At 36.5% G+C, this 264782-nt stretch overlaps 4 protein-coding genes across 11 annotated transcripts in view; 3 read left to right on the forward strand and 1 right to left on the reverse strand.

The window, feature by feature from the left end:
* Positions 1–12222: 12222 nt before the first annotated feature.
* LOC306866395 (sperm axonemal maintenance protein CFAP97D1) lies at positions 12223–17210 on the reverse strand. The gene is made up of 5 exons (XM_079411581.1): positions 17003–17210; positions 16203–16283; positions 15923–16041; positions 13249–13432; positions 12223–12706 (listed from the first exon to the last, which is right to left on the reverse strand). The coding sequence occupies exons 1-5, from the start codon at positions 17093–17095 to the stop codon at positions 12596–12598; spliced, it is 588 nt and encodes a 195-aa protein (XP_079267707.1). The 5' UTR covers positions 17096–17210; the 3' UTR covers positions 12223–12595.
* A 49300-nt stretch (positions 17211–66510) lies between these two features.
* Positions 66511–171160, forward strand: znf609a (zinc finger protein 609a). 2 transcript variants are annotated; one of them, XM_079412201.1, is made up of 9 exons: positions 66511–67003; positions 109900–110772; positions 149383–149608; positions 160139–160226; positions 161998–164329; positions 164545–164947; positions 165044–165379; positions 166992–167070; positions 167981–171160. In XM_079412201.1, exons 2-8 carry the CDS (start codon positions 110032–110034, stop codon positions 167063–167065), a joined length of 4200 nt encoding a protein of 1399 aa, XP_079268327.1. In that variant the 5' UTR covers positions 66511–67003; positions 109900–110031; the 3' UTR covers positions 167066–167070; positions 167981–171160. The 2 variants fall into 2 exon arrangements, with proteins under 2 accessions (XP_079268327.1, XP_079268328.1); XM_079412202.1 differs by lacking the exons at positions 66511–67003; positions 109900–110772 and adding an exon at positions 121764–121996.
* Positions 171161–177977: 6817 nt separating this feature from the next.
* Positions 177978–216661, forward strand: gramd2ab (GRAM domain containing 2Ab). The gene is made up of 11 exons (XM_079411906.1): positions 177978–178148; positions 193630–193748; positions 207286–207343; positions 207659–207731; positions 207924–208027; positions 210224–210322; positions 210752–210886; positions 210961–211120; positions 213528–213621; positions 215089–215196; positions 216525–216661. Exons 2-11 carry the CDS (start codon positions 193636–193638, stop codon positions 216526–216528), a joined length of 948 nt encoding a protein of 315 aa, XP_079268032.1. The 5' UTR covers positions 177978–178148; positions 193630–193635; the 3' UTR covers positions 216529–216661.
* An 11680-nt stretch (positions 216662–228341) lies between these two features.
* Positions 228342–264782, forward strand: part of myo9ab (myosin IXAb) — a 109809-nt gene continuing 73368 nt past the window's right edge. For 5 of the 7 annotated variants that reach the window (XM_079412193.1, XM_079412197.1, XM_079412196.1 and 2 more), the window contains exons 1-3: positions 228342–228560; positions 253174–253831; positions 255345–255581. In XM_079412193.1, the coding sequence (XP_079268319.1) occupies positions 253232–253831; positions 255345–255581 (837 nt within the window). In that variant the 5' untranslated portion in view covers positions 228342–228560; positions 253174–253231. Of the gene's footprint in view, positions 228561–246786; positions 247087–253173; positions 253832–255344; positions 255582–264782 lie in introns of those variants that run through there. The other 2 variants (XM_079412194.1, XM_079412195.1) reach the window with 2 other exon arrangements.

The raw sequence follows: 264782 nt of genomic DNA on the forward strand, positions 1-264782 counted from the left end.
ACATTTAAAAGATGTTTTACTACACTGAAAATTTTAATAGGGATATTTTAATAGAAATAGGGCTGCAAAAAGATTAATCGCGATTAATCACATTCAAAATAAAAGCTTGTTTACATATTATATGTGTGCATACTGTGTATATTTATTATAGTATATTTATAAATACATACACATACATGTATATATTAAGGAAAAATATGTTAGATTTATATATAAAATATTTATAGCCTATATAATATAAATTATATACAAGTATTTTAAATGTATAGGCAAGGCAAGTTTATTTATATAGCACATTTCATACACAGTTGTAATTCAAAGTGCTTTACATAAAAGAAAGTGAAAAATAATAATCACAGCAGTAAAAATAAGGAATTAAAAATAATTATAAAAACAAGGAATTTTAAAATGATATAGAAATTTAAAATGAATTTAAAACAGTTAAGAGAAGATGATTATACATAAAATACAGTGCAGTCAGTTCGGACATATAGCACAGTGCTCATTCAACAAATGCACAGCTAAACAGATGAGTTTTGAGTCCGGATTTAAATGTGGCTAATGTTTTAGCACATATGATCTCTTCTGGAAGCTGGTTCCAACTGCGGACGGCATAATAGCTAAAAACAGACTCTCCTTATTTTGTGTGAACCCTTGGTATTTCTAACTGACTCGATCCTAATGATCTAAGTGGTCTGTTTGGTTTATATTCAGTGAGCATATCAGCAATGTATTTAGGTCCTAGGCCATTGAGTGACTTATAAACGAGTAAAAGTACTTTAAAATCAATCCTAAATGTAACTGGAAGCCAGTGTAAGGACCTGAGGACTGGTGTGATATGCTCAGATTTTCTGGTTCTAGTCAGAATCCTGGCAGCAGCGTTCTGGATGAGCTGCATCTGTCTAATGGCGCTTTTCTACTGCGTGGTACGACTCGGCTCAGCATGGTTCAGAACGGCACGGCACGGCTCAGTTCGGCTCAGTTTGCGTTTCCACTGTAGTTTAGTACCGCTTTAGAGTGGGTGGAATTATTCATGTGTCGTTATAGTTGCGCTGCCTCTACTGCCGTGACTCCTGAAAAACTTTTTAATTCTGCATCGCTCCATTAAGCTCTCGCTGGATCCGCTCCTCGGCTATCAACAAGAGGACAGTCTGTACTTCCTCAACAGACAACGAAAGGTGCGCTCATTCAAAACAGTTGCGTTAGACCCTTTGCTGGCTGTGCTGATTTAAATCTAGCGGGTCTGTTGTGTCTCGTGCAACAAATTCAATGACGTGGGCAGTGACTATTTTCTCCGGCCAATCAGTGATCAGCAGAGTTTACAAGTCATGTTTTGGTAACGGTACGGCTCGCTTGGAATCTCGGCCAAGGTGGTACTAAAAAAAGTATCAGGTACTGTACCCAGTGGAAAACCCCCGAAAAGTGAGCAGTACTGAACCGTGCCGTGCCATGCAGTGGAAAAGCGTCATAATGGTCGTCTTTGGAAGGGAAGGCTGGTAAGGAGACCATTATAATAATCCACCCTGCTGGTGATAAAGGCATGAACAAGTTTCTCCAAGTCTTGACTGGAAACAAAACATCTAATTCTTGCAATGTTTTTGAGATGATAGTATACTGATTTAGTTACTGCTTTGACATGACTAGTAAAACTAAGGTTGTTTGACCACTAGAGTCAAGGTATGCATTCACCTTGAGAACTTCATCTTTGTTTCCAAATGCAATGACTTCAGTTTTCTTCTTGTTTAACTGAAGAAAGTTTTGTCACATCCAACTGTTAATTTCATCAATGCATTGGCAGATGGAGTCAATGGGGCTATAGTCATTTGGAGATAAGGCTAGGTAAATCTGGGTATCATCAGCATAGCTGTGATAGGCAATTTGGTTCTTCCTCATTATCTGACTTTATGCGAGCATATACAGGCTAAACAAGAGTGGTGCAAGAACTGAGCCTTGTGGGACTCCGCATGTCATGGCCGTCCACTTAGACTTATGCTCTGCTATACGCACATAATAACCTCTCCCTTCTAAGTATGACCTGAACCATTTGAGTGCCATCCCAGAAAGCCCGACCCAGTTTTCCAGTCTCTCTAGAAGTATGTTATGATCGACAGTGTCAAATGCAGCACTAAGATCAAGTAGTATCAGCACTGATATTTTGCCAAAATCAGAATTAAAGCAAATATCATTTATTATCTTAATGAGTGCAGTCTCTGTGCAGTGATGCGCATGGAAACTAGATTGAAAATTGTCCAGGTATCCATTTGAGTTTAAGTAGTTGTTCAGCTGATTAAAAACTACCTTTTCAATAATCTTACCTATGAAAGGAAGATTTGATATGGGTCAATAGTTGCTCTACATGGTGTTATCGAGATTGCGCTTTTTCAGAAGGGGCTTAACAACTGCAGTTTTAAGGGAGTTTAGAAAAGTCCCAGAAAGAAGTAAGGTATTCATCACTTCTAAGAGATCAGCGTCTAAACAGTTAAGCACACTTTTGAAAAAAAATGTGGGAAGTGAGTCAAGATAGCAGGTTGACGATTTAAAATGTTGTACTATTTCTTCCAAAATTTTGCTATCAGTTGCTTCAAAAACAGACATAGTCACTTCTTTTTGAAATTGCGGTCAAATCTGTGTGACCTCTGCATAACTTGAGGATGTGCCAATCTCCTTTCTGATATTATTGATCGTCTAAGAAAAGAAGGAAGCAAACTCATTGCATTTGCTGGGAATCCGACTTGGGGGGGTTGTCAGTCGCAAAAAGAGCACGAGTGTTGTTTAAGTTACTGTTTATAAAGTTTGAGATGAAGGTCTGTCTAGCTGTGGCTAGTTCCACATTGAAAGCATGAAGGCTGTCTTTATAAGATTCTATAGTGAATTTCAAGGTTTGTCTTCCGCCACATCCACTCAGCTTTTTTGCATTGTCTTTTCATACTCTGAACTGCTGTTGATTTTCTCCAAAATGATTTTTGTCTGCCAGTCTTCTTGCTGACCTTTATCGGAGCAATATCATCAATAACATTCTAAACTTTTGAGTTAAATGAATCCAGGAGAAGATCAACAGAGTCTGCAGAAATGCTTGGTGTTAAAGATATTGCCTTCATGAATAGCGCACTAGTGTTCTCATTAATGCATCTCTTTCTGACAGAGACAGATCTAGATTCAGTGGTGACTGAGATCAATATATCAAAGAAAATACAGAGGTTATTAGACAGTACAACATCCTCAATAACAATGGATGAAATGTTTAGACCTCTACTGATGAGTAAATCTAGAGTGTGTCCACGATTGTGTGTGGGTCCATGCACATGCATTATTAAATCATTGATCAGATATTATTTATTTTTTAGAGAGCGAATGTTTAAAAATTGCTAACTTGATGGAATTACATTTTGTCTCAAAAATGCAACAATCTTAGACTGATGCATTATAGGCCGCAGATTAGATGGGTCAGCTGTACGGCTTGAGAAGGCTTTAGACTTTCTATCACATGATAAAACAGAAATAGAGGAGGCTACAGGCACACTGGGTTCCCGCTTGTTCTGTAAACATTTGTGAATGTTGCTGCTAATATAGCGGGGACCCAACACACATCACTGAGAACAGTTATCAGTTGTTTTTGGTTCACCTACACCAGATGGAGGAGGGTTTGGGCCCTGGCGTTGTGGCAGCGGTCGGAGAGCTCTCACAGGAGGAGGAGGGAGAGCTGATTGGGGAGCCCGCCGTTTTTTACTTGATATCTGGGGGCTTGCAGCGAAAGAGTGGGTGAGTTTGGTCCCAACATATACCAGTTCCTCCATTTTCTGTGAGAAGCTTAGAAGTGGAGATTCTGGAGAGAGGGATAGAGTGTCTAGTGAGATGGGCTCTGGCTCTTGTGTTTCTGGTGACTGTGATATGTTGTCCTGGCTTCCCTGGCTGTTTTCCAAAAAGTCGTCCTTGGTTGCTGAGTCTTGGAGCTGTTGTAATACGTCACAGTCTGAATGTGATGAGCTCTGTGGGCAGGGCTCAGCCGGGATGTCCATGAGCAGTGGTTGTTTTGGCTGCGTGGTGTTATCAGTGTCCTTGTGAGATGAGTCAACCACATGATGACTCGAAAGGTGATATGAAGTCCTGTGGTCACTCATATTCTGTTCAGATGTGTGTGTGCCATTGAGGCTGAGTGGATTGGCACACTCCACTGAAGGATGACGGAGGGAGAAATAGATATTGTCCTTTAGCACTCTTGCACCAAGTTTGTTTGGGTGGAGGCCATCCAGTTTAAACAGTTGTCTGTGGCCCCAGAAAAATATTGAAGTTGTCTATGAAGTTGACTCCTTTTATACTGCATGTTCTTTGTAGCCATGTATTCAGCCCAAGCAACTGTGAAAACATGTTAGTTCCCCTTGCTGGTAGTGGTCCACTGATGAACGACTGAACTTCAAGTCTTTGAAGAGTTTCAAAGAGTTCACTGAAATCCTTCTTAAGCGGTTCTGACTGCTCTTTCTGAATATCATTCTTCCCCACATGGATGATGATTCAGTTTGCAGTCTTGTGCTTCATCAGAATGTTCCGAGGTTCCTTGTTCACATCAGAGACAGTTGCTTGAGGAAAGCAGCATGTCGTTTGTAGTCCGGCTTCTGATGTTTCTGATAATAGAGTCATCCACTATCAGAGTCCTGGGCTCGGCTGCGCTCTGAGCTGAGTGCCGCAGTCTGCTTGACCTCGAGCACCTGTTATTAGCAATGTTAGCTGCTGACTGATTCGATCCGTGTTTAGTCACATTTTCAGATTCCTCACCCACATTCATTAATGCTTCAAATCTGTTCTCAAGATGTATAGGGGGTGGTAGAATACCAGTGTTTACAAGTCTTGTCATAGCCGTATCTGGGGTGGAGGATGGGTAGTTCGAGATACTCGTGATAATCTGATGTCTCGAGCACCTTTGGGTCTCGCTCCCTGTTTGTGCCATCGATTAGTCTGTCAATCAGTTTCGGCTTGTTCCTCTACACTTTGTATAAACTGTTGAGATTCACTAGATTCACAGGACTCACCGGCTGTGTGCTGAGGGGGTCCGTGATGACCGTCTGCTGTGTGTTCCATCTGTTTTGGAAGTCCAGCAAGTAACTTTGTTTCAAGAACCGCAATCCTTTGTAGAAGTCTGTGGCAGTTCATGCAGTAAGAAGATTCCACGAGAGGCATTTTCTCTCGTCTGTTTGAATGTAGACAGCTGTGTTTTTCCGTTTCCAGAATGTAAACTGCTAGCAGTGGGAGGCAAAGAGTCTTCTTTTTCCAAAAAAATAAAAAATGTGTTGTTTGAGCACTGTGCTGATCTGCTGAAGTTAAAATCTTAGAGAGATCTGAGAAAAGTACAAAAATAGGGAGCAAAGCGCAGAGCAATAAGCAAGAGCGTCTGAACAGTAGCAAAGCCGGAAGTAAAATAGGTATATATATATATATATATAAATACATAATAAATATACACAGTACACACACATATAGTATGTAAACATTAATCGCGATTTATCGTTTTGCAGCTCTACTTTAAAACAATTTTGACGCAGAAATTGTCATTAAATTTCACAAATAATTACAAAGAAACGACAAGTAAGACTTTGAATTAAACATGAAAGTTTGAAGTAAAAAATCCCTGAAAATGTAGGCTACTGCTAATTTTTTTTACAGTTTCTAAAAACTAATTTTACAATGTAGCTTTTCTGATTTAAACAATTGCCATTACTGTTAGTAGGTTTGATTTATTTCTTTGAATGAGTTTGAATTATTTGAACTGATTCATTGATTTGTTTCATTACTTCAAATGTTTTACCGAAGTTTCCATGTGGCATTTTACACTTTTAGTAAAACATTTTAGTATATGGAAATATTGCTGTTTAATATTTATTATATAGTACATTTTAGGTTTGTTAATGTTAACTAAAATTAAAAACTATAACAGTTTTGTTAATTGAAATAAAAGTGAAATAAAATAAATAAATAAAAAATCATACTTAATTAAAATTAAAATACAAATTTGCCTTGGCAACTAAAACATAAATTAAATATAAATAATAATATTTGAAAACAATAATAATAAAAGTGTCAAAACGCATATAATACTAACTAAAGATGAGATGAAAATGAAACAAATGAAAATAAAAATGAAAAACTTAAAGAATAAAAAAAGAAAATAAATATATTGAAAAAATAAATATATAAGTATATAAATAAGACTAAAATAATGTGCATATTTATAAAAATCAGTTTTTGTTCCTCTGATTCTAGATTTTCATTGTATTTTATTTACATGAAGTATTTTGAACCTGCTTCTCTACAGTGACTGTGAAATGATGGCTCTTCTGATTGACAAAACAAACCTTTTACTATATTTTAGAGCAAAAGCCAATATTTTGTTAGCTACTGTATATTGCTCTGCCCTAATCCTAAGTATGTTAACCTTGTGGTGTTTAAAATGCGTAAATGAACTGATAGGACTCAATGAATAATGATTCAGTAAGAGATCAACATGTTGGTCTGAACTCAAGGTCATTAAACTCGTAGATCTTTGCACAGTTAATGACTCATAAGCAGCAATACAGGTTTTAATTGTGATATGTGGTGTATGTTGGTTCTCTGTGTACGTTTAGGTGAGTTTTCAATGACTGTTTTCATACGAGTCAGTGTTGAAATGAAGTGTTTTTTTGTGTTTTGTGTACAGTGGGGTCCAAAAATTCTCCTATTTTGAATTATTTTCTAAATTAATACAGCTTTTTCATTACAAAATGTATTGTCGACGTAATAATCAAGTTCCTCGGGTTCAAATGAAAAATGTTTTAGACCCTGCAGCATCATGTTGTGCTTGTTTTTCAGGCCTGACAGACTCACTAATGTGCTTTTTATTTTATTTTATTTTATTTTTATTTTTTTTACTTGGAAACACTTCATTATTTGACTCTGCGGTACATAAACACACTCTTTTATCAATACTCTGAAACTGTTTGAAGGTACAGTTCACACAATTTGCTGAAAATGATACCCTCAGGCCATCCAAGATGTAGATGAGTTTGCTCCTTCATCAGATTTGTCTCCTTCATCAGACTTCCTTCATCAGATCACTTTTTCACTAGTGCAGGGAATGGGTGCCGTCAGAATGAGGGTCCAAACAGCTGATAAAAACATCTCTTTTTTTTACAGGAGGATGCAATATATGAATGAATGATGCATTTATATAACGCTTTATTGTGTATTGCTGTACACCCAAAGCACTTTACAATCATGTTGGGGTCTCTCCTCAACCACTACCAGTGTGCAGCATCCACTTGGATGATGCGACGGCAGCCACAGTACAACGGCGCCAGTGCACTCACCACACACCAGCTACAGGTGGAGAGGAGAGAGAGTCATAGAGCCAATCAAGTGGATGGGGATTACTAGGAGGCCATGATTGATAAGGGCCAGTAGAGGGAATTTGGCCAGGACACCGGGGTTACACCCCTACTCTTTACGAGAAGTGCCATTGGATTTTTAGTGACCACAGAGAGTCAGGACCTCGGTTTAACGTCTCATCCGAAAGATGGAATATAATGGATGTTTTTGCCCAGAAACAATAGTTTGAAGTTAAAACATCTTAACGATGGATTTGTTTCTTACAAACACACAACCTTTCACTTCTCCAGATGTTAATTGATGGACTGGAGTGGTGTGGATTACTTGTGGATTATTGTGATGTTTTTATCAGCTGTTTGGACTCTCATTCTGACGGCACCCCTTCACTTCCATTGGTGAGCATGTGATGCAAAGCTACATTTCTCCAAATCTGATGAAGAAACAAACTCATCCTAATCTTGAATGGTTTGAGGGTGAGGACATTTTCAGCAAATGCTAATTTTTTTGGGTGAACAATTCCTTTAAAGGGGACCTATTATGCTCCTTTTTACAAGATGTAAAATAAGTCTCTGATATCCCCAGAGTCTGTATGTGAAGTTTTAGCTCAAAATACCCCACAGATAATTTTTTTATAGCTTGTTAAAATTGCCACTTTTAGGGTATGAGCCAAAACGCGCTGTATTTGAGTATGTTGCTTTAATGCAAATGAGCTGGTGCTCCCGGAGAAGAGGGCGGAGCTTCAAGAGCTCAAGCTCCCGCATTAGTAGTGCTAGTCTTTGCAAATAAACATTCCCTATTAATAAAAGCCTGTTATCTTTACAGAAAACATACTCAGTTTCAAAGTCAGTCATCTGATTGTACTGTGCATAATAAATTCACGTTTATGAATTACACAGACGGGAGGACGGCGGGATAAAAATAACAACATAGCTGGTTTCATGGTGCATGGCATGCTATCACAAACTTTATAAGACCCACTCGTGATTATGAGCTCAATAAATTCAAGCAATCGACTCACATTGCTTTCATACGCAACTTTTAATCATTCATGAAGGCAGTACCAGAGAAAACAGACAGAGACGATGGTAGCTTTAGCATCATTAGCCTTGCAGAGTGCCAAGAAGCTCTTTCAGAAAGACAATTTTGAAAACAAATGCGTGGTACTTACTTTGTCTGGAGCTGATGTTCGCGCGCGAAGCGTTGGTATTGAACCCTACACGTATTTGGGACTTTACTGATTTTTTCCTGGACATTTCCTTAGAAAATGTAACTTAACCACAGTGTCCTCAGCGGCTCAGAAGGAGGGAGTCTATGGAGACTTCTATGTTCATTAGTGCATCCCAAAACACAACACTTGAAAAGCCTCTTTGGCACTGACATGTATATCTCCAGCAGCTACAGTAAGTTATCAGTAATGGTGGAGGCAGACCACAGCTTCTCACTCAGGGCTGTCTCATGCTTATAGGGCAGCATCACAAATGGACGGGACTTTTTCCCCTCGGTGACGTGAACACGGGGGGATGAATCTGAAACTGCTCGTTCTGAGGGACTGTTTATGATTTTTTTAGATTATAAAAAAATGAGTGGGTGGATTTTTACCATTATAGGCTGGTTGTTTTCACACACTGTGGCCACACAACTGTGTTCAAACACCTTATAAAAGTGATTTTTGCATCATGGGTCCCCTTTAAAAGGTTATACGTATTGTCATTATGTCTTCTGGAAAATCAGTTTCCCAGTTTGTGCCTCGGTTTGTTTAATGGATGTTTCCCAACATCTCATTTTATTTCAGGTCTACTGTGCCGGTACTCTCTGGTTTGTGAACCCTGTATAAATAAATGTATTTTTATATTATGATATTTTGTTTTATGTGACAGCTTTTGGTACAAAGGATTTCAGAAGCTTTTAAGGTTATTGCATTTCATACCAAGTCCAAGTGTGTCAAATGTACAACAATATTGTATGCACCAATGTTTTTATTTTAATTAATTTTTTTTTTATCAGAAGATGCGACTTGTGTCTATCAAAACATATGCAGTTTTTTTCAAGTCTTCTGAATTTTTTTTGGAATGGACTGAAATTCAATGCATTGTTCACTGTTCAAGGCTAAATCTTCCCATCCACAACATGAAGGAAGCTTAAATTTGAGTCAGTTCCTCTCACAAATATATCATGTGACACAAGTTATATGGACTACTTTTATGGGAAAGATATGCAACTGCATGTATAACCCATTCTGCATCATAAACTCTCAGGACTCCTAATGAACTCCTGATGAATCTCATGGGGGAAAAAGCAGAGAGGATCCAGATTTTGAGGAAATCTGCCAGATGAAGCCGCTATGGGCGTCTGTTCTCCCGAATAATTCATCACGGCAGTTAAACAGGCGAGAAAGCTCACATTCACTCTGTCTGGCGTCATTAGCTCCTTCAGTTATTGTTCTGTGTGATTCTGGCTTTATGGACCTGCAGGAGAACGACAGACTCAGAGACTGGCAGGAAAGCTGGAGTGATTGGAGAAGCACTGATGGAGGAAAACCAAGGTCAGGGAACAGATGGGAAATACAGGCTCGTCGTCTTGGAGGATGAAAACAACGGCGCTTCCCAGATTTTAGGAAAGCATTTTTTCTGCTGTATAAGCAATATCGTGTTCAGCTGGCCAAAATTTTAGTGCTCAGAAGAATAATTGTCGCTTAATTAAGTAGTTAAATTTGGCATGTGGCCTCCAAAAATTGGCTCCACTAACAAAGTACCATAGTATTACCATGGATGTTTAGACCCACCAATTTAAACTGGTATTCCATGTTAATATAGTTCATGAACATGGAAATCATTTAGTACCATGGTATCAAACCAATTCTGAAGTGGATTGCCACCACACAGACCAGGCTGGTTAAGTTAAATCGTTTTAATGAGGAGATCAGTTGGCCAACTAGGTTTTAAAACCAGCTTAATCCATTTTAAGATCATTTTAGGCTATTTTTCATAGATCACTATACAACTCGTAGGCAAGTTTTACTCCACACCTGAGCAACTTCAGAGTAGAGCAAAACTAGACAGATGGAGAAATTACTACTTTTATTCAGCACGGACGCATTAAATTGATCAAAAGTGAAAGTAAAGATATTTAAAATGTTACAAAAGATTTCAAATAAATGCTGTTTTTTTACTTTCTATTCACTCCTAAAAAATAAAATGTATCACAGTTTCCATAAAAATATTCAGCAGCACATCTGTTTTCTACATTGATAATTATCAGAAATGAGCAGTATATTAGACTGATTTCTGAAGATCATGTGACACTGAAGACTGGAGTAATGATGCTGAAAATACAGCGCTGCATCACAGAAATAAATTACATTTTACAATATATTCACACAGAAAACAGCTATTTTGAGTGTTAATATTTCACAATTTTTACTATATTTTTAATCAAATAAATGCAGCCTTGGTGAGCAGAAGAGACTTCTTTCAAAAACAAAAAAATAAAAATTCCTTTTTTCCATCACATACACATATATCACATATGATGCATATCACATAGGAAACAGCTATTAAATTTTAAATTAAAGACTTAAAATATTGAAAAGGTGTAATGATATAATACAATATTACAGTTTTTCAATAGTTCATAGCAGAATAAACATGAACCACACAACAGTATCATACTTTTTATTTTTAACACACATACTTATTACATTTCAAATTTGCACCTAACATACCTGTACATACTGAATTGTTTATTTTGTATATTGTGTTTGTGCTATTTTTTATGATTTCTGCTTTACTCCTCTTCCTTTTTTCAGGTTTCAGCAGGCTGTGGGAGATTCAATTTGTTCAACAAACATGCTTGTGTTGCCATCCAGAGGATGATGGATGATCTACCTTTGGAAACTACTGCAGTAGTCTTAGTGAGGTATAGTGTACGACGAGGAAGAAGTTTTCAGCCATAACTCAAGAGATGGATGTCTCAATTATGTGTCTTTCAAGTATAAAGTAATATCCTTAAATAACCGCTGTTAAAACAGACCTTAAATGAGTTTCCGCTTTATTCTTAATGTAATTATGTGTTCGGCTTCCGGTCTCATTAGCTTCAGCTATTTTAACTGTACATAAGTCCTTTATACTGAAAACTGGTATTTGTTAGTACATTATTTTCATTTATATTCATAATCATATACACACCGATTTGTAGCGCGAATAATTTTACCGTCACTGCATTTTATTCTTCTAGTCACTAATGGACCGGAAGTCACGCACATTCAAGGCTAATAGCTTACTTCCACGTGGTGGCTAGAGCTGTACATTTAACGTAGAGCAACTCAGATCATATGATGAGAAATGTTTCAGATCATATTGTGATCTCTGTCTTTAATTGCAGATCCAGAGCAAGTTTGAGACATTATTGATCTCTTCTGAAACTCTAGAGGAGACACGTGTGAGATTTTGGGAAATATTTCAGACTGTCATTTGTGAAAATTAGGAAAAAAAACATTTTTTTTGGTATTAATTTACATCAGAACTTAAATGGTTTATATATGACCCTGGAGCACAAAAGCAGTCATAAGTCGCTGGGGTATATTTGTAGCAATAGCCAAAAATACATTGTATGGGTCAAAATTATAAATTTTTCTTTTATGCCAAAAATCATTAGGATATTAAGTAAAGATCATGTTCTATGAAGATATTTTGTAAATTTCCTACCGTGAATATATAAAATTTAATTTTTGATTAGTAATATGCATTGCTAAGAACTTCATTTGAACAACTTTAAAGGAGATTTTCTCAATATTTAGATTTTTTTTGCACCCTCAGATTCCAGATTTTCAAATAATTGTATCTCAGACAAATATTGTCCAAACCATACATCAATGGAAATCTCATTTATTCTGCTTTCAGATAATGTATAAATCTCAAGTTTAAAAAAATGACCCTTATAACTGGTTTTGTGGTCCATGGTCACATATATTAAACGAAATGATTCATCTCATCTTCAAGTGTTTTCTCTTAGTCACAGTGTGTTGTTCTTTAAAACATACTGCGTTTACATTCTTCAGTCTCTGAATCCACAAGCCCAGTGTTCCAGCATCAGTGTGGTGAACGGATGAACAAATGAACATGGTTTTGAAAATTGTAGGAAAACAAAGGATAAAAGGTCACCACATCACTTCAAGGGCTTCATTTAACCCATACAGGTGAGTTTATTTCACAGGTGTCTGGTGTTTAGTGTAACTCTGTTGAGTTCATGGGAGTGTTGTTGTGTTGGATTCCTCGCTCTCATCCTCAACACCGCTGGATGAGCACTGACTCTGTCCTGACGTCCCTCCAGAGAACTTCACACACTTTATAGATTTCTGTGACAGAGAAAATTCATCTAAAATTTATCTAATAAATAATACAGAAACTTTAAAGTTGTGATGAAACAAAAGTAGCGACTGATCTTTTCTTCTCTATTGTGAAACACATAACAGAGAAAGTTGTGCAGAGACTTGATTATGTTGATTGGATGTTGAGGTGTGGGCGTGGCACTCAAAAATGGAGGTGGATGTAAGCTTTCAGTAGATTGTAAGAAAGGGGCGGAGTTAATGCAGACTAATTTCATTTTAAGATTGAGTTAAGACGTTTCAGTTTCAAATTATGAGGTAAAAAAAATATGAATCACAATATCATGTATTTCTCAATTCATGTGCACATTAAAAGTGATCACTTTGGCATCGTGTACTTATTTACATGTTGTTCCAAGCCCTATGACTTACTTTCTTTCATGTAGCACAAAAGCAGATGTTTACAAGTGCCGTATAAGTGAGTAAGTGATGACATAATTGACATTTTTAGGAGAATGAACAGTTTTAACCCTTATAGGTGTACCTCTTTAAAAAGTGCATTCATATCAGACCTGTTTATTGCTCACTCCTCGTGGATAGCGTGCGATGTCGTCTCTCCTTTGCTCCACTTTTTCCCAGTCTTCTTCCCAGAGTTGCCTCCTGTAGTCGGATTTCTGTGCCGTGATTCGATGGTAGATCGCCTGGTTTTCGTGGGTCACCTGAAGAAGCCTCTCCCTCCTTATCTCAGCATTCAGACTGTAAAACAGGTTATTGGTTTTTAAGTTATTATTATTAACTAAAACTATTAAAAATGTTCTATTTTTGTTACTTTAAATAAATGTTACCTGAATTTAAATAACTTTATAAATATATATATACACATATATATATATATATATATATATATATATATATATATATATATATATATACACTCACCAGCCACTTTATTAGGTACACCTGTTCAATTGCTTGGTAACACAAATTGCTAATCAGCCAATCACAAGGCAGCAGCTCAGTGCATTTAGGCATCTAGATGTGGTGAAGGCGACTTGCTAAAGTTCAAACCGAGCATCAGAATGGGGAAGAAAGGGATTTAAGTGACTTTGAATGTGGAATGGTTGTTGGTGCCAGACGGGCTGAGTATTTCAAAAACTGCTGATCTACTGGGATTTTCACACACAACCATCTCTAGGGTTTACAGAGAATGGTCCGAATAAGAGAAAATATCCAGTGAGCGGCAGTTGTGTGGACGAAAATGCCTTGTTGATGTCAGAGGTCAGAGGAGAATGGGAAGACTGGTTAGAGATGATAGAGAGGCAACATTAACTCAAATAATCACTCGTTACAACCAAGGTATGCAGAATACCATCTCTGAACGCACAACACGTCGAACCCTGAAGCAGATGGGCTACAGCAGCAGAAGACCACACCGGGTGCCGCTCCTGTCAGCTAAGAACGGAGGCTACAATTCGCACAGGCTCACTAAAATTGGACAATAGAAGATTGGAAAAACGTTGCCTGGTCTGATGAGTCTCGATTTCTGCTGCAACATTCAGATGGTAGAGTCAGAATTTGGCGTAAAGAACATGAAAGCATGGATCCATCCTGTCTTGTCTCAACGGTTCAGGCTGGTGGTGGTGGTGTAATGGTGTGGGGGATATCTTCTTGGCACACTTTGGGCCCCTTAGTACCAATTGAGCATCGTTTAAACGCCACAGCCTACCTGAGTATTGTTGCTGACCATGTCCATCCCTTTATGACTACAGTGTACCCATCTTCTGATGGCTACTTCCAGCAGGATAATGCACCATGTCACAAAGCTCAAATCATCTCAGACTGGTTTCTTGAACATGACAATGAGTTCACTTTACTCAAATGACCTCCACAGTCACCAGATCTCAATCCAATAGAGCATCTTTGGGATGTGGTGGAACGGGAGATTCACATCATGGACGTGCAGCCGACAAATCTGCAGCAACTGCGTGATGCTATCATGTCAATATGGACCAAAATCTCTGAGGAATGTTTCTAATACCTTGTTGAATCTATGCCACGAAGAATTAAGGCAGTTCTGAAGGCAAAAGGGGGTCCAACCCGGTACTAGCAAGGTGTACCTAATAAAGAGGCCAGTGAGTGTGTGTGTGTGTGTGTGTATAAATGCTTTAAAGACATTTACAAACAAAAACCCGCTGAAAATCACAAAAACACCTTAAAACTCCTAAAACTGACTAAAATTGAAAAGTAAGCATTAAAATAATGCAAAGTACTATTACAAATATTATAAGTAAAAAAAATTAAAAAAAAAAATATAGGAAACTGCTGAAAAACAAAAACTCAAAAACTACTTAAACCTTAAGTAAATTTAAAAGAAAACATATAAAAAATACAAAATATTAATAAAAGGTAAAAATAAACAATTCTATATAGACATTTAAAAACACAAAAAAATTTATAAATGCAAAAAAAGACCAATTTTAAATTAAAGACAATATAAAAACTAATTCAAAATATTATTCAAAATATTATAAATAATAATTGATTTTAAAAAATGCCATATAGACATGAAAAACTACTGAAAATCACAAAAACACAACAAAATTACCAAAACGTTTACTATAATTCAAAACAAAACAAAATATGAAAAATGATTCAAAATGTTTCTAAAAAATATTATCAATAAAAATGTATTTTAAAAAAATGCTATATAGACTTAAAAAAAAGTAACTGAAAATCACAAAAACACAACAAAATTACTATAACTAAGTAAAATTGAGACAGAAAATGTAAAACTAAAGTACAAATAAAAACTACTTTAAAATAGTATATATTATATTATGAAATAACACTGTAAAACCAAAATATATATAGTTTTTACATATTCTGAAGGAATTGTGCATGGAACTGAAGTCAAACCTTTTTTAAACAATAAAACAATTCACCAGTCCTTCCATCATACCGTACAAAAACACAACCGGTAAGGCCACAACCCATCCACCGGTGGACCGCGTTCACACGACAGATCCCTCAGGGTTGATGGAGAATAGCTTATGTGTCTCTCAATAATTCATAAAGGCTTTGTCAACAGCCCAGCATGAATGATTCATCCCGTCAGTTTGAGATCCGCAGATGACATGAGACGCCGCGGGAGAAAAGACACCAGAAACCCTTCTCAAACAAACAGCTCCTAACCAGGTCAGCGTGTTACTGTGTTAACTAGCTACAGTCACATAAACACACAAACACCTGCACTCTGGGTAATTGTTCCTGTGGTCCACGAGGCCTTTGGAGCGAGAGATCGCAGCCAGTTTGGACACCAGGTGATGATTGTCTCTCTCAATGATGAACATCCTCTCTTCCTGCACCTGGAAACAACACAAACTTTTAAAATATATTTTAATACATGCATTTGAACAAAAAAAAAATTCCAGTGTAGGTTTGTAAATGCATGTATAAATTGGCATATGAATACATCGTAAGTAGTTGCAGTGAAATAAATGTGTAATACATTCTTGTCTTGAGTCACCTGGATTTTCTTCAGTTTCTTTTGAATATGTGCAGGCGTTTGGATGCCCTTGGTGTTGACCACCGGTTTGGCCTCTCGCACCTAAGAAAGAAATACAGAGAGAAAATTAATTTCAGCTGTGCTCCTGTATTTAAGATTGCGTTTCTTTAAAAGCATTTTAGTCTTTACTGAGCCAGTAGTGTCTAAATTTAAAAATAAACATTTAAATAATATATACACACAGCACTTGCCAAAATATGTTTTTGAAATATTATTCTGATCAAGGCTGCATTTATATGATCAAAAATACTGTAAAAATTGTGAAATATTATTAACATTTAAAATAACTGTTTTCTATGTGGATATCTATTAAAATGTAATTTATTCCTGTGATCAAAGCTGAATTTTCAGCATCAGTCTTCAGTGTCACATGATCTTCATGACCTGCTCAAGAAACATTTCTGAATATTATCAATGTTGTGCTGCACAATATTTTATTTTTCAGGATTCTTTGATGAACAGAAGGTCACAAGAACAGCATTTATTTGAACTTTTTATTAATTTTACTTACCCCAAACTACGTGCATCACAGTTTCCACTCAAATATTGTGCAGCACAACTGTGTTCAACATTGATGATAATCAGAAATGTTTGTTGAGCAGTAAATCAGTATATTAGAAGGATTTCTGAAGATCATGTCAGACACTGAAGACTGCAGTAATGATGCTGAAAATATAGCTGCGCATCACAGCAATCAATAACACTTTAAAATGTTTTTAAGCAATATGAAACAGGATTATGAAGCATAAAGATGCAGAAACCTTGCTGCGGTGGTCCTCATATCGCGTCTGGTCCCATCTCTGCTGCAGGTATTTGTTGGTCGTAGGTTTCAGGGGCTGGTAGGATTTGTGCATCACTTGGCTTGTGTTTGACAGACTGCTTTGTCGGGTCTATTTATAAAACACGGGCAGTTCGAGTCCTGGATGCTGATTGGTAGACAGCAGTATCATTTAAAAACATCTGTTTATCATCCTTAGCAACCACCCTTAGAGACATAAACATAAGTGTTTTTGTTGGTAAAACTAACGGACCAACATGTTTAAAAGTAAATTTTGATTTGCAAGAGGCAATAATATGAGTGATTTGAAGAAGAAAATGTGTCCCACTCTATTTTTGTAGCCTAGTTGCCAAGTATAACAAATATATATATATATAGGCTAACCATTTATTTCAGGCAAAATGACTGGTTTATTAATAATTCAATGACGTATGTGTGCTGGTGTAGTATGTCAGTCATTCATTTAATTGCGAGGCCACGCCCCTTCTGTACTGATCGCGATGTTAAACTAAACGACGGAAGATTTCTGATGCTGCTACATAAACATAGGCTAGATGTGTGTGATGGCATATTAATTATTCTAGCTCCATCAGACCTAAGAACATTCTGTTGCTGTTTTTGGTTAGGCACTATTTCTTATTGCGGAAGGATGACCATTTATGATTTTAAAACATTATGATAATTTTTTTTTGGCCTTAATGTTATGTAGACATAACTAGACTTCAACCAGTAAACAGTGCACTCATCAAAAACATTGATTAAAACTGTAGCGGCAGCCCTTTCAACAAATATAGGCTAAGCTACTAGATAAAAAATGCAATTAACAAATAAGTCATTCTTTTAAAATAACTTTTATTTTTTATTTTGTTTACTTGTTGTATTCATTTATCTATTTTGTGAGAAACGCCCTGCCATCCGCGCAGGGATAAACATAATCATCTGCAAATGAGATGAAAACTTTTGGTCAGATTTTTTAAATGTTTTATTTTGTAAATGAACTTTTTAAAGGGTCCGTTCACCCAAAAATGTTTGGAACGACTAATTAATTACATAATTTTCATTTTTGGGTGAACTAGCCCTTTAAATAGGCTGTGCTTTCTGTGGATTATTTGACTACTCAAAAGAGAATATACGAAAATATAATTTATTCATTTGTGTTTCCTGCTAGCGAAATTTCACATCCAAAAATCTGTTAAAACTGCATCTCTGTATCCATCCTGAGTGTCATCTTACACATTCCTTATGAAAATGAACCCCTACTACTACTCCAAAATTAACTACTACTACTTCTTGGAGAGTGGGGAGGGTTGTACCAATGATTCGCTCAGCAGTCCGGACTACCCTCCGTAGTCTTCTGAGGTCAGATTTGGTAGCTGAGCTGAACCAGACAGTTATTGAGGTGCAGAGGATGGATTCAATGATGGCAGAGTAGAACTGTTTCAGTAAGTCCTGTGGCAGGTTGAACTTCCTCAGCTGGCGAAGAAAGTACAACCTCTGCTGGGCCTTCCTGACAATGGAGTCTATGTGAATATCCCACTTCAGGTCCTGAGAGATGGTGGTGCCCAGGAATCTGAATGACTCCACTGCAGTCACAGTGCTGTTCATGATGGTGAGTGGGGGGAGAGCAGGGGGGTTTCTCCTGAAGTCCACGATCATCTCCACAGTTTTGAGCGTGTTCAGCTCCAGGTTGTTAAGACTGCACCAGACAGCCAGCTCCTTAACCTCCTGTCTGTAATCAGACTCGTCACTGTCCTGGATGAGGCCGATCAGTGTGTCGTCTGCAAACTTCAGGAGCTTGACAGAGGGGTCTTTAGATGTGCAGTCGTTGGTGTAGAGGGAGAAGAGCAGTGGGGAGAGAACACAGCCCTGAGGAGCTCCAGTGCTGATGGTGTGGGTGCTGGATGTGTATTTTTCCAGCCTTTATTGTCATTATATACACGTACAATGAAATTAGGATAGCTTCCCCTCAGCATAATTTACACATATCACGTGGTGCACATTCAACAAACACATGAATCACAAATTTAACCGTCACATACTTGCACAATAGAGAGTGGAGTTACTCTAAGACTGACTTTCAACAAAGCAAGTAGAGAATCATATAGCACATAAGTGTATATTGAACTAACTCTCTCCAAGAAGGAGAAAAAAATATTGCACAATAAGGGGTTGTATTGCACTAAGATGTGCATTGAAAGTGCTTGGGGAGTACAACGTAAATCTGAACTGTGCACGTATGTTTTAAACACTTCAGCTACCTTATATATTCTTACTCCGCACATATTAAATATACATCATTGAAAGCTTATTTACTTCTCAGTAGTAGGCTATGACCTATTTCAGATGCGGCCGAAATTACAACAACAGTGGTTACATACACATATTTTGAATTGTTTGATCAAAATTATTGCTAGGGACCATTTAGTAGTGGCTGGATTTGTTAGGGACATGTCCCAAGTGTCTCTACTAAATTCTACACCCTTGGAATTTAGAATTCTGTTTCCCATTTTAGAATCTGTAAAATGTTAGAAATCAGAATGTTGAGGACTTGAGAACTCAGGACTCAGCTCCAGTGTTTCAGAGTTCAGAATGTGTTGTGTTGTGTTGTGCTGGTCTGATATTCCCCACAGCAGACGGGCCGGAGCGCCTCCAGAGACGGAGCTGTTACCATGGCATCACGGCTCACCTGTACCTGCACCAGTATCCCAGCAGAGGATATCAGGTGTCCGTGAAGTCCTACCGTTCCCGTTCACAGCCCACTGACTTCACTGAACGCTGTGAGGTACACCGGAGAGTAGACGGTCTAATAGTGAATACAGAGCATCTGTCATGAGAAGCACAATGGGAATACGATGAAATAAATAGGGCAGACCAGGGCTTGTTGTCACATTTTTTTTTTTTTTACCTCAATGAATATTTAATATTTCCCAGTAGTGTGTGTGTGTGTGTGTGTATATATAATTCATGTGAAACAGCAAAAATGAAAAACTCTAACATGCAAATATATATTTACAAAAAAAGATATTCAAATTAATGAACTATGTAAAATGATAACATATAAAGGATGTAAATGTGCCAATTTATAAACAAGCATTTATGTAACTAGAGATAACGAGCTATGACAACAAGGCTTGGTCTGCTCTGCCACAGTGTGATTGATTGATTGGCTCCTATTATATATTGGATGGGATGTAGACAAATGTCATAAACTGCTTGTTTGTTTGTTTTTAAGGTTAGTGCGGATGAAATATACCTGCATGCTTCTGTTTGAATCAGGTCCCATACATTTATGTATTATAAGTTTGAACTTATGAACTAGATTTTGTATATAGTGGCACATGGGGCAAGTTGTCACATATGCCAACCCTCAGAAAACATACAAAACTACCAAATTGTGCTATAAGTTTGATCGCAACATATAATCATTGCTGTTAATATTGTTCACCGTCTGTTTGATTATATGACATTACCTGCTTGATTTTTACCGTACATTTCTGCCATATGGACATCAACTTGAGATAGCCACCACTGATAAGCTATTACTAAATATAATATAGCAAGCTGCTATGCAACGATTTGCAACGTGAAAAGTGCTATACAAACAAACTTGCATTGAATATGTAAATCCCAAGATTTTTATCCCAATAACGTAACATTTTCAAGACATAAATCTATGTTTTGCAGGTTTTTTTTATAATAATTTAAAACACTTTTTAAAAAATATTTTTTTGTTATTTTTGACCTTTTCAGTTTTACTGTCTTAAATTCTTTGTTTATTTGTTTTTTAAATAATTTTTCCTAAAAAATGGCAAAAAAATCCTAAAGAGCCATTAAATGGCCTTTAATGCATGTTGAATACTGATTTATTGTGAAATATGGCTTTTTAAAATAGTCATTCATATTTCAAAACGAATCAGTCCCTCTGTAGAGGCATATTGTCGCAAAAGGCCATAAACTGGCTTAAAAATAAATCCCCCAAAAAGTCAGACAGCTAGCCCCGGTCTCTCTTCTGCAGTCTACCAGAATAGTGTCATGTCTATCTGCAGCTGGTTTGAGTTTGATGCAAATCAGCTGATGCTTAATTGCTTGAAACAGCTGAATAAAACAAGTCAGTGTAAATTCAGTTTGTGAGCTGACCGTTGCTCCTCCTGAATTGGCCAAATTGAAAGAGAATTGATCCAGAGACCCAAGGAGTATCGACAGGCACTGATGTTGATGCTGCAGGTGATATTGTTCCTGTTCCTCTGATGACCACCAGATGGTGCAATTCCCTCATCTGTTGATCTCAAGGTAAAGCAGCCATGTTTTGCAGGCCAGTAAAGTTTGGAATCCCAGAGAAAAGCAGCAGCCTGTCCTGATTATAACGCTGCATTTCACAGCTTTTCCATACAAACGTGCCGTTTAGCTGCATAACAAACATCTGTTCGGCAGACAGCATGAATATAGCATTAAAAGGAAAGCATTTGAGGCATTTATGCCATGTAATAAATGCCACATGCCGTGGAATTAAAAAAAAAAGAAGCAGCTGTTTATCTCACAATTCAGACTTTTTTTATAAACACATAATTGCAAGAACTTTTTTCTCAGACTTCTGAGTCTCGCAATTCTGACTTTTTTTCTTGCAATTCCAAGTTTACATCTCGCAATTAAGACTTTTTTCTCAGAATTTTGTCTTTACATCACAATTCTGACCTTTGTTTTGTTGTTGTTTCTGGCCCAGAATAAAAAATAAAGAAGGTAATTGTGACTTTTTATCACAGCTGTGAGGAAAAGTCTGAATTGTGAGGTAAAAGGTCGCAATTAGCTTTTTTTTTTAATCCCATGGCGGAAACATGCTTCCATAAAATGATGTTCATTAACATTGTCAGTGTTGCACAGTTAGTGTCATAGTGTTCAAACAATAATTCATAAAGAGACAATTATTTTAAATGCTCTAGAAAGTGCAGGTCTTCTCTCTCAGATTGAAGGACAGATGAAGCCCAAATGACATCAAAAGTCTCATCTGACTTTTCTAGATTAACAGGAGTCTCCTTAGATATTTCTCCTCAGGAAAAGTCTCACAAATGTCTCTTCTAACGTTTGTGCTAATCTTGTGAGTTTGTTGATTTCCGCTGCTGTATGGAGCGTGTTTGAGGATGATGTTTGTGTTTGTCAGATGATGTCAGCCGCTGTTTTACCAGCATCATAAAGGTGCTTCTGCAAACACGCCTCACTCGCCTCGTGTTTGGAGAACAAGCACGTCAGATTGAGGTGACAGCGAAATCATGCTGTAATTGCCGGTGGTTTCTGATTGTTTGAGGTAGATTAAAACACCTATTTAGTGAGCTAAGTAGGCAGCATTTTAAGGCATCATATGTGCTTCAAAATGTTGGTAGCATAATTATGCTGCCTCATAAAATATATCATTTTGGCCAAATTATAAGGCAGCATTGCATGTATTCATCAAGGAGAAGGCGATCGCAGAATGCATTGCTATGGTGGACACCTTTAGAGAAATACCAAAATCTAATTAAATGAACTGAAATTATGCATATGTGTCTATATTCATGGTAATTAGAGCCTCATGGCACTCGTTATCTTAGCAATATACAAAATGTATTCTAATCTGTTATGAGTCGAGTCTCTCAAGCAGAGCTGTATTGAGTTTCTGTCCATGCAGTGCGTTTTTAGATCACTCACTTATGAGGCTTCATTTCAGTTAAGATGCTGCCTTAGAAACTGCTTTTGTAGATTTTAGAACAGAGCCTTTCTTTTTCTCTCAGACCCTTTGTTTTTCCCTTGTCATAAAATCAATTGTTAGGTGCCTCCACACACTTCCTGTGTGTGTGTGGGGGGGGGGGGGGGGTGCTAGTGAATAAGCTGATAATTCCTCCTGAGAACAGAGAACTGCCCACCAGCAGGGGCTCTGGGCTCCGACCACCTAGAAACCACCCTGAACTCCCTAGTGATGCCTTAGCAACCACCTTGAACATCCTAGCAGCCACTGTGAGCACTCAAGCAACGGCTTTAGCATCCACCCACAACACCCTAGCAACAACCCTGAACACCCTAGCAATGGCCCTAGCATCCACTCACAACACTCTAGGAGCATAGCAACCACCTTAAACACCCTAGCAATACCCTGGCAACCACTGCACTAGCAACACCCTAGAAACCAACACAAATGTCTTAGCAACACCTTAGCAACCACTATTAACTCCCACCAACACCCTAGCAATCATCCACAACACTCAAGCAATGCCCTAGCAGCCATTCATAACACCCTAGCAACCAACATGAAAACCATGGCAACTGCCATCAAACACCCTAGCAACTGCAACTGCTGTGTACACCCTAGCAATGGCCACGCAACCGCCATGAATATCTTAGCAACACCCTAGCAACTACCCACAACACCTTAGCCACCGTCATGAATACCCTAGGACCATAGCAACAGCCATGAACACCCTAGTAAGGCCATACCAACCACCTAAAACACCCTAGCAACCACTACCCTAGCAACACCCTAGAACCCGAGATGAACATCTTAGTAACACCCTAGAAAACACTATGAACACTCTAGCAACCACCCATAACACCCTGGGAAAACCCCCTATTGATTGCCATGAATGCTGAATGAATGATTGAAGCATTTATATAGCGCTTTATTGTGCTTTACTATACACCCAAAGCACTTTACGATCATATGGGGGGTCTCTCCTCAACCACCACCAGTGAATACTGTTCATGTTGTTGTTGTTTTTGATTGTTTTGTTAGCTATCAAGGAGACATTCAGATCATGTGGTTTGATTGCAGTGTGTAGATGAAACAGAGTTTGTGTTTGTCATTTGCTCTCTGCTGAGCATCACGTGATTGTAGTGTGTCCAAACACACACACACACACAGAGCTGGAGTGTTTTATAGACGCTGCTGTTAGAGCATTGATTGTGTCAAACGGAGCAGCCGCCACACACTGGGCCGGACAAAAGCCCTGCTCTCTATTGATTGGATAAAAGTAATAACTGACAGGTGATTCCCTGCGTTTAATCAATGTCCTTGTGTTGACCCCTCCTCCTCAGCCGGGGGTCAAAGGTTACAGCAGATATTGAGAAACAATTGCAGCCGCCCCTGGGGCAATTTGTCCAGGTCAGAGGGGTGTGGAGAAAGCGCTGATTCTCCATCTGTTTGCAGGAGATCCCAGGAGAGTCGATCCCAGTCACTGCTGATCTGATCTCAGGTCAGAAACCCCTTCATGCACACATTACTGATCATAACCATTGTGACGGCTTACATTCATTATGTAAGTGTGTGTGTGTGTCACACACACACACACACACACATAAAATGGTTATTATTATGATTGATTTGAAATTGATTTGACTATTGAGTTCATAATATTCATAATAAAGATTATATATTCATTATATATGTTTTCGTTATGTGTGTGTGTGTGTGTGTGTGTGTGTGTGAGTGTTTAATTTGATTGTAATTTTTTTAACCAAAAAATAGCAATTGTGTGTGCATTCAAATATGTGACCATGGACCACAAAACCAGTCATAAGAGTAAATTTTTCAAAATATTTAGAACAATATTTGTCTGAGATACAACTATTTGAAAATCTGGAATCTGAGGGTGCAAAAAAATCTAAATATTGAGAAAATCTCCTTTAAAGTTGTTCAAATGAAGTTCTTAGCAATGCATATTACTAATCAAATATTAAGTTTTGATATATTTACGGTAGGAAATTTACTAAATATCTTCATGGAACATGATCTTTACTTAATATCCTAATGATTTTTGGCATAAAAGAAAAATCTATAATTTTACAATGTACAATGTAAAACTGTACTGTTGGCTATTGCTACAGATATACCTGTGCTACTGCTTTTGTGCTCCAGGGTCACAAATATTCTCATTAATTGGTCACCTGAACATGTGTTTAAGTTGTAAATACACAAAACTAACATGAACGCAACCTAAACCCGGATGGGCTTTTTGTTCTTGGCGTGGGAAGCGGACACACATTTTTCCCATGATGCACCGGAAAATTGAACCGTGACTGAAATCTCATTATATCTTCAATCAGGCATCTGCACGTACAGACATATCCTGTGATCTGCTTCCTCCACGTTTTGGGAAGATGTCCAGTAAAGAGACTGAATTGGGCAGCTCTTCAGATTCGTCAGGGACGAGGACGCTCTGTTCATTTGTCTCTGTGTTTTATGATGAAAATATCCAGCGTGCTCTTGTTTGGTTTCTCCGGATTGATTTTCCCAGCAGTTGGCGTCGTGATCTGCTGGCGACGAAGCCTGTGACCTCCTCCTGGTTTCTCCAGGCCACAGGGAGGAGGTCGCAGTCGCTGCAGGTTTGCAGGAGAATGAAAGGCAGGCTGGGAATCACGCTCCTCTCAAACACTCCAGATTAGCAGCGTTTCAGACGCAATACAACATGAGTTTAAGAAGATAGTTTCCTATTACAGAGTTATTGTGATGAGTTATGACAAGGTCTAAATAGATTTTTGTCAGATATGAGGTATAGTGATGTATAATACTCTATACTGTTGGATAATGATGGATATTGATGCATAGCACTATATAGTGTGGTGTAGTTATTTACACCAAAACACACAGCTAAGCATTTTTTTGTTTGTTTTAGTTTTTAATCCAGTTTGTTGTTATTGTTTTAAATAAATAAATACAAATTTAGATGAACTGTTCAAACTACAAGAGTAATTTTTTATTTAGTAATGTATTTATTGCAGTGGTTGATTTCTTTATATTCATACTATAGAAAAATATTTTTTTGTAAATTGTGATTTAGTTTTAGATGGACTGTTCAAACCTTTTTTTTATGCAACACAATTGAAAAGGATTTTTAAATTAATTTTTTAGATGGACTTTTCAAATGGAAAGTTGAGTTATTTATTTAAATAATTTTTATCTTTTGCTTGGACATTTGTTTTATTTTTATTTCATGCAACATACAATAGAAAAAGAGTTTAAAAATTCAGATTTTTAGAATGACTGTTCAAAAATCTGCATGTTGCATGTTATTATTTATTTATTTTTATTTATTTATTTACTTTATTTAACTTTATGCATCATACAATAGAAAAATGGTTTTAAACTGTTCAAACTGCAAGTTTTATTTTTATGTATTTATTAATATCAGATATGAGATTATTATTTTTCATTCATTTATTATAATGTTTTCCTGAGAATGTCTCTTCACTCTTTTCATGGGTGGAAGGTACAGAATCATTCAGGGGCTTCATTTTGAAGTGTATGTGAGCAGATTTTTCTCTTCATCTGTGAAAGCTGAAGAGCTCTTGCTGTGGGATTTGCCAGAGCAGATGGGTTTTTATCAGTTTACCCCCCCCCCCCCCCCCCCCCCCCCCCCAAAAAAGAAAACTTCTGCGGCTAATTATCTCCTGTTGTGTGGCTCGTTACACCTGTCTCTCTGACGGCTGTTAATGGGGCAGAGAAGAATGATAAATCAAGAGTTTTGTGTGAGTTCTGCGTGACTTACTGCACTTTTCAACACAGACGGACGCGTGTTCACACACACTCTGCTCGTCAGGCCTTATGTTGAGCTGATCAATTATGCGCGGGGCTTTTGTGCACACATTTTAGTCTGTTGTATAATTAAAACTCATCATTCAAAACTTGATGTGGAGCACTTAGCTTTGATATCTAGGAAAAGGGTGTTTGGTCACCAATTTTTGAGTGAATCTTAAGAAAAAAAAAATTTAATCACATGTTGTAGATTTCTATATTTGCATTATTATTATTATTATTAAAAAACGCTTTGCCCACCAAATTTTCATTACAGTAATGCCAGAAAATCTCATTGTCATTACTGTAATGCTTCTTAAAGTAATGCATGTTTTACTCTCAGTTTTGTGTAATTTCCACTTCCACTGATAATTAATAGTATTCATTTAATTTCAATTTTTTCATTGGATTGTTGACAGGAATTAGCTTTTAATTACTCTAAACAAATTATGTTTTTATTTAAATGAATGTAAAGTAAAGCCAGTATATCTATTATAATGTATAAATACAAAATTAAAATATAATTAATATTTAAAATGTAATATAATTAGATTTTTTTATTAAATTTGAATAGATTAAAAAATTTAAAAAATGCAATAATAATTGTAATATATATTACAATTATCATTACATGTATTGCATATTGTATGTGTATATATATATATAAATAAACATAATATTGGCTTAATGTGTGAATGCAATTTATTCAACAATGAAAATAATAAATCTGTAATATATATATATATATATATATATATATATATATTTAATTCATTTAAATTTCAATTATTTAAAAATAAGTGTGATGCTGTAATAAAGATAATAAAAATACTGTAATAATTAAGCTAATACACACACATATATGTGTGATTCAGTGTTTGTTGGGAAGTGAGATATCATGATCTGCTGTATGTTGAGGAGGGAAAGTGTTTCTCATTCATGTGTAAATCTCATTTTTCTCCTGCTCTGCTTCATGTAAACTCACAGAAAGGAGTGTAACTGATGTTATTAGGGTTTTATCCTCAATGACCCCTGAGTTTGGGCCCCTGGAGGAACGAATGAATGCATTCCTCCTGTCTTTCTGTTTCTCTCCAGGAGTTCATTTGCACTTGTACATGTTTGCTATTCATGCCTGGTCTCTAAGCTGACGGAGGCCCCAATTTTTGTCTGTTTTTGCCGTTTTTTTTTTTTTAATCGTTGGTGTTTGGAGATTATTTGTGAGATGGAGCCAATTAAGTTGCGAGCTGAGTCTGTGGCCCTTGTTAATCAAGACATTTACACTTCATGCAGCCTTTCCTGCAGGTGAAACTCTTCACATCTTAATGTCAGCGCAAACCCTCCTCAACATGATTCTCCAAAGTTTGCCGTAGTCAGTTTAATGGTATTTGCATCATTATTTAACACCCACAAAAGCATTCTGTGCCTGTGTTGTTAGTAGATCACACTAATTTGCTCTGTTGGTCATTATGGAAATGATCTGTGTGTGTTCTTTAACTTGCTCATTGTAAGTAGATCCTCTGCAGAAATTTCATTCTAATTGGCACTTTTATGGGATTGCACTCTCATGCTAATTAGTAAATGAGTAAATCTGGCCCTTAGTCCCTTGTCTGCCATTGCTCAGCTCTTGAGAGGTAAGTTTATCTCTCACACTTTTTCTGAGGTTATTTATTACAATTTTGACTTTTTTCTCACAAATCTCGCAATTTTAACTTTTAGTTTCCATCTCGCAATTCTGTTTAGTTTTTTTTCCCCCACAGATTTTTAGACTCCTGACTTTAGAATTCTGAGAAAAAAGTAAAAATTAAAAGATGTAACTCCAAATTGTAAGAAAAAAAGTCTGAATTGCAAGATGTGAAATTGCAATTGTAGATATGCAGTATCTTCAGTATGCAAAATCTGCAAATTGTCTTTTTAACATTTAAAAAAAAAAACTTTTTACATTTTAAACTTTAATTTTGATCTATACTTTATCTAACATTGACCTGCTGACTAGTCAGCTACTTTTCTGGGTGACTAGTTACTGTGTAAAATGTGTAGTCATGCGAGTGCTAATATACTGAAGGCATATATCGGATACATACAAGTAGATTTACAGTTAAACATGCAGTAATATTAGTTTTATACTCAGAATTGTGCATTAAACATGTAGCGTGTGTGTTGATGTGCTGGTGCTGGCTCGAGTGCTGGAAGTGTTTTTACTGTTCTGGGGAAACACAGCCGACTTTAATGAGCCTTATGAGGCGTGTTGTGGAAAAAACACTTTTATTATGCCAAACTTCCATTCCCCTCGATCCCTCGAGCTCCACGCAGTCATGCCAGGATTCCTGCAGCAAATATAAACCATTACTAAAACAAAATCTCACAGCACACATAGATCTGCATCAGTAGAAAACACATGCACTGAATAGAACTGAATATTCTGTTTGTAGAATATTATATTATGTCTGAGTGTTTCTGGGATATCTTATGGAAGCCACGGGATGAAAAAAAATCTGAGGAAATTGTGACTTTATATCTCACAATTCTGACTTTTTTTCTTGCAGTTCTGAGTTTTTATCTCACAATTTGGTATTTTTTCTCAGAATTGTGAGATAAAAAGTCACAATTACCTTTTTTTATTATTCTGTGGCAGAAACAAAAAAAATGATTTAAACTGATTTAAAATGATTTAAAAAAGAAAAGTGAGATAAACTTGCAATTCTGATAAGAAAATTCGAAATTGTGAGAAAAAAAGTCAGAATAATGAGATAAAAAATTCACAATTGCCTTGTTTATTTTAAATTTCTTGTTGAAAAACAGAATTGTGCGATTATAAACAGAATTCTGAGGAAAAAAGTCAGAATTGTCAGATATTAATTTGAAAAAATTGAGAATTGTGAAATATGAACATATAATTGTAAGATACCTGTATAAACTCGCAATTCTGATAAGAAAATTTAGAATTTTGAGATAAAAAGACACAATTACCTTGTTTTTTGTTTTTTTTTATTACGTGGTGAAAAACAAAATTGCAAGATGTAAACTCAGAATTGTAAGATTCTGCCTTTGTTTTCTGAGAACTGGGAGAAAAAAGTCCGATTTGTAAGTTAAAAGGTTCACAGGCTCCACAGTATCTCTCTCTGTTTGAATAGTTTAACATCTATAGTCTTTCACAGACACAGATGTCTTCATCATCCGAGGAGTTTTTAATGAGTCGTTTTACAGAGATCAGGTAATGACGTTCAAAGCTCAGCGATAATTGCATCAACACCCTCTTTTACAGATGATAATCGTCATCTTTTCAATTAAGCCTGTGCGTTGAGTTCCCAGGTGTGACGTTGTCCTGTGGAGGAGCGCGGATGAATAAATGTCATTGAGACTGATTGGCTCAGCGGTCGTCTTTATCTCACCGCAGTAAAAACAGAGAGTCGGTGGGTTGAATATCTCAGAGGGAGGTGTGTTTTACGCCATTCATCCAAGGGTTTATTGTGGAATAGTGTGCTAGCATTCTACCCATGTTGAAATATGCAGTATTTATAGTGTGCAAAGCATCCTAATTGTAAGCATTGAATATCAACTTCAATTTTTTATGTTTTTAACTTGAATTTTTATCTCTGCTTTAAAACATTTGATGACAAATGATCAATGAACTGACAAATGTTAACATTTTTAATGCACCTCAGTCGTGGTATTGAGGGTGGAGAGAGCGCTGGACATTCACTCCCCCCCCACCTACAATCCCTGCCGGCCCGAGACTCGAACCCACAACCTTTGGATTACGAGTCAGACTCTCTAACCATTAGGCCACGACTTCCCCAAAGTCATGGCCTAACTCTTCATATATTTATACAATAGAATAATATAATTTTTTTATTAATACAATAGAAGCCCATGCTCTTATTTACACAGTAAATGTGTGTAAAGATCCTTTAACTGCTCCTTTAAAGCATACCTCAGAAGCTAAAAGCCGATGAAAGCTCAGTCTCCTGGAAATCACGCTTTGAGATTCGTGATCAGATCAGATGAGTCTCTCTCAGTTCAGTCAGACACGAGTCCTGCGGGATGATTCATGCCTCCGTCATCATCATGGCCTGGGTTTGTGTCCGCTGGACTGCTTATTTATTCATGAGCGAGTGTCTCTGTGGTGCATTAGTCGTGTCGATGAGCACATGAAGCGACCCGAGCCGAGCCGACTGTCCATTACTGACCAGAGCCGGCCATGACGAAAGAGAGACTCCTAAACACACTGCCACACTTCAGGACTGACCATCTCATTTACATGTGGAGTCAAGCACATAAATTAACATTCCATGTGTTTTACATGCTATTTTATTTGATTTCATTTTATCATCCATTTATTCAACCATTTTTCACTTGCCCTATAGGGTCATGGGTTTTATTTAATGTAGTGTGTATATATATATATATATATATATTTCTATTTCTTTACTATTATTATTTTTAACTATCCATCCATGTTACTTTTTTTTTTTTTTTTTTTTCTTTTTTTTTTATCTTATCTTATCTTATCTTACCTTATCTTATCCATTTTCCAAACTGTTTGCCCTATTACTACATGGGTTTTATTTTGTTTTATTTTATTTTATCATCATATTTTATTTTATTATCCATTTATTCAATCATTTTCCACTGGTCCTATAGGGTCATGGGTTTTATTTAATTTAATATATATTTGTATTCTATTTTATGCATTTGTTTTTTTATTATTTTAACTATCCATCCATGTTACTTTGTTTTGTTACTTGTTACTTTTTAAAATTTATTTTGTTTTCAGCTTGCATTGGGACTGTTTATTGAATGTTACAGGTTCAACCTTTGGTTTGTGATTTTTTTTTTTTTTTTTTTTTTTTTTTTTTTTTTTTTTTTTCATCTATTTATTCAACCATTTTCCTCTTGTCCTATAGGGTCATAGGTTTTATATAAATTTATTTTTAATCCATCTATTTTCCAAACTACTTTCCCTATGTAGGATTGCATATTATTATTTATTTTATTTTTTATTTTGATATTTTTAATTTATTAATTTTTTTCATCCATTCCTCCAACAATTTTCCACTTGCCCTTTAGGATCATGGGTTTTATTTAAAAAAAAAATATATATATATATATATATATATTTTCTCAATTTTATGTTTTTTTTCTAATTATTTTTTACACATCCATCCATTTAATTTAATTTTTTAGCTTGCATTGTGACTGTATATTGAATGTGACAGGTTCAGCCTTTGGTTTGTGATTGTTGTCCAGACATTGTGAGTCACTGGCAGTTTCAAACACACACAGTGGTCAAAGGAACATGCGTGTTATCACTTTGTGTTCATTGCACAATGAATGAGTTCTTCCACCTGTCTGGTGTGTATCTGTCCCTGAGCCTGTGTTAAACTGTGCTGGGATTGCAGGAGTGGCTGATAGTCAAGGTCACCTGGGTAAAAGCCTCTGGGAAAATGAACAAGGCTGTAGCGTGAACATGATACTCTGCATGCTAGCTCTGGCTTGGATCTACAGACACATGGGAAAAACGAGACGGCTGTTACAGTTCAGTGGGTTTAGCTGACGCTAACATGATGCAACAGTGAACCAGGCTTTCAACTTAACGTCTGACAGACTTTAACAGAAGCAGAAAGTGAACTTCTGTAGGGTCAGTCTTACAGTCAGCATGAAAAATTGACTTCGAATAGTCAGTAGACAATTTAGTCAAAATAAGACTATGTATTAGCAAAGTAAATAATCAAGTATTTACTTTGCTAATACATATTCTTAGTCTTATTTTACTTATTACACTATTTTATTTTAATCTTTTTTTCTTTAATGCATAAATCCATTTTCCAAAGGGCTTGCTCTAGGTTTGCAGGTTTTTATTTTACTTTATTTTATTTTTGTTATCCATTTTGTATTTCAATATTTTTATTTTTTCCATACATCCATTTTAATTTTTTATTGTACTTTACTATTTCTTATTACTATAGTCATATTGTGAATAATCCATCAGAACACTATTTATTTGAATAATTTTATTTGATATTTAATTTAATTTTATTGTTTTTATACATCCACCCATTTTCCAAACTGCTTGCCCTTGGTAGGATTGCAGGGGTTTATTTTATTATATTTTATTTTGTTTTATTATGCATCCTTTTTATTTTATTATGTATTTCAAATGTATTATTCAGGATTAAAAATGCTTGCGTAATCATCCATTTAAATGTACACTAATAGCTTTCCTTGAAAGCTCTCACGAATTAAATCAAGTCCCATTCTACATATATTCTTGTTGAATATCCCGTTTCACTAGAAAATACAATTACGGAAGTAAAATCAGTTGCAAATAATGTTCAATGTTGACTGTTTTTATTAGAATTGACCCTTTCTGTAAGTTTATCCTGTTGCACTCATTATGCATTCATGATACATCATCAATAACAATTCAGTTTCATGAGTTTGGACAGACTGCTTTCATAGCAACTACAAATCCTAATCGTTCACATGATCGCAAACTGCCTTTTGAAGCGGATGCAGTTCGCTGATGTTAACCTGAGAAAACCCTTCACTTCCCGCTCTTCTGTGCTTCTCTTCTCTCTCCTCCACCTCCTCTTGTGCTCCAGCTGTTCTGCGGTGCTCGTCATTATTTATTCATGAGACTTTCTCTCCATATTCATGTTCTGTGTCCAAGGTTATCTGTGAAGTGTGAGGAGCGAATTCAACTGAAAACAGTGTTCAAGAGCTCAGGTCTGAGCATATGAACACACGCCATTACGTTACTGATGGATCCATATGCGTTTCTGCTAAACATATGCTGTTTTAACCATAAAATCTACAGTAAACTGCATTCAAAACACATTTTATTTCCATAATCTACTGTGTTTTGTGTGAAATGGGATATTCAATGTGGAAGAAATGTAAGACGGGCCTTTTATTTTGAACTGGGTTCATGAGAAATCGATTGGATGCTGTAAAGCGTCTCTATATTTACATAAGTGGATGGCGGAGCAAAATATGACATTATATTGATGAAAGATTATATGTTTTTGTTTTTATTTGATTTCATGTTGTATTTTTTTCCTCCATTTAAAACATTTTACTTCTAAAGAAATGAATAGTCATCCAGACAGATCAGTTTCCTGCGTTATTTTAGTATTATTTATATACTATTATAGTATTTATTGACATTACTCATCTTACAATCATCTTTTATTTTTATATTTTCAGTTTTTATTTTTATTTTTATTTATATACTTTTGTAGTATTTATTGCTTTTTATAATCTTTCATTTTTATATTTGTAATTTTCTTTTTTTATTAATATACTGTTTAAATATTTATTGATTTTTTTTTTTTTTTATCAGCTTTTATTTTTATATTTGCAATCGTTTTTCTTTTTTTTGGAAGTAATTTATTTAAATGCTTTTGTCATTTTTATTAGTTTATATATATATATACAGTATATATATTCCCATATAGCTTTAATGCATTTTTAGTGCAATATAGTACATTTAATACTTCAATTTAAACTTAAGTTAGTTTTCAAGGCAACATTTCTCATTTTCATTTCAGTTAGTTTTTCATCTAATGTTTATATTTTATGTTATTTGAACTTTTTGTTAATTAACAAAACATGTTTTAATGGTTTTACTTAATAACACTGGTTTTATATGAGGTCCTCTCAAAATTAATTTCTCAGAAATCAGTAGCAATAAATGCAATGCAGTTTTCCTTTGCATTGTTAAAATTGTTTTATTTAAAAAAAAATTGAACCTGCTTTCCTTATGTAGGGTTGTGGATTAATTTTAATTTGTAAAAAAATTCCATCCATTAATTAATTTTCCAAATCACTTTTCCTATATTTATATTTTATTGGGTGAACTGGTCCTTTTATTTTATTTTCAGCTTGCATCATGACTGTATATTGTAACATGTCATGGCTCCTGTTTTCAAGCGTACTAAACTGATTTTAAGCAGCATGTGACATCATACTGTGTGCAGGATCATGAATGCGCTCGAGCGTTGAGGAAATCGAATGCAGTATTCATGCGTGTTGTGTCTGTGTCCAGCTCAGCCATCGATTCCCGTCCAGCGCCTCTGGATCTGGATAACATAATATCTGCTGTGCATGTTATTATGTTACATGTTTTATTTCTATCAGACAGGGATCAATTCTGGTCGATGTTAATTCACTTTGTCTGAATTACACCAGCTGTTTTTTTATTTGCGCTGGCAGGAGATTGAGGTGACAGGTTTATTTCTGGGATCTTCTCTACACTTTTAGCATCATTTAATTTGTGCGTCCTTCATAATACAGATACTGAGTTGACATTTCAAAGACCAGATGAAACCAGCCTAAAGGCCTGGACATTCATCCACCTACAAACATTCATCCACCTACAGACAAAAAGGTTGTTTTCATGAAGAACAGTGAGATGTTTTCTTAAAGATCAAGAAGTTATTGAAGGAGTAGTTCACTCAAAAATTTGCTGAAAAGGGCCTCACTCTCAGGCCATTCGAGATTTTGTTTCTTCATCAGATTTGGAGAAATGTAGCATTGCATCACTTGCTCACCAATGGAAGTGAATGGGTGCCGTCAGAATGAGAGTCCAAACGACTGATAAAAACATCACATTAATCCACAAGTAATCCACACCACTCCAGTCCATCAGTTAATGTCTTGTAAAACCAAAAGCTGTGTTTTTGTAAGAAATAAATGTGTTATTATGATGCTTTTAACTTTAAACCCTTGCTTCAAGCTAATATATGAGTTTTCTATCCATAATATTGCTTACTCTTAGTGTAAAAATGGTCTCATCTGAATTAGGAGAGAAATATGCACAGATCAAGCACGGTTTACAAGTCAAAACTTGGATTACTTGTGGATTATTGTGATTTTTTTTGTTTTTATCAGACGGCACCCATTCACACAATACACTCCAAAAATATTTAACCTTAAATGTACGTTTTAAACACACATAAATCATTTTAGTGTTCCACAGCAAGCCATATTTTAACCACTTTTTACCTGAAAAATGTTGTTGTTTTTTTCACAATGAACAGATTAATGCAGATTTTAAGTAATATGAATAAATGCATTTTGAAAGTATGATTATTTAAATAAAATCAAATAGATGCAGTAAGATTCAAATAATTTGACTGTTTGTCTGATAAATATGCATCATGTTAATTTTATTAGTTTGCCTATGGTAAAACTGTATTCCAAATGAGTGGATATCTATATGCAATTGAAATGCATGAAAAAATCAAAAATTTTGACTTCTATTAAAATTTATAGAATTTGTAAAGTACACTTTTTAAAAGGCTACTTGCCTTATCGGTTGTATAAATGTGTTGATCAGCTACCTGTTGTACAGGAGTGAGTGTTATTTTATTTTAGTCTGATGAAGATTAATTTTACAATGTGAATAGAGCTTTTTTGAGTGATTTGTTACGCATTGGGTGTGAAATGCTTGTCTTTTAACCTGATTTAACTAGTCTCCCAAGTTTCTGCCTGGTCTCCAAGCCTGACAAGTCCCTAAAAGCCCTGAATCCATTAATCTGGATAAGTGGATTTCAGCATAGTGGCTAGAAGAGACCGGTTTAAAGAGAGAGTTGGCCAACAAATGAAAATTCTGTCATTTCCTCACCCTGCACTTGTTCCAAACCTGTATGAGTTACATTCTTCTGTAGAACACGGAAGAAGATATTTTGAAGAACCAAACAGTTGATGGTAGCCATGGGCATTTTTCCAATACTATGGAAGTCAATGACTACCTACAACTGTTTATTTACCAACATCCTTCAAAATATCTTCTTTTGTGTTCAACAGAAGAAAGAAACCCATACAGGTTTGAAACAACTTGGGTGAGTAAAGGGGGACAGTATTCATTTTTGGGTGAACTGTCTCTTTAAGTTGTGGTTTTCAGCTCACCCGAATGCGTGTGTGTGTGCGTTTGAGTTTATCTTTCTCTCATCTACCTCATTCTCTGGCCCACTTCTCCTCTCGTTTCCTCTCTTTCACCCTGATGATGTTTATTCCAGCGTTAAACAGTCCCGGCCTACACACTCTGCTCAGCGTTACAACATCTGCTAAGCATCCGAAATGCAACTGTATGTGTGTGTGTGTCATTACACACTATAATTACAGCAGCATCTGTTCACTCATTGCCAGCTGTGGGCTCTTGGGAAGATGTGAGCGTGTGTTTGTAGTTGCCCTCAGCGCTCAGATCCTGGGCCAGTTTGACATTTCACTCGTTATTCTGAGCGTCTCGCTCCAGCTGATTCCAGATCACTCGACCTCTGGATCCTTAACAGCGGTTAAATGGTGATGCTAATGTGTTTGGGTTTTGATTAAGCGTCCTGAGATCACGTCTAGCAGCAGGTTTCCATCTGCATGTTAACCTGTGTCTGATTCTCCAATCACAGTCATCAGCTCGTCACAGATAGGGGCTTTTGCCGCTCAAGGTTTCTGGTTGTATTTACTCGCGCTGGTGTGAGTGTGCGATACACACAGCGCTTAAACAAAGACATCATTCAGCTCCAGAGATTCCAGATCCTCGTTTTCCACAAACACGTCCAGGCAGTTTCCCTGCGTTTCACACACTGTTGTGTAAGTGCTGGAAAACCTGAGCTTCTGAGACCTCTCACTTACTCCTTTTTCTGAATGACATGATGCTTCATTCTATCTATCTATCTATCTATCTATCTATCTATCTATCTATCTATCTATCTATCTATCTATCGTCATAAGCACTGATTCATTAAGGAACAAAACGGTTTTATGAGTGAGTCATCATTCATCTGATTCATTCAGAAAGTAGGTCATTCTTCTATTGCTTCATTTGGAACTCTTTTCATTTGCTGAGCAAAAATAGACAAAGCAACAGGCAATACTGTGTCTAAAATGCACATGCATCATATTTGCAGTTGTGCTAAACACAGGTCAGTTTAAATGACGTTTGTTTCTGTGGTTCTGTCAGTGTAGTGAAGGCCATTAGCGCGTCAGTTCCAGTGATTGCGAGGAGCAGAACTGATCAGATATTGAGTAGCTGAGTAGTAGACAACAGCTCCACCTCTGCTCATCTCTGCTGTTCAACACACACCATCAGGTCGCACGCTTCAGCCTGGGCAGAGGAGTGAAGTTATGCCTTGCAAACCGCTGAATGCGTTGTTTTTGAAACAGGTGTCTCAGACAACAGAAAAGCCTATACCAAGCACAAAATGGAATTCAACAAAGAGGAAATAGATTATTCATGAGGTCACGCCGGGGCACTGACAATATTTTGACTTTCCTTTTCTCTGTGCGGCCAGACTCTGGAATCGCTGACCGCATATACTGTTCCCCTCAGGCTGTTGTTTGGTGTTGTGATGTGAAGTGATGTGTGTATATTTTTGTCTGCTCCAGTGTGCTGATGTATAGTCCTCTCCTTTTTTTCTTACTTTCTATCAAGTGAAAAGACTCTTTTCTCTGCTTCTGTTTTTGTAATCATGTTTTCTCCATCAGGGAATGAGAGAGCTGCAATATCCCTGTCAAACCAGCGTTGACCACTTTTAATGCTTAAAATCCATAGCAACACCCTAGCAACCACTTGGAACTCTCTAGCAACCAATCACAACATCTTATCTTTGTGTTAGACCACATATAAACTCCCTCGCAACCAGCTGAACACCTAAACAACCACTTTTCCATGTCCTAAAACCATTCACATCACCTTAGCAACTGCATAGCAATCACCCAAAACAACTTAGGATCTGCATTGCAAAACCCTGGCAACCACCTAAACACTTGAACAACCACATAGCGACTCCCTAGCAGCCACCTATGTAACCACATAGCAACACCCTAGCAACTGCCTAAATACCTAAGCAACCACATAGCAACTCCTTAGCAACCACCAGAGTAACCAAATCACATATCAACAACCTAGCAACCACCTAGACACCTAAACAACCACATATCAACACCATAGCAACCCACCTGAACACGTAAACAACCACATAGTAACTCCCTAGCAACCACCTGAGAAACCACATATCAACACCTTAGCAACCACCTGAATTCCTAAACAACCACATAACAACTCCCTAGCAACCATCCGGACACCTAAACTTCCACATAGTAATTCCTTAGCAACCACTTGAACATCTGATCAACCACATATCAACACCATAGCAACCACCTGTACACCTAAACAATCCCGTAGCAACTCCCTAGCAAGTACCTGGACACCTAAACAATCCCATAGCAACTACCTGGACACCGAAACAACCACATATCAACAACATAGCAACTAGGGATATGCCCAAATCCGAATACGGTATTCAGAAAGGTAATGATGTGTACTACGGCAACCGTAAAGGGAATAAATACGATATATACGAGAAAAATATATTTCAGTGCTTTCAGGGAGCTGTTATTAATATGCGGGACATTGAAATCACTTAAGAATGTTTGCTTTCTACTTTCACTTTTGAGATTTGCGATCACATGCAGCCTAATCTACTAAGGAGCGGCACTACTTACGACACATTTCACAAGATTAGATGTTTGTCAGTGGTGCTCAGGATCTGCAAATCATTCGACATCGTCCTATCATCCATGTCCCTTTTGTGGCTCCGTAGAATGCATTATTCTTTTTCCATGCCTTTCCGAATACGGATTCGCTATTCGGGCACATTCCTAATAGCAACAACCTGAACACCTAAACAACCACATAGCAACTCCCTAGCAACCACCTGAGTAACAACATATCAGCACCTTAGCAACCACCTGAACACCTAAACAGCCACATAGCAACTCCCTAGCAACTACCTGAGTAATCATATATCAACACCATAGCAACCATCTGAACACTTAAACAACCACATAGCAACTCCCTAGCAACCACCCGGACACCTAATCTTCCACATAGCAACTCACTACCAATCCCCTGAGTAACCGCATTTCAAAACCGTAGCAACCTCCTGGACATCTAAACAATCCCGTAGCAACTCCCTAGCAACCACCTGGACACCTAAACAACCCCAAAACAGCTCCCTAGCAACCTCCTGTACACCTAAACAATCCCATAGCTACTCACTAGCAATCCCCTGAATAACCGCATATCAACACCATACCATAGCAACCCTCTGAACACCTAAACAACTACATAGCAACTCCCTCACAACCACCTGGACACCTAAACAATTGTTTCTTGTTTTCAGCTTGTTTCAGAGTGTTTATTTGCAGACGCTGTGAGCCTGCGAGCTTCTGGAGGCTGTTTTTCATCAGGAAATCATTTCCTGGCTTTTTTAATGATAACAGAGGTCTAGGGCCTATGTAACTATCTTATACGTTTCAAATCAGTCAATACACAGTAAAGCTCACACAGCCTGCATACAGTAGCTGTGTTTTTTTCACAAGCCCTTGTGACTTCCTAAAACATGTGACGTCCGATCTACTCAAGGTGCGTTCGACTTCATGCAGCACTTAGCAGACCGATCGGCGGCTGACTTGAAGCAGTGCATGCCGGTTAGAAATTTAGTCCGACTTGAACCGGCGCCGACCACACGTCACTGTCACGTGTGGCATCAAAGTACCGCGATAGCGTTTCGAGAGCAGCCGGTTGACTCAGCCGGCGCAATTTCTCCAGAGCGACTGCGGGAGCGCTGATGACGACACAGCTGTTTCACGATTGGCCAAATTCACCACATGACAACAAGGACGTGTATTTCGGGTTTATTCTGACAACTTCAGTCCCACTAATGCTCATATACGGACTTTCAAAAAAATAAAAATAAATTAACTTTTCATGTCATCTTCATCTCGTAAATCATGTTTATTAAAAGATTACAATTATTTTTACTGCAATCACTTTTTTGTTAATTCGTTTATATAGGTTTTGTGCATAGGTTTATTTTGGACCTTTTTCATACAGACCCTTTACAGTATTAAGCTGCATAACCTATTTAGATAATTTTTTTATGGAATAAATCAAGTGTCAATCTTACAGACTTTTAATATAATGTGGTCATCATGGATTCTGATTGATACTAATTGTCTAGTTGCTGGGTTCATCCATCTTCACTTGCATGTGATTACTGCCAACAACTCTGGCTGGATGTCAACTTAATACAACATTCAGATCACTTTCATAAGATGGTATAAATCATAATAGAAAGGCAAATAAATTGGGCTTATCCGTAGGCCTGTTCATGGTGTTCACGTATGAATGTTCATGGTGTTTTGTCTTACTAAAATGTGCTTACCTAACTGGAGAAAGAGTAAAATAAGTAAACAAATATGTAACATCCTAATTCTTTTATCTGTAATGAAAACCACATTTAGTACATACAATTATTATCTTCATAGATTATTTTTATTAAGTTGCAGTAGCAAAAACACACGTAATGAATCATACTGCACAAGTCAAATTTTCAATATGTTCTATTTATTTACTTAAAACTTGTTTCTGTCGTGATGACACCCTTTCAAAATATTACATACATCTTAAAGGTTTATTAAAACATAAACCAACATAGTAATAAAAAAAGAATCACTTCTAATGAAAATTGTTAAGTATAATTGCATTGATTGGTTATTATTAGAAATAACGAGTCACACTGGTGTTGGGTATGGTCCCATGTCCCTTTGGATATATAAAAACAATACTTATTACATTGAACCTTTACTCACTTTCGTTGCTCATTGTGCTCAATTTCATACAACAATAACGGCATTTCTACAGCTTCCAGTTAGTCTGCAATAAAGCAAGCAAACGCCACGTGATCTGCCATGACTGAGGTAGATGCAGCAAACTACGAGAGCCCCGAAGTGTCCGACTTGACGACTCCGTTTTCAACTCCGCCCCTGACTGCAAGCGGCTACTCTCGTTGACCACCGTCTGTAGCCGTGCTTCAAGTCGAACGCACCTTTTGTCACCATCCCAAGCACCGCCCACCGTACTTTTGCCAAACCCCCAGACAGCATCGCGTCCATGCCACAACACAGAAACATGTAAAGGTTAACTTTAACAGACGAAACCAGATCGGCCGACCTGTGACGTTACACTCTTCACTCAAAGGATGGAGGATCTGACAGGACTGTTACTATGAGGTGGATCACGTCTAACATGTAAAGTAAAGACAACTCACCGTGTCTATCTAGTCATGATGAAGATGAAGAAATACATTTAAATTTCAGCAGGCAGCTATTTTTACAGCTACATTATTATTCCAGCCACAATTAATCACAACAACGTATACAATTACAAATGATTATATATAAATCATCAGTTTGTTGTTTTACACACATACCACAGACATTATTTCATACACGACAGTCGTGAGATGCAAGAAATCTTCAGAAGCGCCCATAACAACAAAAGACAATACTTTATTGAACCTTTTCTGATAAGAAGTGTGCGCTGCAAACGCAAGCATTTTTGATGATCGAGCTCCAGTCCGCTCGTTTTATCACGTTTAACCACAGCAGTCGTCCGTTTTTTGTCAGGCAGTGGCAGCAGGTATGTGATCAAATTTCTAATTTAGCAGACCAGTATTATGTCGATTCTGGCACCCAACATCACAACGAGATGATATTTTAAGCTCCTTATGTAGCCGAATCTGCACTGGTTTGAATGGGCCACCTCCAGTTCTCCCTTTGTTTTGCTTACATGAGCCTAGTTACCTGTGGTTGGTCTAGCCATGCGTCACTCTGAAAACAACAGGCCAATCAGAAGAGATGCTCATGAATATTAATTAGACAGGCCAAAAGCCTGTTCTTAGCAGGTTTTTGGTACATATACCGCAAATATATATTCTTAAGGACATCAAAACCTAAAATAAAACTCCAGAAAGGTGTTAAATCAAATCTGAATCAAATGAGTTGCGCTCCGCGCTACAAAGTACCGATCTGATTAATGATTCGCGAACCATGACTTAGAGCACTTATCACAAATTTATCAATTCACAAAATGATTCACGAACCCGCTCCAAAGTTCCGATCAAATTAAATTGATTCGTGAACCATCATTTCAAATTGGGACCTCAGAGCACGTATCACAAATCTTTCAATTCATGAAGTGATTCGCACTCCGAAGTCCCGATCTGAATCAAATGATTAGCGATATTCGTTCCGATTGGAGTGCTTCGAAACAGAGAATCATTTTGCTATGCTATGGTTCAACTGGATTGAGTTTCAAAAAGCTCTGTTTCATCCATCACTACGTGCTTTTTAAAAGCGTTGTCGAAATTTAAAAACGAATGGCTCTTTTGAACAGTTTTTTGTTGGTGAATCGCTTGAGCTGAATGATCGGTTTGTCTGTTCCTCCTTTTTCGTGTCTTCAGCCTTGTTTACGACACTGTCAGTACTGGCTTGGCTCTCTAGTTTTGTTCGTTTAAAATAAATGAATAATAAGAATAATGAAATAAGTGGAAAAATTATGATGTTTACTTAAAAATACATGTTAGATGGAAACATTGTGCATTATGATCGAGTTTGTAGCTTAATTCACTATATTTTACATGGAAAATGTTGTACTTAATTGTCAAAAAAATTATGGCAATAATAATAACAATAAATACAAAATAAAAAAAATCTAAAGCAGCACAACTGTTTTCAACATTGATAATAATCAGAAATGTTTGTTGAGCAGTAAATCAGTATATTATTATGATTTCTGAAGATCATGTGACACTGAAGACTGCAGTAATGATGCTGAAAATACAGCTTTGATTACAGGAATAAATTACATTTTAGTAGTTTAGCAGTAGATATGCAGATTTAATGTTTACAGTCTTGTCTTGCAAGAAAATGGCCATGAATAGTGTCATACACAAATGTGCAATCAAATGCTCTCAGCCAGAAGAAAGTGAAAGTCTCAGTTTGATCTCCATCTGATCTCATTTCAGAAATAGTTGAGATACAGCCGAGATCTCGTGTGTGGTTTTTCGTTTCTGTGAGAAATGATTGCCGAGGGTTTTGTGGCGATGCAAACATCCAGTGAGTTCTGGAGCTGAAAGTGTGATGTTTGCTTTCATTTCCAGCGTCTTCATCTTGTGTTTGTGAGAGCTGGCTCGTCCTCTAATGACTCCATCCTTGTGTAACCCTGACAAACACTCAGCCGCTCCTTCACTGCTATAAACAGCATCATCTGTGTGTCAGAGTAAAGAGCCCTTCCAGATCCTCTACGGATGCATTAGCAGAGCTGTTTCTTTCTCAGAGGCTCGTCTCAGCTATTTTCACTAGGGCTGTGAATGTGATGCATTCATTTAATGCAGTGAATTATATATCATATAAAATATGTAATTAATCATGCCCTCTGGCCTGCACATAAATTCAGTAATTCTTCTACCTCTAGTTCCATTTAGCAAAAATGACTGACTGACTGTAAATTACCCTTTTAAATATAAAAAAAATAATAGTTATGAATAGTGTCATAAAAATGTAAAATAATTAGTTAATATTAATGTAATACTTTAATTCATGTATTAAAATCAATGCATATATTATTTTATATTAAGAATAATTGTATATGAATATTTTTAGTAAAAATGTTTTTTTTTTAAATGATTACTTAAAGGGATAGTTCACCCAAAAATGATATTATAGCCTCAAGTATTTCCACACCTGTATGAATGTCTCTGTTCTGCTGAACACAAAGGAAGATATCCTGAAGAATGTGGGAAACGGAGCAGTTCTTGGGCACCATTGACTTCCATAGTATTTTAATTCCTACGATGGAAGTCAATGGTGCCCCAAAACAGCCTGGGCACAAACTTTCATACAGGTTTGGAACTACTTGAGGCTATAATGATGACAGAATTTTCATTTTTGGGAGAACTATGCCTTTAATACATTTTTATTACATATAATATGTTTTATATCATTTTAAATCGTTTTTATGATTTTTTTTTTAATATGGATATTTTAGTAATATGTTAATTATACATTTTTATTGATATAATATAGATTTTATAGCATTTTAATTTAATACTAATTTGTATATTAATATTTTAGTAATAATTAAAAATAATTTTTACAATTAAAATTGAAATTATTTTTAATTATTACTAAAACATTAATATACAAATTAGTACACATACATATATCATTTTAAATGCTATTCTATATGCATATTTTTAGTAATAATTCAAAATAATGTAATAATACATGTGTATTAAATGTAATATATTTTATAGATAATTTTAAATTAATAATTTTATATGAATATGTTAGTAATAATTCAAAATGGTTGTAATGGTTTAATTATAATTTTTATCAAATGTAATATATTTTATATAATTTAAATTAATAATAATTTCTATATGAATATTTTAGAAGTCATTCAAAATTTTGATTATTTAATAATACATTTTATGAAATATATATTTTTATTATTTTAAATGAATAATTTTTATATGAATATTTTATTAATTATTAAAAACATTTTTATTAATAATAGCACATTTAATATATATTTTATATCTTTTTAAATTAATAATTTCTATATACATTTTTTTGTAATAATTGAAAAATATGTATTTTTCATTAAATATATATTTTTATGTAATACTAAATTATTAATCATTTTTATATTAATATTTTTCATAATCAGTATCAGTTTATAAATGGTAATTAACATGTTTTATTGAACCTGGAATTACTGGAAACTACTGTAATTAGACACATTCTGTGTGTTCATTTCCTGGCTGAATTCTGCATGTTTTTGCTTTATATCGGTTTTCATGCTGCACTGCTGTGAGTTCTACGTTCTGGGATCCCGGTAGAGCTGGACTTCCAGAATTTTTCCGGGATTCCTGGATTCTGGGTTCCGTCTGTCTGGCAGTGGGAGATGGGATTGTGAGTCTGGCCGGCGGGCAGCGAGCCGCCCGTGACTTTCATGGATAAGTGACTCTGGCTGCTATGAAAGACATGTCAAATGAAGTAGAGAGTGAGAGAGTGTGTGGGCCCGTTCCCAACACACACACACACACACACACAGAGTCCCAGCCGGTTCAAACGGAGTCAAGCATGAATGATCACAGTATGTTCAGCACATAAATACAGTAGAGAGGGTGGCCGCGGGTCTCGCTGTGGCTGTGGTTAATGCTTTTCTCTTCTTCACTGACTTCTGTTGCCGTTTTTAGCCCTCGTTTGTTTCAGGGCTGCAGATTTGTTGTTGATCTAGTACATATATGAGGTATTCAGTATTCTATTTTATGTTTCCAATTAGAGGAGATCTTGTTAATGTTCCAGGTTCAATAAAACTATATCAACATGCTGATTACGGAATCTTTCCATATAAAACTTAATTATGATTATTAATTTAAAATAAAAATACATATTGTATTTAATAAAAATTTATTGTTAATTATAAAAAAAACTAAATTTAAATATATATATATATATATATGTGCATAATTATAATATTATATATAAACTACCAAGCCCTAATATACTGTATACATTCTATCAAATATTTTAACATTATATATAGTCAAGTATTTATATTTTCACGCTATATAACATTTGTTTTATTCATTCAATAAGAATATATAGTCGAATAAATATGTTTCAGCAAGTTTTCCTTTTGTTTTGTTCATTACATAAAAATGTAAACATATAGTCAAATAAATATTTTTATATAGTATATATTTTTTATATATTTTTATGTAATATGTTATATTATATATATTTATATATTTTCCCAAGTATTTATATTTTTACTTTATGTAAATATTTGTATAATTATATTAGTATTATTATATTAAAATTTTTTAAAAAAAACATCAGATTTGTTTCCATCATGGTTTGTCTTTATAGACCATTGGGTGTATTATTTTGTTGTATTTTAAATCTATTGATATTACATATTACTGTATAATATGATGTAATTTAGATAGTAAAATTACAAATAGCAGTTACTTCATTTATTTAATTTGAATGTTAATATAACATCCGCCTACCTTGAAAAGCATGAATGTTATGAATATTCATAACAAACAAACAGTCATCATCATTAGCATGCAGTGATGAGCAGTTGTGTGTTTGTTGAGAGACGGTATTAGAAAGCAGGATGAGAGTATTATGGGTAATTATTGTGTGTAGGTGTGCGTATCTGAGCTGTCAGAGTAATTGGCGCTGATGTGCTTTACTGTGAGGTTATTACCGCGGTATAAATCCATGAATGTCACCATGTTCTCTGTGCTTTCTCTCCAGACAGCCGGCGTGGGTGTGAGTGATGCTCGGCCCTCCACCTGCATCAGCCAATCAGAACGCAGGATGGGCCAGGTTGTGTAATTAGTTTAGTGTGTTTGAAGGTGTCAGATATTTGCTGTAACACTTAACCAGCATGGTTTGTATTTTAAAGACCTCAGGAAGAGATGCTCCCCATGTCTCGCTAACTTTACTGCTGAATGTTCTTTAAAATGTTCTATTATTTCTTGGTTGTATGAACGTTAAGGGAATATTCCATTTTATAATATTGGAAACATTTTGTGAATGTTACTTTTGAACGTTCTCTGAAGTAACATTTAAAAAATGTTATATGAACGTTCAACTAAAATGTTCGAATGAAACAGGATATCTATGTTTTTGTTTGTTATTTATTGTTAGTTTTTTAAAAAAATAATTTGAATATAAAAAGAAACATTCAGATATAGGTTTATTATAGTTAACTAAAACTAAAACCATAAAAATTTCAGCTAATTCCCAAAATATTTCTCATTTTCATTTAATTTAACTTGAAATACTACAATAACTAAACTACATATGAAAATGACAACAACTAAAACTTGAACTATTAAAATGTTATTTCTGAAAGTTTTCTGAACTTCCATTTTTTTGATGATTAAAACACTTTTTTGCCTTGTTTATGCGAACTTGGTTAAGGAAACCATTTTATCACTTTGCAAGCATTATGAGAATGTGTTACTTTTGAACGTTCTAATGTTCCGAAACAAATTATGAATGTGCATAATGCTTTGGAGAACATTAGTGAAGTGTTCATAACGTTGAGAGAACCTTGAAAGGTTCTGATAACATTCCCTGTTAGCTGGGGTAGTGTTCACTTCAGTTGGACGCTCCCTATGTAGACTGTAATGTAGACAGCAAGGCCTCTCACTAGGTTTATGAACGGAGCCGTGTGAGTGAAATACGAGCGGAGCGGCCACACACACACAGAAGCAATCAGTCTTGTGTGTAACAGTTCAAAGAGCAGGATCTTTGGACACATATTGAATTGATTTTACTCCACAGATCGGTGCCGCAGTGAAGACTTTCATTCAATCTTATGCTTCACATCTCAGCAAAGGTTAAATGTAATACACTTCCTGCGTGTGTGGTTATGCTGCCAATTCATAAAGCCAATTGAGTTTGTTAAAGAACGCCTGTAGCTGTAATATATGCCTGCATTAGCGTCTGTAACATGTGAATCACAAATGATTTCGCTTCTCAATACATTCTAGTTTTTAGATCATTGGGGTTGGATTTTAAAAAAAATAATCCAAAGAGTTCACATGTAAATACATCACATTATATCACTAAAACAGGTTGCAAAAAAATATTTTCAGTATGCAATATTGCCTATTTGGTTTTGATTTTATTTGGGGAATGGATTTGATGGAGAAATTGGCACTTTATACCATTATTTGCTAATAAAGCTTCAAACTTTATTATATAGGTTTTTCTAACAGTTCTACAAAACTAAAAATTAAAACCATAAAACATTTTTGTTAATTGAAATAAAATAATATATAACCCAAAATTCTACTTTTTTAAACTTCAGGTCGTTGCCAAAGCAACATTTCTCATATTCAGAGTTTTAAAATAACAACAACAACAACAACAAAAAAAACATTAAATAAACTACAACGAATGAATAAAAATTAAAACGAGAAACTATATAGACATATTTAAAATTAAAAAAATGACAAAAACCCTAAAATTACTAAAACTTTTATTTAAAATGAATGTGAAACCAGAAAATGTAATAAAAATAAAATCTAATATTTACAAAAACTATCAATGACGCTAAACAAATAAATAATTGTGTAAAATCATTTTTAATTACTTTTAGTTTAGATTAAATTACTAATTTTTAACTAAGAATAATTTTTTTTTTCATTTAATCTCTTCTGAATATCTTTCCCCATAAACATCCATTGCTGTAAATGTCTTTTTTGGGAAGGATTTTCAATCGTAATCCACAGCTGTCAACAGAGCTTAACTTGTTATGAACCTGAGCGTTCCTGAAGAGTTTAGAAGTCAGAAACACATCTGGATTCAGGATTGCATGAATCTCCAGTTCAGAACAGGAGACACCTGTCATCAAAGTTTCCGTTTCAGACCCGTGACGCATGTAAAACATCCATAATGCATGTTTATCACGACTGTGAATACGCTGCATGGCATTATGGGATGTATTCTTATTAAGACTTTCAAAAGGTCATTGCAAGCCCTCAATCAGTGCAATTGAAGAATCCTCTGAGAGCCACTCGAGAAAAGCCGCTGTGGAAATCTCTCAGGAATTGGCTTGACTGCTTTGACCTGCGGTTAATTCTCTCATTAAAGTCCATTACAAAGGCAGCGAAGACGTGTTTTCCACCTTCTCTATTCATTAGCTCTTATGACTTGAGTGGAAAATACGTTCTCCGTGACAATCAAAACAACGGGACAAATATCCACAAGCCTGTGAAATGTATTAGCAGTGAATGTTTCCAGAGCAAAACACAAACTGCGGTAGGCAATTCTCTCTTTTTCTGTCGAATAACGGCATAGTTCACCCAAAACTGAAAGGTCCTTATTTTTTTATTAACTTTTTCTTAAAGGGACAGTGCACACAAAAATAAAAAAATCTGTCCTTTATTCACCCTCAAGTTGCTCCAAACTTGTTTGAGTTCCTTTCTTCTGTTGAACACAAAAGATGATATTTTAAAACAAACAGTTGCTGCAGAGCTGGGTAGTAACTGATTAAGTAATCAGATTCTTAAAATGAAGTAAATTACATTTTAAAATACTCGTAATCAGACTACAGTTACATTTTTATTGATTACATGATTGCATATTATTCACACAATAATTTATAATAATTTATAGTTTTTTGTCATCTGAACATCTTTCATCTAATATATTTACTTGAAGTACCCTGAGATTTTAAAATAAATATTTTAATAATTATCATATTTTTATTTTTAGTATTTTTGTATTTTTTCAAATTGTTATTCTAAAATGATTTATTTTTAATTTTCCATTTTTATGATTTAAATAATTATTATGTTTTCATTAAACTCATGAAGCCCCTGCAGTTCATTAACAAACCCCAGCTTGGGAAACCTAACGTAATGTTTAATGCACTGCATGTTATGAATTGCAACGAATAAAATATGCTTTCTTAATCTTTGTATTTTTATATCAATATGGTATGCGATTGTCCTATTTAAATCAATGTGATAAATGACTTAATTAAAAAAGTAATCTAAAAGTAGTCTGATTACATTACCTAAAATGTGTAATGTATTGGAATATGTTACTAACTACATATTTTTGTTGTGTAATTTGGAATCCGTAACAGACTACAACTTCTCAGTAATCTACCCAGCTCTGAGTTGCCGGTACCCATTGACTTCCATAGTACTTTTTTTCATACAATAGAAGTCAATGGCTCACGACAACTGTTTGGTACTGAACAGTCTTCAAAACATATTTTTTGCTGTTCTACAGAAGACAGTAAGTCATACAGGTTAGGATATTTAGAATTATATAATACTATTTATTTAATTTATTTTCCCTCATTCTCTTATTTTCCTGGATAGTGTTGGGAACGTCACCCAGTCAGTGCAGCTGGATGTTAAATGATGTCTGCGATCCCCAATCCTGACGTCTGCACTAGAGCTGAAGCTGCTGTTGTCTTCATTGTGATGTGTGTTAATCAAAACAACCTCGTATTGCTCATCCTACAGCGTTTGTGTTCCAGACGTGATTCTTCAGAAAGTCTTGTTGAGGAGAGTGTGCTTAGTAATTAGATGCACCATTTTTACCTGCTGAACCATAAAACAGGCTAAAAAAAATCACACAGTCTAGCAAGCACCCTGAACACCCTGTAAAGCAACCATCTGTCAACCACAAAAGTGTGCTAAAAACCACTCGGAAAATGATATTCTAAAATATTCTTGCTTGTATTTTGGCACCCATCTCAGGCATTTTTAAGAGAAGTTAGTACTTGCAGCTTTGAAGATGTACTTGCAACTCTTGTGTTTTAAATTACTTATGTTTCCTGTAAAATAACCTTTTAAGATGTTTTTCGAATGATGCATTGCCTCAAAATGCTTCCCTCTCTGCAAAAATATTTACAGATAAATATTTGTCCAGTGCTAAAACGACAGTTCTTCCTTTACAAATCCTTTCTCCTTCACCGTATGATCCTCAGAGAGACGAGCAGCTTATATACATTTACATTTTTATGATTTCATTATTAGCTTTTCATTACAGTTCCTTCAGGAGCACCGGTATGGAAAACCTTGGCGTAATGTAATTTTTAATGCACTTCATGTAGTTTAAAACAATAAATGGAATATATTTTCCGTCTCTTTGTATTTTTGTATCAGTATGGTACAAGATTATGCCATTTGATTAGTGAGTTAGGTCAAAAGTAATCTAAAAGTAATCTAAAAGTAGTCTGATTATATTACCTAAAATGTGTAATGTAATGAATTGCGTTACTGACTACAATTTTTTTCATGTCATTTGAAATTACTTCTTTTTGGTTTCAATGGCAGTTCAATAGAAAGCATCACAGAATTTGTAATGGTTTTACTGGCTATAATGGGAATTGTACTTGTTTTAATTGAAACTGCAATGGTGCCTGTTGGTTTCTACTGATAATTAGTCTCCTTCTATTGGTGGCTTGTTAAAACCACTAACTTCTAATGGAATATGTCCCCAAACACACTACAGGAAACCATTTTTTATTGGTTAAAAGTTGATTGTAATGGTATTTGTAGTGGAAACCATTAGAATTTCTGTGATGGTTTCTATTGTTGTTGTTTTTTTCAGCAGGGTTGGCAAACTAATTTTACAGCCAACTACTGGACTGGAGTGTGGACAGAAGCTTGACGGGAAAAACTCACTGAATTCTCTGTCATTTGGAATCAGTTACAGGCTACAATTTGTAAGTAATCTCTCCAGCACTGGATCCTTCATTCCAACACATTCTCACTCCCAACTCGTCACATATTGACGCTTGGTCAAGACCCTTTAGCGTCATTTTTCAATGTGCAGGGTCCTCCAATGCTTTAAATAAGACTACGTTTATACGACATGACAATATTTATATTTTTACAAATGTCAAGTCAGTATTATTTCTATAGAGCTTTTAACAATGCAAATTGTGTCAAAGCAGCGTTACATCGGCTTGATATAAAGCTGGGTGGCTTTATATCAGCTTTACAGTATTTAGACGGGGAATAGTTTGTCGAAATAGTGTCATTCTCCTCTGGCCAGACAAAATCAGCAGTTTAAATCTAGGCTACGGCAAATGCATGCAAACTATTAAATTAAGACAAACAACTGAAGACAATGGAGGACCCTGCACGTCGAAAAGTGACGCTAAAGGGTACCTTGAGCACCAAAAAGCGACGCCAGGTGTCCTGACCAAGAGTTGGGAGAACAACATGGGTTCAGCTCAACAATGCACGGTCAAAATATCAGCCGAGCGCTATGACAGCAAATGTCTCATACTCTGGCATTAAAAAAGACATTTTCACCTCCTGCTGAGAACATTAAAGATGAGGAAATGATGTGTGTATGTGTGTGTGTGTGAGAGCTAGAGAGACGCAGGGATTTGTCGCTGGCTATCTCGAGTGTTTTGGTTTGAACTCTGCTGAAGGGTTTTTTTATATTCCGATTGTGAAAAAGCCGCACGAAAGCATTTCTGTTTGATGTGCTAATATCAACAGCTTCAAAGGGAAAGTCTCGCTCGCTCCGCGTCTCTCTTATCTCGCTGCTCTTCGTGAAGGGACGCCAGACTTTAGTTATACCTCTGTCACGTCGGTACGTCAAGACCGTCGTTCTCAAGTGAAACAAGAAGTATTGTCTTCAACAGAGAGCAACTCAGGTGAAATACTGAGCATACTGGAACATGGCAGAAATACTGAGAACTTACAAACATACTTCACACCAGTCCACATGAGTTCATATCAAGCTTGTTTGTTCTTGAGTCACTTCTAGGGTTTAGAGTCAAATTGAAAGTGGCTTTTTTTGAAAGAAATTAACGCTTTTATTCAGCAAGGAAGCATTAAATTGATCTAAAGTGACAGTAAAGACATTTATAATGTTAAAAAGATTGCTATTTCAAATATATGCTGTTCTTTTGAAACTGTCTATTCCTTAAAGAATCCAGAAAAATAAAGTCATGCTTTCCACAAAAATATGAAGCAGCACAACTGTTTTCAACATTGATAATAATCAGAAATGTGTCTAGAGCAGCAAATTAGCATAGACTGTAATGATGCTGAAAATTCAGCTTTGATGACAGAAACAAATGAACATGGATTCAAATAGAAAAGAGTTTTCTTACATTGTAGTAATATTTCACAATTTGATAAAATAAATGCAGCCTTGGTGAACAGAAGAGATAAAAACAGAATCTTTTGTGTGTGTGTGTGTGTGTGTGTGTGTGTGTGTGTGTGTGCGCGTCCTTGTTTTTGTGATGTGTGTGTGTTTACCAAAAAGTCACTTAGGTGGTCCATCTCACCGACAGACTGTATTCTTGCTTTGATCAGATGTGCTGTGGTTGTTTAGGCCTACACTTTTTGAAGAGAGAGTGAGTGAGTGTTTGTTTGTTTGTGTGTGTGTGTGTGTGTGTGTGTGTGTGTGTGTGTGTGTGTGTGTGTGTGTGATTGGTATTCAAGGTAAGTATGTGAACTTTTGAACGTCTGGGGCCTCTGGGCTCTGGGTTTTCTGTGATATCTGACAAGCTCTCTTTACTCAGAGGAGAGCACACAGCTGGGGAGGACGAGTGTGTGTGTGTTAGGCTCATCTCTCTGCATGCATTTAATGACTCAAACTGTGTCCAAACCCAAAGACAGCTGCATTGCTGCCCAGTTAGTCAACGACTTGTACCTCCAAAGGAAACTGCTCTCAGACTGCTGTCCAACACATCATAATATCATGTCTAATTATGCAGAACAAATTCAGCTGAGCTTTAGACAAAACCAACCAAATATTTAACCACCATAATGCTTATTTCTCAGCAAAAATGGAATGAAAAATATATTTCTTTAAAGAATATATAAATATACACTCACCTAAAGGATTATTAGGAACACCTGTTCAATTTCTCATTAATGCAATTATCTAATCAACCAATCACATGGCAGTTGCTTCAATGCATTTAGGGGTGTGGTCCTGGTCAAGACAATCTCCTGAACTCCAAACTGAATGTCAGAATGGGAAAGAAAGGTGATTTAAGCAATTTTGAGCGTGGCATGGTTGTTGGTGCCAGACGGGCCGGTCTGAGTATTTCACAATCTGCTCAGTTACTGGGATTTTCACGCACAACCATTTCTAGGGTTTACAAAGAATGGTGTGAAAAGGGAAAAACATCCAGTATGCGGCAGTCCTGTGGGCGAAAATGCCTTGTTGATGCTAGAGGTCAGAGGAGAATGGGCCGACTGATTCAAGCTGATAGAAGAGCAACTTTGACTGAAATAACCACTCGTTACAACCGAGGTATGCAGCAAAGCATTTGTGAAGCCACAACACGCACAACCTTGAGGCGGATGGGCTACAACAGCAGAAGACCCCACCGGGTACCACTCATCTCCACTACAAATAGGAAAAAGAGGCTACAATTTGCACGAGCTCACCAAAATTGGACGGTTGAAGACTGGAAAAATGTTGCCTGGTCTGATGAGTCTCGATTTCTGTTGAGACATTCAGATGGTAGAGTCAGAGTTTGGCGTAAACAGAATGAGAACATGGATCCATCATGCCTTGTTACCACTGTGCAGGCTGGTGGTGTAATGGTGTGGGGGATGTTTTCTTGGCACACTTTAGGCCCCTTAGTGCCAATTGGGCATCGTTTAAATGCCACGGCCTACCTGAGCATTGTTTCTGACCATGTCCATCCCTTTATGACCACCATGTACCCATCCTCTGATGGCTACTTCCAGCAGGATAATGCACCATGTCACAAAGCTCGAATCATTTCAAATTGGTTTCTTGAACATGACAATGAGTTCACTATACTAAAATGGCCCCCACAGTCACCAGATCTCAACCCAATAGAGCATCTTTGGGATGTGGTGGAACGGGAGCTTCGTGCCCTGGATGTGCATCCCACAAATCTCCATCAACTGTAAGATGCTATCCTATCAATATGGGCCAACATTTCTAAAGAATGCTTTCAGCACCTTGTTGAATCAATGCCACATAGAATTAAGGCAGTTCTGAAGGCGAAAGGGGGTCAAACACAGTATTAGTATGGTGTTCCTAATAATCCTTTAGGTGAGTGTATATAAATATGTTTTTAGAATATTATGTCTATTTTGATGGCTGTTCCATCAAGTAAGCATTATAATTATGCCGCCTTCTAGCATCATGCACAAAAAAAGAATAAGCTATTTCTTGTTTTTTTCTTACCCATTATTTGTGTCTGATGTGTATCTTCATGCTGATTATAGCATTGCATTGTTACCACAAATCAAATTTGATTAAATTAACGCTCTTAAACCATGGTTTCTTTCTAATTCAATGTCAGTGTGTTTTAAAATCATAGACTGATGTGGATCTCCAGGTGTGTTGATTTTACACCTGGTCTTCCCTGCTGACAGCGTGTGTGCGTGTGTGTGTGTGTGTGTGTGTGTGTGTGTGTGTGTGTATGCGGTACATGCATCTGTGTAGACGCTGTGTTTTGCAGTCCGAGTTTCCCTTACGCTGCTTTCTGTCAGAGTGACGACTCGACTCCGTCAGCACTTCCACCGGATTGGCCCTGTGACGCTCGAGTGATGAGAAAACATGTTCTCCACACCACGACTACTGCAGAACTCAGGAATCAATCTCTCTTCATTACAGGCTTCCTTCAAGCAGACAAGAGGAACACCTGAACTACTTCTGGATCAGGTTTTGATCATTTCATTGGATATATAATGGTTTAGTTCTCAGAAAGAATCATCATCTCGTTCACTGCTTTCTGCTCTGATTTTCATCAGTGACTTTTTCAGCAGTTTTTCCCAGACATTTCAAAAATTTCTTCAATAAGGAGTTGAATCAAACCAACAATATCTGAGATGAATCCAGCAAAATTAAACCATTAAAAAATTGTTACTTGAAATAGAATTAACTTTAACAGATATAAAATGAAATAAAATATTTAGAAATTTAATTTTCTTCCATCTAGTTACCAAGGCAACACAGACATGTTTTTAAAAATAAATAAATAAAAATACCATTACAATATAAAATTATGAAGAATGACAAAAATACAAAATAAATATTAAAACTGTCTAAAATAAAAATGAAAACATCAAAATATAAAAATAAACCAATTAAATTATGAATAAAAACTATAGTAGTAAAATACAAAATGTAATTAAATTTGGAATTAAAAAAATACAAAACTACCATATTGTATGTTGTTTTTCATGGGTTTTCAAACCTTTCTAAAATATATATTTTTTAAACATTCAAAAATAAATAGTAAAATTAAAAATATATATATAAATACTATTATATAATTATGTACAATATTATCTGAAAATATTTACTTTCAAATGTATTAAGTTGACATCTTTTTCTTAATAAAAACATTTCAGAAATTTCACAAATGCAATGTCAAATTTAGACAACTTTATTTTTGAATTATTACTATTATTATTTGTGCATTTGTGTGTGTGTTTGCGTTTACATTTTTGTGATGAATGTTCGATTTTTATCTAGGCATTTACCTAATGTTATTTAGCAAAACACAACTATTGTGACTCTTAGTATATTACTGTCCTGTACCAGACATTACATGTTGTGTTGTGTTGTGGTGTGGTGTTGGATCGCATTTTCTCAAAAATGAAGTTTGAAATGACACTGACATGTGGCTTTTGCAGAATAATACATCATCATTTCATAACCTTGGGTCTCATGGTGAGTCTGTCTTGAAAAATTATTGCTTAAAATCAATTTCTCTCTCCATGGAGGTTTTGAATGGCATTTTTACCTCCGGAGCCCTACTGTTGCACTGTATTAAGGTCAGGTGAATAAATCAGAGTTTCTTCTCATCTTAGAGTTAAAAAGGCCACATGGCCCCTATTTCACAAGCCTTCATCCGTAGGGTTAAAGAAGAAGCCCTCGACCTCATCATTTACATGTGTTTCCCCGCAGGCCTCCGTAGACATTTATTGCAGGGATTAAGCAAACTATGATAAATGCTCAGAGACTCGACCGGGTTACGCTCACTGATACTAAACACCATGCTCACATGCACGTATGAGGGCCAGCGTGCATGTGTAACTTTAAACAATTTTCTAGCTAAAATACGAGTCCATAATCCATAATAATGCTTCTTCCAGTGGAAAACTCCATCTCCTGTTGTCTCTCACATGAACATCCACACACATATTTGTTTAGAAATGTTTTGGGCTGTTTTACCTGTTTTCACCTTTATCTGTGCAGATTTCTCTCCTGATTCAGGCGAGAGGACTTTATTACTGGAGGAAGCAATATTATGGATAGAGGACTCATATTTTAGCTGGAACTTTGAAGTTAAAACATCTTAACGATGGATTTGTTTCTCATAAACACAGCTTTTGTCTTCTCCAGATGTTAACTGATGGACTGGAGTGGTGTGGATTATTGTGATGTTTTTATCAGCTGTTTGGACTCTCATTCTGACGGCACCCATTCACTGCAGAGCATCCATTGATGAGCAAGTGATGCAATGCTACATTTCTCCAAATCTGATGAAGATACAAACCCATCTACGTCTTGAATAGCCTGAGGGTGAGCACATTTTCAGCAAATTTTCATTTTTGCTTTGGGTGAACTTTTCCTTTAAAAAAAGAAACATCATATACTGCAAAAAGGCATATTCACTGAAAAAGAGGAGAACAAACTATTTTTTACTCACAAATTGCTAGTAAATTTCATAAACAATTACAAAGAATTGGCAAATAACAAATTTAAAGAAAAAATTGAAATAGTATTTTCTTGTAAAAATCCAGTAATCTTTATTTATAACTTTTAAAAATAATTTTTACAGCGTTCTTAATTAATCATATTTTCTTGTAAAAATATCTAAACGTAATTAAAACAACAAATACTGCATAAGATATTCTCATCTTTTGCTTTTTTTTTTTATTGATTTTTGCAATGTATACAAGCTCGATTTCAAGTTCACGTTGCATTTTCATCATTGCCACAAGAGGCGCTGCTATTATCGCAAACTGTCGGTTTTCTTTTTCAAGTCAACTAATGTGGAGGTAAAGTGAATTTATTTAACCTATTGATGTTTATCTGGCTACCTTAGTAATATTACCTATCTGGTTTAATGACACATAGGCCTACATTCTGAGGAGTTTACAAAAGAGCATGTTTCTGCATCCTTAACATTTGTAATGTGCGCATCTTAATTAAAATGCACTTCTTCCAGTGGACATTTCTGAAGCACAGGTGTGCATATGCATCAGCTAATTTGTATATTCACTATGAGGTGTTGTGCTCATGCACCTGTCTGCACCACGTAACCTGCCACAGGGGTTGAGTGCTGCTTTCATTCTGTATAATTTGTAGGTAATTTGAGGTCTGTCAAAGCATGCCTTTGATTCTCTCCCCGTGCTTCGCATTCAGCTCGCCAGAATCCACGGATTCATCCTTTTATTGCCGTTCACCGTCAAATTAGGCCACGGAGGAGCGAAACAATGCCACATCTGTACGGCATCGCCGCAAAAGGGAGCGACGGTTTACCATCACAATGCTTCACATATGGCAGTGAACACCTCATTAGCTTCCCCTCCACCCCCACACCAACCTCTCGCTGCTTCCTGCCACATCTCACCACAATTACTCATTAATTATGTCAATGTAATTGGTAATAATAGTATGACATTTTCTAATCCATCCCCAATTAATCAAACAAGACAATCAGAGAAAATAGAAATTGATTTTCAGGATCTTTTAGGCCAGGGGCTGCGACGTTACCAGAGTAAGGAGGACAAGAAGAGACAAAAAGAGGAACGAAAATCAAAAGATCTGTGTTAAACTAAAAGAGATCAAGAATCTTTAAATAAAAGAATAATGAAGAATATGAGAGAGATGGTTCATTTGAGTGGGTTTTCTACTGAATTGCAAATGTTAACAAATGATTTAGAGGTAATGGAATTTCAAACTCTTGTTACAGAAATATAAATGTGAAGATGTTGTGTTTCCAGTATGTGCTGTATATGGAGAATTGCTGGGAAGTTATTAATAATAAGGTTATTGAAGCTTGCTTTGCAAAGAAATGGTTGATGTCAAGGAGATGCATTTTGCACTTGTTAAATACACTTGCATGGACCTTCTAATCAAAACAAAGTCATGAGGTGTTATTCATATTTGCTATATATGAAGTGTATGGTTTTGACACCTATATTTACGAATATATATGTGTGAAATGAGGTGTTACAATTTTCCATAGTTTAAAATAATAATAGGCATGCTTGCTATTTAAGAAATGGGGAAGTTGTTATTTTGTATTTGAACTGTTAACCCTGTCATGAGTAGTATCTTGGTGAAGGGTTTCTGCCAGCTCGAGGAACTGAAACCAGCCCAGACAGCGGTGAGGAGACAGACGACACGTGCAGAAATAACACCGGTGGATGAAGACTATAAAGGACAGAGATGGACTGGGCCGGCTAATTGCGTGGGGAAGACTTCTCGTTTGTTATTTTTGTTATTTGCTTATGAGTTACTGTATTTTTTTGGATAAAACGAAACCATTGTATTGGTGATTCGTTAATCTTTTAAATCAGTCTCTGGACAGAGGGTTGAAGCTACATCTAATATCCATTCAACGGAGAGGTGAGTATAGAACGGTCTATTATGAGCCTATTATGAGAAATATGGATATGATTATTGGGTTTTAAAGCTGTAGAACATTATAATTAGCATAGCAAACGGCGCGCTGACCACGGCAAACAGAAATGAAAATGTACATTTATTTTGCCCGGCCGTGACAATCATGGATTGATTGAAAAAGGCAGAGGAAGAGCGAAAGGCTTCTTTAATAAACACGTGATTGATTTGATTTCCGACGTGCTATGGGCTCATATCGGAGTCAGAGCCACTAGAAGGCAAGCCTGCAACCCTTAGCCAAAAAAGCGTTACCGCTAATACTAACGGAAAGGACACCAGAGGCCTTCTTTTTTAATGGATGTCAATGGACCCTTTTTACAAGAGTGTGATGACACATTTAACGGTCATCAGCATCGTAAATCCTTGAAAGTTCTTTATGTATTTTTTAAATGTACATTTATAACACTATAATTTGTATTATATCACCTTTGCATCAAATTACAACAAAACTAGCTAATGCTAACGCAAGGGTGTTTCTAATGCAGCGTCAATGGGAGGGACGGTACATCTGATATCGTTCTCTCTTCTGACGGCCGGTATTTTTTTCCTTTTATCAAAAGTCATGAAAACACTATTGTGAAGTTTTTCTTTTGCTATTTCAGCACATGGGAATGCAAAAAATATATTTGTGGTACTTTCCTGTTTACTGCTCTTGAAGTTAACCCAATTATGACGACTTCCGCTGCTGAGAAACCCAGAAATGTGAAAAAGGTCCGTGGAGGAGAGGCGTCACTATGCTGAATAAACAGCTTTTTAGAGAAGCTAATCATTTAATGAATCAACAGCCTATCGTTCAACATGTTTTACACTAAACAATACTTTTGGGTTGAACTATCTTTAGAGTTTACACCAAAAAAAATACATTTTATAAGAGAAGTCACTGGTGGGATTCAGTTTAAGGCATATCTGATTCATTCCTATGGGATCCGTAAACGACGACTGAGTGTCGCACAACTCTTGACTGAAATTCAGTGACGTCAAGGCTGTAATGTGATTGGTTATTAAAGGTGCCATAGAATGGAAAACTGTATTTACCTTGGCATAGTTGAATAATAAGAGTTCTCTACATGGAAATAACATACTGTGAACCTCAAACACCATTGTTTCCTCCTTTCTTATGTAAATCTCATGCATGTAAAAGACCACTGAAAAATAGGCGAATCAGAACATAACACTGATCATTACATTTGCATAAATCCGCCCACGTTCTAGGCCAGCCGCCAGCCGAACCATCAGAAGTTCTGGAGTTATTGTGAAGAAACAAGCGAGGACAACAGTGAAAATGGCAGACCGTGGAAATAAATGTTATGTTCCAGGCTGTGCAGGGGATGTGAAGTGCAGGGATGGGTTGGTGTCTGTATTCAGAAAGGCACGGAAAGCAAATAACGCGTTCTAATAAAATAACGCGAGCCACTAAAGGGACATGGTTAGCTCCTTGGTACCGGTAGCCTGCTACATTACAGTACATAAGATTTCACTTACCACATTAACAGAGTAAGGAGAGATGCCTGAGGATGATGGCGAATGATTTACAGATCCTGAGCACCACTGACAAGCATCAGATCTTGTAAAATGTGTGGTAAGTACTGCCGTTCCATAATATAAACAGAGTTCGTGCGATCACGAATCTCGAAAGTGAAAGTAAAAAGCAATCGTGCATTTGTAAGCAGTTTCAATGCCCAGCATATTAATAGCGGCTGCCTGATGCCCGCATTTTATATACAGTATAATTACCCAACGATATAACTGCGCAAGAAAGTAGTGTAATATATATTTTCCTCCCTGTATTTCCTTCCTGCTGTGTGAGCTACTGAAATGAGCCGCACTGTGAAGCAGCCAATCAGAGCTCAACATTATTATTCATGACCCTTCCAAATAAGGTAATAACAGACCATTTTATTCTAGGGAGAAATCCTAGGGTTGTAAATGCACATGTAAAACCATTTTTGGAGATTTTTTGCCCTTACCTAAGCCACATACCTTCTATGTAGATATCAGAGAACAATTTAAAATATTATATCAATGCATTCTATGGCACCTTTAAGTTAGCTGTTATGCTTTCTCCATAGTAAGTAATACAGACCCTCTCTATATCAGGACAATCTCTGTTGGAGGGGTTTAGGGACCGCGGGGTTTAATGCACTTCTTATTGCCAAACATCGTGCGTGCATTTCAAACATGCCTGCATTGCACTGCTAAAGGACACCTCTGAAATTCATCGCATATACGTCTAGAATCACTTCTGTTTTTTGTGTTCTCATTATCACGACTTAATTTTCTCGTCATCTCGGCTCAAGTTGTTTTCTTATGATCATCACTTCATTTTCCAGTGATCTCGACAGAAGTTGGTTTCTCGTTATCACAATTAAAAAAATGTGTAATCTCAACATAGCAAAGGTTTTCTCATAATCTCAACATAATAAAAGTTGTTTTTGCATTATTATGACTTAATAAATTGGTTTCTCATGATAGTGACTTAATTTCCGTGATCTTGACAAAAATTGTTTCTTTAGTTATCAGAATAAAACATTTTCAGAATCTCAACATTACAAAAGTTTTCTCATAATCTCAATATTATGAAAATTGTTTTCGCGTAATCTCGACATTATAAAAGTTTTTTCATTATCACAATTAATTTTTTTCAGAATCTCAACATAAACATTTTCTCATAATCTCAACGTAATAAAAATAGTTTTCGCATGATTATGACTTGACTTAAAAGTTGGTTTCTCCTTATCACAATTTATTTATTTTTTGATCTCAACATAAACATTTACTCGTAATCTCAACAACTAGTTGTTTTCGCATGATTATGATTTAAAAATTGGTTTCTCATCATCATGATTTATTTTTTTCGTAATCTCAACATAAAAGTTTGTCCTAATCTGAACCTATTGAAAATTGTTTTTGCGTGATCATGACTGAACAAAAGTTTCTCGTTAGTTTTTCATAATCTCAACATAGCAAAAAAAGTTTTTTGCGTGATCACAATTTAATTTTCTTAACTCAACATAATTGTTTTCTCACGATCACGAATCAATTCTCATTGATTTTGACATAAAAGTTATTTTCTCGTTATCGTGACTTAATTTTCTTGTGATCTCAAACAAAGTTATGTTGTATGTGACTGAAAATCAAAAGTAATCTAAAGAAATATAAAATTATGACAAAAGATACAATAAATAAAAAGTGCATACATAATTGTATGTTACAATTATCCTTTTGCTAATCTCTCTATGCTGGATGGATGGATGGGTTTACCACTATATTTAGGATCACATTTTGTCTGTTTTATCAGAATCTCCATATTGAGATCATGTAATTATGATAATTTCCACATTATCATTCACATTTCATGATGTAATATTCCCCTCCTGTTTTGAGGTATGGAGAGCCACGTGTGTAAAATGAAGGCTGGTGTTCATGAAGGTTTGGATGTGTTGGCCAGGAGAAGATGAAGGAGCAGGACGATTGCCACCCTCTCAGTGTGAAAATGATCCCATTAATTCACTTCCCCCGGCTGCTCTGTCCCTGAACACAACAGCACTCCATTCTGCCTCCTCTCTCTCTCTCTCTCTCTCTCTCTCTCTCTCTCTCTCTCTCTCTCTCTATCTATCTTTCTCTCTCTCTCCCCCCCCCCCCTCTCTCTCTCTCTTGTCAGAGCAACATTATCATATCCTGGTTGCCTCGGCAACTGGCTTGGAATGCCTCAATTTTCCCGTCACCTCGGAGCCCTGAGTAAACAGAGGAGATTATCATTGCGTATTCTATGACAAACACAGTGTCACGTCTGCTTGTCATAACGCTTGTACTCTTGCATGTTCCTGCTGCTGGATGACAGACATCAGATATGACATCTGGCTTCACAGTTATGCAGTGAGGTTATCAATGAAAGAGATATAAAATCACAGCATCTGTAGAGAGTAATAAAACTCTGCTGCTGATATGAGCCGGTCCGGTTGCTTTGGTTAATGCTCTGTTTTCTTCAGACTTAGTCAATGATTTCTGCTGTGGATCATACTGTAAGTGACGGAAAATCTAGGGAAATGATCAAATACAAGAAATTAAAAGTGCACATACATGATGTATGTTATAATTATTTTTCCGTCTATACTTATGTGCCAATAGATTGATAAATAAAACTTTCTTTAGATTTTTAAGATCCTTGTTACAGAGAAAGTGAGTACACTGTGTATAAAATATACTCTCTCTCTATACACATGAATTAATGTATAATTATATATATATGTTTTTTGAATTACCTGTATTTTCTTTTCTGGAGCAAATAAATAAATAAAAATGAATGAATAAATAAAATGAACACATATGGGAGATTTTAAGTGCTTTTGTTTGAGAGAAATTAAAAACACACACACATTAGCCATTTTATTTATTTGTGATTTGTACAGGTATGTCACTGCAAAGGCTTTATGTGATGATTACCATAACTGTCTAAAACTGAAATAATTTTATAAAAACATGCAGAATGAACTTTTTGAATTTGAAGATCAAGGTAAATTGTACTTAATTTGTCTTCCGGGAAACATGCAAGTATCTTCTGCTGCTTCCGAAGGGCAGAACTAAATGAAAAAAAAAAGATATTTCAACAAAATAAGAAAAATTTCGACATCTTCATCCTGTTCATAAGTTTTCACGCCCCGGCTCTGAATGCATCGTGTTTCCTTCTGGAGCATCAGTGAATGTTTGAACCTTTTTTAATTGTTGTGTTTGAGTCCCTCAATTGTCCTCAGAGTGAAAAGATGGATCTCAAAATCATACAGTCACTGCTGGAAAGGGTTCAAATATGCAAAAGATGCTGGAAAACTAAGGAATCTGCAGGACATGGAGGATTTTTCTGAAGAACAGTGCTCATTTTAACTGTTCAGAACAAACAAGGGACTCATGAACAACCATCACAAAACAAAAAACAGTTGTGGATCATCCAGGTAACCACACACAGTATTAAGGGTTATTTTAATAATTTCAGCTATTTTTTTGTCTTGTGGACTAAATGTAAACATCTTTTATGTAAAATATGTTATTCGGGACAGCACTAAATAAAAAAATAACATGCATTTTGTATGATCTCTCTTATTTTGTTCAAATTATTCACATTTTCACAGATTCTGCAAGGGGTTCACAAACTTTCGCATGCCACTATATATCTGTACCTATAGTTATATAGATTTATATTTTTAATAATTTTTTTAATTACTTGTTTAATGAGTAAACTTATGTTGGAATTTTTTTTATTTATTTTATTTAGCTTACATAAACAAATAATCATTGTTGCATGAAGTACAGGTACATCTTAAAAAAATAGAATATTGTGAAAAAGGTTAATATTGTTTGTCACTCATTTCAGAAAGTGAAACCCATATATTATATAGATTCATTACACATAGAGTGAAATATTTCAAGCCTTTATTTCTTGAAATTTTGATGATTATGGCTTACAGATAATGAAAACCCAAAATTCAGTGTCTCCGAAAATTATAATATTACATAAGATCAATATATAAGGATATTTTAAACAGAAATGTCAGGCTTCTGAAAAGTATGTTCATTTCTATGCACTCAATGCTTGGTTGGGCCTCCTGTTGCATGAATTACTGAATCAATGCGGCGTGGCATGGACGCAATCAGCCTGTGGCACTGCTCAGGTGTAATGGAAGCCCAGGTTACTTTGATAGCGGACTTCAGGTCATCTGCATTGTTGGGTCTGGTGTCTCTCATCTTCCTCTTGACAATACCCTATAGATTCTCTATGGGGTTCAGGTCAGGCGAGTTTGCTGGCCAATCAAGCACAGTAACACTATGGTCATTGAACCAGCTTTTGGTACCTTTGGCAGTGTGGGCAGGTGCCAAGTCCTGCTGGAAAATGAAATCAGCATCTCCATAAAGCTTGTCAGCAGAAGGAAGCATGAAGTGCTCTAAAATTTCCTGGTAGATGGCTGCGTTGACTGTGGACTTCAGAAAACACAGTGGACCAACACCAGCAGATGACATGGCAGCCCAAATCATCTCTGACTGTGGAAACTTCACACTGGACTTCAAGCAACATGGATTCTGTGCCTCTCCACTCTTCCTCCAGACTCTGGGACCTTGATTTCCAAATGAAATTAAAAATTTACTTTCATCTGAACCACTTTGGAGCACTGAGCAACAGTCCAGTTCTTTTTCTCCACAGCCCAGGTAAGATGCTTCTGACGTTGTCTCTGGTTCAGAAGTGGCTTGGTAGCTCTTTTCCTGAAGACGTCTGAGCGTGGAGACTCTTGATGCACTGACTCCAGCTTCAGTCCACTCCTTGTGAAGCTCTCCCAAGTGTTTGAATCAGCTTTGCTTGACAGTATTCTCAAGCTTGTGGTCATCCCTGTTGCTTGTGCACCTTTTCCTCCCCAAATTCTTCCTTCCAGTCAACTTTGCATTTAATATGCTTTGATACAGCACTCTGTAAACAGCCACAGCTTTCAGTAATGACCCTCTGTGACTTACCCTCTTTGTGGAGGGCGTCAATGTTCATCTTCTGGATCATTGCCAAGTCAGCAGTCTTCTCCATTATTGTGGTTTCAAAGAACAAGAGATACCCTGAATTTATACTGTAGGGATGGTCATTAATTGAAACTCAAATGTAAATATTCTAATATTTTGAGATACTGATTTTTGACTTTCATGAGCTGTAATTCATCAAAATTAAAACTAAAAAACTTTTGAAATGTTTTACATGTAATGAATCTAAAATATATGAAAGTTTCACTTTTTGAAATAAGTTATAAGCAAAAATGAACTTTTTCACTTTATTCTAATTTATTGAGATGCACCTGTAGTCTCTGAATCCTGAGCTCCGGCTCCAGCTCCGGGTTTTGTCTCTCGGTGGATCCGCTCCAGGACTCGTCTCTCCAGGCTGTGAACGAGCTCATGTTGGGTTGCTTTGCTTCAATGTCTCGCAGTGAGAGACGCAAACAAGCCTTAAGAGCCATTAGAGCTCTTTAGCTGATTCTCTCTGCGTGTGTTTGGGACTCTACTCTGATCGCTGGGATCTATTGCGTTGAGAATTAAGCACGCTTGCTGTATTTCAGCGAAACTGAAGGTGAAATGTCGTGTTTTCCGCTGGTTGTCCTGGATCTGGAGCGGATCTGAACTGTTCCGATGGCTGTACGTTAGTCCAGTGAAACCGGCCTGACTTGGATCTGTGTGTGTGTGTGTGTGTGTGTGTGTGTGTGTGTGTGTGTGCGCGCGCGCGCGTGCGTGCATGGTCTATGTGTGTGTATGAGTCTATTTGTGTGTATGAGTGTGTGTGTGTAACCCCAGCACATTTCCTTGGAGGGGTATTTGTGTTGTTTTGGGGATCTATGGGATGCATCTAGATCGGGCTGGATCCTCTGGGGGGTGAGTGTGTATGTTTATTATATTTCATGTATTTTGTGCACGATTTTTATTTGGTTCTCTAGCTTTAGCCGTCAGGATTAGCACTGCATTGACCTCATGGCTTTATTCCATGCTTGCATGCCTGAAATGTCACAGTAATGAAGCAAGTCTGCGACTTATTTCGTTATGTTTATTGAAATAGTTATTAGTTTGTAAATATGTGTTTTGTAGTCTCCTCGGTTTATGTGCGTTTCGCTGGATTTGGTTCTTTGCGCCATTTTGTCATATCTCAGATGTAGTTGATGTTTAATGTGAGACACGTATATTATTGTGGTACTTGTTGTTGTTTTGTTCAGATATGTCTGTACGAGTAAATCAGTCTGGATGCTAATGCTAATGCTAACGCTCTTTGTCATATCCGTCGTTAGCTCTGCGCGCACCTCCAGTGTTTTTGAGCGGTATAAAAATCATATTTAACAGCGACAAAGGTGACATTTGTGTTTTTATTGATGAGAGGGTAGTGATTGATCTGTTGGGCTTCATTTGTGTGACGGGTTGATCAGTTAGTCGAGTGAGTGTGTGATGAACTCGTGCTTACAAAAGCTAAAGCGGCTAAACAACGTGTGTGTGTGTGTGTGTCACTGTATTGTCAAAGTGATATCATAATACCATGTTATTCATGAAGTACACTGGAATTGCTGAAGTTGCATCAGTGCATGTGTAAGGGAGTTATTAAGGGTGGTAGGACCAGTACTATGGTATTACCATGTTTTTGGACATGCACAATGATTGCATCATGGTATTTTTGGAAGTACGTTGGAGAACCGTTTTAAAATACCAGGATACATACATTTTAGTGCCATATAAATAATAATAATAATAAAAACCATGGTGAGGCCATAACTGTACCATGGTGCAACCTAGTTTTTGTGAGGGAAGGCACCACCTTGGTATAATCATTAGTGGCTGATATGGGTTTTAATGGCTGATATCTAGAGAGCAGGTGATTGATTTGTTTAAAGCAATTCAATGGTATCAATTTTTGCTGCAATATTTGCTGAATTCACCAAAATCTGTAACAATTGCAATGCTGTCAATGTGTTTTGAGTTTGACATTGCGCATGTTCCCATATTCATTATTTACTCACCCTCTTTTTTTACAACCATGACTTCAGTTGAACACAAAAAGATTAATATTTGGGCTTTTAGCCTCTAAAATGACTAAATGTGTCATAACAGTAGTCCATACGACTCATGCACTACATGCACTTTTGATGACGAACAGACCCAAATTATTCATATGGCTTTATAAGACTTGAAATGTAGTGCATATTATATAACATTTATGCTTTTTGCAGATTCTTTTATCTAAAGCAGCCAACGTTGCATTCAAGGTCTACATTTGATCAGTTCATGCATTCTCTGGGAATTGAACCCATGACCTTGGTGTTGCTGGCGCTGTGCTTTACTCTCGCACAACTCATATGGACAACTGTTATGACACTTTTAATACTCTTAAGGTGTTTTTATGTCATTTTGAAGCTTAAAATCTCCAGTCCCTATAGAGCACAACAGCGTTTCCCATTTTTTAAGCGGCCTTGGTTCTGGAAGTATTTTTCCCATAGGGATTTTTAAAAAGGCTTCATTAAAGAGTTGTAGTCACATACCAAATCAGACAAAGTTACAAGGCTTTGAACTTAATGGCTTTAATGAGAGAAAGGACTGCAATCCTATGAAGCAATGATATAATCAAATTAAGATCAATAGATAAATTAAAGCTATTTATTTAAAAATGTTGATTATGTATTTTAAATTTACTGCGAAAAATGAATTTATATTTGGTCAGCTGCAATCCTTCCTGGGAGTTGGTGGTTGTTTTGGTGTGATTTACTTGTTTTTATTGCATGATTATTTAAATAAAATAAGTTGAAATATTGCCGGCTGATGGCTTTAGCAGAAACACGTACCATTGATTAACAAACTTGTAGCTCACAGTAGGTCTGTCTTTAATAGCTTATACGTTACTGCTAAAATCATTTCCACCTTTGGAGAAAATGAATGGGATTTTTACTTCTGGAATCCAACTGTTTGATTAAAAAAAGTATGTTATTCAAAATTTCTCAGAAAAGTCATATATGTTTTGTTCATAATATATGAGTAAATAATGGCAAAATTGTCTTTTGTTGAGTGAACAGTGAACACACACTGACAGATCAAAAACTTTGTTTTCAGCAGTGCTTTCATAAAGCAGTTTGGTAGAGCCAGGGTCATTTATCAGGAAAGAGCAGCAGCTTGATTTGTTTTGGTGTCAGTTTGTCATCCTACCGCAGTAATTATTGTGTCCCGTTTAGTTTGCTGAAGGGCAGAATCATCCCTCGAGTGTCTTTCCTCATTTCTGCCGCACAAGTCCTCTCAAAATCATTGTGGAAAACCGTCCTCATTCTTAACGTAAGCTAGCGTTGACATTTGCACCGTTAGTGATCAGAAATTCAGCTGCACGTGCACGAAAGCCATGAAAATGTACACTTTGCATTAATAATTCAAGGTCTGCCAGTGCTCTTGGCGTCGATGGAGTGGTCTGAGGTGCTTTTCCACAGGTTCAAAGACTTTGAGTCATTACGACTAATGTAACATCATCAAGTTCAATTCGCGCAAATTACTGTCTCTTGACATTTGGCACCTTCTGTTTCCATTAAGTCCAAAACAACAGTTCCTGCCAAAATATGACAGTGTGCGCACTGGCAAAGACAGTCTGATGTTCTGCTGGGGCTCCAAGACTGTAATTCTTAACGGATAGTTGAGGTCCTGGATGCTGATTGGTCGATACAGCGTTCAAACTGAAGATTTGCAGACTTTACAACTTGCACAAACCTGAGTATATCCTTTCAATGCATGTGCAGAAAATGCGATAATCGATATTTTTTAATGTGTGTTTTTTTTCTTGTTAGTTCAGTGTGGTAATTTATTCTTTGTGTGCATTTATTGAGTATAAAAACAAACCCAGAAAGGTTACAGTGCAAACCGAAAGTGCTAATGTTTGAGTGAGTGGATGCATTTTGCTTTGCTGTCGAAAACCTTTACAGTTGTAGAAATGAGAATTCAGTTTCAGAAATGTGTGTTTGGAAAGTACCTGACTTTTTGGCACGTTTATGAATTGTGCATAAGCGCTGATCATTGTGGTAGTGCTCTGATTTATGTCGTGTGCATTAGAGAGTCATTGCTCAAGTTATTTTCATCTTAGTTCCCCGTTTCAGTGAGCGAAACTGTGTTGTTTGACTCTAGAGTTGTTACCTAGTTTCTCTGATTTGCTTCTGTCTTTGTGCGGATAAGTGCTGAAAAATCACCTGATATCTGAGCTTTATGACCTGCCTTTATTCAAGATTTACAAAGGATTTTTATTTTGTCCTAGACGCCGCCTTCTGTTGCGTTAATGTGAATCGTTTCATTGAGTCACTAGGCTTTCATTTAGCCATTTTGAGATTATCGACATTGTGGAAATGGTTTATTGTTATAAAACAAATTAATTCGTTATTGAACCGTGGTGTCTTTTATTGTATTGCACTTGGTTTCGTTTTATTAATGCAGTAGCTACATCTCTGAAGCTCAATTTTGAATTGATTTTGGGCTGCAGCTTCAACGTATCAACTGTTCTTTATGACCTAAACCTCCACGAACGTAGAGACTTAAAACGTCTCAATCCTTAGCTATACATATTTGACCAGACAGCATCATAATGTTTCTTCAGCTTCCGCACGATAAGAGAAATCTGGAGTGCACAGGCGTTGTACTAGATGTGAAATGTATTTACTCATCTCACTTGCACAAAACAGATTCAGTATTCCTCAAAATCAATAAAACCAGTGAAATGCAAACTCGGAATATGATGCAAACCTGCAATAATGAAAAGTAACACAAATATCCTTTTGTGCATTTAATCCCATTTTTTAACCAATATCTTTGCTGTTGACTTTCCGTGATCCAGTTCAATCATGTATAAATAAGCAAAAATGACTTCAGATAAACATAACATTTGTGTGTGTTTTTTTTTTTTTATTGCCGAAGAGTGTTGAACTTTGCGTCTTATTCTTCATGTAATCCTATGTAAGCCCGTTGCTGCCAAAAATAAAAAAGGTAATTGCGACTTATAAAGTCAGAATAGTGGGATGTAAACTCGCAATTCCAAGAAATAAAGTCATAATTGCAATCTTGAGACTTGTGAGTTTATATCTTGCAATTCTGACTTTATTTCTCAGAATTGAGTTTATATATCACAATTCTGAGTTTTTTTTCTCAAGTCTAACTTTATACTTTATACTGACTTTATAACTGCAACTGCGAGTTTCTGTTATGCAACTCTGTGAAAAAAGTCAGAACTGCGAGTTTGCATTCGTGTTTTAAATCATGGCGGGTGAGGGCGTTTTCGTACGCGTTTAGCCAATCAGCGTACATTTAGGAGCTAATTTAGTTCCTCCAAACAGAGTTCCTGGAACTAAAACCGTTCCTAGTTCCCGCGCTGCGAACACACCAAAAAGTGGGTAGTTCCACAATTAGTTCGGTACTATGAAAAGGTTCCTGCGTTGCGAAAGGCCCTAGTATTTTAGAGAGTAACACAGTAATGTAATGCATTACTTATAAAAGTAACTTTGCCCAACACTGTTAATGACTATTGTTTAAAATTTGACTTACAGCTTGTAATGTTGCAAATATTAATTAATGTAGATTTACATTTATTTATTTATCTGCTTATTGCATTTATGCCAATTTGGAGCAATACAGCAAAAACTGTTCTGATAGTAGAATACCAATACATCAGCCAGGCCAATTAATCAGACGATTTGGCTGTTTTATTAAAGTATGTCTCTGGAGGCCATGTATGACAGTGATTTAACCCAGTTTTTTAATTGATTTTGGTTCAAACCTGTTTGACTATTCTGCGGTTGGATGGATAACCTGCATTCAGTACGGTTTGGTGCATGTTCAGCCTTTTTGGCATCAGGTGCTGTTGCGGTCTGAGTTGTCCTGATCCACAACAAAGCTTCCTGGAGATAAATGGCTTTCTGGGGATTTCTATTCCTGCGGCGAGCACGGTGAGGTGAGCTCAGGATAACGTCTGCTAAGTCACTCTCTCCCTCGCTCTGACATTTTGTTATCGTGCTGCCATTTGGCCGGAGCCCAAGTGGATTCTAGCGCAGTGAAAGACGAATGCTTTGCTCATTGGGCCCGGAGCGGAGCGTGTTGAATGACAGGGGTGCGGTACGAGTCCTTACATACACTCCAGAGTTGTTCAGGATTTTTACACCCCTCATAAAGCTTTGTAACTGTCTTGAACGGCAGTGAGTTACGGCCTCGTCTTCAGCTCGCTGTTGGGGGCTGGGTTTTATGCCTCTGTCTTGTTTCCAATTCTAGTGAATGAGGGGGATTTTAGCTTGATTCAGTCTGTTTTTGGTCAATCTGGGCTCATATTGTTCATTCATTGCAGGTTGACTTTTACTTGAATATTCCATCATAAAAAATGGAAGTTGCATGGAGTTTTTGTATTTTTTAGGTGCAGTTGTGAGTTTTCTTTGTCTGTTTCCATTTTGTTGGTACTCCTAAAAAGTTTTTAAATGAGCTTTCTTCTGTTTTTTTTAGTCTTGTAAAGCCTGTGACAACTGCTTCTGTCTGAGATTAATGTTGAAGCTTTAATGCATCAATGGATCTTTTATGAAGCTGTTGAGTTCTTGCTAAACCTCCTTTAAAGTTATAGATATGTTTGAACAGCCAGCATTGTGTATTGCTTAGCTTATATAGTTTGTTCAGCTACATAAGCTTTGCTGTTGTATTGTAAATGCACATGCCAATTATGTCAACAGATATTCTTAAAATTCAATTTATAGCTTGTAATACTGCAAAAAATCCCCCCGGTGGTCATTTTGAGATTATCGCATCTGAAAAATAGTTTATTGCAATTACTGATATAATCAAACAAATGTAATTAGGCTTAGTTGTTGAACATTGGCATATTTTATTTTATTGCTCTTGGTTCCGTTTTATTAAAGCGATGTGTCTCTCAAGCCCAATTTTTTTAAATTGATTTTGGGGAGTTCTTGCTATACCTCCACTGTTACAACTTGTACTGTTGCAAATCTCGATTAATATAGATTTACTTCAATTCATTTTCTGCACTTATGCCAATGAGTAGCGCTATAATGAAAACAATTCGGATAGTAGAATACCAATACATCAGCCAGGCCAATTAATCAGACGTTATCTGGCAATTTTAAGGTTATTGGTATTGGCCGTATCCGATTGGCCAATTCACAGAAATGCATATTTTATAGTGCTGTCAAACAATTAATCGTGATTAATCGCATCCAAAATAAAAGTTTTTGTTTACGTGATGTGTGTGTACTGTGTATATTTATAAAGACACACACATACAGCATATGTTTTGAAAATATTTACATGTACGTATTTATATTCATATAATTTATATTATATATTTAATATATAAAGGTAACATATTTTTCTTAATTGTATACATGCATGTAGGGTTGTAACGATATACCGGTATGACGGTCTATCGCAGTTTGAACATACACGGTTATCATACCGTAATCATTTGCATATCTACGGTTTTAAAAAAATAAATAATGAAAAAATAAATAACAATAATCTCACCCGCGCGTATGCAATTTATTTATTTTATTTATTTCTATATATAAAAACACGAACGTGGGGTTGTCCTTGAGGACGAATCCAATTTGCAAAAAATGTGGACGCAAAGTAGCTGCAAAAGCAGGCAATACATCCAACACTTTCGCTCATATTCGCGGACATCATCCCTCCGTGCAGATAAAGGTATGTTGCATTTATAACACGTTATAAGGCCGTATAATTTCCGTGATGCCGAGGGAATCCCGGTGTAGTCGTGAACATGGGGTTTACAGTATAACGTTAACGAGGCTGTCATTTAAAACGCACAATCTGATGGATGGATAGATCAAAAGTAGGTATGAGTGGCGCCGTTTTATCTACTACATACTGAAGTATGCATGCATGACACTAATGGTGTTTTCAGCGTCTACAGAAACATGAGCTGCTCTGAGAGAAAACCAGTTTTATTTGAGAAAAACCATCGTCAAATACACTAAACTCAAAGGTCTGCTACAACCCGTCAAAATAAAAGTTCAGTTGAACTTGAAGTCCTGACAGAAATAAATTGGCATTGTACAATGTACTTAAAAGTTATGACAACAATAATAATATTCTTTATAAAAATTCATTTAAACATTATTTTTAAGGAATATCATGTTTGTCCATGTTTTAACTTAGAATACCTCTGTTGTGCAGCACTTTGACAAAAATAAGTGTTGGTAAATTTTCATTTTGATAACATTTTAAAACATTAATTAAAATGTTAAAGTGTGATATAGATATACATAAGGCTTATGGCTTTATTTTGTAATTTAAAAAATACAACCTTACATGTATGTGTATGTATTTTTATATATATATATATATATATATACATAATAAATATACGCAGTACACACACACATACTATGTAAACAAACTTTTATTTTGGATGCGATTAATCATTTGACAGCACTAATATTTTACATTTATTCATTTAGCAGATGCTTTTATCTAAAGTAGGGCTGCACGATAAATTGCATGTGATTCTCATGCGCATCTAGTCATTAAAGCCGGTTCTGTGATTAGTAATAAATCTCCATCATCTGCTTTCAGATGGAGCGGCATTTAATACACAGAGCTGTAGATCACTGACAAGCTACGCAATATCACGTTCATTATCGAAGGCGATTCATGTGCGATAATGAATGCGATATTGTGTAGCTTGTCAGCATATTTTCAGGTTTCAAATATTTTTTTTAGTACATACTTTGTAAAGAGTGTTTATTTCAGCAATTTATTGTACATATGACATTGAAATTGCCTTAGATATCAGTATCGGCATTGGCCAAAGCTAGTTTTATTCTCATTTGGCACTTGACGAGCATTTAATTTGTATGCTGAGATGTTTCGTCTCCTTGTCATTTGCAGATGGTGCTAATTTGTGTCCTTGCTTGTTTGTTTTCATTGTGCCTCCGTCAGTTGCAGGCAGATGTGCTTCTGTTAATGTGCTAAAATCTGGGCTGTAAATACGGTGTGAATGTGTGGGATCTGAGACGCGCAAACATCAGCAGCAGCTTCGTCTTTATTTAATTACACCTTATTTCTGCACGGCTGCACGCTTGTTTTCTTTCTCCATGCTAGTGGAGTCTGACTTGATGGTGCTAATCTTTATTGGCAATTTATTTGTAGATGAAATTTGTTTGTGAGTCGTGGAAAAGTGCCGCCAAAGGCTGGAAGAGCAGCGTTTCTGCTTCAGCGTTGGCCCTGTGCACCGTTCATAATCACTAGATAGTGTGGTGATGCCCGTCAACCAATCAAGATGTGAAATGAGCACCTGCCACCTGCTAAGTGCAGGAATATTTAGCCGGTCGACAGCGGGTGTGTTTGTCAGAGGTTTCTAGCGCTGTGACAGATGACTGCGTCTGCATTCATGAGATGTCAAAACATGTCAGGTACTGCCATTTTCTGCTGCCTTTTCATGTTCGTTCAGAGCTCAGCGCTGTTTGGGGGCTAAAAGTGCTGTTTGTTTGAAGAAACCTGAAAGATAGATTAGCGGTGAATGACTGAGAAAAACCATCTCTAAGAATAATGAAAGGAAGCCATTATGGGATTTGTTAAAAGAGAGATTATAGGATTACTGTATTCAGTCTTAATCTTAATATTTAGGATATTTTTGAAGATAGAAATCTTTAATCTTTAGAAATATTTAAATCTTAATTTTTTTATCACATTTAAGAGAATAAATCGATTTACTATTTCAGTTTAAATGAATTTTCATTTTTAAAATGTTTCCATTTTTCCTTTTTTATTGATGTTTTGAAATGTTTTAATTGCTAAATAACCAGTTAATTGCTAATAACTTATTTTGTATTGAAAACATTCTCACGTCTCCATCTTAATATATTGGATCAAATATTAAACTTGTAATGTATTTTTTGTAAATTTATTTCAACCACAATTAATTGAATTGATTTAAAGTAAATGTTCGTTTTTGTCAATGTCAAACTTCTAATATAAAAAATTTAATTTAAAACTATTTCTATTTTTAATTGAACATTTGTAAAGATGTTTCTATTTTTTTTATTGTTTTTAATGTTTCAATAAAACAAGTTTTAGTTACTAATTAATTAATAGCAAATCTTTTATTTTGCATGGAACACATTCTCATGTCTTCATCTTAATATATCGGATAAAATATGTATATTTATATTTTTTTAACCACAATCAAATAAACTTTTTTGTGTTAAAGTTCTGATATCAATTTTTACAAATTTATTAAAATATTCCAGCTGTTTCTAATCTCCCCCATTTTTTTGTAAATGTTCAAAATGTTCAATCAAATATTTTAATTGCTAATTAATTAATTGCTAATATTTTGTAAAGTCTCTTTAACCAAAACAAACAAACAAAATAGTTAATTAATGGCTTCATCCTCCACAAAATGACATTATGATGTTGGATTAAACGTTGTTTTTAAAGATGTTTTTTTTACAACCACAATTAAGTAAATTGATTTAAAATAATTTCACATCTATGGGTTAAATGATTGTTGAAGTCAAACATCTAATATAAGAAAAAAACTGGAAATTCATTCAAATATTTCTTTATAATTAACTTAAATGTTTTAATCAAACACATTTTAATTGCAAATTACTTAATTGCTAATCGTTTGAAAGTTCTCTTTAATTTACAAAAGCCATTCGGCATCATCCTCCACGAAATAACATTATTTTGCTGGGAGAACTTCTCATATGTTCATATTTATATTTTATATATATATTTTTTTTTTTTAAACCACAAAAATTGATTGAAAATCTACAACTTTCCATTCAGAAAACGTTCATTAATTTAGTAAAAGTTAGAGTTGAAAATGTACAGCAGGAGCTCTTTTCAGTGCTTTAATTTGAGATGATCTTGGTAGCTCCGCTCACGGCCGCCACGTTTGTATGCAGGACTGGATCAGGCCGGCTTGGCCAGCGAGGTTGCAAGCTGTCATTGAACCAGCGAGCTGAATTTAAATGTTAACTCAAGCTGTCACACGTTGACATACCGTGCACTTAGTAGTCATCACGGCAGCTCGACTAAATAGTTTATTTTCCTTTCCGCACTGAAGTTGAGATAGGCCTCGTCTGGATCTTATCTGTGCAGGATCAGGACCTTAAAGAAGCACATGCTCAACTCAACAAGTGTGGGCAGGATGAGTTTGCACATCAGTCCGGTCAAACGCATGTTTACGTAGAGAAAACTATAGAAAAGGAGCACAGTGGAATGCAAAAACCTGTAAAGATCTGCTATATGTCTGATATTTCATGCTTGCATGATGCTGACAGGCTGAAAGCTGTATTATTTTCATTTGCTGTTAATAATAACCTGTTACTGGTGTTATGCTTAATCATTCTGATTTTGAGTTGTCTTTTTGAGGTGAAGTCAGGTATGTACAATATCTTCCTTCATATTTCATGCATCTTTTCAGCAAAGATATTTAACAAGTTTCACATTTACACGATGTTGGAAAAAGTTCATTAGTCCTGCCCACTTTTTCAGTGGCACTGGTTCTGGAAGTATTTTTCTATTCATTTTTGCTTTAGGGATTTTTAGAAACTCTGTTAAAACATTATAGCCTAAGCTTTGAATCAAACCAACCAGCCACAAGGAACATCACGACATTACAAACAGAAAATTATGTGAAAATTGGGCAAAAAGACAAATATCCAAGACTGTGTACTTAATGGCTTTATTGACAGAAAGAACTACAATCCCATGAAGCATTGCGAATGACTTAATTAAAAACAACAGAGAAATATAAAACTATTAATTTAGTTATAGAAACTATAAACAAATATTTAAGTATTTTGAGATCTTGACAGTGACCCATTGGCAGTACAATGGAAGTGGGCAGAGCTAAATTTCTCTTTGGCGCACTACGCTTACAGCTGATCGCTGGAATTTTCTGTTCGGCATCGTGAGTAATATAGTAGGAATTATGCTATTAAACACAATTATTTTTTAAAATAAGATAAATGAATGTGAGCAGATGGCTTCAACAAAAGTAATCAAATAACAACCTCAGAGCTCACAACATATTTGTCTTGCAATGCATTCTGGGATTATCTCAGTATTTAGCTATAATAAGGTATGTTAGCAGTTTTAGGAACAGCCAATGATGCTTTAAATGCTGTTTAGGTAGGCAGCACACCGGGTTTTGGGTTACATCTAGATTTGAGGTGGTTTTACTTCAGCGATGACAGATTATACAACCTCGTTTTATAAAACTTGAAAGGATGGTTGCATTTCTTTGGTCCCCTGTCGCTCAATGCTTGACCCAAATATCCAGAGCGTTCTGCTACTCGGATTGCTTGAGTACTCGGTTGATTTATCTGTCAAAATGACCAACATGCACAAGTTTAAGTGATTCATGTAGGTCATGGTGTTTTCTTGGTTTTGTGCTGCTTCTATACAAATTAAACGCATGCATTCTGTTATATCCAGAATATTAAAAAAAAAATCAGTAAAACATTTTAATTGTTAAATGTTTTTGAGTTATCAACCCTCTACGGACACCTTGGCAGTAGAATCGCCATTGGCTAGTAATTTATTTACTTTACTCGCTAAACTAATATTAAATATTTGATATACTGTTATATATTAGAAATATCACACTCGTAGACGTGAGATATGGTTGTATATCGGCATGGCTGTGATTCGGCCGTAGATAATAACAGCGTGCCGATATACAGCCATATCTCACGTCTACGAGTGTGATATTGGGTTTATACAACAGCTCGATGGCACAAGTGTGTGAATACATAAAAAAAAATAGCAACAGGGTGTCTTTAAAAGCCCTCTTTTGTGCAGAACTACTTCCTTCCGCTACAGATTTAAATCTAAAGTTGACAGTTTAACAGCTGAGCCCAAGCCTCCGTTACTAATTCAGAAAACGTCACTTTAGAGCTAGTACATTTACATTTATGCATTTAGCAGACGCTTTTTATCCAAAGCGACTTACATTGCATTCAAGTTACAGTTTCTACATTTTATCAGCTCTTGCTTTCCCTGGGAATCGAACCCATGACCTTGGCGTTGCTAGCGCCATGCTCTACTACTTGAGCTATCAGAGTATAGTATAGTAGAGTGTTATGAGAGTACTTGCATCTGATCCATTATTCATTCTTCAAATCAATCTCATATTCTCAATAAAACTTTAGTTTGAATGTCTGATTGGCTCGTACTATCCTTTCATCTGTTAAAGGGATACTCCACCCCAAAATGCAAATTTTAAGGGGTCATCGGATGCCCATTTTCCACAAATTGATATGATTCTTTAGGGCCTTAATGAAAAGTCTATAACACACTTTGGTTGAAATTTCTCAGTGGTAGTGTAAAAAACACCTTTTTTACCCTGTCAAAATCAGCTCTGCAGAAATCAACCCATTTTTAGTCCATGTCCCTTTAAAAGCTCAGGACTCTGCTGACCCCCGTCTCGTCCGTGGAGTGTCTGTTTACTTTAGCCATGAAACTGACTAACTAAGCACATATTAGGAAAGGCGATTTGCAAAGATTCATAAAACGTTACACTCACTTCTTCTGTAGAACATGGGCAGATCAGGGTCGGCGCATTCCCTTCAAAAACGAAAATAACGTTAATCCTCTGCGGCTCAGATGTCAGGAGTAATTGAGGATTGCTTTATTCATTATTACATCCAACAACAAAACGCCTCAATCGCTTAATCGGAGACCTCTTGTCATTCATCTCAGAACAGCCTGATTTGAGAGAGGGTATTTAAAAAAAACACTGGGCTGATTTTTATCATTATAAGATGGATGTGTACACACACTATCTATGTTCAAACAACTTTTAAAGTGAATTTTGCATCTGATGACCCCTTTAAGATATTTTTGGATGAAAACCGGGAGGTTTGTGACTGTCCCATTGACTGCCAAGAAAAGTATGAAATATTGGGCGATATCGAGTTCATAATCGAAGGCGATTCATCTGCAATAATGAACGTGATATTGTGTAGCTTGTCAGTGAACTACGGCTCTGTGTAGTAAATGCCGCTCCATCTGAAAGCACGTGATGGAGATTTACTACTAATCACAGAACCGGCTTTACTGACTAGATGTGCGTGATCATCGCTTTCGATATATCGCCCAGCCCTAATAATAGGTGAGCGCCAGCTAATGAGATTGCTGGGAGAAACTGGCAGTTCTTAAAAGCTGAAGAATTCCAAAGGAATGCTGTTATTTTGACAGGAAAATACAACAAAGAATATCGTTTACATGTAGCATGTCAATTCTGCATGGTATGTAAGACTCTAGCGCTCTGTCTCTTTCTTTGTGTGTGTAACTATCTTTACACTAGAGTTTACGGTATGTCAAATATAGGTGTGCTGCACATCCATTCAGATGAACTGAATAATACTTTTATTTTACTGAAATATTTTAATTGTTCATTGTTTTTTTAGTTATGACAAACTAATTGCCTAAAGTGCATTTTCAATTCATTGAAAAGACAGGAAACTTAAAATGTTTAAAAAATGTGTTGCTTGTTTTCAGCGAGTTATTCACCTTATTCACTTGCTCAGATGATAATTATATAACATTTAAAAATATATATTGTGGAATTGCTTTACTTGATGTATATCATGTCAAACTGCTGTCAGCGCTTGATGTCACAGCTATTCATTTCCCCACAGAAATCAGTGTAGGAAATCCACAAGTTTGGATTCCTGGTTAGCATTGTGGATGTTGTTTATTGGCCGAATTGTTGGGGTTATGTGATCATTGCGCCCTGTGTCGTCGTGAGTGAATCTGCTCCAGCGGATCTGTGTTTGGCTCCCAGCCTCCCTCTCTGTTTCTCTCAAAGCCGCCATAAAGATCCTTTTATCCGTCTCCTCCCCCACAGCCGAAACATGATGAGATTTTCTCTCTCGCCGTCTGTTGAAGCTAGTCTTAAGGCAGCTTTGATTTATATATCTATGTTTTCAGCCTTTGACAATATTACACATCTCAAAATATGTTTACCTCACAATATGTTCATCTTCATGCCTACACATTCAGCAGAATAGAGTTGGGCGATAATATAGTTTATACTTTGTGACGATACAAGCAATCAATCAGTTGAGATTTGCTATCTGTTACATATCGCTTGAAGTGAGTAGGTATATTGTGTGTATTTGGATAAAGTTGGACATACTTATACAAATATATGAAGAGTTCATTTGCAAAAACAGATAACTCCGTTTTTAACAATTTTCAATAATCAAGTTTTTTCATTGTGCATTCCAATCTCAATCAAACTGCAGTTGGGTTATTTTGATTAGGTTAAAAATAGTGCTGGACAACGATTAATCGCATCCAAAAATAAATGTTTTTGTTTATTTAATATATGTGTGTGTACTGTGTATATTTATTATGTATATATAGACACACACATACAGTATATATTTAGAAAATATTTACATGTGTATATATATTCATATAATTTATATTATATATAAATATATTTAATATATTAACACAACATATTTTCCTTAAATATATACATGCATGTGTGTGTATTTATATATACATAATAAATATTCACAGTACCACACACAAACACTTTATTTTGGATACGATTAATCATTGCCCAGCACTAGTTAAAAAATAAAGCTAACGAACACAATATAAACATAACATAATTAAAAAAACTAATTAAAAAAAAAAAAAAAACGGAGTTATGTTTTTACAAATAAACTTCATTTATAATTATTTTTTTGTTTTTCTTAAATAAACAATTTTTTTTTAAACGATGCACTGAAATGATTATTTTAAAACCGAAATGCAGAATCCAAAATTGATTCCAAAAATAGAATTTCCATTTAGCTGAAATTTTGGTGCATTGCTAATTTTCTTTGCACCAATATTACGATATTTATCTTCAAATAATTTTAAAATATTTATTAAATATAAAACATTTTAAGTTTTAAATGTCACAGGCGCTGTTTATCTTCAAAACATTCTTGAGTAAGGCATATTTTTCCACAAGTCAAGTCAAATTTTTGTATAGTGCTTTTCACAATTTGAACTTATTGACAGACTTGAATGACATTTAAACCAGTCGCTCTATACATCTATAAAATATTGGCAATATTTATTGGTTAATTTTATATTACCAGCACAATCATTATGAATGCATGATGAATATTTGATCAGTCTAGCCACCGTCTCTGTGTTGAGGGTTTGCTTTCAGATGTTGAGCACATATGCATGTCTTGTGGTCATGTGGAGATTGAAGAATCCTTCCGCTCTGTAATGGGACCAGATTTCCCAGAACCCTTTGCATTGATTAGCATTACTGCATTTATTCCTGATTTGGCAACAAATGATCCATTCATGTCTTTTCCTGTTTGCTTCAGGACCACAAACTATGAAAGTTATGATTGTTTCTGTATGAGGATGTTGTTTAAAGGTCTGTATGTTTAATGTTCTTAATGCTAAATTAAGGAAAACATCTCAGTCCTCAGTCTGGCTCTGTAACTTCTGCCCTCCACCTCAAATCTCCATCATGAATCTGAAGCAATTTTAACATCAGATCAGACGTGTGAGTGAAATGACCTCTCAGTCATTGTTATGAGCTCCTGGCACATTCCCCTGTGGGGTGGAAGACAATTATATGCTTCCTCTGAGCTGGGTCACGCAGAGGCATGGGTGGAGGCTACTGAACAAAGCCTGCTGGGAGCTTGTTGGTTGAACACAGGAATCTTCCTGTTTGTGTCTGTCGTCTCTGAAGGGATGACTGCAGTAGATCCAGAGGACAGCTGGTGGGAACCTCTTTAGTCGACTTGCCTTTAGGACTTTGTGTGTGGAATTACAGAAACGCTTGATTGTTTTGAAGAAGCGTTTCTAGTATTGTGCATGTTCAAAAATGTAAAAGAATTCTAAAAAGTTTAAATTATTGTCCCATAGGGCTGGGTTGAAGAATGCGGCAGTGCAGTGTTCTATTGTTGTAACTAACTAGCTAACATTCCAAAAATCAAAAACATTCTAAATATTTTTAAATGATAGGCCAATAGGGCTGTTTTGTATCAGTGTATACAAAGCACAATGACAGAAATTTATTTAGATTCATGAGAAATCTGTCACTTAAGATAAACGCGTCTGCTAAATGCCTGAATGTAAGTGTTTACCATTGGGCTGGGCGATTATGGCATATCAGTCCATATCGATAATTATCACGATAAATGTCAAACTTTATTTCTTTCAAGTTTAAAGCCAGAATTTTGCTCCAAAGTGAAAGTTGTAGAAATTAATTTTCCTTAGATAAATAATTATCTAACTAGAAAAATACATTTCTTAGTTTCTGCATGTTCTCATGAGTGATATTGTTTCAAATCAAGAAACAGGTTTGGGTTGCCTGATAATAATATTAATAATAATATAACTTTTTTTTTGTCTCTTAGAAATGCACATTTGATAGTAGCTTGATTTAGGATACAGAGGTACATTTTTGTTCATTTTTAAAATCAGTAACATCTGTAAAAATTGTAGCAAACTTAGTTTTATATGGTTAAATTTATTCTGATCAAGTTTAAAAAAAATATATACATATATTTTTTTTTTATTATTAAGCACTGGTCTCCCATAGTAGCATACATGTAAATCATGATCAACACAGTTAACACCTCAATATCATGGTAAAAATATAACTATATGGTTTTTAGGTAGCTTATTTGTATGAAAAACAGTAGTCTAAAACCATTCAGTATAAATGCACACATGCTATAACTTAATCACAAATACATATACTTTAATTTATATACTATTACTCCTTTAGTAAAATTCAATGTGAATATCCCACATTTCTGCCACAATACCATGGTGCAGTGAGTGTTACTACAGTAAATCCATGGTAAATGATGGCGATGTGCAGAATGAAAAAGCCTTCTGACTGTCTCAGTCAGTGTTTCTCCTGTTTGGCTTTAAACTAGTTTAAACCACAGAATCGCTTTTGGCGCATAAACATTATATCGAACATTTATCGAACTCTTCATATTATTTTATCGAGGAAAATTATATCGCGATAATTATCGTTATCGAATTATCGCCCAGCCTTAGTTTACCATAGTATATCTGTGATTTGATTTATGAAAGTCCATCATCAAAAGAAAACTATAATCTACTTTATTTTTGAGTGTTAAAACAAGTTTTTCTTTATGCAAAGCTGTTTTTATATTTGATGTTTTATACTGGGGTTGTGTGCTATTTAGGATTTATTGACCTTTAAAATTCCAGTTCAATTCCTGCGTTTGAATTGAGGTACCAAACCAGATGCAGAATTGCAATTCAGATTTGACTTAAAGGAAAATTCTAATGAAATTGAATTCATATCTCTGTAATTTTTGTCTAAAAAAAGTAAAGTTTGTCCTGAAAAACTTTCAATTAGTTTGAAGTTTTAAAATAAATTAAGAAGTCTAGAAGTTTCAGATAGTAATTTTACTGTATTTTACAAAACTGTTATTTTTATCTAGAGAAGCAAAGTTAGCCTTGGGAAAACTCTGAATTTGTTTGATTCAAGAAATTCAATTCAAGAAACCTAGAAGTTTTAGATAGCCTAGTATTTTTACTGTATCTTATGCAATTTTACAGAATAATTTTTTTATTTTATTTAGAAATGCAAAGTTTGTCTTGGAAAAACTTTGACATTTTTTAAAGAAAAAACTTTACCTATGAAGTTTCAGATGTAACTATGTAGAAAAGTGAAGTTTGTCTGGGAAAAACTGTTTGTTTGATAGTTTTAAGAAAATAAATGTAAGAAGCTTTGATGATTCCGAGGCCGAAATTCCATCTCTAAAATTGGCATTTAATCATATTTATTAATAGTGCTGTCAAACGATTAATCGTGATTAATCGCATCATAAATAAAGGTTTTTGTTTAAATAATGTGTATAATGTGCATATTTATTATGCATATATAAATACAAACACATGCATGTATATATTTAAGAAAAATGTTATGTTTATATATTAAATATATTTATATAATAAAAAGTATAAGAATATGAATATATAAATGTATAAACATGTAAATATTTTCAAAATATATACTGTAGGTGTTTGTATTTATATATACACATAATCAATATACGCATTACACTTACATATCTAATGTAAACAAAAACTATTATTTTGGATGCGATTAATCGTTTAACAGCACTATTTAATAAATGAATTGGTGGAAGAAAACTTCATTACCCAGAGTGCATTTTCTAGACTGAATTTCTTTGCAGTAAAATCAGTAAATTCCTCATCCTGTCATTCCCTGGCAAAACAGAAATGTTCTAGAAGCAGTTTCAAGTTTTCAGTGTAAAAGATGGTTACAGTATGAAATGCATTTTATACATGTCTTGGTGATTTGTCTTTGTGGTGCTTTCACAGTGGGTGTTCAAGTTCAAGTACAAATCGTTGCAAAGCAGCTCTACAGGAATTTAAGTTTCCACGATATATTTATATATTGCAGAACCTTAATATATTTAACTTATGGCAAAATTTGGTAATTCTGTATGTTGTCTGAGCGTTGGCATCCTCTGAGGTCCTCTGAGGGGTTGGCATCATCTTTTCTCAGGTGTTCGGTCATCTCAGATCATTTAAGGGTTGGATCCAGACTGAAGCTTCTGTAATTCCTAGTTACCACGGGATGTTAATCAACAGAGAAACAAATAGAGACATAATTAGCGTAGCTGCTGTTCCATCTAAGCAAAAATGATTTGTTCAACCCAAGCTAAAGAAGAATAATAATGTACATTTGATCATATATAACTGCAGTACAAGATTATAAGATGCATTATGTGAATGCTTGGCTAAAGAGATGTGTCTTTAATCTAGATTTAAACAGAGAGAGTGTGTCTGAACCCCGAATGTTATCAGGAAGGCTATTCCAGAGTTTGGGAGCCAAATGTGAAAAAGCTCTACCTCCTTTAGTGGACTTTGCTATCCTAGGTACTACCAAAAGTCCAGAGTTTTGCGACCTTAGGGAGCGGGTTGGATTATAGCGTGGTAGAAGACAAGTTAGGTACGCAGGAGTTAAACCATTTAGGGCCTTATAGGCAAGTAATAATATTTTGTAAATGATACGGCACTGAATAGGTAGCCAGTGCAGAGACTGTAAAATTGGAGTAATATGATCATATTTTCTTGATCTGGTAAGAACTCTAGCCGCTGCATTTTGGATACATCTGTAGCTTGTTTATTGAAGATGCAGGACAACCAGCTAGCAGTGCATTACAATAGTCCAGTCTAGAGGTCATGAATGCATGAACTAGCTTTCTGCATCAGGCCTGAAACCTGACTGAAATTCTTCATAGAGATAATTTTTTTTGCAAGTAGGAACACAATTGAGCAGACACAACTTTTTGCGATGTGCGATGAATGAAGCTGAAATACTAGACGCAGTAGAATCTACATTTGATATTGTATTTCTGATGTTATCTATTTTATCAGTAAAGAAATTCATAAAGTCATTGCTATTAAACTGTGGGGGAATATTTAGATCGGGTGGCGTCTGTTTATTTGTTAATCTAGCCACTGTGCTAAATAAGAACCTTGGATTGTTTTGGTTATTATCTATGAGATTGTGGATATGCTCTGCCCTGGCAGCTTTTAGAGCCTGTCTATAGCTGGACATACTGTTTTTCCACGCAATTCTAAAAACTTCTAATTTAGTTTTTCTCCATTTGTGCTCAAGATTACGAGAGAATGGGTATAACTGTTGTACCATGGCGCAGTACGTTTTTCTCTAACCTTTTTCAATTTGAGGGGGGCAACAGCTTCTAATGTATTAGAGAAGATAGTGCCCATGTTGCTAGTCATTTCGTCTAGTTCATGTGTATTTATGGGTACACAGAGCAGTTGAGATAAATCAGGCTGGTTATTTGTGAATCTGTCTTTGGTGGCTGGAACAATAGTTCTGCCCGGACGATAACGCGGAGCCATATAACTAATATCAGTAATACGCAGCATGCACGATACAAGAAAATGATCAGTAACATCATCACTTTGAGGTACGATATCTATATCGGTAAGATCAAGTCCATGCGATATAATTAAATCTAGCGTATGATTAAAACGATGAGTGGGCCCGGTGACGTTTTGCTTGACTCCAAAAGAGTTTATTAGGTCAGTAAACACAAGTCCTAACGCATCATTTGTATTATCAACGTGAATGTTAAAATCTCCGACAATTAGCACTTTATCAACATTAACCAATAGATCTGAGAGGAAATCTGCAAATTCTTTTAGGAAATCTGTAAATGGCCCTGGCGGTCTGTACACAGTAGCCAGAGCAAGAGACAGGAGAGATTTCTTCTGCATATCTAACAGTGTAACATTAAGCAGAAGTATTTAGAATGAGTTAAACCTCCTGTATCCTGTTTTCAGAGTAACATTGAGAATATCACTATATATTGTTGCCACACCGCCGCCACGGCCAGTCTGACGGGGCTCATGTTTATAACAGTAGCTTGGTGGAGTAGACTCATTTAGACCAAAATATTCATTTGGTTTCAGCCAGGTTTCAGTCAGGCAGAGTACATCAAAATTATTATCTGTGCTCATTTCATTTACAATAACTGCTTTGGGTGCGAGTGATCTAATGTTTAGGAGACCAAGCTTTAAAAATGGTTTTTGTTCATTTATTTTGAGTTTTTCTGGTTTAATCACGATCAGATTTTTTTTCTAGATCCTGCATTAAATTTATATTTTGACCTCGCTATTCGGGGAACAGACACAGTCTGTATAGATTGGACAATGCAAGTACTTCTATCTTTTAAGTGGGTAGAACAAAAGTCATCATAGCAGTTATTTGAGAATTGGCTTACTAGTCAGATGGAGCATAGCGTCCTGGAGATGTTGTCCGACAGGAGTTCTGCTCCGACTCTGCTGGGGTGCAGGCCATCAGCACGGAAAATCCTAGGACACTCTCAGAAAATATTGCAATTATTAACAAAGAGCAGTTTCTGTTCTTTACACCATGACGATAACCATTCGTTTAAAACAAAAAGTCTACTTTTGTGTCCTCGTCGATACGTGGGAAGCGTTCCTGACACGATGATCGTCGTCGCGGGCGCTGTGCTGTGTACCGTCTCGATCAGGCTCCTGAAGTCTCTCTTCAGTGTTTCCGTCTGCCGCAGCTTGGTGTCGTTAACCCCCGCGTGCAGCATGACAGCACCGATGCTCTTGTCGCCCTTCAGGATCGCGGGTATCTTCGCAGAAACATCGAGAACACGAGCACCGGGGACAGTTAGTGTGCACTTCAGCTAACGTAGCACGGACGTGCCGGACGATGGAGTCTCCGACGATCACAGCGTCGCGTTCCGTCTCGCAGAGGGGAGCGAAGCGGTTCCGGGTGGAGATCTCGAAGACCGTAGGCGGCGGAGGGGGGAGAGGTCGTCGCCCGGGGCCTGGCTCGTGTCTTCCGCTGATGATACACCCAGGGTCCGTGGCGTCCTTGTGCTGGAGTGAAGGACATCTGGGAAGATCGCGTCCTGGGTGCACAGGGTCTGTGCAGAGAAACACACGGAGTAGAGGTGGTGGGAGTGTTAGCAGCGTGCTGTATACTTTCCCCGGACTTGTGAGCATCAGCCCGGGATGTTTCCAGTGCGGCTCTCCGCTCTCTCAGATGGGCCTGTTTCTCCACCAGGTCGCGGATCTGCTTCTCCACGGCCTCCAGCTCCAGCTGCACCGAATGCAGCTCGAATGTGTCCTCACCTGCACTCAAAGGTAGACACAAATCCGCCATTTAAGCAAGTAACAGTGAAACAATGGTAATGTGTGTGAATGGAGTATTGGCAATCTAAGCGAGATTAGCGGCAGCCACGCTGCCGATGCTAACGGGCTATAAGCTAATAGCAGACTCGAGAAATCAAAATAAAACTAGTGATAACAAGGCGCTCTAATTGGTTTTGTTTTAGAATGCTATGCGGGATATATTCACACGTTATAGAAACGAAAATGATAGTGTATAAAATTGTTTTTAAGATAGAAAATAGACGATAAAAAATCAACTTGATGGAGCTCAAACTCAAAACACAGTCACAAATCAGCGCATGCGTGTGTCATCTGTTGTCGGTTTGTCAGAGTATCTTGACAGAGCAGCTCTCTTTGTAGTGACGTGATAGAACACAAACAGATGAGAAACTCCAGCGCTGGCAGCAGAAGGTCAGAGCCGTTCTTGCCGTGAGCGAGATAATGAACAGCAGTCCTTCATGAGAAATGTTTCTAAAAAGACGTTCCTTAAATTCACTCAGCACTTTTGTTGAAGCTTTGATGACATCTTACAGCTCAATACCGCTAATCCTGCTTTTCCTTTCCCCTGTATTTGTCAGATCTTGTGCCATATTTCTGCTAGAATGGACAGGAAGTAAAGCATGGTGGCGTTTTTTTTCTTAAATTTTTTTTTGTGAATTGTTTTTTTTCAGGCGTGGCCCTTATGGTTAGCTGATTCACTCTGATTAGTTCTAACTTGTCTTTTATCAGCAGTGGGTGTATAAGTGTATAAATTATACCATTATCAGTTGTGAAAGTTGCTCTTGACAGGAAGAATGTTTTGAGAGTATCATCTCAGCAGCGGCTCTGACGACCGTGTCTGGATTGGCATGTCTATCTCATTTACGCGTGACCGGCCCGTAGATTGGGTGGAATGTAAATCAGTCTTGGTTGTGGAATTATTTCTGAAATGCCAGTCAGGCTCATGCTGGAAAAAAGGCTTTGACGGGCTTCGTTTAGCATTTCTAGCATAAAGACTAAAGGTTCTTTTGATTAGTTATAACAGCTTTGGCTTCAGGTCCAGGTATGCCAACTTTTTTTTTAAATTTATTTTCTAAAATCAGTTTCAGACAGAATTTTTACTTTACTTTAGCAAGCAGTGAATTCCGGTAAAATAAAGTTTAATGTTTGTGGCTAACAAGTGGTGCTTCCTGTTTTCTCACTTTCAATTCTTGGACAGTACACCTGCAAATTGTGCAGTATTGTTTTTACTGTTAAACTTACTGTTGAAGACTCTTGAAAACCATGTGCAACTTATAGAGCTCGATCACTCAAAATGAGATTTCTGTTGTTAGTCATAGAGCTCTGCATTTCGGCCCGGGCCCGACGGGCCCTGACTTTTTTACGCCTCTAGGGTCGGGCTTCGGGCCAATTTCCACGTCATAGTTCAGACGCAGGCTGGGCATCGGGCCTGTTTTGGGTTTCTCCTTATTTTTTATTGTAGACATCCATCGATTAGCGATGAAAAAAAATTGCCATGCTCGTGGAAACAACACGAGGCCGTGCTGCCGCGACTGAGAGCAGCTCGATGGTGTTTAGTGCGCAAGCGACTTCAGTGCAGCTGAATAGTTCTCCGTTCAAATGCACGCAATAGGCTAAAGCTTGCTGCAAAACCTGAGCAAACATAACTAAATAGATACATTTATCATGTCTGTGAGGCATGTATTCGCTCAGCTTCGGTTAATTTTTGTGAAGCGCTCTTGTTCAAGACGGCAGAAAGCGCATCATGTTTGTTTTCTCTGTTTTATAAAAGAACTACCTTTTGTTGGTATTGTGAGTGCGCACAAATACAAGTAGACCCTTTACAGGTCCGATTGATGTATTACTCTTATAAAAAAAAAAAAAAAGACTGCGTAGGCTGTTTTAATTAGTTTCCACTGAAAACAATCCAAGTGTTTGCGCTGGTGCCTCCATGTCCTGCAGAGCGTGCTTTAGCTTCCACTCTCCGCACAAACTCAGATATAGGCTAGCTCACATTATTATTGTTGCGCAGGTTTAATGTTTAAACATTGTTATATACTTGAACTCAGGGTGCGAACTACGGGGGAGCTAGGAGGAGCTCGGCTCTCCTTAATAAGACATGGGCTCCCCTGAAAATGTGATTTGTGAAATTCTGGGGGGTCTCAAAAAATATTGACTGTGTTATTTTGACGTGCAATTTCAGTTTTGTGTAATGTGATCATCGTGGATTATTATGTGTAAAATTGCAAAAATATAATTTATTCATGCAATTCATGCATGACGGTGATTTAAAACTAATTCACTTCAATAAAGATAACTATACATACTATTCTTGTCATGAGCATCAAGGTGTGGGGGCGCTGCGGTGCAAATTCATTCATGGATTTTCATGTTTAGTACCTTAACTCAAAGATTCACAGAAAAAATACTTGGAGAAAGTTGCATGGACCAATTTTATTATGTTTTTATGGTGTTTTTTTCTCCATTTAGACGGTTGAATGAGCTGTTGGTATATGAAAATTGGTATGTTTAAAGATTCTTAAGTTATCTTTTGTTTTCCACAGGATAAATAACAACATACAGGTTTGTAACCACTTAAGACAAGTTTCTTTATGAGTTAAATAGACATGAGTTAAATAAATTTGAGCATTTTACTGACCCTTGGTAGATGGGCCAGATAGATGCAGCTCTCATAGATGATTCATTCTCTCGTCTGGATGGATCGTAGGAAAGTCATGTTTTTTGGGTGCCATTTTTATAATATTTCCATTCTGGTGTCAGTGGGATGGTGGTAGACATCCGTCACGGCGCAGCTGCACTCATTGTTTTGTTGGGTTCATTGCCCCCTGTCACCATCCAGCTGGGATTTAGTTTGCCAGCCTTTCACATCTCCTCGTTCGACTACAGAAAAACAGTTTTCACTCTCCGTGCCAGCCAGTTAATAAACTGTCAGCCAGAACGTCTCTTTTCTTTTGTTCAGCCTAGAGACCTTGGGTGGGCGATTGGCAGAAAGAATTGCACAGTTCGCAAGATTGTGGTGATAACTCTATTTATTACAGCGTGGGCCTCGTGTTACTGCAAAAAGTGTTTTTAAAAATATCAGAGCTTCGGAACATAAATATATAAACACTGGTAATTGTGGTTGGCATTAACGTTTATGGAAACCACCATACCAAACCCAGATGATTGCCCTTACAACATGTACATTAATAAATTGTGAAAAAGTGTTGAAAGCAAAAGCACTGTAGTGAAAATGCACGATAGTCAGCGTTTCTGTTGGTTTTTGGTGTCTTTGAAGTATTTTAATTATTTTTTGTATTTTTAAACATTGAAATGTGACATCAGAATTTTTTTAAAAAGTAATTTTCTTGAAATCTGTTGTTCAATTTGTTATTAAATTGGTTTTATTGTGTATAATGATGTATATGATTTAGTTAGAAATGCAACTTTACAACGCTGATGGTCATTAATCGTAACTAAATCTTTCTCAGAGAAGTTGAGTCCAAGTTCATCCCATTCAAAGTACTGCCACTAAAAACATTAAAGATAAAAAGATAGAAATCTCAGTAACAGACTGGTTGTTTGTCATACATGAGTCGTGTAACCAGATCAGTTCAGTAGATCTGTTGTTTGGTGGGGAAACACTTTCATTGGTTGTGTGAGCGTTTCTTTTGGTGGATGTTGGTATAAGACATTCCTCAGCAGACCCCTGACTCTTCTGGGGCCCCACGGCTCCTTAATCGCTCCAAACATGATTGTGGTTTTCCAGCCCTCTTTCTTGAGTTTCACCATAGTGGCATTTCTTAGTGATCCAATGACATGTCCGGTTCATATTTCACCTCCAAATCAAAAGAAATGCTTAATAATCCTAAATTATTCTTATTGTCTTTGTTTATAATTAATTTAATAATGAAATTTATACTGATTTAAATGGATAGTTCACTCAAAAATGACTCGCCGTCATGTTGTTCCAAACCTGTATGAATTTCTTTCTTCTGTTGCATACTAAATTTCATTATCATGTTAGATTAAATTTTGTTTCACTTGATTGTAATGAGAATTTAGGGGCAAAATGCATAAACATAATGCTAAAATGTAAGAATTTTAATGATCTTAAAGATAAGCATAATTATTATCTTTATGCAATATTTATTTCTTTTTTTGTTGTTGTCAATATAGTAAAACATGACATGCATTCTTAGTTAGATTCATCCAAATAATGCCTCAAAATCTGTGCCGAAACCTTTGCACAAACTGCATTACATATAAGCTTGTTTTGTAATTTACATTTATCATAATTTGAAATCTACATTCATGTTACCCATTTTTGTGCCATTGTTCCATTCGTTTCTACTGAACTGTACAGGAAATGCTCACTGTTTCTTTTCCAACCTTGTGCTTTTTCTTCACGTGTTCGTTTTATCTGCACCATGAATTAAACATGGCCTTGTAAAGGTAACGCTTTGCAGCACCTGCAGTGCTGAAACCCTTGGAGCTGGTGCTCGTGCTCCTCAGAACTCACTTTTTGGAGGTTCCCCTGTGTTTTGGGAGTTTTTATTTTTGAAGGCATGACAAGAGAAGTTTGGAATGGGCTCGGCTCATGATCCGCAGAATCAGTGTTTGGAGGGGTTGAAATTGCTTGGGGGGGGGAACCTTTGCTTCAGTCGTAGCATGTGTTCATCATAAATTTATTGCCTTGGACAAACACAATTGAACACACATCTGCCGCCCATATTGTGGCTTTGCACAGGCGGCTTTTGAAAGCAAATTTGTTTAGCAGGAGCTAAAGGTGTTAAAAAGAGTCCCTTTTTCTAGTATCATGATGATTATGGTTCTTTTAAAGCATGCAAAGGAGCATGGCAAGCTGTTTTCAGGAGCAGGTCTCCTTAGCTCAAATGCCCATCGCATCCCATGCACGACACGTCTGCGCCTGTATTTCAGAACTCGAACATGCGTGACTCTGAAAAGCCTGCATAAATAACACATTCTCCTAATCAAAACAGATGGCAGTCTGTTGTGGTTTTGGTTTTGTGCTGATTTTGAGATTCTTCTGGAAACCACATCTGAACCCAACTCCACATCCCAGCCCCCACGCTGGGCGTGACCCACATGGCATATCCCAATTGCTTCCTTATAGTGACTGCTAGACATATGCAAAACTGCATATTTTTGAAATCTGCCAGTCAGTGGACTATTTAAACAACAATTGGTCTTATAGAGTTAGACTCTCTCTTAAAAATATAGGTTCTTTATTGGTATCTGTGGTTCCTTGAAGAACCTCTAACATCAATTGAACTACAAAAGCTTCTATATAGTGTAAAAAGGTTCTTTAGATTATTCAGATGTTCACATTTAAAATAAATATTCCAAAAGTGGGTTTTCGCAGAAATTCCATAGAAGAAACATTTTGGGTTCCCCAAAGAACCTTTCCATCATTTTCTTAGGTTATAGAACTTTTTAATAATCTACTTACGTTTTTCCACTCTAAAGGACCTTTTGTTCCCAGTGGAAACATTTCATGGATGTTGTTAAAGGTTCTTCTTGAAACCATCAATTCCAATTAAGAAACTTAATTTTTAAGAGGGTAGAAGAACCATTTTTGGTTCGCAAAGAACCTTTCAATGAACAATTCTCAAAAGATCAGTTTTTCTTAGTGTGAAGAACACTTTAATAATCTAAAAAGATTTTAAAATCTGAATTTTAATATCAAAGTTCTTTATTTGAATTGAAGGTTCCATGAAGTCAAGTCAGTATTATTTGTATAGCGCTTTTAACAATGCAAATTGTCAAAGCAGCTTTACATCGGCTTGATATAAAGTTGGGTGGCTTTATATCAGCTTTACAGTATTTAGACGAGAAATAGTGTGTCGAAATAGTGTCATTCTCCTCTGGCCAGACAAAATAAAACAGTTTAAATCTAGGCTAAAGCAGAATCAGATTGTGTAAAGGACTCATCTGGTTCCTGTGGTCTTGTCCCGATGGCCGTCTTGGAGACAGGGTCTTCACTGGGGATCAGTCTCTGAGGCTCATCTAGGTGTCCGGGCTGTAGAGGTCATCTCTAGGTGCTGATCCAACATCTGATCTGGATACAGTCTGGATCTGGGTGGCTACGGTGACCTCGGAATAAGAAAGAAACAGACTAATATTAGCGTAGATGCCATTCTTCTAACAATGTAACAAGTGCATCAGGTGTTTTGGGAAGTGTTCCCGGTTCAGGTTGACCTAATTAATGCAGCCTAACAATCCTTTAACGGATTTGAATTATAGAAATGCGATAGTGTATAATGTGTAAGCCACGTTAAAGAGATGGGTCTTTAATCTAGATTTAAACTGACAGAGTGCGTCTGCTTCCTGAACAGTGTTAGGTAGATTGTTCCAGAGTTTGGGCGCTAAATAGGAAAACTAAAATTTGATTTTGATATTCTAGGTATTATCAAATGGCCAGAGTTTTGAGATCGCAGCAGACATGAAGGACTATAATGCGATAAGTAGGGGTGTAAGAAAATATCGATACACGTGAGTATCGCGATATTTTGTTTGGCGATACTGTATCGATTCTCCAAAACGGAATATCGATATTTAAAAAAAATAAAAAATCATACAAGATTCATGGCAGTTGTTTCATTTTGAGTTCATATCCCGACCACTAGTCTTCATCTCTGAACTTAAACAGTGACAGGAAATACTAGCATCAGGGCACTCCACTAATGTTAGCGTTAATATAGTTCGCTGCCAGTAATGGAGGATGAAAGAATTGTCCCAGTTCTCGTTTCGATGTACAAAGCTGAAGTGTGGCACCATTTGGGCTTTTGTGGTAATGTCCGCCCTGGGACCGCGGCGCGAGCACAACCTCTGTTCTGCTGCTTGCCGCGTCCCGTGTTGAAGAGCCTTTGCGTGGGGCGCGGCGGGCGGTAGAGTAGCCGCGCAGCTGCAGCTTTCTCTCGTGTTGGGGGAGTTTTGTGCAGTTGGGGCGGTCCTCGCGTCGCGGTCTCGGCGATTCCATGCGGAACATAAACACAAACTGAAAAACCTGTGAAAATCCAAGTTGAAAAGTTCTGAGAATGTTTAACATCTGTATTTATTTGATTTGTTTTACAATTGTTTCGTTTTCTTTAGGAATCCTGCAAGCGCTTTATTTTTCATTGATATTAAGCAGATGTCATTTTTTGTTCAGATCAAATGTTATGACATTGCATGTCACAGTTGTAAACTTAAACTGTGAACCTTTAAAGTAGAGTCTATAAATATATATTTTTATCTTTTTATAAAATACATTTTATACATACATTTAACTGAAGAATCATGCAAGCACTTGAATATTTCCCCCTTTACTCGTACTGCACAAAAAGTGGTTCAGTAATGTTGAATGTTATAGGGACTGATTATTGCAAATGCAGATCCCAGTGTGTTCTGCAGTGTGTTCTGGTTAAACTATTTTTATTTATTTATTTTTTGCTACGGTTTGCATATGGTGGTGTGTTCTTAATGACAGCTTTCCTAAAAAATATATATCCTATTCCTAAAATAAGAAATATCCCAATATATCGTCTTGCTTACAGTATCGCAATGTATTGCAATATATCGTATCACAACCCCTGTATCGTGATACGTATCGTATCGCCAGATTCTTGCCAATACACAACCCTAGATAAGAGCGCACTCAAATACTGAGGTGCCAAACCATTCAGGGCTTTATAGGTAATTATCAAGATCTTAAAATGTATACAATGTTTAATAGGGAGCCAGTGCAGTGTTGACAGAACCGGGCTAATGTGGTCATACTTCCTGGTTCTAGTAAGAACTCTAGCTGCTGCATTTTGAACCAGCTGGAGTTTATTAAACGTGCAGAGCAACCACCCAATAAAGCATTACAATAATCTAACCTCGACGTCATGAACGCATTAATTAATGTTTCTGCATTTGACATTGAGAGCATAGGTCGTAATTTAGATATATTTTTAAAATGGACTTTTTAAAGATATTTTTAAAAACATGTTTTTCGAAGAAAAGATTGCTATCAAAAAGTACGCCTAGGTTCCGAACTGATGACGAAGAATTTACAGAGCAGCCATCAATTATTAGACCGTGATCTAGGTTATTACATGCAAAGTTTTTGGTCCAATAATTAACACCTCTGTTTTTTCAGAATTTAGCAGTAAGAAATTGCTAGTCATCCAGTTTTTGATATCAACTATACATTCCGTTAGTTTTGCAAATTGGTAAGTTTCATTAGGTCGCGAAGAAATATAGAGCTGGGTATCATCAGCATAACAGTGAAAGCTAACACCATGTTTCCTAATGATATCTCCCAAGGGTAACATGTAAAGCGTGAGAAGTAAGGGGCCAAGTACTGAGCCTTGAGGTACTCCATACTGCACATGTGATTGGTATGATACCTCTTCATTTACTGCCACAAATTGATGGCGGTTAGATAAGTACGATTTGAACCATGCCAGTGCACTTCCTCTAATGCCAACATAATTTTATAGTCTATTTAAAAGAATGTTGTGGTCGATAGTGTCAAACGCGGCGCTAAGATCCAGTAGCACTAATAGAGAGATACAACCACGATCAGATGATAAAAGCAGGTGAAGAACATTTAAAAACCATAGAACCTTCCCATTCAACAAAAGGTTCTTTATAGTTTTCTTTAAATCATTTAAATGTTTTTTTACACACTAAGAAAAAATGGTTCTTGTAAGAACATTTCAATGAAAAAAATAAACTTTTCATTGCAAAAAAGGTTCTTTACACTCTTAAAAATTACTGTTGTTTATTAGTATTGATGGTTCCTTGAGGAACCTTTAAAATCCATGGAATCTTTTCATTGGACAATAGTGGAAAACGGTTCTTTACATTATTAAAATGTTGTTGACACTAAGAAAATCATGGTTCTTTTAAGAACTGTTGACTGAAATGTTCTTTGGGGAACCAGTAGTTCTTTGGCATCGCTGCAAAAACACTCTGTAAGAGTTATAGGGTCCATTAGATGAGAGAAATTGGCTTTAAAAGTTTGTGAAATTGGTCAATGTTTTTGGTGGTTGTGACTGCTGCTTTACAATTCGAGAAACTATTGGATAGCGTGATTGGTAGGTCTTTACCAATCCACCATCCTGACTCATCTTAGCATGAATGGTTGGTTATTGTGGTGAATTACAGTTAGTTTTTACAGTGAACTTATCCTTATTTGGAAATGAGCTGAGAGCATCTGACCCTAAAGGCCTGAGCTTATCTCAGCTTCATTTGAGTAATTAATTGATTGATGATGTGTTTTCAGAAAACAAAGACTGATTGGAAAGACTAAGTCAGACGAGACTTGTGTGTTTGTGTAGCCTGTCTACTCAAGTCTTCTCCTGCCGTGTTTGGTGTAGATTTCTGTCGACATGTCGTCTCTAGGCCTCTGCTGGTGAACTGTCTTTAATTGCCATCTTGGCAACAAATGGCTTCACTTTGCCGGAGGGTTATTTTGCAGCAATTACCTTTGTATCAAGCATGGCACTTTACACCTTCCTCAAATTACTTCAAATTAGGTCCTACACGGGACTTCAAATTAGCTTTGCGTTGTCATTTTTTGCACGCAATGAAAGATGCAACCATTATTTACGAACACGTTAAACGTGTTGGTATGAACTGCTACCACAACAAAGTTGTGACAAGTGTTATTTGATTGGCAACACTTTTCATTCCATAGCCTAATGTTTTCAGCCAGAAATTTCAGTGTGAACACTATCAGGGTGAAATGGATTTGTAAAAAAATGACGAGAATGAAGGGCTGAAACACAAGTGCTTTCTTATGATATGCATTAGTTTGTCTCTGAACTATAAATGTGACGCCTGCAGTACACACTTGGCAGGCGGACTTTGCCAACAGAGGCATCTTTGGCATGAAATCATTGTTTATGTTTCCAACTTCAATAGACCGTTGTCACGCCTTGATTGCACATTTAACTTCCCACGTGTTTGTACACTTCACCTTTGTTGTGCATTAGGTTTATAGCAGATGACTTGGTATGATTTGATTTTGGAAAGTCATTTAGTCATTTTCAGAGGCCCTGCTTTTAATTTTACAGTTGTTATGGTAAGCAGTGGTTTTGATGTATTTATTGTTTAATTTATTAATAGATTTATTTGTATATTTTTATTTATTTAATGAGTTTTTTTAAACTGTGTATTTCTATCAAATATTAAACTGAAAGGTTTTATATAGGCCTAGGTATAGTTACTTTGTTAGAAGTTTACTTGTGTGTGTGTGTGCGTGTATGTATGTGTGTATATATATATATATATATGTATGTATGTATGTATATGTATATATATGTATATATTTATATATATATATATATATATATATATATATGTATGTATGTGTGTATATATATGTGTGTAAATGTTATTTTGAATTATATTTTATTGTACTTTTAGTTCTATAATTTTAGTTATTTTATGCTATATAAGCTGTCTAAAATAATATAAATTTATTAATGTAGGAAATTGTTTGTAATTCTGTTAAAAAAAAAAAAGTTTAATTGTTTACTGTCTTTTTTATTGACTTTTTATTGCTGCCTTGAATATTTGATGCTGAAGTGCCATCAAACTTAAAAAAATGAATGAATAAGTTTTTTTTAATATGTTATAGTGAAAGAAAGAAGGAAATATTAAAGATATTAGGCTATATGATAGTTTTTTTTTTTTTTTTTTTTTTTAAGTTAAATATAGCTGATATGGCACCAAACAGACATATATACATACATGCACACACAGGGCTCTACAGTGCGACCATTTCAGCCGTATTTGCGCCTGAAAACTACTGCGTGCGACTGAACAAATATTTAGGAGCGTGATAATATTTAGGTGTGACTGACCCGATCAGCGTATTTGTGTTTGTGCTGAGGGAGCTTTAAAGGGTTCTAACGTACTTGCGTGTTTTTGCAGCGTTGAGTAATGTATTACAGACGTATTCTCTCATTACAACAAAAAAGTGTAGACAGTGTAAAATAAGAGATTCATTGTGCAGTGTAAGGAGCTTCGTTGATTATAATGGAGTTTTTGTGAGACCGCGATGAACTAAGGAGAGTGACAGCTTTTAATGATTATTAAGGGAGTTTGCAAATGTGAAATTGATTTAATACAACATTTCATTAAATAAGAAGTTAATATTAAGTGACTTGTATTGTCTGACTACAACACTATTGCCTTATATTCCTCTATTTCATCAACGAAAATAGTTTCAAACAAAGTCTAAGCCAAGCCGCTGCGCATCTCCATTCAAACACAGCGGTGTTTCGTTTATGAATGAACTGCGTTTTTAAACGAATCTAGTGAGTCAATGATTCAATTACCCATTCATAAAGACTGTCACGTACTTCATCCCTGAATGAATCAGCTGTTCGAACAAATCAATTAAATGAATGATTCAGTGATAAAATCAGTGACTTACCGCCACCTACCAGCAGTTTTTGTTAAATTTTTAAAGTATGTTTTCTGTTATTTAAATCATTTAATATTTCTACATTCAAAATTGTATATTTAAAACATTAACCTCAACATTAATTTAATTGCACTTATGCAACCTCTGAGCCTCATTAAACATCTGGAAATACACCTACAAGCCACGTGTGTGTTCTTCTGTGCCACCTGTGTAGTTCAAATTTATTTCTTAAATACTGATTTCATTTGATTGGTATCTTATTCTACTTGTTTTTATTCTATTTTTTTGAATTTGACATAAAAGATAACATACGTTTAATAAAGTTAGAAAAATGCCACTATTTGCATAAAGGAAGGCCTATAAATAGCATCTAAATACTATTTACACTTATTGCAAAGAAAATGTTATTTTTACAGTTTAAATACAAAGGTAAAAACAAAATTCCCTGTAAATCACTTTAAGAAGTCAAATATCACCTCGTAATGGGAAGGTTAATTTTTGATCAGTCGTTTTGATGAAGGTGCTCCTAAATTTTTCACAAGCGCTCCTAAAAAGAAAAGTAAGCGTAGAGCCCTTATATATATATATATATATATATATATATATATATATATATATATATATATATATATATATATATATATATATATATATATATATATAAAAAATAGTATTTTTACATGTTACAATTCCTGTAAAATATTAAACGGAAGGATTTTATAGTTGTCTTTTGTAATTTTGTAAGCAGTTTAATTGTGTATCACAATTTTTAATAATTATTTTTGTATTATTGTACTTTATTTTAGCAATATATTATACCATATCAGCAAATATAATTCTTTTCCAGATTTCTTTTTAAATTCAAGAAATATTAAAGATTTTTTTATTTTATTTTGGTACAGGTTTAATATTATGTAGTTTTTTTTTTTATTGTTGCCTTGAATATGTTTAATCAGACAACATATATTTTTTAATGTTAGAATTTCTATTAAATATGAAGGATTTTGTAGTTGCCACTGTAGCATCTTAGTTTAATTTAATGGTTAATGTATATTATAGACTTCTGGTTGTGGTTCTTTCATTGTGCTGAAAAGAGCAGCGTGAACATTCATCAGAGTTTCTCCTTTTGTGTTCCACGGAAGCAAGTGCATCAGGGTTTGAATTGTCCTGAGGGTGTTGACAAAGTTAACGTGAACTGTTCTTGATTTTGTCTGGGATGAGAAAGCTGTTGAATTTGCCAGGAAACCACGCTTGTGAATAGTAGCACCATGATCTCGCTCCCCCCGCAGCCTGTTCAATCCATCTGGGAGCTTGTCAGCCTCCTCAGCCGGGTACTCTGTGTGCCCTGCGAACAGTATTTCTGTCCTCTCTGTGAATAGGCTGGAAATGATCTGTGACATGAAGGCTGTAAAAACCCTCCCGAAGCCGCCGCGCTCCCTTCCAGAGACCTGTCATTCGAGGTGCCAAATCAGTTACCCGTTCACACAGGCTTTTGGAGTTTGGAGTGAAGCATCTCCCCTGCTTTATTGGTGCACAGGGGAATTGAGATGAAAGGCCAAAGATGTTTCATTTTTACACACAAGGGCGCCATCAAAGCTTTGCTATCTGACAAAAACAGCTTCTGATTGGAGAACCGCCCAAGCGAAAGGTCTGTTGCAGGCAGGGTCTTCAGGGCACGTCTACGTACCGTAATCGACGACCTGGCAGACGTCTGAACCGAAACGGGCTGCTCTGGGGCCATGCAGAACGGTACATCGCATACGGCCACAAATTGAAGTCCCGCTGCGCTTCCAGACTGGATGCCACTCCTGACATTTTGCTGAGATGTAGTCTGGCTGACCCCGCAGGATGCTTGGTTCCTGTCACCTGAAGCTTCCTGCACTTTTCTATTTCAGTCAGCAGTTCAAGCACACAATCCAATTACACGGTGAAACCTCAGTGTGATCGCTAGCGCGGAACGAGAGCCTGGCCCCGCAGGCAGACTCTTAGAAATAGCTCGTTAAGAAGCCCCCTTTCCTGCCCCTGTAATTGAGTATTTGGCTTGGATGTGTTTGGCAGAGCTGGAAAATGTTTATGGGTTGAGGTGGTACTTAACTTCGCTAACATCTGGTGGTTTGTCATAAAGGCATTTACTGCTACATACGTCTTTGTTGTGATTAGTGTTATGATTATGCAGCGGATCTGAGCTTTTTTTCTATGTTTAACAGGGCTCCAAACTGCGACTAAAATGGTCGCATTTGCGACCAAAAATATTAATTTGCGAGTGAAGTTTTTGCTGAGGTCGCCACTGGCGACTATATATAATTTGCATGAAAGGACTTTTTTCCCGATTGTTTTGCGCTCACATCTTTTGTTATGTTCACGTATTAAACTTACATAAGACGATGCGCATCAAAGTTTTACTGAAAAGAGTTTCAAACAGTCCTCGTCTCTGCCGCACACAGTCTGCTGAACGCAGTGAGAGAGACCTGAAAGGGCCTGTTTACACCTGGTCACTTCATGCATTTTCTCTGATCGGATATCTATATGATTTGTTAAAACGTTTCCCCATTTACACCTGGCCACATAAATGTGTCTTCGCAAAACGAATATAAATCCGTTCTTCAATTCCCGCTTCATATGCAAATATAACGGAGTTCACGTCAATGAAAGCAATGGATAATTTTATTAATTATCAGCTAATTTCAATATCACAGATCTTCTTATCGAGATCTTAGTCTATATGCTGTGTTCTGTTAATGCATGGACTTCCTGTTATTTGAAGCGCACTTGCCATCCAGTAATCGCAAAAAGCTTTGTGCTATCTTACTTTTTAATAAACAAAGTATCAGCTTTAAAATGCTACGAAATTCAAATGATGCGGTTTGGGTGCTCTTTAATGCGGACCACAAGCGCACACTGTCGGTAATATAAACACCAGTACCCCGCGTCCACACGGTCCGTGTATGCGTCCGGATCGCGCGAGCGGAGAGTATGGCACTTAATGCTCAGGCGCCATCTCTTTAGCACCTCAGTTAAAGCAGCAAGTGAACCCATTATATATTTCGATTTACTACTATAGTATGAAATGAACATGATCAAAAGGTAGGCAATAAGAAAGCCTATAGTACAACTTACTGTTGTACTCATTCAGTGTTTCAAACTGAGGAAATGTATAAAGCTTGTAAACATTGCATTGTAATACATTTACCTCAGAATAACCACTCAGTGTCCATAAACTCATCAGTCAGCTAGAAAAATAACTATAAAGAGGAGCGTTTTGCTATATTTATGCGCTGTTGCATATTAATATTTTTACTTATTCTGTTGTACATGATTCAACTCCTCCTATAAAATTGCATTTTACTAATGAAGAAAAACAGACTGAATGTGTGAAAGACGTGACAACATTTATAGGATGCACTGCACTCAGTTGCCAAGTGATGCTTATGGTCCATGATATTGGTACAGATTCTGTGTAACGAACAATTCTTTGTGACTGTATATTTCAAGTTGTAAAATACATTTAATTCACACTTTAAGTGAACCTTAGTCCCCCGGTCGACCTGATCATCTACAAGATGGATTAAAATGCTGATAAAGCCTAGAAAAGATAAGACATAAACACATGACAAAATGATTGAAATGTTAAAATAGGGGGGAAAAATAAAATAATGATAATAAAATAAACCACTTTTATTCTGTGGCACCTAAAAAAATAATTTGGCGCTTAAGTTTTTCTTTTATAGGAGCCAATGGCTCCTTACTCGATTTTTTTTTGTCTGGAGCCCTGTTTAACATTTGTGGTGTTATATAGGAGGATATTAATAAGTTGACAGGGCTTGCATTAAGGTTGGGCGATGTCTACAAAATTGGCATCGGACGATGTCTGCAGTGAAACATGTCGATGGACGATGACATCGGGCAGCGGGGGGTGGAGTTAGGAGGTGTGCCCAAATCAGTATTCAGAACGGCAAGGAAAACAAATAACGATTGCCAACGGTTGCTTGTTACACAACTGACAAACATCTGATCTTGTAAAATGTGTGGCAAGTACTGCCGCTCCATAATATAAACAGAATACGTGCGATCATGAATCTCAAAAGTGAAACTAAAAAGCGATCGCGCAAAGAAATTAGAAATTAAGCTACCTCAGTATTTTTTGTTCATACAATGAAAGCCATTGGAGACTTAAAATGGCTTTGTTACCGACAGTCTTCAAAATACCTTCCTTTATGTTCCACAAAAGAAAGTTTTGAAATGATGTGAGGGTGAGTTAAATATGACGTAATGAAATTTTTGGGGGCGAACTATCCCTTTAATGTTTTTGTATTTTTATGATGATTTTTTTTTAAATTAAATTATACTCTAAGTAAGAAACTAAATCTGCCAGCAGGTGGCGGTAAATGTGTTTTTCATTCATTGGATTCGCTCAAACAGCTGATTCATTCAGTACTTCAGTAAACGGCTCTCTTTATGAATGGTGCTTTGAATCATTGATTCACACGATTCGTTCAAAACACAGATTCATTCAGAAACACCACTGTGTTACTCGGAGAAGCACAAGAAATCTCCTGTGGCTTTAAAGGTAATTTGTTCTCTGCAAAATTGAGAAAAAAACATTATATTGTGTTTAAAATATAACAAAGTATCAACTTCTTACTGAACTGTTGTATAAAATCCCATTTAAACTCGTGATATTTGGGACAAAATCAGCACTCGTGTGATATTGCTCTCGCTGCTGGTGTGATATCACTTATCGTATGATGTAAATATGAGACAAAACATTTTTTTGCACCAATATCTTGAAATTTAGGGCATAACTGCATTTATGGAGCTGTTACCCTGCATCGTATTGGTCAACAGTCAACTATATGAAATGTAAGATAACTAATTAAGTTAATGCGTTTAACTGACAGCCAATATAGATAGATAAATAAAAATAAAATGTAAATTTTATATCTTTTATATCTTTTTTTTATTTTTTTCCCCCAATATCTTAATGTTTATTGCCCTAAAGCATTACCCCGAAATGGATAAATATCAACCAAATAATGTGCCTGGATGATGTATTGTCTGTAACTACGGAGTTCATTCACATCACATTGTTTGGTTAATGATCAATAATTGTTTGGTTAATTAATGCTGGTCACACTTTTGCAGCTGAGTGTTCCTGTAAGGCTCGTGTGCATTAACCGCAGATTATCCCTGATTAATATGTTGCGAGCCTCGCCTTTGTGTTTGACAGTGCGATCAGTCGGACGGGCATGCCGGAGGCCGAAACGGCTCGCTTGCTAGCGTTAAGGGCAGTGCAGCAGGTCAAGTACTGATAGGATTTCACCCTCTTTACTGTGCGCTTAAACAGGGCAACCCAACTCCTCTAGACCAGCCCAGGACAGCTGTTCTCTTCTCTTCTGGGTTGGATCAAATGTTCCCTTCGTGGGCTCTAACATGGCTGCTGGAGATGGCCTGTGTTTGAATTGGCTAATGATGGAGTTGGCTGCCTGAGAACCTACCGATCGGGCCTAATAAGAGCAGAGAGAAAGGGCGGCCGTCATCTCTGAGATAAAATCCTACACTTGTCTACTTACAGATCTCGAAAGAAAAAGACAAGGCGGCGAGGGAGAATTCCAAGAGGGGAAGATGAAAACGCGAGCGGCGGCTCTTTCATCTGATGCAGTGTGTAATTTAACCGCGGGAAGTGCTTCCCTCCCTTTCACCGAGCCCGGGCTCTTCAGAAAGAGCTGTGATTTAGTCTGACGGAGAGCCTGTCAGTTCCAGCAGCCTTTGAAACCGCTTTTTTATTAGACAATCTCAATTACTCAATCGCCGAGAGGGAATTAAAACTCAGAGGCTGTTCTGGCACCGAAGGCTCATGCACATTTCTATCAGGTCAGAGGGTTCTCTTGAGTAATTTTGCATTTCATCTTTGTTGTCTTGTTGTTGTTGTTTTTCTTCATGCCGTTCCTGATTGTATTCCTTCTTTTATCTGTTTTTCATCATCAAACAGGGGCGAGACAGGTATCGATCTTCGATCTTGTCATCTCTGCGAGGTGTTTGCACAAGTGCCCGTTTGAGTTTCAGCTCACGTTTTTCCATCAAGCCGAGGCGTCCGCAGTGGATGCCTGTGTTAATTAGGCCCGTGTCGTGTCGGGTGGGGTTGGGAGCGTGGAAAGGCAGCTCGCCTCCCTCGAGCACTCCTGCCGCTTGCTGGCATGTGGCAGGGAAAGCTAAATTAGTTTAACGCCGTTATTTACTGCCCCTGGAAGGGCACCGGTACCTGAGTGTCGGGGTAATGAAAAGGACAACCTGTTCCAGAGTCGCTCGAACATGCTGTTTTTGGGTTCTTGCTTTACCTTCAGCGATACTTGCCAAAGACGAGGGGAAGCGCAACTTAATTACGCTTCTCAATAAACAGCTTTTCTTCAGGCATATTTATTGGTTATCCATCAGATGACATCAAAAACAAAACTCGAGCGTGTGCAGCACGTCTTTGTCTGGCTCAAATCAAAAGCTTTGTCTCTTTTCCTTCGGTGTTTGAATGAGGAACAGACAATAGGTTTCTTTTTACTCCCTTTTATAGCAATAGTGCCGAGCACAGTTTCGTCATTCGGTTCCTAATTAGGTTGTGTGTGAGAACCGTGACAGTTGCTTGCATCATCAGCCATGTTGGGATATGAATGAGTTTTGTAAAGCTTTGGCTTTTCACATTTATTGGCAACGTCAAAAAACCTGGGGCGAGTTACACTAATGCAGCGGCTCACTGGTGTGCATGTTTTAACTAGTAACCGATTATATGATTTAACTGCATTTCTGCTTGTGGTTTTATACCTTTTCTGTTATTCCAGACTTCTATTTGCAGGTTTATCTTAAGATGATACATGATTGAATATTTTGTTACGGGTAATTTTTTAAAAGTATATCTGCAATAAACAGATAAACACTCCTACTGCCGCTTATTCACCAACATTGGCCAGAAAAACAGACAGTCCCATCTCACGTCATTGGACGAGTCATAAGTTAGCATGTCTTAAACAAGTACATAAACGTTTTGTGCAACTCTTCATGAAGCAGCCAATGAGCAAGTTCTAGTCGGCTCTAAATATCACTCTAAACTTGAATAGTAAAAAATATTTGAACATCCAGTCTCTTCATCTTTAATGAGGTAAAATATCATTAATCACCTTCAAAAATGACATCTTTTGAAGTTCTACTCTGAGGGTGTCTTGAGAAACAGACCTATTTCCCAACAGATTTCCCAAACACCCCATTGGTCAGAAAAACAATGTGCTGGACTTTCATATGTTTTAGGCAGGACTATGTCGGGCAAAAAGAACAAAACACAGATAATTATAAAAAATATCTGAAAATTTAAACATCAAGTAGCTCCACCTTTAATGAGGTAAAATGCTATTAAGGTAGCTCAGAAATTATTTAAAATAACATTGATATTGTGTTGTGGCATGTCATTGTTGTTGTTTGTATTTATCACCTTCAAAAATGGCATCTTTCGAAGTTCTACTCTCAAAGCTCTTGAAAGTACCTAGAAAAGCAGGGGACTGATGAATGACTGTGATAGTGGAAGTCCGTCTTATCTAGGGTTCCAACGGCAGACGTTTGGAAAGCTTCCTGCAGGACACACTCCATGTTCCCTGGTGGACTGACGGATTACAGCAAACCACTGATTAGTGTCCTCTCATTCAACCATCTGTCTCCTCGGCTAAGATGCAGCTCAAAGCCAGACTCATTCTTTTCAACTTAAGTAGTGCTTAGTTTTATTAGACAACTGCCAGACTGTAGTAGTGCAGTTAAACCAGTTTGTGGTTCTTACAGTCTTTTATGTGACCTCTTTCGAGTACTATGGGCATTGACTTTGACCTTTAATCTGCGTTCTATTTCTATTTTCAGACTAAATGAATAATGTAGAACTTTGTAGCAGAGCTAGTTATCTGTTTGTTGATGGGTTGTTAGGTGTTCTAAAGAATCTCTGATGAAAAGCAGATTTTAAGCATCTTTGGCATTAAAAAGGGTTTCTGTTACTATTTATAGGTCCCAAAGTTCAGTGACATTTGGAAAGTGTTGATTGTGTAATTCGTGTCCATGGAAAGTGATTATAGTGACATAAGTAGTGAGTAATTTGTAAACTGAATGTTGATGAACATCTGATATTTACCACGTTTTAAATATTTGTGAAAACTTGACTAGTCAGCCATCCAAACCAGTTGCTTAAAAGTTTACCAGCATCAAGTGTTCAACAACAACTAGTTAAATAATGAGTTTATTTTTTTCTTGTTTTAAGAGGATTTGAGATGGTTTAGCATGCTGACAGTGTACAACAACAACACTGAGGTCCTATGTGAGATTGCATCTTGAAGTTCATCTTTAAAGCACTGTCGCTACAGTGTTTACAACAAATCATGTACAAGAAGTTTTAATTTAGTAAATTACAAATTTACAAGACATTAACTGAAAATTTGGTGATTTTGTTTTGCTTTTTTGCAAGACTTGAGATTCTTTAGCTTCAGATCAAATCTTTTGTGCTTAGTCCAAGTGCAAGTGGCTGGTGATGGCGCAGTGGATAAGACACATGCCTTTGGTGTGAGAGACCCGGGTTCGAATCCACTGTGAGACACCAACGTGTCCCTGAGCAAGACACTTAACCCCTAGTTGCTCCAGAGGCGTGCGACCTCTGACATATATAGCATTTGTTGTCATCCAGCAACATTAGCTGACTAATGAGTATCTTTTGTTTATTTTCTTGTATTTCTTTTCAAACTGAGATACTGAGTGGTGTGAATGATGACAGCGTGAGATGATTTGTCTTGCAAAAGTAGCTGTAAATGCACTGTCAACATGCTAAAATCATGTTAGCATCAGATTTTTCAGAATTAAGATTTAATTTCAGGGACATGAGCATTGCATTGCATTCAATATGCATTAATGTTATGAATTTAGAAACTGATTTTAAAGACCCCAGTGTTATGATTTAATCTGTTGTGAACTGTCTAGCTGATTTAAAAAACAAAACAGTGTCCTGCATGAATCCCTTGATTGGTGTAGGAACTTTGACAGGTGGACAACAATCTAACCAACCAGTCATTCAGACAAATCACAACTAGATGGTTTTGAAAATATGTAGTTTAGCACATCCTTAATATTTTAATGTTCACTTGTGAGGAAATTAATAGCAACACTGTTTAGTCTCAAAGTGAGTGGCATGTTTGAGTCATTATGATTCCTGCAGTCATTCATTGAGCTTTGATGTCAGTCTGTCAAGTGTTTCCATGTGTGTTGTGATGCAAAGGCTGTTTTCTGGCTGTGAACTGATGGTGACCATGATTCAGCTGAATTTTTTTGTCCCGAGTCATCTAAAATGATTTTTCCAGTCTAAAAAGATTACTCGGCATGTATTTGTAATTCATGTGCAGTGGAACAGCTTGCAAAACCTTTTATAGCTAGGGCCTTCATGGGTTTCTGATGTTATTGAAACATTCACTTTGAGAACTGAAAATTAAAGTCAGCATTTCTAAACCTGTTTTCTAAGAGCTTGTCAGGTGGTTTTAAAGCATTGTATTATACTACATTTCCTTATTTCTTACATATTTGTTTGTTGTTTTTACCCCTCCAGGGCAACAATGTGGGTTACTGGGAAGGGGAAACCAACAGGACCCTGAGGCTTGTGTAAATGTGCTTCCAGACCGCCTCAGTTGTCTGAGAAGGGCAGACCTCCCTGTGGCACGCTTGGGCCGCTGGCACTAAGATGTCCCTCAGTAGTGGCACTGCAGGCGGGAAAGGTGTGGACTCGAATGCGGTGGACACTTATGACAGCGGGGATGAGTGGGATATTGGTGTAGGCAACCTGATCATTGACCTCGACGCCGACTTGGAAAAAGACAAGCTTGAGATGTCTGGCACAAAGGACGGGGACGGAATGGCTGCTGCCTCGAGCGCTGTAGCGGCATTGCCGGACAACATCAAGTTCATTAACCCGGTACCTCCTCCACCTATCAAGGACAGCAAATCCAAAGCTAAACGTAGCAAGAATTCCAAGGACAGTAGCAAGTCCTTGACCCCTGATGGGGCCAAAAAGGATGCCCAGGGACGGACCCAAAATGAGGGCACTGGGCCAATCGTGGGAAGCGGATCCACAGCTTTACCTTCCGGGAAAGGTTCCGATAAAAGTAGCAAAGCCTCCCGTAATGTTCCGAGTGGAAAAAAGGACAAGGAGGGTTCTGGGAAAAGCAAAAAGGAGAAAAACGAAGGGGTACAAGCTGGGAACGTGCCCTCAGAAAAGGACCTATCGGCACAGGTTATGCCTTTAGGCCAGGCACGCAATACCCCATTTGAGGGGATGCAAAATTCTGACCTTGTTGGTGCTGAGCAACTAGGGAATATTACCCTTGATACCACTGGAATAGTCACACCTTTGGCTATCAAGAGTGAACCAGAAGAAGTGGAAAATAATGACTGCAGGACCATAAAGAAAGTGAAAAGCGAAAAGGTGAGTCCACTGGTGTTTTCTTTGCTCTCGAAACAAGAATTGCATTGTCTTGTGTTCAGTTGGGTTTTAAGTTTCTATTCGTATAAGAATCTGGTTGAGTATTATAAACATATAAACATATAATGCAGTAGAAGCTGTAAGCTAATGCTTTTCCAACTGTTAGATGTGAACCAGTGACTTAGTGGCACCTTACATATCCTGGTGTGCCAATTTGCTGGCTGCGTTTCCTTTGGCACTAGTCCATTTTAAAGAGCGGAAAACAGGGCATGCTTAGTTTGGTGGTCTCGATGTCCGTTTAGTAATGCATAGCGCTGCCAAAAGAGATTTAGGACAGAGGCCAGATGTCCAGAGATACATGACCATCAGCTCCCAGAATTTTGTATTCATCCATCTTAGTTTTTATATGAATAAAGAAAGTGTGTATAAGACAGCTGTAATGCTAATAAGATAATTGTACCAATTGCTGTTAATCCAATAACTATCTTACCAACTGGTTAAGCCTTAGTCTGTCTTGTTACGGAGCTCATGTTTATTGTGAGATATTATCTTATATTTACATTCAGTTTTTCTGTCTGATTGAAGTTCTTGTTGCTCAATCTTGTTTGAATTGAGTTGTTGGCTGATTGTAGGGGTTTTCTTGATTATTCATTGCACTCAATTATCGGCCTACTAGTTCCTAAGGAGTTTTGGCAGCTGCATGGTCTAATTTGTAGCTTGATCTCTCATGTTAAAACAAGAATCCATGCCTCGACAGATTGTTCTTAGAGGAATGTAGAGTTCGGCATATTCCCCACAGGAGCATCTACTAACACACGTTTTCTTTTGTAAGTTAGTCGAAGTCATTAAATTCTGAGAACTTATTATAGTGCACTGCTTTTAGTTGAACATTGACTAAGCCAGGCTTGTGCATTACAAACGGAGAGGATAGACCAGCGTATCTGCTTACAACAGATCTGTGAAATTCCCTGCTAGTGACTCAGTCAGTAGTTGTTCATACTCACAGCATTGTGTTCCCTACATAGTGGGCCTCCAGGGAGCCATTGAAATGTAACACTTGGACCCCTTGCTTACTTTCAATTGTGACAGGCAGCCAAGTATAGGCTACTGGAAAGAGCAACAAGGGGTTTTCTTTAGACAGAACTGATGGTGATCTCTTTGTAATGCCCTTGAAAAAGATTTTTTGGGTAACTATGGCTTGAAGATGAATGTTTTAAAACCAAACCGTTAAAGATAGTCATGGGTTTGATTCCCAGGAAATGCATTACTGATGAAACAGATGCCATGAATGCAATTCAAGTCGCTTTAGATAAAAGCATTAGCCAAATGCATAATTGTAAATTGCACTGTGTTCACAAAGCATTGGTTCGATTCCCAGGGAATGCATGAACTGATGAAATGCATACCTTGAATACAATGCCGGTAGCTTTTAGTTCATAATAGTAAATTGCATAGTGTTCACTAAGCATTGATGTTTGCATACTTGCAGTTCTGGCCTAATTCTTAAGTTGAATTGTTTTTGTTGTAGTCCAGAGGGTAGTTTTCCTGCTTGATTCTGTTCTGGTGGTTAGAAGAGCCATTCTGAGCTTTGTCCCTGGTAGAAAGCCTTCTGTTGGCGCTACAGCGTTGTGCGACCAATGGCCCCCATTCATGACTTCCTCTGACTCCTGCTATTGTCTTCTGGTACATTCCTTAAACAAGCACAGGGGGTTCGCTCGGGGCCTCAGGGGGAGGGATGACAACAGCTCAAGCAAAACACGAAATACCTCTTCCTCTTTCCTCTTAACAACCAGATCTCGAGGCGTGAGGAGGGGATGCTATCAAGTGTCATGGAGGGGGATCAGACCAGCTTTTCAACCATCTCTAAAGTGGTTTCGTATTTCCACATCCCGTGGTGCAGGCGGGGCACCATGGGCTCGAGCTGTGCAATGGAAGGCAAGACTGGTTTTCCCACCTCGCGTGGCCATGCAGGAATGCAGGAGCGATGGTACCTGCTGCGTGCCCCTGCCGGACTAGCATATCCACTAACACTGCGCACACAGTCGTTATCACCCTGAGAATAACATGGGCTAATTTAACCCCTCTCTGCAGTCATTTGACGAGGGGAAGCGACCTTCCTTAACAAGCGGTTTCCAGTCATGGACTGAACCACAATCTATGATGATGGGGTGCATAAGTGTCAGTACACCAAACAGAATCACACACTTTTTTTTCTTGCCTGGTTATGATTTGTTGTATTTAAACTTTAAGGAGATGATTTAGTTTGGATTATCTTGTGGTTGTAACTTGCCTTTTTTTGCTTTTTAGTTCTGTTTTGAAGTGAGTGACGTGTATGCAGTCTTTATTTTGACGTGTCAAAGTGTGTAAATTATTATCATAATTTTTTTTCCCTCTCCTTATTATATTTTGAATAACTTTGCACAATATAACAGTGCCAAATTGGATATCGGCCAATATATACATTTATTTATGATTGCTATTGGATATATACCAGCCAATAATTGCCATCATATATTGCCTATAATTATTTTTGCCATCATACAAGTCCTTTAAAGCTTTGTTATTCTTTTAAAAACAATATTTTAATAACAGTTAAATCTTTAGCAAATCTCAAAATTAATATAAATTTAATTCATTCAGCACACAGTTTATTTTTTATTTTATAATGTTGTAATGCCTAAAATCACATGTATCTTTAAAAATTATTGAAGTTTAGTTAAGTGTTTTAAGTGTTCTATTCAGTTTTAAGTGTTTTTAATTTAATTTAATTTATTTTTTTATTTTTTAGTTTAGTTTAGTTTAGTTTTGTAGTCCAGTAGTACAAAATAGTACAGAAATTTAATTCTAACCTTTATTGGTTATTCGCCGTAACATTTGTATAATTGTTGGCTTATCATGCTGGCCAGAATTTCAATATCGGTGTATCCCTACATTTTGACAAATTATTTTATTTTAGTTATTATTATTGTTGTTGTTGTCTTTGTAATTATTACCATTTAATTTTTTTAATTATTATTATTATTTTTTTTTTTAATGCTATTCCTGGTCATTCCTAGTCTTTATCATCTTAGAAATCAAGTCATTCTTTTTTTTCCTCTCTCAATGAATATCCAGTTTCATTCAGAAGCAGCTCACATTACAGCCATTAAATGAGTTGTGAATGCCGTTTCACATTGAACAGGTTGTAAATAACATGTGTCTACTGTTGACACTCAAACCATTTGCTCGTCTGCATCCCATGCCGTCATTCGTTATAGCCGCGTCGATTCAGCAGTCTGCATTCTCACCCTAAATCTAGAGGCAGTCGCTACGAGTCGGTTGAAGTTGCTCTCAGACCGCACGACGCGCACTGTGAATTCGCCCCAGCAGTGAGATCAGAGCTCACGGTCGTAACTCTTGACTGACGTGAGTTGCTAAGTTTATTACTCCATCGGATGGTGATCCAGGAAATCCTTTCTGAGGGTTTCGTCGGGTGTGCGAATGTTTAATATTGGGATCTTTGCTGCCCATAAACTGCGTTTTCCAACATCTGGATCTCCGCTTGAGTCGAAAACAGGCCGGCCGTGGGCTCACACCCGTGGTTATTGGCTCAGGCGGGGAATTAGCTGCCGTTGTAGACTACAGCTCAGTGGATGGCCAGTGCATAAACCATCTCAAGATAATCCAGATTTAAAAATCTGGGTGTGATGCAACCCTTTGCACATGATGGTATCGCCGCTTCAGAAAAGCCACCTGGAAATGGAGTTTATTGCAATTTACTGTTTTCGTTTGCTTCAGTACTTAACAGTTAACTTGATGTTAATGTGGTTTCTGTATAGCCAACTACCAGTCAGACTTTCTTCACAAAATGTAATCTAGTTAAACCACACGATTCTATTGCGCCAGTTTTTTGGCGCTAGACGGATTAGTTGTGCTTGTAATTAATTAAAGCTTTTAGCTTGGGTATGTTGTAAAACCATACAAGCTTTTCTCTGATTGTTTGCTTTAAGTATTGTTGCTCTAAAGGTGACTTTTTTTAGTCCCATCCCTCGGGGTCTTAAGCGTTCAAGAGTGCACATTCGTAATCCCCGGAGACGCATTAAGCTTTTCTTCGAGCTCTTCTTGGCAGCTGTTTTTGTTTCCTAGAACCTTATCAAAACACACCAGCTTTGGCGTAAACTCCCGATGCGTTGTGATTAGCGTGATGTGCCGCGTACTTATTTTAAACCTCGTCGACAGAAGCGCCACGGTAACCGTGTGGTATTTCTGTACCGATCTGTCAACCCACACGCTCTGGCATGCCATGCTCCATTTTAAGGGATGCTGACAGGAAGAAGGATTGATTTATAGTTTCTCTTTTTCTCCCTGTCAGAGGGTTGATCTTGTGCTAGTAAATACCTAGGTTATTTTTTCCCTCTTAACACTCCTTAAGGTTTCATTATTTGGTGGATTCGTGTTCCCCGAGGCGATCTCTGTATCGCAGGGCTCTCGCTGCTTCATAAGGCTGCAGTTTTGGCGTAATCCTGGCTGACATGCCAACAACAGGATTAGGTTTATCGTTATGCGATGGCGTCGAGCCTCTCTTCTCTCTCTCTCTCTCTTTTGCAGACGCTCCACGTTGGAGTGTCTTTCTTTGAAAAATTCACATTGGGCTGCTTATTTTGCCTGGGCGTAATTGCTACATCCTCACCAATAAATCCAGCGGGCGATAAAGATAGGGAGGTGGGAACTGGTGAATCGTGATGGCCTTTCCTCTCTCTCTCGCTCTCTCTCTCTCTCTCTCTGCTTTGGGATTCAGCCATTAACTCTGACAGTCAAGCCATCTTTTTTTCTTTATAATTAAGCGGTGTTTGCTAAGGCAACCGTCACTGTTACTATTACTCATGCTTAGTGATTTGAACAACATCATTGATTTCAGTTCAGCGTTAGAGGTGGGGTTGGGATTTAAGAACTAGTCCTATTCAGAACCAGTTCTGTTTGTTAAGAAATATTGGTACTGAATGATATTCATAACATTGGTTTTTGTTAACCATTCATCCAACAGCATGACCAGTGGTGTCTTACACAAGACCAAATCACTCTATTTATTTAATCCAAAATGTTTTCAAAAGACTCAGTCTTAAATTTTTTTTTTGTTTTAATGATCATTTATTAAAAAAAGCATTGCTTTTGTTTTGTGTAACGCTTAGATGGGTGATTGCTCCTTCAAAAGTACTAAAATTACTCCGCTTAATAGGGCTGGGTATAGAGTTCGATACTTTTTAGGCACCGACCGAATTGCCTCGATACTATCGAGTATCGAAAAATGTCTTGTCATTCGGTACCAAATTTCGATACCTAAGGGATTAATCTCATAAACGTCAGTGAGCCAGCCTTGTGTTCCACTAGAAACGCGACATCCGCGAGAGACATTTTCGAGAGCTACTCTACTAATATATATTTACTACACACAGACTGACGCTCGCGGTGATTTCAGTGTCTGCCGTCTCAATAAATGAGGACATAAACACATGAACAACATCTCCAGACCTGCTCTGAGAGTCACTTCATGAGCATTTTACCATTTGATTTCAGTAAAACTAGCGTCATATCATATATACACAGAACTGTAAAGGCATTCATGCCAACCCACACTGTGGCAGAAATATATTACTATTGTTCAGCAGAATGTACTGCTACTATTAAAATTATTACAACTTTTTTTTTTTTTTTTAAGTAATGTTCACACATTTCTTCCATGTTTTCATTTTAATAGCAAACCCCCTTTGTTTGCCAAAATAAATGGGCCTAAATAAAGTTTGATTTTCAATCATTTAAAGATAAATTAAATTAATGTTTTATGCCTTCATTTGAGAACCAGATACAGAACACAGAATTTCTGAGGAAAAAGAAAACATTTCATAAGGCTATTTTAAGAATAAATTTAAATAAACTGAGTTGTTTTTATGCATTCAAATAATTAGACATACTACAACATAGAATTTAATAACAATAAAACATATGGTGAAAGAAAATAAAGCACCCACTTATGAAAGTGGATAAAGATTTTCAAACCTAGAATAAATGAATAGAAATGATGATTCTGTCTGAGCTATGTGTTTTAAAACGAACACGCACTAGTGTAAACGTAGCCTAACTGATGTGTAAACTGAAAACTATTTAAACTTTATTAAAACTATTTGCACTGATTTATTGTATTGGATATATTTTGTTCCTTTGTGCAGTTTGCAAAAGTTGAAAAAATAAAACCAATTTTTTTTTGAGAATGTAATCTTGTTAAAACTGATTTCATAAAATTGGTATCGGAAAAAATATCGTTTAGGAGCCGGACGTAACTAAAGGTATCGGTATCAGAAATCGATATCGTATATTTTTGAACGATACCCAACCCTACCGCTTAATTGTCTAAGGAGCTGTAATTATATAATTGTAAAAGTCCTTTACAAATTAAGAACTGATCTTACTCAGGAACCAGATTTATTTAGTGAAAATTATAAAATCTCAAAATGAATGTCCATTTTTTTTTGTTCTGTACATTTTAATGTTGTGTTGTCTAAAACCATTTTTTAGATACGTTTTAGTGCTTTTTTATGTAAACAAAATAGTAGCCTATAGAATTCTTTTAGTATTTTCACCATCTGAATCAAGTTGCGCTTAATTAAGTTCATAAATACAGCTAGTGAATGATTTTCATGAGTCGTTTACGTCAACAATTCATATGCATACAAAAATCAATACCATTGTCTGATTTGTGATCTTACTCCTGAACTGATTTTATTCAATGGATCAGGCTTGCGACAGTCTCATTCAACAGCTTCAGAGTTTTGTTGGAATTAAGTGTTTTTTTTACTTAATAAAGTAAAAAAAATAAGCATTTTAATACTAATTAATACAGAGGTTGCTCCTTCAAAAGTACTAAACGGACCAGAATCATTCACTTCCTTGAGATTCCCATTCCTGCCTCAAAGCCTCATGTCACTGTTGTTATTTAATTTGTGTATTCATATTAATATTTAGATTACATAAATTGACACATTGCAATCTATTGAATTTGGTCTCAAATGATCAAGCAATTGAATCTTGCTATGGTGGCGAGGCCTGCGAAAGCCATCAGAGAAATGTGAAACAAAGCCCTTTCATGGCCGCCTCTCCCCTCCCTCCTGTTTTTCTCCATCTTTCTTTCTTTCTCTCCCTCCCGTCCTCATGTGCTCGCTCTGTCTCTTAGCGAGTGTGTGCGGCGAACCGTGGGGGAAGGGAAAGGAAGAGCGAGCGAGAGAGAGCAGCTGTCCTTCGCTGTCAACCAGTGCATTTTCCAATGCGCCTCGTTCCATGTCTCTGTGCGTGAGTAGTGAGGAAAGCGGAGGGGAGGGTAATATCCATGCTGCTGCAAGGAAATGCGGTTTTCAGTGCATAGACGCCATTCAGTTTTCTATTCTTTGCCGTTGACCGCGTTTTAGCGTGTGCATGCATGCATGCGTGTGTGTGTGGACGCTGTTGCACGTGTGCATTCAGCCAGAGTGGCGGCCATATTTGAAAAGGGCACATAAGAGTAGGAAGACACAACTAAGTTCAGTTTTGCAGGTTTTTTTATTTTATTATCAAGTTAAGGTATCTAATTTAAAGACAACATTAAATCTTTAATACTATATGTGGTAGTGTTGGGCGATATGCTTCATAATCATATCATCCTATAGTCAGCATGTTGAGATCGCCGATACACTAACTAATTTATTTAATTATTTACTAAGTTTCGTAGCCGGAGAGTGAACCAACTCCAGCATAAGGCTAAAAGCAGCCTAATGTTAGTATGATCTATCAACTACACTTATCTTTTTAGTCAAGTAGCATATGGAAGTCATACCATAAAATATTTTTAATATGGCAGTTTTTCAAACAGCAGCTACAGAAAATGAGCGTTTACATAATCAAAGAACATCATCACTGACTTCAGTCTTGCACAAGCTTATGCACTTTAAAAAAACACTCCCGTTATAATCAGGGAAGCTATCTACATTGTATGATAAATAAATCTCTTATACTTGCATGGCACGTACATCTGTACTTTGTTGTTTATGATGAGAGAATTCACGAGAGAGCTGAGCGCGACGCATGAACAACGAAACTCCGGTGTTTCAGCGATGACTCATCTGAACGCCTCTGATTGGCCACTGCATTCATAACCTGATAATATAATAATAATCGTCAAAGGCATCAGCCACAGGCGACATTTCTGATTATACTGACTACACTATCATCTATCGGCACAACGCTAATATGTGGTGTAGTGAGCGATTCATCATTGTGCAAATCTGATGCAGGGATACCCAAACTTTTTTTGCCAGCCGAACTCTTTGACCTAAAATATATTTGATGTACATTTGAAGCTAAGTTGTTAATTCAATAATTTAACACATTCAGAGTTCTCTAATTGGTCAGCCTGAGGAAATGCAGGCAAACAACGAAAATATGTAACCTTTTTTCGCGTGTAATAAAAGTGTTTTACTGAAATTAGTTTCATTTAAAATGCGTTTTATATATATATATATATATATATATATGTATATATGTATATATATAAATATGTATATATAATAAATATGTATTCACTCAAAATATGGGTAAAGAAATCTTTTTTTCGCAAATGTCAGTCGTTTCTTTTTACATTTTTATAATTTAGTAAATTAGCTTCTTAACTCACGAACCCCTTGCAGTTCCCTCCTGAGCTACCAGGGTTTCAATTCAATTCAATTCAAGTTTATTTGTACAGCGCTTTTTACGATACAAATCATTGCAAAGCAGCTCTACAGGAATTTAAGTTTCCACAATATATTTATATATTGCAGAACCTTAATATATTTAACTTATGGCAAAATTAGGTAATTCTGTATGTTGTCTAAGCGTTGGCATCCTCTGAGGTCATCTGAGGGGTTGGCATTATCTTTTCTCAGGTGTTCGGTCATCTCAGATCATTTAAGGGTTGGATCCAGACTGAAGCTTCTGTAATTCCTAGTTACGGCAGAAACAGAGAAACAAATAGAGACATAATTAGCGTAGCTGCTGTTCCATCTAAGCGAAAATGATTTATTCAACCCAAGCTAAAGAATAATAATAATGTACATTTGATCAGATATAACTGCAGTACAAGATTATAAGATGCATTATGTGAATGCTTGGCTAAAGAGATGTGTCTTTAATCTAGATTTAAACAGATAGAGTGTGTCTGAACCCCGAATGTTATCAGGAAGGCTATTCCAGAGTTTGGGAGCCAAATGGGAAAAAGCTCTACCTCCTTTAGTGGACTTTGCTATCCTAGGTACTACCAAAAGTCCAGAGTTTTGCGACCTTAGGGAGCGGGTTGGATTATAGCGTGGTAGAAGACGAGTTAGGTACGCAGGAGCTAAACCATTTAGGGCCTTATAGGCAAGTAATAATATTTTGTAAATGATACGGAACTTAATAGGTAGCCAGTGCAGAGACCGTAAAATTGGGGTAATATGATCATATTTTCTTGACCTGGTAAGAACTCTAGCCGCTGCATTTTGGACTGTAGCTTGTTTATTGAAGATGCAGGACAACCAGCTAGCAGTGCATTACAATAGTCCAGTCTAGAGGTCAGGAATGCATGAACTAGCTTTTCTGCATCAGAAACAGGTAGCATGCTTCGAAGCTTGGCAATGTTTCTAAGATGGAAGAATGCTGTTTTTGTAACATGGGAAATATGATTTTCAAAGGACAAGTTGCTGTCTAATATAACACCCAGATTTTTTACTTTAGAGGACGTAACAGTGCATCCATTTAGTTTTAAATTGTAATCCAAGAGATTCTGTGTGCTGTTTTTGGTCCAATAAGTAATATCTCTGTCTTATCTTAATTTAATAGGAGGAAATTTTTGGTCATCCAATCTTTTACATTTTTTACACAATCTATTAGCTTAGATAGTTGAGAAGTTTCATCTGGTCTTGTTGAGATATATAGTTGAGTATCATCAGCATAACAATGAAAACTAATCCCGTATTTTCTAATAATATTACCAAGAGGCAACATGTATATTGAAAATAGCAGAGGACCTAGGACAGATCCTTGTGGTACTCCATACTTTACTGGTGATAATTGTGATGACTCTCCTTTTAAATGAACAAAGTGGTAGCGATCGGACAGGTAGGATCTAAACCATCTTAAAGCCTGCCCTTGAATACCAGTATAGTTTTGTAATCGATCTATGAGTGTGTCATGGTCTATAGTGTCAAACGCAGCACTAAGATCAAGTAATACTAGCAATGAGATGCAGCCTTGGTCTGAAGCAAGAAGCAAGTCATTTGTAATTTTAACAAGTGCAGGTTTCAAGAACCCTAGTTTGGGAAACCCTGATCTGAAGAATAAAAATATTTGTTTTCATAACATTGTGCAAAATAAATTCTACTTCTGCAACAACGTTTTTCTCTTGCTGATGTAAGCAAGGCCGTGTGGGTGGGGCAGTGACATCATAGCCTGCTTTTCACAATCCGTTTGAATAAGATGTCTTATTTCTTGCTAAGCACACAAATTGACTCAAGTCAATTATGTTGAATGCCATTTTATGTTGTCATCTTCATAAAATTGTAAATAAAGAACAAAAATACTAGTGTTCACACAAAACATGGCTAAAAAGAGAGCAGGACAGTGTGAAAGAAACGGCTCGTTTCTGAGATCAGCAACCTCCCTTTTCTCATCTCCGTCCGTTCCCGAGTTGACAGCAGCCAGGAAGCCTGTACTCCATTAAAACAAAGCTTTTCCAGTTGGGAGAGGAGGGGAGGTCTGTCTTTTCCTGGAATGTCTCCTCGTTTTGGGTCTCTTGCTCCTCCTGGGCCGAGGTTCCAATTTTTTTGTGTCTTTTCCGCAACGAGAGTTTTCTCGCCACACTATAAATCCTTTGCTGGTGTTTACATGAGTGTCGGCAGTGACCTTTTCTCATCTCATTTCTTTCTGTCTCTCACATTTGCGTCCCCCCCCCTCTTGTATTTCCTCCCCTTTCTCTCACCCCTCATGTAACTTTGGCACAGCGTCTCGGCTCTTGAACGGAGAGGCTGTTAAACTCTCTTACCGCACAATTTGTGAAAGCTGCCCCTGGGTATTTTAGGCCCCTGGGTTAGCGAGCCAGGAAACGCCCATGCTGTCCCGTCTACAGCTCAAACAGAGAGAGAAAGACTCGTCTGAGCTGCAGTTATCAAAGCAAAGGACATCCAGACAACAAACACCGCCAGCTAGGAGGGTAAGAACTCAGGAGACAAAACTGTAGCATTCAGAAAACGGACTGACTTGACTTAAATCCACATTTGAACTAAAATGTACTTCCATTTTCATTGTGTTCTCTCAGTGCACTAGTTCTGCTCTAGCAAACCCGACATCATTTGATTGAATGCAAACCGCAACTACAGGCTAATCTTTGTGTGTTGTGTTTATATTTCCAGGGAACATGTGATATTACGCCAGAAGCGACTGGTGCATGTGGCGCAATTATTATCAGTAAAGATATCTACACTACAAGCTTTGTGATAACAGAGATAGCTTTGTTGATAGAGCGATCGCTTCCAGTGTAGATTGGGGTTATTGAATCCATCTGGTGAGCGGCCGTTCACATCTGATGGGAACAGGAAGAGATCGCGAGACATTTTTTCAAATTTGAACTGGTTTTAATGCAACGCTCATGGTGCAAGATCCTCACCGTGACCAAAGATATTGATTGACCAACACGTGAAAATCTAAAGATTATTTCCCCTAATATTATGTTTGAAATCTGGGTGCGATTTTTATGTTGCAAGTCAAAACGACCCTAATTGGATTCAATACAATTCACCAATAAACACAGCATGAAAACAAAAAAGAAAATCAGGTAAAACAATAAAACTTTAACATTAACACTTTTAAAAGCATAACTATTTTAAATTGTTGTAAATTTAATCTTTTTTTATTATTATTATTGTGCACCAAGATCATTGGTTTAATTCCAAGCGAAATTACCATGCTAATACTGATTAGAATTTACGTCATCATCGCAGTCTACGTTTATTCAGATAAAAGCGTCTGCCACATGCATACGTGTAAATACGTGCAAAGTTTTGGCGTAACATCTTTTTATTTATTTTGGGTCTGTGCATCTGCCGTTAGCCAAAAATTTGCATGTCGAATTGACATCAATATCGTAATAGAAACATCATACGCACATCCCACAACACCTCAAAGTGTCAACTTTGCAGACACTAAATAAGAAATGTTCACAAAATGTAAAAAAAAAAATCCTAGGTTAACCATATTTTCGACAGTTCGATTTTGTTGCGGGCAAATTGACCTGCAACATTAGGCTAATTGAAAGGGTTTAAACTAGTATTTTACGAAGTTGCAGCTTTAGTTTTTAGTGATAATCACGTTTACCTTGCCCTTCAAAAGTTTTAACCGTAAGTAAAATTGTTGAAGAACATGTCTTAATTTTACTTGGACTGACTTCTCAGGCTTTAAACAATCGCGTGTCCCAGATAATTCCATGAAACATCTTTTCTCATGGGCTGCAGTTTGCGCGCTTGTATTAGAACAGACATCATCTATAAATGGGTCAAGGCAGAGGAACTTGGTGAGTCAATCCATTGATTCTGTGCTGAAAGGAGAACACGAGCATATCTGTTTCATGCTCGACGTCTTTGTGCTTTTGTGTGAATGTGTGCCACTCCCCTCACCAGTTCACACTGTTCTTGTGTGTAAACAGCGTGGTGTTAACTGAGGTCAGGACTGCACAAAACCACAATGTTTTATTCATCTGTTTACCTCACTCTCGCTCTTCTTCCTCTGCAATCCAGCCGCTGCAGGCCTGATCCAGCCTCACCACAGGCCGTCGCATGCTCAGACAGAGGAGGCCATTGCGTTGCATGCAAGCCTATTGGATAAGTCCAGATTGGCCCCCCTGCTTTCTTTTTTGAGCGTACAAAAAGAGAAGCCAGATGCATTGGCTTCGTTTTTTTGTTTTTTTCCTTGCCTTTTGCATTTTTCCCCAAAATGTGAAAAGCCTATTCATGCACAGAGTGAATTTGTCAGATTTTTTATGCAGCATTGCTCTCTTGGTCAACTAAGGGTCGTCTATCTTCCTAGCTTGGAGTTAGATGAGGTCAATGCAGCAGTGTTGTTTTAGTATTATTTACATACTAATAAACTATTCGTATATAAACATTATTAATACTTTGAAGTAGCTTTTTTATATTGTTTTTATTTACATTTTAATTTAAGTTTTATTAATCTGCTTTTGTCATTTTTATTGTTCAGTTGTAGTAATTTTTTGTTAGCATTTCTAATTTTCATGCAAGTTTTTAATCTAATATTCTTAATTCAGTAAACGGAAGTATATTTTTGGTGACGGTTCCTTTCAACTCAATTTATTCTCCGTACAAACATCTGATAAACAGTAATAAAATCAATATCTCATGCTCTCTATAAATGCTGAATATCTGTGTCTTCATGACCCGCAAGCAAGCGTTGTTGTGCAGGTTTGCTTGAATTTACTTCCGCCCCCTTTGCATTTGGTCTAGAAACCGAATCTGGCATCAGATTATTTATCAGAGAACAATCGGTGCCTTTTAGGAGGAGGATATCACACTTAATGCCCTGCTCAAATCTGAGCTATTTTTAAATAAATCCACAGCTGTGGAAGAGCTCTGAAAACCGCTAGGGGTTTGTGGGTAGTCATCTTTTTATGAGCCAATTCGTTCTCCGTGCCTGAGATCACAAGCTTCATTTTTTTCTCTCTTTAAGGAACTCTAAAAGAAACTCAAATTTAATTTAAGATTATCGCAGGCCCTTGTTTGCTGAGACACTATGCTAATTGCTAGCTAATAAGAGTCTGCATTGAACCTGGTTTTTGGCATTAAAACAGCGTCTGGTGAACTGACAACTAAAAGCTCTGGCTGGCGCTGCCCGTGTTCTCATTTACAATGCACACACCTCGCACTGATAATGAGCTCGCCTGGTGTCCTATCTCCCTCTGGTTTTGATGTATCTGTCCGGTCTGGTGGTTGACTGTGGAAAAACTTTGCTTTCTCTCCGACAGTTACACTGACAGGTGCGCTGGCAGGTTAACAGGTGTCCGGCGAGGCGCCACTGCACCAGTGTCTGCCTGGGCCTGATGAGGTCGGACTTGAAAAGAAGGCTGCTTTAATGAGATTACAGCATTGGTCTGAAAGTCTAATGCTGCTGAGACTCTGAAAAGGAAGGAATAATGTGGGTGTTTTTTTGCACAAAATGATTTGATGATGATGACGCAGCCACAAAGCGTCCTGAAGTCATAGCCAGAGTTGGCGATGGTGGAGCACAACTCAAATTTCTGCAGATGAGTTGTGTTGTGAGTAGTTACCAACAGCACAAGAGAGTGACTTGCTGTCAGTTTGAATGTCGCTGTTGCTAAAGAGTTCTGGTTTTAGTTAGACAGACACTATTTATCCAAGTGTGTGGTGGGGGTTTTTCCTGACTGCTCTATAATTCAGACGTTTGTGTGTGTGGCTCTGTATGTGAGCAAGCTGGGAAGGATGGTGAAGAGAAAACAACAGAGTCATGCCTTTTTTATGTTGTGTGTTAAAAATGCATCAGGCATAAATGTTTAAAGGCAGGTGCCAGTTCGGTTCAGGCTCTCTGAGAGTTTGCTGCTGCTCTCACCTCGTTTCTCCCTGACAGGACCCAAACTTTACCACCAGACAAACAAAAAGTTTTGAGAAATGCTATATGAATTCTCCAGAGATATGGCAGAGCTTTGTTTATAACCCTTGTTCCACTTTCCTCCTCTGTCTGTCTGAGGTGTTCTATTTTTTTCTCTTCCATGTGCATTTAAGAGATGTTGACAGCAAACAGTAGGAAAAATCCATTTTAGTAAAAGGCCAGACACACATTTTGTGCAAGTATGCAAATGGATATTTTGCAGATGCATTGTCTACATTTGACCGCTGAAAAAGTGTCATAGCATTACCATTTTTTGAACATGTACTCTAGTAGTACCATGTTATTCTTTTAAATGCTTTGATGTGCAAAGGTACCATGGTATATGAATATGGTAATGTACTACAGTATTGCCATCACTTTGAAGGTACTGTTATGCACTGTTTCAACCTTTCAGTTTTTCACCCGTCTTTGAACTCTTTATTTATGTCAGTAACCTGTTTTTGGCTTTAGGTTTGCGTGTCACTTCTGCCAGACCTTTGGTTAACCTGTTAGGTGCTCAGCATTTTGCAACCGTGCAGTTGAAAGTGCTGTTCTTATGAAATGCGTGCGCTTATCTATGTGTGAAAGGTGGAAAAAAAGTTTCAGTATGACTGTGCTGCACAAATCTGAGAGCTCTGGCAAATTTCACTTCTTTTCCTCTCTCTCTTATTCTCTTACTTAATTGTCCTTGTATTCGTAGGGCCCTGAAGGTGCAGTCTGGGGGAGGAACGAAGGGATTTATGAGGTGTTAGCATGAAGGGGCCTCCTGCGCACTGTGTGTTAGAGAATGTCAAGCGCTCTGTGAACTGCGTCGCTGTGAGAGCCGTTGCACGCAGTGACTGCTCAACTGTGGAATGTGTTTTCAGTTCACGGTTTATCTCCTAAACCTGCATGTCCATGTAGTTCCTTGGCTTACACCCTGAACTGTGAAACAAAGCGATAGTCACATCAATTGTTAACAGTTGCAAGAAAATGCAGTGTGACAGAATCCACCGCTTTGAAAAGAAGATTAGTTACAGCCCAAGTGAGTTTGAGAAAAGCTGAATGCGTGATTGATTCAGAATTTGAGCTTGAGAGCTGAACTGCCATGAAAAGCCTCACCCTGAACCCTTTGAGATTGCCGTTAACTTCCCCTCTCTTTCCCTAGCTCAGCCGGTGTCTGAATCCTCTCCACTCCACCTACTTGATGCTTTTGCGCAGAGGATTAAACAAGGAGTGCTTTGGTTCCCACTTGGGGAACTGCGCAGAGGCTTGCGTTCCGGCAACCCTCCATCGACAGCAGCCTGGGACACAAAGCAGGCATGTGTTCTCTACCAAGGGACCTGATGGCATTTCTGGGCCTCTGAGTCTCTCTGGATTAGCGCCCTGGAATCTGGCTTCCTGGAAGCAGTGAGCTAGACGGGCCCCGCCAGCGGTACCTCGTCACATGCTCGGCCATCCATCTGTAGACGCTCTAACAGGCCTTTGTGAGGAGGGCCTTGTTCTGAAACAGCACAGATATTCAGGGGTCCGTTCTTAATACATCTGAGATGATTTAAAAGATTCCAGATCTTCTAATCATGAAAACTGATCTCTGGCTAATTTGGATCTTTAAACGAATTTGCAGATTTGATCAAATATCTGGATTAAGTTGTCTAAGATTACTACGCGTTCTCGTGTTCCCCGAAAAAGGCATATGTATTGATACTCGAAACCACAATCACCAATGCAGCGATTGGGTGGCGGCAAGGCAGCAACGTAATGACATTATATAATTAAAAAATGACACCTTACAAAAAACTTGACAAATTCCTGGACCTCTATAAGGAAGCCTACCTAAATGTTATAACAGATAAATAAAATGTGCACTGTTTTTAATTTATTTGTATTTTTTTTACATGATTCCCAATTATTTATATTCATTATTTCTAGTATTTGTATCGGCTTTACATTTTTATTTCAATGCTGTAATTAGCAATTAATTTAATTTTCTCATCGAAGCAGATTTATTACGCGACAGCATTAATTAAAGGGTCAAGATCATGTTATCTGCATCTCCTGCGCTCCATCAAGCCACTCCCATAATAGCTGTCAGTCACCACTCAAATTAATGCACGATGAGCATTTTTGTAAGACTCCCAATACAATTGTGAAGTAATTGTCATCACTAATAAATATTTTATTGAGGAAAACTGGCTGTGTCTATAGTATTATGGACTACACAACATTATAATATTGTTTTAAAATTAATTTCTAAATTATTATTATTTTAAATTATTGTCCCTGGACCAGTAGAGTACTCTTGTAATAAAGTAGCAGTGGCTGGGACATATTTTAAGTATTAATTCTGCTTAAAAAGATGCAATCTAATCCTGTTTTGAAGAAGTAAGCCTGCTCCCGAGCAGGTTTAAGTTTACGGACCTGTTGCTATGAAAACAGCTCCGGGATGAGCTTTGAAGAACCAATCAATCAAAGAACATGCCAAATCGTCAGCAATCAATTCCAGCTAACTGAGCTAGCGTTGTACTAAGAACGGGCCCCTGGTATCTGCTCGATGTTTAATTCCAAAAACGTCTTCCAAATACCGCAGTAAATGGACTTCCGGAAGAGCCACGCATCAGAGCTTAATATCAGATGTCTGCCAAGCATTTGTAACTATGGTTACCGAAAGATGGAGATGAGATTCTGAAAGGAATGGAGGTGAACAAAGAAACGTTGGATGTACTTTTCAGTTATGCAGAACTGAACCAGAAGAACCTGTATAATGTATTCCATATTTTTGCCAAGAATTTTAGACATTTTTACGGAACTTGACTTGAAGAGGTTTTATATGGCCTTCACACATTGTGCATTGAACAGGGTCAACTGCATTTGGCCCAATTTATTGCTCTCGTAACGGAAAAAAAAAACCACTAATGGATTCTTACTCCATCCTTTAAAAGTTTCAAATGCATGACCTCAGGTTTTCTCCAGAATTCCACAGAGTTTCCGGCACTTAGCGAGTGTTCCACGCCCGGCAGAAGAAGTGAGGGTTTGACCCCACAAAGCTGCTTCCACCTTGGGCAGAGAAAGCAAAAATTCCCACATCTTTACCCCTGCATGTGTTCTGAAAAACCAGCATCCCTGCCTCCCACATCATTTTTTACATTCTTACGTTTCATCCGGCTCTGTTGGTTGGTTTGTGGAGGATTTGTCCTTATTAGATACCCAGAGACCCTTGTGGTTAAAACCACAATGGTTTTTCCTACCATTCCTGGCAGAACAAAGGTGCTGAGCCCCAAAAGATAAACTACCTGTCATCATTTGTGCCTGAATTAACTTGTCTTATTTGTGGTCCTGTAGGTCAGCGCTGTTGTAGATGCAGCCACTCTGAACCCCAGTGACATTCGCATTCCCAGAGTGTTTTCATAAATCTTTGGCCAGCACATGTTCCTTGCTATTTTTTCAATCTGGATTGTTTGAAGTCTTCACTCTCTTGCCCTCTTTCTGTCTCCCTCGCACCCCCCCCCCCCCCCCCCTCTCTCTCTCTGAGTCAGAATTGATTGAAAGCAGCTCTCTCTCTCGCTCCCGGAGTGCTTGCCTGCAGGCTTCCCTCCAGAGTACACTTAAGGACTTTTCCACTCCTTCTGACAGGCATCAGTAATCAAGTCCTTGTCCTGATCCAGGAAGCGTGTGTTGGTATTCAGGCCCTGCTGTCTCTTTTTGGCTGCCGCTGAGATCGGATCAGCATGCTGGTAATTCATATTCAAAACTGTCCTCGTGCTGCACCGTTTTTTGAGCAACCATCAGAATAAATCCGGCTATTCATGAAAGTCCTGTAGATCTGCCTGTCTCAGCTTGGTGAAAATGGAGATGTTTAGACACACATACACAAGATACATTCAGCTGCTCACATTCTGTTCATTGTGCGGTATGAGAAATTCTTGAATGCGTGAATATTTTATCAGCCCTCATCTGGAATGACAGTCAAAAGTAGTAGCTCTTCTTTGTTAATCACATGGATAAGGGAGATATTAAAGACTTTTACTTGACGTGTACTGACATCTTTGCAGTTAGGAGAGGGATAACAAGCAAGAAAATGTCAGGGATGGAATAAGATACTTTCCATTTCTTGCCCTAATGCCTGTTTCAGAAGGAAGGTTGGAAGGTGCTAAAGTTTGTAATTCAGATGTCATTGACTTTCTCTTGATTTGTATTCTAGGTTCATCAGCTGTGGACACTTTACAGGTGCTCCTCTTTCTCTCTAGGTGAGAATTTTTCTGTCTGGACTTAAAGGGATTACTACTAAATGAGCTAAAACCTTGCAGGAATGAAGGAACAGTTAAGGCCTGTTGGCCAGCAACAGCTGTGTCAAGTGGAAAGATAGAGAGAGACCATTCTCTAGACTATTTCCTTGATAAATGATATACCTGCCATTAATAGCAAAGTCCATTTAAACCTTGATGGCTTGCATATTGCCCTTGTGCAGCTCTTTTATCTCTCTGTCTTTAACTCAAATCAGGTCAACTTTTTTGTTTAGACAACAAATTGAGCTCTTGTTTACTGTTTGCATATTAAAGGGAAAGGATGTGATGTGTGGCCAAGTATGGTGACCCATACTCAGAATTTGTGCTCGGAGTATGTGAATTTAACTCATCCAAGTGCACACACACAGCAGTGAGTATTGAACACACACCCGGATCTGTAGGCAGCCATTTATGCTGCGGCGCCTGGGGAGCAGTTGGGGGTTCGGTGCCTTGCTCAAGGGTCTCACCTCAGTCGTGGTATTGAAGGTGGAGAGAGTGCATTCACTCCCCCCACCTGCAATCCCACGGCCTTTGGGTTACAAGTCCAACTCTCTATCCATTAGGCCACGACTGTTTTAAATGCTTCTGACACTGCTGACATGTTTGCTGCATTTTTACTGTTTGCTTTTTGGTCGCGTCACCAAAACGGTCATTGTTCAGTACAATTTATTTGGTCTTCTCGCTTATTTGGCCGAACACCGAAAGAGCTTAATTTGCTATTTTTGGCCGAATAATTTCAGTTGCCGAATGTTTGGTGCATCCCTATGATCAACCTCAGAAGGAAGAGCTGTTTTTCATTGCACAGTGTGTGACTGTGTTTGAAGAAACAGCAGGGGGTGCAACAAAAACTGACCCCTTAGCCTAGGAAAGGCCACATCAAAGTCCTCAAGCCTCTTCTGGAGGCAAGCCAGACTCTCTCTCTCTCTCCCCCTATCTGTAATCTGTGGTTCACCTCTCCTCTGAGTGCAAGAAGGCACTCTGGGTTCTCATTTCCTTTTGTCTCTCTGCCCTGCAAATTGATCCCTTGGCTCTGGATGAAATGGTGCAGTTGCTGAGTTCTCCGATTAAACTCTTTTTCCTTTTAAGGATCTGCCTCACAAGAGGAAATTGGGTTTTGTTCTGAGCCAAGAGAGCTGGTGCTAGCAGAATGCAGTATTTCATGGCTAAGCTCTAGAATTACTTCTAGAGTTCACAGGTCATTATGACCTTAACCCGAATTTTAGATCTCACAGTCAAACAGCAGAGGCTATGGAATGGTTATGCAATTATCGGCTCAACCTGGCAGAGGTTTTAGGGAAAACAAGAATATCCAAACTTGAGCTGTCTAATTGACTTGACTTGAGTATGGCTCTTATATTTAGGGCCTGGAGGAGCTCAATGTTTGGGATCTCCTCTTGGAATTTGAAATCCACTTCATGTCAGATCAAATTAGAAGGCATCATGTCATTTTTAAACTCAACAGTAGTCTTTGTTTTGTGTTGTAGAATCTTATATTTTGGTTTTTAGAATTGGTGCCCGGGGGTTCACTGGATTCTACACCTTCCTATAATTCCGTGGGCTGTTGAATCTGGGCTCAAGCGTGTGGCCAGAATTTCCTCTTGGCTCTGCAGTGTGTTATCTGTTGTCGTAACTTCTCTCTTTCCCCTCCTACTCTACTCTCTTTCTCACCCCTCCCTTCCTCCTGCTACCCTCCTCCTCCCGTCCTCTGTCATTTAGTTTTATCTGGGCATTAGCGGATTAAGTGCTTGAACTAACGAGGTCATCAAACTAAGACTTCTTTCTGAGAAAGGCAGAGCGAGAGTGTGAAAGAGATTTTCTAGTTTCAGAGTCCATGTTGTGGATACTGTCTACCCGTGAGTATTTCGGTCTACCCAAGGGACGGCATCTACCAAAGAGCCCTTTGTTGAAGGATGCTCATGGTGAAATGACACACAAACACTCGTCTTTAATCAGCCATTTTCCTCACCCCCAGTGTCTCTGTATGCCTGTTCTTACCTGTCACTCAGAGGGGAGAAAACATCCTTGGCAGCTATGGGCAGCTAGGATTTGCATAATGGTGATTGTGAGCATCGCAACTTTACCGCTTAACTGCGGACCTTAATCTCCCTCCCTCTTGCTTGCTCTCTCTTTGTTCCTCTGAACACAGTTCGCTCAGGGTTTGCCCTTGCCTGCTAGATATATTTAAACCTCACTTCACTCTTCTAAACATTTGAATGCATGCAAAGCATTAGCCGGTGTCAGATTCACAGTGTAGGTTCTGTGGAAGAATCATGTTCATTTTGCTGAAGTGGCTTTGTCTGAAATGGGCAACGGGGTAACCTTTGATTTAACTTGTTAAAAATTTATATATACTGCTAAACATGTCAAAGTTTTCTTTGTAAGATGATAGTTGAAGTTTCTGTTCCATTTCATCCAAAGTCCCAATCCAAGACCTGTGGAAACGTACAATTAAGTAAAAAGGATACTTAGAGATTATTGCCATCAAAGGAGCTTGTTGCAGCAGGCTTCTGGTCATTTGGTGATATTCGCTGACTGACTATGGGTAGTCATGTTTCCCTGTGTGGATGAAAGCAGAGGGGTGAGTCTCTTTCTATTTCTCATTTCTCTTCTATGCCTCACTCTCCCTCTCTGGGAGGTTGCCCCTCCTTCCTGCTTTGCAGAACAGTAACAGGAAGCCTTTGAGAGACTATAAATAGTTGGTGCTCTCTCTCCTCCTCTCTTTCTCTCTCCATTTTTTTCCCTCCCCCTCTCTAAATCCCTGCAGATAGCTCCCTGTAAGTGACAGGCCCGTTGTTGACTGGGGATGCAGTATTCAACTTCCCTGTAGCCCACGGTGCACCAGCAGTGTCGGCTGACTGCCAGCGCCCAGCAGATAAACTCTGCCTGAAGAGCTTCTCCAAGCCCTGCCAAGTCAAAAACACCCAGGGCACTTTTTCCCCTCCTCTCTACCCCTTCCCTCCTTCTGCTGTTGGGCGAACAAGCGGCGTCCTTGTACCGCAGCTCTCAACATTCAAGAGCGGTGTCAGTTACTCAGGGATCCTTCAGAGAGAGGGCTGTTTGAGTAGGTGGGGAAAAAAGAGGGAGTACAAGGTGGGAGGTGAAGTAAATCGAGAATTTGAGAGGAGAGAAAAGGAGATAGATTGTTTTTTGAAGTCTGTGGCATTCAAGCCGCTTTGAGAGGTAAGCTTGTGGTTGTTAAAGACAGCTTGAAGTGAGTTTGTGTGTGATGTAAGGTCTGGCAGCTGATATTTGTGGTGAGGCTGAAGTAGTATCACGGTCTAAGGGTCAACTCCGCCTTGCGTGGAACGCTAGTCCTCCCATCTCTTGTTCAGCCTCTTTTTTTGCTTTGCCTTCTAGCCTTAAGTTTTGCTCTGAGTACCGGTAATTGAATTTGTAACTATGAATCATTTTCGTTCTTGACTCTTAACCTCAGAATAGACAAGTCTAACAAAGCATGCATTTTCACTGTTACTCCATTTTCAGCAGCTTGCTTTTTGCTGATAGCTTATCTGTAAATGCTACCCCCAAATCTTTGTTTTTTTTTATAGTGATGATGTTTCCGGTTTGACTCATTTCTTATGTTTCCTTTTTTAACATCCTGCATGCATTTCCTGATTCTACAATTGTTTTGCTTTTATCTCACAACATACAGATAGCTTCTGCTATCACCCCCGATCCTCTTCATCGATAAACTCATTGTGTGCCAACGTTAAAGCCGTTAAGTCCAGGGTTATTTGTTCAGTCAGATGCCTTGGCTTTAGATGCAGTTCACCGCTGTTAGCCTTGTGCCTTCTCAGTTCTCCTGATTAGAAGATATCCGGCAACAGCTGGAATAAATGTTATTTAGTGCTGATGACGAAAGAAATGCATTTAAAGGTAAAAATGTAATTTTCACTTTTAGCCATTTTAAATCTTATTCATAAAGCTTCTTACCCAGTACCCCCCAGTTATTTTACCGAAGTGCTAACATCAAACTCTATTGGAATCAATTGTGAGTTGAGTTTCTCATGCAGTTCACTATGTAGAGTTTTACAAATCAGTCAGTTATAAGGTTCCTATGTAGGCAGAAGATGAGGTTTAAGGAAGTATATCTGCATTGTCTATCCTGAGAAATAAAATATTCTTATGGCTTTTCAACTCATTTTGTGTTAAAATGTTCATTACAGATCATTGGTCATTGACGAATAGGATTACAAATGAGATTAAATCCAAAATCTGTTTGTGATTGTTGGCATGTGCTGGGTTGTTGTCCAACATTTAGACAAGTTAATCTCCTCTGGAACGTTCTAAAGCTAACACCAGTTCCCAGTTCAGTCCACATTGCCAAATTCCAAGAGCTATTTCTTCTCCTTGGTCCCTCAGGACTCCTTATCTTTATCAGCTCTTTCTTGACCCACCCTGCCCTCATTCCACCCCCTACTGCTTGTGCACCGGTGGCTGACCTTGAATGTGGGTTATTATTGTAATGAGCTCTGCTTGTGTGGAATGACCTGAGGTCAGGAGGGCGGGACTTGGTTGGCAGAGAAACATTGGGGTGGTCCAGTAGTTTCCATAGCACAGATGGAACTTTGGAACCCTGTTCAGTTTTGTGTCCAACAAAACTTTTCTTCAGCAGTTTAAATGTGTAACTTCTGGACGTGAATGTGTTTTGTTGTGAAGTGGGGATTTGTAAGTGTTTCGAACTTGAAGTGTTTTTTCTTTTTTTGCTGACTCATTCCACTTACACCTACAGCTTAAATGTTGCAAAACAAACTTTGAGAAGCCAGAGCTCGTCTCAGCGGTGTATTGATGGAAACTGTCTGAGGGCGAGATTGTGAACTCTTCGCAGAAATATTTAAGGGTTTCATCGCTAGTTGGGCTTTATGTAGAATCTTATATGTGCTTTAGCATCAAGGACAATCCAGCCATGCATTTGTGCCTAGATTCAAGCTGCCCAATTTTCAAAAACTCATGTTCATCTTACCATATTACCATTGAGGCACAAGTCAATTTACCTTCTAGTCTTTTGCAGGCCGAATTGTTAGTAGGGGTGGGCGATATGACCAAAATCTTAATTTTATTTCACGTCTACGAGATGTATATCACAATATTTGCTTTAAATAAGGTCTGCATGATATTGAAATTTTGATAGCATAGAAATTTCATAATGCCTGTCACCAGTGTCAATATCACAAAAAACTATTACTAGCCTAAATAAAAAACAAACAAACACTCAAGCTCACTGAAGACAAGTAATTGTGTGTATAAAAACACTGCGTATCGTGTAAATTTAATATACGTTTCTTATTAAATTCACAAAAGTGATTTAGTCAAGAGTAGTGAGAGATTTTCTCTCTTTTGTTGTTTGATTAACATGAATGACAGACAGCAGAAATATTAGACTACTGTCACTTTAAGAGCTGCCCGGATCCAATATAGCCTACTCTGGTACGTTTTTTTTTTTTTTCTCAGCTGTTTGCTTTCACTTAAGACCTAAATTACTGTGTTTACAAACATACTTGCAAAGACGAGCATTTTGACACATACAAGTGTGTATTTAACTAAGGCCTATAAAATGGCAAAAATAACTCAATATGAGCACCGTCTTCACATGCACGCGCCACTCTGACTTTCGCTGCTGATTGCATTTCAACGGCTTAAAATCACTTTTTTTTTTTTTTTTTTTGTAAACTGTAATGCTTAAAATGCATGCAAAAGTTGCATTGCCAAGTAGCACAGCAACGTCACGTGAGCATGTAACCGCGATAGAGACGATAGTCCAAAATCTCTACCGATTGAAAGATCTTCCGGTATATCACCCACCCCTAATTGTTAACTTAACACCGTGTCCTAATGCGTGATGAGTTTCTAACATGGAGAGAATTAACTGAAAACACTTTAACAACCACTCAGATTTGCATTTCACATTTAATTTTCAGACCTTGATAAGCTGCGCAGCCAGCAAGCTTCTGAAATCCACAGATGGAGAAATGAGACTCTGTGGGGTTTCAATTTGCAATCTTGCCATTCCTCGGTTGAGGTTCACAGCTGTGCTTAGTTTACCTTTCTGTACTCGACTGGTTTTGGTCCATTCCATTTCCAACCAGTAAATCAGTCCTGTTTATTTGAACAAGTTTATGCCGTGAAATGAATTCCACCTTCTTTTCTTGAAAGGAAGCTCAGGCCTCGATAGCTGAAGCCGAGCATATCACAAGCTAATTTCATTAACCATCGAGACCGATTGGACGAAGTGGGCCAAAATGGACTGCTTGGATTGTCTCATGTGCATTTACTTAGAGTTGTTTGTTAGCCTTCACTTTGAATCGCATTTTGTTCCAGACAGCTTAGCATGCACTTCCTTATGGAATCAATAGATGCTAAGCCATCCGTTAAAGCTTGTGTGGTTATCAGGCAATCTGAGGTCTCTTGCTCTTTTTGGGCAGACTGATCTACTACCATCTGGCTTAATGCAGGTTGTTTGCCCTGAATACTTGTATGCTTCAAGGACTCGTCTTTTTTTCTCTTTCCCACGCAGGAAACACTATCTTGATTGTTATGTTGTCTGTTGGGGAGATTTTCCACTCTGCTCTTGCTTGCGTTGAGGTCAGATTACTCAGAGCTGTACTAGGTTGTTTTTTTTTTTAGGCCACACAAATACATCTTCACCAACACTCCCCTTTGCCCCCTACACTCGCTTCCACTCGTTTTCTCCTCTCAGATTGTCTGTTTTCACGCACGAGCTGAAAAGTGAGAGCACCCCAGAGGTGAACTGGCGCTGATCCATCTTAGAGAAACTGGGGCAAAAGCGGAGAAAGCCACTCTAAATGCTGTGGTGTCTACAGTACCAGTGAGTAAAAGCCTGGCTTTATTTGTGCTGCGTTTCACATTGTTGTGGTTTAATAATACGGTGTTCACACTGACAGCGCTTTGAATGACGGAAAGTCATTCGATTTCACTGAGAATTGGAGCGACAACAATCGCTGGTAATGCAATAATGTTGAAGCCTACTAGCAACCAAGAGAAGAAAATAGGAGTTGACACCAGGATTAAAGCTAAATGTTATCGGTTTTCACAGTGATTTTTCTCGCTATGAACCAGACCATGATTCACTGCTGTTGACCATTGAGCCATTTGTTGGTTGGTTAGATGATCAATTAAAATGGTTGGTTTAAATCAAATTTGAGTCATGTTTTTGTGGTGAAGGTGCAAACGTGTAGGTGCGGGTCCGCTTTGCTTTGATTGCTTGTTTTAACAGCCCAGATGTTGTAAAACACGACTTTCAACTCAGCAGTCTAGAGGTACAGTTTTAATGTGAACAGTCCTTATCTTTATTCAGTCCAACAGTCCAGTCTTTATCTGCATGTCTGTGGAAAAGAGCAACACATCAGTTTATATCCTGAGTCAAGTGTTGCTTAATAAAAACAAAATAAATAAATAAAAATAAAATAAATGATAATAGTAATTATTATTATTATTTATTTATTATTATTACTGAAATAGTCAAATTAAAATGTCTTATATATATATATATATATATGTGTATATATGTATGTGTGTGTATATATGTATGTGTGTGTATATATGTATGTGTGTGTATATATGTATGTGTGTATATATGTATGTGTGTATATATGTATGTGTGTGTATATATGTATGTGTGTGTGTATATATGTATGTGTGTGTATATATATATATATATATATATATATATATATATATATATATATATATATATATATATAAACTGTTTATCCATTTTATGTATTTTTTATAGTAATAGTAAGAAATAGTCTTTTGTATAGTAACACTGATTTAATGTTATCTTTATTCTATTCTATATCACATTTTAAATCTGGCATTATAGTAAGTGTTCAATATTAATTTCAGCTGCTTGTTTTTTGTAATAGTAAATATTTGTAAGTGCTTAGGTGGTCTTGTAACAGTGATGTTACAGTCTGTTTTTTCCTCACCATTGTCAGGTCTCCATATTTAGCTCTGAGCATCTGCTGACATACAGAAAACACACTATTGATTGCTAGCAGCAGCACACAGGTGTTGTTGAGGTTGTTGAGGCTTCCTTTCCAAGGCTTTCTCTTTCGGTTGCTCAACAGATGCGCGCACACGCGCGCTCACACATGCACATGCTTTCACATTCACAGCAATGCATGCACACATGCTCATCTCATAACGCCGAGCCGGATAGAGGCGTCTTGCAGGTAAATCGATTCATGTTGCTAACTTGCGTATCTGCATGTTGTGCTTTTTGTTTCCTGCTGATTGCATTTGACGTTGTTTTTATGAAGCGCCAAGAGACTGTTTTGTTCCTGTTTTTTTCTCAGCGCTCGTAATTTCTTTGTGTGGCACGTTGGTATCTTTCTGTTCTCCAGGAAAGAGAGAGTCGCTCCTTCTGTTGTTGCAAGGATGTGCGTCTCTTCATCCTCTTAGCAACAGGTGATCTCTCACTGAGAGGCTGTTGCTAAGGGCCGTCGGATGAAGGGAAACTCCCTGCGATTATCCCGCCTTTCCCACGGGGCTCCGCTTGGCCTTCCGCCCACTCAATCAACCACTGCATCTGATTGGCGGCGAGCACCACCAGTTAGGAGCCAATCCAATCGTTTGCTTCAAGCCGAGGAGGTATAAAATGTCTCTCAGATGGTGTCATTGTTTGTGGTCTGAACCAGGAAACCGTTTCCCCCAGTGTTTCCATCGATGCAGAACATCGAGCTGCTCGGCGTGGTTTCCAAAATTGATATTCTGCCTCCGCCGTGCTCTGCTCGCGTGGCCAATTGAACCAAATTAACCGTGCATAACGCCTGTCTGTCTGCAAAAGCTAACAGTGTGTTTCTGCCTGCTGTTGCCGAGGTGTGGTAACGAGGTTTCTGTGGTAAACACGGCTAAAACGCCTCGCTCCGTTCACCTGTCAGTTTGTCTCGCTGTCAAACCGTCGGCGGCGGTTGTAGCTGTAACGAGTCAACAGCCAGGCTTCTGTCACGATGAAGAGAGCCAACCAGGTGGAGTGGCTAGTGCTGCTCCCCACCCTGACAGGAGGATAACAAGAAATCCACAGGGATGCTGTTACCAGGAGATGTCAGGCAGAAAAAACTCTGCATTTCACATCTGGTTTTTATTCGTTTGATAACTGCACATTTGAAGCGAGCCAAGTAGGGATGGATCAGGAAGGACTAGTCAATTTGTGAGTTCAACTGTTGTGTTTATGTAGGTCGTCCCTTATTTATAAATGTAATATTTTGAAAAAGGGGATAAATTGAAAGTTGTAATCTTTTCGAGTTCGCTCTGTGGCCATATTTGTAACACCTCAGTCTTTTCACAGACACATTTCCACAGCTATTAACATTGTAAATCTTGCAAGGTTATTTTGTGTACTATTTTTTTGGTATGCACTTTTATAGCACTATACTTACCTTGGCATTAAATTACAGAAAACTGCTTGTGTTTAAGTGTTTCTCATACAACGGCTGAAGAAGTGATGGCACATTTGATATATTTCTCTGTTCTGACCAATGTAATCAATCTATTTTTTTTCTCTCTGTTTTGGAAAGTCATAGAAGCTCTTTTGTGGATTTTGCCTTTTGAAACCAATAAGAATGTAAAAATATATTTGTCGATGTCCCCGTTCATTGCTATAAGTAGCAAGTAGCTATATTGGTTGAGTAAACTTCTTACTCAACTATGATGACTTCTGCTTCTTAGATCCCTGGAATTGTGAAAAGTGTCCATTTCAAGTCCAGTCTATATGAAATGCTGAAATCTCAAAAACCTATTGTTAAATTCATATTCAAATTACATGTTTCAATTCAGCAATAAAAACGGACATGAACATGTTTCAGATAGTGTTGAAAAAACATTTAAGGTCATTCCAGCCAATCAATCCCATAATCTCAGGACTGTTTTAATAGGAACCGGAGAAGCTGCAGTGATGCGACAGCTTTACCAATTGGTGATTGGCTGTTTTATTTAAAAAGGCGGGGCTTATTCCACCAAACTGCACATTGCATATTCTCCCATTTATAGTAATATGAGTGAACCATCTACTGTATACGTAAAGACTTAGTCTATCTGGGTAGAGGTGGCATGTTAAAGTACATGCCACCTTGTATAAGTACATAAGTACAGTTTTGCATTTAAAATGTTGCGTTAAGTGCAAAATGGTTTTAAAAGCACAACCCGGAGACCCCCCCCCCCCCCATGCATTCTATTGCATTTCTGACTAGCTGTTTTTAAACTCATCCAACATTAAAAATCATTGACTTGACCCTAAATCAATGTAATTTCAATCATGACAGTTGACTCAATGTTTACACTCTCTCATGCATAAATCTAAATTAATGATTTCGTAAATGATTATTTCATTTGTGGAACACAGAAGAAGATATTTTGAAAAACAAATCAGTCAATTCTGTTATGCTTAAGATATAAAGTGAATAATGGATGAAAGAATAGTCTCTTTTGGGTGAATTAACCTTTTAAGAATAGTCACTCCAAATATATGTTCATTTGCACATTTCTAGAGCCACGTCCCTTAAAGAAACTTCAGCTTTGTAAAGCACTGTATGAAAATGCTTTGAAATGTTCAATCATTCTATGTCTGTTTGACTTGCTTGGTGTTAACAACTGGAAATCAAAAGGAATTTTGGCGCTATAAGCAAGCCAGGCAGGCGTATGTTGGCAGATGATCCTGAGATGCTCTCTGGCTTTAGTGAGACATGTCTGTTTTGAATCTCTTCTGAATGTGGGTTATGAAGGAGGGGGATGTTAGCAGAGAGACTCAGCTTTGTGTACTGGATGGCACTGTTGATGCGGTGGCTGTCGTTTGTTGTTTTTTCCCCTCTTTGCTCTTTCACACACTTTTTTTTCAAGGCATTTTTCTTGCTTTCATTGTTTGAAGATGCTGTTTTGGTTCACAAATGTTTCCTTTGCTCTCGATTTAGTTTTTCTTCATGGTTTCTCTGTGTTTTGAGCCTTTTACTGTGTGAAACCTATAACAGTCAGAAGAATCTAATTTTTAGAAATTGAATGGTTTATTAAACCATATTGAAATATTTAATATATCTGAAGAAAGTTTGCATATTTGTTTTTGTTGAGTATCAAATTTGACACATTAGGATTTTATGCCTCATATAGTATGATATAGTGACAATATGGAGGAAAATACAGGTCAGTTTTCTTCAGAGACTCAAACTGAGCAAAAATATGCAATTTGGTGCAGATGCTGATATTTATGTCCAAAAAGTGATGAAATTGATGCTTGTAATGTAAAACAAAGAGATCTTTATAACAGTATAGCAGATACTTGCATAAAATGATACAGGCCTATATCTCTTAAGATGATATTTAAATGCTTAGTTTTATAATCAAAGCTCTGTAGTTTCAAAACATAATGCAGTGCAATAATGATTGAGAGATTAACAAATAAACATTACTCAAAAGATGAGATTTTAAATGTTTTGGAGGCTTGGGAAAATCATTCTTCCTCTGAGGAACAGTGACAGTAAAGGTTCTGGAAATAAACGTGATCATATTTGAACATGATTTTTCTAAAAATAATATTGTGTGGATAATCAAGTTAACCTAAGTTGCTTCAGTCCAGTAAGTGTTCATCTTGAAACATGACAAACAATATAAATCTTATTTATACGTTTACTTTATTTAAATCAGTAGAGATTCACAGCAAAAAGGTGGACGTTTTTATGATTACTTGCTGAAAAGAATGAGCTATGAATCAGACGACACAGATTGTGTACAACAGGGTTTTGATCATGTTGATAATTTAGAGACTTTAAAAATGTGCGTATCAAATATAATACAGTAGACTTTATAGGGTTCAAATTTAACACTCTTTGGCAGCTGAAGACCGGATGATCATACAGTTATGCTTTTATTGACTGATTAGATTTATGCTTGTTCTTACTGACAGTTAAAATTTCTATGATGTCTGCAAGATGCTCTACTCGGATGCTTGCACATGCATGACATGGTGGCATAAAAGTGCTTACCGTCCTGCTGCCCTCGGTGGTCAGGCCAATGGTTGACATCTCTGTACGTACCAATTTAGTGCCTCAAATGTGGTCAGCAGAGTAGGTTCCAGAGGCCACTCGAACTCAAATTACAGACAGTTTTTGGTTTCCATGAATCAGATTTTTAGTCACCCCTGCTGTCTAATTATAGGCCAGTGCCGTTAGAGCCCCATTTGTTTTATGACCTTCAAGATATTACCGGATTCAGCCTTTGCGAGCCGGTTTAAGTGCTTGCATGCTGGAACAGAGGAATTATTGTGGCAAAAGTGCTTTCCGTTTGGGAAAACAGCTTGGCGAACTGAATAAACAGTAGTGACATTACCTTGCAAAGTGTGCAAGTGTCTAATTATGCCAGTTATTTGGCTTTTTAATCCACTTTGACTTCAGCCAACCTTGTCCTAGTGAATCTGACACGTTTAAAGAAAACAGGCCTCCGAGTATCAACATCGCATGAGCGCTATGTTTTGGCTGGCAGTGCAAAAGTGTTTTGGTTTAAGCGCTGCTCTCTTTCTGCGTTTGTTTTCCAGCCATTGATTGACTAGCAGACTTTGTTTTCTCATGCGGTGGAATGCAACGATTCTTTCATTCAGGATGTGAGGCTGACAAGAGGATGTTTAAAGTCTCCTAGCACTTCTTTCTTTCTCAACGTTTTCTTTTTCCTCTTTCGTCCTCCAGATCTGAACTCAAAGTGGTCTGTTATTTACACCGCTCAGATTAGCGGCGCTAACCTGAAAGGCCTCTTAGAGTGAAGTACATCTAAACATAACGTGACGTTTGTTAAACTGTCGACGTGCTGAAAGGTGTTGATTGATGATTGGTTTAAAGAATCATGGTGTTCCCTTACTTTTGGCCTATTTAATGTTGCTGTGAAATTCTTGCTAGTGAAATTTTTGAAATTGCTTTTGTGGCGTTCCTTTTAGCTACAACAGTAGGAACTTCCATAAAAAAGTGATAAAAGTAGAGAGATATCGGTACATATCGGTTATAAGCCGATATTATGGATATATTTAAATCCATTTTAGGTGATTTAGATATATTTATAGCAGCATCTAATGATCACTTAATGGTAGTATTCAAATACACTAATATTTTAATTACACTAATTTAAATTCTTAGCAAATCTCCAAATATACATCCTTTTCTTATATATTTAAACCGTTTTTACTGTTTTTAAACAAATATTTATTTATATTTTATATTATATGTTATTATATAAAATGTATTAAACACTTAATTTTAATAATTTTATTTTAATGACTGCAACTTCAATATTTTGCACTTAAAAGCATGTGGCATATAAAACTTTGAATTTTAGTGTTTACTCTCTTGATTTTTTTTTTAGACAATTATTTTATTAAAAAATATTTAATTTTTGGTAAAATAATATTTAGACAAAATATCATAATTTTTATCAGTTTTAATATTAGCCTTATATCGGCAAATTGTTTAATATTATGTACTCCTAAATAAAAGCTTTTGGCATTTAAAATAATTGTTTTTTACAGTTTTATTTTTACATAATTATTTTATTATATACAAAATGTATTGTTTTTAAATGGTATTTAAACAAAATATCATAGAATTGTAATTAAAAAGTGTATCAGCAATAATTTTAATATTTTGCACTCCAAAATATTTTTTTGTTTTATTTTATTTTATTTTTTTCACATACAATTATTTATTTGTTAATTTATGCTTAAATATTTTTTAAACTAATGTAATAGAATTTCAATATCATGGACTCCTGAATAAAAGCTTTTATACGGCTACGTTAAGTTGCATTTGCTATTTCCTCATTGCTCTCAAATGTCAGTGCTATTTGTGTTCTTATCGCAAGAGAGGAATATCCCGTGTTTTCAACCACAAAGCGCGTCTCAAAGGTGCAGCAGCTTGTCTTGGCAGGCGCTCTTGGGTTTTTTCCCTGCTAACATTTTGAAGTCATCATGCACACCCACCTCTGTGGTCATTGTGTTGTGGCTAGACGTTACTTTGCTCTCTGAGCACGAGGCATCTGGTATTTCCATCGGCGTGTAGCTCACGGTTGTGCATTTCAAGTTAATGTATGACACTCGTTTAACAGATGTGATTTTCCTCAGATGGGGGCCGAGCTGCATTTCGCCTCCCCAAGACGTCTGATCACACAAGTATCTGAATTTCTAGTACCACTGGGGGAGATTCCTTTCCTCCAGTCTTTCTTCCCAGACTTCTTAGTTTTGTGCTTCTCCTCAAAGGGTTTGGCGAGATCGTTTGCTCCGCTGAAATTGTTTTCTACACTGGTTGCCTGAAGCTTTCCAGAGCCGAACGGGACCCCCCTAGTCCTTCTCCATTGGCAAAGAAAGAGTTCCCGAGTTCTTTTACAAGCGTCCTATCAAGTGTCACTCTTGCTTGGGTCGCCCATCGACTCTGAAGAAGCAGATCATGTTTCTTTCCTGTAGAGGCATTCATTTCACTCAGTTGTACTTGATAAGTAAAGCCTGTCGTCGGCCCAGATTATGATGTAGATTTGGGGTGATTTAAATGATAGTTTCAGAAAAAGTGCAGGATTTATTTTTTGGCTTGGTGTGTCATTTTTTTTTTTAAAAACTCAATCTTGTGTTAACCGCAGGATCTCTGGGGTGTGTGCGGACAGCAGGGCTAGTATTCGCCAAACTTGGAGGGAAACGCAAAGAAAACGAGCTCAGAACCGCTAATGGTGTGCTTCAGACCGCAAATGAGTAAACGAGCCAGGAAGTGAACGTTGTTTTTGTTGAACCTCGCCGTCTCTCCCTCTGAGGTTCCATATTAATTTAGCTCTTGTTTCCAGAGCGTTTTTTCCCTCAAGTCGTTCCACCTCATGCTGAGCGACTCGAGAGGCTGTTTGGGTTTAGCGGCTGGTGCGTATGGTAAGCATTTGGTGGTCTTTCTGTGGAGATAACACATTCTGGATTATGGTTTGGGAATGTAAAACTCGGTTGACACAATCCAATGTTTCCCCTAGGTTTGCGGCTTTGAGGGGGGGTTCCGTTTTTTCCGGCATAAAATCATTCATTTAATTTATCTTTTAATTAATGAAAATTAAACAATCTTTTTTTTTTGGAAAACAAAGGGGATTTAATATTACAATGAACCCCCTGGGGTCTGAGGATGTTTTGGGGGCCTGGAGAAGTTTTGACATGTCCTGACATTTGAGCTTTTTTCAGTTGCTTATGAAAATGTAAATGGCTAAAGTCTAATAACACTGTAAACAGCACAAACTGGGCTACAATAATATGTTAGCAGCATTTATGTACATGATTGTGTTTTTGAGAAAGCAACGTTTATGCGTGGTTAGTGAAAAACTACAATTTTGAAGTCACTGAAATAAGACCATAAAACACATACAGAACATTTGCTCTCAAGACTTCTGAGAACTGGATCTTGTAGCCTAGAGTTTTTGCTTCAAAATGATGCAAAAATCAGCTCGTTTAATTGCTCACAGAAAACAATATATTGATTTACATTTTTAAAGACATGTTTTGTGATCTAAAGCCAATATGCGAGGGAGTGGAAATGGCCTTGAATATTAAGTGATTTTCACCTGAGAGACAAAGGGCCCTCCCCTAAAGCTGCTAATGACCAATCAGTGTGAGGCAGGTAAGAGAGACTGTAGGGAGATTGAGAAAAAATATATATTTTTTAATAATTTGTATTTTATTTACAACAAAGCATAATCAAATAAAATGAACTTGACCTTCAAGTGGGGCGGGGGGTGCTGTTGGGAGGGCGGGCCGCCTCCTAAGATAATGGCAGGGGAAACACCGGTCATCACTAAAGATATTGTGATGCACTGCAATTTATTCAATCATAAAATGTGAAGCGTATTGTACTGTGATGTAGTTGGTAAGCACTCCATCATCATGCCTTAAGCATTTTGTGCCATTTGATTTGGATTTGAAGAGGTCTTTGTTGTTTGCAGTTCCACACTGGTTTTACTGGCAAGTGGCTCTCATTGAGCTCTTTAACACTCATCAGTCTTTTCTGTCTTGTGTCAGTGGGTTTCACATGACCTTATAGTAGTCCTCCGGTATAGATGTTTGTGCTGTATGTGTAAACAGCACTTACAGTAGCGTAGCAGAGGACAGGTGTTCAGATGCAACACCCTCGGTCTAATCCTCCAGTAATCCCAGCTGAAGCCATGTGTTCGCTTTCTTACTGCCGACACACTAAAGCACAGCCAATGCACACCATCCAACTGAAGAGAAGGAGCTGAAGCAGAGCTCGCAGTCGCTCTTCCCTCATAAAGAAAAACGCTGGTCGTCCAATGAAATCGTCTCAATTCAGCTCAACATTTCTCCTTTCATGTCAGACGCATCGGGGTTGACTGAGAACTGGAATTAGAGTGCGTGACTCCGCAGTTCCCTCGCAAACACTCTGTGGTCTTGTGACTTTTTAGTAACAAGACTGTAAATTCAAGAGTGCTCACTGGGGAAGGGAGGGGAACGCTGAACAAGGCCGGCAGTGTTTCCTCCAACACCATGATTCATTTTATTCAGCTAGGTGTTTTTGTTCAGTTACAGAAATGCACGATTTTATTTTATTTTTTACACGTAAAAAGTCCAATATTTCTTTTAATAAAAGTGTATTACAAATTAGTGCTGCTCGTAGCGCGTGCTCTTCAGTTGCATGCACAAATACAGCGGAGCATGCTTATTTCATATTAAAGCACAAATGAAACTGAGCATGCGTGTCAGATCAGCATTACAGCATGTGCTCTAACATTACATATAGTCAATAGTTAAATATTAGGAGGGGGAAACTATCCTAGAGACATCAGCAGTGTTGGTATCAGTGATTCTCACATTGTCATAAAAATAGATGGCATTAAACAAATATTGCGAATATACTGTTTTATACTTTGTTGTTTCTTCATTTAATTTGAATATTGACTGTGAAATTATTGCAATATAAAAGTATATTAAAAAACTTTAATGTTAGGTGGGATTAATCGTGATCAATTTAAAAAATTTCATCAATTGACAGCACTATTACAAATACATTTACATTTAATTTTTTTATTTTAATTTAATTTGTATTAATTTTGTGCAATGTGTTTTGGAAGAATCTTAAACCTACATAAGGGCCTTTCGCACTGCTTTATTACCATTTAAAGGGTTGCATTCGCACCCACAGTGGGTACTAAGAAGTGGCGTAAGCCGGTCGACAGCGACGTCATTTGTACATGGCGTTCAACAACGTAAACAAAGAAGAACAACGCTGTGTTTTTGTTGTGTCTCACTGGTTTCACAATCTCCAACGACGATTTGCAGCATTTCATTGAGGCTGATAGAAGCACAAAACGCCGTAGAAGAAGTCTTCAGGTCTCTCAGTATGATACAATGTTTACACAGTATAAGTTTACACTGTGTTTTAAATCATGGCGGCTGAGGGCGTTTTCGTACGCGTTTAGCCAATCAGCGCACACTTACGTCACGGATAGTTTAAGCATTAAGCACGGATAGAACTGTTTTAGATGCTACTCTGAAGTAGGAGCTAATTTAGTTCCTCCAAACAGAGTTCCTGGATCTAAAACCGTTCCTAGTTCCCGCGCTGCGAACACACCAAAAAGTGGGTAGATCCACAATTAGTTCGGCACTATGAAAAGGTTCCTGTGGTGCGAAAGGCCCTATAGACTCTTAAAAATAAAGGTCCTTTATTTGGCTTCAATGGAACCAGTTCCTTAAAGCCTTTTTTTTTTTTTTGGGAAATGTGAAGAAAATGTTAATAATCTAAAGAAACGTTTTGCCATTATAAAGAACCTTTTGTGCATTGAAAGGTTCCATGGATGTTAAAGGTTCTCCGTAGATTCCAAAACTTTATATTTAAATGTTTATAGTTGAAAAAGGTTATTTAAATTATTTAAAAAAAAAATTTAATTGGTTCATTTATCAACGGTTCACCAAAAGGTTGTTTGAGGAACCAAAATGGTTCTTCTGTTGCATCACTGAGAAAACACCCTTTTGAAATCTTTTTTTTCTTCTTCTTTTTTTATAATTTAGAAATCTTGACATTTTTTCATTCATGTTTATGCATTTGGCTGGCATTTTAATCCAAAGCAACTTGCATTACCTTCATTTGATCAGTTCATGCGTTCCCTGGGAATTGAATGCATGACCTCGGCATTGCTTTATCAATTACAGTCCTCTTCTGCTGCTTGTCTTTGGTGAACAAGCAGTGAGTCACAATAGGAACAAATGTTTATGCTTCTTCAGTCGTCTCTCATTAACAGCCACCCACATCTTGCCTTTCCGTTTTCTATTTTTCTTTCACTTTATACAGCTTTTATATTTTGTTGTGGTACAGAATACACAATCGGTCATGAGGGTGTTTACATCTGAAGACGATATGAAATCAAAACCAAACTTTGTTTTTAACACACTTTCTTTTTACACTAAATGTGGCATTTTAAATGTTTGTCATCAAATCGAAAAGTCAAATTTGTATTTAGTTGAATTCAGTCGTTCTTATTAAATAAGCATGATTGTTCGTAAAGCAGTTGTTTGGTCCGTATGTCTGCCAAACCCATTTATCTCAAACAAATTCAAGAGCATAAGGATGCATGTCAACAGAGAAATGGACTAATTACTTTGCAGTAGTTTAAAGTTAATTTTAAATTAAATTGGCACATTTAGCCTTGTTTTGAATACTTTTTCACCCACCAAAAAGCCTTAATTCAATTCAACCAAAGTCCATAATTAGATTATCATATGGGCTCATGCGTGAGTTTGCAGGAGTGTTTGTGAAACTGAATGGTTGCAGTGGGGACGGGTCGAGGAGGAACAGCTGTGGCTATGATGAACCTGAAGCATTAAGCATCGTTGGCCATGAGTAATAATCACAGAGAGCGCTAATGGTTCTTGGCACTAAGGTTAAATAATCCCAGGCTCTGTTCTGTGTTCACATACTTCACCCTCGCCAGTCTCATAATTGCTGTAATTGAACGTAGAGGTTTGACGTTAAGCCTAATGTCAGTTTATGCTTCCATTGCTGTCTGTTTACAGTCACTGTAATTACATTGCTTATCCTCGCTTTATTCCTTTTACCTTACTTGATATGTATGTTTATTATGATGAGCTTTAATAACGAAAAACTCATTCACATCTAACCATGCAGTTTTTCTTTCAGAAGCCTTCAAACTTATGTATTCTGGTATTACTTTATAAATAACTTAAAGTGTAGGTAATGCAAATTCATTTTGCATAGTTTTGTTCATTTATATTTTTAGTGTGCACTTTAAGCCCATATTCATTATTTAACTAACTTATGTTAATATGTTTTGGGTCAGCAGCTAAAATAATAAAATTGTGCCTGTGTCCAAAAATATGTGGACCTAACCATACATCAATGGAAAGCTTATTTATTCAGATGAAGTATAAATCTCAATTTGGATAAATTGACCCTTATGACTGGTTTTGTGGTCCAGGTCACATATATAAATAATGTATTACATAAATATGTTATTTAATGTTCTGTATTAATTACAAATGGTGGTTAAAATAGTCGTAATTGAATGTTTTTATATCATCCTACAGGTGTGATTCCTCTTGCACTTTTATCAAACAGTGTTTTGATGTGGTCCTGTGATTTTTATCATCACTCGCTAACTGAATCCTTTCTGAAATCTCCCGCAGATGGAGTCTCCGGTCTCCACGCCGGCACCGCCACCGCTCCACCTCCTCGCTCCTGTCGGCAACAGCGACATCTCCTCCTCGTGTGAGCAGATCATGGTCCGCACGCGCTCCGTGGCCGTCAACACCTCTGACGTGGCTCTGGCCACCGAGCCCGAATGTCTGGGTCCCTGTGAACCTGGCACCAGCGTCAACCTGGAGGGCATCGTCTGGCAGGAGACTGAGGACGGTAAGGACTGGAGCCAGATGGATGCTACACTCACATTTAATCACTGTTATATTTAATGTTAAACTCTTGTCAGTTGAAATGAAGACTAGAGCTGCTCGATTTGGGGAAAATCAAATTGCAATTTTTCTGCAGTTCGTGATTTACAGTGCTTCAGGTTTTCTAAGATTCTTTGTAGGATGCACTCTTTTGGCAAAAACACTATTTTGATTATAGATATCTGCTGGGAGCCCTTAGAGTTTCTCTCTTGTTAATAACAGCCGATTTATAAGTGCTTCTCATTACAATTTTGAGAAGACGGTTGGGGGATGTTGCATTTTCAACTAAACCTTATAAGTGTCCCAAACTCTGCAGAGATGCTGAAAACACTGGATCATGAGATGCTCGTGTGTAAATGAACACAGAGCTGCGCTTATTATCATTAATTAAAACCATTTTCATTATTTAAAATAAAATTTGATGTAAAATATAAGAATATATAAGGCTTTTTATGATATAAAAAAACATTTTATTTCGGCTAGTTCCCAAAAAAACTGACAGTAAAATTACAAAATATTTTAACTAAAATTAAAATTAAAAAAGAAAATGTGTTTTAAAGATTTTTAGTATTACTGAGATTATTATAATTTATGATTATATTATAATTTTTATTAATAGTTTGAATTTGTTTTATTTTTTATATATTTTGTGTTCGTTTTAATTTTAAAGTTTTAGTAGTTTTGTTTGTAAATGTTATTCGTTTTTGTTTTTTGTCTATATAGTTTTAATTCATTTTTATTTCAGTTTTAGTTTGTCAAGGTAAACTAAATAATAGCAAAAAGTTTTTTAATATTTAATTTAACGTCAGTTAACATTTGTCAAGTAACTTTTTTTTTTTAATGGTTTTAGTTTTGGTTAACTATAATAAAACGGAGTATAAAAATCAAATCTAATTCAAAATATGAACATAAACTAGTATATCTATAATACTAAAATAACGCACAATCGCACTAAGCCATATCGTGGTTCATTTCGATTACTTGAAATCACGTCCTTTCACTGAAGCTCCGCCCTCTAAAAATGCTAGTTTTCTGATTGGCTGACACTCAGATTCTGTGATGTTTTTCAGGATGTTATTTCTGTCAGCTTGCAAGGATGTTTAATATGTGGTTTCCCAAAAAATGCTTGCAGGATATTGCACATATAAACAGTTCAGCCTGTTTTGTGCTTGTTGCTCATCTAGTGAAGTGCAGACTAAGAAGAACACGCTTATATTTGCTTGTTTAGTTTCCTGGACACTAATTCCAGCTTGGCTTTGAGCTGGAGCAGGTGATTGACAGAAAAGCTGCTGTTTGCCTCATTACGCAATGCTTTTTCTCCCCTAAAACTGATGTTGTTCATCCAGGACCGGTGCCAAACTGTTTAGATCTGCATGTCAGGACTGCGTCGCTGTAGCCATTTGTGAGTGTTTGTGCTATAAACAAACTAAATCCAGACATCGCAGTTTGCTTTCTCCACCTGATAAAGCTTAACCCCTCGGTTTTTCTTCCTCAGTCCTGTGAAGCTTGTTATTAGCTGTCTGTCAGACAGTCCCTTCGGGCGAGCTTTATTTTTTTGTATAAACTAGCGGGCATTTATAGGCAAATAAACCTGACAATAGAGGTCCTGTTTTAGCAGGCTAATGGTACTGTATGTTGTAACACGAGTAAGTCTTGCTCAGCTATTTGGCTGATGACTGTTATTTGAACACCCAGCCATGTTTCTTCTTTGTTGCGATAACACAGAATCGCTACGACTGACAATTTCAGGCAAGGTCAAAAGGCGCCGCGCAGCTCGTACTTTCACCTTCGGCCACTCGTTCCATTAGCACCATTAGCTCCGCTAACGCACAGAAGTTGTGCTAGTTCACTCCACATCAAATGCTTCCTGTCTTCCCCCGGTCTCCTCATATCTCCATCCGTCTCGCTTTACCTCCTGATGATCCAGTGCTGAGGTCTCGTGGCACAGTGGTCTCCATTTGACAAGTGCAGAAAACAAGCCAGAGGAAAGTCTGAAAGTGCCTCCAGAGAGGGTCACGGGAATGAGCAATAACAGCCAGACCAGCATGCCTTGCAGTTGGAGCTGTTAGAGACGTCTCTGTTTGGATGCCCGGAGGCTTTCTGAGCTCTTTGGAGAGTTGTGTAATGGATGGACTTCTGGCTTATTAGTCCATCTGATCTACTGTGGCTTACATAAAACTAGTGTGGTGTTTATGAAGTTCATACAAGCAGGGTTATTATATTATATATTTTTACGTGCACTTTAATAAAAAAAATTGTACTTTTGATTTGGTTTAGTTTTTGCACAAATACCTTACAGTAAGGTCTTATTTTTTAACATTAGTTAACTAATAGTGAACTAACAAAGATTTTTTTTTATTGCATGCTAGTAAAAATAGTTTGTGTTAGTTGACAGTGCATTGAATTGTTTAAGTGAATGAAATTAACATTAATAAATGCTATAGGTCATTGTTTGTTCATGTTAATTAATAAAATGAACTAACAACAAATGAACCCTTATTGTAAATCGTGGTGTTGCCATTTTCACTGCATTGTTAGTTTTGGCTTCGCTTTAGTGTTTTTAGTTTTCATTTAGCTTTAATCTTATAGTATTTTAGGACTGCGGAAGTTAAATGCATTTGACTAAACAAACCTGGTACACTTGCTAAACTGGTATAATTTAATTTAGTCTAGTGTTATTTCGATCTTTGCTATCTTTTTAATGCAAGTGGGTTGTGTATTTCAAGTTTTATAATGTGCATCTAAAACCTTTGTTGTCAGTTTTACAGTCATGAAAATATTTTTTAGTTTTTTTTTTTCAATGTTATTTTTATATTTAATTTCTAATAACTATAGAAATTAAATATAATTTCAGTTTGTTTGTTTTTTGGTGAAGTTTCACAATTAAAACTGACGGGTCTTGTAGTTGTAGGTGTTAGCAATCAGAATAAATCACCCCAGCTAATAGAAATTTACTCGCACAGCTGGTTAGTTTTTCTGCATCACTGGTGCATGAATTATTCTGCTTATGCATGTTATTCTCATCCAAAATGCTGCATTCTGTTTAACTACAGTCATGTTCATTTGCACCTAAAGTTTAAACAACCTCTTTGCGTTGTAATTTGACTGCAAAATACTGACCTTTGGGGTGGCAGTGTTTAAAGGGAACTGTGCGGATGAAAGATCGCTTTCCTCCAGGGCTGTCAGCATGAGGAGATGGAAGTGCCCCTGACCTGGCAACCCAGACCCTCCTCCATCAACCTGTGACAGCTCATCGAAACCAGAGCGAGTAACAGGAGGTTCACGGAGAGGAGACAGCAGATTGGGCGAGGGAGCAAAAAGCTCAGAGAAAGTGACATTTCACAAGAGCAGCACAGCAACATGTGTTTCTGCGCCAGGAGTCTCGTCTCTTGTCAACCCCACCTACTGACACACTCAAATCTTCCAGTGTTTTATGACTCCTGGAGTTCCTTGCCAGAATAAAATCCCTGTGGTGGGCTGGCATGACACTAGCGTTTGTCATGCCAAAGTTGTTTCGATTCTTGAGTCTGGGTGGCAAACCTCTACACACGCATACCAGGTCCTTTGTGCCAATATCTCCAAGCAAGTTTTCTCTTATTATCGGGAGTAGACCATAACCAGTCCTGTGTTCACCGTCTTCAAAGCATGATGTTCTGGTGTTCAAATAAGCCTCAACCACAAACCCTTTGTCTTTCCTGGAAATAAAAGGGATTGTGAAGCAGGAAAATGGCGAAGGAGATAAGACAAATGTTTTGGAGAACCGCCAGACCTTTCCAAACAATTAGAGGTTGTTTACTTTGCTGTGAGGAGATCCTTGGAGCTGTCTGAAAGCGGTTTCTCTTGGTGGCACATTTCCACCTCTCCAACCGGCGTGTCTGTCATAAACATGGTGGCATTGTCCAAATCCAGAGCAGAAGTCTAGTGCCGTGGCTATTGTCCCCTTTTACGAAGAAATGTAATGAAGACAGACACTTGACATGTGGATGTCGGCTCAGGCAAGTCGGTCTGGAAAACGCACAAAGAGCCCTGTTGGGCTGTCATGTTTGCCCCGAAGAGACTGGTATTCATTCCTTTTCTTAGTCTCTCTTGTCTCTTTCTTTTCTCTGTCAGTCAGACGGACCTCGCCAAGCCAAGTGCATACAGAATGCCAGATCCAGCCTGTCTTTTTCTCTCTCAGCTTGTGGTCAAGCCTCAACTCGGCCTCGCTCTGCTTTTGGTTTTGTTCCACACTTCCCTTTTCGTCTCTTCCTTTTTTCCTCACATCTTCCATCAAAGTCTTTCTCCTCCTCGTCCAACAGCTCTAACATTTCGCAGCGGGGATCCAGCTGACTTTCTCGGTTCCTGTCAGCGCTCGGCAGGCTGTCAATATTGGAAAACAATGACCAGATGCAGCTCGTTCTCGCATTTCTCCTCCTGGCTTTTGCAAGCTGAAAATCCGAAACCGATGAAGACATGCCAGCTGAGAACGACCTCAACAGTGTTGACGTTAGTTCCTCAGAGCTGTCTTCTGTAATGCTAAAGTGATATCGCCTGGGAAGACGGGAGTCTTTGTGTTTATTTTCCAGGTTTGAATGGCAAGTTTTGCTGTGTACCTTTCACTCTCGTATGATTCCATCCTCCCGCTTTACTCAAGGGTTTATAATTGCCACCTGGCAACCCTTCATCGTCCACTGGGTAGAAGTGCTGAGGATGGATGTCCGAGGGAAGGGAATGTTCTCACCCCTCTGCTGAGCACAAGTTACTCAGCTGTGCCAAATCACTAGTGTGGAGATTACAAAAGAAGAGCCCCTTCACGTCCCCTCCTTCCCCTTCTCCTCTCCCAGGAGACCTGCTCACCTCGGTCATGTGACCCAGATAATCAGTAGAGGCAGCCACCCGAGCAAGCATGTCAAAGGACCACAGCCTCAGGTCTTTGACAACCAATTGTGTTCTCAGTTGTTTTTAAGATGATTTATTATTCCTGCACTAGTCTCGTGCAAAAACAGATGTCAAACAGGAACATTTGTGATTGTCTTTTATTAGCAAGAGCTTATTTTTAATTCAGGATTTCTTTCATTAAGTGGTTTGATCATCATTTCACATAAATATAGAAAATAACGCACCCTCACACACGTGTGTGTGTGTGTGTGTGTGTACATAATGTTGTGACCTTTTTTGTCCTATTGATTATTTAATCAAAAATACATAATGCAGTCCATACAAGGTGTATGATGTGCATTTTTTAAACTTTTTAAATTTTGTGTAATCTTGTGCTGTGACTCCAAAAAGGAAGAAAGAAAAGAATCAGATGTGTACAGATGTGTTTGTCCCTGCGTTCTGGCTAATCCCAAATTAATCAGACACAATAACTCCTGAAACACCCTTGAATACGGACTCTCCCTGAGCTTGAGCTCTCGTGAGTGACTTGTTAGCCTGCCTTTGTCTTACCCGGTCACACCGATGCCCTTTTCCACCCTCTTTCTCTCTATTTGACCGTCAGCCAGTGAAAAGAGGGTCTACGGGGAATGATGAGTTAAAAGAGAATGGGAAAGGAGGTGCCGGGTCAATGCCGGGGGACCTGCAGTCTTGCCCCCTCCCCACACCCAGCGGGACACAGTGGCAGATTACGGGGACCATGCTTGCCCATTAATGAAACTCTTTGCGGGAGAAATTAGACTGTGACCCCAGGCGGTGAGAGCCCCCTTTTCTCTTTTGGTCTTGTCAGTTCTTTGTTGCCAATAGGATACTCTTTGATGGGGCTATTGGGGGAAGGTTGAACTAAGGGGCCTAAAGCAATGGTGATGACCCTTTTCTTGCTCAAAGGCAAGGGCACTGGGTGGAAACGGGATATAAGATGACAAGTGCACTGCTCTTTGGGTGGGGGGTGGGATCAGACTTCCATTCTTCCAGTCACTGCCAAGGTTCTCTTAAAGACTCACCCAAAGAGAGTACTCTTAGCCTCAGTCTCTGAATTCACCATGTTTGTTTTTTCTCTTTAAGGAAGATTTTAAGGAAGGTTTTTTTCAGTCCATTTGATCTCGGGGATTCTTCAGGTGTGGTATAAAGGGCCTTTCTTCTGCCCATCAACATCCAGTCTTTATAAGCTATTGGCTCCCCAATGTCAGTTTCATGTAATGTAGCTTGTGTTTAAATGTAAAAATGCTACCTGCCCTTCAAACAAAAGACAAACAAGAGCCCTCAGTCGACTAGCATCAATCATTCAGGGCTTTTTAGTGTCTATTTCTTCACTCGGTTAGACAGCGAGCTCTTCTCTTAGCCTAGAAAATGAGCCTGCAGTCTTAGTTTGGACTTGTCTGGCACACCAATTTGCTTCTCTTGGCAGCTAGGCAGCACAGAGGTATGCAAAACAGCCATTGAGAGCCCCGCACAGCGAGTGGGAAAAACAGCCAAGGCGAGCACAATGAAGCAAGTGCTTTCAACTTGTTCGCCGTCACGTTTTCCGTGATCCACAGACTTGTAATGATTCATCCTCTCAAAATTTCACCGGGTTAAGAGGCATACAGTGAAAGTTTGGGCAAGCTCTTGCAAAATCAACAAACAATGGAATGGCGCTTTAACATGTCGATGGCTGCAGTGAATCTGTCACGTAGAATAATCTCAAAGCGTCTGATTTAGCTCAGCGTGCTTTGGAGCGAGTGCTCCGCTCAGAGCTGCGGTTTGTTGCAAACCAAGTGGCATTAAGATATGTATTCTTGTTTGTCGATCCGTGCAGATAACCATTTGCAGAATTGCAGATTACATAAGATTTAACTGGCATAGAGAGGAGGGAAATGTGTAACGTTGAAAGAATTCACCAGATAAGTGGAACCAACTGCCTGAGGCTCCCTTCCCTTGAGAGAGGGAGAGAGTTACAGCTTGGTTAATGATTGGGCGGCTTTCGAGAGTGAATAAACGGCTGCTTCATGAGCAGATGGAAACAAGGTTGGTTTTATATCTCATTGTTTGTAGCCAGTTCCAGCAGCCCTCCTACCCCCAGTTCTCATCGCCTCGCTTGCCTTAATCTTCACAATTAGGAGCGCTGTCTTAATCTGTCTGCGACCAAACCTGTGAGAATGCTAAAATGATTTACAGGTTGTCTGTGACTAATTACAGATGAATGAAGACCTAGGGCGTGGGGAGGTTTTTACTATGCTATGTTCATAGCACTGTGAAGTAAGGGATTGTTCGTTTAAGACTAGATTGCATTTCATATTTCTTGTGCCATCGTGTTAAAGGCTTCGTTTTCTTGGTGTAGCATGCAGAGTTTTGGTTCTCAGAATATTCTGAGAATGTCAGTTCTTCGGTTATAAAAAAATAAATAGCCATTAGAGAACGTGCTGTATGATTTTTCATTAGGTTGTCACAAGAAGCACCCCTGCAACAATAGCTATGTTTCCATGCACGGATGCAAAATTAACTTATGCGCAAAACTGGAATATCGGATTAAACATTTGCAAATAAAGCACCGTTTCCATCCAACAAGACTAAGACAATAAAATTGTCACTTCCTGATAAACTGGCACTAAATATCACTAATAAAAGTAGGAGAGGCAAATTAATATAATTTCCATAAAAAATGTAGTTACTTGCGCCTCAGAGTGAGCAGATGAAACATGCGGTCATTGCTTTCTGAGGTGAACGCAGTCGTGTAAAAGACTATTATACAGAAATAGTTTGACGACAGACTTTGCTCGGGCATTTCAGAACGACCAAAACAACATTTCAGATGCTGTGGAACGAGATCAGTCCGCCGGTTAGTCAAGGTATCCCGTCCCATCGTGCAAAGTCACATGACTTTTTTGATGCGTATGTAGAAATTTATTAGATGTGTTTCCATCATAGTTTATGCGCATTTTGTCTTAACAGATCAAAAGTTTATCCTGCTCAGATGTGCACAAAAGCTTTTTATGCAAATTTTTAGAATTTATGCACATCTTAGCATTTCCATCCAGTGTTGTTTTTTTGCGATATTCCAAAATGCACATAAAAATAGGTGGATGGAAAAAGTTTATGGCTGCAAAAAAAGAACCTAGAGAGAAATTTCTTAAAACACTTTTTGGTTCCCAGAAAAATAACCAAACAGGAACCAAACGCTAACATGAGAGAATGTTCCATGTTTGCTGAGAAGACCGTTTGTGTTCGGTAAACGTTAGGAGGCTGTCGGTCTGAGCAGGTCAGTGCTTCCATTTACAGAATTAAGCACTGGAAATATCAGCCATGCGGGAGAATTTGCAGCCACACCTGCAGTTATACTGCACTAAAGTAAAACTAAAGTAGTCTGCAGTAAAGGTTTCTGGTGCAAGGGTGCAAATGTTGCTTCAAAGCTGATGACTAGTGCTCAGGTTTCGTCAAGAGACTTGCTGACACACAGAGGTCACTGGCAGGGAATGTGAGTTACGCACATACATATTCTCTGTACGTCGCAGTGATTTCCCGTTGGCTGTGTGGCACACCTGTGTCATAATACTCTTTATTGTTTCTGGAAGTGAGTACACACCTGTTTCCCAGGCTGTACTGTACTACACTGTTTCAATGTGTTTTATTGAGGCTCTGAAACCGAAAGAATCAGACAGGGTTCCAGTTACAGCTTCCTTTTATAGAGTGCTGGAATAAGGTCCTTGCTCTGTGTGCCATTCGAAATAATATTATACGTTTCAGAAAATGACACTGAATTGGCAGGTTGGTTAACTCTGCAATTCACCTTGCCATGTCGGTGGTCCTGGGTCCGGTTTCAGTGGTAACAATTGCCATTCCAACAACAGCTGATGTCATGCTAATTGTTAGCAGATGTAGTGGTATCGTACAAAAGGCCAATTATCGACATTTCCCATTTGGAGACATGATTCGAGTATTCTGCTCAATTTCCCCACTTGTGTCATTGAGATGGAATGAGCGCCGTTGCAGTGGCTGCTCGCAGTTGCCAGTTGTCAAGGAAACGCAGCGTGAAAGGCAGAACTAAACACATGGAGGGTTTTTGTCTCCCTTTGCAATCGACTGCGGTGTGAAATTTTTATTGCCTGGCACCTCTTGATAAGCTGTTTTAGAAGCAGGCAATTGATGCCCCATTGCGAATAGCGCCTTGCAGCTTGAAATCAAACAGATATCTCTTGTGTGCTTTGTCAGTCACAATGAGAGGTTGCAGAGGCTGTCCTCAAAAGCACCATAGATCAATTTTTCTCGTGGCGTTTAGGAAGGTCAGTTGCTTGATTGAGTGTGCTTTGTGGAATTGCATTGTGGGTGGCTGGGGAGTTGTAGAGGTGTGTACTGTCTTCCAGGCACTTGATGTTTCCTGATACTACATCCTTAAAAAATGATAGCTGCTGCCACCTGGTGTTAACAAATCAGGTTTAGTAGGTGTAAGCTAATTTCCTGTCACTCTTGTGGTGCTCTGCATCTCTCAATGTCTGGATTTTGTTGTGCTAAATGTCAAACAGATGGCACACAACCTGCAGGAAGCTGAGACTGAAGTTGACAGATCTTGGGAACGCTGGATGCGGATGATCTTTTTGGATGGATTCCAGTTCAAAACAAACACCAAATATATATGGAGTCCCTGCATACTGCAGAATTGTCAGATGGAGGACATGGGCTGACCAGTGTTCCCCACCACCCTTTCTTTTCCTCTCTCTTTACTTCCCTCTGCATACTAATAGGGTTTCGTGCACCCTGCTGTTCCTGTTGTCTTTATACAGGAGGTGTTCTAGATTTGGACATCTGTGCTGAGGAATGTAAAATCGGCAGTATACGTGTGCCAACAAGCACTCATTTATCTTTTTTGCCAACTCTCACTTGTGTAGATCAAGAACAAGGCTAATGCTTATTGTTCACAATAGCATTGCATACAAACCTACCCTAGTAAAACGGTAATATATTTAAAATGCATTGATTTCATATTAAGTATAGTTCAAATCCATTAACATATTTTCTGACATATCGCTCGTATAAAAATAATAATAAAACTGTATTTGGGGTACTACTTGTGCACACTGCACATTTCTTAATATTAAGCCTAAAATGTGTTTTAATGTCACTATTGATGAGGATTGAATGATTGCTGAATTAATATCGGTCTTAAAATGCAAGATATTTAAAGCATGCTTGGAATAGTTCCACTTAAGCACAATCAGATATACTTCAGTATATCTTTAGTTGGACTTCAGCACTATTAAAGTGCATTAAGTAGAAAATTAGTTGTTCCAATTTAGCAGACTGTAAGTATACCCATCACAATTGCAGGGTATTTTTATGAAGTACATAAATATGTAAATGCATTTGTAGTATACTTAGCATGAAATAAACGCATTTCAAATACATTTTAGTATATTTATTTTCCACTAGGGTATAGTCTTTGACTTGAGATGATCTTAGTTGTAGTTTTGTCCTTATTGGTGATCTGTTTAACAGTTTGATAAAAGGTGCACTCGTTCAGCTTGAGTAAAAGAAACCATCACTTGAGACTTTATGATGTTTCAGTAGTTGAAGTCTTATTTCCTATATTGTTGTTTTTTTTCTGCAGGTATGCTGGTAGTAAATGTTACCTGGAGGAACAAGACGTATGTGGGCACACTTTTAGACTGCACTCAACATGACTGGGCACCCCCACGGTAAGCCTATGCTGTTATTTTTTGTTGGGAAAATTCAACCTAATTTACAGATTCATATATTCAGCTTGTTATGAAACCAGTCCCTATTAGAATGTGACACAGTTTTGCCAAACAAATACAGTATGATGTTAATGTTTTGAGCAATAGGTATGTTTGAATTCATACTCGACCCTCTCATCATCTCCACTGGGCTTTTGTGTGCTGCCATTGCAGTAATGAAGGAAACATTGCAGGGTACTGTCTCAAAACGCCCCCCTGCTGACACCCATCTTTTGAAATGCAACATCATGAAGGAATTGATTTCTCCCAGTCCCCCCCCCCCCCTTCTCCTCCTTGCATCGATCTAAAGCAGCAGTAGTCGTTTACAGACCAGCATTTCAGTTACGATTCTACTGGGTCCTAATGCCATGAAAGTCTTGCCTGACACAAAGATTGGGGCTAATATAGTGTGTTGATATGGAGGAGGCTTCTTTTTGACCTTGCAAATGTTGTTTTTTTTACAGTACAGATGCTCCAACACTTAGCTTTGTTTTTTTTCATGCCGTATCCTGCCCAAGGTCAGATACCAGCATTGCATGGCACAAATAATTTGCTGTACATAACGTGGTGTACATTTAAGAGAGACTGCCTCAGGAGGTAGCTTGTAATTTCTAATCGTAATGTTCCAGAAAAGGCTGTATTTCCAGGGTGCACTTTATCTGCTGGCTGCAGGAGGCTGCAGGCAAACATTACTAACACAGCATTAGCCCCTGGGGAGAGTGTCGGTGAAGATGATGCAGTGCATTCATATAGGAGTGTTTCTTCTGTACGTTTGCTTTCCAGTCACAGCTGCTTTGAGTCACATGTAGTCCCTGGAACAGGTAAAAGCAATTAAAGATCAATGCAAAAGTCATTCCTGCATTTTTTTACTTTTTACTATCACCATTGCAGAAGCCTCCATTGACAGATCTGACACTAACTCGGAAGTGACAATAATGATTTGGGTGTTAACTTCTGGTCCAGTTAGTTAAAGGGGGGTGACAACTTGCAGAACTGTATGCAGTGACTTGATGCAAAATCATGCCGTGAGACTTTTGATTGCAACATGTCATGAAATTATTGTATAACCAACAACTGAAAAATAGACCATATTTTGTTCCTTCTAACACCCAGTTGATGAAAATGCACATTCCTATTTGACAGACAGATTTTCTCCCTTTAAATATATCTTAACATTACCTATCAGCCTATGATATATATCACCTTTTCGTTCTGCTGGGCCTTAAAAATCTCAGTCCTGTTCTGTGGACTGGGGGCCCTGAGGTAACTTCCTTAACTGCTTTGTTTTACTACGATTTAATGCCTGTGCTTTGATCGAGCTCTCAGGTTGATCTTGCCTCTGAGTCTGTACCTTATCTGTTGGAGGATGTTATCACACTGCATCTAATCAGCAGCCAGGTCACCCTGGCTTAATCCTGCAGCAGTGTGGCACTGCATGCAATTCATCAGAACAAGCATTGCTGTCGAGATCAGGGATAACGAGAGGATAAAAACGCACAGCACGTTGCTGGCTCTCCAGGGCCCACTGGAGTAGCACTTATAGCATCCAAATGGAGAGGCTGATTTAGAAGAGAGGCCATCTCTCATCTGAGAGAATATCTGCTGCACTGTTAGCACCCTTTGTGGTTTGCAGATAATTGTGAGAGGTTTAGGTGGAAAAAGGACGGCGCTTATTTATTTGATGATTGATTTTTTCATATAGAACTGATTTTTTCCCCTTCTGCTTCCTCAGGTTTTGTGAGTCACCCACAAGTGACCTGGAGATGAGGAATGGCCGTGGACGGGGTAAAAGAATGCGGCCCAATAGCAATACGCCAGTCAATGAGAACAGCAACTCTTCTGATAACAAAGGCAGCAACAACAGCAAGACTCGAGGCGCGTCCAACAGCAAAGGGCGACGGGGCAGTCAGAATTCCTCTGAGCGGCGCACCCCACCAAACAGCAACACTGAGGATGTAAAAGCTAGTCCTTCATCTGCTAACAAACGCAAGAACAAACCTGTCTCAGACATGGAGCCCAATTCCAGTTCAGAAGACACTAAGGGTAGCAAACGTATGCGCACCAATTCAAACAGTGCAATACCTCATACTGTTGTTCCCCTCTCCAACATCAAAGCTGAATCCTTGCCTCCCTCTTTGGATCGCAACTGCCCCTCGCCGGTGCTTATTGACTGCCCCCATCCCAACTGCAACAAGAAGTACAAGCACATTAACGGGCTGAAGTATCACCAGGCTCGTGCTCACAATGATGATGACATCAAGCTGGACATCGATGGTGATAGTGAGTATGGTGAGGACTCCACTTTGCACCCAGAGCCAGGCAGTTGCAATGGTGCATCCATTTCTCAGAAGGGATGTGCGTCTCCTGCACGGTCAGTCACCCCCAAAGGCAGAGGATTTGATGCCCAGAGCCCATCACCATCATCAGGAAAGTTCAGCTCCAAGCAGCCTGGCAAGAAGAAATCGGAAGCTGAGCATGACTCTGGTGTGCCCATGGATGGCTGTGAAGATGGCCCGTGTCTTACAGATGAGACAAGCAACGATGGCATTGATGATAAAAGAGGTTTGGACAAAGCTAAGAAGTCTGGCAGTGGTACCAAGGCAGACAAGCTTGCTCAGAAGGCAATGAAGTCTGCAAGGCCCCTCGTTCCTTCCTTACCTCCACAGCAGTTGTATGCCTTACCAACCTCTGGCTTCCCTGCCCCCAATTCTGGCTCCTCCTCCAGCATGGGCTCCGTGGTCCAATCCATCAGCAAGAGCCCCCAACTAAAAACGAATCAACCCAAACCTGCAGTAATAGGAGATCCCTCAATGAACCCAGCCTTGGGCAGCTCTAAGGACAAGAAAAAGAAAGATAAGAAAAAGAAGGAGGGTGGTAAGGAAGGAGACAGTCCAAAAGCCCCTGGCAAAGGAGGGAAACCCGAAGAAGGTAAAAGCCCATATTCTGAGAGCTCAGACCAAGGCAGCAAGAGTGAGGGGCTGTTAAATGGATCCACAGATCCACATCAAAGTCGGCTAGCCAGCATGAAAGCAGAAGCGGACAAAATCTACAGCTTCTCTGATAATTCTCCCAGTCCTTCTATAGGTGTGGCCAGTCGGATAGAAGGTGGGGGGATGGCGCAACCTCTCACTCCACTTCATGTGGTTACCCAAAATGGGGACGATAACTCTTCTGTGAAGACCAACAGCCCAGCGTACTCCGACATCTCTGATGCAGGGGAAGATGGAGAGGGCAAAGGGGAGGGAGTGAAGGTCAAGTCTGAGGATCAGGCAGTTCGGGAAGGTGCCAAGAAATCCCTGTTCCCATCCCAACCACCAAACAAAGACTCTTCTTATTACCCAGGTTATGAAACGTACTACTCGCCCAATTATGTCAACCCAAACCCCAGTCCAGGAGTTTCTAACACTGTCACATCGTTGCAAGATGGTGCAGTGAAGGTGAAAAAAGAGGAAGACCCAGAACCTGGGAATGACAAGGGCAAATCAGAGCCATCTGAAGATCGAAAGCCAGAAATAGTTGCATCCTCTCAGCAGCCACCGCAGCCTTCAGTCATTCAGCAGCGTTCTAGCATGTTCATGCAGCCCCTCTATTACAATCAGTATGCTTACGTACCTCCCTATGGCTATTCACCTGATCAGGCCTACCATAACCACCTGATAAGCACAAACCCAGCTTACAGGCAGCAGTGTGAGGACCGACAACGGCAAGTAGCTGAACAGCATCGTGCTGCAGAGAAGAAATCAGAGGCTGCTCAGAAGGATAGGGAAGCGTCCATGAGGCAAGAAGAATGGAAGCAGAAAGCTTTGGTTCCTCCTACCTTGTCTAAAGCGCCAAGTCTCTCAGATTTGGGTAAACCGTCCCCACAGGGCAAGTCCAAAGATCCCTCGGAGCCTGGCAAGTCAGTCATTATCCCCAAAGGAGAAGATGGCAAGGGACAGACCCAGCAAGGTGAGGGGTTGAAAATGAAGCTAAGTGAAGCTGGACATCATGTGAAAGATGAGCAGAAACCAGTCCTTGAGTCTGGAAGATCAGCTATGGAGCAGGCAATGTACATGTACAGACAGGTATGAAACTTAAGATGCCTAGAGCATTGCTTAAACATTTTCTTTCTACAATATAGTTGTTGAATCATTTTCATCACACTTTTAACCTTTATGGATTGTTTTCAGAAATGTACAACTCTTGAGAGTGACATTTTGATAATACAGATACATGCATCCTCACTATGCACTTATCTTTCTTTCATAATGGGCATTTCAAACTCCACTTTCTTTCCCAGGAGACAGACTCTCGACTGTGGCCCTACGTTTACCCCAGCAAGTACCCCGATTCTCAGAAACAGATTGATGAGGAGAGATTGAAGGAAGAGAGAGAGCATGATCGTGAGCGTGAAAGGGAAAAAGATCGGGACAGAGACCGTGAGAGAGACCGGAAATGCAAAGACGAAAGGCCGCGTCCTAAAGAGGAAAGCAAAGAAGGGGCCGAACCACGAACTTCGTCTGCCTCAATGGAGCATAGAGGAGTCAGCAAAGATCCACGAGCACATATGCAGTTTCACTCACCTCTGCCGCAGCACCAGTCGTATATGTCTTACATGCACGGATACCCCTATGGCCAGGGTTATGACCCCGGCCATCCGGGATACAGGGGGATGCCTGCTGTCATGATGCAGAATTACCCTGGTAAGTCCTTTGTGGAGCTGACTATAAACCACCTTAGGGAAAGTATTTAATTTTACCTTATATGAAGGGCCACTATTAATTTCACCCCTTTCCTAGGGTCGTACCTGTCACCAGGGTACCCTTTTTCTCCATATGGCAGTAAGATGCCACCTGGAGAGGAGGGTGAGAAGGCTCGTGCCAGTCCTACGGTGAGTGGCAAGTCTGCATCTGAGTCTAAAGCTCTGGACATCCTGCATCAGCATGCTAGCCAATACAAGAGCAAATCGCCCACTGTTGGTGAAAAGACGCCCCATGAAAGAGACAGAGGTGGGAGCGAGAGGGAAAGAGACAGTGAACGTCCAAGATCTTCGCCCTCTCAGAGGATCATGCCTTCTCACCATCACCTAGGCTATCCACTACTCCCAGGACAGTATGACCTGTCCTATGCTACAGGTAAACAATAAAAATAGCTTAGGGTGTACTCACACTAGAATTATGTACTTAAATATTATCAATATTCGAATTATATTCTAATTTAAAAGGCATAATTTCAGTTAGGGGGAAAAAGCTTTTGCCTTCTCTCCTGGTGCCACAAGAGGGCGCATTGAGCAAAATATTACTAATGCACGTTTATTCAAAGCAATAAAATAACACAACTATCTTTGGGAAAAAAGTGCATAATGTTGAAATTTATGTTTATAAACCATATATAATTAATTAAATTGCTTAAACAATTAGAAACAAAACAGCATCATGGATGTATGTATAGTTTAATGCAAAGGACCGAAAACCAATCACAGTACCTTTTCATTTAAAAACATGAGATGAAGTGGGATGGGGGAAAATGGGCATAAAGTCTCGAGACATGTTTTACATTAATTTTACATGGATTTCTAAACATGCAGCTCTCTTGTGCGAGACACGAGTGCAATGGTGATAGATGTCCCTCCAGAACAGGGGTAGGCAAGTAAGTTTGGCATCGAGCCAAAAAAAAATTATTCACTACTAGATGGCGGGCCAGGATATAGTCAAAGGATAATCTAAGATATTAATTAATGAAAAATGCAACCAGAATTGCCTGTGACTGACTGTTACAGTGTATTTTGTAACTGGTAGTGAGCTGTTACGCCGTGTAAAATCCTGCGACAGTCGTTAACAAAAAGCTATGGCGTTATTTTACTGCCAAATGTCGAAAGCACATTTTTGTAGCACGAAAGTAGATTAATATATTGCACGAGCGCGAATCTCCCCGCTCGCACGTGGATTTCCTTTGCTCTCGCACAAAACCGGACGCGAGAGTGCGCGCACTTAAAACGTGTGTCTCGCTCAAGTGTGCGTGTGCGCGCTCAAACTTTGTCCTGTGCACTCGTACATCTCTCTGTGCTCTTGCGCTAGATATTAATTCTTTTCACACCTGGATTAAATGTCAAAAGTTATCAACAAATCAGATTTTTCTACGATTGACCCGATGAAAATACTAGGCCTACGTGAAGAGGGAACTGATCCTGGAATTTCTCTTAACGCCATAAAAGCCACATTTGTATGGCGGTGTCCGATCAGAGTACGTGAGCGGAGTGGAGCGTCAACAATTTCCCTCCGCACTCCGAGCATTTAATAATCACTCCGCTCCGCGCTCACTGATATCACAAACACCGCTCTGTGTCTAAAGTATTTCAGTATGTTTGAAATATCACAGTTCTATGGAAGCCCGTTTCCGCCACTGAATAAAATATTTTTTTTTTTTTCATTTTGAAATTTATTTGGCGGAATCTTAGCGAAAGTGGTTTTCTTCGTTATCTCGTACATGCCGTAAGCGTGCTCCGGCCCAGAATGTTTATTGTAAGTGTGAGTGCAGGGGAGTGGGGAGGACAATCATGCTCGCTTCAAGGCAACCGTGTGAGTACACCCTTAGTCTAGGATGACTTAAAGGGGTGTTCTGTAAAATCAGTAAAGGATTTTCAAGTGTTATCACAGAAGCTGGCCTTGACCATGACTGAATTCCTGTTTTTAAAAGTAGTCTTTCAGAAACACTGATACATAATTAAGGTGTTTCTCCATCTCACAGGTATCTCCTCTTCAGCCATTGTTGCCAGTCAACAAGCCTCTGCCCCCTCGCTTTACCCTCCAGCACGGAGGTGAGAATGGTAAGCGGATTCATCTCTTTATATTCAAGCACAAATATTTTACTTTATGCATTGGGAAATGTAGTTATATATACAGTATTTTCCACCACTTTTAATATCTGTAGGTGTTTTAGCAGAACAACCATTATTTTGGCAGGAAGTCATTGTTGTTTGGTAGATTTTAAATATTTAAAGCAAATTGTAGTAACAAAAAAAAAAAAAAAAAAAAAAGAATCGAATAATTGTGATTTTCTTGAATTTTTCCCTTTCATCACACTTTTTTTTTTTTTTTTTTTTAATGGGCCATCATAACAATGCATAGTGATAAACGATCATATTTACCATGTGTATATTACCCTAAAGTATTTTAAAGCATGCAAATATCCTACGAGGGGCTTTCACATACATTTCAGTGAATCGTTTACTGTGTTTATTCTTTAAACTGGGCAGTTTGAAAGAACTGAGCTGTAGAAATGAATTGAACCTCGTAACTCATTTTTGCTGCTATTAAAATATGTCTTTATTATCTCACACACAAGCCTTGGCACAAGAAGTGGATGTATAACTAGGCTACTCCCATGGTCTTTAGAAACTTAATGAGCAATAAAAAGCATATTAAAATCATCACAATATTCACAACGCAAGTTAATTTTATATTGCTAACAAAATAATATTGATATATCGTCCAGCCCTAGATTGTGTTGCATCCTTGACTGATTCCCTGGAATTAAGTGCTGTACAGTCTTTGCTGTCCTCTAGTGGTCAATCTGAAATAATTCCCAAGGCCTTGTCATACTCGACTACAGTGGCTGTTTAGTCACATATAATGCAGCATGTACACTTGTCTGCTGCCTATTAAGTGTTTATCATATTTGAAAATACATTATAAAATGAAAATGTATATTTAGTTTTATTCTCATTTCCATTCTAGGGAGAAGTAACTGGCTGTTCTTCTGCAGACATGTGACTGGTTCACATGAGGATGTGATGTGGAGCTTATGACATCAGTTCAATGATGTTCCCGATTTCTTTACGGTTCTTTTTCCTGGAACACCGTCAGGGAGGAGAAAGTGGATCTCCACCTCGGGAAGCGCACATCCGGACACCTCCCTCTCTGTGCTGCTGGCTACATACTCAGGAGAGAGGAGACTCAATCTGTCTGCAGAAGCTCTCCGAAAGAGTTTGAGAAATCTTGAATGAACCTGGATGCAAAGACATTCTGGAAGTCACTACATTGTGTTTAAAGCATGGAGTGCTACTGATCTGGACTGCTGCTTTAGAGCCAAGAGGAATACCAAGGTTGTTGGGTTTTTTTGCCTTGAAGGATTCCAGTGTCTTTGTTGCCGCTCTTCATCTTCATACATTTACTTTCACAAACTATTTGTGGACTATGCAAGTGGATAAGGCTTGGTTTTCCTCACTCAATTCATTCAGGGCAGTAAATTCAAGTTCGTGTTACCATTGCGAAGCTACATACTTGAGTAGACAGTTCTTTGTCCAAGTGGCATTTTTTAAACACACTTCGCCGTCTTTATTGTTCACAGTTATGTTTCTTTCTCATTGATGGACGATGAACAAATTGCTCAAAGTCAGCTTTGGTCGTTTTGCTTGTTCTCAAAAGGGGCGACTTTGCTTCGCATTGGTCGGTTAAACAATGACTCGATTTTCAGTTAAGTGATGGGCCTTCTGACATTTTGGATTATCCGGATCGTGGAGGGAAGATGAAGCATTGGCTGCTCTCTGACATGCTTACATGAAGTGTCCCAAAAAGCAGGAACTTTGACTTCCAGCCTGGATTTAGGGATTTTTCCGGCCTGTGTTGACCGTTATCAAATGTGGACACAAGTCTATCTGCTTCTCCCAGGCTCTAGATAGTCATTTGGGACGCGATGTGTGTGTTTGCCAATTGAGTTACCAGACTCTACTGAACTGTGTGTGCCTGGACACGAGCTGAACCTTCACACACGGATACCTTGCTGCTTGCGAATCTCATGCCAGACTGCATGAGTGAAGTCCAAAATGGGGCGAACCTTGAAGGCTGAGTAAGATAACCCCAAAAGAGGCTTAGAGCCGGCTTCTAGACTTCTTCTACTTTGGGTTGTGCTTGCGGAGCACGAAACAAGGAAGACCTGGAAAACCGTTCCCTCACTTTCTTCTGTACGTCTGCATGGTATAATCCAGCACTCGGTATAAGCATTAATCCAAACAGAGAGCAATGCAACACAAGCAGGCGTCCTTCCTTTTCTCCCTCACTATGTGCTTTCTGTATATATTGTACAAAGGAATTATTTTAAAAAAGGTTGTTGGATGCTATCGGATTTACTATCTTTCTCTTAATTTTTTTTTTTTGTCTGTTAGCCTTTTTTTCTACCATTGTTGACATATCAACGTTTAGCTGGTATAACGGCTTTATATTGGAAGTGTTTTTGTTTTTTTACTACTTTTTCTACCCCCTCCTCTTCAACGTCAAGTCAGTCCCACTCTGCTTTGAAACGGTTTAGAAGCACATGTTTTGCGTTTACTGAAATAAAGTCAGTTTTAATAAAATGTCAGGATTTTTGCAACGGCACGTTCATATTTCAGAAGGGAACTATGGCGAAGGAAGCGAGTCCGGTGCTATCTGGAGCTAGTTTTTCCAGTTCATCATCATGCATCTGAAACTCTCAGGAGAGCATTATTGAAATCTGAGCCATTTATATCATCCTGGCATTTTCATCGCTCTCTGCTGTATTCAAACTTGATTATTGAACAGCACAGGGAAGAAGACATTACTTAACGTAATGCGTTTATAGTCAAGAGGCGGCTTTTCCCCGTGTTAAACATGACCGTTTGTGTTTCTTCTCAGTTGTGGGACAAAACAGCAAACGTTCAGTATCTGCAAGATGGGTTTTTTGCTACTTACCTTTATAACGGAGCATTCATTTCAATGCCACCACAAACCCCTAATCTGATTTGAACTAATGCTCATGCTAATGAGGCCTAATGGCACAATGCATTAGTTTTATTTTATTGTATAAGGGACTTGGGCCAGATCTCTTTAAGAATTTTTATTTTATCCTCTCTGTGCAGATGGAAAACTTTACATGTTTTATGCTGATTTAGGACCAGCTCTCTCTACCTAAACCCTAAACAGTAACTACGAGATATGGCAGCACTGGTCTCAGATCAGCATCAAAAGCTTGCGCTAATACGAGAGCGGTAGGATTTTTATATATAGTAATAACCTCACTTTTAGTTGTTCTGTCTCCACGCGTTTAGCCAGTAAACCTGTGCTGTCTGGTGGCTTGATTCATAACTGTTGAGGAAAAAGCGCTTGATTGTTTTAATTTATTTTGGAGGGTTCTTCTTTTGTTGTTGCTGTTGTTTTTTCTAGTTCGAGTTTTCTCCTTGTAGAAAGACGAAACGGCCGGTTTAACAGTTCAAACATTTGTTTCTATTTGTCTCAGACGGTGCTAATATAGCCTGCCCTGTGCGATCCTTTTGGGAAGAGAAGAGGGAATTTGCTTTTTTATTTTGCCCCTCCCACAACCCATCCCACTAATTAAGCCCCGCCCACCCCACATTCATAGAGCGCAGCGGCTCAGTGTCGGTCATCGGTACTTGAAAGAAAGATGTTTACACCTCTTCATTTCTGTGTTTGGATACACTTCTCCTTGTACGCCATCGCTCTCTCTTTCCCTGCCTTCCTCGCTGTCCAGCTGCCTCTGTCCCACTCTCTCTTCCTAGGGATCTCTCATGTAAAGTGTAAATTGCTACATTTTTTATACAATACTGTAACTTGCCTTTGTACATTTAGGCAGAAAATAAATCTTTTTATGAGACAATCACTCCTGTTAATCTGTCTTGTCTGTCTAAGAGTCACATGTGCATTATAACCGGGAGCTATCTTCTGATCAGATTAAATTTAGTATAAATAAATCAGGACCGTGGGAATCAGATTTTTTATTTTTTATAACTATGGAAATGTAACACTTGGATTAAATAAAATATGTATTAAATTAGTTATTGGAATAACATGCAAAAATGTTCGATCTATTTTAAATGAATTGTTTAAAATCACTGAACCCTCTGCAGTACACTGTTCTATAATGTCATTTTAAACAAATACAGTAACAAAATGAAAGAAATAGCTGTCATATGGTCAAAAAAATAACAACGGTCCAAATCTTTATTCTACTCTTATTTATTGTTTAAACATGTTATCTAATTATGTTGATGTTTCTTCTAAGAATTATATTTTTATACATTTAGAATTCCTATAAATAATTTTTTGTGAATTATTATTATTATTATTATATTTTATAATATTATTCTTACAAGCCAATTTATCTTCAGTGTTAATAATTTTGTGTAAAACGGAGTTAAGGACCAGCAGCACAGAAAAAAAGGTGAAGATCCAGACTATAATCACATTCCTAAGATCCATCTGGACCCATAAACCCCGGCCAATCTGAGAGACTATCAGAATAAATGCTTTTTATATCCACACTTGTTTTCAAATAAACCTATACTTTCCTCCAAATAACTGACCAAATCACTAACAGGAATTGTATTACCAGGCTTTAGCCAGCAGAGGAATGTCTTTTACCTGCTTTTAGTTCTCCGTATTTTGCACAGTTGTGAAGCAGCTTCTGTTACACTTCACTAATGTGTGTGAGTGTGAGTGTGTGTGTGTGGGTGTGTGTGTGTGTGTGTGTGTGTGTGTGTGTGTGTGTGGTGTGTGTGTGTGTGTGTGTGTGTGTGTGTGTGTGTGTGTGTGAGAGAGAGAGAGAGACCCTGGAGCACAAAACCTTAAGTTGTCAGTAACACAGGTATATTTGTAGCAATAGCCAAAAATACATTGTATGGGTCAAAATTATACATTTTTCTTTTATGCCAAAAATCATTAGGATATTAAGTAAAGATGTCCATGAAGATAGTTCCTTCTGTAAATATATCACCATTTTAAAGGTGATTTTTTGCACCCTCAGATTCCAGATTTTCTAAGAGTTGTATCTCAGCCAAATATTGTCCGATCATAACAAACCATACATCAATGGAAAGCTTTCAGATGATGTATGAATCTCAATTTAGAAAAATTTACCCTTATGACTGGTGATATTTTAAAGCTATCGGCATATCGTAAATAGCATGAAAAGGGCCAATACCGAGACGTTTGTTAATTAATTGCCTGGAGACAATGACTTGCATGTTTTTTTGTATAATCAAAAAAATTTTCTCTGGGCAAAATAATGAAATGCTTGTCAAAACAAAATAAAATCAGACACATCAGACAGCATAGTAGCTACAGCCTATGCAAATGTGATGCTGATGAATCCAACAAGTGAAATGCCCACGCTCAGCTGTACATTCATCATAGGTAAGTCGCAGTGGCAATTCCCTGGCGTTAAGCTGGCCACACAATAGAGGATTTTAAGCCCGATTTTTTTTTTTTGTCCAAAACCTCTATTGTGTGGTGTCATTACGATTATTTAACTGCTCCCGACCAAACTCAAATCATAATGCTGGGTTTACACTAAATTTAATGCTGGGTACACACTAAAACACTTTTAAAATTCTATAAGATCTTCAAAATGTGAACGACCACAAACATGAGGGGGAAAAATCCTAGATGTAGCCGTTTTGCTCCTATAATGCGTGGTGTCCTCGGCATCCGAAAAGACAACATCGATTGTTATCTATTTGTTTTTCTTCTCGTCACGTTTGATCTCGCCAGTCCTCGTGTCACGGTGAAATCGTCCCTACAGCCATCAAGTGTGTGGTTTGGTGATCTGGTCGAATCGTCTAGTGCGTGCGTTCAGAGGATTTTAAGGCTAAAAATCAGTTGAAATGGTCTTTATGTCTGTGGTCTCCCATGGTTTTAAAATCGGTTAAGATTTGAAAGTCGTCTAGTTTGTGCAGCCAGCCTTAGTTTATCCGAGGATATGTCGTGAACCACCAAGCATTAGGCCTACATTTAAGTGAAAATGAATGGCAGGTAATATGCAGCTTTGTGTGTTTGAAACCAGCAAAAATGGGAGGATAGTGTACAACACGGATTCACACAAGCTTACATCACACAGCTGCAGCGCTTCGGTGAATGGAAAAAACTGAATAAAACTACATAGGCTCCGTAAAAATGAATATATAGGCCTATACATGAACTATATTATATTTAAATCATTAACAGATGAATAAAAATGTGCCGAGTTTCGGATCATTGTAAAGTTCACTGAAAGGAAACCGAGACAGCAGAAAGCCATTTTCTTGATTTTGCAAAAGCTTTACTGTTTTTAATGAGATTTTGCTACTATCTGTATGACCAACCAGTGTTGGTATGACCATAAATGACAGATTAACAGCTGGGAAAACAATGCAGTGATCATGTCGCGCCTCACACAACCAGGAAAATCTGAAAGTGAACGAGCTGTCGCGCGGAGGGTTAAAGCCACTGTATTCAATTCTATTATGATTAATACATTAAGTAAACTAAAAAATACAAATTTTAAAATAACAGCACCACCTCTCTTGTATGTATTCTGTGTTTCGGAGTAGCTCGAGCTGTTTCACATTGCGCTGTGTGAAATACAGACTGAACGGCGGCTCAAAACACCTGACCGCTGCATGAGCATATGATCCACAAACTACAGCTCTCGGCTGGATAAACCAAGCCAGTGTTGCATTAGCAACTTTTTGATGAAGGACGATTGTAATCAAGGTAAAGACAATTATAGTGACTTACAGGAGTTGTACATTAGGCACGCGTGTGTCCAAGACTGCGGTAAAGTTAGGTTGATGTTTGACATTCATTAGACATTCTGTTTCATATCAATTAAACTCATGTTTTTTGTAACCGGTTATGTTTTTAGCCCAAATTATGTCGGATACACATAAATATACAGTATCTCACAGATGTGAACACACCCCTCACATTTTTGTAAATATGTTATTATATCTTTTCATGTGACAACACTGAAGAAATGACACTTTGCTACAGTGTACAGCTTATATAGGTAAAGCTTGTACGTATTTGCTGTTTTTACTATTAACTACGATCTGCTCCTTTCACTTTGTTGTGATTTTAAGTCTACAAGGCTCCCTATGAAGCTTTCACACTTCCATAAGAAATATTAGACTCATGGAAGCTAAGCTAACATAATTTTCCCCCTCATATTATTTGGAATAATCTGTATGTTTTGGATTGTCTTCCCTGATTGGTTCTCCAAGGGCATTGTGTTTTTCTCAGCTTTAATAAGCAACAGAGGAGATTTTTATGCTTATGTTGATTTTATTAATAAATATGGGATAAATGCTTCAAAACGGGACTATACTATTCTTACTAATTACATTCCTCCAAAGTTGTTATTTTTAAGGAAGTCTTATAAAATATTTTGTAATTTTAGTTTAATTATCCGTCGATTATTTATTCAAGGGGTTAATATTAAGCGTACAAACTCATTTTTGAGTAACTGCTAATAATGCTTCATCTGTTAAAGCTTATGGAAAGTGCTTGGCACTTTATCCAAATGTTCATTTTCAGTATGGACAGTGCCAAACAAATCTTATACTAAGCAATTCTGGCTTCATATTTCAGCATGTTTACTTGTATTCTTTCATCTATGTTTCATCATTTAAGGTTCTCTTTAATTCTGTGGTTTCTGAAGCTAAAATGGACTTTATTTGTATGATGGAAAACTCACAAAGCACGATGCCTTAACTTTAAACCTAATTGAAAAATATTCACTTCTGATTTACTTTTGCTTTACTCATCACTTCAGAGAATCTCCTCTAATAAAAAAAAAGCCTTAAAAACATCCAATGTTATTAAAAAAATAATGCATAATGCATGCAATTGATGTATTTAATTTGTATTTATTTAGTTGTTTTTATTTATTTTACTTAGCCTAGTTAATTACCTTTTAATTTTTATTGCCTCACCCATATCATGTTCTTCTTCTAATGTTAATCTCAGTAGGGCTACAATTGCCATCAAGTGGTTGGGAATTCTAATTGCATTTCTATTTATTAAATGAAAGACAGTGCCTGCATCCCAATGTGCATACTACCGTCCTGGTGATATTAGTCATTCTGAATGCTATTTAGGACAGACAGGGTGGATAGTAAGCACATTGGGACGCATGGAGTCAGTCAGATAATATCGTAGAATGTGTATATGTTACATCTAACAGCTTGTGGGATGCATGACGACATATTATCAAATGCAAGTAAACTTTTGAAACACTTAAATTAGCATTAGCATGCTAAATAAATAATACTATATTTAATAATGCTATAAAATAATAAAATACCATTTAAAATCGCGGCTACATGTTCACATATTGCATCTACCCTGATAAGGACCAAATGTGTTCAATTCTGTAACCATCAAGCAAAGCAATGGATGGAGGAAGTGGTACCCACAAAAAAAATGGTGTATGAATTAAATACCTCGTCTTCAACAGCAATCTTGTTTGTTATCTTCTTGAGACCCACATCTGAACTTTATATGTTTGGGAAAGAACCTAAAACCTGTGGAAAGTTAAGTAAAACACATAAAACCCTAGTTCACATCATAAACATTTATCACTTCTTGAAATTCAGTTTTCAGCCTCTGAGGTACTTTTTTTAGTGCTGTTTTGTTGCCCAGCTTCGCACCATCATGTGACCAGCTTGAGGACTCAGCAGTTGCCATGGAAACTCCCGGGTAAGTGCTGGAGGAGAATCAATCTGGTAAAGAAAGACAGCAGAATATAGCATGAATGCAGTAGTGTCCATTGAAAATAAGAGTTGATATTCGCCAAATCTATGCACGACATGTAACGTTTGTTCGATATTAAAAACTGTCAGGCTGAAAAGATTGTGTGTGAGAGCTTGAGAAGCCCTCGTGATGTTTTGTCCCTTTATATGCGAGGCACGTGTGCGATTAGAATTCAAGGCGCGCGTTCTCCTACAGTCCTTACGAGCTCGTGTTGTGCCAAACACAAACAGCCTGTGTATGAGGCCTGTGAATCTAAAACACTGTGTTCTCTTTTAATGCCTTAGGATATGCAGCCATTTAAGAAAATTGCATAACGATAGATGATAAAATGAATATACAGTAAATGCCATTGAACTGAATGATTTCCACATTCTTTACCATCATACAGCATTTACATTCTACTACTTTACCATCATACTACTACAGTTTTTGCTAGTGTTGCTTACACTACTGTAAGTACATTTTACACTTTAGTGTTGGGTTACTTTGGAGATTGCAATAAAAAAATTTAATAAGTAGCATTAACTATTTCAATTACTTTAATGTAACGTTTTCTAAATTTCTAATGTCTTCAACTGTTAATCACATGAAAGACAGGGTTAACCTTACAGACTGAGCTTGTCCTCACTGATTACGGTCACTTTCGAAGTCTTTCATTACTTGAATTAAGATTATAATAGGCCTAATTCATTTCAAAGCACAGCCACCGCAAAATCAGACTTTGAGATCATTCTGAGGTTAAATACAGGTTTAAAACCAGAACAAGATAGAGTTTAGTAGCTGTTTTTGAAATACTATGGGGGGGGGGGTAATCTTAAAAATAAAGCATATGCATAAACCCAAATAAGAAATAAAACAGTTATTGAATAAGCATTCTGTGTACTAAACTCCTGAAACATTGGTGCCTCATATTTTAGAGCAGTCACTGCAATTTATCAAAGAAATCTTTTCAATTTGTGTGTGTGTGTGTGTGTGTGTGTGTGTGTGTGTGTGTGTGGAAAAACATCAGATGAAACCCCCTTTATAATCGTTAACATTTTCGTAAGCAACAGTAATTTAATTACACATTCTCAGTAACTGCAACTGATTACAATTACGTAATTTAGTTACATGCAACTACTTCATCCCCAGCGATGCTTACATATGCATATTAAGTGCATTTACTCAAGTGAATACTGATTATTAATCTTTGTGTAATATTTGCACAGGAGGACAGATGGGGCAAGTTGATTATGGGGCAAGTTGTCAGAAGGGAAACTAGTTTATCTGGATTTTCATCTTAACGGTAAAACATAAAACCAAAAGAGATTAATAAAGCAAATAAATGTGTTAAAAGAGATAAATAAATGACAACTACCCCACTTCTAATTTAACTATGCGCTGTATGCATAAACTCTAGCAATGATGTCATGTATTCACCACCTCACTTCATATGCAGTGTGTGTTATATTGTTAAATGATATTTGCACAAGCATTTATGATCTATATAGTCAGAGCTGGGTAGTATTGATAACATGTAATCTGGATTACGTAATCAGATTCCAAAAATTAAGTATCTGTAATTAGATTAAATTAATTTTTAAAATACTCGTAATCAGACTACAGTAATTTATTCATGGATTAGGCTACATGATTATATTTCGACAACAGAAATAATTCCAAACACTGCCACCATAGCACAGTTTTGCATCTCTGAGCAATGACGGTGATTCGTTCCTGAATGAATCAATTGTTTAAATGATTCGGTTCAGTAAAATTTAAATGAGCTACTTTTTACTTTTACTTGAGTACTGCTTATTTTTCTTGTACTTAAGTAAAATTTCATTAATGTAATGGTACTTTTACTTGAGTATAATATTTTCTGTCTCTTTCCACCTCTGTCTAAAACTAGTGTGATTAAATGACCTAAAATGTGTAATGTAATGGATTTCGTTACTAACTACAATTTTGTATGTAGCCTAATTTGGCATCAATAACGGATTATAATTTGTAAGTAGTCTACCCAGCTCTGTGTATAGTGCTGTTGACCTTCATTTACAACTGATGTGAACAGAACGGAAGAGTCGCAGGTACATCCGTCCACGTGCTTGAAATGCGGCTGCTGCAGCATCAACGATAGGGGCGGAGCCTGTTCGCTAAGCCACGCCCCCGGTGCGCCGCAAGGCTGAGCAACAAGTCGCAACCGGTCTGCAGAATTTCCCGTTGCACGGCAGTGTTCTGCGCTCGTGCCCTTGAAGAGCGAAGCACTCTCGGGTTTCTTCGATCCTGTGATGTTTATATGCGGTAATCACATGTGAATGCACACGAGGAGCCTGATGGAGAAACACATCAGCTGTGTTTGTCATGAAATGTCTGTTTAAAGGTAAGAGACCGATACAATCATGTCCGCTTCCATATAGTGTTACTTAATGCGTTATTACTGATACATTGATGGAATTTTAGACTCGGATTCTTCAGTTGTCAGGATTCTAAAGCGATTCTATGATGTTTTATTGGATACACGAGCATCTCTGGTTATTAGTAGTGAAACTGCCACGTTTGCAGTGTATTCATCCCAGCTCTGATGTTTATAAGAACACTTTATAGTGACACTTTTATATCCTTACTTAGTCATTTATGAACAATATTTAATGCGAGTATATCGTATTCTAATAAAAAACAACAACGCACGAATCCACGTTTTAGGAAATTTCTAACAATCGCTGATGTTATTAACCCTTTAATATGCTGGAATTATTCAATCAGAAAGACACAACATTCTCTGTGTTTGTTTACTTCAAAACTATCAACTAAAATTATTATTTTAATAAAGTGATGTATTCTGAAGGAATAGGCCTACATAATTACAATTTCCTAAATCAGGACCGTGGTACTAAAATCTATTTACCTCAAGAATACCATGGTACATCTACTTTTTGATGCTTTCTTTGTAAGTATACATCTGTCTTCTGAAATAAAAGGTAAAAATTACTACTTTTGTTGCCTATTTTGGATGCTGTCAAACAATATATAAAACTACAGCTATGAAGAGGACAGTGTGAAAGGGTTAAGATTGGTCTGTCCACTGTAAATATCATGCATCAAAGGGTTAAAGAGAATTATTGGAAACTGTTGCTTAAGTATTTTGTTTGATACTTTATGAAATATCAGACTAGAGCTTGTTTGATTACATTAGGATATTATTTTATAACGACTGCCAAGATATTTGGTTGTTAAATTGTGTTTTCTTTCATTGAGAGGTTAACTTGCATAGAGCAAATACTAGAAACATTCCCAGCAGCATTGGGTTAAATGCATTTCTTGTTGTGTTTGGAAGGGTTAAACAGCAACTGGTAACTTAAGGAGAGCGGGGGAAAGTAATTTAATGCGCCTCAGCTCTTTTGTGTTAAAGTCTGTGATTGTGTCTTGGGTTTTCAGCCCTCTGCGGTCATCTAGAATTGTCATTATATACACCATCTATACCCTTAAAAATGCACCAAGCCCTTTGTGTTGACTGTAATGGTGTTTGTTTTGGCATAAGTTGCATAACCTTGAACAGAAAAAGCACTGTTAGTTTTTTCCCTGTGACGTGGACTCGGCTGAAAAGGGTTTCCAGTGGCACTAATCGTTGAACCCTGATGCTTATAGCGAGAGCTTAAACTTGTAAACACACACACCCTTGTGTGTATTATGGCTATAATTATCATCTATTAAAACCTGATATTATTACATTAGACAATAGATTAATTGTGCTCAGAATATGATCTGATGTGGTGAAGTGTGTGCTGAGTACACACGGCGTTTGAAGTGAAACACTCATTATGTTGTTGCAGTGAATGTGGAGTGAGTGGTTTTGTGGTCAGCTCGGCTTCTGTTTATGCTGGAAGTCAAACAGTAAGGCTTGGCTCCAATTGCAAAAGCAAATGTCATAAGTGTTTGCGTTGAGAAACGCATGCATATACGTAAATGCTTTTGGAAGCATACCGTGTCTTGTATGTTGAATCAGATTTAGACCTGCATGAGTGCCACTGCTGAATGCATCAGAGCATGCGCAGGAACAGCGAGTTAATCAGAGAGTATATCAACTTCAACAGATAACCGTAGAAGAGCATGATATGTGAGTTTGCATGCATGCATATGATTGAGTGCTTTAATGCATGATATGCATGCATGCTTGAATTATCTATTTTTTACTTGCATAATGTGTTCTTACATGTGTGATATGCATGCTTGCATTCATGTGTGATATGTTTTTACAAGCATATGTGTGCTTACATGAATCAAATGCATGCTTGCTTACATGACATACATACTTGCATGTGTGCATGATATGCATGCATGATTATAGGGCTGCCACTAACGTCTATTTTTATTTCGGTTAATCTATCGACTAATTTTTTGATTAATTTTCAACCATTTTAATTAACAATTTTACTTAAAAATATTTTATTAAACGAAATGAAATCCAAATTTCTATGAAATCCTTTTTTAAAGCAAAAGTGAAGTGCAACATAGAGTGCAAGAAGCAAGTGTCCATCTCATAGTCCAAATCACTGAAATCACACTTCAGTATTATAGTGTGAGAATGACAACATATCCACGTGTTAGAATCTACTAATAATACAGTTATAATCAAGGAGTATTTACCAGAAATATTATTTACCAGAATTTATTTAGGTGAAAAAATGTAAATGTGCAGTATTTCTGAAAAAATACTTTTTTTTTTAATACAAAATCAATTAATTGGAGATTCTTTTTATTATTAAAATTTAATGGAACAATTCAAATGGAATCCAGAAAATAATGAAAAACAGAATTTGGTACAGATAAAACTGTAAAACTCAATTAATTAGACAGGCTTTTGATTAATCAAATTTAAAAAACTGAATTTGGAAATAAAACAGATTTCATAGGGCCATATAATTATTTATTTATTTATTTTGTGTGGTAATAAAAATGGATTTAAGTGAATAGCTTTTAAAATGACTTAAAGTACATATATAATAGCAATCATGCAATAATTATTAGTTCAAATAAAGAATCAAAAGCAAGAAATCATATGGTTTTATTGAACAAAACTGTTAAAATACATAATGTATTCTAAACAATAGAGCTAATGTAGATTACGCATAACAACAAAGACCTGCAGGGGCACCGACGGCCTGATGATTGTTTTTATACATTACCGTTTGTACCAAGCATCATTTAATTCAAACGTACACTTAATCTTTAATATTTGGACATTTCTTTAGGACAGAAAGGCTATAGTCACTGTAATTAAATAAATATGTGGACATCAAACCGTGTAACTCAGAGTGAGGGTTTGAGCTTTTATTTTGAAATCTCGATGTATTCTCATGTGCTTGTGTAGATTTATAAATGATTTACCGCACAAATCTGATGAAATGGCACGCGTTTCGTTCCCAGATGAACGTTATAATAAACACAAACTCACAACAGCATGGAGATGAGTTTGAGACGCTCCACACACGTAAATAATAACTGTTTCTGTGGAAATCCTGTAAACTGAGCCGCTGTGAGACGCACGTGCTTAACCTACACGCATGTAAATAATTAAAGAGCATATACTGTGTGAACTGCATCGTATATAATTATTTAATTAAATCATAGCGTTTGTGAATTCACAATTATGATTTTTAAATGGATTTAATATATCATGCAGCCTTGGAAAATAGTCTAAAAATGTGTTTTATGGATTCTCGTCCGTGAAATGCGCCACGTCCGGTATTTTGCCGGTCGATCGACTAGTCGACTAAAATCGACGAATCACTACATGATTATATGATAAAATCACGATGATATGCATTCTAATATGCGTGCATGCTTCCTTACATCTGTGCATGATAATCATGCTTACATGCGTGATATGTGTGAAGATGATATGCATTTTTGCGTGTATGTGTGATATGCGTGCTTGCATGCGTGGGAGTTTCATTGAATGGCTCTCGAGTAAGTGAAAACATTGGTTTGTAGGTTCTGATAGAGCACCATTGAGATTGAGTCACTTTATTACTGCAGATGTGGCTTACTTGTGTCACTCTGCATCTGCTGCTCTTTCAGACATGAATCTTTGCATCCTCTGCCAGACATTTCATCAATCTGAGTTTTGTCGCCTCCTCCTCTTAAGGCATCATAGGTTATTTATGCGAGCTCGCGTTGAGCTACATGAATAATAGAAGATGAGTGTTAGTCATGGCAGTCATGTAGATACAGGTTGAGCTGTCGCTCTCGAATGCAGAGATGTGGAATGTGTTGGGAGTGGAGATTTTCCTATATTTGCATTATTTCCAATTCATGTTATGGAACTTCCGACATACTTGTGATGTGTTTAATGCCCAGATGTCGCCTTCTGACAGTTTGCATGTTCTGTGTGGTCACTGTTAAGTCATGTTGTACGTGCAGGAGGGCAACGTTCATTCAGTGTAGCATCTATGTAATTGATTGTGAAATTTACTAGCAATTTCTGAGCGAAACTATTTCAAAGTAAATCCTAAATTGATGTTTTCAGTGCTGTTTGTTATGAGTTAACCTGAAGTATTATGCATTTCTTGTCTGTAGTTTATTTCAATTTGTGTCAAATGAAAGGGAAAGAAACTCACTTTTTGCCAGAATACCGTTTTTGTTTTTAAAGCTATTTTAACTTCCTGATAGTAGTCCCAGCTTATCAGGAAAGTAGCAAAAGCGAGTCTGTCTGTCACCACAGCATCTTCCCTAGAATATCTGAATTTGAATAAAACTGAAAGCGAGGTCAGGACGAGTTCAGCAGGATGATGTACAGCTGTCCAGTTATACTCCTGCGTAGAGAAGCAGAATGAACAGAAGATTCGTTCAGACAACACTGTGAGCATCTGTGTGAAAACCCACACAAAACCTGAGTTCATCTTTGTTCACATTCGTTACTTCAATCCTTTCACTGCCTGGTTTCAAAGGATCTGATTTACAGAGCAAACCAAATGATGCAAGAGACATTGCAATCTAATAGGACAGTTTGAAAAAGGTTTCACAATTTGGCAATGTGAGTTAATTTCACAACAACGCATTTTATCCCAAATGATAGTTTGCATAAAGCAAATGAAGCCTGTTTTAAGGATCATTACGTTTTTTTTTTGCATTGTGATATATTTTCATGACAATTAAACACATTTTCCTGTCATTACTATAATGTTTTTAGCTTCATTTTACTGTATTACATAACAATAATGTAATGCAATGTGTTTTTTATATGGCAGCGGCTATTTACGATTTTATGATATGCTATTTACACTAAGTACAAATAGCTATAGATACTATTTACACTGTTAAAATAGCAAGATTTGCTGCTATTTATAGTACTTATTGCAAATAATGGCAATTATCATTATAAAACAGTACACAATAATAACGTATTGAGTGTAAATTATAGTTATTAATTATTAAATGGATGCCACCTTATTGGGACAATAAAGCCCTCCCTAACCCTACCCGATACTTTTATTTTCAACTTTTTGATTATATCCTTCATTTTTATTGAAAATAAATGCCTTTCTGATGCGATATGAGATTTGAAAAGGGAGAAAAAAACGTGTTGCTAAAGCTACATTTCTCATTTTCATGTCATTTAATTTGTATTAAAATAACTAAAGCCCTATTTGCATGGGATTAGTATTATCTGGGGACCATGTGTGATTTTGAAATTACCCCCCCACATCTGAATTTCGTGTGGTGCATTCGCACGGGATAAGCGAAGCCTGTGATTATACTCGAAATTACTGATTTATCTCCTGGATACCCGGATGTCAAGGCTTTGAGAGTCCCGTTCTATGGTCCAATTAGATGGATTTGAAAGAAAAAAAAAGAAACTAATATAGTTTTGTGCCCCGTGTCATTTACATTTCACCAGGTTAAAATAATATCTCAAGCTTTATGCTTGATTTATTCGTAACACATTAAACCTTTTCAGCTTTCTCTTTCTGCAAATTGTATGGTGTAGCGATATGACAGCACCCAAAATACTATCAAACACTCAAACACAGCTCCATTCTTTGCGAAAGATTGATAAAAAGGCGCACAGGAAACAAAAACCTTGAAAAATTATATACGACCCGCCAAATTCTGGCCAAATCACAGAGATGCCGATTCGCACGGGACTAATATTATCACAGGACCTCGGTGTTCGGCGAAATATGGTAGGTCATTTGCGGGGGAATTTTGACTTTACAAATTACGCATCCATCTGGCTAATCTCCGCTCTCTACCCAACAAAACAGATAAACTCCTTCTGCTTTCCCGGTTTAACAAGGACTTTTCAAACTCTGCTGTTCTGTGTTTCACGGAAACCTGGCTGAACAACACCATTCCAGACAGCGCCTTACATCTAACTAATTTCACGCTGATCAGAGCAGATCAGAGTCTTGTATAAACACTGGAAAAGGAGATCAGAGTGGCAAAGAGGAATTATTACGATGAGTTAAGGATCTAGTTCTCTTCCAGTGACACGGCTTCAGTGTGGAAAGGTCTGAAAGACATCACCAATTACAAGACACCATCCCCCAGCACTGTGGAGAATCAACAACTGGCAGACGATCTTAATGAGTTCAGTTGCAGTTTTGAAAAAACACCATTCACACCAAACTAACTCAGCTCTCCGTGCCCACCTCCGTCTGTCAGTGGATCAACAGCTTCCTGACAGACAGGCAGCAGCTAGAGAGGCTGGGAAAATTCTCATCCAGCACTCGAACCATCAGCACTGGAGCTCCTCAGGGCTGTGTTCTCTCCCCACTGCTCTTCTCCCTCTACACCAACGACTGCACATCTAAAGACCCCTCTGTCAAGCTCCTGAAGTTTGCAGACGACACCACACTGATCGGCCTCATCCAGGACGGTGACGAGTCTGCTTACAGACAGGAGGTTAAGGAGCTGACTGTCTGGTGCAGTCTCAACAACCTGGAGCTGAACACGCTCAAAACTGTGGAGATGATCGTGGACTTCAGGAGAAACCCCCCTGCACTCCCCCCACTCACCATCACTTCACTAACTGTCTGGTTCAGCTCAGCTACCAAATCTGACCTCAGAAGACTACGGAGGGTAGTCCGGACTGCTGAGCGAATCATTGGTAAAACCCTCCCCACTCTCCAAGAACTGTACTTATCCAGAGTGAGCAAAAGGGCTGGTAAAATCACTCTGGACCCCTCACATCCAGCACACTCCCTCTTTGAACTGTTACCGTCTGATCGACGCTACAGAGCTCTGAGCACCAGAACGACCAGACACAGGAACAGTTTCTTCCCTCAGGCAATCCATCTCATGAACACTTGAACTCTTAACAATAAACATGAAACACACAACACTATCATACTTTTTACTTTTATTTTACACACATACTTATTACATTGTATTTACAATTGTCTATTTTGCATATTGTGTTTGTGCTGTTTGGGACATTGTCCATTTTTGTATATTTGACTGCAGAGCATCTCTCCACTCCATGTGAAGATGTGAAGGCCTTTTGTTTACCTGAAACTCCACAAACACGGTCATGTGGCCTTCTCTAAGCCTGTTTCCATGGTGATGTGGAATCTCTCACCTGACTGAAGACTAGTCAGTGGCATCAAAGGCGTCTGAGGTCACATGACAGTTTCACTCTTCACTCTTCTCCCTTCTGACAGGAACAAAAACACAAGGGTCGCCTGACCTGTTCATGGCTGCTTTTGTCAACCCGTGGAGTTTCTGAACTACTTTAAGGAATTAGTTGTTATTTTTCGGTCCAATCACTTCAGCTGACAGACTCTGAATAGAGCCGGAGAGTTTCTGCTGTTGTCTGTCGTCTCTTTTGTGGTGTTTGACTCTGTGCTGCACATTTTCCCAGGGCTCTGTGTTCTTCACAGCTTGGATGAGCTCCAGGAAAAACACACAAGACATTTCTTCAACCCGAGAAAAACTTTGTCTGTCGTTCTATCATTCTATTCAGTAATATATATATATATATATATATATATATATATATATATATATATATATATATATATATATATATATATATTAGGGCTGTCAAACGATTAATTTTTTTAATCGCAATTAATCGCAGAAGCTTCATAGTTAACTGCGATTAATCGCGGTTTGGATTGCACATGTAAAATTCTGTTATTTTGCATATCAAGGCAGTTCTAAGCCCGCATATCTTACCAGAGTTTTCAATGGGAATCAAAAGAACACATAAAATGTCCTTTTTGACCTTTTTTTATTAAAAAAAAAAAAGTGCAATGTAGACCAACTTCCAAATATTAGGAGGAATAAAGTAACGCAGTGCTTACTTTGAGAGATTACATTTATCAGGCCACTCTCTTAAGCTACTTCAAAAATAAACAATAACATCATTAGCAAAACAATTCCTAGCTGGAAATAACAGCAATCAAGTGATATGTAACACTGGTAGGAAATTTCTAACTCGCTTATGACAAACAGAACAGTCTAAAACATTGACGGCCACAGCAATTATTGTTCCCCGCGATGGTAACGTGTAAGCTGGGTCAGAACTTGCCAACCTGATTACATCCCTGAGACCCGAATCTTCAACTATGTTGACTGGTCTGCAATCAGTTGCCACCCATCTGGCGATTGCTGTGGTTAACTTCTTTTCATCCAAGGGTCTGCTGCGACGCCCGCACTCAGGAATAGTTCTTTGGCGGGGTTGCGGCTTGCTTGGCGGGGAGGCGTCAGGTGAAACACCGGGGTGTTTCGCCTGGAGATGGTAACTTAGACTTGACGTGCTCCGATGGTAACTGAACTCCTTGAAACAAATGCTGCATTGTACCTTAGTGTTGTCAACGGAACCGTCTGATTTTTTTTTTAAGTTAAACAGGCCGTTTAAAAATCCGGTCATACTTTTTCTATCCATCACCTTTTACCGCTTCACAAACCAAAAGGGCTGACTACGGGCTAGTCAAAGGGACAAAACGGCTTACCTGAAATGCGATTTAAAAAAAAAACGCGTTATGGATTGTTTTTAACTAATCGCGATTAATGCATTAACGCTGACAGCCCTAATATATATATATATATATATATATATATATATATATATATATATATATATATATATATATATACACTCTCCTAAAGGATTATTAGGAACACCATACTAATACTGTGTTTGACCCCCTTTCACCTTCAGAACTGCCTTAATTCTACGTGGCATTGATTCAACAAGGTGCTGAAAGCATTCTTTAGAAATGTTGGCCCATATTGATCGGATAGCATCTTGCAGTTGATGGAGATTTGTGGGATGCACATCCAGGGCACGAAGCTCCCGTTCCACCACATCCCAAAGATGCTCTATTGGGTTGAGATCTGGTGACTGTGGGGGCCATTTTAGTAGTGAACTCATTGTCATGTTCAAGAAACCAATTTGAAATGATTCTTTGTGACATGGTGCATTATCCTGCTGGAAGTAGCCATCAGAGGATGGGTACATGGTGGTCATAAAGGGATGGACATGGTCAGAAACAATGCTCAGGTAGGCCGTGGCATTTAAACGATGCCCAATTGGCACTAAGGGGCCTAAAGTGTGCCAAGAAAACATCCCCCACACCATTACACCACCACCACCAGCCTGCACAGTGGTAACAAGGCATGATGGATCCATGTTCTCATTCTGTTTACGCCAAATTCTGACTCTACCATCTGAATGTCTCAACAGAAATCGAGACTCATCAGACCAGGCAACATTTTTCCAGTCTTCAACCGTCCAATGTTGGTGAGCTCGTGCAAATTGTAGCCTCTTTTTCCTATTTGAAGTGGAGATGAGTGGTACCCGGTGGGGTCTTCTGCTGTTGTAGCCCATCCGCCTCAAGGTTGTGCGTGTTGTGGCTTCACAAATGCTTTGCTGCATACCTCGGTTGTAACGAGTGGTTATTTCAGTCAAAGTTGCTCTTCTATCAGCTTGAATCAGTCGGCCCATTCTCCTCTGACCTCTAGCATCAACAAGGCATTTTCGCCCACAGGACTGCCGCATACTGGATGTTTTTCCCTTTTCACACCATTCTTTGTAAACCCTAGAAATGGTTGTGCGTGAAAATCCCAGTAACTGAGCAGATTGTGAAATACTCAGACCGGCCCGTCTGGCACCAACAACCATGCCACGCTCAAAATTGCTTAAATCACCTTTCTTTCCCATTCTGACATTCAGTTTGGAGTTCAGGAGATTGTCTTGACCAGGACCACACCCCTAAATGCATTGAAGCAACTGCCATGTGATTGGTAGATTAGATAATTGCATTAATGAGAAATTGAAATTGAGGTATTCCTAATAATCCTTTAGGTGAGTATATATATATATATATATATATATATATATATATATATATATATATATATATATATATATGCTTTTTATTTTTAGTTTAGCTTTTCATTCTTTGTCATTTCATATAGCTGCTAATTTTTATTCATTTTTCTTTCAGTTTTGGTAAATTTAGTCCTTCAACTTTCAAATTTAGCTATATATATATAATTTGATCTGTTATGTTATTTTAGAATGAATTACATGTATACTACATATCCATATATACTAGCTTTTATTTTTATATTTTATAGAAATATAAAATGTGCTCTTGTTATTTTCATTAGGTTTTATATAAATATATTTATATTTTTAATATTTGTATATATAGCCGTTTTATTTTATTTCAGTTTGTCATTTTAACACTTCAGGGTAAATATCTATTAGTATTTTGAACTAGTTTTTATTGCTATATTTTATATACATTTTATTATGTGTTTTTCATAATTGTATATCATTTTTAATGTTTCTATATAGCTGTTTATTTATTTCAGTTTTAGTCATTTTAATACTTCAACTGGAATGTGTATTAATATTTGAACTAGCTTTTATTTGAATATTTTACTGTAATTTTATGTGCTCTTGTTATTTTCATTAGGTTTCATATTTTTTTTATATATATATAGCTGTTTATTTATTTTAGATTTAGTACTTTTAATGCTTCAATCTATTAATATTTTGAACTAGCATTTATACATACACACACAGTGGGGCAAATAAGTATTTGATACACTGCAGATTGTTCAAGTTTTCCCACTTACAAAGAATGGAGAGATCTCTAATTTTCATCATAGATACACCTCAACTGTGAGAGACAGAATACATAAAAAAAATCCAGAAAATCACATTGTATGATTTTTGAATAATTAATTTCCATTTCATTGCATGAAATAAGTATTTGATCACCTACCAACCAGCAAGAATTCTGGCTCTCACAGACCTGTTAGTTTGTCTTTAAGAAGCGCTCCTATCCTCCACTCATTACCTGTATTAATTGCACCTGTTTAAACTCGTTACCTGTATAAAAGACACCTGTTCACACACTCCATCAATCAGACTCCAACCTCTCCACTATGGGCAAGACCAAAGAGCTGTCTAAGGACACTAGGGACAAAATTGTAGACCTGCACAAGGCTGGGATGGGCTACAGGACAATATACAAACAGCTTGGTGAGAAGGAAACAACTGGTGGCGCAATTATTAGAAAATGGAAGAAATTCAAGTTGACTGTCAATCTCCCTCGGACTGGGGCTCCATGCAAGATCTCGCCTCGTGGAGTATCAATGATCCTGAGAAAGGTCCCCCTGCTCAAGCCAGCACATGTCCAGGCCCATCTGAAGTTTGCCAAAGACCATCTGGATGATCCATGGGAAAAGGTCATGTGGTCAGATGAGACCAAAATAGAACTTTTTGGTATAAACTCCACTCGCCGTGTTTGGAGGAAGAAGGATGAGTACAATCCCAAGAACACCATCCTAACCGTGAAGCATGGGGGTGGAAACATCATGCTTTTGGGGGTGCTTTTCTGCAAAGGGGACAGGACGACTGCACCGTATTGAGGGGAGGATGGATGGGGCCATGTATCGTGAGATTTTGGGCAACAACCTCCTTCCCTCATGAGAGCATTGAAGATGGGTCGTGACTGGGTCTTCCAGCATGACAATGACCCCAAACACACAGCAAGGGCAACTAAAGAGTGGCTCCATAAGAAGCATTGCAAGGTCCTGGAGTGGCCTAGCCAGTCTCCAGACCTGAACCCAATAGAAAACCTATGGAGGGAGCTGAAACCCCGTGTTGCCCAGCGACAGCCCCAAAACCTGAAAGATCTGGAGAAGACCTGTATGGAGGAGTGGGCCAAAATCCCTGCTGCAGTGTGTGCAAACCTGCTCAAGAACTACAGGAAACATCTGACCTCTGTAATTGTAAACAAAGGTTTCTGTACCAAATATTAAGTTCTATTTTTCTATTGTATCAAATACTTATTTCATGCAATAAAATGGAAATTAATTATTCAAAAATCACACAATGTGATTTTCTGGATTTTTAATATATTCTGTCTCTCACAGTTGAGGTGTATCTACGATGAAAATGACAGATCTCTCCATTCTTTGTAAGTGGGGAAACTTGAACAATCGGCAGTTTATCAAATACTTATTTGCCCCACAGTATATATAATAGTGTTGTCAAACAATTAATTGTGATTAATCGCATCCAAAGTAAGTTTTTTTGTTTACATAATATATATGTGTGTATGTTTATGTATATATAAATACACACACAGCATATAGGCCTAATTTGAGATATTTACATGTATTTTTACATGAATATATTATATTCATATAATTTATGTTATAAGTATATTTAATATATAAATATAACATTTTTCTGATATATGCATGCATGCATGCATGCGTGTTTATATAGTATGTATTAATATTTTGAATCACCTCTTGTTTTATTCATAAAGTGACTTTCCCGTGTTTAGGGTCATGTTCTTTTGCTTTGCTGGTTTTGAGCTTGTCTCTTGATCAGCAGAAAGTTTCCTAACCCTCTGCTGTCCTCGTCACGAACCGGAGGGACCTGAAAACACAGGCCTCAGGAGACGTTTGTGCCTCTTCCTGTTGGAGGAAGATCAGACGCTCATTTAAACACATGAAACAGCAGAAACTCTTGCTGGCGTGTTTTGATGAATGCGTGTGTTTCTGGAGCGGTTTGCTCGTTTGTGTTCGACGTCTCTCCAGTGTTCATGGTCAGTCACACCTCTATATTTAGAGCTTGTTATCAGCTTGTTTTCTGTCTCCGTGTCTCTCTCAAGTCACTCTTCCTTCAGATGGCACTCGGTTGGCGAGCTTTATTTAGTCAGAAGTGTGTGGAGGTGAGCTGTTAACACTTGCCCGAGTGTTGTCACGCTGCCAGATCTTTCCACAGAGAGAGTTCGATGCCTCCAGCTTCACCTGCATGGCTCATTTCCATAAGAGAGCATCTGAAGAACATCTGAGGAACCTTAAAGCGCTGGTTTTCTTTGGTTATTTGAGAGAAAAAAAAAATAGATTAGATGGAAAGGGCTGCATGATTAATACAAACCAAAATAGTTTGGCTGTAATATAGTTTTCTGAGGGTCACATATAACACACATTTGAAAACACAGCATGCGTCTCATAAATATCATTTTTGTAATTTGACATTTGCACTTACAATTATATTATATTCCTTAAATACTCTTAAATCATTTTATTTTTAATTTTAAGTAAACAATAATGTTTCTTATTTTCTTTATTATAGTTATTATTATTATTATTTTTATTATTATGTTACTGTTTCCTGAATGTTTTCTTTAATACTCAAGAATTTACTTGAGTAAAATAATACAGTGGTAATATTTTTTATTATTATTTATTTGGTTTAATTTTTTATTTAGTACTAGTAAAAATAAGAATAAATAATAAATTATTATTATTATTTGTACTGTAAAATAAATAATTATTAATATTAATATTTTGTTTAAATACTCCATTTTACAGAGAAATATTAAAAGGGTGGTGTTTATTTTGTTATCATTATTTTGTTTCATATTTCAGTAATATAAAATTATTATTACTACTACTATTATTATTATCATTATTCAGTTTTACTATTAAAATCAATAAATTATTATTATTATTATATTTAGTCATTAGTTGTATTGTAAAATTATTATATTTATTTTACAGTTAAATATTAATGGTCATGTTTTTTTGTTTAATATGTTATTTACATAACTATTATTATTATTATTACATTTTAATTTGTAATCACAAACAAACAAAGGCCAAATTTTGCAGCTCTGCAGACAAGCACAGCTAACCTTTTTTCCTCACTTTACAATTTTCTTCCTTTCATTTGTGCTTTAAAAATGGTGCTTTTAGTTGCTTTGCAGCAGGTTGGATGTCAGTGATGCCAAACCCTTTTCTCACCCAATTTCCTTCCCAAGTGTGACCTCAAATGAAGCCAAATACAGAATGGCAAACATCCACTTTTGTGTCATGAAATGCACGCAGAAACGCATGATGACTATTGATTATCCTCCTTTAATGCTTCAGTTACTGTAAGGACATCTGCTGCTTTGAATTGGACAAAAGCCCTTTCTGAAGGGAGCGGCGCGTATTCGATGTCTGGGAATTCCTGGACATTTTTAAAGACACTGATTTTGTTTTGTTGAACTTTCTGCTGTGATTTATCGCCGCTCTTCTGATGATTATTTCTGTTATGGCAGGTTTTCACTGGATTTACCCTCATTAGCATGTTTAACTGACGGCTGCTTCTGCTCTCGCCACAATAAAGCCATTAACTATTTCTAGGTCAGTGTTGAACTGAAAGTGTTGTGGTGTTGTTTTGAATAGCTGTTTGAGAGCAAACGCAGCGTTTCTTGTGTTTGCAAGAGAAACCTTGTCTAATATTTTAAGGCATCATAGGTAAAAAGGCTACTATGTTTTGACCACATTGACAGCGTCACGTGTGTCCTTCTGAGATAACACAATCCCAGAATGCACTGCAGCAAGATAAAAAAAATGTGTGTTCCTGTATTGATGGCATATTAATATGTTAACTATTTTTCATCCATATTAATATTAATGTTCTAGTTGTATTGTCGAAATAATTCCTCTGGTTATTGTATTTAACAAAGCATCAGAAAAGCAACAAGGCCTGTGGAAAACTTTAACAGTCAATAAAGTGGAAAAAAAGTCAACTTTGTATGTAATATTGTGTAAATAATAATAAAATAGTTTAAAATAATGTATAAATGTACACATTTTATCCATTATTTATGTTGTTGTAGCCAATATTGTCGTGTGTGTGTGTTGGTGTTGTTGTACCCAATTTGTTTTTAATTTGTAATTGTATTTATTTTAATAAAAATGAAAAATAAATACAAATGAAAAATTAAATGCAAATTGGGAGCGGTGCATATTTTATATTCTAATTTGATATATCTTAGCAAATTTTATACTCTAATAAAAATAAAATAAATACAAATTAAAAATTAAAAATAAATAGAGTACAATGACAACAACAGCAAATATATAAAATGTATTTTGTATTGTTTATTGATTTCTCTAAATCTAATCTATTTTTATGTGTGTGTGTGTGTGTGTGTGTGTATATATATATATATATATATATATATAGTAAAAGTAGATTAGATTAAAAAAATTAATAAACATAATAAAAATTCTACTAAAATTTATTCAATCGACTTTAAAATTTAATATTTTACCTATTATTTTTGTTGTTGAACCCAGTATATTTTAATCAAAAATATATTGTAATAAACAAAAAATTGGCAACAGCAACAAAATTATAATATATATAAAAAAAAAACTAAAATGAATTTAATTTAATCTGTAATATTTTATCCATTTTTATTTATTTATTTATTTATTCTTTGAACCTATGATATTTTAGTTTTGTTATATTTTAATCATTAAATAATAGATAAACAACTATGAAGTATATAATTTATTTTTGCTTGTTTAATTGTTTTGAACAGAGAATAATGACGGCGCTCATTGATCAGGGTGAGGACATGGGCCTGGTGACGCCGCTAGAGCTGATGGACCCTCAGAAGGACGACGACCAGTGTCCCGCTCACTTCAGACAGAGCCTCATGTGAGAGCCGCACACATCTGCAGCATTACACAATAAAAGTCCTGAACGGCATTCACTACATGCTTTAAAGCTCTTCACTTTCCAAACATCCTGCACCATGCTGGTTCCAGCATGCATCAGTCCTAGTTTCATTGACTTGATAGTGTGCGATTGGGACACGATGACTCAAAAAAGCAGGGATTGGTTTTCTGCAAAATAATTCTACTTCCTGTATTCGTTTACTGGCTGTGCTATTGAATAGATGAAGCCTGTTCGCAGCATCTCAATCTCTGTTGAATCTACACCCTTTTTTCCGTCAAGTCTGTACTTGTTGTCCTCGGGCAGGTTTGCGATCAGGGCCGGGCTCCCGTCATCCGTAACGCCACAAACACACGGTTCTGCTCTCACTGTTTGTTTAAACATCTCCCCGCCTCAGAGCGTGAATTAACCAGGCACTTTTATGTAATGACTGTGTTTGTGTTTCGCTCTGATCAAGCAGGTTTATGAAAAACGTCTCCGAGGATGATGGTACATAATTTAGAAAAGTGCAGGTTTGATCACTGAGAGAAAACACAATCAGATCTGAGAATCAGACCCGTTTTCATTCAATAAAACTAAAACCATTCAAATCATTACTTCAAATAAAATAAACATTAATTGAAATAATAAAATAAAATATAATTAAGTAAAATAAAATTAGCTAGTTGCATTTCTCAACATTTCTCATTTCCATTTTAAGTTGAAATAATAAAATATGTTGAATCAAATAAGCTAGAACTGCATAGTTATAAATTAGAACTACATGTTTTTTTGTTGTTAATTAAAATAAAATATAAATCTTTGAAAAATGTACAAACTTTCCCTTGTAAACTAACTGAAATAAAATAAACTTTAAATTGAAGCAGTAAAATTACTAAAACAGAAATAAAAATAAAGCTAAATAGAAATAAAAAATAATAATAAAAATGCCAAAACTGAAATAAAAATAAAGCTAAATAGAAATAAAAATAATAATAAAAATGCCAAAACTGAAATAAAAATAAAGCTAAATAGAAATAAAAATAATAATAAAAATGCCAAAACTGAAATAAAAATAAAGCTAAATAGAAATAAAAATAATAATAAAAATGCCAAAACTGAAATAAAAATAAAGCTAAATAGAAATAAAAATAATAATAAAAATGCCAAAACTGAAATAAAAATAAAGCTAAATAGAAATAAAAATAATAATAAAAATGCCAAAACTTAAATAAAAATAAAGCTAAACAGAAATAAAAAATAGAAATGACAAAATAACAAAAATTACAAAACTGAAATAAAATAAAGCTAAATAGAAATAAAAATAGAAAAGATAAAAATAATAATGACAAAATAATAATGACAATATATGACAAAAATAGCTAAATAGCAATATAAAAAGTAATAATAATGACAAACGCAAATTAATAACTACAATAAAATATATTATATTATTATATTACATAATATATCATTCACACACATATACCAGTAATACTGGTAATACTTCTAGTATAATGCTACTAAAATAACATTGTTCTTTAGTCTTTCATCCAGGCATGACTAGATTGTTGTAGAGACAGTATGAGGCTGATATGTTTGCACAGGACAGAGTTTTGTGGTTTTTGCATCCAGTTCTTGTCTCGTTAGTTAAGCAAAGTTTGCAATATGAAAAGAGCTTTCTTGTGCAATTTTTAGATATTTGAAATAGACAAAGACACTATTCATGCACATGTAATCAGGCTGTTTGGATTATGTGAGATTATTTCGAATCGTTTGCGATTGATGAGAATTTGTGCACGTGGGTTTCTGAACCAGAGACGTGGTGATCCGTAAGCGGATAATGTGGGAGCGCTGTGGTGTTTGGCTGTAGATCAGAGCCCATAGAGTGGAAAACAATAGAGAGAAAACAGGACTCATTAGATGGAAACTGTACAAAGACGCCTTTGAGAGATGAAGAGCCGTATTATTGTTGCTGACGTGATCAAACTCCAGCGCTGATGATTAAAGTTCAGTTTGAGATGAATCCTCAAATCAATCTAATCATTTCTCCTGCTGGACCAGAAAAACCCCACAGACGCACACTGATGGAGGCAAAGAGGGGTTGATATTCTTAAATAGACCTATTCAATTTGTTTTTGGTCATTCAAATAAAATACAATAAAATATAAATTGTTTATTAGATTTAGAAAATGCGAAAATTTATTTTGGCAGCTAATTGAAATAAAATAAGTTCAAGTACTGAAATGAAAATTAAGTAATACATAAAAAAAATTATACAAAAATTATAAAAATGACAAATATACATAACAAAATTACTAAGATTCAAATTATGGAAAAAATATATATTATGTTTTACATGTATATTTATTAGTGCTGTCAAAATTCACACGTTAACGCAGGCGATTATTTTTTTCAGTTTAACGCATTGAAAATATTTAACGCTGTTAAATGGTTGGCCACCCCACTCTTCTGTTTCTGTCTCATTTCACAAGAACCAGCGTTTATTTAAACGCAGAACGACTACATCAAACGGGAGATGTTTCAGACGCGTGCTCCACTCCGTAAAGTCACCAAAAAGGCGATTAAAGCTGCCTTAAAACTGTGTGTGTATGTATTTTGTTATATGAGTCAGATTTAAGAACATGCCTCTGAAATGCAGTGGTTTTCCAAACTGTCCTGGAGCAGCCCAGCACTGTCTCGCTCATCTACCACACCTGATTCAACTCATTAGAGACTTTAAGAACTGAAGCGGGTCAGAGCAGGTGAAGAGAGATGTTCAGCAGCGGCAGCTCTTACAGTAATAGCAGCCAAAACAACCTAATAACCAGCTGATGTGATGTCTATTAATCAAAATAACTTTATTCAATTTCTGTTTATTTCCTATTTGCTGAAGGGCACAGACAACTAAATATTGACATATGACATTATAATGGGTTTATGTGAAGATTGTTTTAAGTTCACTTAAATTAGAAGTTATTTTAAGTTGTCTAATTAATGTTCAGATTGATAGCTCTTGTAATGTTGAATGGTATAGTCGATGGTTAAATATTAGGGGAAAGAACCATTCCCTAGAGACATCAGTAGTATGTATCAGTGATACTGGCCTTCAGTCATAAAAAATATGCCATCATACAAATATTAAAAATATACTGTCTTTATGTTGTTTCTACATTAATTTGAAGATTGAATGTGAAATTATTGCAACGTAAAAGTATTTTTAAAACTTTAATGTTAGGTGGGATTAATTGCGATTAATTTCAGAAAAAATGTGCGCTTATTTAGTTAATTTTTTTAATCGATTGACAGCATTAATATTTATATAACTATATAATAATATATTTTTATATATAAAATATATTTTTATTTCTTATTAAAATATATTTATATATTTTTATTATATAAATATATTTATATTTTTTTATATTTATATATTTATATAAATATAAATATAATATTTATATATTTTTATTATATAAAAGCCATAGAAATCTTGCTTTAGCAACTAACTGAAATAAAATAAGTTGAAGTAATTAAAAGTAAACTATTTATAGAAATAGAAATGGAATATAAAATAATTATATATATTATATATAAATAATAAATATAATGGAAATATAAAAAACTAATAATCACAAGAAAACAACTAAAATTACTCAAATTTGAATTTTGAAATAATATTATTAAATATGATGGTATGTTGTAAAATAAATAATGCTGGGCAACTAAATAATATATATATATATATATATATATATATATATATATATATATATATGAAAAATGTGTTGTTTATATATTAAATATATTTTTATATAATATAAATTATATGAGTATAATGTAAATACATGTAAATATTTTCAAAATATCTTTTGCAAATGTGTGTATTTATGTAAACATAATAAATGTACACAGTACACACACATATATTATGTAACTTTTATTTTGGATGCGATTAAACGCAGTTAATCATTTGACAGCACTAAAAATAAATTATAATATAATGTAATATAATATAAGTTTAAAAAAAGGTTGGAAAAAAAACTAGAAATGTTGGCAACTAACTAAAATAAAATATATTGAAGCTAAAGTACTAAAATGAAAAAAAAAAAAAAAAAATGTATTAATAAATTAAAAATAAACCTATGTAGAAATATATATTAAAAAACTAATATAACAAAAAACCAACGAAATTGCAAAACTATGGAACAAACTTTTATATTATGTATTATATATATTATTATAGAAATCACACACTCTTCAGAAAAATGAAAACACTAGTTTCGATTAGTCTCTTTTTGTTTCACTCATTTGTGATGAGGCTCTTTTGTTTTTGCGTTTAATTGAAGAAGCGAGATTTGTCTCGCAGCAGGAGTCGCGGTGTTTGTGCGACTGAATGTTTTCATGATGCAGCGCTGCAAACTCCACGTGCAAAACGCTCACATTTACAGATGAGCAGCTCTAATTACATGAGACAGCGGAGAGAGGGGCACACACACACACACGCACACAGTCTAGAGCCCTGAGCGCTGAAAAAATGGTGTCAATGCATCCCTAGTCAGGACCCCTTGGCGTCGCTTTTTGACGCTCAGGGTAGCCCTTTAGCATAATTTTTCGACGTGCAGGGTCCTCCATTGTTTTCAGTTGTTTGTCCTAATTGACCTATCGGTAAGCCCCTCCCCTCGAGTTACAGTTTTCATCTGCTCAAGCAGAACGTTAATGTTATCTTGTGCTTCATCAAGGTATAAGGTACGTTAAAGTTAGTGAGTCCATGCTAACGTACAAACCTAAATAGCCGCCCTAAATAGTCTTGTACAGTGTAGGTCAAGAACACATAAACAAAGGTCTACATTTCAGTGCCTCTCCATATTAAACTGGTTAAATGTACACTGATTTAATCGTACCCTGCGATACATGAACAGTGTTGATCCTGATATAAGACTTGCATTGTGATCTGTAAACCCTCGCTTCGAGTTACCCATCGTATTTATTTTGAAATATTTTATAAACATTTAATTCACATTTGGGGGCCTTCTGTCTCCAAAATTGGGCAAAAATGCAAGGTTTTCACGCTGCAGCTGTCATTGTAAGACAGTGAGCAACTCCCTTTGTTTGTCCGAGGGACTCCGAGGGAGCAACAGTAACTAAGGGGGGCGGGGCTTACCAATAGATCAATTGACTGTTCGCAGGGAGCTTGATTGACAGGTGATCTGACCAATCAGAACGCGGATATTATGTGCCGCCACTGCTATTCCCCATCTTGCCCGACAACTCCAGCTGGTCTCCATACAGATACATTTCAAAACGGGGTAAAAAAGATCGACTGAATTGAAATTTTTCAGTATAACTAAATAAAAAAATGTTAAGCTGTGCTGTTGTTGGCTGCTACAGTTTAAAGTACTTATTGTTTGAATTTGACACAGTTTGAAAGCTGAGTCCTGAGAGCTTGTTTCACATCAGAAGTAACTGTGTTGTCTGTTGGCATATTGTCAGTTTCCTCTTTGCTCTGCGATGTATTTTTCACTGCGTGAGAACATGAGTGTAGTGTGAGAGCGGGTAGTAACAGTAATTAAGGAGGGTCTTTGTGAACGCTCAGTTTAATGGTTTGCATGCATTAGTCCTGTTTAAAGCACTGGAAAAGCGGCTGTTGACTCATTATTCACATTTTTAGAAAAAAGGTGATTAAAAATGCAAAACGTTTGACCTTCAATACCATTCAAAAGTCTCTCTTCTGCTCACTGGCACTGCATTTATTTGATCAAAAATACAGTAAAAAGATTATTATACATTGTGAAATATGTATTTGTATTTCTTTATGCATAATGTATATTTTGTAAACTAAGTGTACATCCGTACTAGAGCACTGATATTAATTTAAATTTAATTTCTTAAGATTATATAATAAATACAAATTATTATTGAACTTTCTTTCAAAACTCGTTTCTCATCATATTTCCTCTTCAGCGTTCCTCAGATGCTGCTTTCATGACTAATTGCTTTCTCCTAATGATTTTTGCAATCTGACAGTCTGATCATTGATCTGCATTCATTTGACAGCTGTTAGATTTGATCTTCTTCGCCAGTTTTCCGCCTCGCCTTTCACTTCTGCTTTTGCTCAGGGATTTCAACCCACGTTAAACATAAACAGACGGCACAGTTTTAACTTTTAAACACAAGCCCACATCTCAATTATTTATGCATTAAATAAAAAAATCTAAATTTGCAAATAAAAAATGTAATAATATTTTATTATATGTGTCTGTGTGTTTACATATATATATATATATATATATATATATATATATATATATATATATGACATAAGTCAAATAAATAATAGATTTTTAATTATATATTTTTAGAAATAATATGTGTGTATATAAAGTATATAGTAAACAAATATATATAAAATAATGTGTGTGAGTGTGTGTAAATAAAAAAATAGTAGTAATTTTATAATAAATAAATACAGGAAAATACTATTTAAAATACAATGTTTATTACTTACAAAAATTTATTACTTCACATTTCATGCAACTACAGATTTTTTGTAATTTGTAAAATTTACTAGCCATTTCTGGGTAAAAAATGTCTAATAATTATTGGCAGACAACACTGTTTAAACAAACTAACATCTCAATTATACGATACGTGCTGTAGTTTGCCTTCATATCAAGCCTGGACCTGTTTGAACACACGTCACATGACCTCAATGACTTCAGGAGAAAAGACGTTATCATAATGTAATTAATGTGAACTGTGGATGATTTTTCTTCAGAATAACATGCGCTTATGAATCCGTTACGCAAATGCTGTGAGTTTAGACGTCTGTCGGTCCCTCAGCAGTGAGCATCACGTGCGTCACAGTGGCGTCTCCAGAGATCTGTGGATGCTTTCTCACTGAATCCTGATTTGAATAATTTGGTTTGAGACGGTTCATCCTCAGAGACCTGTGTTTGTTACTGAGCATCAAGAAGCACAACAACAAACACACAAGCACATTCACACGCATACACACACACACAAGCACACACACAAGCACATGCATACACACAAGCACACACACAAGCACATGCATACACAAGCACACACACAAGCACATGCATACACAAGCACACACACAAGCACATGCATACACACAAGCACACACACAAGCACATGCATACACAAGCACACACACAAGCACATGCATACACAAGCACACACACAAGCACATGCATACACACAAGCACACACACAAGCACATGCATACACACAAGCACACACACAAGCACATGCATACACACAAGCACACACACAAGCACATGCATACACAAGCACACACACAAGCACATGCATACACACAAGCACACACACAAGCACATGCATACACACAAGCACACACACAAGCACATGCATACACACAAGCACACACACAAGGATGCACACACACAAATACACGCACACACACTCACATGCATACTCACACACACGCACACAAGCTCACACACACACACACACACACACACACACACACACACACACATCACATCACAGACTTCTCCTCACATCACACTCATTATATCACTGCATACTCATCCAAACCACAAAACACAACTAGATAGCACTTTACTTCGAGCTTTTACATATAATGCATTACAGAAGTATTTTAATGCATTAATTATGTTTTGTGATGCACCTTATAATGCATTTTATGATCTCATGAATGATACTCATCTTTTCATTGCTACACCTTTGGAAAGTATAATGCATTAAAACAAGCATGACAAACAACTGAGTTCTGATGTAACTCTAAATATAATAATGCATTTTGACTTTGGTTAGTTATCTGCAACATAAAATAGGAATACACTGTAAAACAAAATCAGCTGTGGTTGCCAGAATAATTACCAGAACAAACTGTAAAATGTACAGTATACAACTGTAATTTACAAACAAGAAAATGTGAATGTGAACCAGTAAATTCAACAACACACACTGCTACTAAAATCTGTTTTGTACCTGACAACCATCATAATAATGCAGGTGGTGAAAGAGAAAGCCCCATGAAGAATCAAAGCTCATCACATAAAGCCCAAATGTGCATAACTGATAACAAAAACTATTACAAAACATGATTAATTTAACGAAATACTTTCAAATGTGGAGTTTCATGCAGGGAATTCTGGGAATATCCGTTTACAGTTTTTGGCTGTAAATTATACATAGATTTTTTACTTCTAAAACTGTACAATTAACAGCATTTTACTGTAAAATTACATGAAATGTCTGGTTAGATCTTTTACAGTTTTTCCCTGTATATAGTTCGGGAGCTTACTGTTAACCTATTAACAGTTGTTTTCTGTAGCGTTTTTACACAAATGTACAGTTTACCTTTATAATGCATAATACATAAAAAGATTTAAGTGCTACAGAAAACCCTGTTTAATTGATTTATGAATCATATTCACATTTAGAGCAAATTTGTCATATTTAACTAATTTCTGAAGACAGTTTTCAAGATTTAGATTTAGAGATTTTATTAATCTGAACACAGATATATACAGCTTACAGTGAAATTTAACCTGGTCCGACATTTCACCTAGACCAGGGTTCGGCAAGTAAGTTTGGCCACTAGATGTCGTTCCAGAATATAGTCAAAGGATAATTTAACACGGTGTCTTTTGTAACTGGGAGTGAGCTGTTACTCTGTGTTTAAGTCCTGTAGTAGGACAGTCATTCTCAAAAAGCCACATTTGTGTGGCGGTGTCCGGCAGAGTATGTGAGCGGAGTGGAGCAGCAACGATATTTCCTCCGCGCTCCGAGCATTTAATAATGCTCCGAGTTCACTGATACCAGAAACACCGCTCTGCCTTTGCTCCTTGTCTAAAGTATTTCAGTTTGTTTGAAATATCACAGTTCTGTTCATAATGTATATTAAAAAATAAAATAACAGGAGAGTTTCAAAGTGGCTTATTGGAACACTAGTGTGCAAACGTTTTTTCCTACCACATGACAAGCTAATAACATGGTTGTCAGCGTTAAAAGGTATAATAATTTTGTGTGTGATGAAAATAGTATGTTTTCATCAGTTATTTTACCTACGGATCGATGCATTTCTTACAGATTTCTACTCAAAATCGGATACAGAAGTAGCACTGAAAGATTATAATTGTATTTCAACTGAAAATATTCAGTATCTAAAAGGAACAAACTAATTCCTTGTGATCTTTTCTATCTAGCTAGCTAAATATGTTTAACATGTGAATTCTTGCTAAATATGCAGTTATATTATGTGCTGTTGGCATGAGTAACGAGTAGACCAGACAACACGAAACTCAACAAGCAGGAACTTAAATACATGCACTAATGAGACAAACACACCTGAACAGAATAAACTAATAATCACACAAGGACAGGAAACAAACCAAATAAGGAAACATGAGGCGGGAACACATGACAGACACGACAGAACCCTGACACCTAGACTGTAAAAATTATTTTTATGATTTTATTGATATTTAGATATTTTTATACATTAATTGAATATGAAAGGAAATGTTTTATGTATAATAATAATAAATAAGTCTTAAGGTTTAGTTGTGAAGTTTTATTCTGCAATTTTGGCCATGCATTTTTATAAAAAAAAATAATAATTTGAATTAATGAATTATTGGTAAATAAAATTGTTACATATATGCATATATATCAGTGTTTCCCCTGCCATTATCTTAGGATGCGGCCCGCCCTCCCAACAGCACCCCCCGCCCCACTTGAAGGTGAAGTTCATTTTATTTAATTTTATCTTCTCTATAGCGCCAGATCACAACAGAAGTCATTTAAAGTTACCTTTCCTATAGAACAGCTCTATGCCTTGTTCTTTTATTAAACAAACTAAATAGCCTTACGTTATTTGTCTTATTTACACGACGGCATGTTACAGCGGAGTTCCCCCCCGATGCACACACACACACACACACACACACACACACAAGTGAGCCCACTCCCACTAGTATTTGTAAATATTAAACCGCAACACGACTGTCTCTGTGTTAATGTTTGGCGCAGATGAGCGGTTTTGTTTGCTACTCGTACAGAAGCGCGTGAGGCTTGCGGTGATATTAACGTCTGCCGTCTCACTAAATGAGGACATAAATACAGAACAGCATCTCCAGAACTGCTCTGAGAGTCACTTCATGAGCATTTGACCGTTTCATTTGAGTAAAACTATCCTCATATCATATACACACAGAAATATAAACCCATCAAAATAAAAGTTCGGGTTTCAATTGTAGACATTGCGGCAGAAATATATTCCTATTGTTCAGTAGAATGTACGTAATAGCCTACTAAAATGATTAAAACCGTATTTTGAAGGAATAATCATAAAATATGTCTTCAATGTTTTAATTGTAATATTAAATCCTCTTTATTCCCCCCCCCAAAAAAGATTTGTTTAATTTTCATTCATTAAAAGATAAATTAAATGAATGATTTTATGCCGGGGAAAAATGGAACGCCCCCCCCCAAAGCCATAAACCTGGGGGAAACACTGTGTATATATATATATATATATATATATATATATATATATATATATATATATATATATATATATATATATATATATATATATATATATATACACAGTCATGGCCAAAAATATTGGCACCCTTGGTAAATATGATCAAAGAAGGCTGTGAAAATTAATCTGCATTGTTAATCCTTTTGATCTTTTATTTAAAAAAAATCACAAAAATCTAACCTTTAATTGGATAATAAGAATTTAAAATAGGAAATGTTATGAAATAAATGTTTTTCTCTGATACACATTGGCCACAATTAACGGCACCCTTTTATTCAATACTTTTTGAAACCTCCATTTGCCAGTTTAACAGCTCTAAATGTTCTCCTATAATGCCTGATGAGGTTAGAGAACACCTGACAAGAGATCAGAGACCATTCCTTCATCCAGAATCACTCCAGATCCTTTAGATTCACAGCTCCATGACGGTGCTTCTTCTCTTCAGTTCACCTCACTCATCTTCTACAGGGTTCAGGTCAGAGGACTGGAATGGCCAGCAGAAGCTTGGTTTTGTGCTCAGTGACCCATTTTTGTGTTGATTTTGAGGTTTGTGTTTGGATTATTGTACGGTTGGAAGATCCAAACATGGCCCATTATACAAATATTTATTGGTAAATACAAATATATATATGTGTGTGTGTGTGTATTTTTGTTTATATATTTTATAAAACATTAATTAACATTAAACATTAAAATACAGCATTAAATATATATAAGTAATTATAACAGCATTAAGTAAAATAAAAAAACTGTAATTATAATAAAAAAAAAATATATATATATACACACCAGAACAGTGTGTGACGTGTTTAGAAAAACTGACTGCAGAGAAAGTCACGATTCAGGAGCTTTTGAAGCATTGGCTTTGAATTCTCTCCTCTAATGGTTTCCTGAAGGGTTTTCAGCTGCTGCTTCATGAAAGCGGAGGATTTTTCCGCATTACATGATGCATCATTACAGCATTCAGAGGAAAGCGATCATGTTTGAGGCCTGAAATGATGGAAGTTTCTCCGGGAAGGAAACGCTTCTCTGAAGACTTCGGCCACCAGAAGTTATAAACAATGATTGATTGTTGGTGAGAGGAAGGTCAGGGAATGAGGTGAAGGAGAACCGGAAAATCCCCACTTTTACTGAAATCAAAACCATTGGCTTTCTGTGTTCCTCTGAGGAAAAATCAAACATGGTTGTTTCCCATACAGCTGAAATCGAAATCTAAGCTCTAATTTGCACGTATTTATATATTAATATTTATTTATTGATATTCTATGCTGTCATTGTCTGTCATTTCTTGGGACTGACATGGTAAATAAATAATACAAGTACACACACACACACACACACACATATATATATATATACAGTGCTTCTTGAAAGTTTGTGAACCCCTTGAAAACTTTTGGACAGGATGAAGATGTCCAAATATCTCTTATTTTGTAGAAATATATATTTTTTTCCATTTAGTTCTGCCCTTCGGAAGCAACAGAAGATACTTTCATGTTTCCGGAAGACAAATGAAGTATAATTGACCTTGATCTTCAAATTCCAAAAGTTTTCACGCCCCGGCTCTGAATGCATCGTGTTTCCTTCTGGAGCATCAGTGAATATTTGAACCTGTTTTAATAGCCGTGTTCGAGTCCCTGAGTTTATCCCGCAGGACATGGAGGATTTTTCTGAAGAACAGAGCTCAGTTTAACTGTTCAGAATAAACAAGGTACTCATGAACAACCATCACAAAACAAAAAAACAGCTTTGGATCGTTCGGGTAACCACACAGTATTAAGAACCATAAGAATGGGGTTATTTGAATCATTTCTGCTATTTTTTTTGTCTTGTGAACTTTAATTTAAACATCTTTTATGTGAAATATCTTACTCAGGACAGTACTAAATAAAAAATAACATGCATTTTGTATGATCTTTCTTATTTTGTTAAAATGACTCACATTTTCTCAGATTCTGCAAGAGGTTCCCAAACTTTCAAGCAGCACTGCATATCAGGTTTTGACCTGATAAATAAATATGAAAATGTCATTTGCACACATTTGCCTGCGGCCGGAGCCGGACTGATGCTTCTGGGCTTCATGTCTGTTTGTATGATCATTTGTTCACACAGTTTGCATGACTTGGGTCTCATTTGGACCACGTGCACAGGCACATTCATCATATTTTTGACCATGTGTTTGTTTGCACTGAACTGAAGCGCTTTTGCATAGCAGGAATCTTCCTAAAGACATGTTCAACACACACATCTTATAGAGATGAATGTGTGTTTGTCTGAATATTTCTCTTCAGTCTCAATATGGTTGTTTTGTTGCTTAGCTGTTGCCTCTTAGAGGCTTGTTTACTTTTATGCTGCCATTTTTTTGAGAAAAGTGGGGACTAATATGTACAAAATAGTATTAATAATTTTAAAAATCTAGGTGTTTATTTATATATTAATTGAATACAAAATATAATATAAATATTTTAAATAAATCCTTTAAATTTGTCATTTTTGTATGTGTGTATTATTACTGTTATTCTATAATTTGTTGATGAATTTTTGATTCTTAGAGACTTTTAAGTTTTATTTTCTCAAGGTCTTTCTCTGTCTATATATAATATAGATATTTGTTTACATATTATATAAATATATAATAAATATATACAAGTATATTAATATAAAATTTAATATAACAAATAATAGAAATATTTTTAAAATATTAACTTGATATTAATTAAATGTATTTTTTTTAAATGATTTTAAAAATAATTTTGATTAGTATCCATATTATTTATTATTACTATTATTGTTTTTATTATTGCTTCTCTGAGTCTTGTTTAATAAAATAAATACATAAATTATGAATACATTATATGTAAAAAATTAGAAATATTTTAAGTAATTAAAATTTGAAATATATAAATATGTGTATGTATGCATGTATACATATGCAGTGCCACTAGTATTAATATTGTTTTATGTGTGTGTTTTCAGGCTTCAGCTCATTGACGATCTGTCATATGAGGATGTAAAGAAATGCTACAGGGGTTCAGTAAGTATATTTATGGTATATAGATTTGTTTGTCCATCGCTGCACAGCTTCATAGTTTCTCAGTTGCTGTGAGTTTCCGTCAACAATTGTGTTAAACAATCATCCATGATGCAAGTTTCCATCGCTTACGAAATGATTGGACACTCTGTCCTACGAGAAAATGAATCAGTTTAGTGCTGCGCTGCTTCTAGTGAAGCTTTTTAAACCGCTGTAGTTAGTTTAACCTAGTTAGGGCTATTTCATGCCTTAGTTTTGGTCAGATTTGAACATAAAGCTGCTGTTATTTTGTGGATGAAAGAGTGTTTTTCTTCACAGACCGTCAGCAAATACAACTCCCAGTACCACAAACTCTTCTCGACCGTCCCGAAGGAGGAGATCCTCATGAAGGGTGACGTATTAGCCTTTTCTGCTTGAAGTAAAACACTGTAATGCATTAATATTATAACACATATTACGCAGCATTGTTGTGCATAACGTGACAGATGAATAAAGCACTGCTCTACTGCTTTCATTTGGATGTGGCACCAGGTTTTGGATGTGAATGTGTTAATATTAAAGTGTCTCATCTGTTTGTCTGTAGTTTATTCCTGTGCTCTTCTGCGGGACATTCTGCTCCAAGGGCGGCTTTACATTTCTCGAAACTGGCTGTGTTTCTACGCAAACCTTTTTGGCAAAGATATCAAGGTTTGTAGCATTTTCTTTCAAATGTGAATTAAAGATGTTGAATTATAAGGATTCAAGATAAAGTAGTGACCAAATTTGCATCAGTGTTGTTACTGTTAGCTAAAACTATTACAAAATTAATTGAAATTAAATAAAATAAGATAACAGAAGCTTTGGAAACTAATAAAAATACATTTAAAGCTACGAAATTAATAAAAATGACAAAAGCACATCAATTATTAAAACAAACTAAAATGAAAACAAAAAATATAAAAATAAAAGCTAATTCAAAATATCAATAAATGCTATAATAGTGTATAAATAATACAAAATAACACTAAAGCAAAAAAAACTATGACTAATAAAAATTACAAATGCACAGAGTAAAATTACTCAAATTTAAAGTAAAATGAAAACATATAAATATCCAAGATAATTCAATCAATATCAATAAATGCTATGTAATAATGATACTAAAATAACACTGATCTGCAAATTAAAGCTAAAAAATAAAACTAATAAAAATGACAAAAGCACATAAAATTACTAAAACTAAAATCAAAACTGAAAATATAAAAATAAAAGCTGTCATTTTATAATAAAGTAAAAATAATACAAAAATAACACTGATCTGCAAATTAAAGCTAAAAAAATTAACTAATAAAAATTACAATTTGCTCATAAAATTACTAAAACTTAAAATAAAAATCATAATATAGAAATAAAAAACTAATACAAAATATTAATAATTTATATAAAAGTGTAAAAATAATACTAAAACGAGACTGTTATTCAAACTAAAGCAAAAATAAATCAATTTAATTAATAAAAATGACAAAAGCACATAAAATTAAACTAAAAACAAACAAAAATGAAAACTTATAAAATATAAAAGCTAATTAAAAATATTAATCAGTACAATAATAGTGAATAAATGATAACACTGATATTCAAATTAAAGCTAAAAAGTCAAAACTAATCAAAATGACAAGCACATAAAATAAATAAAACTTAAACTAAAGTGAAAATATAAAAATAAAAGCTTATCCAAAATATTCATAAATACTACAATAGCGTATAAATAATACACTGTGCTAATATTAATATTATAGCTATTAGTATTATTTATTTACGCACTATTATAGTATTTATTGTAAGGAGATAAAATGAAGCAGTTATTGATATTTTCTGTTGAATGTTGTAGTGTTTTAATGCCTAATTTTAGCATGTAAACAAACAGAAGAGATAAACGTCGTCATCATTGTTGTGTTTTTTGATTTCTGGGGATTTTTAAAGTGGTCTGGAGAAGTGATAGAAATTAATCATAACTTTTTGGGGAAAATCTTAAAATTCATGTTGTGAAATTGCTGTTTATGAGTCTTTATAATGAAACTAATCAGAGTGCATCATGGAAAGTCATGGAAATTGATTGGTCAGAATGTGGGAAGCAGGTTATTATTATTCGTCATAACATTAAAATAACCAGTGGCTGTGGTTTGGGAGGTGCGTCATAAGCACTAATAAACAGCCAATCTGTTAATAACAGGCATGCTAATAAGCAACTAGTTAATAGTGCAAAACAGCTCCCTGAAGTCCTCTTAAACTCAGTATCTGCAGGAGTTTTAAGCTCAAATGTAAGACTTAAGACATTTTTTAAAACAAATAAAATACCAGAGTAGGGCAATGACTATTGTAACATATTAAACTGTAAAAAGCATGACTTACAGGTTTTCACAAAACAAAAATTCTATATAATTTTTTAAGAAAATGGATGAGTTGTATCAATTATTATATTCATTTAAACAATTATTATTAATCAGTTGTTGCATTAATTAAATGTAATGTATGTCTTAATTGTTTAATGCATCATCTTCTTGTCGATCCACCTGTTCACATTTACAACGCTGCGTGTTTGAAGTATCAAAACATGGGTTAATTTGTTTAATTTTCCTTGATTGGGATTTGTGGAAGGCAGATTTCTTGTGTATGGATGTTGTTTGATCCCGAGCTGCTGACCCGGTTTCAGCCGACCGCTCTGTTGACATTGCTGCTGCACTAGACCTAACGTTCAGTCCACTTTCTCTTTTGGCTTCGTCTGGATGAGTTTGTTTTTTTCATTTTCTGTTTGTTTTGTCTGATAGAATGAGAAGTACAAAGATCGCCTAATAACTGCTTGGTTTGGGTGTTTTGGTCTGTTAACGTGGTTTTCTGGTTTAGGTTGCCATCCCGGTGGTGTCTGTGCGTCTGGTGAAGAAACACAAAACGGCCGGCCTGGTGCCGAACGGACTGGCCATCACCACCGACACCAGCCAGAAGGTGTTAAACACAACACACCAAACACACAAAATCCTCCAAATCACTTATGAGATCTCTTAGTTTCTCTTCGGTAGAAACTGGAAAATGAGAGCAAATACAGATTTTGTTGAAGTCTTCAGCTTCTCAGATGTTTGTCTTGAGTTTCAGAAGAGATCTGAACAATGTCTCAAACCGTGCTCAGATAAATAGTGGCAAATAAATAAATTATTTTAAAATGTGTGTGTGTGTATATATATATAGCAATAATATATATATACTAATATGTCTAAAATATATATATAGAGAGAGAGAGAGACAGTGGGGCAAATAAGTATTTGATACACTGCCGACTTTTCAAGTTTTCCACTTACAAAGAATGGAGAGATCTGTCATTTTCACTTGAGTGAGTTAAGAGACTCTGTTGACTGTGTGTGTGTTTGTGGTTGGCAGTATGTGTTTGTGTCTCTGCTGTCGCGGGACAGTGTGTATGACGTGCTGAGGAGGATCTGCACACACCTTCAGGTGAATGGGAAGAAGAGTCTGAGTCTGAAGCAGTTCCTGGAGGAGCCTGGCTCTCTGTCGACGGTACGAGAAGCACAGCATTAGTTTATAGATGTGTCTGATAGACGATGGTCTGATGCGAGATGAATTGTGTACAGGATGAGTTTCCAGTGTCCACTGATTTCACGCCGGTGCTGAAGTGGCGCCGGAAACCCTCGGCTCCGTCCGTCTCTTCATCGCTGCCGGACCTGCTGGGAAACTCCACGAGCAGCTTGAGCGCAGGAGACGTGCCGTACCCCGCAGAGACACCGCTGGAGGGTACGACACACACCAACAGCTCTCAGATATCAGACAAATACACCACTAAACATTTCTAGATTTGGATCGAAAGTTTGGGAACCCCTTGCAGAATCTGTGAAAATGTGGATAATTTTACCAAAATAAGAGAGATCATACAAAATGCATGTTATTTTTTATTTAGTGCTGTCCTGAGTAAGATATTTTCCATAAAAGATGTTTACATATAGTCCACAAGACAAAAAAATAGCTGAAATGATTAAAATAAACACATTCAAAAGTTTGGGAACCCTTGGTTCTTAATACTGTGTGTGGTTACCTGGATGATCTACGACTGTTTTTTTGTTTTGTGATGGTTGTTCATGAGTCCCTTGTTTGTTCTGAACAGTTCAACTGAGCTCTGTTCTTCAGACAAACCCTCCATGTCCTGCAGAATCTTCAGTTTTCCAGCATCTTTTGCATATTTGAACCCTTTCCAGCAGTAACTGTATGATTTTGAGATCCACCTTTTCACACGGAGGATGATTGAGGGACTCAAACACAACAATTAAAAAAGGTTCAAACATTCACTGATGCTCCTGAAGGAAACACGATGCATTAAGAGCCGGGGGTGAAAACTTTTTGAATTTGAAGATCAAGGTAAATTGTACTTCATTTGTCTTCCAGGAAACATGCAAGTATCTTCTGTCGCGTCAGAAGGGCAGTACTAAATGGAAAAATATGATATTTCAACAAAATAAGAAACATTTGGACATCTTCATCCTGTTCAAAAGTTTTCACCCCCCGGCTCTTAATGCGTTGTGTTTCCTTCAGGAGCATCAGTGAATGTTTGAACCTTTTTTAATTGTTGTGTTTGAGTCCCTCAATCATCCTCAGCGTGAAAAGGTGGATCTCAAAATCATACAGTTACTGCTGGAAAGGGTTCAAATATGCAAAAGATGCTGGAAAAGAATCTGCAGGACATGGAGGGTTTGTCTGAAGAACAGAGCTCAGTTGAATTGTTCAGAACAAACAAGGGACTCATGAACAACCATCACAAAACAAAAATACAGTCGTAGATCATCCAGGTAACCACACACAGTATTAAGAACCAAGGGTTCCCAAACTTTTGAATGTGGTTATTTTAATAATTTCAGCTATTTTTTTGTCTTGTGGACTATATGTAAACATCTTTTATGGAAAATATCTTACTCAGGACAGTACTAAATAAAAAATAACATGCATTTTGTATGATCTCTCTTATTTTGGTTAAATTATCCACATTTTCACAGATTCTGCAAGGGGTTCCCAAACTTTCGCATGCCACTGTATATAGGTTTTATTATGTAGTTTTATATGTATTACACTTATGTATATATATTTGTATTTATCATATATAAATAAAAAATAAATAAGTAATTTATCATATTTACTAATTTATTAATTATAGAATAGTTTTTGTTCTACCTATGTATATATAATAGTATTTACCATATAAATACAAAACAAATATATAATTATAAATGTTATATAGTATAATTATAAAGTGTCTGTATATATATATATATGTGTGTATGAAAAATACATATGAAAATATATATGAAAAATGCATTAATATATTACATAATTATTAATTAAATTATTATATAATAACTATTTTAAATAGTTTATAATTATTAGTATTTATCATATATTATATATAAATAGAAACATATAAATATCTTAATATATTATCATGTATCATATCATAATATGTATTTAACAATTATATTATTTATGTAATAATATATTAAACATTATATTTAATGGTATATTATATATAATTAATTAACTACATCGTTATAAGTGTTTATATATATATATTGTAGTAATTTATTAATTATACAATAGCTTTTTTATATTTATGATTACTAATTTATGATTATAAATTGCATGTACTAACATAGAAATTAAAATTAAATTGTGCAGTTTATCCACGTCATTAGTGATTCATAATTAATTTTTGTTATTCTTTAACTGTAGTCTAAACAAATAATCAAATGTTTGTTTCTCAGCGAGTCACGTTTCTGTTTATTCTCTTTAATGAACTATTGCTCCTGTTCTTCACGTCTTTGTCCAAATATTAGTGTCACCGGGACGGTTTCTGGGCCAAAGGTGACGCGGTCAGTGTTTCTGTCCAGAGACGTTTATCCTCAGACAGCGTGACAGAGTTAGGAAAATATCCACGTTATTTGATTATAAAGCTGAAGTTAACTCGCTCCGTTGGACATTTGACTACGAGACGCCTGTTCAGAGTTAAACCCGTCTGTTTCACTGCAGCGAGACGCTTGTTGTTTGTTCGGTGCATTTGTGTCGCACAACGGCGAGTTTTAAACAAACAGGATTCTTGGCTCTGCGTGAAGCTTTTGAAACAACAAAACAAAGCCAAATAATGTTTTGTGATCCTCAGAGGAACGGCTGGAGGCCGAGAAGATCCTGCTGACTGAACCCATGTCTGAACTGGGTCACATGGAGTATCATCTGCTCAAGTTCTTCATTCTGCTGTGAGTCCAGAGACGCTCCGACACTTACAGCTTTACACCGAGGATAAACATAAAGCAGTTATTCATACAGAACAATGATCAAGTAGTTGGAGAGAAACTCTTGACCTCAAAACTCAGGAGGTCATGTATTTTTGTAGCGTGATGTCGCCCTCTGCTGGATAAAAATAAAGAAATTATTTATTATAAACCAGATTTATATATAATTACCTCATAGTCACAACCTCTTAATGAAGTGCTGTATGAGCAATATTATAATTAATAATAAAATAATGTATTATTTTAATGCACAATTATAGCTATAATGATTATAAACATATTAATAATAATAATAATAATAGCAATGTGAACTAGTAACTCAACTAGAGCAGTTTGGGTTTTTTCATTAATAAATATAATTAATAAGAACATATTAAAAATGTCAAAAATGAATCTGTAAAACCTAAATAATAATCGAATTAATAATAATTAATCTTAAGTAATTAATGAATCTATATTAATAATAATGTATAATTGTATTTATAATAGCAAAGATTTGTTTACTTTCTCAAACAAAACATTTTTTTAAAGGAAAGTCATTAACAAAAACTTAATTAACGTTTTTTTTAATAATTGTTATAAATAATATTGTATAATAATAAATTAATTAATACAAGAACATAATAAAAGCATCAAATGTCCAAAAATAATTTTTAATAATTAAAAATAATGTGTAATTGTTAATAATGATTTATAATAATAAATAATGGCATTGTGACTGAGATTTGTTTCCTGTCTCAAACAGAGCAGTTTGACTTCCTTAGTCTCATTTCTTTAATGGAAAGTCATTCACAGGAACATAGTAATTATCATTTTAAACATAATAATGTATAATTATTACTAAATAATGGGGTGTTTGTTAACAAAAACATAATAAAAGCATAAAAATGTCCATTATTGTTTTTATAAATAATCAATAATTATTAATAATTACATCTATAATAATTAATAATTAGCATTTGTTTTCTCACCAGAGTAGTCTGACTTCTTCAGTCTTATATTTAACAGAACGGAAGCATCAAAAATGTAAAATAATTAATTTATAATTGTATAAATAATAATGTATATTAATAACTATTTTATTTAGAATAATTAATTATGGCAGCGAGAATTAATTTATAAATATCATGAATAATAATGTATTATTCTATTTCTAATAATTGCTAAAAATATATATATTCTAATAAAACATTTAAAATGTCAAACATATTAATTTAATTTTTTTATAAATAATATTACAATAAATAATAAATAATTACATGATAAAAATGTCAAATGATTGAATTTATCATTATTATAATGAATAATTTTATATATAATAATAATAGCGAGATTTGTTTACTTTCTCAACCAGAGAGGTGTTGACTTCTTTAGTCTAATTATTTGAATGTGAAGTCATGCATGTTAACGGTGTGTGTGTTTGTGTTTCAGCATCATTTTGCTCATCATTTCATCGTGTTATCTGGCGTTTCGCGTCTGCAGTCTGGAGCAACAGCTGTCTTTCCTCAACACACAACCGGCGATGAGCATGAGAGAGAGGTACAAACACACACTCGTGCATCAAGCACTCTTTCGTACATTACATTTAGTCATTTAGCAGACGCTTTTATCCAAAGCGAGGACATTAGAAGCAATCAGAATCAACAAAAGACGGGGATCACGTGACGCTTTCATGAGCCAAGTCGCACATTAGCTGAGCTCTGTGTATCTTTTTGTACATTTGGGGTAGTTTTTTTCATTTGTCGTTGGTCTGGAGATGTCACACAGTCGGAAACTCGCTTATCTCTCGCCAATTAAGAAGAAAATTGAAAATTGCCGACATTGAAGACAACATGGCGATCACTATAAAGGCTATGTTGGGGGTAACGCATTACAAGTAATGCACATTATGTAATCAGAATACATTTTTCAAGTAAACTAGTAAAGTAACGCATTACTTTTTAATTCCCAATAAAATATCTGAGTTACTTTTTCAAACAAGTAATGTTTTCCCATTCATTGACTGACAGCTCTTGTGTTGCCATGTTGAGAGAAATTATTCCCAATTTATAAGTGCACGTTGTGTGCACTTTGTGAACATGATCTTACTGTAGTTCTAGACTAAATGCATTGAACGAACAGGTATTTACAAATCTCACTTGCACAAAAACAGATCCGTATTCCTCAAAATGAATGAAAACAGTGCAACAATTAAATTAAACCCATTTTATTAACCAATATCTTTTCTGCCGACCGTCGACGATCCAATTCAACCATATTAATAAGTGAAAATTACTTAAAATAAACATGACATTTGTTTTTCTTTTTCCTTTTTATTGCTGAAGAGTTTGAACTTTGTTCTCCTGCGATCTATGCTTCATGCAAGGCATATTCATTTCACTTTTGATGTGAAAGGGCCTTTACATTTGGCAAAAATATACATATTTATGTTAAAAACAAATTAGCAAGGCCAGCCCAGAAAAAAATAATAATGCAAAAGTAACGTAATGCATTACTTTCCATAAAAAGTAACGTAATTAGTTACTTTTTTAGGGAGTAACGCAATATTGTAATGCATTACTTTTAAAAGTAATTTATCCCAACACTGCTAATACAGTATATATACACACACACACACACACACACACATACACAAAGAAAACAAGTAGATAGAATAGAAAAAAAGAATATAGAAAGCTAGTGTTAGTTTTTTTTTAAAGAAAAACAAGCAGTTAGAAAAAAGAGAGTGCAAGTGTTTTTTTTTTATAAAAAATAAAACAGATAAAATAGAATTAGAATAGAGAGTGCTAGAGTTAGAGGGTCAAATATAGATGTTTTTCGTGATTGTGTTTCGTCCCTGAGATCATTGTAACCCGCTCTTTCTGCAGGTAACCCTGGTTTAACCCCGTGCCAACACTGAAACCGGCTTTGCCCTCAGGAGACTTAACCAGCTCAGTTACAGGTACAGCACTAGTCAAGTAGTTAGCTAACCGACCAGCAGAGGACGACGAGTGACCGGAAGATTCCTGACATGAGGAATATTAGCCAGGCTTCACCTAACAGCTCCGCATCAAGGAAGTCTCCAGGACCGATCAGGATTACGCTGGCGACGGTTACGAGCAACGTTTTGCTGTTGTTGAACCCAAACGTCAAGAGACTTGAGACGGCCGCGTAGTTTCACTTTTTTAACTCTTTCTATGTTGTATTTTTCTCTTAAATGACCTGAAAAGTGCATGTTTACCAGTGTTTAGTGCACTGCAAAAAAATCATTTTAATGAGTATTTTTGTCTTGTTTACTTTTTATATTTTAAAATCAATATTTTGTAGATTTTTAAATAAATTACAAAAGTATAATTGTTTAAAATATTTACATTATATTTATACTTACGTGGGGATTTGTTGATATATATAAAAAATATATATTTTAATTATAATATTTAATTTCTAAATATATATATATATATTAGTGCTGTCAAATGATTAATCGCATCCAAAATAAAAGTTTTTGTTTACATAATATATGTGTGTGTGCTGTGTATATTATGTTTATATAAATACACACACATGGATGTATATATTTAGGAGCAAAATGTTATGTTTATGTATTAAATAGATTTATATACACATGTAAATATTTTCAATATATATACTGTATGTGTGTGTATTTATATATGCATAATAAATATACACAGTACACACACATATATTTATTTTGGATGCAATTAATCGTTAGACAGCACTATATAATATTTATAATATTTCATTTCCAAATATGTTTAAATTATATATAGTAATAAATTATTTTACTGAATTACCAAATAACGACAGTAATAACAAAAGATCCCCATTTTTAATAAATGCTGGGTTGTTTTTACTTTTTATTCATCAAAGAATCCTGAAAAATTCAACTTTGATCACAGTAATATATTTTTTTAAGTATATTCAAATTAAAAACAGCTATTTTAAATTACAATAATATTTCACAATATTACAGTTTTTTTCCTATATTTTTAATCAAATAAATGCAGCCTTGATGAGCAGAAGAGACTTCTTTAATAAGCATTAAAAATCTCACTGATCCCAAAAAAATCTCTGAAAACAAGTCTTAATATCATATAAAATTTTGCTTTGCAAGTAAATTGTTTGATACTGGGAAACAAGACAAAATACTGATTAAGAAATGATTTTTGCAGTGTAAAACAGACGAGGTTTTCATAAATAAGAAAGGCATTGACTGTTTGATATTCACACATTTCACTCACAGCATTTCAAGATCAATAACAGTCATAATCACGAATAACTGCAGTGAAGGGAAGGAAGGTCAAAGAGAAGTTTGGTTGTCGTTGTTTGAGCGCTGAAGGACATGTTACAGTTTGGACATGAAGAAAGCCTGTCGTAACGTAGTAATCGTAATCGTCAAATCTTTATTTGTGATGTATTAAAGTGCATTATAGGCGGCGTCTGTAGGTTGTGACGTACTTGAAATCTACTCTTGCATTTCTGGCATGCAGAACATGATGTAGGAAATCGATATTTAATACTGTGATTGTTTAGGTTTGCTGTAAACGAGAGATTTGGTTTGTAGTCGTGATGTTTTGTACAGATTGAATGTCAAAAGTTATTGTCATGCTCATGTTTTAGGCCACGCTGTAGAAATTGTAGATGTTTTGTAACTTTCTGACATGAAAGATGAGGTAGAAAGTCAAACTAATAAAAGCTTTCACCAGATTCTGTCTATTTGTGTGCAAATTAGTTTTTGTTAAGTTAAGTTTAATGCATTTTTGTTGAATGAAGTCAACGTTATGTTCATAAACTGACCCCTGCCAAAGTAACTTATAGTAATTTCATTACCCTCAAATTACACATTTATATATCTTCAGAATTTGCTATTTAAAATCTGTAATTAAATGCAAGTGAAAATTAAACAATACATTTAAGATAAAATGTGTTTCTTTTCACCACTATGCTCTTTATGATGTAAGATACAGTGAATGCATATGAAAGTAGGAGACGGTAGTAACACTTTTAGTTTGAGCATCAGTAATTCAGTGCTTGTTTGTGCTAGATCTCTCAAACTTTCATATATCACAGCCACATTTGTCTACTACAAATAAAACTCACACAGATTATGTGAGTTAATGTCAAATACAAAGGGTTCAGTCACTAGCTGTGTTACCATCTACCTATTTTTATATGAATTTTGGAATGCTGGATAGAAATATCAAGATGCGCTGAAATTCTAAAAATGTACACAAAAAACGTATGTGCTCATTTGGGGCGGATAGTGTTTTTGTCCAACTAAAAATTATGTGCATGAACTATGATGGAAACACATTTTACATAAATCCCTTGATGTGCAATAAAAACCTCACATGATGCCTCAATAGAGGATGTGATTGGATAACTGGACTCCTTGTAATCATTAAGAGTTGGTTGTAACATTGTAATGAACTGTGAATAGGTGGGTTTGGGGGTGGGGATAGGTGGGTTTGGGGGTGGGGATAGGTGGGTTTGGGGGTGGGGATAGGTGGGTTTAGGGGTGGGGATAGGTGGGTTTAGGGGTGGGGATAGGTGGGTTTGGGGGTGGGGATAGGTGGGTTTGGGGGTGGGGATAGGTGGGTTTAGGGGTGGGGATAGGTGGGTTTAGGGGTGGGGATAGGTGGGTTTAGGGGTGGGGATAGGTGGGTTTGGGGGTGGGGATAGGTGGGTTTGGGGGTGGAAATAGGTGGGTTTGGGGGTGGAGATAGGTGGGTTTGGGGGTGGGGATAGGTGGGTTTGGGGGTGGGGATAGGTGGGTTCGGGGGTGGAGATAGGTGGGTTTGGGGGTGGAAATAGGTGGGTTTGGGGGTGGGGATAGGTGGGTTCGGGGGTGGAGATAGGTGGGTTTGGGGGTGGGGATAGGTGGGTTTGGGGGTGGGGATAGGTGGGTTCGGGGGTGGGGATAGGTGGGTTTGGGGGTGGAAATAGGTGGGTTTGGGGGTGGGGATAGGTGGGTTCGGGGGTGGAGATAGGTGGGTTTGGGGGTGGAAATAGGTGGGTTTGGGGGTGGAGATAGGTGGGTTTGGGGGTGGGGATAGGTGGGTTTGGGGGTGGAGATAGGTGGGTTTGGGGGTGGGGATAGGTGGGTTCGGGGGTGGGGATAGGTGGGTTCGGGGGTGGAGATAGGTGGGTTTGGGGGTGGGGATAGGTGGGTTTGGGGGTGGGGATAGGTGGGTTTGGGGGTGGAGATAGGTGGGTTTGGGGGTGGAGATAGGTGGGTTTGGGGGTGGGGATAGGTGGGTTCGGGGGTGGGGATAGGTGGGTTCGGGGGTGGGGATAGGTGGGTTTGGGGGTGGAAATAGGTGGGTTTGGGGCTGGAGATAGGTGGGTTTGGGGGTGGGGATAGGTGGGTTTGGGGGTGGAGATAGGTGGGTTTGGGGGTGGAGATAGGTGGGTTTGGGGGTGGGGATAGGTGTGTTTGGGGGTGGAGATGGTTGGTTTAGGGGTGGAAATGGTTGGTTTAGGGGTGGGGATAGGTGGGTTTGGGGGTGGAGATAGGTGGGTTTAGGGGTGGGGATAGGTGGGTTTGGGAGGGGATAGTTGGGTTCAGGGTTTGGGGATAGGTGGGTTTGGGGGTGGGGATAGGTGTGTTTGGGGGTGGAGATGGTTGGTTTAGGGGTGGAAATGGTTGGTTTAGGGGTGGGGATAGGTGTGTTTGGGGGTGGAGATAGGTGGGTTTAGGGGTGGGGATAGGTGGGTTTGGGAGGGGATAGTTGGGTTCAGGGTTTGGGGATAGGTGGGTTCGGTGGTGGGGATAGGTGGGTTCAGGGGTGGGGATGGTAGGTTTAGGGGTGCTTTATTGAAGGGTATCTGTCTTTAACCGCTTGGGGGCGACAAAACATTAAGTTTCAAGAATTCATGACTCGCTCGAGTTCTCTTTTTTTCTGCTTGACCACAACATTATATAAAGCGGATATGAACCATAGACAAGGTAACAATGATATAATATTAGTGGTGAATAATTCTAAAACAAGAAAAATAAACACATTTGTAATGCTTTGGAATTATAGTTTTAAGAATAGGCTCATGCAAAAAACATTTCATGAATTTTAAATATACTTAAAGCACCTAATATTTCTTGATACCTAAGAACACATCACTCTCAAATGATGATTTTCACATTTAGGTGGTCAGTTCTTTCTCAAACTTTGTGTGCACTGTTATATATCAAACATATTCCTCTATAAACTCTGTAAATGGCAGGCTTTGTGCTGGAGAAACTGGAGGTATCGTCCATTTTGTTTAATGTCACAGGTCATTCATGGATTGGTTTGAGAGTTTCACCTAAGAATGAAGTAAAACAGAAGACTGGATATGTAAAACTACAATTTAAATAAATTCTATAACCCTCCGATCTAGAATAACATTCCAGCACTCATAATAAACAAATTATCAGGTCTAAAGTATAGCTACTGTGATGGTTTACCTTGAGGTTTAAGTGGGAATCTTGTTCGTGCACCTTCTTGACCCGCGGTTACACCAGTGACACACCTGGTTCCTCGAGGCCTAAAACTGACATTTGAGGTGAGCAATTCCTGGAATGTTGCATCTGAGGGTCACGGTGAGCGAGATTTGACCTTACATGCTCATTCTGATGGGAGTTTCTCCTCTGCACTGAATTACTCAATAATTCTGCCTTTGTGTTCCACAGAAGGAAGTCATACGGGTTTGGATCCACATGAGGGTGAGTAAATGAAGACAGATTGATGTTAACATAGAGGCCTGTCAGATTAAAATCTGCTCTGTATTCCCGATGTGTTTAAAACAGTGACATAAGGCTCTGAAAAGGGCTTCATTTGTGTCTGTTATTCACATACGGAGGATCTGTTAAACACGGCAGCCAAGAGCGCTCCAGTAAAACCGACTTTTATGGGTGTTTTGCAGTCTAAGCCGAGTGACTCAAAGGACATCAGGGGCGAAAAATAACACGCCAGTGAATTTGTGGTCTATGAGAACAGCAATTCTCACTCAAGATGTTTTAAAACAAGCCACTGACTTCATTAAACCATCTTAACAAGCCAAACACACAATATACAGGTTACACTTGGTACTTTTAATACTTTAAAATGAGACATACTCATTCTAGAGAGTATTTGATTGGACAAACATTTGGATGCAACAATATGTTTAGGGGAAAAAAATCATCAATATTTTAGTCTGTTTTCTACCGAGCACCTAAAGGAACATAATGATGGTTAAAAAAAAATTAAAAATGCAGGAGAATGCAAATTTATTCAGAGCAATGCAATACTTTTGTGAGTGAACGCAAAGTTTCTTGGGGTAATGCAATACATTTACGAGAAAATGCAAAGTTTCATGCAGGAATGCAATATTTTTTGCAAGTGATCGCAAAGTTTCTTGTGGGAATGCCATTGCTTGAAAAATCATTTTGCAAGAAAACGCAAAGTTTCTCTGGGGTCCGCAACACTTTTACGAGAGAATGCAAATCTTTTGAGAGGGAACGCAGTTTTTTGAGGGGATGCAATACTTTGGTGAGTGAACGCAAAATTTCTTGGAGCAACGCAATATATTTAGGAGAGAATGCAAATGTTTTGGGGAATTTTCTTGGGGAATGCAGTACTTTTGTAAAGGAATGCAAATGCATTAGGGCAAATGCAAAGTTTCTCAGAGGAACACGATAGTTTCGCGCAGGACTGCAAATGTTTTGCAAACAAAACATTTGTTCGCAACACAATTTGTTTTGTGAGTGAATACAGAGTTTCTCGGGGAACTCAAATGTTTTGCAAGAGAACGCCAAGTTTCTCTGGGACGCAAAAACATTTTAAATAAAATTCTTCCTCCCGACTCATTTTTTTTTTCCATCACCATGTCCTCTTAGTGTTTCAAGTAAAAAAAAGACAGTGAATTTTAGAACTGTTTATCTGCTTTTAGTCAAACTCCACAAATTCTCTATCCAGACTAAAGTCCCTTCTGCATGGCTGAGTATATGTAATGCTCCTGACAGTCATGATCTCCAGAGTGCTCATACTTTCACGTTCCCCAAAGGCCTCCATGACTCCAGCCCGGCATGAAGCTCAAAGCTCTCACCATTATTAAGACACGGTCACCTTGTCACCATCTGTCCTCTCAGTCAGAATGAATATGGCGAATCCTGGAACGACCCTGTCAGGAAGCCGGACACCTGTATTCCAGAATAGAACATTCTTAAAGGGGCAGTTCACCAAAAAATGAAAGTTCTGTCATCATTTACTCACCCATTCAAACCCAACAGACTCAGATTAACAGCAAGTTGTTATTCTTTGATCATTTCCATCTTGTCAGTGCTGTCAAATCTACTTTTATGATATTTTATGGTGCTTTTTATGAAGTTTAGCAGTATAAATTAACATCCACTTTGAATCGAAATGAGAAGTTTCTTATTAACATCCCCTTTTGTGTTTCATCGAAGGACTTGAAAACATCATGAGGGTGAACAGATGATGACAGAAACTGGTTTCTTACGCTGCCTGTCTGTTGGCCATGATCCAGTTGACCCTGCAGGAGCTGCTCACCTCTGGATCGGAGTAAATCTCCTCCACCTTTCTGTTGAAGTGCAGCTCTAAGACAAACACTGTGTTTATTTTCCTAAGGTGGATTCAGAGAAAAGATGCCTCGAGTGTTCTTAGAACACAGAGCTCAGATTCTCTCTGGAATGATAGTTCAGAAGCAGCTCAGCAGCTCTGGAGCTTTTAATAAAACAAATATTTAATAACGCTGTGAGTTTGTGACAAGAAAAGCTAATATATAAAAGCCAGAACTTCAGGTCTAAGTTTGTTCAGTTTGCACACTTGTATGGCCTGATTCACTGACGTTTGCTAATCTGTTCCACAATAAGACTTTTATTTTGACAGGTTAGAATAGAGTGTTGTGGGTGGTTGCTAGGATTGCTATGTGGTTGCTAAGTGTTTTAGTCTGTTGCTAAGCAGTTTGTTGTGCGTAGTTGCTAGGGCATTGTTAAATGGTTGCTAAGTGTTCTGAGTGTGTTTTAGTCTGTTGCAATGCAGTTTGTTGTGGGTGGTTGCTAGGGCATTACTATATGGTTGCTAAGATGTTCTGAGTGTTTTTTAGTCTGTTGCTGTGCAGTTTGTTGTGGGTGGTTGCTAGGGCATTGCTATATGTTTGCTAAGATGTTTTGAGTTTTTTAGTCTGTTGCTATGCAGTTTGTTGTGGGTGGTTGCTAAGATGTTCCGGGTGTTTTTGTAGTCTGTTGCTATGCAGTTTGTTGTGGGTGGTTGCTAGGGTATTGCTATATGGTTGCTAAGTGTTTTGAGTGTTTTAGTCTGTTGCTAAGCAGTTTGTTGTGCGTAGTTGCTAGGGTATTGCTATATTTACATTTACATTTATGCATTCAGCAGACGCTTTTATCCAAAGCAACTTACATTGCATTCAAGTTACAGTTTTGCATTTTATCAGCTCTTGCTTTCCCTGGGAATCGAACCCATGATCTTGGCGTTGCTAGCGCCATTCTCTGCCATTTGAGCTATAGGAAAGCTCAATGTATGGATGCTAAGATGTTCTGGGTGTTTTAGTCTGTTGCAATGCAGTTTGTTGTGGGTGGTTGCTAGGGCATTGCTATATGGTTGCTAAGAAGTTCTGGGTGTTTTAGTCTGTTGCAATGCAGTTTGTTGTGGGTGGTTGCTAGGGCATTGCTATATGGTTGCTAAGATGTTCTGGGTGTTTTAGTCTGTTGCAATGCAGTTTGTTCTGGGTGGTTGCTAGGGCATTGCTATATGGTTGCTAAGATGTTCTGGGTGTTTTAGTCTGTTGCTATACAGTTTCTAGGATGTTGTGGGTGGTTGCTAGGGCATTGCTATAGGATTTACTATATGATAGTATTCATTTATTTTTTACAATGTAACACCACTAAACTAAAACTTTTTTTTTACTTGAACTGTCTTGATCATGAATTCTAGACTATTAATTTGGCGTTTTAATAAGTTATGTGCCATGTTTTCCTGTATAAACCGTGAAATGAAAACGTCGTTCTCTAAGGAAACACTGGTTTTATTGCAGATCATTTTAGGCTTAAAATAGAACTGAGTTTCTTGTTAAATTAAAAGAGCAAATGTGCTGTAACTCTCCCCCGGTGGATATTAGCTTAATGCTTTGTCTCTTACTCCTGATTAAACTTTAGTGTGATTTAACCATCAGCCGTGGGAATAAAGAGCAGCTAATGTTAGCGTCTCAGTCAAGTAACTGTTTAATGAGCTCAAGTATTGATTGAAGCCATAAAATGACAGACAGCACATATATCCTGTGAACTTCGCAGTGTTTTCTCTGGCAGACAAATGTCTTTGTGTGGTAACAAATTCTCTGTGTTGGGTTTTTTCCAGGGAGAAGACAGAAGGAAACAGAGCGGTGAGGTAATTTATAGGGTGGATGACAGGTAAAGACTTTTATTAACATAGTGATTTGATACAGGGCAAAGATTAGGCTGCTCACAGTTATGACTAAAAGCATCTGCTTCCCATAAAGTCCTTCAGTGAACCCGTAGAGAAGCGTGTTTCTGTTAAAAACCCTGCCATCATCATCATACAATCACTAGTTCAGAAACAGAGCTACCTCTAATAAGATTGAATTGATTTAATGTAACTTAATCTATAAGACAGAAAACAGGGTGACTCTGAAAATTCAAAAGAACATATTTTTTTACATAGTTTTTATGACATTTTAGCAAATTTCCCAACTTGAAATTGCAATTTTGTAATGCAAATTTTTTTTAAACTACAATACAAAAATAAATTGGATATTAAATTATATAAAATAATTAAATTTTTATATATATATATATATATATATATATATATGTATGTGTGTGTGTATGTGTGTGTGTGTGTAGCAAATTTCTCAACTCAAAATTGCAGTTTTGTAATGCAAAAATGAGAAATAATAAATATATTAAATTACTACAAAAATATTAAATTGTGTATTAAATTATATAAAGTCATTTCAATTTACAATGGCAATATGTGTTCCCTTTAACCCATCAAAAAATAAAGAGAAACAAAAAATATATACAATTATTACTATAATACAAAAACATTTAATTGCATATTAAATTATATAACGTAATTTACATTTCCTATATCTATGTACCAGATTTCCCAACTCAAAATTGACATTTTGTAATGCAAAAACAAGAAAAAAATCATTAAATTACTACAAAAAAATTAATAAAATTGCATATTAAATTAAACAAAGTAATTTAAATGTATATAGAGTACACAATGGCAACATAAGTTTTCCATCAACCAATAAAGAGAAATACAAATATATATAAAATATTAAAACATAGGCTATAACAAATATAAAAGTATATAAAATTGCTATAATACAAAACAAGTAAATTGTATATTCAAATAATATAATTAATTTAAATGTACTATACTGTTAAAAAAGGGTCAATAAGTAATGTTTTTCCATTAACCCATGAAAATAATTCAACAATTACAACTTTTTGTTATACAAGATTCAACTAAACAAGATTGAAAAAATAGAAAAGTAAATGAGTTGAAATGATTGTACAGCCAATTTGATTATACTTAAACATGTAAGTCAGCAACTGAGCTGAAGTTTTAAGTTGAATTAGGTGGATATGTTTTACTATATTTTACCTTATCATTTGTTGTACTGAATTTAATTTATAATCAAAAATTGTGAAAAATGTCATTGTGTCAGGGCAGGATGTTTCACAATTCTTTGTGACGAACTAAAGGGTTGTTTTTGAGTCTCGTTTTATGGCCTGTGGGCCGTAATCCGGTTTAACCCCATTGATATAGTCAGTGACTGCATTATTCACTGCCTGGATTTCACAAGCTGCTTCAGTTTCAGAAACACAGAAACGTTGGTTTCAGTTTGAGATCCTGGGATGAGTCAGTGAAAATCCATTATAACTCAATCAGATCAGAGTTCACTGAACCGAGATCACACGTCACAGCTCAGCCTCCAGACGCTTGTTCACACCTTGTACTGACTGAAGCTGTGAGATGTTCTTGCTGTCAGTTTCCCGCAGAGACTTTCTGCTGAGGACAGTCACAGATTTGAATAGAATAGATGTGAGGGAAATGACGATCATACCTCTGTCCTCTCTTCTCAATATCCCCTTTCTGACTTTAATTAACAATGTCAGCACATGTACTATAGTTAAGCACTCTTGTGTTTTAGTGTGTGCTGTTGTCTGCAGTTTTATTGGATCCATGAAGTCTAATGTGACCGCAGGGCTGAAATATCCGAACACAGCATGAGACGTGCTCATAACACGGAAAATATCACCAGGTCCAGATGACCAACGCCAGGGTTCAATATCCTCGATCAACCTCTATCAGTCTCTTCCCATGGCCTGCTTTTTACCACTTTTCTCTGTTTTACTCTTATTTGTGTCATCATCATTACTTTTATTTTATTTTGCATTATTTTCACACATTTCCAAACTCTCATTACTGTAATAGGATAAAAACAAGAAAAAAAAAGATACAATTCAATCATATAATGAAAATGTATTGTTAAATATATATACATTTTTAATATTTTGTAAAATATTTTAAAATAAATATTGAAATTTATCTAAAATATTTTTTCAATATATATATATATATATATTTTTTTTTTTTTTTCAGTGACATCATTTTAAAAGCTGTGTGTAAAATATTAACATCATCTGGGAAGAAAGACCAGACTGGCATATTAATTTCTTCAGAACTGGATTTAAACGATTTGATAATGAATTAATGTGCATTTTTAAATCTATCTATAACTTTTACTTTTTTAAATTGAGTTGCTGTGTGTTTGCATGTCATTAAATTATGCTTTTTTTCAATTATAGCATGTTAAAACTTGTGTAAATGATTCAATATCCTGAAGCATGTTTCTCTGAAATGTTATCTTCAAGAGTCTGTTGATGATATAATGTGTATTTTTATGATTAAACAACTGCATGTTGCATAAAGCTGCATAAAGAAATGCACACAGTTTTAGTTTCCTATCAAACATATTATCTCAGACACTGAGATTATGACTAATTTACTAATTAAATTACTAAAAATGTATAATCTGAATGATCACCCTAAAAAACAAACAGCAAAATATCTGCAAATAGAAATTTCACATCACTTCGCCTTTCAAAATGTGTATTTTAAAGCAACCCAGGCTAAAATAACCCAGAATCGTTGAGGACTGTTGTGCTGTCCAGATAAAATACAGTCGTGTTTTGCTCCATCGGCCCCCATAAACCCTGACCCGTCCCCCAATCGTCCATCTGGTTTCTTTAAAACACTCTGAGCTAATGACGGTTTTCCTAGAGATCCTGGCAGTTCAGAGCCTCTCGTCGTCCGTCTGATTGCATGGCAGGGGCCTCACTTTGGGTCTTGGAATTCAGACTCCTCGGGGCCACGGGGCCCATCTAACAAACATGCTCGGCTGCTCATCACATCCACAGATTCCATCACTGGAGACTAGACTGGTGAGCTTTCCTAGTGTCCCAGAGAGACAGACTCAATAATAGAAAGAATGATATATTGAAAGAGTGACAGATGATAGATAGATCGATAGACAGACAGACAGACAGACAGACAGACAGATAGATAGAGAAAGACAATAATATATTGAAAGAGTGATTGATTAAACACATGATGACATGATCTGAGTGGCACTTGCGCGCGCCCCCGCCCCTCACTGCGCGTTCACAGTGATTATCGGACACAGCGGCGCGCTTCTCTGACATTAATGACCGCGCGCGCGTGTCTCTCCTCGCGTTAAACAACAAGGGGAGCCTTCAAACGGATTTACGAGAGAAACCACTGTTGATTCCGGTGTGCGTTCACGGACGGAGCTGCGTCGGGGAAATGCAGAGACACGGAGGCGAGCGGCAGCAACGATAAAAAGCGCAGGTAATAAGACGCGTTTGACGCAGAAATGTGGTGCGCTTTCGATGCGGTTCCGCTGGGTTTGTCTTTGTTCAGCGGCTCTCTGTGGATCAGTTCAGGCTGGATCTGTGGTTTCATGATTGTCCTGGTCCAGATTCTTGGGTTTGTCTTTGTTTAGTTAATATTAGATATAATCTCTCCGGTCCATTCATATGATCGATGCAATCCTACAGCAACACAAAATGCGCTTCGCATGCATGCAGTGACTCTTACGAATGAGTGCAACATCATGCATGCTTTCAGTGCATATTAATATGAATGTCAGTCAAAATAAAAGCGGTAGACATACTCAATAAGCTCAACCTTGTGAGCGGACTACAAGACAGCGTTCAGGTAATCATTTTACATTTACATTTATGCATTTAGCAGACGCTTTTATCCAAAGCGACTTACATTGCATTCAAGTTGCAGTTTTTTACATTTTATCAGCTCTTGATATCTATTCTAATCATATGCTCACTGGAGCTATTCATTTGAATATTTAGTCAATCCTAGTGCACTAATACAGGATATGTATTTACATGAGCGCAGTTAGACTAGTGCATGAGTCTTTATATGCTGTGCATTAATGTGAATGTCAGTCTTCTAAATGCACGTCTGTCTCATAACTGAGTATATTGTCTATGCAGACATCATTTTTTGTGTTAAAATCTAGTGAGAAATCATTTTGGACCTAATGGTATCAGAATCTAGTGCACTGTTTACCTAGTCAGCATTTATATGGGCATTTTAGGCCTCAAATCTAGTAAGCTTTCTAGCTAAAGTCAGTTTGGGGCATCATAGTCTCTCAAGTGAGCTGCCTATCTAGAAATCATTTTTAGACCTCATAGTATCACAATCTAATGTGCTGTTTACTTAGGCTGCATTTATGGGTATCATACTCCTAGATCTTGTGTGCTTTCTAAGCAATAATTGGACATTATAGTCTCAAAACTTAGTGAGCTGCCTACCTAGACAACATTTTGAGCATCATAGTCTCAGCGACAGCGAGTTTCGAGACATCATTTTTGGACCTCATAGTAAAATCTAGTGGTCTGTTTACATTTTTGGCCTTTAGAGAATTGTTACATCGATAGAGGTTTTTGACCTTGTAATACCAACATCTAGTGAACTGGCTATTCTAGACATCATTTTTGGACCTTGTTGTATCAAAATGGACGTTTAGACTGCATTTACGCAATGAGACGGCATTGAGATGCCCATCAAAATCTAGCGAGCTGCATACCTAGACAGTATTTCATTATCATAGTCTCAAGTAAGCTGCCTAGACATCATTTTTAGACCTCATATTACCAAAATCTTGTGTGTTGTTTACCTAGACAGCATTTATGGGTATCATACTCTTAAAATGTATTGTGCTTTCTACCTAGAAGCCATTATTGGCCATCATAGTCTCCAAATCTGCCTACCTAGACAGAATTTTGAGCACCATAGTCTCAAAATCTAGTGAGTCATTTTTGGACCTCGTAGTGTGAAAATGTAGTGGTCTGTTTACCTAGACAACTTTTCTTGGCCATTAAAATCTAGCCTACTTGGACAATAGTTTCAGTGTCATCATCTCAAAAAAAACCAAGTAAGCTGCCTATCTAGGCATAATGTTTGGGCCTTGTAGTATCATAATCTATTAGACGCTTTACCTAGAACAGGGGCGAGTGAAAACCATGACACTCTGACTTTTAAAAAATCCGCTCCTCGCTCCATTAAAAATCACACCGCTCCGCTCCGTTCACATACTCTGATTGTGAGTAACTGTTGCTGTCATGACAGATCTGTTTCAGAACCAGCCGCTATCAAAATAATCTGGCTACGGGCACGGACCAGATATTATTGCTGGCGGGCCACTTTTGGCCCGTGGGCCGCCTGTTGCCGACCACTGACCTAGACAATAGTTTTGGCCATCATAGTCTCAAAATCTAGTAACCTAGACACCATTTTTGGACCTTGTAGTACCAAAACCTAATGAGCTGCCTACCTAGACGGTGTTTTGGGCATTATAGTCTCAAAACCTGGTAGGCTCTCTATCTAGACATCATTTTTGGACTTTTGGACTTAGTAGTATCAAAATGTAGTGGTTTGTTGATCTAGACAACATTTTTGGGCATTGTGAGCTTCCTACCTAGATATTTTGGGCATCATAGGCAGATTACTTGGTTTTGAGACTATCTAGACGTCATTTTTAGACCTCATAGTAACAAAATATGTGTGCTGTTTTCCAAAACAGCAATTATTGGGCGTTATAATCTGAAATCATTGCCTACTTAGACTGCATTATAGGCAGCTTCCTTCATAGTGAGTTGCGTTCATAAGCGAGTTTTGATCATCAAATGCTGAAAATGCTTTATATGTATTCAGCTGTCTTGATTTCGCTGGTTCAGCAGTGCCATATGCTCATCTGTTTCCAGCGATCAAAGGGTGTTAGATCATGTCCACTCACTAGGCCTCATCTCGATGATTTGCCATTATTGCGAGTGTGTGACGCTGCTAATGTCTCGGCTCGGGAAAACAGGAATATAATCCATTTTCAGTTAAAGATCTTTAGGAGCTGCAGCGATGGGGTGTCAAGCTGTGAGCCCTTCATAGTTCAAATCCATTAAAGCCGATATGGATTATTGCGTTTCATAACGACAGGCTATGAATAGTGTCCTGCTTGTAAGGGGTTATATTGCCTTGAATTTCACTAGAAATGCAAAGCATCGTGGGGAGCTCGCAGAACCGGTTCCTGCGTCAGTTTTATGTGTGATTTTGACAGCTGATAAGTGAAGCCGTATATGAGCGTTAGTTTTCCCTTATACCGGTTTATTTTCTGTTATGAATCACGAATGGTGATTATTTGTGAACACTTAAAAATTAGCCTCCTAATGAGGGTATAATGGGGTAGGCAGTACCAACTGCAGAAGAAGAATGACTTATAAATATTATGTCATATTTTATATTGTTATATTATATTTACTTTGTATATATATTTATATATTTTAGATTATTATTTATTATGTTATAATATATAATCAAGTCACGGTGGAACATGAATTATAAATATATTTAATATTTTAGATATTATATTTAAAATTATTATTTATTTTTATATTTTGTTACATTATATTTTATATTTTGATATCTATGCTTTTATATTATATAGTCTTGTTGTCAGACATATTGTATTATACCCTATTATAGAAATGCTTCCATAAGTAAAGATAACTGCAGAACTATAAATACAAATTATATTTTGTATTTGTTTATTACTTTTAAAGTTGTTTATATTATTATTTAGTCATTTAGCAGATGCTTTTATCCAAATGAGGACAACAGAAGCAATCAGCTGTAGTATTAAAACAACTAAAAACAGATCCAAAACTAAAAGCTAAAACTTTATAAATACTACCTAAACACATTTTAAAAATAAAGAAATTAAATAAAAATGACAAATGCATACAACAAAATTTCAAAACTTAACATTTAAATGAAACAGACATAATAAAATAAATAACAAATACTAATCAAACGACAGTAGTTTATCAGTAATCCTTAATAACACGGAGCCAAACATGCTAAAAAACACGGTAAGAAACGGTTATAAAAGCTGAAACAGAAGTGAAACAAGTGCTAGTAGGAGAGAGGAGAAATCAAAAGTGATGCTTCTATCTTTTGCCCGGTGGAGTCACACGGTAGAGTCCATGTTTTCACACGAGGAGGACTTCACTCGACGGCTGCCGCGGTAAACTACGCTTCTTTATACCCGTCTAACAAAATACTCATTGAATTTAGCTGGACACACTTTCATTATTTTTCCACAACAAATGGCCAAGCAAGCGCAGACACAGACGAGATACTCGAGACAGAACGATACAAACGCCATATTATATTATAGTTGTTTGTATATATATATATATATATATTAGTCTTGCCTTGACTTGGATTATGAATCCAGTTTTGCAGATCTCGCGTCCTGATGAAAGCGTTTTTTTTTTTTTTTTTTTCCTGCAATGCTTCATGGAGATCTCCAGTTGTGGTGCATCAGTGAATGAACCGTCTGACTGCAGGCTGCTGGTTTGCATGGGACGATCTGAGGCATATGAGGCACTCCTGATGTTGTCGCGTCTGTCTCTTCTCCATCACAGGAATCAGAGCAGAACATGTGAAGCGTCTCTGCTGCACCTGAGCCTCCAGTGTTCAGGACTTCTGCTCACATTCACTCACGCTGGGCTTTGACACGCTTTCCAGGAATCAGTCTGATTTTCCCAAGCGTCATGATGCAACAGACTGATGCCTGCTGTACAGACGGCCTTTGCTGAATCTTATATGACTACATTTGTATTGCATTAATGGGTTTTATACACCAGTATAGGCATTTTAGTGGTGGAATGAGTGAATATATTGAATATATTACATAATCATGTAGGCTAAGGTCTGGATAATCTGTTGAGTGAAATGCTTCACAAATGATACTTCCTCTCATTTGATGATTTGATTGAATTTAACAGAAACCTGTCCAGGCCAGCTTTCGCACAAAAATAACAAGAAAGAAATTGTTGTTTTTGTTTTCTTTGTTTATTGTCAGTAATAAATAATGTAATTAAATAATATAACATAAAATCTATATAAAAAACTTAAGCATGTTTTATTTGTTTGAATTAATCAGTAGTAATTAAAATAATATATTAATAAAAATAAAAATAATAATGAATAGTAAATAAAAAAAATAATTAATTAAAATAATGATTGGCCTCTTTTTGATAATTAAGATGTTTTTGCACAGCAATTTGCTTGCCTATTTATTTATTTATTATAAGTAATACTTAATAAACTGTTTCTGAAAAAAAATATATATATATTAAAATAATAATTAATGTAATGGTAATCCTTAAATAATTATTGATGATAATAATAATTGGGCCTCTTTTTGGTAATAAAGATGTTTTAGCATAGCATGCTTTATTTATTTATTAACACTAATTAATACTTAATGTAAAACTAATTCTAAAAACATTAAATATATAAAATACAATATATACTTTTTAAAAAACGATTTATTTACCATAATCATTAATAAGTAATGTAAAAGTAATTCTGGGAAAAATTTTATTATATATATATATACACACATACATGCATACAAATACATGTGGTAAAAAGTGACATTGAGTTACGACATGCAAGACCAAATCATGCACAGTAAGCATAAACTATATATTGATAATGAAAAGATTCATACTGATCAAAATAAACCGTTCTCTCTGTTCAACTCCCTCGTTAAGCCTTATTATAAGCTAAACTAGTAGCTTCCAGCTTTGAGTCTGATTGGATTGGTGTGACGCGTCTGGATGTGTTTAATTGTATTGGTTGGTGTGAGGATGATGATGATGTCAGGATTGACGGTTCAAGCAGCTAAGATAAACGCTCAGGCCTTTAAACGGCTTGAGGAGGCTTCGAAATTAGCAGCGTGTCATTAGGGTTTCTGATCCCACCACTAATTTGCCGTCCCTGTGAAGTGCAGGGGCTCATGGGAACAGGACTGGGCAGAATCTGTGGACTCCTTTCACCTAGCAACCAACCTAGCAACCACCTGAAATTGTTCTAAATCCTAGTGAGCTCCCTATCTAGACAGCAGCACAGGTAGCTGTCTCTGTAGACAGCAGACTTTGCATAGTCTTGTGTTTTTGACATTTGAATATTATAGCATATTTTATTATACAGATACAGATGCAGAACAAGAATGACTATGCATAAAAATATTTTATGTTTGTATAATTTTATATTATTTATTTATATTATATTACATAAATTACATAGTCTTATGTTATCAGATATTTGATCATAAGCGCATATTTTATAATAGGCTACCCTTTTATAGAAATAATTTCATAAATAACAAGCAAAATAATTTTTTGAAGTTACTCCAGAACAAGAATGACTATACACATATTCTATTTTATATTGAGTATTGTATTTTAGATTATTTCTATAGGTATTATTTGTTATATTTATATTTAATTAAGTTCAATTATGTTATATGTACATTTTATGTATTTACCCTGTTATAAAAATATTTCTATAAATAACAACACAAGCAAATTCAATCTTTTGACATTAATGTAGAGCAAGATTGGTGCATGATGTGTGCAATAGAAAGTATTTCAAAGTCAATTACAATTAAATTTGTGCAAAACATCTTAAATGGATGAATATAGTGTGTTTCCGGTCTGTCCTGTCCATCAGATGCTTGTGAACGGCCTGTTCCTGTGAAGCTGCAGGTGTTTGTCTCCCACAAACCGCTTCACCATTACATGCAAATGAGCGCGTGGAGGTGAAACAGAGAATCGATGAGTGTGTGTTTTAACGTCTTCCCCAGACGGGAAGCAACAGCATCAAACACTTTCCGACTCCCACATTTGTCGGGATTAAAGGCGGCGTAACAGAGAGAGACGCATGACGCACGATTACACAACCATATCCTTTAACACCGCTTCTCATAAACCTCCATTCTCTCGCTCAGCTGTGAGACGCCTGTACCTGCTCTTCATTACTGTACTCAGCCTGCATCAAACAACACACTTTTATTAGCATGCACCGGCCGTCTTTGCAGTCTGTCGATTCCTGTTTGAAGTGGATTAAAATGTGACATTTTGATCCTGTGTGGTCCGAGTCATTCGATAAGAGAGCCAAACAGATTCAAAAGAATCATTTAGATGAATCAAAATTATGCTCTTTGTAGGTAAATATGCAGTGTAATGAGCTCGTTTGACCATGTGTTAGGCCGATATATCGGTCGATATTTGACTTATTTTTTTAATTATCGGAATCGGACAGTAATTTTCTGTTGTGCAGCACTTTGTTTGCAAAAAAAGAAAATGTATTATGTTTTTAAAGATTGGTTTTTAAAAGATTAAATCTTTAATATTTTATGCCTTCATTTGATTACCACCATTTTTGCTAATAAATTGTTAAATCATAAATTCATAAAAAAAATATATGAATTTATATATTTTTTTTTTATTTTATATTCTTTATTACATTGTTGTATTTCCAAGGCCGATATATTGGGCTGATATTTGGCATTTTTAAAAAATAATCTGCATCGGCCGGTTGTGCAGCACTTTGATTGTCAAAAAAAAGTTTCAAAAAGGAATTGTAAAATTTTTATTTGATTTACATTTTAAAAGACAAATTAAATTGTTCATGATTTATGCCTTCATTTCATTACCGCTGTTTTTGATTATAAATTTGTGTTAAATCTTAAATACAGAAAATTTGCAGACAGCACAGAATTTCTGAAAAAATATAAAACATTTTATTATATTAAAAAAATCATTAAAATGATTAGATATGCTTTTTGATTTATTAAAAATTTTACAATTTTAAAATTGTTTAGCTTTTTATGATTTCAATTAATTAGGCATATTTTTTGATTACTGAAATTAAGTATAACCATTAAAACAAAATTAAAACTGTTTTTCTCAAATTCTGTTTGTTTTAAATCAAAGCAAATTTGCAAAAGGTACAAAATTACATTTTTGTAACTTTCAATAAGTTGTTGCTCAATTGTATAAACTTCATGATTTCTATTAATTAGATATGCTTTTTTGATTACTGAAATTAAATTTAACCACTAAAGCTGAGTCTAGAAAACAATTTAAACGGGGGGGGGGGGTTTGGAATTTGGGAAAATAAAACGCATTTCATAAGGCCCTAGTCATTGCACACTGTGTAATGTTTGACGCTCTTCCGAACAGAAAGAGGGAATGTTGCAGGCGGGTGGCACATCATCTTCTGCACAGATAGGAAGTGACACATCATATGATACATGGTTGTAAAGGCCTCCATCCCAAGGCCAGCCGAACACATTCCCAGCACTCCAGATCCTCACGAAAGCCCTTGACGGGTATAAAAATCTCCTCCCGCTGTATCACATGATCCCAGAACAACAGTCACACACAGACGCTTTCACACCAACACACAGATCAGGCTGTCTGAGAAATACTTGAGTTCATATTGAGGTGCTTTAGTACAGCTGAGATCCCTTCTACAGCTCTTGAAATACACGTTTGAGATTAGTAGTAGGGCTGCACAATTAATTGAATTTCTGATTACGATTATGGATGCCACGATTACATAATCATTCAGAGCCGTGATTGCAAAAATAAATAAACAATTAAAAATGCCCACTTGCATTATTCGGTGTGCATAACCATTAGGCAGTCGTGGCCTAATGGTTAGAAAGTCGGACTCGTAACCCAAAGATTGCGAGTTCGAGTCTAAGGTCCGGCAGGAATTGTAGGTGGGGGGGTGAATGTACAGCACTCTCTTCCACCTTCGCTAAACAACGCTGTGAAATCCAGTAAGAAGCACTCGAGTTCAGCGCAGAGTTCTCCAGAACAAATCACGTCTCTTTAAATTAATCTAGTTCAAAGCCAAATAAATGGGAGCTGTTATTCTCATCAACACTGATGCAGAAACAGATCCAGTTAGAAGACGTTTCAAATCACCCACATTTACCATAGTTTTACTGTAGTAACACTAACGGCAACATTGGTACTGTGGCAGAAAAGTAGGATATTCATATTGAGTATTATATTATTAATATACTAAATATTTTAGAGGAGTAGCCTAATGGAATATAATTACAGTATTTTGTTAATTCTATCAGTTGATGTGGATTTGTAATTGACTGAATGTCTTTAGGCTACTGTTTAATCAATGCAAACGCCATAGAAACCATATAGTTAGGCTACTTTTTTACCATTTCACAATGGTACCGTCACATCTGCATCCCGACTCAAGCTCCTGCTTCTCTAAACTCAAGCTCCTGTTCTAATGTGCATTTCTAAGAGACAAAACTTGTAATATTACATGTTCAGTACCAAATCAGCTGCTGCTGCCACTGCTCTCCAATGTTAGTCTGGAGCCCTGATAATATCAATTGTACTGTAAAATGTTACTGTAATTTCAAATCTCGTCTGTTTAACTGTAAATGAAATATATAGCTTTAGTAAACCATTCTTTCTTTTATTATTTTAGTTTTAGTATAACATTATTATACCATGCATAATTTTACCTTTTTTTGTTTAAAGAAGAAACCAAACCAACGTATAGTTGACCTTTGAGGGTCAATGCTATAGAAAAGCATTAAAAGTTCAGGAAGTGTTTTCAGCCTTTTTTAAATATATATTTTATATACAAATATGGCATGCGGCTTCAAACAATGGCATAAATCTGTTCAAAATAATCGTTATTAATAATCGCAATTACAATCTCAATCGTGCAGCGTTTGATCTTTTATGAGTTTGATGTTCTTGATGTTTCATTGTTGGCTCTTCAGGTCAGTGTTGCTTGGTATTTTAAAGACTTTTGGTAAAGTTGTTTTTCTCCGGAGAAACATCTGAGAAGCTGAAGACTTCAGGAAGTCTCTATTTGATCTTTGTAATATCGCAATCGTGTCTCCTAGACATCAGTTAGATTGAATAGATTGTTTTACATGTCCGCCAAAAAACATGTATTTTACCCCCCCTGTTATTTGAGAAAACCTGGCAACACTGAGTGAAACCAGCTGAACCTTTAATGTTTGTAAGGTGGGCTCTTGTTCAGGCCACGGCAGACAAGCATTGTCTTAACGGTAAGCTGCTAACTAGTTTGTGAAATGCACAACTTACTGTAAAGTTAATAAACAATGACCAGTTTCCCTTTTCAGTATATGTCCAATATAACGATTTAACACTACGTTGTCACCCAGTTGGTGAGACGCAATGCTATGAAGTAAATAAACAATGTCCCCGTCTTTTACCCTCACAATGAGCTTATCATACTCCTTTGATGCATTATTATGATATCATAAGAATCACGGAATCCAGTCAAAAAAATGTAATTTACTGTATAACGCAGAATTTCAGAGAATTTGTTTATATAATCTGTTTATTATATACTGTATACTATCTACTGTACTAGTCAAACGGTTGGATCTAAGTACTGTACTATAAAATACACAAAGAATATCGGTCGATATATAAAATATCAGACTTTTTTTACTCCCGGCACGGCTCCCGAAAACCCATATTGGTTGGGCTCTGTCTTATTTTCTAAAATGCCAAAGCATCCAGCTGTAAAGCCAGCTGTGGTTCTAACTGGAGCCTTTATTTCATGTGGATGGTGGTTTTCTCTCGTGCAGCTGATGAAAATCCAGATCAGTGGGTTTTGATTGACAGTTGATTATAGCTGGTGAAGAACACGGACAGAAAATTACAGTCTGAGAGCCATTAAGTGGATTTCAGTCGGGATGATGTGAGGATTGTGTTCACGCATATTGAATATTGTAGATTAATATGGAAGTATGTCTGGCGTTTGGATGGGATGATGATGATGTTAGAGGAGGATTTGTGTGTTACTATCAGTGTGTTTCATCAGATTTTACTGTATGGGGTTGTGGAAGGTTTACTTTGCATTTCGTGACGTTCAGTTCCTTCCTGTTATTGTGAATCAGAAAGAGCAGAGATTGAGTTTTGACATCTGATGTGTCGTTTCAGAATAGTTTATCTAAAACTTATTTATTTACTATTAGTCCAAGCCCATACATTTCATTTTTTATTTTATTGTATGATTTCAGAAGACTTGGGATGTAGTAAAGGGAGTTGATGGCTTTAAAACCACCGTTGTTGTTTTATTTTTAAATTTAATTTATTAATATACTACACAGTAAAAAAATTCAAAGTTGTAAATAAAACACATTATTGGATACATTTTATAATAATAAATAATTCAGTGTGTTACTTGCTCTTTCGTTGTAATTAATTTACTAGCATTTTATGAATGAAAATGGTTCCTTCACCATTTTTTCAGTGCGTTATAATATTTATTCATATTTTGAATTCTTTCATATTTCAGTATATATTTTTACTATAGGCCTAATTAAATTTGTAGTCATTTCAATATGTGATTTTTGTCATTTATATTAGGCTTTAAGCTTTAGTACTTAACCTTAAACTTATTTTATTTCAGTTAGTTGCCATGGCAACATTTCTATATTTTATTTTAAACAATTTTTTAAAAAGTTTGTCATCTAATATTTATATTTTGTTTCGGTTTTATTTCAATTAACAAAACTACACTGAAAACCGTAACAACACTGAGAACAGCATAAATGTAAATTATGAAAGAATTCGGGTGTTTTGTTCCTTTTTAAAAGCTATTATTTCCTGAATTAGATGCAGAATTCATTATATTAATCAGTAATCAGTATGCAAATCCATTTTAGAAGGCTGTTATTTGACCCTCACTGTTGAACTGAATAATCATCTAAATGTTGTTTTGTGTGTGTGTGTGTGTGTGTGTGTGTGTGTGTGTGTTTGTTTCCTCGTGAGATTTCACCCTAAGTGGCTCGTCATGCCCTGGGGCAAATCCTCACTGAATGCAGATGTTTGTGCTAATGGGGTGTGTGTGTGTGTGTGTGTGTGTGTGAAGCCTAATGGTTGCGCTCTTCAGAGTTAAATGGCGTGTGTGTAATTCAGGTCACTGATAGTCCCAGAGGCCTGGAAGAGTCTCCTCTCCCACTAGATAAAATTAAAACTACTAAAACTGAAATAAAAGTACATTAAAAGCTAAAGAGAAATATTTATGAATAGAAATATGTATTTATGTATTAGATAAAGTGAGGTCAATTCTGAACCAGTGTTGTTATTGTTAACTAAAACTTTAATTGGAATAAAGCTGAAATAAAAATAAAAATATTACAAAAAACACTTAAATTAAAAAAAAACATTAACATTAGAAATGGTGCTTTGGAGAAATTAAATTAAAGTGAATATTACAGTTTGTTAAAACACAAAAAATTAGTACCGAAGTAGAAATAAATTAAAGCTACATAGAAACATTTACATTAAAAATGATACCAAATTACTAAAACTTGAACTAAAATTAAAACAAAATATAAATATACAAATTAAAATTACTATAGTATGATGATCATTAAAAAAATTCTGAATGTTTGTATTCCATTATAAATATTACATAATAAATATAAACAGCAATGAGAAATGTTGCCTTGGAAATGAAATCAAATAGTGTTTTACGTTAAAGTATTAAAATGACTCAAACTGAAATTATTGTTAATAATAATAATAATAATAATAATACATTTGACCAAAACACACACAACTCCTAAACCTTCAACTGAAAGTGAAAATTTATAAATTCAAAATATTTATAAATGTTATTATAATATGTAAATAGAAAAATAAACGTCTGTGTTCTGTTATAAATATAAGATTAGAAAAGTAAATGAAAATTTAGTAATTTTGCCTCGGAAACTAAATTAAATAAAAGTTGAAGTATTAAAATTACAAAAAACTGAAATTAAAAAATAAAATTTACCAAAATGACTAAAAAAATATAAAAATAAAAATAATGAAGAAATATTTATAAATACTGTAATGGTATGTAAATAGTAAACTATGCTGTTTTGTGACCAGACTGAACCAGACTCGTCAGGTTTCTAAATGCGCTCCAGAAGAGTTGATTGTTCGACGTGACCTACTAAATGAAATATTACTGATGTTTTGTCAAGTCAAGCATCACTGATACTATTCCTCATGTAGACCGTTAACGATAAACAACTTTTGCTCAAGACTCCTGCTTTCATGCGTGAACTGCAGTAATCTGAAGAGATGAAGTTAAAGTTGTTGATGGTGTTTGTTTCAGATTGATTGTGTCTCAGCATCTAACGAGTGTCGTGATGGAGAAGCGTTTGGGTCGAGCTGTTGGAGAATGAAGGATTGTGATTGTTGTTTTAGACGGAAGTGAAACTCGTCAGAGGATGTGAGGCTGTTTCTCGTTCTCGGAAGATGAGCTAGCATGATTTCAGAAGGTCAAGAGAAGACATTGAGTATGGACCTGTGTGCAGTCAGACTATACAGCATGTATAAAATCAATATATAGAATAATACACACATGGTGGTAATGAAAAAATTATTCATCTTAAATTCTTAGGCTTTATTATTTCTTCCAAAAATAAACAATAAATAAATACAAAATTTAAAAATAAAATAAGGAATATATATTTATACATAAAACATTAAATACATAAAAAAAACACTTTTTACTATATATACAATGATTATATATATATATACACACACACATTTATTTATTTATTTTAATAGTTATAAATATAAAAAAAATATAATAGCTTTTTAAACTTTTTTTACCATGTATATGTATTTAATGTTTTTTTTTTTCAGACATAATAATAATAATAATAATGAATAATAATAATATCGTAAGTAATAAATCTAACATATATACATAATAAATAATCTAAATAAATCTGGAAATAATTAATTATATATTAACTATTATATAATCATATACTCATCATATAAAAGTAAAAAATGTTTAAGCAGTATATTAGAATGATGTCTGAAGGATCATGTGACACTGAAGACTGGAGTAATGTGAAATTACATTTTAACAGGTATTCAAATAGAAAACAGTTATTTTAAATTATTTAAAAAAACACTTTTTTGCTGTTTTTGCTGTATTTTGGATCAAATAAATGCAGGCTTGGTGAACAGAAGAGAATTCTTTAAACATTAAAAATCTTACTGTTCAAACACTTTTTGACTGGTAGTGTATATATAAATATAATGAAGTAATTTATATAGAAATGTTTATTATTTAACGGTTATTAATAATTTATGTAGAATTATAATACTTGTTGTGCTTCATACACACACACTTTATTATGTAGTAATTATTTATTGGGTTTTGGATTTATTTATTTTTTGTCTTAGAATTTATATTTAGAAGAATGTATTTTTAGTTTATTGTTATGATGAAGTGTTGTCTGTTTTGTTTAGTTAATGTTTTTTTTCTGCTGACTTTATTTTTGGTGCAGATTCTTCTGTCACTTCGTAGAAACTGAAAATGTGCTGGTTGAGTCCTCAAAAACCATGAACAAAATGTACACAATTGTCAGTTTTTTGTGTTAGTGTTTCATATAGTTGGGCTGCTTGAGTTCAAGTCATCGTCTGATTTTATTGAGCGTTTTTTGGTCGTGTGTGGATTTCTCTCTCTCTGTTGTTTACAAGACAATGAAGCGTCGCCTCAGAGTTCAGAAGTCTGGTTTGGCCGCATTCCTTGTATTTCTGTCCAGTGAGCTCAGAAGAGCAAGAGCCGCTTAGCTTTGACCCGACCAAAGCGTGATGCTGTGCTTGTGCTCAGGAAAGCCTCTGGTGCTCTCCAGGCCTTGAGTCTCTCTGCTGACCACAGCTGACTCTTTCTCCTTCCCATGATTCATTCATCAAATCAACTCTGACTTCAGTCACACTTCAGCTGTCAGTGCAGGACGCTAGCTCAGCCAATCTCTCACATCTCAAATTTCTTTCTTTCTTTCTTTCTTTGTGTGTGTATTTTTGTTTATTTATTTTTATTTCTACAGGTACATCTCAAAAAAGGTCAATATTTTTTGTCACTCATTTCAGAAAGTGAAACCCATATATTATATAGATTCATTACACATAGAGTGAAATATTTCAAGCCTTTATTTCTTGACATTTTGATGATTATGGCTTACAGATAATGAAAACCCAAAATTCAGTGTTTTTTAAACAGCAGCATGTACAGTGAGAGCTTTTTAGATGTAGATGATATATTTAATATTTCATTTGTGTCACGCATGATTTCTCTCTAATTCGTTCCTCTTCACATTTCACTTCTCCGCTTCTCTAACTGTCAGATAAACTTTCACCTCCAGCGTTTCCTTTGCAAATCCACCTACTTCTGTTTCTGATGTGCTTATGCTGCTTTAAATTTATATGCATTGTCATTTTTATTAAAAATTGCTTCCAGTAAAAAATGTAAAATGGAATTGCAGAAATGCATTTAGTTTTCTGGAGGGAGTTGCTATGTGGTTGCTAAAACACATTTTATTTATTTATGTGGTTTTATTTATTTATCTACGACCTGATAATACCTGCTTAGTCAGCATCTTTTTCATTGCATGCAGAGAGTCCAGAATGCATTGCGCTGCAGCGTGTCTTCTAACTCTAATTGGCACAAAGGGAGATGATTTGTTCCTTTATTAGCAGCCGTGTCAAACCAGCTAAAATAGAACAAGCTCTGTCATAATTAGAGCCGCTGAATCTATTCATGCAGGAGCCACGAGCACCAATAATGAGCGTATGAATTACAGATCAATCTGAAGCGTTGCGTTAATGTCTGGAGCTGCTCTGAGCTCATTACTTCATTATTGAACGGCTTCTTTATCTTGTTTCTGATTGAAGTTTGATCATGTCTGAGCGTTATATTAGTTTATGCTGATGTCATTGATTCATTTGTTTGTGCTGCTGTTGCTTTACTGGACATTTTATGTCTTCATTGATGCATTTAGTATTCATTAAAGTAGTGTTTATTTTTTTGTAAGATTCAAGAATTATGTATTAATAAATAATAAATCTAATTATATATATATATGTGTGTATATGTATGTGTGTGTGTCTATATCGCGAGCGATTAATTGTTTACATAATATGTGTGCACTGTGTATATATAAAACAACACATGCGTATGTACATTTAAGACAAATGTTGCTTATAAATTAAATATATTTATATATAATATAAATTATATGAATATAAATATATGCATGTAAATATTTTCAAAATATATACTGTATGTGTGTGTATTTATACATGCATAACACATACACAATACACACATATATGTAAATAAAAGCATTTATTTTGGATGCAATTAATCGTTTGACAGCACTACTTTTTATATATTCTTAAAGTATATAATTTTGTAATTTTGTTTTTTTAATAATATACAGTTAATTAAATAAACATTATTTACACACACACATATACTTTATCATTTTATACAACGTTGATGTCATTTTATACTTTAATGTATATTTGTGCATTTAGCGCAGGCTTTTATCCAAAGCGCCTTACAAAAGCAGTTTGTCAATATTTGTACTGTACAACACTGTTATTTGATATCAAGTGATATCATTTCTGTACTGCTGCAGTATTTACTGAAAGCATTTCTGAAACGGTTGAGCTAACAGGCGTTCCTGTGTCCTCACGAGGGAGGAAGTCATTAAAGCAGAAGTGCACTGAATGTAGTGTTGTGTGTAGTCGGTGTATTCTCTGTTAGGCGTGATCATGTGTGTTTCATGCATCACTTCAGTGCTATAATGTCTCATTTGTGGCTCTTAATGTCAGCCGCTGAAGTGATCTGTGTCTTTTGTTTAGTTGCATGGGTGGCGTCTGCTCTCGTCCCCTGAGATCCGCTGTAAGTCTAGACTGATTCTGCCATTATTGATCGGCTCGTTCCAGCAGCACGGCAGCAGGCTGGACTCCAGATCGCGTGTCTCTTCTTCTGTTGGATTCCTGTTTCGCTCTTATGCAGCTCTAATAAGACACATTCGGTCAGACAAATCTTATATTAACCTGCCGTGCTGTCTACTGTCTACATAGGCAGCATCTTTACCGCATAAGCAGTGGATTTAAAACAAGCTTTTCATGTGAGAGATGCACGTACAAGAAAGTATTCATTTAAAAAGAGTGTTTATTGATTTATTTCTGAAAGGATCATAATAAAAGGGCATTAGTGGAGTATGGTGCGCAGTAATTTTGAGTTTTGCAGTTTGTGATCATGTGATCCTGATTCCTCTTTATTTATTTATTTTACTTTGCTTCAATTAAAAAAATGTTTTTGCATTTAGTCTATTTTCAGTTATTAATTTTACTGCTTCAACTTAGTAGCTAAAGCAACATTTCTCATTTTTATTAGATTTGAGATTTATGTATTTAATAATAAAAAATATAAGTACATTATATACATATACACATACATACAAGAATAAAAGATTTGTAATTTATTTAAAGAAATTGCAATTTTGTAATGCAAAAATGAGAAATAAAATATATATATATATATATATATATATATATATATATATATATATATATATATATATATATATATATATATATATATATATATATATATATATATATATATATAAAAATGTGATAAATTATCTATTAATACATACATAATTCTTGAATCTTACAAACTCAAAAATAAATAAATAAAATTATACAATGTATACACACAATACATAAAAATATATGAATAATGTATTTTTTTTTTTATAAAGAATGTATAATTGTATTATATTTACTAATTTGTTGATTTTATGTACGTGTTCATATGTGAACTATTTATAGGCTAAAATATAATTAACTATTGATTCCTCTACTATTGACTGGTACTAAATTAATTATATATATTAATTGTGTAAAGTGTATATTTATATGTGACCCTGCAGCACAAAAGCAGTCATGAGTAACACAGGTATATTAGTAGCAATAGACAACAATACATTGTATGGATCAAAATTATACATTTCTCTTTTATGACAAAAATCATTAAGATATTAAGATCATGTTCCATGAAGATATTTTGTAAATTTCCTACCATAAATATATTAAAACTTAATTTTTGATTAGTAATATGCATTGCTACGAACTTAATTTGAACAACTTTAAAGGTGATTTTCTCAATATTTAGATTTTTTTGCACCCTCAGATTCCAGATTTTCAAATAGTTGTATCTCAGACAAACATTGTCCAAACCATATATCAATGGAAAGATTTATTATTTAAAAAAATGTACACTTAAGACTGGTTTTGTGGTCCAGGGTCACACATTATTCTTGTGCAGTCAGAGGATGATGGGAAAATAAGTTTATAAATAAAAAATAAAAGTTTCTATCCAGCATGATTGCTAGTTCACAAAATGCTCATAAATAAACAGCACAGTCTGACAGTTTGAGTGTCGAGAGAGTTTGATCGCACCATTAGCTGATGTTCATGTGCACTGCATGTCTGAAGATGTCCAGATAGGGTTTGGGACCGAGGAAGGCAAACCCGCCTCGCAAACAACAACATGGACATCCTGCGAGCGCTTCAAACTCTTCTGCTTTTCCTTTCTTTGTCCACATATTTCTCTCTCTCTCTCTCTCTCTCTCTGTGTGTCTCTCTCTCTCTCTCTCTGTGCGTCTCTCTCTCACATTTCAGGAAATAACAAGCCTCTCTCTCTCTTTCTCCCCTCCCCCTCGGTGCATTTCCTCCTCCCCCTCTCCGGCGCAGCTGGCAAACCCCACACACACACACACACACACACACACACACACAGACTCGTCTGGAGGAGCGGCAGACAGCGTTAGGGACGCGAGCGGATCCCCGTCCAGCGTTCAGATGAGCATCCCTCCTTTTTAAGGTCCGTTGGGTCCTGTGTTTCTCTCTCGGATTCTGCTTCCTCACCTTATAAGGATAAAACCCGGCTGACTGGAATGTCAGAGTTTGACGTCCCAGACGCCGGGATGATGATGATGATGATGGCTCGTTCAGGACTGAGTGATGAGGATCTAGTTTAGTTGAGTTGAGTCTGCGTGGTTCTCGTTCATGCCTGTCGTTACTCTGCAGGTCACCGGGTGAGTCTGTGCACTGTAAAAAATAAATAGATGAGAAAACATAAGGCTACTTGATGCAGCAAGACTTTTGAGTTCTCTCAACAATAGTTTCTTAGTTCTTCTCAGTAAAGATACTTCGTTTAGCCAATGTAAACTTGTTTGTTCATGCAATGCTGATGGTCTTATTTTGCTAATAGAAAATATCTTGTCTCAGCAACAGAAACAACAATTACTGTCACTGAGGTCATTTGATTTTCTCTGATGATAAAACAACAGAACAAGTTTAAAAGAAGTCAGCAAACAGCAAAACAATCCTATAACAGAAACTGCGTAATTTATACATGCTGCAAGGCATGCTGGGAACTCACAAAGCCTTAACATTTCAACAATATGAAATTCTTTAAGACAACTGTGTTTGACTAATTGGGACAACATTTGGGGTAATTTTGTTGCCTTGACAAGGGTTTTTATTAGTGCTGTCAAATGATTAATCGTGATTAATTTGTGTTATTATGTGTGTGTGTGTATATATATATATATATATATATATATATATATATATATATATATATATATATATATATATATATATATATATATATATATATATATATATATATATTTACAATCTTATATTTTATACTATATATGTATAATATATGTAATATGTGAACATAGCATATCATAAATATATACATGCACGTGTTTGTATTTATATATTAAAATAATAATAATGTTTTATTTATACAGCGCCTTTCCAGAGCTCAAGAACACTTGAGCTTTATACACTTATTATATACATAATAAATAAACACAGTACACACATATATATTATGTAAAAAACATTTATTTTGGATGCGATTAATTGCGATTTAATCGTTTGACAGAACTAGTTTTTAATGTAGTTTCAAGAAAATAGCATTATTTTGTATTTGAGACTCAAAAGGTTTCGTAAACTGGAAAATGTGCAGTTGTATTGTTTACAGTGTGTTATGAGCTCTGTCCTGCAGTGTTTGTTTTCTGAGCATCATGCTCATAAAGATGATATTTCAGCTGGAAGTCTGTGCGTTTGATAACTTCACAGGCAGGACCACGTTTTTTTTTTTTTTTTTAATCTTACATTAATGTTTTGTTTTATTTGAGCTTTATTTCAATTAACAAAAATGTTTTGTAATATTTATTTCAGTTTTATTTAACTTGGTTCGGTTGTGTTTTTAACATGCCACATGGAAAGACTTTACATATTACATAAATATTATACATTTAATTCATGTTTTGAAGTAGCATTTATTTATTTTTATTTTTTTATTTTATTTTGTTTAATTTTTAGTCAACTTGTTTTTTGCTTTTGTGATTTTTATTTATTTGTTAATTTTTTGTTTTTAGTTTTAGTTCAGATTAATTTTTTTTTATTTATTTCCATTTACTTCCCATAACTTTAATGCTTCAACTTATTTCAGTTAGTTACCAAGGTAACATTTCTAGTTTTTCTTCTAATATTTATATTTAATTTTATTTCAGGTTTATTTCAATTAACAACGTTCTAGTTTGGTTTTAGTTCTGTTTTAATTATTTATTTGTTTCCAGTTATTTTATAATAATAAAAAGTGTAATAATTTCCAATTAATTCAGTTAACTTATAATTCGTAATTTCATCATTTTAATGCATTTTTTCTATATTTTTCAAAACGTTTTTCATCTAATGTTTATATTTGATTTCAGCCTTATTTCAATAAACAAATATTTTAAAACATTTAGTTTTAGTTATAAAGCTCTGATGCAAATTTCAGTTATGCGAAAGTTTTATTTGCAAGAGTTGCAGGAGTTTTGCGGCATGCATCTTTTATAAAGCGTGCACACGAGACCCGTGTGTATCAAGTGATGCTCTCTTTGAGACAGGATTCCCTCTCTTCGTCTGAGATTCATTAAGATCAGTTGTGTGTCTCTTATCAGAAACATCCAGAAGCGTCGGTCGAATGCGGTTCTTGGGGTCATGCGCGGCTCTCTGTCGTTTCTTTCTGCAGGTGAACATGCATGTCTGTTTGTCTGCGATCTGATGCTTGTTTGGACAGAAAGGTTCACTATTGTGCTCGCTTTCATCTGCAGCCAAACAAAATGACAAACGAGCGCCGTCCCGCCCTTCCCGGTCACCTGACACGTGCATGTCTCTGTCGGCCGATGCCACGCTGTGGCCTGTCGAGGCCTGAGCAAATATGCCCCCACAGCTCCTCCAGCTGACCTCTCACCCGAGCCCAGCCGTTTCTCCAGCCGCCACAGAGCTGGTTGTGTATTATCAGACGAATCTGCAGATGCTTGGAGCTGCTGATGTAGAAAGTGACGGGGTGATTGTGTCGTTATGGAGGCTTGAAATACCTGAGGTGGTTTTGAGATGATGTCTGGATTGGATGACAGCTTCAACAGACTCAACCTGCTTTATTTGGTCAAATCAAATCAAATAATTGTATTTATTTATTATAAACCTCAACCTTTGACGTGTGCGATTGGAAATGAAAATTGATAAAATCGTAATTGATAAAATTCAAATGATACCCAACGCTATTGTGTGTGTGTGTGTGTGTGTGTGTGTGTGTGTGTGTATATATGTGTATATGTATTTATCAAAATGTATTGAATAACAATACATTTTAGCACAATTTAAAAATATAACTTGACACTATTAGAAATCACAAGATTAATAATTTTTTATGCTTTTTATATGCATCCAAATGATCAACACAAATTACTTTATTATAAAGTAAATAGATACCAGGTAATATTATTAGCCAAATATTTAATTTAGTAAAAATGTTTTATCATTTGTATTATTTTTCTTGCACAATGTAAATGGTATTATTTATTTATTTGTTTGTTTGTTTTACTTTTTTATTTAGACGTATAAATTAAAATTATTGTGACTCAAAATAGAGAACAAATTATAAAATATAAATAATAAAATATGTTATAATATTAAATAATAGTAAGCATTTAGTTCTATTTTGATTAATTGTTCAAAATGTTAATTTTTTTCTATTTACAGGTAATCAAAATAGAACAAAATCGAAAATATTGTTATATTAATCATTCAATAATGATGTAGAAACTTTAAATTTGATTTTTAGCTTTAATTATTATGTCATATAATATAAAAAATTTAATCAAATAGTTTTATTTTGATGAATAGTAAATGAAAAATGAGTTATTTTGCATGATTCATCAAAATATATAGTTTACATTTAATATAAATAAAGATTTCTTCTAATTTATTTTTTAATATTGTGCTTGACTGTAAAGCAGAGTGAAGTGTGAGTGAGCTGCAGGTGTGTTGTTGTACAGTATGTGTTCCTCAGGTATCTGTGGTATAAGCCGTATTTAAGAGCAGCCCTAGTCCCGAGCGATCCCAGCTGAAGCGGCTCATCACGCTGTCACTCATCTTTAGCATTACCCAGACCTGTCAGCAGTCAGAGACACACAAGGCATCATGGGATACGGGAGCCGTCTTGTGCTTGTGGTGTCAAGTGTTTAAGGAGGATCTAACAGACAGAAGTGTGTTAATAGCCCAGGTGTGATGCTGGAAGCGGCTCTGTCCCGATACCTAGTGTGCTGTCTTGCTGCATGCTCCCTGGATAGTCAACTGTCTTCTAAGTCTGCATCCTGACTGAAATATAAGCTCATAAGTGACTGGTTTGAAGTGCGCTAGGCATCAGTTCCCATAAAGTGTATAGTTGTGTTGCATTGCGGGATTGCATTCATTATGAAGGAAGCATTAGGTTTGTGAACCGAGCTACTGCATTCTCCTTAAATCTCTCTCTTTTCCTCCATCTGTTCTTTATGCATTATAGCTGTTTTTAACCTGCTTTAACACCTCCGCTCTCTACCTTCCTTTTTCCTGCTCTTTTATTTTGGTGTTTGGTTTTGAAAAGCGTCTCTGCTTAGTCGTATTAAAGGAATCTGAAAATTATATTTACTCACCCACATGTTAATTCAAACCCACATGATTATCTGTCTGTCTATCATCTAAATGTTAGATAATAACTGTTTTGATAGTTTATACATAAAGTAAATACAAATAAAAATAACTGAACAAATTATGAAAATTATTATAAACAAAGGAATATTTTTATATTATATAAAAATGTAAATAAAATATTGTGTGTGATTCAACAAAAGAGAACATACAAATAAATGTTATATTTTATTCTATTTGTGAGTGAATTATCCAAATTTTTATAAAACATATTTTTGTATAAGTATACATTTTATATTTTAATGCATCGATCATATTTTATTTACTTGTTTATTTATTTATTGCAATTAAAAGCAAGTACATTTAAATTAATATACAGTGCAGGAAGAGGCGGAAAAATCGTAAGGACTTATGTAAATCCTCCACTTAACATGCAATTAAAAATAAAAATAATGGAATAAAACTAAATGAACAACTATTAAAAAAAATATATATATAATCAAAAATAAAAACGGAGATGGTTAAATGGCAAATAAGTGGAAATACACAGTTTTTGTGTGAATGTGATGTAAGACAAGACTTTTTGGATCTGTTCCTCACACAAACTGATCATCTTAAGACCTATATACTAGTTTTTCAGAACTTTTTTGTACAACCTGTTTTCCTTCATTGTATGGAAGCAAGAAGCTTGAAGATCCTTTAAAACCTTCTTTTGTGTTGAACAGAGGAGTGTAATGTGGGTTTGGAGTCCGTGATGACAGAGTATTCATTTCTACATGAACTTTGCTGTAAGCCTGTTGAAAGCGGCTTGAACAGAAGCTAGTAGAGGACGGGTTCAGCAGAGAGACGGATGTCTGAAATCCCAGGGTTTTGTTCACCGAAGACAAACATAACATCCCTGTATGTTTCAAATGACTTCAGCAAACCTATAAAACCTCACTGAATTTGACCTTTACATGCCATAAACCTGTAATCATACAGTATTGTTGTTACGTCTCTCAGACTCAAGTTCATGTTAGTTTGTGTTTATAAACTTGCTGTTTTTTTATTTTGTATATACAATTATATTTTCTTTTCTATTTTTAGTTTTCATTTGAATTTTTTGTAATTTTGCCATTATTAGATTTTTTTTTTTGTATAGTAATATTTCATTGATTTATTTATTAATTCAGTTTTAGTAATCTAAGTACTTTAATGAAAATTAAAGAAAAAATTTACTGAAAAAGATACGTTGAAGTTAAAGTACTAAAATTAGTAAAGTTTTTCATTTAAAATTTATTTTTAGTTTAGTACTTCAGCTTAAGTTAAAGTCCTAAAATTACAAAACTAAACAAATGTAATAAAATATTAATGTTAGGAAAATTATTGTTTTAGTCATTTTAATACGGCAATATTAAACAAGAAAATATTCATATAAATAATATAAAATATTATATAAAAAAAGAGTCTCTAAAAGCATCTCAAAAATTTAAGATAAAGTTTTTACCTAATATTTTTTTTATTTTAGTTAGTCATTGTACTACTTCAGGTTAAACATTTCAAATTTTTAATTATTTTAGTTTAGTTTTAATCATTTTAATACTTTAACTTAAATGAATATTGAAAAGTACTAAAATGACAAACTAACCTAAAATAAATAATGTTAATATGTTAAAATGTTAATATTAGAAAAATTTAGCTTTTATTTTTGTTTTAGTTTTGGTGCTCAAAGTTAAACTTAAATTAAAATTTAGAAATGTTGCCTTGGCAGCTTAGTGAAATATATATGTTTAAATACAATTACTAAAGCTACTAACACATTTAATTTAGTTTTGTTTTTATTTAATTTTACAATTTTAATGTATTTCTTTTCTTTTTATTTCTTTTTTAATGTTTGTTATTCTATTGTTTATTTTATTGTATTTTTATTTATTTAATATTTATTATTTTATATTTAAATTAAATTAAAATTATTTTATTGTTTATTATATTTTTTTTTTTTATTTTTTTATTTTTTTTTTATATTTCCTTTTTTTTTTTTTATTGGTGTTATTTTATTGTTTATTTTATTTTTAATTTATTATTTTTGTATTTTAGTTTGTTACCGATAGCCGCCCTGGACCGTAAGTGCGTTCTGACCGCCGCTTGTGTTTGTCTGTCCGCAGGTGGGATGTCCTGAATCCGTCGGGTGACTCTGGAGCCGATGGGAGCTGCTGAAGCATCATGAGCTGCCATGATGCCGGAGGGCGCCGGCGTTACGAGGACTCGGAGTTTACGTTGCACGTGTATCCCGGCGCTCTGTCCGAGGGCACCATCTACTGCCCCGTATCGGCGCGGAAGGTGACGTCTGCAGCGGAGGTCATCGAGCGTGTCATCGAGTGGCTGCAGCTGGACCGCGCGCGTCTCTACGTGCTCGCCGAGGTCAAGGAGTTTGGCGGCGAGGAATGGATCCTGAACCCGTGTGACTGTCCCGTGCAGCGCATGATGCTGTGGCCGCGCATGGCGCTGGAGAACCGGCTGGCCGGAGAGGATTACCGCTTTCTGCTGCGTGAGAAAGACCTGGACGGATCCATCCGCTACGGAAACCTGCAGATGTGGCTGCGAGTGACGGAGGAGCGGCGGCGGATGGTGGAGCGCGGACTCCTCCCGCAGCCTCCGTACGTCGACGATCTCTGCGCGCTGCCCGATCTAAACGAGCGGACTTTGCTGGAGAACTTGCGTGGACGCTTTCGGCAGGAGAAGATCTACACGTACGTCGGCGGGATCCTGATCGTCGTCAACCCCTTCAAGTTCCTGCCCATATATAACCCCAAATACGTTAAGGCAAGACACTGCAGACAAAAACACAGTTTTGTTTTGTTTTATTAGGGCTGGGAGTCCAGAGAATGGGCAGTATTTCAAATACATGTCTAAAACTACAGTATTTTATACATGCATTTGAAGTACAAAATACTATTTTGTATTTAAATACCTTTGAAAAAAAACATATATTTTGCATTTAAAATACATTTAATCTTAGTATTTTTGTATACTTGTTGATACAGGAAATCAGCAGTCTAATAAAGAGGTTGATTGGCAAAAAGTAATTTATGTATTTTGAAAATACTAAGATTAAATCTATTTAAATACAAACTAATATTTTAGTAATCGATGCATCGCAATTTGTGGATCGATTCTGAGATTAGTCTTGAACAGCAGATGGCGCTGCATGCTTTAGAAACAGAAGTACTCTGCTCGCTTCCAGTTCCTTACACACACAGGTACCTCTTGAACATAAAATAATCATTCATACAGTTTGAAAAGGTTGAAGCGAATTACAAGGGTGTTCATAGTTGTCTGTTTACATTAATCTCACATCATAAAAGCCAAGTTTCAAGTACATTTAACCACTTGCATGAGTCTTACATCGCTCTTCTTCGTGAGCATTTGCGGCAAAAAACTAGCCTAGAGAGCCATCTGCTGTTAAAAACTAAGCTCAGAATCGATTCCAGAGAGAATTGCGATACATTCCGATAATCTCAAAATCGATCGACGAATTGCGAAGCATCGATTTATTGTCCCAGCCCTATTTTTCATGCACTTGTCAGTTTTGAGATTTTGGGCTTTTTGGTTTTTCGTGAAGTATTTTTTCAGATTACTGAAAAAATTCTGCAAGTTTTTACAGAGGGGCTTGTTCAAATGTGACCCTGGAGCACAAAAGCAGTCATAAGTAGCATAAGTAGAAAATTATCGATTTTTCATTTATGCCAAAAATCATTAGGATATTAAGTAAAGATCATGTTCCATGAAGATATTTTGTACATTTCCTACTGTAAATATATCAAAACTTTATGCATTGCTAAGAACTTAATTTGAACAACTTTAAAGGCGATTTTGTCGATATTTAGATTTTTTTGCTCCCTCAGATTCACCCTCAGATACATCAATGGAAAAAAATGGACCCTTATGACTGGTTTTGTGGTTCAGGGTCACATACAGTGTATACTGGTTTTATACAACATTTTATTATTTAAAAAAAAATTGCAAAAATATTTTTTTTCTGGCTGTTGTCAGTATTTGCTGATTTATGAAGTGAATAAAAGAAAGATCCAAAATCCTTTTTTGAAGAATTTTGAACCTGGGTTTATCTAATATAGAGATTTTTGTTCTAGAAATGTATGCAAATTAGCGCATATTTAATAAGATAATGCCTCCTTTGCATATTTAAACATAACATTTCAGAAAGCGTGTAATACAAAAATTTTTTGTAATTCTTAATGTGATCAATCAAGTGTGTAAGTATGGTGATATTTGTTAGTTATTTTTCCCCTATTCACCTGGGGTTTCTCACTTTAAGATGTACGATAAGCAGCGGCTGGGGAAGCTGGAGCCGCACATTTACGCGGTGGCCGACGCGGCGTATCACGCCATGCTGCAGAGGAGGAGGAACCAGTGCATCGTGATCTCAGGAGAGAGCGGATCGGGGAAGACGCAGAGCACCAACTTCCTCATCCACCACCTGACGGCGCTCAGCCAGAAGGGCTTCGCCAGCGGCGTGGAGCAGATCATCCTCGGGGCCGGACCTGTGCTGGAGGTGAGGACGGGCTTTAGTGCTGATAAAGCGTGTTTTGCTGCTGTGATCCGTGAATGCTGGTTTTGCTGTCTTGGTGTATTACTTGGAGCAGGGGTCTGCGATTAATATCGTAATTGTTGTTTTAACGATGTGCAATTTGACGCTATCGAGTATTTCGCAAAAACCAAACAAAACACAACACACCTACAGAGTGCACGCATACATTACGTGACGTCTAGACTAGTGCACGTATTTAGAGTGTGTTCTTTCACTGCATGATTCAGTCTATTAAAATGCATTTAGAATGATTCAAGATTCATTTATATATTTATACCACTTCATATACTTAATCAATTTCACACAAAGAGTGACGTTTTTTTCTCCAAAAATGACTGTGAATACAAATGTGATATTGACAGTTCAATAAATGAAAAGTTAATTAAGAGACTTACACCATATTGCCTGTTTTTGCTCTCTTTCGAGTACAAAAATAATTCCAAACACAGTCACAGCACTGTTCTGCGTCTCTGAGCAACATGACGGCGTTTCGTTCCTGAATGAATCCACCGTTTAATGATTTGGTTCAATCGCAGTGACTCACTTATTAACAGTGACTTCCTGCCACCTACTGGCGGGTTTAGTTTGACATTTAAAGTATCTTTTATTATTTAAATAATTTCTAATAACATTATTCCACGTTTTATGTTTAATATATCCAAACATTATGTCTGCATGTGTAACTGCAGGTTAAATGCATTCTTGTCCTGCATTAAACAGTGTGTAAACACATCTAAACACCTCTTCAGATGCAGATTCTGTGTTTCCTCTGCAAAGATGAATTTTGTTGATACTGATTTCATTTGCTTGGTAACAGCCCAAATGTCTTATTATTCTAATTAACTGATTATCACTTTATACAGTGATGCATTATTAAGTGTTTAAAGTTGATTCTGCTGGTATCGCGTCACACACACACACACACACACACACACACATACATCAGTTCCAGCATTGCTAAAGTTGGTACTTTATCAAAATAAAATACAAACATCAGCGCACCGCCTCTGTCTCACCGTTGGAACGCGACTGAAGTACAAAGCCTATAATTTACATAATAAATAATAGTTTAGCATTGCAAATATGGAAATATTATGGAATATTTGTATTTGTGCCGAATGAGAGAGGTAGGATACACGAGCACAAAGCTCCATTTCACAAACAGTTGAGTGCACAAGCCTTTAAAGTATACTCCTTTGTAGTCTATGTGAGAGACGCGTTCAGAATCAGCACATGGACACTGTCTAGTGGGCTTTCTTTGCAAGTGCGCAACTCATGGCATTCGCTGTTCTTCTGCTGGCGGTTATCAAACAGCGCTGCATTACTGCGGGCGCCCCCTTCTGGATTGAGCCTGAATTGCCTGTATTTGTCGTAAGGCTTCATGCACCGAACCGAGATGCCCGTACCGTGACGGTTCGGTACGAATATATGTACTATGCCACCCCTAGTATGTATGCGTGTATAATTAAAAAAATAAAATGCAGTTAAAAATCGAATTAAAAATATAAAATAAGTCATGTTTCCCACACTTTTTTTACTAAATGAAGGCCAAGAATATTTATTTTAATTTATATGTACCAATATAACTACATTATAATGAAAACATTTTTTTACACATATTTTTAAAAACATTTTAATATTTGAAAAAAATTGTTTATAAAAAAAAAATCTAAAACTGCATAAAAATGGAAATTCACAGTGTTTCCTTATTTTTGCCAGCAAAATCTTCTTTAACATGTTGTGAGTATTGAATATATGGACCTGTTTGCAGTGGTTTTCTGTCCGGCCTGAAATGATCTCATTTTGCTTGATTTGGTCAGAATCTGTATTTTCTTGTTTTACGCTGAAATCAGGCTCAGATGCATCAAGCATGGGTTTTTTCTCCTCTCGCGTGTTATTTCTTCACTCTCTTCATCCTGAGAGTGAGAATGAGACGCTCTAATTACGACACTTTATCACTGTGAAAACTGACCCGATCACACCATTCAGCCCACAAATCTGAGCGAACGTCACAGAGCTGAAGTTTGGGCCTAAAAGTGTCTGACAAGCTTCTCTTGTGGACATGAAGCGATGGGTTGTTTAGACGAACTGCTGTATTTTGTGTGCAATGTTCCTCGCTCAAGTGTGTTTGTATGAAACGCAGGAGTGTTTGTTGGCTGAAGCTCAGGTCCTGATGTTTGGACGACATAAGAGTGAAAACCGCAGGAAATATGCTTTACTGCGTCTCTGTTTATGCAGCATGTCGCTTTAAACACGGAAATAGAAACATTGGCTCTTCGTAGAGTTATGACAAGTATTTCAGCACGCAGATGGGAACGCGTGTTTGTGATGTCGCTCTGTGTGTGTGTGTGTGTGTGTGTTTGAACATACCAGACAGACGTTGTAACTCGGATATTTCTTGAATTTCCAAAAGCGGACTGTATTTGTTGGAGACACACGTCAATGCTCTCAGATTTAGAGTTTTGTAACAAGCTTTGTATCAGTGTTATTTTAGAAGTGTTTATATACTATTATACTGCTAAATGCATGCATTTTATTTTTTATAAATAATTAGAATGTTTTAATATTTAATTAATTAAATGTATTTATTTATTTCCCATAAATTCAGTTACTTACCAGTGCAACTTTCCTTATTTTCATTCAAAGTTTATCTAATATTAAATTTTAGTTTAATTTTTAGTTGTTGTTTTTTTTGTTACTAAGTAGGTTTCATTTATTTCAGCTTTAGTTTCAATTGGTTTCAATTTAAACTTATTTCATTTAGTTGTCAAGGCATTTAAAGTTTTTTTTTTTTTTTTTTGCTTTTTTTTTGCTTTTTTTTTTTTTTGCATTTTTAAATTTGTATTATTACTGTATATTGTTAAGTCTTTCATCATATATTTATATTTTATTTCAGCTTTATTTCAGTTAGGAAACATTTTAATGTACTTTTTTGTTTGTTTTTTGCTGTTTAAGTTTAATTTATTTCAGTTTTAGTATTTATTTACAGTGAGTAATTTTACTACATCAGCTCAAACATAGATTTGCCAAGGCAATGTTTCTAATTTCGATTGAAAGTTTTCCATCTAATATTTATTTTGTTTTGTTTTTCAATGAAGTAAAATGTTTCAGTTGCCGATAGTAACCCTGCGTTGTGTGAGTGATTTGAACAGCCAGTTTAGAATCTGATTTTGCAGAAGTAACACTGGCACTGTGGCGGGAAACAGGGTTACCGTGGTAACCATAACTATGACTACTTCTTTAGGAACCAAACAGCAGCATGAAGTCATCGTTTATTACTCCGACTAGAGTTGTGTTTTCATGTTTGATGTTGGGTGAATCTGACGCTCCGGGCAGCTGAGGTTCAAACGCACTGACATTTCACTCATGAGAGGATGCAACACACACACACACACACACACACACACACACACACACACACACACACACACAGACACACACAGACAGACAGACAGAGAGACCACTTAAGTTTAGATTAACATGCAATCACATTACAGGGCATGTTAGTCATCCTGTGATCAAACTAGTAACTCATGACTAAACACACACACACACACACACATAAGTGCAAGTTATTCTTTATGAACGTGCAGTTATTAATGCAGAGCATGTTTGTGTTCTCATTAGTGATATTTCTCTTTCTGATCAGCTGCTGTCATGTTGAAGGAACATTTGGAAGAGAACTTTTCTGAGCATGTTAGTTACTTAAACTGTTTGGATTATTATTGTTTTTGAAGAAAATACTCATGGAAAATCTTTGCAACAGGGATGCAAGCAAATGACTAAGCTTTTGCATCAGCATCTGTGTATTAAAATAAGTAAATAAATAAAACTAAATTTGATTACAATAAATAACTAGAATTAGATTTAAATAACGCGATTAAAATAAACAATAAAAATAAATACAAATAGAATTAGATTTAATTCATTACAATTAGGTTAAATAAAAATTAGATGTTAATAAATGCATAATACAAAAGTAAAACAGATTAAAATAATAAATTAATCTTCAAATTAAAATTAAATACAAAATAATTAGATTAGTATTAATAACAATTAGATCTAAATAAATAATTAGATTAAAATAAGTAAAAAGTTGATATTAATAAATAAATAAATAATACAACATTAAAACTGATTAAAATAATAAATTAATTCAAATAAAGAAATAGATTAAAATATATATAAACTAAAATTAGATCAAAATAAATTAGACAAATCATACAAAATAGATTAAAATAAATATATTAGATGTAAATAATGTGAGTAAAATAAGTAAACAATAAAATTAGATTAAAATAAATACAAATTAGATTAAACTGAATGAACGAATGAATAAATAAATAGTACAGTACTACAGTGAGTAAAAAAAACTTAATAGAAATGAAATATTTTCTAAATAATGTTTTCAATTGGCATAGTATATAGCATACCACATTGAATTGGTATAAATTGGGCCTTTATTCATGAAATTATACACAGTAGTTGCCTTTCACACTTTCCATCATATATGAGGGTCTTTGACGTCTATTAGATTGAAAACCGTCGACTTGGATGAAGAAAAACCTGCCGTACAAAAGAGGAAGATGATCTCCACCCAAACAAAACCAAGCATTTATTTTCTGAATGGTTTATATCTTTCAGTTTTTCTCCTAAAAGCAGCAAACTGAGCACACAGTCGATGACCTCATCAGCCGCGCTGCATCATGTGACGTTCAAGCGATCGTTAGTTTCCATTAGAGTGCTTTAATACGGGCCGCAGGGACATTACTGATGCTGAGATCAGCCGTTCGATCGGCTTTTACAGGAATGCTGTGATTCATCGTCTTAGAATGATTCTTTAAAAGAATCGCTTCAAAAGAGTCATTCTGAATCGAACCGCACTGCTTGAGCAGTGTTATTTAGTGTCTCTTTCTCATTGTGTTGGTTTTATAATAGTTTTCCCTTGTGAATGCTTCAGTCTGTCTGTGGTCATGCAGTGTGCGTGAATGTTGTCGACTCAGCAGGTTTGATCACATGTGGCTGATGCAAACCGCAAGACTGAAGACAGACAGATGCTGAAGACACAGCGCAGCCAGAACTACAGTAAAGCGGGTTCAGTGGTGTGTGTGTGTGTGTGTGTGTGTGTTTGCATGTGTAAATGTTGTGGTAAACATGCATTTTTGAATGGGGTCAGATAACCGGTTGATTTTGAGGTAGTGCTGTGGTAAATGTGTGAAATCTGAAAGCATCATTAGATGAGCTGAAGTGTTTAATAAACGGGGAATGTGCAGACGCTTAGAAATGATGATGTGAAGAGTTCAGCAGAGATTCCTCAATCATTATCAGCCTTCAGAGACGGGTGCTTGATGTTTATACAGTTCAGTCTCATGCAGAAGGACATTTTTACATCGGAAGTACCAAGATTTGTTTTGGCTTTTTATGGCATGATATTGATATGTAACCTGGAAATATAGAGCCTTCAGGTGTACAGTAGAGCACAATGGAGAATTTGCTTTTCAAACTAAAGTAAAAGACCGCTTCTTAAACCAAAGAAGGTGAACATGTTGATATTCTTGTAGAAAAATTAATGCAAGTCCTGTCAGCGACAGCCAGTTTAGTTTGACTTTTCTTTTTGTTTTCGTTTTGAAAAGCTTGTTATCTTTGCTGTTTACCTCATGTTACGCTATGGAGGCTTTCCTTATTTTTTATTTGATTCCTCAGTGTTTGCTAAACATTCTGTAATTTAGGCTATTATGTTATGCAAGCTAGTTTGTCATTGTAACGTACTGTTTTATTGTTGCTGTGCTTTTTAATTAAGTGAAAGGTGTATAGATATAAGCAAAACAGACAATTATCTTTTCTTGTAAAACGTGACACCAAGATCACAAATTTGAAAGTGAAAGCGCACGAAAAAAGGAATTCCTGATCACAAAATATAAATCACAAATAATATAGGCTACTGATGAAAGAACGGGTTGAATGTTGAACACTTTCATTACTATATAACTAACTATGATACAAGTTCATCAGCATGCATTGATTAATCAAATGTAGCAAAAAAATAAATAAATTGTGACCAAATTATGTGCTCGTGCGATAAACTGAGAAAGTTAGTCGCAAAAGTGTGACCAGTGGGGAGAATGAGTCTAGAGCCCTGTATGGGTGAATAAATCCACACAAACTAGCAGATTAAATCAGTCATTTGAAAACAGCGTGAGTGATTCAGCTGGAGCGCGTCTTCTCTCTTTCTCTCTCTCTCTAAAGCAGCTTCACCTCAGCGCATCTCGTCTGCTGCACGCTGTCGCTGATCCAAGGCTTGCGCTCGCATTTCAGGACAGATGTCAAAATTGTCACTTGCTTAATCGGGTCATTGTTGCATCGTCACAAAAATGTGCTTTTTAAGCCAAACGGTACTGGCGCCCTCCAGAGGCTGTTTCAAGGCCGAGCGCTCAGTCACATCCAAAGCCGCCCAGCGAGTATCATATTGAGTTATTTTTCATAGTTTGTTGTTGAGTTTAAGTGGCAAAATACACACAAAATTACGCAAAAATGGCCGTCCTGGTTTTTTTTTTTTTAAGTAAACGTGAACAGCTGAGAAAGAAAACGCATGTGTATTGGCTATGGATCCATGCATTATGTCTTATGAGAGCAGAGCAGTTCACATGTCACGTCTTTTGCGTGCTCAGCTTCTTTATTTCAAATGTAGATTAAATTATAGAGGATTCTTCATATGATGCACATTATAGGTCAGCACAAAGGTCTTTCATTGGCGCTTGAGGAGGGGGATCCGATAAAATGAGGTTTCGGAGGTGCCGGATCCGGCTTGTTCCGGCACAAATGAAGCCCTGCATCTATCTAGTTATATATCTCTAAACGAGGAGCTGCTTCTACGATCTGGAACTGGTTTGGTCAGGGCTGTACAGTGTACAAAAAATCAGTCTGTGCAGTGAATAAATGTACTACAGAAGCACATTTGTATGAGCCCGTTTACAAACCTGTTGTCCTACAAAGATATTATTTATTGAGATGCGTTTTCTCCAAATTAACTTAACATAATCGAGTGTTTGAAATAACTTTTTGTGATCAGACGTGGTTTCATATCACCGAATGAGACAGAAATCATACTATTTTATAGTATTATATACAGTGATAAAGGCGATGTCGATTAGCATTCCATTATAAATATATTTGAACCATAAAAATACCCAGGATTGCTTGAAGAACACAGATAAACCATATATTGTCGCAATCGTATGTTTATTGTCTCTTCAGTTAAAATTTCTCTAGCTACAGCGATAACTGGATATTTTGTCCATATTAGGGATTTCCTGGAGCGTGGTCAGTTCTATTACTTCTGCGATGCACAGGTGGAGTTTCTGCGCAAGGGCGCCCTCCAGCTTCCTGTATGAATGAAACAGACATTACATGACGCGTGTACTCAGTAATGCTCAGAACACCCTCTTTTGGGAAAAATAGGAAAGATGATACCTTTCTCTAAAGAAACAGGATTTAGTTTTTTGTCTTTTAGTGGATGCATAAGATTCCCTGAATTATCGTCATTGATATCGTTACCGCAACAAATACCAGCATGTCGCTGTAATTGTGACGTCGACTTCTAGAGATATAAGTAGACCTATAAGTTCATATAATTAGTGTTTTCTTGTTGGAGAACATCAGACCTGACTGAGCCTGAACACTGTAATCTTGTGTTAGATTAGACGTGTTCCTCTTCACGCTTTCTGCAGAACATCTGTTATCTGCATCACACCCACATCCAGTCTCTCTGTCCTCTGAACACGCTGTACTCAGCAGAATCATTATTCCTGTGCTGTTTGGCAGGACTCGACTGGACGACACTTCTGTCTGTCTCTTTCTTCGGCCTGAGTCTCACCGGCTGGACCGACAGGAAGCTGAAATCAACAGCACTTCCTGTCTGAACTCTTGTTCCCATGGTTTGATCTTAGAAAAATCACAGATCAAAATATCTTTTAAGTACATAGTAATTAATGACACAGCATTTGCAACTTCCAAAATATGATGATTAATATTAGCTTTTCATATTCTTATTTTTACATTTTATTTATTTTTAAACTTGTTACATATTTTAATATTTATTTTTATTTGTATGTGTATACTTCTTTTTTCAACTTATTTTGTAACATTTCAAATATTTTCTAGATTTATTACATGTATTTTTTGTTTTAATTTTGATGATTAGACCTTACTGCTCATGAAAGTCAAAAATTTGAAAAGTCAACTTTCAAATAAACTGATATATAAATAAATATATATATATATATATATATATATATATATATATATATATATATATATATATATATGTATGTGTATATATGTGTGTGTGTGTGTGTGTGTGTGTATATATTATTATTATTATTATTATTATTATTATTTAGTCATTTAGCAGATGCATTTATCCAAATGAGGACAACAGAAGCAATCAATTGTAGTATTAAAACAACTGAAAACAGATCCAAAACTAAAAGCTAAAACTTTATAAATACTACCTAAACACATTTTAAAAATAAAGAAATTAAATAAAAGTGACAAATGCATACAAAATTTCAAAACTTAACATTTAAATAAAAAATAAATAAAGCTAAAAACAATTCAAAAATTAAAGAACAAAAGGTTATATATATATATATATATATATATATATATATATATATATATATATATATATATATATATATATATATATATATATATATATATATATATATATATATATATATATATATATATATATATATATATATATATATATATATATATATATATATATATATATATATATATATATATATATATATATATATACATACACATTTATTAATTATATATATATATTAGTAGTATATAGTATATACGGCTGCCGCGGTAAACTACGCTTCTTTATACCCGTCTAACAAAATACTCATTGAATTTAGCTGGACACACTTTCATTATTTGTCCACAACAAATGGCCAAGCAAGCGCAGACACAGACCAGATACTCGAGACAGAACGATACAAACACATATCAGCTCGTCTCCACACAGTAAACACAAGCATTTTCTAGCAGCGACAACTGCACTAAACACTAATAACACAAGCAAATACACTTATGAGCTGCTTTTAACTTCCGCTGATGAAGACTGCTTCTCTCAAAGGGTATTTC

The sequence above is a fragment of the Barbus barbus genome (assembly GCF_936440315.1).
Source record: "Barbus barbus genome assembly, chromosome: 48".
In the NCBI taxonomy this organism is placed as follows: Eukaryota; Metazoa; Chordata; class Actinopteri; order Cypriniformes; family Cyprinidae; genus Barbus; species Barbus barbus.

Coding starts and splice junctions, on each gene's coding strand:
- LOC306866395 (XM_079411581.1), bottom strand. CDS start 17,095: ATGCACAAATCCTACCAGCCCCTGAAACCTACGACCAACAAATACCTG. Junction 16,042..16,202: donor AGAAACTGAAGAAAATCCAG/GTGACTCAAGAC, acceptor TGTTGTTTCCAG/GTGCAGGAAGAGAGGATGTT. Junction 13,433..15,922: donor AACAATTACCCAGAGTGCAG/GTGTTTGTGTGT, acceptor CCTGTTTTACAG/TCTGAATGCTGAGATAAGGA.
- znf609a (XM_079412201.1), top strand. CDS start 110,032: ATGTCCCTCAGTAGTGGCACTGCAGGCGGGAAAGGTGTGGACTCGAAT. Junction 149,609..160,138: donor CTGGCAGGAGACTGAGGACG/GTAAGGACTGGA, acceptor TTTTTTCTGCAG/GTATGCTGGTAGTAAATGTT. Junction 164,330..164,544: donor CAATGTACATGTACAGACAG/GTATGAAACTTA, acceptor TTTCTTTCCCAG/GAGACAGACTCTCGACTGTG.
- gramd2ab (XM_079411906.1), top strand. CDS start 193,636: ATGACGGCGCTCATTGATCAGGGTGAGGACATGGGCCTGGTGACGCCG. Junction 207,732..207,923: donor GGAGGAGATCCTCATGAAGG/GTGACGTATTAG, acceptor GTTTGTCTGTAG/TTTATTCCTGTGCTCTTCTG. Junction 213,622..215,088: donor CTCAAGTTCTTCATTCTGCT/GTGAGTCCAGAG, acceptor TTTGTGTTTCAG/CATCATTTTGCTCATCATTT.